Source organism: Magnolia sinica, chromosome 1 (assembly GCF_029962835.1).
Source record: "Magnolia sinica isolate HGM2019 chromosome 1, MsV1, whole genome shotgun sequence".
NCBI classification, from domain to species: domain Eukaryota; kingdom Viridiplantae; phylum Streptophyta; class Magnoliopsida; order Magnoliales; family Magnoliaceae; genus Magnolia; species Magnolia sinica.
The window spans coordinates 131,702,998-131,977,207 of NC_080573.1; the positions used below are offsets into that span (position 1 = coordinate 131,702,998).

The 274,210-nt window shown below is 39.1% G+C and overlaps 5 protein-coding genes across 13 annotated transcripts; 2 read left to right on the top strand and 3 right to left on the bottom strand.

Annotated features, from left to right (window-relative positions):
* Positions 1–12,123: 12,123 nt before the first annotated feature.
* On the bottom strand, positions 12,124–21,118 carry LOC131249524 (protein HEADING DATE 3B-like). Its single transcript, XM_058250332.1, has 4 exons — positions 19,940–21,118; positions 18,305–19,359; positions 13,964–14,015; positions 12,124–13,362 (listed from the first exon to the last, which is right to left on the bottom strand). The coding sequence occupies exons 1-4, from the start codon at positions 20,207–20,209 to the stop codon at positions 12,334–12,336; spliced, it is 2,406 nt and encodes an 801-aa protein (XP_058106315.1). The 5' UTR covers positions 20,210–21,118; the 3' UTR covers positions 12,124–12,333.
* Positions 21,119–51,526: 30,408 nt separating this feature from the next.
* LOC131217655 (transcription factor bHLH87-like) lies at positions 51,527–54,343 on the bottom strand. Its single transcript, XM_058212606.1, has 2 exons — positions 54,027–54,343; positions 51,527–53,737 (listed from the first exon to the last, which is right to left on the bottom strand). Exon 2 carries the CDS (start codon positions 53,694–53,696, stop codon positions 52,365–52,367), a length of 1,332 nt encoding a protein of 443 aa, XP_058068589.1. The 5' UTR covers positions 53,697–53,737; positions 54,027–54,343; the 3' UTR covers positions 51,527–52,364.
* A 29,698-nt stretch (positions 54,344–84,041) lies between these two features.
* Positions 84,042–144,364, top strand: LOC131217663 (single myb histone 4). Of its 4 annotated transcripts, XM_058212615.1 has the most exons (9): positions 84,042–84,364; positions 86,147–86,322; positions 120,345–120,429; positions 122,366–122,449; positions 130,704–131,132; positions 131,210–131,305; positions 131,401–131,553; positions 131,648–131,962; positions 132,636–132,993. In XM_058212615.1, exons 1-9 carry the CDS (start codon positions 84,212–84,214, stop codon positions 132,870–132,872), a joined length of 1,728 nt encoding a protein of 575 aa, XP_058068598.1. In that variant the 5' UTR covers positions 84,042–84,211; the 3' UTR covers positions 132,873–132,993. The 4 variants fall into 4 exon arrangements, with proteins under 4 accessions (XP_058068598.1, XP_058068623.1, XP_058068616.1 ...); XM_058212633.1 differs by lacking the exons at positions 84,042–84,364; positions 86,147–86,322; positions 120,345–120,429; positions 122,366–122,449 and adding exons at positions 129,860–130,038; positions 130,122–130,607; XM_058212640.1 differs by lacking the exons at positions 130,704–131,132; positions 131,210–131,305; positions 131,401–131,553; positions 131,648–131,962; positions 132,636–132,993 and adding exons at positions 143,728–144,010; positions 144,091–144,364 and having other exon boundaries at positions 84,060–84,364.
* A 25,401-nt stretch (positions 144,365–169,765) lies between these two features.
* On the top strand, positions 169,766–170,470 carry LOC131217682 (uncharacterized). Its single transcript, XM_058212651.1, has one exon. It carries the CDS (start codon positions 169,897–169,899, stop codon positions 170,221–170,223), a length of 327 nt encoding a protein of 108 aa, XP_058068634.1. The 5' UTR covers positions 169,766–169,896; the 3' UTR covers positions 170,224–170,470.
* Positions 170,471–178,705: 8,235 nt separating this feature from the next.
* LOC131217694 (diacylglycerol O-acyltransferase 1-2) lies at positions 178,706–233,980 on the bottom strand. 6 transcript variants are annotated; one of them, XM_058212673.1, is made up of 16 exons: positions 233,451–233,979; positions 225,228–225,308; positions 224,957–225,030; positions 224,736–224,811; positions 213,453–213,520; positions 212,111–212,234; positions 208,089–208,187; positions 206,861–206,962; positions 206,572–206,708; positions 205,480–205,561; positions 205,316–205,336; positions 188,157–188,219; positions 186,478–186,525; positions 181,423–181,485; positions 179,361–179,414; positions 178,706–179,130 (listed from the first exon to the last, which is right to left on the bottom strand). In XM_058212673.1, exons 1-16 carry the CDS (start codon positions 233,847–233,849, stop codon positions 179,023–179,025), a joined length of 1,599 nt encoding a protein of 532 aa, XP_058068656.1. In that variant the 5' UTR covers positions 233,850–233,979; the 3' UTR covers positions 178,706–179,022. The 6 variants fall into 6 exon arrangements, with proteins under 6 accessions (XP_058068656.1, XP_058068658.1, XP_058068659.1 ...); XM_058212675.1 differs by lacking the exon at positions 186,478–186,525 and having other exon boundaries at positions 233,451–233,980; XM_058212676.1 differs by lacking the exon at positions 179,361–179,414 and having other exon boundaries at positions 233,451–233,980.
* Between the last annotated feature and the right edge of the window lie 40,230 nt (positions 233,981–274,210).

Here is a 274,210-nt window from a genome sequence, read left to right on the forward strand (position 1 = left end):
CCTCTCCTTTGTTTGCAGAGGTTAGGTGAATTTGCACCGAGTGATGAAAATTTCTGTCTTATATAAAGAGTTCATTTTTCTCATGTGTGGGCCCAACCATTCCTCTACCATAAATATTGGACACATGAAAGATCATGGTAATCCAATCATTCGGTGAGCCACACACAATAAAAAATAAAAAATAAAATAATAATAATAAAAAACATTCAAATTTTATTACTAGCGGACCTTATGGTTAGATCAACTTGCTTTTTGGGGTTTCTTATTTTCATGGTGGCCTGACCACACCAGACGGGTTGGATGATATGGGTAAAATGGTCAATTTCTCAAAATAACAATGCTAGTATAAACCATGAGGGGGAATATGCAACAAATCTGTAGAGGGGAGGTGCTTCCAATTATCCCTATAAAAATGCGAAAAAGTTGATGGTCAGAAGTCACTTTATTTTCTTTCTACAGTTGGAAATTGAGAAATTAATTCAAGGCTTGTTTCGAATCGGGATTAGGTGGCATTGAATTGCATTAGAAGGAATTAACACCATTATTACACAATAGTTATATATTCAAAAATATTATTGTATTTTGATCAGCCAATCCCACATTCGGGATCAAATTCTTCCTTTGAGAAAAACATTATTACTTGATGTGTTCCATGCTAGAACTATTCCTATAACCAACAAAACAAATTTCACAACCAATGCTAGCCACCTTCGTATGCAACTCCAGTGTCATGTGTTAATGATGCATATAGATGCACAGTGTGGATAAAACACATGCACCAATGTGGGGCCAATTGTTGTGGTGGATTTCATATTTCACTAAAATCCCACTATCTCCAAGTGGGAATGAAAGGTCAATACATAAATTAATCCAATCCTTTCCATCAAATTCCAAGCTCCATATAAAATTTACACAGGACCAAATGTAATTCCATCCCGCCTAATCCCACGCTCCAAACAGGCCTAATCTTTTTTGGGCAATTAGTATGGGACTGTAAAATGTACACTATTATTATTATTATTATTGCACAAACAATGTCAAATAAGATTCTGTGAATGTCATTTGTATTTCTTGGAAGGTATTGCTGAAAAACAAACACATCAATGTTTTAGATACTACTACTTTGTTGCAGGTAACTCTAGATGTAGACTAATTAGAAACTGATAAATGATGATTGCTTTTACGTATGAATGTGTGCATGTATGGATCACAGCTAGCATGTCGTTGCTTATGTGAATAAAGGGAAGTACTATGGAGTAAAGGCTGCTATAGTACACAACAAAATTTGTACAAAATATTGTGAAACCCACAGTCAAAAGCATTTGCTATGTTCATATTCAAAAAGAATTTGTTGAGGTATAAAACCTCAGATATATCATAATAATCACAAAAGTGCATCACTTCACACACATGTCCAAGCCTAGATGCCATGACTTAAACTTATTATCTATGCTCTGGTGATATCAGGCAAATGGATCATCCCTCCCATTGCCCTTAATGACATAACACTGGTCACTAGTGCGAAGACCCTTCATGATCGATTTACCTGATAGGTCCAAAATCTTGCACTCTTGTTTGGTGAATGTTACCATATGCTTGTTGTCACATATTTGAGAAATGTTTTGAAGGTTGTGTGTCAACCCTTCTACATAAAGAGCACTCTCATTTTTTAGCATCTCCATTATAACTATAGTTTCATACCCCATTACCTTAGCGGTGCTTCCATCTCCAAAGGTGAGTATCCCATCATTATGTTTTGAATAATTTGAGAGAAGGGATTTGTCACCTGTTGCATGTCTTGAATACCTGCTATCAAGGTACCATTTAACATAATTGCCTGTATTGAGAGAGGAATGAGTTACAAGGCAATTTCTTTTGGTTTTTGCTACCCATTCTGTAATAGTTTTTCTTGGGGAAGTTGTTTTTCCTTCATTATGGGCTTGTCTGGGCATGTTGGGTAATTGAATCACATTTCCTTATTTCATTAATTCTTTTGTTTTCTGATTCAGTTGAGCCACTTGACTCAATAGCTCTTTCATTCTTTTTGTCATTCTAGTTGGAGATGGATGTTTCTTACTTCTTGGCATCTACCTTGGTGACTCTTGAAGTTTCGCATTGTTCTTCTAGTTGGTTTGTATTTACCAGAAAAGTTCAAGCCGGAATCAAATTGAGTCCTACCAAAAGTAAGGCATTCAAACTTATAATGTCTTAAGTCTCCACATGAGTGACAGATAGGAGTAGCCCTTGTCTTACTCCTTGATGCAGTAGTTTTCTTAATCATTAGAGCCGCAGGAGTGGGACTTGGTTTGAAATTTTCATATCCCAGTCCTATCTTGTCTTTTTGTGGTCTTCTCATCCCTAAGAGTCTTTCTAGTTTTTTACTACTTTGGGAGAATTTGTAACTAAGCTCAACAGATTTTTTAGATTTTTCTGCATCAAAGATAAGTGTGTGATTTTCATTTTTAAGACGCATGTTTTCATTTTTCAATAATTCAATCTGTTTGGTTAGTTTTACTGACTTAGATTTGAGAAATGAATTGATTCTTTCGAGCCTGTCATTATTTGAGTGATATTGCTGAAGATCATTAATTATGTGTGCATTGATCTCTAAGGTTTTATCCAGATCAATTTGCGGCAATTTATTCTTATTTTCACTAATGCCAAGTCTTTTAACGATATTGATGCTATGTATGTAAAGTTGATCATAGGCATCTTATATATTATCATTTTCTTCCTCTTCTTCTTCTTTCTCATCATTTGATGGAAATGTCTCTTTGGCTTGTGGTTCATCAATTTCCTCAGTTGCCTTGGGAATACTAGAGGACGTGGAGGCCATCAGTATTTTCAAGAATTTTTGGTCTCCAACACTCTCTAATTCACTGAATTCTGAGTTTGATTCTTCAGTGTCATCCCATGTGGCTGTCATGACCTTTCCCTTAGTCTTTTTAGTGGGACATTCAGTGGACAAGTGCCCAAATTGTCGGTAGTTGTAACACTAAGGCTCTTTGGACTTTTTAAGAGGTTTGCCTAACTAGCGCTTGTTGTCCAACTGTTTGCTTTTGAAGTTGTAGGGTCGGCCACGGTTTTTGTTAAAAAATCTCTTGAACCTTTGAGCCAAAAGTGCCACTTCCTCATCCTCATTTTCTCTTTCACTTTCTTCCTCCTCATTAATGATGGTGTGTTTTGCAGCTTTGAGGGCATTACTTTTGGATTTAGGACTTGGCTTAAAGTGTAGTTCAAATGTTTGTAGGCAACATACTAGTTCTTCTACTTTCATTTCATCCATATTTTTACACTCATCAATAGTTGTAACTTTTGGAATTAAAGCGTTTGAATAAGGATCTTAGAATTTTCCTACAAATTTTTTAGATTGTAACTTTCTCTCCCAATCCACCCATGGAATTACATATGATATTCAGTTTTGTAAAGAATTCCATGAATGTCTCATGTTCCTCCATTCTGAGACGTTCAAATTGTGACGTTAAGAGTTGCAGCTTGGATTTTTTCACTGTGCTGGTTCCCTCATGGATTGTTTCCAACAGATTCCAAGCCTTTCTAGTTGTCCCACACATACTGATTTGATTGAAGACTTCTCGGGACACAGCACAGTTAATAACATTTATTGCTTTTGCTTCAGATGTTTTTTTTTTTAAAATCATAAGTAATCCATATTTCTTTAGATTTATGTTTGGAGATAGTTGTGTCATTTTCAAGCACTACTTGTTCCGTTGGGGGCACATATCCGTTTTCAACGATGTCCCAAACATCATGATCCAAATATCTCAGAAAGTAGTGCATCCTAGCTTTCCAGTATGTATAATTTGAACTATCAAATACATAAGGTCTAGTTACAGATGAGTCCTCTCCTTTGGTCATGATTCCAACTTTAGTCAAGATCACTTTCTAGGCGGTTAAGCCCTTAAGGGAGACCAGGCTCTGATATCAATTGAAATTACAGTAAAGACCGTTATAGTATAAGTAGGAATAGGTCAAAGTGTCCTAGAAGGAGATGAATAGGACTTTCTAAAATTTTATGACGGTTAAAAATCCTATTATCCTAATCTTAATCTGATATGCAAAAATCAAGATATACTCAATTCAACTCTAATGGCTTCTAAGCCAAGTAGAGGATACAATCACAAGACTGCTCAATATTTAAATAAGATATAGCAAATAGTCTATGATAGATGAACTATGTGAAAGTGTGTGGGATGTGATTCTTATCAATTCTAGATAATCATGTTATCATGCTTCATGTGAACATTCAAAGTAACAGTCAAAGAATATGCAAATAGCAATTCCAAACACAGTCGTTTATAGTGGTTCGGTTATGTACCTATCGTTGAGTGTACTGGATTTCACTAACGGAAGTTTTAAATCAGGTTCACCTCTAACATTTATAACCTACACAAGGTCAACTCTAGGACCTACACAATGAATCTAGACATGCCTACACAAGGCAAAAGTTTATGCCTTACACAAGAGCAAATGTCCTACACAAAACACATAAGTTTTATGCCCTACACAAGAGCAAAGGATCCACACAAGGAACCTCGGTTTTATGCCATACATAAGAGCAAAGGATCTACACAAGGAACCTCGGTTTTATGCCCTACACAAGAGCAAATGATCCTCACAAGGAACCTACGTTTTAGGCCACACAAACCAAGGATCCACACAAGGAACCTAATTTAGACCACACAGGCCAAGGATCCACACAAGGATCCTAGTTTAGGCCACACAGGCTAATGATCTACACAAGAATCCTAGTTTAAGCCACACAGGTCAAGGATATACACAAAGGACTTGAGTTTATGCCCTACACAAGAGCAAATGTCCTACACTAAGAATCTAAACATACTCTCCCATCGGAGGCCTCCTATGAGGACTTGAAAGGGGTGAGAAGCACATGTGACCCAATCCTACACAAGGAATGATCAACAGGGTCTTTGGACTCTAATGACTTACAAATAAGTAGATGAGCCCCGTTCTGCACGTTGATGAGGATCTCCTCCTTTGATGACAAAGATTCTTCAGCTCCCTTGATCCGCAACACTGATGATGCTCCAATAGGGGTGACAGGTTGGGTCAAGGTTATGTTAGAATCCACTCTAATAAATGTTTACCTATTTTAGGGAAGGAGTGATTCCAAGCTATCAAGCATTTAAGGGATCTCAGCTCAATGATTTGTTATTAAGATGGTAGATGGATGATCCTTGAATGGGGAAGTTTATTCACCAATCCACTCTATTAAATATCAATAAAGAGTGTGGATTGAAGGATGAACTCCCATGAGAAAAAGGGCTTAGGGTAGGTGATATGTAAGTATTTTCTCAAAGTTCTCTCTCTTTTTCTCAATTCAGTAACCAAGAACAAGCTTTTCTTATAAAGGCAAAAAGTCCTAACGGAAATAAAATTGTCAGAGTCTGGCTGAGTTCGATATCATAGAACCTGATTCGATGTCATTGAATGTATACTTTCAATGTCACTGGCTATTCGTTCGATGATACAAACTTAACTGAAAACTATTCTGGGAACTTTTTGATCGAAGATCGATGTTATCGATCCTCCTTCGATGTCATCGATATTTGAACTTCGATGTCATTGAATCACTGTTCAATTCCTCAACATGGCATTACTTAGAGCTTGCTGGACTTTTTAAAGAAGGCATCGATGTCATCGAACCTGGTTCGATGATATTGAAATTCAAATTCCGATGTCATCGAATCCCAGTTTGATTCTTCGATCTTTTAGGATGATATATCATAAAAGCTCCCTGGGCACTTTTGTCCACTTTTCGATTTCATCAAGACGTCCTCGATGTCATCGATATTTGAATATCGATATCACCGACGCTATCTCGATATTTCGAACATTTTTCACAGATTTTCCTGTTAAGCTTGCTGGACATAACTAGTCCAGATTCGATATCATCGAACCTTTCTCGATGTCATTGAAATTTGAACTTCGATGACAGCGAAGCTCGTTCGATTACTCGAGCAATATCAAAATATTTTTCAAAAAGATTTGTTAGATAATGCACTAAGTCCTTCGATGTTATCGAAGGTATTTTCGATTTATCAAAAATTATGTCCAAAATACTTTGTAGCATCAATTCGATGTTATCGAGGCATGTTCAATGTCATCGATTGTGAGTAGTCGATGTCATCGACACAAATTCGATGTCATCGAACTAAGCTGAAAAACTTAGAAAATTTTTCTATTTAAAGAATAAGTTTTCAAACTTTTAGCTCATATGTTGTTCTAAGACTTTTAAGGAATTATTTACCTGGGTGTTTTAGGACAAAGGATGTGAGGCTCAATTTACCTGAGACGAGCTCAGAACACACATCCGGTTGAGGCAATAGCTTGTACGATCTTCATACAAGGCTCACTTAACTTATCGACTCAACCCTCACGTTAATCGACAAACCAGGGCACTTTCACCTGTGTAATCCCATGCTCCAAACAAGCCTAATCTTTTTTGGGCAATTAGCATAGGACTATAAAATGTACACTATTATTATTATTATTGCACAAACAATGTCGAATAAGATTATGTGAATGTCATTTGTATTTCTTGGAAGGTATTGCTGAAAAACAAACACATCAATGTTTTAGATACTACTACTTTGTTGCAAGTAACTCTAGATATGTAGACTAATTAGGCACTGATGAATGATGATTGCTTTTATGTATGAATGTGTGCATGTATGGATCACAGCATGCCGTTGCTTATGTGAATAAAGGGAAGTACTATGGAGCAAAGGCTTCTATAAACGTATGGAACCCTAAAGTCAATATCCATTATGAATTCAGCATAGCTCAGATTTGGGTTGCTTCCAACACAAACGGTGATTTCAATTCAGTTGAAGCTGGATGGATGGTACGTCCACATCTTCCTTCATCTGCATGACAACAAAACAAATTTCCTGTCTCAAATGTCGCTAGGGTCAGATGGCCCACATCTCAAAGTCCATCGACTCATTGGATGCTTGCAAATATGTAGTTATTATTATTATTATTATTTTAACACCCAAACACCCCTCATGGGCAGCCTTCTAACCCATGACCTCAGTTTTGAAACACAGCCCATCTACCATTGAGCCACAAGTTAGTCCCTCACCTGCAAATGTGAGGCTATAACAGTATTAGCTGGTCCATATTCAACAGGCAAAAATCCATCAATTGCACGGTTAGAATTGCCTGAAACTCCCATCAATCCAAGATGATCACTTGGAGAAACAATGTTCCCACTATAAAAATTAAAAATTAAAAATTAAAAAAAATAATTAAAAAAAAAAAGCTAAAAATCTTGTAACACTGGTTTGTGCATTGCATTTTGAATTAAAATACCATCATTTACTCATTTTAGCTTTTGACGACTCTGCAGGTCAGTCCGGTCACATTCGGCGACAATCGCACTCGATTATTCATTTACTGGACGGTAATTACAACTTACACTACCATTCAAGATTATATAACTGATTCAAATCATTATTAAAAACCATCTGATCTTTTGATTGGATTATTATGTTTGATGCCCGCTGATCAAACCGATCAGGTACATGGCCCACCATATTGCAGGTGGGTGGTCCCCACATGAGAGAACCATTCAATCAATATTTGATGGTTGACCATGAGCCTGGGTTGTTTACTAGTTTACTAATATTTGCATCCGTGATGAGAACATGGATTCAGGCAGATAGCTACCTTACAGGCTGCTACAACCTCAGATGTGCTGGCTTTGTTCAAACTAGTAATGAGATAGCTCTTGGCACTGTTGTAATACCCATTTCCACCTACAGTGGGAAGCAGTTCTCCATATCCATTCACATATACAAGGTAACACAAAATAGTACATTATTTTAGTTCGGAGGAAAACTAAAACATGGATATAGATTAGTATCATGGAATGTTTGAAAAATGGAAAATCATGGATTTGATGAATCAGCGAGCAAGTTGTATGGGCGAGATTGTGAGTGGGTCCCAACCTCAGTTACTTGAGGTTCTGGTACTTTTGTAAACAGCAATTATTTGGTGAATTCACCAGCTTCCTCCCTTTTCTCAGATTAAATTTACAATGCTTGGCCCAAAACACCATTGTATTTTTGTCCAGCCAGCATTTGTATCAATGGGATCCACCTTTTAGTGATCTAGTCTGCTCATTTGGTGAGCTCCAGCAAAGAGAAGCAATGTTATAAAAGGGTCCCCATCAAACAGTCCCAGCTATCTGAATTGTCCACTAAACGGATGGTTAAACATGGAATATAGCCAACAATATCGCGTGATATGTCATGCAGGTCAGAGACTATGGGTTTGCCCAATGGATGTAACTTTCGATCCAACATTCATCTATTTTGCTCACACATGAATAATATGGATCACCGAGAGGCAGTAGGTCCACACCTCTACAAAATGCTGACCCAAGAGAAAATACCATTAATCTAGGCAGATAAACATGTAGCCTATTTTTAATAACACAATATATAATTTTTTTATAACTTTTTTTTTTTTCTTTTTTTTCTTTTTTTTGCAGGATTATATCACTGGGAATTGGTGGGTACAAATAAACAATAAGGGCCCGTTTGGCCGGTCGGATTGGAAGGGATTGGATGGTATTGGAAGGGATTGGAAGTCAAATCCTAGGATTGGCCTGGCGTACCAAACAGAGTCAGTGATCTGATCCCAATCCCAGGTATCTCAAGATAATCCGCTGACATCACCATCATTACATTTAAATCCCATCAAATCCATCCTAATCCTTCAAATTTGCCTGTGACGTGTTTGGCTTGAGGGATTAGAAGGGATGAGAAAGTTTAAAACCGGATTGGCCGGGCGCGCCAAACAGACTGGATATAGCAATCCAGGGATATATCAATCCCATGGATCTCCAGACAATCCACTGACAACACCATTATTACCTAGAAATCCATGCCATCCACCCTAATACCATTCAAACCCTTCCAATCCACCCGGCCAAACGGGCCCTAAGGTGTTGGGATATTGGCCTGGCACCTTATTCAAAGGTCTAGCAGACTGCCAATTTGATTGAATGGGGTGGTGAGATTATGAATTCAAGAGAAGGGGGCCAGCACACCAAGACCCAGATGGGCAGTGGCCATTTCCCAAATGAGGAGTGGGCAAAATCAGGCTTTATAAAAAATATTCAGGTTGTGGATGCATCCTACAGACTCAGAGACCCTTATTCCCTTACCCCATATGCAGAGAACCCAACCTGCTATGATGTAAAGGTAGTCCCAAACAAGAAGAGTGATTATGGTCATTATTTATATTTTGGAGGCCCTGGTCAATCCCCAACTTGCCGTTAAGCAAGAAAGAAAAATATATTGATGATTGGTAAAAACTCATAAGGATTGTCGTATATGACGACGTTACGTAGAACTTGAGTATTCTTATCTTTGGAAATAGTAACTGACTCTTTGTCCTCTTATTTGGGTTAAAGACTGTAGTTGGATACATGTATCTATTGGATGAGTAATAATCACACATAAGACCGTATGCTTTAAAACCCTGTTGTACCATACAATGGTGTCAGTGATCATTTCTCCTGTCGGATTATAGGAAATGGCAGTCCTTTGATCATCTGTTATTCAAGATCCCTGCAACCCTGCCAAACTCAAAACTAACACAGCTCCATATCACAATTTTGGTCATGCTATTCTACGGATGATTCAAGGAATTTAGGGCACGTTTGGAATGGCCCTGGAATGAGAATGGAATTTGTCATCACATTCCATTGAATGCACGTATGGTAGGGTGGGCTGAACAAACACCTGTCCGTGACCCAAAATGAAATGCCATGATATCAGTCCAACCTGATGTCATCCCATTCTCAGTCGAATAGGTGGATGTGCACTACAATCACTATATGGTGGACATTCCAAACGCACTTAACTTATGAATCCACAATTTCTCAGATAAAAGGACAACATGGGTGTGAATAATGTATAAAAATGTGTATACCATGAAGAAGAAGAAAAAAGGTAGCTTGTACAATTTCTCTAACACCGGATATGTACAAGAAGGTGAATGAATGAATATCTAAATGGCCACATGCGGACAACATGAGACCCCGATCACGGCTTAGTGGTAGACTCTGCTAGTTTCAACACTAAGGTCATGGGTTCAACTGCCCATGTGGTGTGTTTCGGGGTGTGTGTGTGTGTGTGTGTGTGTGTGTGTGTGTGTGTGTGAATAAATAAATAAAGGGCCACATGCGGAACACTGAGACAACTCTCTCCAGCCTTCCCCATCTTTGGGTTTGATAGAATGGTAGAAATGAAATGTTTAAGGATCAAATTCTTAGTTCCTTGAAAATTTAGCATTCTACTCTCCTAAAAGATACTGCAATGGTTGGAAGCAGTGTTTGAAATATCATTATCGTGTTACATATTACACCCTTGAGATATGGATACATATTAGTTATCGCGTAATGTATCGTTGTTGTTGGAAATATCAGCAAACATTGGGAAATTGGTCAAATTTTTAAACAAAACTTCAGTAATTGTTAAATAGACACCAATACACACTTATAAATCAACACATTACAAAAAACAAGAGCACATAATGGGTTTTCTTTGTATGTGGTCCTAATCTATGCATTGTCTGACTGAATTGAAGCGAGTATATTCAAATTCTATTAATATATTTTACAAATATAAAAAGACGTGTGTAAACACAATCAATACATTCAAAACCAAAAAACAAAAAGAACACTAGATCAGGTTACATACATGTTTGATTTTATATTTGGATACAAAGATTGCAACCAATTTACGAGAAATTAGAAATTTTTATTTTTATTTTTTTTAATTTTTCTACAACTCGGCCCCATCTCCAAATCTCAAAATTGAAGCTCCCAATTCATGATTTTTCATGCTTTTGCATGAAAAATAATGAATTTTTAACAATTTGACACTGATTTAACATGATTTACAGGGGGAAAAAAAAAAGGATTGAAAATAAAAAATGCTCATTGGATCGAACATGTGGGATATATCCCACTACTTGTGCGTTTCGTATCGCACGGGTAAGATACAAGATATTTCATAGGATATATCGGCCAATATTGGTTGGAAGACTACAATAAAAACAAACCTTAATCATTTTACAAAGATACCAAGAATGGCATTCATTCTTCAGATAACAAGGCTAGTTCATAGGATTTGTTGTAAATGGTTGTCTGTAAATGCCAGTTTTTCAACAGGTGGGAAATGTGTAAACCATCTTTCAGGTCAGACCTTGATGTCATCGGCAACATCTCATCCATGACCATTCCCCAGTGAATGATATTCACACTGCCTAAAAAGCAGTTTGGGGATTCTAGGTTCTGATCCCGTGTGCTCCTATATGCATCTGTTAAAGTTCTATGGAATTAGAATCCTCGCTTAATTTGCAATGGTGGTGTTTCATAAAGGTGGTGTCCTAGAGAAATAACAAATTCTATTGAACCATGAACAAAACCAAGGAATACTTCTCACAGAAGTCATCAATTTCAAGTGAGGGGTACAAGGTATCCCACATAAATGCATAACGAGAGAATTTGAGCAAGAAAATATATTATTTGATCAAAGGGCGTGAAACCATGAGTGAATAAATGTGTGCGTGATCGAATGGAGAAGACTAAGTAAATCATTGAGGCAAGCTAAGATTTTGCAGGGGACATAAATTAAACAATTGCGGTAGAAAAAGAAATTGGAACTAGCAATAAGCAATTGAAACAAAGCATCAAAAGAAAAAGGATCTAATGGAAGTCTTATAGGGATTTGATTAAATGAATATTGGGAAACTAGTAAACTAAAAAGGCATTGGCAAAAGCTATGAATTTTTCTTTGCTTCTCTTATTCAATTGAAGCAAGAAAGGGAGACAAAAAAGAAAAATGATATGAGAAATTCAATGTATAAAAATGATATTCATACTGTTACCAACACAAGCAACCATGGCTTCGTAGCTACAAAATCCAACTTTAATTCCAGGGAAGAGCTGAGCGTGCCACGATCATTTTCCTTCAATGAAAATTTGGTCTGTTAATATCGAACTTGGTATCTCCAAAAAGAGCCCCATACCTAACACCTGTTAAATATAAAATGGAGAAGAAATTGCCATAGAATATTGATTTATTATTATTATTATTATTATTATTATTGGATCATACAGTAATACATTTACATTCAAATAACATAAAAACAGACTGGGAAAACCCAGATACAAATATCAAATGCACAACAGCAGATCATGATTATGATTAGGCACATTTACTTTCATGTGATCTGTCACGCAATCTTATAAAGATAAGATTACCTCCAGAGTTACAGTGAGTCATACTGTTGCCGTTCTTGCTGTATAGACTGGAAAATCCGTGCCGCTGACTCAGTTGCAGACCTTGGATTGTGCGGCACGACCTTGATCACGCTAGCCTGCTGGTCAGTACTGTGGGCATGCTGGGTCTGGCCTGAACCCTCCAATTGAGCCATGGGAAAAAGTGGCAGCACATCCCTTCCTCCCACGACATGGCTGGCCCTTTTCTCCCAATCACTGGGACTGCTCGCCGTGCTCCCTTGGACTTCGCTGCCTTTCGATGTTTGGATCTTCCTAACACAACATGAGAAAGATTCGGTATTCTGGTTTGCTAAGTTACACGAGCTCCCCGACTGCATGTTGAAGGTGACATCTCGCGTTGATATCTGTTCAGCTTGCCCATGTGGCTGGGCCCCACCCAATGGATTCACGTGTTCCACAGATGAGGTAGGTATAACTGGGTTCACAACTGGCAAGCCGTAAGAAGGAAAGTAGTTCGGAGCCACAGCAGGTGCGCCAGAAATAACCCCAACCCCTGGTTGTTGGTGAGAAGCCAGCACCCCATAGGCTGGGACAGGAGGTACACTAACCGGGCCACAGCCACTGTAAACTGGAGCCATGAAACTGCCAGTCGGGGGACAGGGCCCAGTATACGGCTTGTAAACAAGACCTTCTGATGGGGACATGATGGGAACCAGCCATTGGTTACCAGGTGGGTGAAAACACCATGGCCCGGGCTTGTTATCAGCAGCCACAGCTGCTGGTGGTGGGGGATTTCCAGGACTTGAAATTTGACTAAGTCCATTTCTGACCCCGCCATTGACAGGAGGAAGTGGAGGCTTCCCACCTGCACTCTCAGTCGGGCAGCCGGTGCTCTGGCTTGGCTTCTGAGAGTCGTCTTTTGGCTTACTGATGTGCAGTTGAGATTTTACAATGTAGTCGGAAGGCAGCTTTTTAGTGGGAACCTTCGTAGATTGTTTGCCTAAATAAGGATAATCTTCAAGCATCAGATGTGGTGAACCGGCGATCAACTTCTGAACCTGTTTGATGATGATGACGATTAGGATTTCAATTGACATCTCCTCCACCTGCCTCCTCTTAAATAAGATGATTTACACTGTGTTTGGATGCTCTATTGAATTGAATTGCAAAATTAAATCAATTAAGTGGAAATGACAAAATTGTAATAAACTTGGTAGTAATGTCGAGGGAATAGGCTCCAAATTACATACAAGTTAGATTGTGGAATAGGATGGTTGTGTCCTTGTAATTGACACCATGGAAGTAAATTACGGTCTGTCCACTTCCACAAAATTGAACAAGTGGTCGAGATAAATTCAATAGTGCATCCAAACACAACCTTGGGGTGCATTTGGATGTACCCTAGATCCCAGGGTTAAGGATATTTCAGCAGAAATGATAGTTATTCTTTCTGCCGTAAAAGGGAGTGCATGTATTTTGAAAACCACAGTAAGCAGGAACCAAAAAATTCCGCTTTTTCCACCTCAAATTGATTCCCTGGAATGTCTCAGGTTGGACTTGAAATGTACCCAATATTGATTTGGGGAAACAGCACCCCACATGCCTGAGGAAGTCAGGGCATCCAAAGGCAGCACTACAACTGAATCCAAACCTGCTTACCTTTATCAATCTATGCAACTCGAAGACTTGAACAGCAAAAACCCTCTGTTGACTGCCAGAAGTAATAAGAAACTCAGGCCAAAATCCTAATCATGCTAAATTATTTAAGACCAAAAGAAGAATGTCACAGACAATGAAAAACAGATATAATGAGCAATCACAAATGAAACCAGTGAAAACTTATAGAAGTGCAAGTATACGAGATTTATTTATTTTTTCCTTATTTTCTTTTCTAGCTGTAAACACATATTCAGGATTTAATATGCCATTCAACCACTCTGGTTGTGTTATGTTAGCTTCAGAAGTAGGCATGTTGTTGAAGGGCTGATTGTTTTGTAGACAATTTTGATATGGTAAACACACGCACATACACACAAAAGATATGGTAAACTTGCTCACAATAAAAAAAAAAAAAGGAAAGAAAAGGTGATTCAATACTCGGTTTCCAAGCCTGTCAAAAAAGAAAAAAAGTTTTCTGAGTGTGACTCCAGCCAAAACCATTACGTCATTCCAATTTCAACCAAAAGTAACGAGTCACACATTCACGGGGCACCTCGGTTCCATCTCCATTGTAAGTTTGTAACCAAGTTGACTTGGTCTTTGGCAAGTTTTAAAACATCAAGAAACATGTGTGCTGGTTTACACAAACTGACTGAGATCATGGATTGGGCCTGTATATGCCTAAGTGACCACAAGGTTTCTTAACAAAGGAATGCACTGTCTGCTGAAAAGAATGAGGAAATGATACAATACCAGAACTGTAGTCTGAACAAAGACAATGAAAACCAACCTCCCTTTGAACCAGTTGGCCCCAAATGTGTTGACCTTGATGTCAGTGGAATAGGATAATTTTCTCATAGAAAGAATCACACACAGAGTGATCAAAGGTGGAACGTAGATTAACGCTTCAACCACAAGGTTCCGTATCATCCAACAGTAATCCATCATACTTGTGTTACTAAGTGCATTGGCACATAGCTCTCTTTGTATTATAAACAAGTGACGGAGAGACAAAATCTGTAATTCTAATTCTGATTAATTACACAAGTCACACAAAGCTCTACTGTTTGGAAATCATGTTTTCATAAGGAATGTGCTATTGAAGACCCCCCCTCCTAGAAGAGCAAGGGAATTTATATGCATCCAAATAGAATATGAAGGCAGGAGGTTTCCCATTCCTGCAAGGGAACCCCACCAAATCAAAAGCTAATTCACAAAAAAAAAAAAAAAAAAAAAAAAAAAAAAAAGAAAAAGAAAAAAAAAGGAGAAAGAAAGAAAAAAGGTTGGCATATGATAAATTTTTAGGAGAAACGAGACTTTGAAGGGTTGGGTTTCTGAGGAAGACTTCAAGACTTACCCTAAATAACCATACTCTATTATAGTGCACTTGGGACTCATGTCTAGCCATTTGTTGGTTTCAATTCTTTTCTTGCACATAAAACTCATGTCAAGATAAGCTGCACCACTGGAGAAAGCTTTGGAAAAAAAACAGATGAAGAAAGACAGAATTTCTGGCCATTCCGTATGTAGAACAACAGGGCTTAAAATGGAGAAGCCCATTTTGGGTGTCAACAAAGCCCTGGACTCTAGATTCTAGATGCTAGAAGCATGAAATGAGTAACAATGGCACAACTTAGATACAAATGTACAAGCAAGCATACATATATACATATGTATATCGAGAAAGAGAAATGATCCAGTGCTCTCACAGCACTATGATTTATAGCGCTCCTAGTTGCATTAGGACACTTGGACAGTCTAGTCGATCACTAGGTTCAACATATGTTTCATGGGATACAGAATGAAAATCACACTGGTCTAATGATAGGATCCATCTATATGTTTGAAATCTTTTCTACAGCCATCAATTCCATGCCACATATGGGGTTTTTTTGAACCGGCCACATATGGGATTTTGTTAGAATCCTCTAACAAATGTGAATTCGCAAAAGCATAAGCAATCCATGATGTGTCCCAACTAGTGTTCGTAGTATTGGTATTGTTATATGTATTGCTGGCTCGGGATACAGAAACACATATTGATATCGCCAACATTATTGCTGATAACTGAAAATGTATTGCTGACTAAGGGAAACATAGGGGAAACCTAGGGGAAACATGGGGAACATGGTGGGATTTTTCAGTGAAACTTCAGGCTAAAATACACATTTGCATATTCAGGAATAAAAAAAATTGCAAAAAAGAAACATACATAATAAGTTTCCATTTAATGGAGCCTAAAAGCATGTGCCGTCCTAAAGTAGTGTAGTAGTAACTAAAATGAGTTTATATGATACAAACACAGGTACTAAACAATAATTACGACATCCAAAACGTGAAGGAACTAAAAAACATACCTATCTAGCCATCCCTCATGCCCACATGGAGTTACGATGTGGCACATAGTCGTCATACATTTATACATACATACACAAACACATGCATGATGATCTGTCCATGCATGCATGCATGCATGCATACATACATGCATACAAACATGCATGATGATACATCCATCCATCCATGCATGCATACATACATAAACACATGCATGATGATCCATCCATCCATGATCTAACAATCCATCCATCTATCCATGCATGCATACACACATGCGTGATGATCCATCCTTCCAGTCTTCCATCCATGCATGCATACATACATACATATACACACGCATAAATAATCCATCCATCCATGTATGCATGCATGCATACACACATGCATAATCTGTCCATCCATGCATGCATGCATACGTTTCATCCATCTATGCGTGCATACATACATATACACACATACATACATGTGTTTTATCATAAAACAATGCATGATGCATCCATACAAAAAAAATTCAAATGGGAATTTTTTTATATGAACAGATTTTTTTAATATTATTTTAAACAAAAACTGATTTCCCACCAACAAATGCAACCTATTGATCATAATCATAGACCATAAATAAGAAAACATTGAAATAAAACAGATATCTAAAAAAAAAAGTTGCAATTATTCTTATTCTTATTAAACAAATTTTTTTATTTAAAAAAAATACAAATAATTAAAAAATTTCAAAAAATTGAGAGATGAACATGCTTCATCATCATATTAAAAAGTGGGGCCCCAAATTCTTATTTTAGAAAAGAAAATTTTCCCTATTTTCCCAAATTTTCCATTTCAATCTTTTTTGGCCCAAATCCATGTCAATGCATGAGAATCATGCATAAACATGGATTTTAAGCAAAATACATGAAGGGAATACATTTATTGTCATGGAGGGACTAAGATAACCCGACTTTAATGGCAACGATGAGGGTATAAAACTATAAATGGCTACACTATAGCCTAGGCTAACTTCAGTAGTTCTAACATCTGACAAACATAAGGAGCAGCTGCAATTACCAAGCAGCTACATCTTCATTGGACATTTGGATGAATGGGAAGTATCATTTAAGAACCTTTTTTCCATGGGAAATGGAAAATAGAATTTTCCATCTGAATCTTCAATTAAGGGATGAAAATCTTGATCTGTGGGGGAAAAAAAAACCATAAAATATTGGACTTTGTATTCTTTTTAAAACCATGGGATGCACATTTTTTCCCTTCTCAAAGGTTAGCTCTCTTCCTCTCTTTCTTCCTCCCTCCAACACCCCCATCCCCGACAATGCCCCCTTGGTCATGGCCAATGTGGCCACAAGGCCCACAACCCAAGTGGGCCAGATAACCTTAGGTATTCCCTTTTCTGCTCATTCTCATGTAGGGCCCACCTTGATGTATGTGTTGTATATCTATGTTGTCTATCCATGTTTCCTGTTGTGCGGTCCACCTGAGATTTGGATATGCTTCAGTTTTGGGCCCACATCCTAAAATGAGCAGGATAATGGATGGATGGCATGGATATACAACACATACATCAAGGTAGACCACACAGTCATGACCTAACCGAAATCAGTCAGGTCCCATCTGACCGGATCAGTGCTGGGAGAATTTTGAATCAGTCTTCATGGAAGGCTGGGAGAACCCCTCTCTCTCTCTCTCTCTCTCTCTCTCTCTCTCTCTCAGGTATAAAACATTCCATGTATGAGATGAAGACTGGATTTTACAGCATATGAACATCAAAACAAAGATTCAAATTTCAAGCACAGTATGATGGAATAGTTAAAAAGATGTGCTGAAGATGTATGTGATTTCAGCTAAGAGAATTGGCTAAAAACTTAAAGTGCCAGATTCTGCATATGCTTAAACTAGAAACCAAAGAGAAAAGCCAGCAAAACATTCAGCATTTCAATACTTCCAACTTGCAGAGAATGCAAAAAAGTTGCAAGTGATGGCACGAATACTAACTTGGCAATTGCTCTTCTCGCTTTCCAGAAGTGCTTCTGACCCATTACTCCCACAACATCATCAGGTGTTATGTCCAAGCCTGACATGGAGTCTAACATGGACGTCTCTGACACATCATCATTTCTATCCACATCTTCCAGTCGCAATGACCGATATGCCCTTTCTTCACTTTCCCCATTGCAGTTTCCAGGCTCATTAGGACTTCTATGACTATCCCTGAGGGAGGCTCTAGAATATGAGTCGCTCCGAAACTTTGAAACATTTCCCTGTTCTGAAACAGCATTTACAGCAAAGCACCTTGGCTCAACAGAAACACCTCGACCACAGATGTTTTTTGGCAGCAATCTAGCACTAGCTTCTTGTAATAACCATGCATTATCATTTTCATTTACAGAACCACAGTGCTCTGGATTCAAAGATATCGGCGCATGCTTGGAGGGTTCTGCATTCTTTTCTCCAGTCGATGCGGACTTCTCCATGTAGTCTTTAGTTGCTATAGTTTCTCTTCTTTTTTGCTCAATTTGGTGTCTTCCATGCTGTCTTAACTTTAGGTCTGTGGTGTCAGTTCGTTTCAGGGGCATATTGAGAGTGTTATGGAGGTGGAAAGAAGAATTGCAAGTAGCTGGTGCGCTTTTCTGTGGGCTGTTTGTGGCAGTAACTGTCAAATGACCTGGATACATCGTAAAGTGAGTTGTTCTTTCTCTACCTCCACTCTGTTGATCCTTACTAGAATTTGGGGCTGTCCCTAAGTGGCCATTGGTAGGAACTCTGAAGTCATCCTCATCTCTGACTTTCTTCCTGCAAAAATTCTTTGAATTGGAGAAGCCATCTGATCGGATTGAACTGGATTCAGCAGTTGACAAGAAATGCCCTCTAATGCTCAACGCTCTATAACTCGCACTTTTAATAGAATTCCCCTCAAGCTCCATCCTCTTGGCATTTGAATTCAACACATCAGAAAAAGAAGAACGGGGGAGAACCTTCTCAGTAGAATGGGCAGGTATGGGAGAAGGGATGTAAAATGGAGAAAACATACTCCTTTCATGACCACCACCCTACAGAAAACATAGATCACTAATCACCATCAATAATAACTAAAGGCGAGGAAACAAAAGATGAAAATCTCCATATCTATGAAGGAGTCTAACATCATTTACATAGAAATCAACACAAGAAAAAATAATAATAATAAATACATGCAAGAAGAAAGCTTTTTTTTTCCTCTCAAGAGCATTTATGTACAGATAAGAGTGGCAAAACATAGAAATTGGTCCATCCCAATAACAATTAAAATAATACCTTCCTTTCTCAAAAGCCACTCATGAAAAAGAACAGTGCCGCTAATTGAAGACTTAAAATGATTCTCAAATCAACCACTAAAATAACAGAGACATCCTTTCTTGATAATCACCAGTTTATGGAAGAGATAGCAAACTAAAGACGTGTTCTTCTCAAAACCCCACATGCATTCTCACAGTGAACTGATTTTTTATTATTATTAAAGATTGTTGAATAGCATTAAGTACCAAATCAAACATATGGGTTACTCTATAAGCCTTTTTTTTTTTTGGAAGGAAGGTTACTTTATAAACTTCAATTTGAATTCAAGAAAAGCAAGAAACACTTCATAACAACTGCGTAACAAAGGAAAAAATCATAGAAATTCTCAAACCGACATGACTTGATGATGCTGAAGGAACCAACCGGTTTGCTGGTGATGCGATGCTTTGGAGGCAGTCCTAATGACCCTGCAGAATTCGACCGCTGGGAAGGGATGCTGAGCTGTTCATAAAGAGCCATCTTGTTCCTTGGAGGTGCCCTTGGCCCCCCCTTATCTGCATCACTTACGTGAAGCCTAGGAAACAAGGGGCCCATCACCTTGTCCTCATCTTTTCCTCCCTTCATCCTCTCCCTTCAATCTCGTAAAATAAAATCCACTTACAAAACTGGATCCTTTTGCGGAAATCCTAGTGTCACTCCATTCCTCCAATCCCACAGAACAAAACCAAATGGAAAAACAGTTCCTTTTGTCAAAATCAAAGAAAAATCCCACGACTACAATCACCTAAACCAGCATACCTTGCAAATCCAAGCCTTTGGCCGAAAACACAATCATGTCCCGCTTCTCTAATCTCCTAAAAGAAATAAATACAAGAACTGCTCTTTTCACCCTATATCATGGCAAAATCCAATCACCAATTACCCAAAACTAAAACCCAATTCAGAAAAAGAAATAGAAGAGTGAGTTAAAAAAAAAAAGCGTCTTCTTGTGGAATTCAAGCAAATTCCACTATTCTCATTCTCCTAAAACATATCCCACTTCCAAAACCAATCCTGCCATAAAATTCAATACAGAATCCCCAGATTACAATCACGCAATAAAACCCACTTCGAAAATCGAAATAAATCACAGGATTGCAACATTCAAACAGAAACCGATCTTTCTTACAACTCACGATGAAATCCCACACCTCCAAACCCCTAAAACAAAACCCACTTCCAAAAACCAGTCTTCCGCCGAATTCACGACAAAATCCAACACCCAAAATCTTATACAACAAAACCCACCTCAGAAAAACCAAAGAAAATGAAAAACAATGGAAAATGCCCTGCGTTTTGATTTCTCACAGAAAGAACCATATAGCAAGACCGACTCTTTCGTGGAAAAACTGACTCGAACCCATTAATTCAGTCTCCAAAGACAAAACCCAGGTGGGAAAAAGGCAGAGAACCGACCTTTTATCGCAGAGAAAACGTCTGAGAATTGAAGGAGAGGGAAATATCTAGAGACAGAAACAGAGAGAGAGAGAGAGAGAGAGAGAGAGAGGCAAATATCTAGCGAGGGAGAACCAGTTAGATGGCTTAGAAAGATAGATTCGGAAAAGAGAAAAACTCCGATACTCTGTAAGCGTGTGATAGATGATACACATGCACTGAGAAATTATACACGCGGAAAATATGTATATGTATATATTTACAATAGATGTTGAAATTGTGTAGTTAAGTACAGATGAATTATGGACCATACATTAAACTTTCTTAACATTTTAAAATAAATTATCATAAGACATTTGATGAACGGTTGAAATTAAAATTACTTAACGGTGAAATTGAATAAATAAATGTCCATAAATCCGAGATTATGAACGTCAAATAAATCACATTGTAACTCAGTAACCTATCGACAATGGTTCCCACAGTTTGGATAGTTTAATTTCAGTGGATATATGCCACGTGGTGCCTGTGTATGGAGCATCACACTCAGCTAGTGTATAAAGTAACTCACCTTCGAAAGCGATTTGATTGCGCAACCGCCACAGGGATGGACGCGGATTGGGTACTACCGCCGCCTGTCCCTTGCTAGGAACGGACAGTGGCTCTGAGGGGCCACCTTGATGGATAGGTTTCATCCACACCGTTCTTTCATTTTTTTTTCACCATTTTAAGATATGACGCCAAAAATTAGACTCATCCAATGATCAAAATGACCACACCACAGGAAGTATCGGTAATAATGATACCTGCCGTTGCAATCTGCTCAGGCCTACGATGGTTAATTTCCATCTACCCTATTCATAAGGTGGTGTAAGACCTGGATAAAGGGGAAATAAAGACATCAGCTTCATTCAAAACTTATGTAGCCCCAAAAAAAGCCCTTCCTATAAAGGGTTATACATATGGCACGTTTTAGCCCAAGCTCTGTGAAGCCAACGTGTTATATATATTTTACTTGTGTCTTCCTACTGTTTTTTATAACTTCTTTTAAATTATAAATGAGTAATCATTATTTATTAAGGTAATTACTTCCATCTTTCCTGATGCTTGATTTGACCAGTTACTTTTTAAGCATTCAAATTGAGAAATTTGTAAAATAAATATAGGGCCTACCATAATGTGTATGGCTTATCCACAGTGCGCATTCATTATGCCAAATAAATTTAAAGCATGAGCCCAAAAATTAAGCAAATCTAAAGGTCAAGTGGACCACACCACATGAAATTATGAGAATTAAATGCCTACCATTAAAAACTTTTTAAGGCCCTTAGAAATTTTAGATCAGGCTTATATCTATATTTTTCACTTATCCATGTCTGTGTGACCCTATAAACGGGTTAGATGATGAATAAACCTCAATGTGGGCCTAGTAAAAGAATCAACTTTCAACTGTGGACAAATTAAATCCATTGTTTCCTTTCATGTGGGCCAATTGAACATTCGATCTTACTAATTTTTTCGAATCAAGCCTCAGAATATTCTAATAAAATAGATGGACGACACAGATATATTATATACATTATAGTAGGGCCCATGGATTTAAGTCAACATTTTTAGACCAGTTTTCTATGTGAAATTATTCACTCATTTTCAAACAAGTGAAAAAAATATAATAATTACTTCTTTACAATAATTTACCTAAATTATGGAAAACCAAATAAGCCCTTAGAAAATGAGTAAAAAAATAATACCAATAAAGATACAAAAATAAGCAAACACACCTTATTAGGGATTGAATGCCTACTTTTGAAAACTTCTTAAGGCCTAGGGTGATATTTTATTTACCATCCTCCCTATTATTTATTCTTAAGTTCACACCAAACCTAAATGCAGGAAAACACGAATACAAGCTTGATCTAAAACTTGTGTGGGTTGAAGAAGTTTTCGACCATAGTCACTTTTTCTTTAATGTGGTGCACTAAAACTTTAGATCTTCATGCCTAGAATCTGAATGTAGACCCACTGTGATGAATTTTCCTTGCACCAATGTTGTTCATATGTTCTGACAGCTCAATTTAAGGATATGATGCCAAAAATTGAAGTATATATAAATCTTAGATTGACCTCACCATAGAAAAGAGTGTATATTAAATACCCACTACTAAAAACTCACCGAGGGCCACCATGATGTTTATTTATCATCCAAAACTGCTCAAAGATGTGGAGGAAGGGACCTCACAAATATTGGCTTCATACAAAAGTTTTGTTGAGGAAAAGTTTTTTATGGCCCATCGCTACTGGTTCTTGTGACGTGGTTCACTCTAATATGTATGTGAGATCCAATCCCATCATTATATGTATAATCCAATTATAGACACAAAGCCAAGAAATTAGCTAAGTAGTGATTCAAATGGATCACACCAATGGAAACATTTAGGAGGGAGACATCCACCCTCGATTTTTACAGGGCCTATCATGACGAAACTGTGAAATTCATTCCATCCATTGGATGTCATACCAAAACTAAGCCTGGGTTCCAAAATTCAGGTCCATACATTATTCATGTGAGCCACATCAAAGGAAATACTTTAGTGGGGTGAAGCTTTTCATGTACAATGTTTCCAATCGTGTGGTTGACCTGAACTAAGGATGGGAATAAAAATTGAGATCTTGATCTAATATGGGCTGACATACTTGATGGTCGGGATTGATTTTACATTAACACAATGATGGGGCCCAACCAAGCCGTGGCCCCTTTCAATTGCCAAAACGAAATTAGTCTGTGGTGAAAGCATTTACTTTCATTAATTAAGAGAGATTGTTTTCATTAAATACATGGATAGTTGGATGAAAATGCTACCTAGTTGTGTGTGAGCATTAAATGCATGAATAGTTGGATGAAAATGCTAACCAGTTGTGTGTGAGCATTACTTTTATATATATATATATATATATATATATATATCAAGCCCTAAAATGAGCTGTCAAGGCAGAAGGACGTGGATGTACATCCAATTTATCACATATGGCCCCATAGTCGGGTATCCGCTCCACCGAATCCGCGCCCGAGGCTCGGTGGTGGGCCCATGTAGATAGAAGTGGCGGGAAATGGTTCGGTGGAATCATCCCTATTGAATCTCCCATGCATTCTACCGTCCTTCTACCGTACACGTGGCAGAGAAACAGTAGATCAGATGTCCATCATCTGAATGGGCCTCACTTAGGACGGTTTGATGTTGGAAAACTGCACTAATCACAGACCATCTTCGGCATCCAGCCATGGATTTTTGGATGGACAGTAGCAAGTAGGAAAGTTACGGTGCTCTTTTTTCAGCCCAACAAACTTCACATGTGCGGTCCACCTTCTGGGTTTCCTAGATGTCCATTTGGTGGGGCCCAGAATGTCCCCCACCACGTGACCCTAATGTCCAATTGCCCCGTAAAATGTGGACCGTCGACTGTAATCGCCATTTTCTTTTATCAGATTACTGGAATCACATGATAGGCAATTAATACAGTAGGGTATGTCCCATCCCATGTTCGCACCCACCGAATCAACGGCCTCGATTACTAAAAGGTGGGTCTCTTGAACGTGACTCGTCAGCTGGAACATGACCCAGTAGGAATTATTTGTACCTTAGTACGTTGTACGTGGGGGCCTAAGTAGACACCTTTGATTAATAAGGACCATTGGGTAAGTGCGTCCACCGTAGATTGACTAAAAAATAAGCACAATTGATTAATCAATTGTGAAACGAACAGTCAATCGTCCATCATGCAGGCCCTTATATATTTTAATGGCTGTGATCATCAGATCAGGGTGATACTCGGCCACACTCGATTCACGATCAGCCACCCCAATAAGGTACCTTGCGTTCGCTGTGGATTATGCCTAGCATTATATGATACCTCATAAATGAGACGGATGATACTGTAGAACCATATTTCTACATTACATGCAGCAGGGTTATCATTCAATCTGGATTGTTCATCCAATTTGGCCCGCTGTAGATGAAAATTGATTCGAGATATGCATAGAATGGATGATCCTAGCCATCCAAACAGTGGCATTTAAATTGAAAGCGTTGAGGGGAAAGAGTTAATGGTCAGTAATGACTAGTTTTCCTGTTGCTATGGTTTTGTAAATTGGATAATCAGATGTGTAATGTAGACAGATGGCCCTAACATATTGCCGTTCTTCCAGTTCTACTTCATCATTCCCCCTGAAATAAAATGATTCAACAAGTGAGGCTCATAATTCAATGATTTAGACCACTAATCTTTTGCAGTGTGCCCAAATATTCAACAAGAGAAGTACTGTGAAGTAGTAATAATAATAATAATAATAATAACATGCAAAAGAGTAATATATTATCTACACTGTGTGCACTGGGTTTCTACAATAAAATAATAATAAAGATCATAATGATAAATTGGTGGAAGTGTGGATTAGGTCATTCTCATAAAGACAATTCGCACCCTATTCGAAAAATAGAAAATTATTCAAATTCAGAGTCACCTTTGCTATTACCTTTGGTATATAACCGCTAATTGGCTCTAATGGTCCGATGCTTAGTATTGTATATATCACGAAGAGTAAAGGTAGAGAGTCTGCGTTTAGGGCCAGGGCTTCTTTTCTTTCTTTTTTTATTTTCTTTTCTTTTCTTTTTATTTTTCTAATATATTTAAGCAAGATTATATACTAATTACCCTTGCCACATAGTAGTCATCTAGCATTGAGGTGGTTGCGGACTTTACAAAGAACAATCACTACACGATTCTTGTAACGTGCATCTACCATCCACAAGACTCGATCAAAGGTCCCAAAAAAAGAGAGAAAATAAAAGATTTCATGTTGACAAGCCTAAGTCCAACACACAGGGTGCATTGGGCGAGTGCACGCATATGATCTTTGGCATACTGCACCCAAGAAAGCTAACATGACCTACCTCTATGAACTCTAATATAAAGGAGAAAAAGTCATTGCATCTATCCAATGTGAGACTATTTTTACAAGCTACTTCTCAAAACTAAACAGCCTTATCTCTTTCTCTCTCTAGTTTTTCTTTTGTTTGTAAAAAAAACTCATTAAAACCAACATAATCAATTGGGTCCACCGTGTTTGGACTGTTCCTCGAAAATACGTGGAGGTCCTTTTCACCAATCTTTGGCCTTCTCGTTAAGTATAAACTATTGCTACTATTAAGTGCCCATTTGCAATAGGAAAATTAAAATTTTTTGGATCAATCAAGGAGACCATTGAGGCACCAGTGCACGCATCCAAGGTGAAGCACAAAAGACCAATGGTATAAATCTATAAACCATGCCCAGCTTGTATAAACTGACAATATATATGTTTAGAAGTTATCTTCCTATGCACCACTTATAAATATTTAGAAGTATTATACACATATTCTTGTAAGTATGGCCTTGCAACATGTTGTCTTAATACTTAACATGTATCCCGTCATAAATGACTAATTAAAAAATCAATAACTTTACAAAACAATGCATATAATAATTTTTAAATAAATTATTTAATTTAAACAATTATTGAAAGCAAGTTTAGTAAATTAAATTGACCAATCATTTCAATTCATGATATGAGAAAACAGTATAAGTCCGGAACAACCGTATAAGTTACCTCGGACTCTCCACCTCGTTTTATTACCATGCGCTACTACTAGTCCTGATCGACCTAGTAGCGATTGTCCAGACTTACCAAACTTGAGCATTCGAGATCTTAGACGAGATCATTACGATACGCCAAGTATATGAATCCCTCTACAATATGTCTCTATTAAATAGGGAGGTCTCTATTTACCCACCATCTCTTTCATCTATAAATAAGAGCATTCCTAATGGTGAAAGGCATGCACAATCTAAACTTAAAAACTTTACTCTCTACTAGATCCAAATTCCCTAATTAACTTAGGCATCAGAAGGTCTCCTATTGTAGCCAAGGTCTTCTTTATTTTCTCTATACGCAGGTACTCGAAGGTCCAAGAAAGGTTAATTAAATTTTTGCATCAATAAAGACTTAAATATCTTAAATCATTTGAAAGTTTTAGCTGTAGAAGTAATTGACCACTCCACTTACGACAATCAATTTGACAAATTCACATATTAGTGAATCAAAGTAATTACCTAATTTCCCACAAAAACCCTTAATGATCTCAAGTTTGAGGATGTTTCTAATAAATATTAAAAGTATTAGAAATTAAATTAAGCTAGATTTTTAGACCTAGTTAATGTGTATGCATGCACAGACCACTACCAAGCCATTCTCCTGTGATAGAGACTTTCATGCATGGGCCTATAGATAAGGGATCCTCATCCCGGCTTTTCTGCTGGCCATGATAATATTACATGTGTAAAATAGGCCACAAAATATATTTTATATAAAAAAGTGTTCTATCTCATTTCTTAAGAATCCGTCCATATTTAAAATAAATAATTAAATAAAATTCGAATCAGATCGTCATTGTCATCTCTTACATCCATGCAGAATAACAATCAACAAAGCATTTGGATAAAATGATGTAATTGATTGAATTAAAAAGATAATCCAACATTTTAGTGGATCCACGTGGCGGCCTAGAAGTCAAAGATTCAAATAAATCTAGCTAACCATGCCACGTACACGGGAGCGGATTAGGTGTGGCCCTGCCTCACCCAAGACGATGTGGGCCTTACCATGGGGCCCACCTTGATGTACGTATTCTATATCCACACCGTCCATAAGTTTTTCCAGATCATATTAGGTCAACAACTCAAACATTAGGCAGATCCAATTCCTAAGTAGACCATACCATAGGAAGCAGTGGTGATTGAACATTAATGGGCCACATAAGTTTTGGATCTTCATCATTTTTAATCCATGCCTTCAAATGATCTGGAAAAATGGATGGACGGCGTGGATATACAATTCATACATCAAGGTGGGCCACATTGTCTTGGGTGGGCCTCACCTAATCCGCTACCGGATAAACATGCCAGCCACAGTCAGGTGGCGAGAGTTCTTGGACGCAAGTTCTGCCCAAGTCTCCGTGCAACGATAGGAGGAATTATATGGTCCTCAGTAAAAGCACAGCATCCTTGACCCTTGAGTTTGTTCAGGTAGGTCTCATAGATCAGTGATCTAGACCGTTGATCTAAGTATCCTTGTTGTGGATGAGGTATTTCGAAAACTTCTCTGCAAATAGATTGTCAGTGAGAAAATAGGGCATCAGTCAACATTCAATCGAGCAGAAAGGTCCAAAAGTAGATGGCAAAGATCTTCCAGTCCGTTAGATTTCCAGGGAATCCCTATCTACATTGGGGATTGTCAGATCGTCATTAATCGCCGAGCTGTGCGCCCCACCTGTGAAAACTCATGGATCGACAGCGTGGATTTAAAACACATACATCTGGCAGAGTTTTAATGCAATCCAGGCTGTCCAAATTGCTGAGGGACTATAACCTAACATTTACTAAAAGAATGCTATTAACTATCTAAATTTTCACTCAGAATATGGACCACTATTAGTTTAATTTTAATCATCCATCTGATAGACATTAATTGGATGGTTAGGATTGCTTGATCAGTGTGGTTTTAGCAATATGTTCCATACACGATGGGACCCACAATTTGAGTGGTCTGGATATCTGCACATCAGTGCCAGATGTGAGAAAAATGAACCACCAACAATGTCTAAATTGTGTAAAATAAACTCTAACCAAACACGACATGTATGTGGAGTGAGAGAGACAAAAGCCAATCACATGGAGATGCTTTTTCAAAGAACTAATGCCCACACACGAGTGCAATTGAAACTGATATATGATGAAATTCCGGTAGAGATTGGGTCATGGTCAGCTTCATCTGCAAGACCCAGATGAAGGGAAAAAACAAAGATCAACTTGATCCAATACTTTTATGGCCCCTAAAAAAATTTTAATGGTTGAAGCTCATTCAAGACTGTTTCCTGTAATGTGGTCCACTTAATATTGGGATTTACCTCATTCTTTTTTTAATACCATGAAATTATCTAGAAAGATAGATGGACGGAATGGATGAAACACATACATCATGGTGGGGCCCACATAGCACTGACCACCAGCCATTGGCTGGTGGCAGGGGGAGTAGCCAATCCGTTTCCCGTATACTGGGTCCACTGGAGCTTTGGATTTAACTCATTATTTGCATATTTTCCTAAAATGATCTTTCCAAATGGATGGAAGGTGTAGATACATACTTCATGGTGGTGGGGCCCATGGAACTTGGTTGCGTCACTTCAGTAGCGTGTCTCGCTACTGAACCTGTCAGTATCTAATCGCGAAGGCCAACAGATAGGTGGCGGGAGTTCTTTGACGCAAGATCTGTCCGAGTCTTCGTCAGGAGGAATTATATGATCCTCAGTAAAAGTACAGCATCCTTGACCCTTGAGTTTGTTCAGGTAGGTGTCATAAATCAGTGATCTAGACCGTTGATCTAAGCATCCTTGTTGTGGATGGGGTATTTCCAAAACTTCTCTGACGAAACAATACTAACCCTTTGGTTCGTGCAAATAGATTGTCAGTGAGAAAATAGGGCATCAGTCAACATTCAATCGAGCAGAAGGGTCCAAAAGTGGATGGCAAAGATCTTCCAGTCCGTTAGATTTCCGGGGAATCCCTATCTACATTGGGGATTGTCAGATCGTCATTAATCACCTAGCTGTGGGCCCCACCTGTGAAAACTCATGGATCGACAGCGTGGATATAAAACACATACATCACGGTCGACACCACAGCAATGGATCCACCGACCTCTTCCCCGATCCACCGAATCCGCGTCTCTATTACTCCTCGGCATAAACTCCCATGCTAGTTTTTCACTGCTAAAAAAAGCTGGTGACCCTTCAATCATACATCTGGCAGAGTTTTAATGCAATCCAGGCTGTCCAAATTGCTGAGGGACTATAACCTAACATTGTACTAAAAGGATGCTATTAACTATCTAAATTTTCACTCAGAATATGGACCACTACTAGTTTAATTTTAATCATCCATCTGATAGACATTAATTGGATGGTTAGGATTGCTTGATCAGTGTGGTTTTAGTAATACGTTCCATCCACGATGGGACCCACAATTTGAGTGGTCTGGATATCTGCAGATCAGTGCCAGATGTGAGAAGAATGAACCACCACCAATGTCTAAATGGTGTAAAATAAACTCTAACCAAACACGACATGTATGTGGACAGAGAGAGAGAGAGAGAGAGAGAGACCAACCACATGGAGATGCTTTTTCAAAGAAGTAATGCCCACACACAAGAGTGTAATTGAAACTGATATTTGATGAAATTCCGGTAGAAATTGGGTCATGGTCAGCTTCAATGACTGGGAAGCGGATCCGGTCAGGTCGAGTACTACCGAGTTCGGTCAGGTCGTGACTGTGGGCCCACCTTGATTTATATGTTGTATATCCACTCCGTCCAACACTTTTTCCAATTCATTTTAGGGATTGATATAATAAATGAAGAGATGGAAGTCTCGGGTGGACCACACCATATGAAACAGCAGTGATTGACGGTTAAAAACTTCTTGTGGGCCACAAGTTTTAGATTAAACTGATATTCGTGTTTTCCCTTCATCCAATACAGGTCCGTGTGACCTTATCAATACATTGGATGGTAAACAAACATTACGGTGGGCCCTAGGGAGTTTTTAATGGTGGCGTTCAATCACCACTGTTTCTTGTGTTGTGGTCCACTTTAGATTTGGACCTGCTTCATATTTAGGTCCATGATATAAAATGATATTGAAAAACGGATGGACGGCGTGGATATATGATAAATACATCAAAGTGGGCCCCACTGTGATAACCTCACCGAAATTGGTGTTACCTGGACCTGACGGAATCCACCCCTGGAACATGATCTAATCGTGGAATTTGAAATGCAATAAAAGAAAAGCTAGATTTAAAGGGACCCAAATGAGGAAAGACAGCCAAAAGTGTTTGATTTGGCTCTCAATTCGGTGGAAGTTTGGTACATGTTGTGTCCCATCTGGTGTGGATGGTTAGGCAAATCTAGTTATATGCTGCAAGGCTCAAAAAAAGGATCCTTGCTCTTGCTCGGGTGGTAAACTCTTCGGAGTTTCAACACAGGACAAGGGTTCGAGTATCCACAGGTGGTGAAAGCCCACTATGTGTGTGTACTGACATGGCCCATGGGTGTGTACTAACAAGCTAACACCGCCCACTATGTGTGTGTATTGACATGGCCCATGGGGGGGGTGGTAAAAAAAAAGAAGCAAAAAAGCTCCAAAAGCGAGTGTAGTTTTTGCGCAGGAGGGAGTTGGTGAATCGTGCACATGCGTGCATCTAATGCTTAGCCTTTCGAAACACGATTTTCATGAAAATAACATTTCTGTTATTCATTTTTGTAAAGTTCTTATAAATGGACATGCGTGCATCTAATGATCATCTTTACATGGACCACATGCTAATGTACCACACACCCCAACGTCCCATGTTATCATCTCCAGTACTAGCATTGGCTAATGTGTTGCATGTGCAACATATGCCACCATCATCTTCAAGGGGTGGATTAGGTGCAGCCTCTACCGTGGGGCCTACCTTGAAGTGTGTATTTTATATCTAGGTTGTTCATCCATTTTGCTCAAAAATGGATAAGATTCAAACCTCAGGTAAACCATATTATAGGAAATTGCGGCCATTAAAACTTCTAGCAGACTACAAAAGTTTTGAATTAAGCTGACACTTGTTCTTCCACTTCAAGTTTGTGACCTTATTAGCATGTTGAATGAAAAATAAATATTATGAAAACTGCCCTAGGAAGTTTTTAATGTGAGATATTCAATCACCATTGTTTTTTGTAGTATGGTCTACTTGATATTTTGTTCTACCACATTTTTGGGCACATGCTCTAAGATGTTCTATTCCGGTGAAATGGATGGACAGCATGGATGTAGACTAAATACATCAAGGTGGGCTCCACAGTAAGAGTCTCAACATCTTGGGTGAGGCCTGGATGACTTTCACCATTGTAGGTAGGCTGAAGGTGGGGCGACTTTCATTGAAGCAGCACCACATGGTAACCTAACTTTCTGCAGTAGGTGGGTGACTTACATTAGACTCCAATGACAGTTTTGTACCATTTAAAAGATGATGGTGACACATCAAATGTACACGTGTTGCAGTTGTATAGCAATTTTAAACCACTCAAATCTCTGAGCCAACTATTTTTTATTTTTTATTTTTGTTTTTTTTGAAGACACAAGGTGTCCCCACCTTTTTTTGAAGTGAGACTAATCCCTATGAATACATGCAATCACCCACAACCACGTGTATCGGGTAAAGCCAAGGAGGGGAATGGACCCTCAGATATAAGGAGCAAACCTACGGTGAAGACTATTCACCCAAACCTCGTTGAATGGAGCATAAACAAAGAAAAAAAGATTACAATATCAACCGTCCAGATTTTCCCTTTAAATTCGAACTGCCCACTATTTTATACTTTTAATTATCCATATGGTTGTCATAAATGGATGGTGGAGATTGATTGATTAGAGTGATTTTGCACATATGCAATATCCTCAGCTGCACCCACAACTTATTCCCAATAGCTGTACATCAATGCCACATGTGAGATGATCAGTCACCAACTTTCTTTAATGGTGCATAACTTTATAAGAGGAAAGTCACTCCCACGTGGTGCTCCATTAGCAAAAGTCCCGCTCACTAAAGGCTCGTCTGTTAAATCTGTAGTTGGAAGTCTGAATGTGAAACCTGAATCTAAAGTTAGAATCTCAAGTCAAAAACTTAGTACTGAATTTAGAACAAATCATTTGTTAACTAACGCCTGAAATGTGAATACGTTTAAGTTGACACATTTGTCATTATTAAACAATCACGTTTGAATGCCTACCATTAAGATCTTTATGGATTCAAACAAAATGTTTATTCACCAACCTGTTGATAAGATTTTTTTATTTTTATTAAAAAAAAAAAAAGCACCCTGATGAAAAGACCACACAAATATCATCTTAATTCAAAGATTTTGTAAATTGCAAGAAATTTTTAATGAGCATTTACTATTTTTTCTTGTTATATGCCCATCTAAAATTTGGATCTTCTTCATTTTTTGGATCATGCACAAAAATGAGCTTCCGATATGGATGGATAGCATGAATGTAGCCACATACATCACCGTGGGCCTCACAGCCAGGTCCATGCACCCTGGTGGATCCATGTTGTATACTAACCACCTAGGTAGCCCCTAGCTATTGGATGGTATTGTGTAACCCCCGTCACAATGTATATGTTTTATCCACGCCATCCATCCATTTTCCAAATCACTTTAGGGATTGATTGCAAAAATGAGGATGATCCAAATCTCATGTGGCCTAGAAATTTTTTGACCCATTAATGGTCACTCACCACTATTTCCTACTATATGGCCTACTTGATAATTGGATTTGCTTCATTTTTTGTATAATGCCTCGTAATGGTTTGAAAAAGCAGGTGAACAGAGTGGATATAGGATACATACATCAAGGTAGGCCCCATGGTCAGGGCCAAGGTTGGTGGCATGTGGCACACCACGCCACGAAACCCAGCAAGCGGATGGGATTAGCTACTGTCAGGTTGAGTAGCGAGACTCACTACTGAAGTGTAGTCACCAAGTTTTTTCGATCTCATCCTGATGTATATATTGTATCCACACCGTTCATCCATTTGGCAAAATCATATTAGTGCATGATCTGAAGAATGAGTCAAATCCAAAGATTGAGTGGACCCCACCACAGAAAACGGTGGGGAGAGTGACACCCACCATTAAAAACTTGTAAGGGCCACAAAAGTTTTCGATCAAGCTGATATTTTTTTTTCCCTCATTTCATGTCTGCGTTAACACATGAACAGGTTGGATCTCAAATAAATATCATGGTGGACCTTAGGAAGGTTTCAATGGTGGGCATCACTCTCTCCACTATTTTCTATGGTGGAGCCCACTCCAGCTTTGGATCTGCCTCGTTCTTTTGATAATACCCTAGAATGATCTTTCCAAATGGATGGATGGTGTGGATACAACACATACATCATGGTGGGTCCACATAACTTGGTGACGTTACTTCAGTGGCAAGTCTCGCTGCTCAACACCCTGATACATATCTCCATGCCTAACTGGTAGACTTAGATAAACTCGTTTCAACACTTGAGGTCTTGGCATCGATCCCTAGTGGGGGTGGCTCACAGCGCAGCGTGTACTGACAGTGGGTGTGTACTAACAAACTAACCAACAAAAAAAGTCTGGATGTATTTGTTTTAGAGAAATTTACAACTGTGGACCCCACTTTTTATCTAGTGGTTTTTACGAAACAATACAAACTTAAAATACGCACTTGGACCTCCTCGTACGGCAACCGAATTTGAGGACGAAAATACCCCTGCCTTACTCTGGCTGGCGTGCAGAGACGAGCGCTGACGGACGGTCCGGCGATGGGGAACTCAGGTGGGGCCCACTGTGATGTTTGTGAGAAATCCTCCCCGTTTAAGTTCATTCATAGGGACACAAAGACCTGGCTGAAGAGGAAAAACAAATTTCATAATGATTCAAAACTTCTGTAACCCCTAAAAGGGTTTCAATGGTAGTCGTTCAATTCCCCATTGCCTTTTACAGTGTGGTCCACTTGATAGCTAGATCTATCTTATTTTTCATCTCAAGCCTTAATACGAGTTCACCAAATAGATGGACGGTTTGGATATAACACATACCTCATAATAGGACCCACAAAAATCGATGGGAATCACAGTAGGGAAAGAAAAAAAAAAAAAAAGGATCCAGCGAGTTGGGGTCGACCAGGTTGGGACCCGGTTGACTGGGTCATAACTGGGCCTATGGCTACGGATTATAACCGTAGCCATAACTGTAATGCTATAAACTTTTTTCTCTTTTTTATTTTTATTTTTTACATGGAAAACTTTTTCCCCCTTAGATTTTTCTCTAATACATAGTTATGTAAATATGTATATATAAGTATATAAAAATATTTTTCTATCTTTTAATTCATTTCTTTGTCTATTTATTTAACAAGCATATCTCCTAAACTAGAATGATTTACTTAACTTACCACATATGATTTTGGAGTAGGAGAAGCTAATTTAGCCAACCAACCTAGTTATTTTCCAATATTCCATCAGATTGGAAAACCTCTTTTGACTCTTCTTTTCAACTATAAATAATGGAATTCTCCATTGCGATATATAAAAAAACGATCGCTTTGAGAAAAGATTGAGTGAGGCAAATTAGAAAATTGATCGAGGGAAATATGAAATTTAGTAGGGGAAACATGAACACACACCCCCACACACTCACACTAGTGGAATTTCACCACCTACGGATACTCGAATGCTTGACCGAGTGTTGAAACTCCTAAGAGTCTACCACCCGAGTGGGGCAAACTGAAATATGAGCAGGGCAAACTAGAAAAACAGTGGGGTAAACTGAAATATGAGCGGGGCAAACTGAATTATGAGCGGGGAAAACGAGAAAAACAGCGGAGCAAACTGAAATATGAGCGAGGCAAACTAAAAAAACAGCGGGGCAAACTGAAATACGAGTGGGGCAAACTAAAAAAACAGCAGGGCAAACTGAAATATGAGCGGGGTAAACTAAAAAAACAGCGAGACAAACTTAAGTATGAGCGGGGCAAACTGAATTATGAGCGGGACAAACTAGAAAAACAGCGGGGCTAACTGAAAAACAGCAGGTCTAACTGAAATATGAGCAGGGCAAACTAGAAAAACCGCGAGGCAAAATGAATTATGAGCGGGGCAAACTAGAAAAACAGTGAGGTAAACTGAATTATGAGCGGGGTAAACTAGAAAAACAGCAGGGCAAACTTAAGTATGAGCGGGGCAAACTAGAAAAACAGCGGGGCAAACTGCATTATGAGCAGGGCAAACTAGAAAAACAGCGGGGCAAACTGAAAAATACAGCGGGGCAAATTGCATCAACGGAAGGAGCATCGGTTTCTTCCAAAGTATAAGAGGTCTCCGTCAAGGAGACCTTCTCTCTCTGTCCATTTTCATTCTTACGGCTGAGGCTTTCAGTAGAGGCGTCCCATCTCTGTTTGCGTTAGGGAGCTATCAACCTTTCCACCTCCTCAATCATTGCCCCATCATTACGCATCTTTTTTTTGCTGATGATGCAATTATTTTCCTTAATGGCAGGATAACTAACGTGAAAATCCTTTATAGCTTCATTCGCGACTATGAAAGCTCTTCAGGCCAGAGGGTCAACACAGCCAAAACTACCTTCATTGCTCCAAAGAAAATATCTAGAAGAAAAGTTTAGCGACTTGCCTACATATCAGGCTTCTCCCAAGGCTTCTTCTCCACGTCGTATCTGAGCATTCCCCTTGCCAAGGGTAAAATTAAGAGGCCGATGCTGCAACAACTGGTTCAGAAGATTACTATCAAGATTGATGGATGGAAAGCTAAACTCCTCAATCCAGCTACCAGATTGGTATTGATTAGACACGTTCTTTCAAGTATTCCTATTCACATCCTGTCAGCAATGAACATTCTGAAAGCAGTTGTCAAATCTATCGACTGTGCGTTTTTAAATTTTTTTTGGGGTGCTTTTGATCAAGGAAACAAGAGACACTAGATCAGTTGGGAAAAAATCTGTGTACCATTCCATGAAGGCGGTCTGGGTATTCAAAAATTTGGGGACGTTATGCGTGCTCTCCGAGTCAAAACAGTGGGTCTGGGTATTCGAAAATTTCAGTTTGCCCCGCTGTTTTTCTAGTTTGCCCCGCTCATATTTTAGTTTGCCCCGCTGTTTTTTTAGTTTACCCCGCTGTTTTTCTAGTTTGCCCCGCTCATATTTCAGTTTTCCCCGCTGTTTTTCTAGTTTGCCCCGCTCATATTTTAGTTTGCCTCGCTCATAATGCAGTTTGTCCCGCTGTTTTTCTAGTTTGCCCCGCTCATAATTCAATTTACCCCGTTGTTTTTCTAGTTTACCCCGCTCATAATTCAATTTACCCCGCTGTTTTTCTAGTTTGCCCCGCTCATATTTCAGTTTGTCCGGCTGTTTTTCTAGTTTGCCCCGCTCATACTTAAGTTTGCCCCACTGTTTTTCTAGTTTGCCCCGCTCATAATGCAGTTTGCCTCGTTGTTTTTCTAGTTTGCCCCGCTTGGGTGGTAGACTCTTAGGAGTTTCAACACCCAGTCAAGCGTTCGAGTATTCGTAGGTGGTGAAATTCCACTAGTGCGAGTGTGTGGGGGTGTGTGTTTATGTTTCCCTTGCTAAATTTCATGTTTTCCTCGATCAATTTTCTAATTTGCCTCACTCAATGTTTTCTCAAAGCGATCGTTTTTTATATATCGCAATGGAGAATTCTATCGTTTATAGTTGAAAAGAAGAGTCAAAAGAGGTTTTCCAATCCGATGGAATATTGGAAAATGACTAGGTTGGTTGGCTAAATTAGCTTCTCCCACCCCAAAATCATATGTGGTAAGTTAAGTAAATCATTCTAGTTTAGGAGATATGCTTGTTAAATAAATAGACAAAGAAATGAATTAAAAGATAGAAAAATATTTTTATATACTTATATATACATATTTACATAATTATGTATTAAAGACATGTGAAGGGCCCCGCAATTAGGATGCTCTACATAGTAAAAAGGGCTCTTAATGACACGTGAAGGGCTACCTACATGTGCGACGGGTGTGGCATCTAAAAGTATCTTGACAATGAGAATAGCCTACACTGTTGGATAGGGCCTGTATCTCCGGACATTTTGCATTTCCATTTATGAAAAATAAACTTTATTTATTTTGATTTAACGTTTGTCATGAAGAAAAGGTCACTGAACTCGTTAGCATTTTTTTTCCTCACGAGCTTTATTAATTGTTCAACAAGGGTATCTACATGAATTGGTGGGGCTTGAACACAACTTGCGAAAAACCTCTTTTAGAGGCTATTCGACTCTAACTAAGTTACTCAAATAGGGAGTTTTGAAACTCAATCGAGCCATAAGCAAACTAAATTGTCTAAAAGTTATGTAACTTGCCTGTAACCTACGGTTATATGAATTCCCTATAGTCCAAAGGGATGCAGATTGCCCACAACATGAAAATAAGCGGGGTAAACATGAAAATGAGTGGGGCAACCACGAAAAAGAGCGGGGCAAAGATGAAAATGAACGGAGCAAGCATGAAAATGAACGGGGCAAGCATGAAAATGAGTGTGGTCCATTTGAACATTGGATACGTTTAGATTTATCGGCTCAAGCCATGAAATTATCTGTTAAGTTTGCCCCGCTGATTGTCTAGTTTGCCCTGCTGAATTTCATGTTTGCCCCGCCGATTTCCTAGTTTGCCCCGCTGATTTTCTAGTTTTAGCATGTCTTTGATAGTCTTAGATGATATGGGCCACCTGAGTTCAATATACAGCTGATTGTTTGGATATCCCTAGGGTTGAAAGTTGGGCGGGTTCAACCCGACCGACCCGACATTGGGTTGGGCTCAGGCAGGATATATCGGGTCCGATCTCAAGCTTAGGCTATACAAACACCAACCCGATAAAACTTATGTTGGGCTTGGGTTGAGGTCTCAGGTTGCCCGACCTAACCCGAACCCGATCAATATATTAGTTACTTATAAATTATAATTGAGTGTGGGTTGTTTATGTAGAAGGTACACTAGTAATGTTGGGTCTCATTTGTCCTCGTCATTTCCAAGGACTCACGCTAATAAGATATGCCGGATTTCTCTCTCCCAAATAGATGGCGTGTTATGCTACATGACTTTTTAAAGGAGTAGTCCTATATTTTAGCTTGGTTTTTAAAAGAAAAAAATGAAGTTCTTTATGATGAATAATCACGTATATAATTAATAAAATCATAGATACAAAAAATAAGTCCTATATTGAAATATAATAAACTAATGTAATAACGAAAATATTAGCACGTATACACCCGACCAGCCCAATCAACCCGTCGAGCCCTCTTGGGTTGGGCTTGGGTTGAGAATTCCCAACCCAAGATTGGGTTGGGTTGGGTCAAGTTTTAGGTATAGGAACCTTGGGTTGTGTTAGGGTTGAGCACCAACCCGAACCAACCCACCCGACTTTCAACCCGAACCAACCCGACCACGAAGTGATTGAAATTGACTACAAACTGAATGAAATAGATTTTCGACCATGGACCCGATGGAATCTTGGAAAATAACTAGGTTGGTTGGCTAAATTAGCTTCTCCTACCCCAAAATCATATGTGGTAAGTTGAGTAAATCATTTTAGTTTAGGAGATATGCTTGTTAAATAAATAGATAAAGAAATGAATTAAAAGATAGAAAAATATTTTTATATACTTATATATATATATTTACATAATTATGTATTATAGAAAAATGTAAGGGGGAAAATATTCTCCATGTAAAAAATAAAAATAAAAAAGAGAAAAAAGTGCATAGCACTATAGTTATGGCTACGGTTATAATCCGTAGCGATAGGCTAAGCTCTGACCTGGTCGACCGGGTCAATGGCCATTATAGCCCGGTCAACCCCAACTCGCTGGCTTCGTTTTCGTTTTTTTTCTTTCCTTTTTCTTTTTCTATTGTAATCCCCATTGATTTTTGTGAGTCCCATTATGAGGTATGTGTTATATCCAAACCGTCCATCTATTTGGCGATCTCGTATTCAGTTTTGAGGTGAAAAATAAGACAGATCTAGCTATCAAGTGGACCACACTATAAAAGGCAGTGGGGAATTGAACGTCTACCATTGAAACCCTTTTAGGGGTTACAGAAGTTTTGGATCATTATGAAATTTGTTTTTCCTCTTCATCCAGGTCTTTGGGACCCTATGAATGAACTTATATGGGGAGGATTTCTCACCAACATCACAGTGGACCCCAACTTAGACGGGGGAGGATTTCTAATGATTGATGCTCAATCAACACTGTTTCCTGTAATGTGGTACACTTAAGATTTGGATATACCTCATTTTTTGTCTCATACTATAAAATGATCCGGAAAAATATATGGACGGAATGGATGAAAAGCATACATCATGGTGGGGCCCATAGACCACCAACGATCCACCATTGGCGGGTGGCAGGCGAACTACCCAGTCCGTTTTTGTGAAAAGGAGGGGTATTTTGGTCCTGGAATTTGTCGTCCGTACAAAGAGGTCTAAGTGCATATGTTAGGTTTGTATTGCTTCAAGAATATCCAATGGATAAAAGGTGGGGTCCACAGTCGTAAATTTCTCTTTGTTTTATCCAAAAAAATAAAAAAAAAACAAGCTAATCTAAATCTAAGGCTTAAGTGGGCCACAATACAAGAAACATTGGGAGTTGGGTGCCTACCATAAAAAATTTCTTGGGGCCACATTAGCCTCTGGTCAAGCTGATTTTTGGTTTTCCCTTCATCCAGGTTTGTATGAACTTATAAAGAGGTTAGATGGCAAATCAACTTCACAACGGACCCTAAGAAGATTTTAAGGGTATTCATTTCATTCACACGGCTTTCTATGGTGTTGTCGACTTGAGGTTTGGATGTGCCTAAATTTTTGGGATCGTGATTTAAGACGATATAGAAAAGTTGATGGGCGGTATGGATCTAACACATAAATCATAATTGGCCCAGAGAAGTGCCACACTTTAAAAGTTGAATTATGTTTTAAGCAGCATAAAAAGTGTAGGGCAATTTTGGAATTAAAAAAATAAAAATAAAAAATACAATAAGCACATTCTCCATTTACTATTACGCTGGACCTTTATTGCTGAAAAAATTCAGCCAAAATATAGGAAGCGCTTTCCACGTTCCATGTTAACAAACAAAACTAAACACCGATTGCTTTTCAATTTTGCATTAAGTTAAAATTTTTAGCGTTACCAAACAGGCCCTAAGCGAGGTACACTCTTGTGGTCTTCTCTTAAATGGCAAATGAAGATCAAATGATTGATCTAAGAAATATCCAATGACAATGAAAGGAAGTTGATTAGGTGGTGAATGAATCATCTAAGGGGTCGGGATTGGGGGGGATCGGAACTCTCTTGTTGTTTAGCAGCATAAAGTAACCGGGGGTTTCAAATCTAAGGGGTTTCCAATCCCCCTTTGACGAGGTTTGTAATCTACGGTGAGAGCTTAGATTACACCTAAAATCATTTCAATAGTTACAGGTGTAACATATGTGTCACTATACACTATCATTCTATTGGGCATATGACCCACTATGATGATTAGCACTGTCCAAATATTGTCCATGTAAATTAGAACCGTCCAAACATTGTCCAGCACCGTCCAAACATTGTCCATGTAAATCAATGATTAAAAATCGTTGGTTAGACACTTAGACATGATCTTGTGCTTGTGGCCCATTCGAGACTTGGAATTTCATCATTTTTTAGCAAAGCATATATTTCAACGGGCTTATTACAACCAATGTGTCAAAAATTACATATCTCACTAATTAGAGATATTAAAGTTGATTTAGTAATTAAATTCAAATCCTTATAAATATACCATAGATAGGTACTTTTGGATTAAAGTTGATTCACACTCCAGGGTGCCAAACACACTAGGAGGATTGCAAATCTAAGGGTTTTTAATCCTGGTCGTTCCAAATCCACGCTCCCAAACAGGCCCTAAGTATCTCTAGTAACCTAATATGGTGGGATTTGATTAGACCAGTGGAATAATTACTTGACTGAGCTCAATTTCTGACAAACGCACATAAACTAATCAAATCTCGCCTCATTGAGTCACTAGGCATATCCGTAGTGATTCGGTCATCAAGCAATCAACTTTTGTACTGAAGTGAAACCATAACCTATCAGTTGTCCATGGCCACATAGATCACTGCAATACTTGGGTGGCCCCACCTTAGATTGGCCATGGATGCTTCTTTGTTTTCTTAAAAAGTGATCCTAACCATTCAAACAATAGACTCAATGTCTTGATCTTTCTTCGATTTTAATCATTCGCGGGGTCTACATTTCGAACGGTTTCAGATCTAGCCACGACTCATGGCCCAATCAGTGGACTACAAATGCAATTAACTGGTCCCACTAATATGGGCCACTACCTTTCTAGTTTGAGGAATACATGATACATTTAGGGTACAAAAAATTAGTCATTTCGTGGATTAATCAAGAACATTTATGAATTGAAACGTTATGGTTTTAATTAACAACTTTATAATTTGGTGGTTTTCCCATCCAACTCTTGATTTAATGGTTTGTTGTTTGGTTGGGGGCTATCGAATTCATTTTAGGAGAGAGGCCATCACTCCTAGTCAAGATGCCCTTAAAAGGGAAGACATGGAATGATGTGACGGGTGCCAAATGCTCTACATATGCCTTACCAACCGAATTTATTTAGAAATCTGCAGCATAATACCTCGTATGCATGTAGAATGCACTCATGTGCATGAAAACCCTTCTTTATATTTGTCTAGAACGTATTCACATGCCTATAAAACTCGTCCATATATTTTGACTGGTTGCCCATTGTTTTTATGGATGGCTTGTAATTTTGCAGCATTCCATCATCATAATGTGACAACCTTGTTGGATGGATTGAATGCCCTAAATATACTCAATTACTTATGAAGTGGTAGAGGAACTGCTTCTAAGTTATTGATGCAGGACATGAAAATTAAATATGATATGCGAGATTTCAGGCTTAAGATCACGTTAGTTCAGAAACAATTACACAAATTTCATATCCCACATGAAAGTCCAAACATTCAATTAAGGGGATGTTGAGGGTCAAATATTGTATATCAGACCCCATTTATTACCTGATTTTATGAACATGATACCGTTTAACGCTCTATTTTAATCGTGTTTGTGCTGCAGGGTGAATTTAGGAGCTTGGACTGAAAAGGGGTGCTAAATGCATGGATTTGATGCTCTAGAATAATTAAGGTAAGGGATGGACCCCAGGGGACCAAGATCGATGGATTTACACGCCAGAGATCCGAGATAATCGAGAAACTGAAGCTCAAGTGGCCCGAAATTGGTCCAGAATGCAAGATCACAGGGTTCCAACCATCCGTTCGGATCAAAACTTCATACAGGGTCTGAAGACCATATATTAACCGTACACGTCGAAATTCATCTGTTGGATCCTTGTGGAAGCATCCCAACGGACAGATCATCCCATAAATTAGTGATTTGGGGCCCACCTGATCTCTGGATACGCTTAAATTTTGGACTCAACATCTTAAATTGGATGGGAAAAATGATGGACGGTACGGATTTCTCGCAAACATCACAGTGGACCGCACCTGCACTTGAGTGTGCACAGTGCGTATGTGCATTGGACGCGCACCGGGCGGTCAACCCGGTCAAAGACGGGCTGACCCGTCTTCTTCTGGAAAAGGAACAGCGGACGGACGTTGTCCGTCCGTTTTTCAGTAGTAAGGCTCACTCATCATCCAAATGGATGATCCAGACCGTTCATTGAATCTCTGGGGTAGGCGTGACCCTCGTCTAGGTGCCTTTTTGGTCCCATTCATATGTACAGATGTAGATTGATGAAAAACGTAAGATGTACGGTGAAGTGAATTGATACAATGAACCGTACCAAAATTCGACCAAAACTACCCCTTCCCACTGGATTTTCGCCAGGAATTCAATGGACGGTGTGGATTTCCCAACTGATTTTAATCATGGGCCCCACCAGCAGCACAGCGAAAGAAATCCACTTTTCTCTCTGTTTACGCAAGAACAGAGCCAGCAGAGGAATCTTGTGGGCCACTACCGTGCTTCATCGATCGGATCTGGACCGTCCATAAGAAGCCCACGCTCCCTATCATCCTAGCCTAGATGACGAAATTTCAAGAAACAACGAAGATCGGTTTTCAACCGTCTAAACGGAGGACGAATGGTGCAACAAAAAGTTATGTAGGCCACACCAAAATAAAAGAAAAACGGTCATGTCCAACCGGTTTTTCGTGATGATCTCAGTGAACGGAATTCATTTTCTATCAGAACTCATTTGTGGGGGCCGCCAAATATCAGCGTAAAAGCTATACGCAGTGCAACTGCATAAGTGGCCTACCGCCTCTCCCAACGCCGACTCCAGCACGGACTCTACACCGCTCAGGTTGTCTATAAAAAGGAGACGTGCGAGAGCCGGAGCATTCACTTTTTATCCAAGCTGGGACGTCAGTGGAGAGAGAGTTGGAGGCAATCGTGGAGCAGACAGAGAGAGAGAGAGTAGTATTTAATTTTTATTTATTTTATTTCTACTATTTCTTTCAGGATGTTTAGCCTAATCATGTTGCTAGGCTAAACCTCTTAGCTAGGGCTAAGAGGTGAAGCTTGTAGTGTGATGGGAGGACTTTTAGCTTATGCATTTTCTTTATACTGAATTTGATATTAGTTTGATTATTAAAGGAATGTTTTTAGTTTTTAATGGTCTGTTGTGACTAAAATTACAATGGGTCTGCGATAGCTTGAGCATGTTCCTTTCCTTTTTATGTTTATGACGTCAGGAAACCCTATTGTTCACCATCGTCTCCTGGGCATGGTCGGATGACGGTACCCTTCCTAACCTTCATACATTGTTGATTGATTAGTAATTAGTTTAATTTTGTTGTTTACTTTGTCTCATGGGCATGGTTTGGTGATGGAATCCATTCTAATTCATATACATTTCATCTCTTAAAAACTATACCAAAGGAAGTTCAGTCTTCATTTTCATGAAGATGGGACTCTAAGTCCAGTTGAGTTCTTGAAACAGGCATAAGATCTCCCTGATCTCTACAAGTGGATCCTCTGAACCCATAGTTCCTTTCCCTGGATTCTTTAAGTTTTAGATAATTATCTTACTATTATTCCTTAAATTTATTCAATTTAGATTTCGTCTTAGCCTAGTTCTAGATAACGTACAGGTTTCAGTCCCTTGGGATTCGACCTCGGTCTCACCGAATTTATTACTACATCACAACCCTATACTTGGGGAGTGAATAGGGGAATCTATGCGGGTCCAGGCCTACATATGATAGGGCTGGATCAATAAAAATTATGAACTAAACGATACTCAAAGATAAGAAATAATCATACACACATGCATAGTAATCAGTCTCTAATCCAAGGGATTCAGAAATTTCAAATCAAGGAATCCTAGGGTGAGAAAATTAGCAAATAACTTAGGAAAAACGTAATTTAGGGCTAGGATTCATAAAAAAACAGTTATGAGAGGATAAAAACCTGAGCCAAAAGACGATCCCGTGTATGGACAGTGAGTATAGGGCGCTCGCACGTGCGCAGGTACCCAGCCGCACGTGCGAGGGGGCGTCGTTTGCGGAAAACCTCTCCTTGACCCTGGTCGGCCAAGGGGAGGCTCCAAAATTTCGAAGTTTCAGGTCGATCCGAGCTACGGCTTGTGCGTAGTGCTCCGCCGAAGTTTCAGCCCTCCTGTAAGGCCAGATTCTGAAATTCTGCTGTGGGGAGGAGAATTGCTACAATAGATAATTGATTCAAAGTGTAGATGATGGGGTGAGATGAGAAGAAGGGATGGTAGAAGATGGGTAGTAGAGATGACGATGGATGGAGGTGAATCGGGATAGATGTGGCTTCGCACCACGGTAGTTAACCCTTCGATGAAGGGAGGGCTTCGCACCCAATTAGGCTTCACAACTCAGAGAGTAGGAAAACGCAGAATTTTTATTAATCTTCAATCCATTCAAAAAAAGCTACAAGCGGTGCCTATTTATAAGAAAACCCTATACCCTAAAACTAGCACCATGTGCACAACCTATTACTTGGCGATGAAGTAAACCAAAATAAAAACTAATCAAAGAAATCTAAAGCATCTATGATGTTCTAAATAACATTAATAAGCAAAACCTAAAATATGAAATCAATCTAACTAGTAGGCCACGATCATGAGATCCCATTATGGGCTTTTCTTGACTAACGGGCCCACTCTTTTGATCAAAACTTCGTCTTGTAAGTAGGAGGCCCTCCCTAGACGTCGTCATCGATCCAGATCGACGGTGGAGCCCTCCTTCTAGTGTACGTGCGTAGGGAGGGCGGCGTGAGTGCGCGTGTGCGCGTGATGTCCCCATCAGTTACTAACATAAGGGAGTATTACTGAAAGTTTAATGGAGTAGCTCCATGTGAGAAGCACACAAGTGCTTATTTGGTTGGTTGGTTTTGTGGCCCATTGGATGTGGTTATCATCGAGTACATTTATGGATGCATGTGGAGAGAGGAAAGGAGAGAGATTTCTAGAGGGAGATTGTTCAAGTCACATACAAAGAAAGAAAATGGAGAGGAGAGAGGTTGTGGGCTATACACATCTCGCAAGAGGGAGGATGTCGTGACTTTGAAATCATCATCACCTCTAACACAAAGCATGGAAGTGGATGCAATGAAAGGCTAAAATCATTATCATCTCATGATACGAAGCGAGTAAAATCTGAATTGTAGATTGATAAGTACACAAAAACATATAACGAACTAAATACTCTCTTTTATTCTCCAAATCCCTTGCAACATTCTACAAGTCATAAAGTTCACTAGTTTCCCTCAACTAATTACATTGAAATTATAGCATCCATAATTTACTTCTCCCACAATATAGAACAAAGTTAGTATTTAGAGGTCGTCTAGCTAAGTGTTGATTACAATGCCTTAGGGGTCGTTTGGCACTATGGATTTGGGGGATTTCAAATCCCTTGATTGTTTGGTACCATAAAGTAATCGGGGGTTTCAAATCCCCTCAAAGAGGGGATTTGAAATCCAAGGTGAGAGCTTGGATTTCTACTAAAATCCTCCCAAGAGTTGCATGTATAATATGTATGTCACTGAACTATTATTATATTGGGCACATGGCCCACCAATGATGTCCCAAAATAATTAGATTATCAGGTGCATCACTATAATTACTTTAATATGATGATCAGCTCCATCCAAACATTGTCCATGTAAATCAACGATTAAAAATCATTGGTTAGTCACTCGAACAAGATTTTGTACTTGTGGCTCATCCCATACTTGTAATTTCATCATTTTTGGGCAAAGCATATATTTCAGCGGGCTTATTGCAACCATTGTGTTGAACATTACATATGTTCACTAATTAGAGATATTAAAGTTGATTTAGTAATTAAATTCAAGCCTATAAATATACTATGCATAACTACTACTTTTGGATTAAAGTTGATTCCCAATCCAGGGTACCAAACACAATAGGAAGATTTCAAATCCAGGGATTCTAGGGGGTTTCAGCAGACCTTTGCAAGAAAGGCCCATCAGGGCCCATGGGCTAAATTCTTCTTCCAATAGATGAACAGGAATAGTTTAAATCTGGAGTCTTGATGACTTGTATACTCAAACATGGGCACTACTGGCTAAACACCCACTTATAATAGCGGGAAAATGATATTGAGCCTCATATTAAGGCCCATAGGCCGGGTAGTGCTAGGCCCAAATTAAGAACATGGTTGGACTGTGCTATTCAGGGTAGTTTTCTCCAGAGATTTTCTGCGTGCAACGCTCTCTTGTAAGGTAGAAATTCGATACAACTCCCTCGTCCTGGTATACATGCCAAAAACTTGTGCTGATTGGGACTGTTGATTTGGTGGGCCACCACATGAATGGTCTATGCAAAAAGTTTTGTATTAAATGAAGATTTCACCATGTAACCATTGGGAGTTTTGCTACTTGAATGTGGACCGTTCCTCTTAACTTTCTAAGCCATTAATTCAATGGCTTCAACAGCCCAATCCTCTTTCTCTTTGAGGTAGCACCTGTACATTGGCCCAGCGACTACATGGATCGAGCCTAATATCAATGTTCCCCAAATAGAACTTCCCCTGCAATAGTGGGCCCCACGTCTAATATTTATCGGCCATTAGAGATTGCACATGATTCTCGCCTCATCAAGGCCGTATAAAGTTGATGGTTAGACAAAACCTCATTGGTAGAGCGGCTAGCAAGGTCTTCGAGCTTTCTGGGCTGGCCTGTTCATAGATGGGCAGGTCAGCACAATAAAAGCCCATGATCTGGGCCATGCTTGTTTCTAGGCATGTTTTCAGACCCAATAGACCCTTCGATTTTCAACCACCAGGCCCAACTCAAATCCATGTGAATGGGAATCTTAGCACACATGTTAAAATGGGTTTCACAAATTCACATTTCAAAACTCTTGCGTGTTTCCCGCCAACCATCTTTAAGTAGTGAGAAATGTGTGGTCACCCAATCGTCTGGTGCCTTATTTAGATCCAACGGCTTAGCAAACTTGCAGAAAAGGCTATCAAGAACATGCTGATTGGCCCACCTGAGCAAGCCTACGCAGGAGCTTTGATCAATGCCTAACAAGCCATTGATTTGCTGGGCCATTCATTGGTAATTTTCTAGCCTGAAGGGGAATGGGCTTGGGCTTTTGTAAGCAACTATTTCTAAAGGGTAGGTTTTTGAACTAGGTCAGGGTGGACTAGGCCTCGACCGAGTCCAGCCAGTTTTGTAAAAGAAAATGACCAACGGCCAGGATTTAATGTACATGTGCGGCTCATCCAGGATTGAACTGGTCTAGCTTATATACTTTTTGGGCCAGCGTTTGTTCACCGTGGACCCCACCTGATAATGGCTGGGATAGTCGTCAGATCAAACCAATGGATTAATGGCCCAATATACTCCTACCTTTAGTTTTTTTTTTTTTTTTTCATTCACAATCTTTTCTGGTTTCTATGATGGTTTGAGGTGAATGGTCCATTGTCCAAAAATCACATAGGCTGGATAGTTCTAACCCTTTGGTGACATACAAATAAACATTGAAAGAAGAAAAGGCCAGGTGAGAATCCTAGCCTTTTAATTTTGACCTGCAAGTGGACGGTTCAGAAAATAAATATCGGGGACTTATTTGATAATCAGGCAGCCTGAGTTTTGATACTCGGATGTATGATGCTTGATAAGCAGGCACTCAAAAACTGCACACATGTCACATATTAACCCAAGTTAAATGGACTAAATTGTAGAACCCATGTTGGCTAATCTAGTGTGCCAAAATCAGATTGGTTGAACAAATCTGATTCATGGAGACTTGTTTGTTCAAATAGGATCATTGGATGCTTTTCAATTTTTGATAGTTGAATAAATGTCCACCAATCATATAGTTGGACAATTAAGTGAGCATAAATTTTGGTGAGAAATGCTCACAAGCAGCTGGTTGTAGGTCCAACTAGTTGATGTGTGGGGCCCACCATGGTGTTTGTATGACATATAGTCTATAGCAAGGTTGTCTCGTCATGAAAATAGGATGCCCCAAAAATTAGCACAATCCAACCATGAAAATTAAATTTCCCACCATCTGATTTCCAGGCATTTCATTTTCAAGATGGAACTATCTTATTGGACAAGCAAGATGCCATACAATCACAGTTGTAGGCCCCACACACTAATTAGTTGGATGTATAAACCAGCTGTCCAACTAGTTGTGTGTGAGCATTTTCATTTTTGGTTCATAGAACAATTAATTTGAATTACTTGTATGCCAAGCGTGTTCTTATATGTCACATGTCACATTCTTTGCTATAGTGAGAAAAATGTGTATGAATTCTATAAGGTGGGCTTAAGTGATCAACGGTCAAAATCTTCCAAAGGGTTTGATATCATGATCAAACATACTGGTGGACCCCATTAAGATTGTGATCATTCTCAAATTCATATGAGGGGTGGTGCGCTTGGACTGTGACTCACATACCATATTCCCTGATTCGCCTTAAAAGAGAGGAGTTTCTACGGGTTTAAAACTCCTTTCTTGCAATTATTTAAGCAGAGCTATTTTTCTATCCTGAGTTTCTATAAAGGATAAAAGTAAATTTATTTCTTTTTCTTAGCTTTCTTTAAAGAAATAAATAAAATTCTTTTAAAAAAGTGACTAAATATAAATTTTATACAGTTTCGTAGAACATCATTCATAACCAAATGGCTGTTATTGAATTTTGTACTTTTCTATTTCATTGTGGCAAGATCTTCTGACTACTGCCCTGCACATGGGTGCCCTGTATCCTACCTAATCCCTTCTAATCCCACCGCCCAAACACGCCCAATGTTGCTATCAACTTCTCGGTATAAATAAAGGGTCTTGCTCAGCAATTTGGACAGTATAGATTCATGCCATCATTTTTTAAATGGTGCTAAACTCACATTGTTAAAAATCGGAAGATGAGTAAATGGAAGAGAGGAAATTCAGTGCACGGCTCCTTTCTGGCTAGAAAAGGGTGTTTCCATGAATGGCCCAGATGCATGCATGTGGCCCACCTCACCCTTTTATCATTGTACCAAAAAAAGTATACTGCTCTTCTTCCACATTTAATGTTGATAAACCCTTCCAGCCCAGATAACTACCTCAGCTATAGCACAAGTCAATCTTCCCATGTGAAGCCACAAAATCAAGCAGCTTCCAAAACACCTTTCTCCCAACGTTCCTCTCATCCCATCTCTTTTTTATCTGGAATCCGAGATTGTTGAAACATAAACTGCAGGAGCATGGTAATTCATGCACATGCACCTCTATACAATTGTTCACCCAAAAAAAAAAAAAAAAAAAACCATTTTGAAACGGTGGGTCCCATTTTAGATGGGTCATGGACAAGTAAGTCGAACCGATGTTTCTAACTGGCCTATTGATCTGGATCTAGTGGACGGTTCAAAAATAAACGGTCAGTGGCTCGAATTCGAGAGATATCATGATTCAGGCAAATCTGATTTTGGGATTATGAACCATCTACAGAGGATCCAGCAATTTGGACGGTTTGATTGAATTATGTGTATGCCGGATGTACGGCTTGCAAGTGAAGGTGTATGCACCATCAAGAGAGAGGAATGTTGCAATAAAGCCAAGAGAGATCTGGGACGTCTACATACAGAATTTTCTAAATTTAGAAAGGATCCCAACCACGGAGACCTCTTTGATCCAAGCAAACACCACTAGGAACATGAGGAGTTAGATGATACTCATGCTGCGTATGAAGTTTGATACTCCGGCACTAAAAAAATGGTGACACGTGGCATATATTAACTCAAATACAACCCAATAGATTGTGAAGCCCACTGTCGCCAAATCACAATCTCAAGATCAGATTGGTTGGACGATCCTAACTTCTGATTTGTGGAGATTTGTTTGTGGAAATAGGACCGTTGGTTATTTTTCATTTTTAACCATTCAATGATTGTCCACCAACTCAATACTTAGATAACTAAATAAGCTTATTTTTTTAATTCATAATACATCTACACTGAGTACCATATTAGTTCGATGACTAGTAAGCCACATGTGCAATTTTAAAGTAATTTCTAAACGCCAGTGTATCACCTGTCACCCTCAGCCAGAGTATCAAAGTTTCTCTACAGGAACAAAACCACACAAGGAGGAAAAATCAAATACATTGCCAACCCACAGCATCACCATCCTACCTTTTTTTTAATCTTTCTTTCTATAACTTGAATACATGAAGTTTGTTACATTCATGGATAGCCAGTGTGCAACCACCTAAGAAAATATTAAAAAATGAAAAGAAAAAAGGTGACTAGACCAATACGCTTATTCTTTATTGCACGTGCTAGGCATAACCATGTGGGAGGGAGTCCCAAGGGCACGCTTGGGTTGAATCAAGGTGACAGAAATAACTGACCTAGGCTCACAGCCCCTAAGGGAATGTCTCTTGCATTGGTTATCTAAACATCCTATATTAGAAAATTAGAGATGATGTGAACATGAGCTCATTCCCCAAGAAACAAAAATACAAGAGAATGTGATAATTACTTACTTTAACACCTTTTTATCTTAATCATAGATGCAATAATCATCAAACCTTTTTGCAGGGAAAAAGCTTTTCTTCTTTCTCTCTCTCTCTCTCCTCTTCAGAGATTGGTACTATGATGATGATGATGATGATATAGATGATTAAGTGATATTTATATCCCCTTCTTTTTATATGAGTGCACCCCATTTGTCTACTTTGGAACTTGGAGTAGTACTAAAGGTGGACTGTTTTAAGTATGGATAGTAGGAAAAGGGGAGTGAATGTATAAAAAAACATGGGGTGTAAATATCACTAACTCATAAAAGAAGGTAATGATGAAGTACATGATATGGGTTTTGCATGGTAAAACATGTTAATGATGATGAAGACCATGACATGGGTCTAGGATTCTAGATCTGTGGAGAAGAAGGTTTACATAAAAGAAACTATTATCTAATCACAAGGAAAAAAAAAAAAGAAAAAGAAAATAGGTTCACTAAAACTTGAAAAACTAGTGATGAAGAAAAATGATAGGGGGTCATGTTTGTTTTTTTATTTTTTTTTTATTTTTGTGGATTAGGGTTTTGGGTATGGTAGAAAGTTGTGCATGGGAAAAGGGTGGGTATTGAAGGGTAATGTAGTGGAAGTGGTACAATTCATGGAATGAAGCTTGTGGCCCAGAGTTTCCAAGGCATTGACTTGTGACCTGAGGAATTTGAGGTAGTTTGCAGCTTCATCAAGCATTGATGCAGTGTCCATCTTGCTACCACCAGGGACCAATCTCTGCAATACCCTTATCCTATCACTTATCCTCTCTCTCCTTTGCCTTGCTGCCATTGTCTGTGGGTCACTTGATATCTTCACATTCTTCCTCTTTGGCTTCTCTACCACCTCCACTCCTAAATTCACTGGCCTGAATGCTGCTGCCCTATATATCATCTCCTTCATATGAGCCATGGCCTCAGTGTCCGTCTCTTCAATCGACGACCCCGAAGAATTTGGCTGTCCAAAGTTGATCTCCAATGGCTGTTGATGCTTTTCTGACTTGGATTTCTTGGATTTCCGCAGATTGTCGGCGATGAGCCGAAAACCAACCTCTGTAGTTGAAGCATCTGATTGAAAGAGGTCAAAATAAGGATAGTTGTGTTCCAGGTCATGTTCTTCTTCTTCATTGCTTCTCTTGGAATTAGGCCTAGTGTTTGAAGATCCAAGATGGGCAGTCATGGCAAACGGATTCGAGATCACCTCATCGTGCTCGCTTACCTGCCAGTGCGATTCTTTGCGGCTCTCGTTAGAGCCCATGTTCTCAGACTCTCCTGATGAAACAGTACCATTACAGCAGCTCGAATTCCACAATTTGTTGGGGTTTGAGAATATCACCGAAATGCCATTGTCCTCCACCGTCCTCTCGGTGTCTCTGATCATCGTAGGCAGCAAACGGTTGAGAGATTCGATGGACTCTGCCGTGGAAAACCGGATCTTTTCATCTTCGATGTCATTAAAGACCTGTGAACCATCAGAATGGCTGAAATCGGCCACTAGACCGTTTAGAGGATTCCCAATCAGAGATGAAGAACATAACCGAGCAGTCAAGGCTTCTCCCCAAGTATCCACTACTAGCCTCATCGCATCTTGACTCTGAGATAAATTCAAATTCGAGCTGCCGTTTGTCGAATCTAGAGCTGGAGCCAACCGCTCAACCGTTTCACATACTCTATCAGAACTCGAACAGGTGCCGTAGGCCTTACTACCTTCTATCATCAGACTTGGGTGGAAGATACCTTGGGTGAGGTCCATTTTCACATCAGATTCTGTAGAATTGTTGCAGATTTCAGAACTCCATAGACATGGAGGAATGATCACCTTGTTTGAAACAGTTTGCAGGTTGTCCCATCCCAAATTATCCATTCGACGGACGAAATGCTACCGTTGCAGCAACTCTTCTATTCCTGAAAACCCAAATGAAGAAATTTAAAAATTTTTTTTTAAATTAAAAAAAAAAAAAAAAGAAAAAAAAAAGAAGGATCAGATAAACAAGTACTCAAAAGAGCTAAATAACCAATTTGTGTATTACTGTTACATCGAATTTCAAAACATAAATAGTTTCATCTAAATTTAGAATCTGCCTACATCGAATCCAGTTGGCAAGTCAGGTATCATTCAAATAAAAGAGAAACAAATCACAACAAAATAAAAAACTTCTCAGGCAACAAGGCTACTTCCAATTGCGCGGCATACCTTTTCCAAATCCGGCGGTCACCCAAATCAGAAATTCAATCAAACAGTAAAATTCATTCAAGAAACTTGGATTCTGGACAAGACCTGTCTCATGAACTCAAGACCAAGTAAGTCATTCTAGCAAACAATGTACTAAGATCGCCCAATACAGCGAAAACAACGAGCGAAGATTGGTATTCACACAGCGACGGAATGGAAGAAGTTATTTCCAGACTTGGTTTTCTTGAAGGAGTGAAATTCTTTGATTCTATCTGCCATGTTTACAGCTAGATCTACTTATATAAAGAGAGAAGAAGGATAGGTAGATGGTCCTTGCTAGTACTAGGAGAAAACAAAGAGTAATGCATATAATTATCAGAAATACTTCGATAGTAATCCTAGATGTATTGTGACCATTGGACAGTCTAATCAATTGGTCTGAACTGTCCATTAAGTCCAGAACAAATTTCATAGGTTACCGTTGAGAAATTCCACTGGTCTAATGATATAATACATCCTTAGTTTGGCCTTATTTTCTCTACAGCCATTCTTTTTCCAAGCCATCGATGGGATTGTTACAATTGCTTAACAAAATTGATTTTTTTAGATGGATTGAATTGTTGATTGGACTTGTTTTTTATAAACAATCTTGACCGTCCGTACTAAAGACCATTGATCAAATGGTTAGTATTTGTTAGATGGGTGTGATGTTTTTATTATAGCCCATGGAATGTAAACGGGAACTAACCAATGGTCTAGATCAATGGATCGCAATTTGGAGATCTGTGTAATTTATAGTGCTTCCAGAGCACAGGAGCATTTCTCTGTAGCAATATTAGCCTTTTGTTTTTTTTTAAAAAAATGAGGCTGGACCAGATTGCCTGAGATCTAGGTGGAGCCTACCGTGATGTTGTGAGAAATCCACCCCGTCCGTCTGTTTTTTCAGCTCATGTTAGGTCAGGAGCCCAAAAATTAGGAGGATCCGAAACTCAAGTGGGCCACACAATAGGAAAAATTAGGGAGGGAAATGCCTACCCTCGAAACCTTTCCGGGATCCACCTGAAAACACAAAAATATTGTGGCCGCACGAATATTTCAACTGTGGGTGTACAATTCCCACTGTTTCCTCTCTTGTTGCTTGAGTTTTGGATCCGCCGATCATTTTTGGGCTCGTGTTGTAACATGAGCTGGAAAAACGGATGGACGGGATGGATTTCTCACAAACATCACAGTGGGACCCACCTAGCTTTTGATTGGGCCCGTCGAGTATGTGCTCGACCTAACCACTTTCAAACTGACGTCGTTCGAGCATGCCTTGCGTGGCCAGCTTTGGCAGCAGCACGTGGCATACTAAAAATCTGCCCCGTTGTGTCACCACGCAATCCGCGTCCGGGAGAGGAGAGGGATTTTAAAAAGACGGGGAGCATGAGATTTCTGAGATGGTTTTGAATAATAGAAGTTGGCAAAAGGCCTGCACCTCTTTTGGTTGCATCTGCTCTTCCATTTCCATGCGCTCTGCCAACTCTCAGTGGTAGACAACATTGAGAATGCACATTCACACCACTAACACAACCCCTCTCTCTCTCTCTCTCTCTCTCTCTCTCTCTCTCCAATATAAAGCTACAGTAATCATGATACTAATCATGACCATCGATCCTTGCTTTTCTTGCTACTGATTATTACTGTTATAATGATAGTAACTTTATCTACAGCCACTGTTTTCCTCATTTGAACCGTACATACAAGATATCATTCCTACAGTCAATTCTAGTGAATTGAATGTGAGATGATTTTAACTGTAGATCATAATGACCATGGGTCTTAAATGGACTTAATTGTTACGACATAGTATAGGAAAGTGCATTAAAGCGTACACGAATGTAAGTTAAAGAAAGAAATTCCTTTGATTGTCCTAGGTCACTTGAGATTGGATATAATGGTCATTAATTAAATATTTTGAGCCATGGATCTCAGTACCATATTGTTTGTATGTTATAACTTGGGGTTGCTAATGCCATTATAATGATGAATGTGGTCATCCTTTATGAAGGGACCAATGATGAGTTGGAATTGAAGGTTTCCACCATCATGTAGGACAACAAGTTGGCGTGCCTTCGCCTTACTCTAAATAGGAGTGTAAGCGTATCTCTTGCTTTGGTCTTATTAAGCATTTGCCTTAGTGAATCAAGGTTAAGTTTCTAGATCGGAAAGCCCATCATGTCTGGACTTTGATCAACTCGAGGATTCAATGAATTTGATTAGTCCTTACATTTGAAGACTTGTGAGAGTTCGGGGTCAATATGTGCCTTGGCTCTCTTTGCAAGATGATCATGTGAACAATACAAGTGGGTGTATGTAGTAGGGGTGCATCCATCAAGGTCCATTAATATTCATATAGGACAATAAGGAATCCATTGATTTTCTAAAAACTTATGGTTTAGATCTAAGAGATTAGATATTCATAAAGCAATTTTTCCACTAAGCTCAGCACTCAAAAAGGTTTTAAAAGGTGTTGTAAGTGTTTTTAATTGTTACATTTTTATTTTAACCATTGATAATATCTTTTATTGCATTTGATGATGATTTGATGGTCTAAATTTAGGAGTCCATCACTTCAGTGTACAATCATGATAGTGAAAGAATTTGACTAGATATAAATGCATGGGATACAACAGAATTATCGAATTACAATATAGCAGGGCATATGGAACACTCTAGTAGAGTATCTTAACTATTATTTCCTTGGAACCTTAGTCTCATCCTTACAAATAGTTCTTCTCTTATACAAAGAAGAGCAATAATATAGTGAGAGAGAGAGTGATTACCCTCTCCTTCCCACCTCTATCACACTGAACACGGATAATACATCGTAGCTACTGATCTACTCGTTGAATTTTGCTTAATTAACCTCTTTGGGCGAAGAATCTGATATCTCTAATAGCGCTTGATGCTCTTAGATGGAAGTTCTTTGGCCATAATTGTATTCTGAAAGTTTCTAATGGGGCACTCACTATAATGAAGGCATCCTGAAGTGAAAACCTCTACAAGTTGATCGGTAGCACCATATCGGGTGGAGTTGCAGCCTTTGTAGCGGAGTCTACATCAGCACGTTTGTGGCATGCATGCTTAGGCCACATGAGCGAGCATAATATGAAGGTACTACTTAATCGTAGTTTAATTCCTACTTGTAAGAATTTTGATATGAATGTATATGAGCACTACATATACAATAAACATTCAAAATCATCTTTTAAAATCGAAAAACATATTAGTAGAGGATTACTTGATTATGTGCGTTTTGAAATGTGGGGGTCATTGCCTATTGTTTCTGGGGGGATTCATCGTTTTTTTGTCACGTTCATTTATGATTACAATAGAAATGTGTGGGTTTACTTTTTTAAATGTGAATATGATATTTTCACCACCTTCAAGCAATTGAAGGTCATAAAAGAAAAACAGTCAAGGTGGAAACTAAAAGTACTCATGAACGACAATGGCGGAGAGTTCACTTCTATAGAATTTTATCAATTTCATAAGGATGAAGGGATCGTACAACATAGCACAGTTAGGCACACACCAGAGAAGAATGGTGTGGCGGAATGTATGAATCGGACTCTTTTGAAAATAGCCCGAAGTATATTAAGTACTGTTGGGTTAGACAAGCACCTATGGGCTAAAGCAGTTAGCACAGCTTGCTACTTAGTGAATCAATCTCTTTCTACACCGATTGACTATAAAATTCCACAAGAAGTGTGCAGTGGTCATGAAGTTAACTACTCGAGGTTGCATGTATTTGGTTGTGACATTTACTCTCATGTACCATCAGTTAAAAGAGAAAAGCTAGACCAAAAGGCTAAAAAGTGTATATTTTTTGCTTTGGTGATGGTGTGAAAGAATACAAGCTGTATAATCAAGTTATACGGAAGATCACAATTACCTGTAATCAAATTTGATGAAAGTTCTTTGTTTTAAAAAAATGAACATAAGAAAATGGACAAAACAGTTGTTGACATTAAAATATACTAAGGTGAATTACCAGTAGAAGCTTAGCCATAGGAAACTGTGGGGATAATGATATCTACTGTTGAAACCTTCCTAAGGCATACAGTGATGTTTATTTGTCATCCAACCTGTCCATAATGCCACATGGACATGGATGAAGGGCAAACATAAATATCAGCTTGATCCAAAACTTATGTGGCCGTCAAGAAATTTTCAACGGTAGGTGTTCCATTCCTACTGCTTCGTGTGGTGTGGTTTACTTGAAATTTGGATATAGTTCAATTTTCTCTCATGTCCTAAAATGAACAAAAAATAAAATAAAATGGAGGGCGTGGATGTAAGACAGTGAGCTCCACTGAGTTTACTCAGTACGCAATCTGCTGTGGTCCCAGATAGGTATTGCAGACAATGCAGTACGATGCAAACATGCATCAACACGTAGACAGGTATGTATGTACTGTAGAAAGAGAGGTACAATAGTCACATGGGTGGGTCCTCTGAAATGCCATTAGACGAGAGGTATTCTAGAATGCGTCCAGTCGTGTTTGCAATAGTAGCATCGGAACTTTAGCCGCTGGAAGAGTCCTTTTTAGTGGCTCAAACCGTTTATTTGGTGGGCCTCGGAGTGGACGGGAGATCAAAAAAAAAACAAAAAAAAAAAAAAAACTCTCATGAGTACTTCAATCCTTTGAGCGTCCAAAGGTTTAAGTAGATCATCTATATTCAAAGCCAAAGAGTGGACTAAAGGGTTAGAACATTCCAATTTAAAAAAACTTATATTTTGGCTATCCACCATCTAAGGTGAGGCCCATCACATAGAATGGTCTGGATTAATGAAAGATGATCCGAATCCAAAGCTGAAGTCCCAACCTCTGCTTAGCAATATAATAGCACTACATGCGGATGTATGCTAACATATATACTTGTCTAAAGAGTTGCTACCAGCACTAGTTATATATAGGGAGTGACCCAGCGTTAATTTGAAGTTTTCATTCATTCATATAACTAAGAGCAAACCATATTGTAAGAATCACATGGTCCTAAATCTTTGAATGGGGCCAATTTGTTACAACCATATATATGTTGTTTACTAGCCATGAATCGCATGATTAGAATTATCAAATTAAAGTATCACTTTAGAATCACAAAAAATACAAAGTGAGATTTATCTACTTCATATTTCAAGATGATGATTGGACTTATTTTGTTTCTATGGTCAATCTTGACCTTCCATTTTCATGTTATTGATGGGAAGCTTAGGAGCCCACTATAGTTTTTGTATATTAAGCCCAACTCACCGTATCAAGAAAGTAGAACGCCTAAACAATAACGCCAATCTGACTATTGCCTGAGCCACTACGCTCATTTGGAAGTTTTTGGGGTGGATGCCTATCGATTTCTACGGTGTGGCCCACCTAATTATCATATATAACCTTCCCATCATCACATGCACTCGTGCACTAAGTGGTCCTGCGCAGGACTCACTTACTGCACGAGTTAGCTGTTATACACACAACACGATGGACCCCACATAGAAATTTGAATAACGTTTATAATATGCATGTTAATAGCTTTAGACCCAAGAGAATAAGAATGGTAGAAAAAGCTTTTCTTACAACCACTGAAGAGGATCCGGCCTGAAAAATAATAATAGCATGATGTAGAGTATAGACGCCCACATGCATATATATAGTCATGTGCACCCTACTTGATAATAGAATAATGGTTGCATGTGTATGTAATGCATCCTAAAATCAGATTGAGATTTGCTCTTTGATTTTAAGGATTTTTATTTTTTATTTTTCTGGGATGGGTGGGAACATAAACAAATAGAGTGAGATTTTTACAGAAGAGAAAATGTCTGGCAAGAGTCGGGAGCAAGAAGAGAGCATGCAAGTTGTTCTTAGGATTTTTGTCTTTATATTTAGTATTTAAATGCATGTTTGGCTGTACATATGGATGGTATCTGGTACTCACCTCTTCCACATGCATGCCATGATTACAGCTCAGTGAAGGTATTTGTTTTGATGTATGGTAGGTACGGGTGGAACTCGAATTTTGTAGAGAACATTTCTTGATTGTACACGTGGCAAGATGATCTATCCATCTGGATTTTCCATCTAGTGGGCCTTAACATGGATGGATCATTTTTTTTAAGGTCGTGCTTATCATATCCACTGCTTGTCGACTGCTAATGGCCTTTGTTTCCTACAGTTGTGATGGGGCCATAAACATGTTAAAGTCCCTTCACATACATTACATAACATCTTTGAACGGCTCAAGCTTTTAGAATAATTAGTTATTTAACATGGTATCAACGTAGAATGTCAAATATTCGAACATAAAGGCATCAAATATGCTTCCCTAATACATTTTCCCACTGGAGTTAAGAAAATCACTTTTAAGCATCATGTGTTCGACAACTTCACAAAATCATTCCCAGTGTTATAGTGAATTGATACATGGACATAGCCTGTTTGGTTTTGGTACACCAATTTTCTATTGGTACATGGATCTAGCCTGTTTGGTTTTGGTACACTAAATTTTTTTTATTTTAGGAATTGCAGGAAAGAAAGTGTTTCAAATCTCAAAATATATTAGACATATGCAAAGGTAGGTGTAAATAGTGGTTGCATGTAAAATGAAAACTTATATCGAATTCAATAGTTATTTCATTGCAATGTTGTTTTCCATGAAAATATTAAAATTAAAGTCAATAATTAAATAGTGAAATCTTTCTGTTATAACTGTGAAGATCTACATGTAACAGTTTTTTAATTAGTTTTACTCGTTTTGGAGCCATGCATGTAGATCCCATATTATGCTTGGTCCCCATCATCAGATGGCGCATGTGTAAAAATTCTCAGCCATTCATTTGGTAGTGCTCATTGTTAGCACACCATATACCAAAAAAGGAAGCTATCTGCAAGTCAGCATCTACATCCCCTATGTTATATGCCAGTGTGAGATACATCCACCCTTGTTTTGATGTTTGTAATCAATAAGCCTTCTGTATCCATTTACTTATATTCTCATAGGTAACTAGTTGTAGACGTGTGGAGCCCAATGTGGTGTGTGTAATCATCCAGCCCATCCAACTAATCCCACGATGAAAATGGTTTGCCCTAGAAATCTTGTTCATTCAACCATTAGATTGGGGGAGCACATGTACATGAATTTGTATGTTTTTTTTTTTATATAGTTATCTATTGTTTTTTTATTGTGTGGCCTGCTTCATGATTGGAACAGCCTATTTTTTGCGAGCCGAATTTTTTGGTGGAGAGACCTTGTGAAATTATGCATGGTGGCACAACCACCCCCATGCACCATAATGCATGGTCTCTTGAAGGGGCTCAAAGCCCTTAGCAACCATCTTTTCTTTGTAATGTGTTTGTAATGCTCGTTCCTAACCAACGTAGTACAAAGGAAAAACATACTTTAAAACTTCTTTAAAAAACCCCACAATCTATACCATATTAAAGTCCCTAAAGAAGGAAATTTTGAAGAACAAAACTCAATTATCTGCTACTTGTTTCAAAATACATAATATATGAACAAATATGAAAATAATATGCATATGTAAAGATATCTTTCGATATGAACATTTACATTAGTAAATATCATCAAATTTATAATATTTATAATCTTGAACTACAAAACTTTTACTATAAATTCAATAATAATTACAGACATTTTTTCAAGTACATTTGGTTCGAAGAAACCCGCATATTACGACCATGTGTTAATCTTGGTTTCATGAGCACTCTAAAGAGCAAGCCCTAGCTTTCATAGTAAGCGGCCTACTTCCACATTCACATAAGTTAGCCTAATAAAATATATTTTGCCGTTATACGTCCCACCATACAAGCTATAGACTCATTAAGGGAATGAATCCAACTTCTAATTGCTACATATAATGCACTAGGCTTTAGGAATGGTCTCTCAATATGGATCAGTGCATTCATCTTATCACTTGGTAACTTCCACCCATTGGTACGCCAGGCCCTCATTTTTTAATAACTTGATATTAGAGTTGAAGGGAGTATTAACTAGTTGGCTATTAAATTAAAAACATTACATTTCTTTAGAATTTTCCATATGTAATGGGATTGACTTGAGAATATGCCACTTTTACTTCTTTTAATTTTAATATTGAATATTAATTTGGCTTCTCCAAGATCTTTCATATTAAAACATGATGAAAAAATACTTCGGTTTCTTCTAAACAATTTAGGTTAGTTAAAAAGAATTAGCATCTTGTCAATGTAAAGACAAACAATGACTAAAAAACCAGCTTGATGGTCACATTTGTTCCTAGAACAAGCTTGTAGTATTCTCTTGAAGGCATTCCTGCCATATGAGACATGCATGCATGGAGGCATCGATGTCCACCATCCATAGCTTTTCCCAACTAAAATTGCATTCATTTTAGAGATCACAACTACATATTGTTCTTCAACATTACTGCTTGAGCCTATGGAGGGGCTTGAGAATTATGTTGTTTGTTTTGTTGATTTGGACTTTTCTCACAGTGATGGCATTGTCTTGCAAATTGCCTGGATTTGCCCCACACACACGCACACACACATATATATAACATAACAACAACCACAATTGTTCCACTATTTGGTCTTTTCTTAATTTTTGAGTTTTTCTTTGTATTGTTTTGTTTTTAAGCATTCATGTGATGATTTAGGAGAGGGTTTTACTTTTGAATTCCATCTTGTCATTAATAACATTTATCTTAGAAGGATTTTCAACTTGATCTTTCTTGTAAAGAATTCTTGCTTCTTCATCTTATTAAATCTATATCGCGGAATAGAAAGGATTGTGCAGTGCATTGATGATGGGGATCTAGATGACTAAAAATAAAATTCATACCTAGTTGGGACGACATCGTTGTAACTTGATTGCTACAGTCTTCCGCACCTTACACCTTAAGAGAAGCATCGGGATGGAAAATAGCTTCACTCATATGTAGGTTTGAGAACCCAGACATGTTTATATAGTTTACAAAGTTAAGGAGTATGAAACCCATCAAAACTTCTCTCTCTTGGGCTCTACACGAATTTGTCAATCTTGATCCAACTAAAATATTGTGTGTGTGACACAATTATAGTGCATCACCCCTTACATAATTTTAGATGTTTCACAACTGAGTGGGATCCACAACTAGATCCTTACACTTGCTCCGGTGGTAGACTCTCAGGAGTTTCAACACCCGGTCAAGGGTTCAAGTATCCATAGGTGGTGAAACTCCACTGCGGCGTGAGTGTGTGGGGTATGTGTGCATGTAAAAAAAAAAGAAAAAAAAAAAGAAAAAAGAAAAAGAGTGGGATCCACTAGTACTCTCGATCACACTATCCAACCCTTAGGGCGTGTTTGATTTTCTAGTTCATTGGTAAATGCTTGGTAAATTGGTAATGATTATTTCCCTACACATTCTCTTATACTTGATTTAACATTCTACTTTTTTTACACAAAAATCGAGAAGGTAGCAAAATATTTGTGGGTCCCACTGTGATGTGTGTCGCTTATCCACACCGTTTATCCATTATGTCAGCTGAATTTATGGCATGAGCCAAAAAAATGAGGCATATCCAAAGCTTAGGTGGACCACGCCACGGGAAAAAGGGAATCGAACACTTACCATTAAAAAAATTTCAGCTACTATTTCTTTTGGTGTGGGCCACTTGAGTGCTGGATCTTCCTCAATTTTTGGCTCATATCTCAAAATTTTGTTTTAAAATGGATGGACGAAACAGATATATCATATACATTATTGTGTGGTTCAAAATTTAAAACTATCTCTTTTGAACCCATTTCAAATGCACAAAATCTTATGAATTTTCAAACGCTGTGAAACGGTAATAATTACCCATTTCCATTGTATTTACGTTTGCTTTGAAAAAACAAACAAGCCCTTAAGGAGATTCAAATCATTGATCAATAAGACCCACCTTATAGAATTCTTACACATCTATTGTTATTCTTGTGCTTCATGAAGGTAGCAATTTTTCTATTATCAACTTCACTTTGAATTATTTATCAATGTGTATTCCCTCATACACAATCTTGCGCATAATCTTTTGAAGACTTTGAACCTGAGCCAACCATCTGGAACTTTGACCTCCTCTGACGGTTTAGAGTAGCTCACCATATACTTCTTTATTCTAGCTTCATCGATTTTGTATTGCTTTTCTAGAGCAATCCAAACCTCCCGTGCAGATGAATTATTCATGTAGATATCATAAAGTTCCATTCATAAGGTTAAAAATGTGGTTCTTACACAAGTAATCATCTTCCTTCCACTTTTTTCGGTCATGAGATGCCCCAAGTTTGAGTTCCTTATCTAGATTTGGTTTAAATAATGCATATAATGTTTTCATGAAAGCCAACAAGAAGAAAACATAATTTTGTTGCAACATCTAAAATTTGACCCATAAAAAAAGATCCAATCAAACCAAATCATGGGACATTATCTTAACAAAAGAAGAATTAGCCATATGTCCTAAGATTGTGAAAAAGGCTACAAAAAAGGGGCCTAGGAGAATATATGTTCGGAACTTCTCAAAGCTGAGCTAAAACTGTATCTTAAGGAAATTTCTTAAAAGCGGTTGTCGCTTAGGATAGTTTTTGCCCCTCAAAAGTGCTCAAGTTATTAGCATAAATGCCCAAAGAACTCGCCAAACACAATTATTAGATTAACTAACCTTGCTTGTACTAGTAAGTCAATCTTGACTATTCATTGGAGATCAAGAGAAAAGGTGAGAAGAGAATGGTTTTCTCTACTTGCAATAGCTAAAACATGCGGCATAAATAGATAAAAAAATAAAAATAAAAACAATTTTCATCATTAATTTGATTTAATCTTTGATTTCAAAATTTAATTAATTTGAAATTTAAACAATAGAAACTGATAAAGACTTTAAAACTCATTGTAGTGAAAAAAAAAAAAAAAAGTATATAAAAAAATTTAATTAATTGAAAAATTAAGAGATTAATTTCAAATTAAAATAATATTATTATACTTTATTTAAAAAAATCTACACATACGGACAAGCACACTCCTTAATGCATAGTCTCTTGAAGGGCAGGCCCTCAGCAATCCTCATAAAGTGTCTAGAATGCTTGTACCTAACCAAGTGAGACAAAGGAAAAGCTTGCAATGAAGACACTTTCAAAGACCCTACCATTAATGCAATTTTAATTTTAATGCCTCTAAAGAAAGACATTTTGAAACACAAAACTCATCAAATGCATAACCCTTTTTTCTTCCATACTATTTGTTACAACCTCACATAATTAAGATCCCACTTTATAAAATAGCCCAGATTTAATATGTAATCATCAAGCATACAAAATGCGGGCCACCTGTGTGTTGGCTATAACCCAAATCATACTTCTTTTAGGAACCTCTGTTCATTGGATGATTAAGACCATCTGATCCGTGCTGATAAGCGAGCCCCACAGTTCAATGATGCTTATCACTGATCTAATGGGTCCTAGCATGGTGTCCAAAAGATCTCCCGGTCTGGAAGATCCTATCTGTCCAATTGTAGGCCTTTTCTCCGTTGAATATGGACCATTCATGGATTTTCTCTTAACAATAAATTGCAGGCAAATCTTTGGTAGGTTAGAATTGCCAGATATGGGAGATTTCTGGGGCATGATCCATCCATGGGTGTTTTCATCGGATCAACGGTTTGGATCACCCAACCATGGGGCCGCTTGTAGTAGAACTCAGGGCTGAGTATCTTAGGCTGTTTTCGAGACAACCCGTGCTATGCCTGCTGGCGAGGGTATTTCCGAATCCTACTCTCCCCACTAGTGTCGACGTGGCAATGTGAGTGTGGGATCTATGCCTTTCATCAGGTGGTACGCATCCTGCAGCCAGAAAATCAGGATGGTGTGCTCACCAGGCAAGCTGCAAGTATACTTTGAATGTGGACCGTCAGTGAACTTTTCTCACCCGTCCATTTTGCATCCACATGTTGCGCACCTGATGACCACACTGGCCTGATTTTTGGGCCACAAGACTTATATGGTATAAATGACAGATGAATAATCGGGATCTTGCACAGTCGCACCTTTTTCGCACGTGAGGGGAGAGGAAGATTTGCTAGGCTACTCGCGAGTAGCAATCCATCACCCAAAATAACATCCTTAAAAACTGAAATTAACCTTCACTATCAAGAGATCACGCCCGTTCATCAGACAAAGTACGGCCAGTCGACTCATCAGGTAGGTCACATGTGTGCCCCGAACATGGGCCGTTGGACATTTTACTAACGGTTCATTTTTCTCAAAGAAATGCTGCCCATCTGATTAATGGACCAGCCTGAAATTTAGTCAACCAAATTCTCACGATGCGTCTTACCCGATTAACGTACCTGATCCCCCACATGTATGCCATAACAGCTCCTCTCTCTCTCTCTCTCTCTCTCTCTCTCTCGTTCATCAAACCGCCAGTTTATCCGGAGAAACAACGTATCGTTTCTTCGGCTCGTTCCGCCCGCGTTATTTCCTTTACGGAAGCGAGCAGTCGGCTTAGCTACAGTCGTTAGTCTCCGTAAAACCCGCTCCGCTCGGCTTGGCTTCGCACCTGGTGGTCCAACGAACGAGGATGATGGCTACGTCCTTTTCCATTATTGTCACCCGCACGGGAAGCGCACGTGACTCTGGCAGGCATGGACAGGTGGCGTGTACTCATTGGTGCCGACTTAACGTATTGCACACCTCTCACATGGGAAATCAAAACAGGAGAGCTGGAAAGCGGGACCATTCAATCCCCGCCCGCTGACTATCGACGTCCTTCTTATATCGTCAATTTCTCGCGATTTTATCGTTACACAATAAATTTTGATGGACACGGATGCATCATCGGTTTGGTACACGCTATACTTGAATAGGTGATCAGGACCATTGATTTGGTGAGCCACCAGTTAGATGATCTGTATATCAAAAGGTAAGGAGATTTAACTTTATTTTCCATCAGATCATTTTCCTGAAAAAGAGGCCATTAACCAAAAAAATGATGGTCCACAGCTCAGCCCCATGATGGCCCACCAGAATAATGGTCCTCATCAATGAATTCATTTGCCAGCTTGTACCGTGGAGACGTCCAGAACTTGTACATGACGCCTCTATTATACGATTGGTGCACATGTTCATTTACTCAAATCATCCCATCACCAAAACTCTTAACTGGACCATGGTTATACGGTTATGATTATTTGAGCACAGTTTCCAACTATAGCCAATTCAAGGCAGAGAGAGAGCTTCTCAGGTTCGGACTCGGATTGCGTCCTACCCCATCTCGAGCTGGAGCAGGCTGGAGCTTTGAGTGGACACCGTGATGTATAGATCTTATCCACACCGTCCGTTCATTATTTTGTATCATTTTAGGTATAGGCCCAAAAATGACACGGATCCAACCTTCAAGTGGACTACAATGGATGGAGCTGATATTGTTGTTTGCTCTTCATCTAGGTCTATGTAACTTTATGAATAGGTTGGATGGATAATAAACATCATGGCGGGCCCTAGAAAAGTTTCAACAGTGATAATCTTTATCACTGCTACTTCCTGTGGTGTGGTCTACTTGAGCTGTGGATTTACCTCATTTTTTGTGAATGACAGGGAAAAGACGGTGTGGATAAGACCAATAAATCACGACTCAAAGCTCATGCCAGTTCCAGCTTGAGGCGGGCGGGGGTAGGACGCAATCCGCGTCAGGTTCATGGTCCATCCATCCGTCGTGGTTAGGAGAAACCGACGATGGATGGGACACCGTTGCTTTCGCCAACTTATTTTTTTCTCAACCACATTGATATTTCATTGTGACCGTTTCGTTCATGCACGCTTGGGTGGCGAGAGTTAGTCAAATTCATTGAGATGGCCCACCTACGATGCCACGTGGTCAAGTCCAGTGAAGCTTAGTGCATGGGAATCTTTCAATGTATATAGTTTCAGCTGGACTCATTGCCATCCACGTCACCTATCCGGACCGTCCATTACCTTGAGTGCACTCTTCAAAGTCTGCCTTGAAAAATTCATGCATATCGGATGATCTAGACCGTCCATTTAGTGGAATTCAAAATGGATGTACAAGGTTAACGACACATCCTAATCCGAAAACAACTCTCCATCCGACAACCAAATGGGGCGTGCATTAATACTCTATCCCACAACGCAGGTTGGGCCCCACATTCCCGTCATCCAGATCGTTCATCTGATGAGATTGCCCATCCTTGATTGGACGTGCCCCCGGATATTTCTCCCATCAGAAGACATCACCCACATCAGTTGATCGTGGCTAGACATCAGTTGGGGAGTTGAGATTCTCTAGTGGACAAGATTTTTGTGGCATGGTCCATCCATAACAAGGCCCACCAAATGAACAGTCCAGATCACAAGAAAATAGATCCCGGCAGGTGACCCATATGTATCGTGTGTACGGGACAAGATAAAGCAGAAATGGGACGCGGATTGCAGACTGCTTGTCTGCCATAGCCAGTCGCAACTGGTCGGTGCTCTGTGGGCCTCACCATGATGTATTTGTTTTATCCACACCGTCCATCCATTTTTTTTCAGATCAATTGAGGGTATGATCCCAAAAATTAGGTAGATCCAATATTAGGTGGACCACACTAGAAACAGTGGTGATTGAACGCCACCATTAAAAACTTCTCGGGGACCACAAAAGTTTTGGATCAAGATGATCATATTTGTGTTTTCCCTTCATCCAGGTCTTTATTAGCTGATCAACAGGTCGGATAACAAATAAACATTACACCGGGCTTTAGGAAGTTTTTAATGGTTGGCGTTCAATCACCACTGTTTTCATGTGGTGTGGTCCACCTGAGATTTAGATCTGCCTCAGTTTTGGTTTAGTGTACTAAAATGATCTGTAAAAATGGATGGACGGCATGGATAGAACACATACATCATTTTGGGGCCTATAGACCAGTATGCCATCCGCGACCGTTTGGTAAGATGCCTGCAAGAATGAGTTCTCATTGATTTAGGCAAACATGACTAAAATGAGACGAACTCGTTTTTAGGCAAACAGGCCTTAAGAATCTTCTCATTGTATTTCAGTGAGGATTCCTAGATGGGGCTGAGGTGGGCCCGGGCATACATATTATCGCCGTTAAAATGCTAGAGCTGTCCACCGTGTATTTCACATAGCCCTAAATGAGCTAGGACACACTCACTCGAGCTTGTAATAGAGGCTTCAGGGTCAGATACGAAATCTGATTTCAATGCCCAGTTGATAGACGAGCCAGGCCCAGTCCTAGGTTTTGCAAAATTTTCTACTCGAGCCCGACCCCACACATGAGAACAAGATCATTTACGATGTTAATGGACGAGCTTGGCCTTGAAATCAAAGGCCTGATAGCTAAAGAGGACAGGCCCAACTAGGAATTGGGTCGGGCTCAGGTCCAGTCCCTATTCATCCCTATCTAAAATGCCCTGATCTGATGATCGCAGCCACACAAATGGAGGGGCAGCAGAATGGACGGTGCAATTAAAGTGGTCTCGGGTTGGGAAAGATCTGAATTTTGAATAGTCCCATTGGGCCATAATCAACGGCTCTGAAGCAATCCAGGTCCATTTGCCACCCTGCTAAAGCAAGAGTGTTGGACTGATATGTTTAGCAGTTATACTAATTTGATAGTATCAGTTCTAACAACACTCTCATTGAACACTACCAAATAATGCTATATGATTTTCTAGCGATCCAATAGGAAAAATGGCTAAATTTCTTAAAGTTGTATGATCCATTACGCATTCCTCTTAGCTTAGTATGGTGTGAATTTATACGTGAGGCCCAAGTGGGCCCACATATGATCACGTGGACCACGGATGAGAAGGTCCAACGAGGATAATACATAGCCCGATGTTATGATCACAACCATTAAATTATGGGCCTGAAAAATTAAATGGCAAATCATTTTTACTCTTACTGTCCACTTTACCTGCCCTTAATTGTATGGTTGTGATTTCCAATCATAGGTCAGTTGCGATATATGGCGGATGGATACCTACTCTTTTAACGATTTGGATTACATGCTGAGAGAAAAGAATCTACTATTTGGATATTTCATATGCACAAGCATAAGACATATTCTCCTGTTTGTCTACAATGAGAAAAAAGCCCATATTAGCCAGACATGCAATCATGTGCCAACAAGCACTGGACAGCCAATGATCATCGTAGAAAGGCTTTTATTATAACACTCTTCTCCTATTGAAAACGTGCGTTCCTTTACTCTAATTTATATCTTACTATTTCTCTAGGACTCTTTCCTTTTCATCTTTTGTCATAGTTGTATTGGATACAGTTACTTTTATCACTTCTCAAAATACCTATATATGTAATTAGAGAATTTGGAATTCTTTTCGTACCTAGTTTTCACACGACATATATATTGCCAAAGCATCAGTTATTGGTATTGTTGTATCATCCATCAAACTTGCCAGATAATCAATGTTCTTCACTCTTTGGCTATTTCACATGAGAGCTATTTTTTTAGTAATATGTGTTATAAAGCTTTGCTATGCATCAAGTTAAAGGGGTTTTGAAGCTTATCTCTTCCAGCGAAGAGCTCACTGAAAAAAGATAAGGGTGCCCCGTTTCTTCAGTCTCTCCCTCATTATTCTATTTAATGGGAATCCGTATTTTGATGGGTGAGGAGAGTCGGGGACCAGATATTTGATATATAGTTGTCGAAGTCGATGGCGAGTCATACCCATTATCGGACTTGCCACCACACCCCTTTTGCTCCACGACTCTCTCCCGCAAAGGGAAGAGAGACCCTAGTTTATGAGAAAACAAACTTCTCTCTCTTGGTACTATGTGGACTACAAAGGAGGTAGTGCACATGCCACGCTTGTGGGCCCCACCTGAAACACATTGTCTCGATCTAAGCTGTCATTCCATTGCTCTAGCAACCAACACCTTAGGTGTAGGCCATAAATTCTAGCAACCAACACCTTAGGTGTAACTTTATGAGTTCAAAACCTTATCAAATATTTATTATGAATCAAGAATAGTACTTTAAATAATCTGGTCTACTGATATTGCTATTATAAAACTATGACAGTTGTCACTAAATTTATTACAATGGAACCTAGCATAATTACATACAACAACATTCCCGGCATCACAGATTCTAGTAACTAAGGAACGTGGTATGAAAATCTCATGTCTAGAGAAGCCTTTCTATGCAGATTTTCAAGTGATCCTACCACCTCGAAACTTAAAACATTTTATTCACTTATTTAATCATGAACAGAAACCATGATCCCATAAAACTAAAGAGTCTTTTGTATTGAATAAAACTAAAATAACACATAACTTGAGTATTTGTATTTCTCACTAATTAAATACATCTTTAGCGCTAATCAACCCCATATCATTCACTAAATCCTTGAATTTATTGGAAGGTGAGCCCTTAATTAGTGAGTCCACAATCATCAGACGTTTCGTGCTAATGTGTTATACAGACACAAACGATCTTGAATTCTCTCATTTGCAACCAAAAGCTTTAAGTTCATGTGCTTTGACTTATATGAACTTTTGTTGTTGTTGGAGAAAAAAAATACTGACTCATTATTATCACAATAAATTCTTAAAGGCTTTAGAACTAAAGCCCTGAGATAAAGTTCTGTAATCAGATCACCTGATGCATGACTTTGTAACAGGTGATAAATTCTACTTTCGTGGTAGATGAAGTCGTAAGTGTCTGTTTTGCATTCTTTCATAAAACAGCTTCACGAGCCATCATGAAAACATATCTTGATGTGGACCTTCTGCTATCAAGGCACCAACAAAGTTTGAGTCTGTATATCCAATTGGCTCCAACTAATCAGTCTCTCTATACGTGAGCATAAAATCATTCGTCCTTTACAAGTACAACATCACTTTCTTTACGACTCTCCAATGATTTATTCTTGAATTCGACATGTATCTCACAAGTATTCTAATCACAAAAGCTACGTTAGGTCGAGTGCAGACCTACGCATACATAATTCTTCCCACTTTAGATGCATATGAGATATCCTGCATTCATTTCCTTTCGAAATCATTCTTGCGACACTATAAAAGGCTAAGCCTAGCTCTCTTAACGACATGAGCCTCTCATGGCACACAATTATACATTCCATGTCGTATCTGTTAAGAATCCTTTCAATGTAGGTTTTCTAGGATAGTCCCAAAATACCTCTTTCTCTGTCACAGTATATTAATTTCTATATATGTGACAAATGATGTGGTGCCAAGATCCTTCATTTTTAAATTTTTGTGATAAAAATCTCTTAATATTACGTATCATTCCTTTATCGTTGCATGCTAGAATACTATCATCAACACATAAGACTAGGAACACAAACTTCTATTGATATTTATGTATATGCAATGATCAACAACGTTTTTTATAAAACCACATCGTGAAATTTCAAGTACCACTAATGTGATGCTTGCTTTATATCATAAATAGACTTTTTTAGCTTACATACTAGATGTTCGAATCCGTGGATCTCGAAACCTTCTGGTTGTATCATATACACATCCTCCTTTAGTTCCACATTGAGAAACACAGTTTTTACGTTCATCTGTTGTAGCTTAAGATCATATAGTGAACCACCAGTGCCATAATAATTCGAAAGGAGTCCTTAAATATTGGTTTAAAGGTCTCTTTAAAATTAATACATTTCTTTTGAGTGAACCACTTAGCGACTAACCGGGCTTTATATCTTTTAATTTTCCCTTTAGTGTCATGCTTGGTTTTGTAAACTCATTTACAACCAATCGGTATCGCCCCTTTGGGTAGATCTACTAAATCCCGGGCATCGATATCTTTCATAGACTATAGTTCGTCTTCCTTGTCATCGATCCATTAAGAGGAATTAGCATTTTGTTTGGCTTGTGTGTAAGAATCAAGGTCATCTTCCGCAACTATGCCAAACTCATGCTTCTGAAGGTACACAACATAATCGTCAGGTATTACTGATTTCTTCTCCTTTACGGATCTCCTTAATGACACTTATTCATGATTATGTGAGCCCTGAGATCAACCTTTCATTAAATCATCATTTGTCAAATGAGGAATAGGTAGATCATCTCTTGTAACTAATACCGGATTAGTCACCATTTTCTCTTCAAAGACAAAGTTCCTACGCTATATACCACTATCGTTGTCCTCAAGAAATTTTGCAATCACTGATTCAGCTATCCTTAGAGTGTGAGAAAGACAATAAAATGTGAATCCCTTCGACCTTTCAGGATAACCGATAAAATAACCATTGATGGTCATTATGTCCAATTTTCTTTCCTATGTGTTGTAGATCCTTTCTTCGGCAATGCAACCTCATATGTAGAGGTGATTAACACTAGGTTTCCTTCCCCATCCATATTTCAAAAGGAGTTTTACTGATAGCTTTAGTTAGAATATAATTAAGGATGTAAACTGTTGTCTTTAAAGGATTACCCAACAATGATTCCTGAAAAGTGGAATATTAATCATGGACCTGACCATGTCTTTTAGGGTTCTATTCCGTCTCTCAGCTACATCATTCTATTCTGGCATACCAGGCATGGTATACTGAGCGACGATACCATGTTCTTTCGAGAATCTAGCAAATGGTCCTCGGTTCTGTTCTGATTCGTCGTATCCGTCATAATATTCACCACCACAATTATATCTGATGACTTTAATCCTTTTGTCAAGTTGGTTCTCGACCTCTACCGTAAAGATTTTAAACATATCTACGCATCCGATTTATCATGAATTAAGTATAAGTACCCATAACAAAAATAATTATTTATAAAAGTGATGAAGTACTTTTGTCTATTCCAAGAAATCTTAGGGAATGGACCACATATATTTGTATGTATCACCTCTAAAAGACCAGTGCTCCTAGTAGCATCTAACTTCCTTATTATTGTCTACTTTCCCTTTATGCAATCTACACAGACCATAAAGTCTGTGAAGTCCAATGCATATAGAATTCATTCTTTAACAAGTCATTCTCAATTCATTCGCGAGAAATGTTACCAAGTTGCTTGTGTCGTAACATGAAGGAATTATCCTTAATTAACTTTCTTTTTACACCAACATTCATGTTCTCATTCACATGCACAAACCTTGATTGGAGGTATGAATAGTCAAGGTATAACTAATATATGTTATTCACCAATAAGCCAAGGCCAATGATATATAAACTACACGATAACACAATTTTTTCTTTCCCAAATGAGAATGTATATCCACTAGCGTCGAGACACAATAAAGAAACCAGACTGCATTGTAGAGACGACACATAAAAAGTGTTGTACAAGTTTAAACAACATCTTAACTTCAACTTTAACCTATAGACCCCTAAAGCCTTAACCTCTACTCAGTGCCATTGGCCATGAGAACAAGGCATTCTCCGTGTGTTGGTCGATGACTCTTAGTAAATCCATACATGGAGTTAGAAATATAAGTTGTGGCTCCCGAATCAATCTACTATGATTTTTTTTTGTGTATCAATTAAATTTGATTCCAAGCAGACAAGAATTTTTTGTACTAAGTTCACTAAAAGTCCATCTTTCATGTTTGTGACCAAAAGACCTTCGGGAATTGGGCTACACTAATATCTCATTGGAACCAGGATCTAAGTAACTATGGCAGATAACATACATATTTGTATATAAGAAGGATTAAGAAATTCAAATAAGAAAACATCGCATGTTAAACTTTATCCAATCGACATGGCAGTCAATTAGATTAGCTAGGATGACGGGCCTAAACATCAAACCCGGGTATGATACCTAGTACATCATCGTGGTCCCTCATTTGGGTTGAGAGCACAATATGCAAGTGTTTTCACAACATGAGGTTGGATGAGTGCTAATGATGTGGGCCCAAATGGTCGAGAGCACAATATGCAAGTGTTTTCATGACATAAGGTTGGATGAGTGCTGATGATGTGGGCCCAAATGATCCAACACCTTTATAGCAAGATGACCAATTTGATCCCACAATATTAACGTCGTCCACCCCGCCTTGTTTGGCTCCCATTAGACTATGAACTCTTTTGGATTGAAAATAGTATGTTTAGAGACAAATGCCACCCAAAAAATAAGATCCTCTTATGCATGACATATACGTTGTTCCCTTGATTCTAAGAATCGATTCACGTTTCCACTCGCCACCACTTTAGTGAAACACAACTAGTTACGCTCACCAATCCCTAGAAACTAAGATCACACCCGTTCCATTGCCCAAACGAGTATCTTCAAGGCCCAGAAGCCAAGAGGTGAATAATGGAGTCATGATGGTCACATTTTGAAATCTAAACTAGTTGCTTTATTGATTTTGGACCCTTATTAATATGAATAGGCATAAACCCATATTAAGGTTCAAGACCACAAACTAGGATAGGAAATAAGCCTAAAATGACCATAATGATTTGCAATATGGTCACTTGAACAACACCAATAAGAGGGCCCAAAATAACAATTAAAACAGAATACATACTATCATATTATAATCTGCAACAAGCTACAACTATTAGATAAATACAAACCCCACTTTATAATTATTGTTACAAAGCCATAGATTGCTGGTTTGTGATGTCTAGTCAGAGTGCCATATTAGTCTCACAAGATGAATGATCTAAACAAAGTCAGACTACAAGTGACCTTGCGCATGAGATTTTTCTCTTTTGCCCACATATAGAATATCCAAAACGTGCAAAAGGTGGACTGGGAACGATCACTTCAAATATGAAATTGGGTCAATCCCTTCATTATAACATTGGCTGCCATCAACCTTGTATGTATCATGGAGAGTATAGTCCAACCCCTTTGGATTGTTTACACATGTGCATAAGATAAAACAAACGGGGATAAATCTATAGTTTCAAAAAGGAAAGCCAGTGTCATTAGCCAAGGGCTCCTCATTCCATGTTTTCTTCTTCCTGACAGCCGCCACTACCACTACGGCTGGTGTTTGGAAAACAAAGAAAGAATTAGAACTTATTGTCGTCCGATGCCCATTGGCCGACGATGGTGGAAACCCATCAATATCAATGGCAAAAACTAATCTGGCATAGCAGAAACAGACGCACAAGCAGAGCCTGCTCTGCTACCACATGTTACAAAGCTATGCTATGCATCAAGTTAAAGGGTTTTTGAAGCTTGCCTCTTTTGCATGTGTCGACTGTCATTAACGCCGACAAAGAGCTTACTGGAAAAGTTAAAGGTGCTTTATTTTTTCCTTCTCTCCCTCACTACTCTGTTTAATGAGAATCCATATTTTAGTGTGTGAGGAGAGTTGGGGACTGAGCGATTTGATATATAATTGTTGAAGTCAATGGCAAGTCCTACCCATCATTGGACTCACCCCCGCACCCCTTTTGCTCCACGACTCTCTCCCGCAAAGGGAAAAGAAACCCCATGTTCGTACCCTTTTACATCCAAACTAGCTCCCGTTCACTGGTATAGTGGCTGCATAGTGTTTGCCCTATGTTGTAAATGAATGAAACACAAGTCATCGATGTTTCCTCAAGATCCCTCCCTAGAGATGTAAATATCCTAGATATGCCCAAAACCTACTAGTTGGGTAAGGATGAACAATGTGCAGAGATTAACCCATTTGATACTCAGTCTTTTCAAACTCCTAAAGCATTTTAGTCAGGCTGTTCTTCCTTCGAAACCCCGAAGGCCATCTTCTCTTGCCATACCACCAACCATGTCTCATGTATCATATGATTTTTTTTTTCATAAAAAACTTATCAATTATTTTCTCGTCCTTGGCGATAAATTTAGGAGTTTTTTCTCTTTGTTTTTCAGGAGCTAAATTGTTTGATGATACGTCAGTTTTAGTCATAAATTGTTAATATTGCATACTTTTCAAGTCTGGCAATTTAATGTTTATGACTGATAGCTTCAAGGAATTTATGGCAAAAAGCCATGTAAACAACTTAAATCCTGGGATTGCATTTATCACTTTATCATGTTTTTATATAAAACTAATGCAATGTCTCTCAATGTTAAAGAAGACTATCATGCTAGCATTCACGATGCAACATCAATGAAAAGAACTTATAGGTCTATCATTTTTATCATTTCTCTTTTGTTTTAATTGTGTTATGTTTCATTTTGATGTTTTTAGAAATATTGAGAATAAAAGTATCTCTTGGATTTGTATTTTAATTGATAGGACGTAATTATGATGATCATTTATTTAGTTTTCAGGACAGATGATATTCTTTACATTACCTTATTTCATCAGTAGTTGACCCAATTTTGTCTATTTACTATATATTTAGTTGAATTTGCTATTCAGGCCAACTAAACATCCAAAGACACCCAAAATGATATTTAGTCAAGTTTTATATTCAGACCAATCTTTTTAATTTTGTTAATGGGATTCTTATTAAACAATCGTGTAAATTTTGTTTTTAGATGACTATCAAGTGTAACAGATTTTTTTTAAAAAAAACAACAAATCTAATGCTGTTTTTTATTTGCTGAAATTTTAGCAAAGGACCAAATCCATCGCTAATTTCTAAACAACTCGAAAATCAACGACGGATTTGAGGTCTGTCATGTCTCCTATGATCAGCGACGGACAATCCATCGCCAAAGTTTATAATGACAAGTTTAGGTGGGTTTTTCAATAGTTTGGCCATGGATTTTTAAATTTTGCGATGGATCTCATCCATTTAATTTTTGCGATGCAGTAAACAGTGACGGACTATGCGATGGACCAAGTCTGTCATTAGTTTATTTTTGTGACGGATCTGGTCCGTCGCAAATTCACAATTTTGGCATCCTTTATCCCCCTGAAAGCAAACTTCTCTCTTGGTACACTGTGACTACAAATGGGGCAGTGCACATGCCACGCTTGTGGGCCCCACTTAAAACACATCATCTCAATCCAAGCCATCCATTCCGTTGATCCGACAACCAACGCCTTAGGCGTGGGCCACAAATTCCAACAGTCGGTTCTTACAATCGCCTGTGCTTAGGAAAACAAAGAACTGTTTTTCTTTTGATCGTATGGTTGTTCTCAAGGCGAAGGCCGTGCCCTAATCATCTTCTAGTGCCCATTTGGAAGATTAACCGCAGATGGGACTGTTCATCTAGCACAACCTACCTTCAATGGTCCATTTTATAAAGCATCACGTGATATAACCATCCTAGCCATCCCATTATCTGATCTTTTCCTTGTGATTTGCAACCATTAATTTTACACGCTGCCATCCAATCCAAGGACTTCACCTGAGATTAAGGCTTCATTTGGGTGTGTATTTGATATGCGCAATTATAATAGAATTCATGTAAATTGGAATCATTAGTTGTGTTCGACAATGTGTAATAAAAAAAATCCATGGAATTCAGCAAAGTGAAGCATCTGTATTGCTGTGGAACTATGTCATAGGTTCCTTTGAACAGTGTGTGCAAAACTAACTAGTATAGATGAACATATATAACTTAAAAATTGCACTCTTCGAATTTGGACTACTCACTATCATACTGTTAACCGTTCATTCAATAGCTGATAAATTGGATGGTTAGGATTGATTTAATTTAAATTTTATATCTACCATCCATGCACGATGAACCCACAATTTGGATGGTATGGATTGATGGTATTTAGGCTTTGTACCACTCTTAGTTGGTAATAAAAAATTTACTTGTCTTTCATAAAACAGTAATGACTATAGCTAAAAAGATGGCAGAGCCCTGCAAAGGCACACTTGATCCAAAGTGCAAATCAGGTGGCTTCCCATGTTTTATGTTCCTTGGCTAAGAGTCATGCTCATCCATCATCTGTTGACCCATGTTCACTGGCGGCCACTTAATGAACGGCATCGGTGCCGGTGCCAAATCGCCATCCTCTTCAATCTCTCATTTCCAAATCAGCTCAACAATTTATTATTATTATTTTTTTTTGGAAGATAATCTTTTTTTTTGGAAGATAATCAGAACGGCATTCCTCGGTAAGGTTGTCGACGAGGCAGGCCGGGCTAGGCTTTATGTTGTCCAATCCCAGCCTAAAATCCTCTAGACTACCCTAAGCCCCGTCCATGCCTCAAAAGAAATCCAAAGCATTGCCCATGCCGAGCTTATATAATAGATGTGCCCATGACCAGCCCAGCTTGACTCATGACCATTTGGACGTGCCAAGCGTGTAAAAAAAAAAACAAACGCATTAAACCTTAAATGCAAATCTCAAGCTATATCACTTAAGCTAAATGTGGAAAAAAAAAAAAAAATCAATTTCAATTTTAGTCAATTATACATCCATTCCATTACTCAGATGCACCTTTCAATGGTGAGACATGGGCCTAAAAAATCATGTCAATCTATGACTTAGGTGGGCCAAACCGCATACAACAGTTGAGAGTGGATGCTTGCCCATTGAAATCTACCTAAAAAATCGAGTCGAGTTCGCCTGTGCAGCATTTTCGCAAACACACGTGAACTGCACATTCAAAATTTCACAGTGTAAAATAATAGCAACAGTTTTATAAGTATTTCATCAAACACCTTGTAGGCAACATCAAAATCAAGAAAAAAATGGTATTTGTTTCATATACATACCTTCATTGCCTCCTGCCGACACTTCGTTGAGTCATTTCATCAAACACTTGGTGAGTAACATCAATATCAAAGTAACTGAGTCACCGAACTGGTTCGATACGAGTTCAATTCGAGTTTGGGTTCGATCCGAGTTGAGTTGAGCTTGGGCAAGCTCGAACTCGGTTCAAAATTTTTTCGAACTAAAAAAATCAACTCGACTCGGCTCAAACTCAGTTTCAAACCAAGTCAAATCGAGCTTTTTTGAGCCGAGTTGAGCGAGCTAACCGAGCTAACTCGGTTTGTGTACAGCCCAAGGTGTGACCCACTTGACTTCCAGATATGGCTGATTTTTGGCACATCCCATAACTTAAGAGGAGACCAATCAAAGGCACAACGTGGATGTCCTCACACATCAAGATGGGGCCCATGAAGCTTGACCTCTTCCCACACACATGATACGAAATGCAAAAATGTTATTCCAAGGGACCGGGGAATGCTTCTAGTGGGTTTTATATCTTTATCTCATGCTTTCATTTTAATTGAACAATTGATAAGAACTTGTACATAAATCCCATCATTAACATATATAAGATAACGTATAAGGATTTTACTAACATCCCCACCTTCATGGGAAGGTTAGTAATGTCCCATAGCTTTTTAGTACCACATGGGATGCCCAATCATCAATGTGGACTGTCCATTCTTTTATACAGTAAGTAACAAATCATGGTTCAAAAATCATGCTAAGTAAATAATCCTAACCGTCTTATCAATAGCATGAAAAACAGATAGTTAATTGTATTGAGCGGAGAAATAAAATATATATGTACAGTAATTATCTCAAACCATCTATTTGATAGATTCTAAAATAGCACTTGGGTTTGATGATTTAACAATGCAATCTATTGTTCTCAAGAAAATAAAGAGTTCGAACAAATTGGCATTATTCATAGGATTAGGACCATTTGACCGTGTGATTTTTGCATCATAGCTTGCTCCTCAAGCTACTGTTGAATGAATGGTATGGATTAATTAATGCATAGTACATGTACATAAAAAACTTTTGGAGACATTGCTAACATTTCCATGAAGCCTGAACATTACCAAAAGTACATGACATGTCTGTAAGAAATGTTAACACATTGACTAGTTGTACTTGAATTAGCAGGTTTGTATGGCCCATCATGTTTGTATGACCACTCATCAAACAAGGTTGTCCCACCATGAAATGGGATGCTCGTCATGGTGGGACAACCTTGTTGGACATACAAGACGTTATACAAACACCATGGTGGGTCTCACATGCCAACTAGTTGGACTTACCATTAGTTTTGTATGAGCATTTCTCATACCTTTGGAGAGAGAGAGAGAGAGAGAGAGAGAGAGAGAGAGAGAGAGAGAGAGAGAGAGAGAGAGAGAGAGAGAGAGAGAGAGAGAGAGAGAGAGAGAGCAATGTTCCAAACCTTTTGAAAGACGTGGGGTGACCAATTCTCAATTAAGATGGTTCATTTAATAGTACCAATGGGAACAAGCCTTAGTACAAAAATCATGCTGATTAGGTGATCCTGACTCTTTGAATGGGGCTACTTTGTTACAAACGTTTGTTGTCTACAAACCATAAATCATATGGTTATAATCACCCAACCAAAGTGCTAATTGAAATCATAAGCAATAGAAAATGTGATCTAAGTAGATGTTTCAAGATAGTGATTGAAGTTATTTTGTTTCTTCATTGCATCAATAAAATCACACTAGTATAATTATTCAAATTGTCCAAAGGTTGCCCATTTAAATAAACGGTAAAAACGTTGGCTAGTTGTTCCTTTGTAATCTTTAGTTTTGTGGCCCACCTAAGGCTTGGAATTCCTCTGTTTTTGCCAAAGTATATATGGGTTTATTATAATCATTTTGTCAAATACCATATATGTACACTAATTTAGAATTTTAAAGCTAATTTAGATAATAAAATTCAGATTTTATAAATATACTAAAATAATTCTATTGCATTCCAATTATAACAGGTGAGTAATTTTTGGATACCAGTGCATTCAAATTCCAAGCTAAGAAACATAATTGAGGATACCAAATCACATTCGACTCCATGGTCGTAGTGATTAGAATTTTTATTCATTCCAAGTACAGAACTCCCAAATATAAGAAAGTAAAAATACATCGATTATTAGTGCGCTTTGCACATATCTAAGTGTGCATATATGCCAGCGGACATGGTGCAGCTGAACACGGTGGTAAGAAAGTAAAAATTGCATGCATTAAGTGAAGATGTCACCTTTAAAATGTGCAACCATGTACACCCTGATCCATAGCTCAAGCAAGTGGCAGACTGAGTGAAAGATACCTCATGGCATGAACCCATAAATAAAGTAGATATGAAGCCCAAGTGGGCCATACCACGGGGAACAGTGGGGATAATGATACCCACCGTTGAAACCTATATCCTTATGGGTCTACTGCAATGCTTATTTGTCATCTAACAGGCTATAAGGGGTAGTGGATTAGTGGTTACCCTAACTGTGTGAGTCCCACCTCGATATATTTGTTGTATATCCTCACTGTCCATCTGTTTTTCCATCTCATTTTTGGACGCCATCTCAATCCTTAGGAAGATCCAAATCTCAGGTAGACCATGCCACTAAAACAGTGACGGATGAACATTAAAAACTTTTTGTGGGCTGCATAAGTTTTGGATCAAGCTGATCTTTGTATTTCCACTTCATCCAGGTCTTCTTGACATTATCAATAGGTTAGATGGCAAATAAACATTAATAAAACCTTACCATAAGTGCTTTGAAGTTTTTAATGGTGAGGCACTCAAACACCACTGTCTCCCATGGTGTGGTCCACCTGAGATTGGGATCTACATAATTTTTTGGATCCGTGTCCTAGAATGAGCGGGAGAAACGGATGCATAGCATGGATATACAAAACACAATGAAGGTGAGCCCCAGGGAAAGGTTAACATCCACTAAGGTGTTACTCCTCTCTTGATAAGGTCACTTTGGTGGCTCATAAGAAATTTTTAACTGTGGACATTCAATCACCACTGTTTCATGGTGTGATCCACTCGAGCTTGGTATCTACTACTTTTTTGAGTTCATTTCCTTAAGGGGCTGTTTGGATCATAAGTTAAGATAAATTTACTTATTACATTAGGGGTCGTTTGGCATCATGGATTTATGGGGATTTGAGGGGATTTGAAATTCCCTGGTTGTTTGGCACCCTAAAGTAAATAGGGGTTTTAAATCCCCTCAAAGAAGGGGTTTTAAATCCTCAGTGAAAACTTGGATTACATCAGAAATGTTTTCAAAAGTTGCATGCGTAACATGCATGTCAATGGACTATTAAAATATTAGGCACATGACCTAAAATCCAAAAACAACCACATTATCAATTACATCACTATAAATTATTTTAATATGATGATCAACGCTGTCCAAACATTGTCCATGTAAATTAACGATTAAAAATCATTTGTTAGTCACTCGGACATGATCTTATGCTTGTGGCCGATCTGATACCCTGGAATTTTATCATTTTTTAGCATGGTATATATTTCAGTGGGCTTATTACAACTATTGTATCAAACATTACAAACGTTCACTAATTAGAGATATTAATTGGATTAAAGTTGATTCCGGTGCCAAACATGATAGAAAGATTTCAAATCAAGAGGGTTTCAAATTTAGGGAGCTCCGGTGTTGCAAACCCACGCTCTCAAACATGCACTAAAATGATATATATAAATTTAAATATATATTTTAAAATTTTAAAAAATTTTCCACACGTACACATGCCCACACACTAACGCCGTGGTTGGATTTTACCCACCTTGACCCGGTGTTGAAACTCTCATGAGTGTACCACCGGAGCAAGAGCAAGATATTAGTTATAATTGATCTTAAACCGAACTTACTTATCAAATGCTAAACTAAAAAAAGTAATTTATTTGGTGGTATTTAAACAAGCCCTAAACGAGGGCAAAACTGATGGACCACGTGTGGCATATAAAACACATACATCACGTTGGGCCCCACAACGTCTAACAGATCGACACACCGCCGGTTGGGGATGGTCTGGCAACACCACTTGATCCACATCCCTGCCCCATTTTGATGAATACTTGTTGGAGAGTTAAAATGAGAAACATCCAACGGTCGTATTTCAATAAAGAAGTGTGAAATAATAAGAGGTTTAGAACTTTCAATAAATCTGATTTTTGGATTTTGACTTAAGAAAAAGGAGGATATACAATATTTACGGTTTAATCTGATTTAATATATGGCAAGTATAAGAATTCTGAGTGCCTGCGTATGAAGCATCATACGCTACCAGAGTATCAAATAACTCATACAAATGGCCCGCTCCGGTTTTTACCCCCTGCCTCTCGTCTCTTCTTTCATCCCCTGTCCTTTTATTTCCCTGGTGGTTTTCTTTTTTTCTTTTACCCCAAACCGCGAGTGAAAAATCGAAGCTTTTTGGGTTTTGTTTTTGTTTTTTCTTTTCTTTTCGTTTACCCCAAACAGCAGGAGTGAATAATCGAAGCTGAGAGAGAGAGAGAGAGAGAGAGAGAGAGAGAGAGAGAGAGAGAGGAGCAAAAGCAATGGGAGCTCCAAAGCAGAAATGGACGTCAGAGGAAGAAGAAGCTCTGCTAGCAGGCGTGAATAAGCATGGCGCTGGCAAGTGGAGAACCATTCAGAAAGATCCCGAATTCGGACATTGCCTCGCTGCTCGCTCTAACATCGATTTGAAGGCACTTTCCTTTACCCCTTCCATTTATGTGTGTTTTTATTTATTTATTTATGAAATATCAACTCTGATCTTCAAATTTATGCAATTTTCGCGAAATCTCTCACTGGTTGAATTGTCGTTTTTTTCAATGTTTGCGGGGATGCTTGGATTCTTGGTATCATGTTTCGAGATTGGTGTGTGAATTTTTAGTGATTTTTTCTGTCTTTATGCACCCTGTTGATCTTTTTCTTCTCTCTATATTTCAATTCAATGATCTTCAAGCGATTTTTACATATTCTTTTGTGGTTTTTTTTTTCCCCTCTAATATTGGTGCAGCATTCTTGTTTTATTTTTGGTGATTTTGACCTTTTTGTATGTTTTGATGGTTTTGAAGGCAGAGAAATGCTAAGGGGTCGTTTGGAACTTTGGATGGTGGTAAATGGTTTAAGTTGTGAATGATTTACTAGTAAATCATTTATAGGCTGTAAATGATTTACAACGTATCTGTTTGGCTTTAAGTTGTAAATGATTTACCGCCTGACTGTTTGGCTTTAAGTTGTAAATGATTTACTAGTAAATCATTTAAGGTGTTTGGATGGCCTGTAAATGGTTTATAACCTGTAATTGTGTTTCACACCTGAGATAGTTTAGGTGAGCCATAGAAGTGGGTCCGTGAATTCAAATGCTCTTTTATGAGAGAGAGAGAGAGAGAGAGAGAGAGAGAGAGAGAGAGAGAGAGAGAGAGAGAGAGAGAGAGAGAGAGTAAATCATTTATAAATGATTTACAAGCATTTTAAGGCATTCAAATGTGCCTCGTTCACCACCATCCAAACGACCCCTGAGTGATTCACAAGGACTGATTCAAGAGGTGAATCATGGAAATGTGCCAGTGTCATACATGTGTGCATGATCTCTAACTTGGCACCGGTCCATTTACCAGGTGGGCCACATGTGTCTGTTACATGCAAACCATCTATAATTTCCTTCCAAACCATCCATTTTCTTCAGGCAATTGTGGCCCACCGGATGCAGATTCACATGATTTATGGAAGAGGAAATTTTCACAGTTGGCTCCACATAATGATTGGCCCAGATTTCACGTGCATGCCATGCTTGCATGTGTACCATGATTCACTTCTCCAATCTCTCCCTGAGTGCAAATCACAATGCCATCTTCCTGTTGAAAGCATCTAACTTCAGTCAGTTATCTACACTAATTTTACTGCAATACAGGTTGTTGTGTATTTGAGTGGTATGTGTTTGATATTTGCATTCTCAACCATCGTAATGGTTGTTTTTTTCTTAGATTGGATGGTTACCTTTGTTTGTCTAAGCAATGCAAGGTGGGGCCCACTGAATGGATTATTGAGATGGTTGATTGGGCCTATTACTATAAAACAGAAGGAAAAAAAATCATTGAGGAAGAGGGTAGGAATTCCCAATCCAAAGTGACTGATAAGCACCCTCTCTAGCCAGGGAACCAGCCTTGAAATTTGCCAACCATTTCTGCATAGGAGCATTTATACATCTGTCTGTGTGTGTACATGTGCGGGTGTTTTTGTTTGTGTTTTCTAATAGCTGTGTGATCGATACAATTCGAAAATTTCTACTGTTAGTTATGAGTAAGAGAAATGCATCATTATGGAAGTTAGGGTTTGATTCATGTATTCATGAATGCGACTCATCTATCATCTTAGCTGGGTTGTGTTTTCTTGAATACTATCTTGCTACTATATTCTAACGTAAGTTCCTGGTGAGAAATTTACCCTATGTCACAATATTCTCATTGTCTCTTATGTATTAGGACAAATGGAGGAACATGAGTGTTAGTGCCAGCGGCCAGGGGTCCAGGGAAAGATCAAAAATTCCAAAACTTAAGGCTCTTCCTGGTATTCCGTCATCTGGTGCTCCTACACAAGATGCATCTCCAGCAGCAGTGGTGGACCCTTCAAAGAGCTTACAAGATGGGAAAGTTCCTCCACGGTCTGCCATTCTATTCCTTCAACTTCCAAGAATTTATTAGTTTGTCCTTCTGGTTCTTTTAGTTATTGTAGAGATTTGGTACAATGTAAATGTAATTGGTGCTTGCTTGTTGTATGATGCATAAGAATTTTCAAAATTAAGAATCTCGAAGGTGTGCGTTTTGTTGCTTGCTAGTTGGCTTCTTGGGCACACAATAAAAAAATTAAGAAAAACTAGAAAAAGAAAATAATTTAAGAATCTTCCACCATAAAATGTTGTGGGAAATAATTTAGCCTGGATTAATCACTCAATAGTGTAGCTTTTCTCCAACTACACTTACTGGTGATATAGAAGTGTATAGAGTTGAAAATTCATTGAGTCACTATTTGTAGTAATGAATGTATTAGGAGTGCACTCTTTGGAAAAAGTTCATGAAAACAAGTAATGCAGGGGCATTTTCACACCGGGCTCGAGTGGGGTAGCCTGTGGGATGCGGGGACACACTCGGGGTGGGTGGCCCGTGTGAGGTGGGTGGCTTGTGTGAAGCGGAACTCATGTAAAGTGGGGCCCACGAAGGGGGTTCAGCCGACGTCTTAACCCATGTGATGTGGGGCTTGGGCTATGAGATAAAGGGATTGATTTGTCATGCTCTATTAGTTCAAGCTTTTAAAGTAAGTGGTTAATTGTCGTGCATCAAAGTGGTATCAGAGCGGGAGTTCTCGTGTTCGACTCCTCACCGGGGGTGATTAATGTAGGGGCATTTTCACACCGGGCTTGAGTGGGTTAGCCTATGGGATGCGGGGACACTCAGGGCGGTTGACCTATGTGAGGCGGGCCTCACTCGTGTGAGGTGGGTGACTCATGTGAAGCGGAACCCATGTGAAGTGGGGCCCACGAGGGGGGTTCGGCCGAGGTCCTGACCCATGCGTGTGGGGCCTGGGCTATGAGATAAAGGGATTGATTCGCCATGCTCTATTAGTTCGAGCTTTTAGAGCCAATGGTTAATTGTCCTGTATCAACAAGTCATCTCCAAAAGATACAACGTAAAGATAAATAGTTGGATGGTCTGACCTTGCTCTTCCTACAAAACGTGATAGTTTAGAGGGCAATCTGAAACATGGAGTTTTGTTCAACAAAGGGATCAGATGTGTAGTTGGAAGTGGCTCTAGGATTCACTTCTGGGAAGATACTTGTGTAATCATATCTTGCTTGAGTTCCGGTTTGGAAATCTTTGTAGGTTGATTAATGAAAAGGAAGTCATAGTGAACCAGTGCTTTTATGATGGTGGAAGAGCAGATGATATGGAGTATGGATCCCCTATTTCAGCAGAGACTTAAGGGTGAGGAGATTAACTCCTATGCACATCTCATACTTGCAAAAGATTACTAGCTTACATACTGTTCTCCATTGTACCAAACCTCCACAGCCACTTTCTGAGCAATGCCTGATTCATAATTTTCAGGTCCTTGATTCCCACTCCTCTGAGGGATTGGGGCTAGCATGTCTTTCCATCCCATTAAATAATTTTTTTTTTGCCTCTTGACCCTGACATAGAAAGTCTCTTTAAAGCTTCTAGGTTATGTTTTATCAACATTTAAGTAAGTCAACGTGTTGGAGAGAGCTGCTTTGATAATCGTGATTCTACCACCCAAGACCAAATATCTACTTGTATATGTAGATGACTAATGCAGGGGCACACTCGGGGTGGGCGGCCTGTGTCAGGCGGGTGGCTCGTGTGAAGCGGAACCCATGTGAAGTGGGGCCCACGAGGGGGGTTAGGCCGAGGTCTTAACTTATGGGATGTGGGGCCCACGTGGGGGGTTTGACCGAGGTCTTAACCCATGGGATGTGAGGCCTGTGCTATGAGATAAAAAGGATTGATTCACCATGCTCTATCAGTTCGAGCTTTTAGAGCAAGTGGTTAATTGTCCTGCATCAAAGTGGTATCAGAGCAGGAGATCTCGTGTTTAAGACTTATCACCGGGGGTGATTGATGCATGGGCATTTTCATATCGGACTCAAGTAGGGTGGCCTGTGAGATGCAGGGGCACACTCAGGATGGGCGGTTGACGCAGGGAAGGACGTGATAAGGTCGATCACCGTCTTCCTTAGGGATAACTACTCCAAATCCACGTAGCTTCTTTGGAATCCTCATAGAGATTCCTTGAATCCACGAGGGATGAAAACAAAAATAATTTCTAATAATTCGAAATAAATTGATTGATAATAAAAAACAAATTTACAATTCTTTAAATAGTGAACTCAATCCTAAGACAGAGTTTCAAACTCAAACTTCCAAAAAATGTGACTTACTATAAATAGTAAACATACTATTTATAGACGGTCATGATTCCTACTAGACTTCATGGTTTTTGGCGAAAAATAGTAAGTGTCCAATTTGGCCTAACCACCACATTATTCTCCTAATTTTTCTAAGCCCTTTTCATGTTGGGCACAACTCCTATAACTCAAAGGATCAAAATTTATGATCAAATTAAAACTTACTGTTTATAGTAAAAACAGAAATAAAATGGACTTTCGACCGTCGATCTGATGGAATCTTGCAAATCCAGCGTGGGCAACCCGGCATAGCCGGGTTGGTTGGCTAAAGTAGCTTCTCCTACCCCAAAATCATATATGGTACGTCGAAAAACTCATTTCGGTTTGCGAGATACGACTGTTTTAAGGTTTTGACGGTCCAGATCACCTCTGCCTCCAATCAAGCCTTCTTTGGTCTATCTTGGCCGTGAAAGTGTCTGCGGCCCGCTCTACATCAGTCCCCTCCACTTCAAAAGAATTCGTCCTCGTCTCGCTGCGGTTCATGATTACTCAGTCAAGTTTGCGACGTTGTAAGTACACGAGATTTCCATGTCATTCGGAAGATCAATAATGTATGCGTTGTCATTGATCTTTTGGAGGATCGGTACCAGTCTAATCTTTTTATTCTTCAACTTGTTGTAGGTCCCGGTCGGAAATCTCTCCTTACGTAGATGGACCATAACATGGGTATCAAAGTTTTTTATTTTTTATTTTATTTTTAAAAGCAATGGATGAAAATATCCGGTTCGTCCTCTTAGACCTTCGTATACCTGCACAGAGAGAGGACAAAGGAGACCCTGGCTTGAGCAGGGGACCCTCCGATGCCAAAGTCAGGCTTGGATTCTGGGTCTAAGTGTATTGAGGAGTTTTTAGAGAGAATTCTTTTCGTACCTCTCAAGGTGACAGGGGTCCCTCTTTTATAGCTGTTGGGGCATTTAATCGCACGAGGATTCTCTTCCTGATATTGTGCGCGGGATCTTCTCCTGGTATCACGGAGATAGGATCGTGCCCATCTCGAGCCTTCATCCGATCCCGTGAGCTTCGGGGTCGGAGATCTTATCCCAAGATATCCGGGATGAGGCTTGATCTTACGATGGTCGATCTAGTAAGGTGGTCCGCCCGACGCATGCCCGGAATGCTGATGAGTCGTCCGAACCGACTCAACCTTTGTCTCGGTTTAGCGAATCATGCCTCGGATTTGACACATCCTTTGGTGACCCGAGGCATTAAGTCCGAATCTGCGGACTTGTATTTTTTGTCCCCAACAGTAAGCCCCCCTACTCCGTGTGTTTCAGATGACACTTAGGAGTAGCGAGTTTTGAGTCGGTTCACAACCCAGTCCGAGACAGTAGGTAGTCATTTAATGCGTTCCGCGTCGCCTTTGACGGGAGGCGGTTCGGTTCCTGACATCGCATGCGCCGTCAGCCGTCAAATCGCTCATCCCGCCAATGAGGGTTGGACACCTAGCAAGGGCATTATTGTCGTCAGTCGACGAGCGCCACGTGTCGAGTGGGGGAATCGATGCAGGCGTCGAATCATTTCCCCATTAATTACTTCCGCCGTATGGCAATCTTATAAATTGGTGGGGGTCCCGCATTTTGAACTTCTATTGCCATTTCTACTTTTCATTCCCTTTGGAGCCTTCTCAGTCTTTCATCTTCTTCCTTTCCTCTCTCTTAACCGTCAGCGCTTCCTTCCGCCATTTCCGTTTTCCTTTCTCCCTCCGGTGAGTTTCTCCTTCTTTACTAGGTAATAATGACGGATAGGGGTTCTCGAAGTCCCCAGGGGGGAGCTTCCGGAGACGAAGGCGAAGCGCAACGTTTTTGGAACGTTGCGGAATCGCCTTCCTTACTGACGGAGATAGCAGTGGATGCCAACGCTGCTTTTCTATCTGAGAGAGTCACTGAAGCTCCGGCGGAGCACCCTGCTTCCCTTGTTCCTTCTCGTGGTGGGTCGTCTTTATTAACCCGCCCGGGAAGGCCTAACTTACCAAGAGACATGGAGGAAGATGAGGAGGAAGAAGATGAAATTTTGATTGCCGAAGGAACCTCTGATCCAGTTCCTGTCGGTGAATCGGCGCACGCCGAGTCTGAAGAAAAAGGATCGGGGGAAGATTTAAGCGGTCCGGTTCCCTCAGTTTTAACTGAGGCGGACTTAGACAGAATCCGAGTCGGGTATCACATCCCCGAGTCGGTCATCACCTATCTCCCCCGTCCGAATGACTTGCCGGATCACCCTCCTGCTGGGGCGGTCGCGATTTACCAAGTATCGATGCAATGCGGCTTGCGTCTGCCCCTTCAGGCCATCGTCCGGGGAGTTTTGTCCCGCATTCAGATTGCCCCGGGGCAGATAGTCCCGAATGGGTGGAGGAACTTACTCGGGTGTGCGGTGTTGTGGGCCGAGATGGAACAGCCACCGCTTACAGTCGACGAATTTCTCCACCTGTACCAAGTGCGAGTAAATCCGAACTACCCTGGCTTCTACGTCTTCGCTGCTTGGCGAGGCGGAGGCGGTTCCCTTATAACCGACCCTCCCACTTCCAACAAACATTGGAGAGAGCGTTGGTTTTGGGCATGTGGTCGCTGGGAGACGGATGAGTCCGGGTCTTGCGAGGCTCGTGTTCCTCGGACATTCCAGAGAGCAGGTGACTTGGGTCTTCTCTCTCTCGCCCTTTTTCATTTTTTGTAATATTCTGAGTCTGAAGGGCTTGTGTCTGGCAGATATTCCGAAGAAGCGGCCGAAGCTCGGCTCCAGTGCCTCGGCTCGGATCAGAGAGTTGAGGACGTGGGATCCGGCAGATAGGTCTTGGAAGGTGCTTTTACAGCCGGAACGCCTTCATCTTGCAGGTCTAGACTCGGAAGTCACAGGTAATTGAAAATGTATCTTCTGAATTTTCCGAATTTCCCCTGACTTCGTTTTTTTTTTTTTTTTTATAGATCTGCCCGAAGCCCGTCCCAATCTCAGGATTGTTCACGAATCGGCTCCCTCAGAAATGACTGGAGCTCGTCCTCCTCTTAGGGCAGTCACGAAGTTGAAGGCTCCTCCGCTGTCAGTTCTTCTGTCGGAGCCTCGGCCGCCGAAGAGGCAAAGGGTGGTGCGGAAGGAGAAAGAGCCAGCGAGTTCTTCTGCCCCTTCCGTCGTCGTAATTCCCGACCCGGAAGAAAGGGCGGAAGAGACGGCGGTCGCTGCCTCGGAACCTCAGGCGGCACCCGACTCGGTACACGTTGAGACGGATGTTCCGAGACAGGAGGAAGAGACCAGGGCCGCGTCTTCCAGAGGGGAACGTGAGACGAGGACCTCATCCTCCAGAGGGGAGGAGACGAACCAGGAAGGGCCGTCTGTCCTGCAGCAGGCGGTATCGGGGATGGTTCCCTGGGCCTTAGCCCACGGGGGAGAAAGAGAGTTCGTGAAGCTCTACAACGCCCCGTCATCGCAAACCGTCAGCCACGCAGCAAGGATGCTTTTTGAACTCGCTCCTTGCTTGATTAAGGCCAGCAAGGAGCTATCCTCGGTTCATCGGCTACAGACTCTCCTGTCGGAAGCCGAAGGGCTACGCGAGGAGGCCGAAATCCGGGTCGGCGTCCTGACAGGCGAGGCGGCCCTGGCCCGGAAGGCTGCCGAAGATGCGAGAGCAGAGGCGGCTTCCTTCAGAGGAGCCTTGGATGAAGCGAAAGCGGAGGTGGCTCGGGTTCTGGCTCTTCTCTCCGAAGCTGAAGAAGAGAGCCGGTGAGTTCTCGCAGTTCATGTTTCGTGCGCAGATGACTTAGCTCGGGCTAAGCTTGAGGCGGCGGAGCACATCCAGCAGGCCGACGAGAAGACTCGGGAGGCCGAGAAGGCTAGGGACCAAGCCGTCCAAGCTTTCCTTGAATCGGCTGAGTTCGAGGATGAGAGGGACCGCTTGTTCCAAAGCGGTTATCTGGAATGCGTCAAGGATATCAAGAAATCTTTCCCTGACCTTGACCTTTCAGAAATCGAGGGTGGGGCAGCCTCGGAATCCGAGAACCCGGACGCCGCTGCTGACGACACTGCTGTTGGGGACGAGGCTGGTGCATGAAGACGTAGCCCTTCGATTTTTTTTTCTTTCTATTTGCTTTGATGTATTCACACGTTGTATTTGCATGTGTTTTGGTGAATGAAAGAAAAATGCTTAGCTTTATTCATTTGACTTGGCTTTAATCTTTCTTAGTTCAGAGTCTTTAAACATTGAGTACCGAGCTAAGGATAGTAGACCTTGAGGTGTTCAGCGTTCCAAGGGTGAGGCAATGGTTGTCCGTTTAGGTCTTCTAGCCGATACGTTCCTGGTCGGATGGTGCCCGAGACGATATAGGGTCCTTCCCAATTGGGTCCCAGCGTACCCGACCCAAATTCCTTGGTGTTGGAAAATACTTTCCGGAGAACCATATCTCCCATTCGAAACCTTCTAATCTTAACTCGGGTATTGTAGAATCGAGCCACTTGTCGTTGCCACGCCTCCGTGTGCAGCCGCGCCACTTCCCTTTGTTCGTCCAGAAGGTCGAGTCCGAGTGCAAGGAGTTCTTCATTCTCTTCTGCATTGAATGAGGTGATTCGAGCCGAAGGTAATCCGATTTCAACGGGAGTGACGGCTTCCGAGCCATAAGCTAGTGAAAACGGAGTCTCTCCTGTGGCTGTTCGAGCTGTAGTTCGGTAAGCCCAAAGAATTTTCAGGAGCTCTTCGGCCCATGCTCCTTTGGCCCGGCCAAGCTTGGTCCGAAGATGTTGCTTGATAATCTTGTTAACCGCCTCAACTTGTCCGTTGGTTTGAGGATGATGAGGTGAAGAATAAACGTTTCTGATTCCGAGGTTGTCGCACATCTCGCGAAAGCTCCTATTATCAAATTGCCTTCCATTGTCTGTAACAATGGTACGGGGTACTCCGAATCGGCAGATAATGTTTTTCCATACAAACTCGGTGATCTTCTGCTCGGTTATTTTAGCTAATGGTTCTGCCTCGGCCCACTTCGTGAAATAGTCCACTGCTACCACAGCAAACTTGGTCTGACCTTTTCCCATAGGGAGCGGTCCTATGATGTCGACGCCCCACTGTGCGAAAGGCCAGGGACATCGGTGTCAGTGCCTCGGGTGCTTGCCTCGGAATTGCCGCGAACCGTTGACATTTGTCGCATTTTTGAACGAGCTTGCGAGCGTCATGTTGGATAGTGGGCCAGTAGTATCCCTGTCGTAGGACCTTGTAGGCGAGAGATCGCCCTCCAGAGTGGTTTCCGCAGATTCCTTCATGGATTTCACGTAATACATAGTTCGCCTCACTGGGTTTGAGGCACCGCAGCAACGGAGCGTAGTAGCCTTTCTTATAAAGGGTTCCGTTGAGTATGGTGTAACGAGAGGCTCGGATCTTAACTCGTCGAGCCTCGGCACGATCTTTAGGCAGCTCTCCCTTGTCAAGGTAGTGGCGGATTGGATCGATCCAGGATGGTCCCGAGTCGATTGTGTTGACGGCCTCGCCAATTGGTTCATTTACACTCGGCTTGTCGACGTATTCGATAGGGACGGACCTGGGTATATCATCTTCATCGGCGGAGGCGAGCTTTGCTAATAAATCGGCTTTGCTGTTTTCTGTACGAGGGATCCGAGTGACACGACAGAGCTGAAATCCATTGACAAGTTCTTTCGCTTTCTCCATGTATGCTCTTAATTGGTCTTTCTGTGTTTGGTATACACCGGTAACTTGATTAACAACCAACTGAGAGTCGCTGAAAACGCTTAGGTGCGTAACTCCCATACTAGCGGCGAGTCGGAGGCCGAGTAACAATGCTTCGTATTCTGCCGTATTGTTCGACGCTTGGAATCCAAGTCGTAAGGCATACTGTATATAGGTATTATCGGGGGTTTCCAGTACAACCCCAGCCCCACTGGCCTTCGAGTTGGAAGAACCGTTGACATACCGTTTCCATGGAATAGGGCAAGGGGGAGCGGTTGATGTCGGAACTGCACCGTCCTTCGGCGTATCGTTTACTGAGAGTTCGGTCGGAGGCGTACCCTCGGCGATAAAATCAGCTACGGCTTGCCCTTTGATTGCTGCCTTTGGTCTGTATTGAATATCAAACTCACTCAGCTCGATAGCCCATTTAGTGAGTCGGCCGGAAGCCTCTGGTTTCTGCAATACCTGGCGAAGCGGAAGATCGGTCATCACGATGATGGTATGGGCATGGAAATACGGCCTGAGCCGGCGAGAGGAAGTTATTAAAGCCAAGGCGACTTTTTCCAAGCTTGGGTATCTCGTTTCTGCTGGCAGTAACGCTTTGCTGACGTAATACACCGGCAGTTGCTTTCCTCCGAATTCTCGTATCAAAGCCGAGCTGACCGCTGCCTCGGATACTGCTAGGTAAAGGAGTAGGGACTCCCCTGACTCGGGTTTTGTTAAGAGAGGTGGAGAACCGAGATATGATTTTAACCGTTGGAACGCCGCTTCACATTCTTCCGTCCAACCCATCGTTTCCCTTCCTTTCAATTGTTTGAAGAAAGGGAGACATTTATCCGTGGCTCTGGACAGGAACCGATTAAGTGCTGCGACTCGTCCGGTCAACCTTTGGATGTCCTTAATGGTTTTGGGGGATTCCATATCAATCAAAGCCTTTATCTTCTCAGGGTTTGCCTCTATTCCTCGCTGACTGACCAAAAAACCGAGGAATTTTCCGGAGCCTACTCCAAAAGCACATTTACTCGGATTTAGCTTCATCCGGAACTTCCGTAGGATTAGAAACATTTCTTCCAAATCATTCACATGATCTGCCGCGTGTATGCTTTTGACGAGCATGTCGTCGATGTATACTTCCATGGTTTGGCCTATAAGCCGAGCAAAGATTTTGTTAACTAACCTTTGATAAGTTCGGCATTCTTCAAACCAAATGGCATCACTCGGTAACAATAAAGGCCTTTGTCGGTGACAAAGGTAGTTTTTGATTTATCTGTTTGATGCATTACAATTTGATTATACCCTGAATATGCATCCATGAAGCTAAGGAGCTCATGTCCGGCGGTACTGTCTACTAGCTGGTCTATCCTCGGAAGCGGAAAGCTATCCTTGGGGCAGGCTTTATTTAAGTCGGTATAGTCAATACAGACTCGCCACTTCCCGTTGGATTTCTTTACAAGCACGACATTCGCGACCCACTCTGGATAGTGTATTTCTTCTATGAAATTAGCCTGGAGGAGTTTGTTGACTTCTTTTTCAATGATGGCGTATCGTTCGGGGCCCAGCGGTCGTCGCTTCTGTCGGATCGGTCGATACGACGGATCGACGTTGAGTCGGTGAGTCACCACAGAGGGGTCGATCCCGGGCATATCTTCATGACTCCAGGCAAATACGTCGGCGTACCTACGGAGCAGGGCTATCGGCTTTTCTTTCAAGGGGGATCATAGAGGCGAGCCAATTTGCACTGTCTTGGATCCATCCGTCTCGACCAAGGGGACCGAGACAAGATCTTCGACCATTGTCCTCGTTCATAATTCTCGCCCGAGGGTCTAATGATTCGATCGTTAATATGTTGGTCGGACTTTTGTCGGATGCTCCTTTCACGGCTATCATGTAACATCGCCTCGCATCTTGCTGTTGGTCTCCTTTGACAATTCCGACTCACTCGGGAATTTCATTGAAAGATGGTACGTGGATACCACGGCCTGGAGGAGACTCAATGAAGGTCGGCCGAGTATTGCGTTGTATACCGAGGGTTGATCGACGACCAGGAAGTCAACCATCATCGTCGTCTGATGTGGGGCACTACCAGCAGTGAGTGGTAATGAGACAGTCCCTTCGGGCAGTATTTGTCCTCTGGAAAAACCGAGCAACGGTGTCCGAACTGGGCGTAACGTGGATCGTTCGATCCCCATTTTGTCGAACGCCTGAATAAACAACACGTCTGCAGATGATCCCGTATCGACGAGTATTCGGAACACTTTTCGGTTAGCGATCGCCAGGGTGACGATCAACGCATCATCATGGGGGTGATGGATACCTCGGGCGTCTTCCTCAGTGAACGATATGCAATATCTTTCCCTTTTTTTTTTTCCTTTGGTGGCCGATCTATAATCATGAGCTCGGACTGAGGCTGACTAAGTTTTCTTGCATGATTCCTTCGTGCATTGTTTGAGTCGCCCCCACCTTGTGGACCGCCGATAATCGTCCGGATTTCTTCCATAGGCTGACTCTCGGTCGGGCGTGCCTCAGCTGCCCCAGCTTTAACCATATGTTCTCTGAGTCGGCCGTCTTTTATGAGTCGTTCGATCTCTTCTTTTAGGTGACGGCAGTCACTTGTGTTATGCCCGTGATCACGGTGATAATGGCAGTATTTATCCTTGTCCCGCCGATTAGGATTACTCCTGAGCTTACTGGGCCAGTTAACAAAGCCTTCGTTTTTTATTTCCATCAATACCTCTTCCCGAGTCTTGTTCAGGGGAGTATATGTGGAAAATCTTCGATCCGGCCGTTTGCCTGACCTTCGCTCATCACGCGCTTGATCATCCTTGCGTTTCCTTCCTCCGGCCGAGTCGGCTTCCTTTTTGGCCGACTCTTTGGCCAAAGTTTTAGTTTCACGCAGGATTCGCGCTTCCTCGGCATTCGCATACTTATCCGACCGTGCCATAAATTCTGCCAGAGTATCGGGCGGAGTTTTGTCTAGAGATGCCAGGAATGGCTTATCTATAACTCCTTGCATGAGCGCATTGAGGGCCGTTTCTTCTGAATGTTTTCGAACCTGAAGGGATTCGAAATTAAAACGCTTGATATAATCTTTCAGTAGCTCTCCCTGCTTTTGAACTACGTTATTCAGATGTGCAGGGGGCTTCAATTTCTTCTTTCCGCCGATGAAGTTGGTGAGGAAAGCGTCGCTCAGCTCAGCGAATGAACTGATGGACTTTGGTTTCAACTGTTTGAACCACAGTCGAGCTACATCGGCCAATGTAAGAGAAAAGGCCCGACACATTCCGCATCCGAGGCATCGTGGAGCTCCATATAGGTTCTGAAGCATTCAATATGCTCGGTCGGGTCGGTCTTGCCGGTGAAAGGAGTGATTTGAGGTAATCGAAACCTCTCGGGCAACCGGGCCTTCAGTACCGAGTCCGCAAAGGGGGACGCCTTCGCTTCGGACCCGGTTGAATATACATTCCGGCCGTGCTTCATGTCCGCCATCTCTTTCGCCATCTCTTCCCGCACTTCTCTTTTGAAATTTTGAATATCGGCTTTCCAAGGTTCGCTGCTCTCGGTCGTGCCTTCCATGGAAGGGCGGTTGCGCCTTCTTCGCTCTATCTCGTGTCGAAGATCGGTCGGGGTAGGGAAGCGTTGGCCGACTGCGCTGGAGATGGTTCTGATTCACCTTGGGGTTGGCTCGGCCGGAAAGACTGCGGCGCGGAAGGTTGAGGATCAACCGCCGTAGTTGGTAGCGCGCTGTCTCCCCTTGAGGATGCGGGAGCGGCTGCATTTGTTGCTGATACATTCGTTCCAGCATCTGCTTCATCATATTCATATCAGATCGGATTTCTTGAACCTCCTTATCCAACCGTCCATCGTCGCGACCCCGCTGATTGTTGCTTGTCCTGGTCGCTCCTCGTTGGCGGTTGTTAGGTGGGTTCTGGGCTGCGGGGACCGCGACTGGACCCACCGGCCCTTCAATCTCATTCAAATCTTCCTCTGGGACCGTCCTTCTAGTCATTACCATTGAAATCAATATAGAGATATGAGATGGCTTTTTTGTACAGCTGACTAATTATTACAAGTGTTGATGAAAATATCCGGTTCGTCCTCTTAGACCTTCGTATACCTGCACAGAGAGAGGACAAAGGAGACCCTGGCTTGAGCAGGGGACCCTCCGATGCCAAAGTCAGGCCTAGATTCTGGGTCTAAGTGTATTGAGGAGTTTTTAGAGAGAATTCTTTTCGTACCTCTCAAGGTGACAGGGGTCCCTCTTTTATAGCTGCTGGGGCATTTAATCGCACGAGGATTCTCTTCCTGATATTGTGCGCGGGATCTTCTCCTGGTATCACGGAGATAGGATCGTGCCCATCTCGAGCCTTCATCCGATCCCGTGAGCTTCGGGGTCGGAGATCTTATCCCAAGATATCCGGGATGAGGCTTGATCTTACGATGGTCGATCTGGTAAGGTGGTCCGCCCGACGCATGCCCGGAATGCTGATGAGTCGTCCGAACCGACTCAACCTTTGTCTCGGTTTAGCGAATCATGCCTCGGATTTGACACATCCTTTGGTGACCCGAGGCATTAAGTTCGAGTCTGCGGACTTGTATTTTTTGTCCCCAACAAGAGATATATTAAAAAAGCGGAAGGGATACAAAGGGCCTGCTGAGATAGCAGAGCCAAAGCACCGGAAAAAAGGAAATTACAAGCCTAGGGAAAGAAAATTAAAATGATTAAGGAGAGGAACGTTAGAGCCCCATTCGATGAGTTGGCGTTCAACTCTCAAACCCACTACGTCCGCTGAAGCTTGCACATTGATAAAGCACCTATCATTCCTCTCCATCCAAACTGCCCACCAGATAGCCATACTAGCCATTTTCCAAACCTTGGACGTGATTTTACCCAGCTTGAAACCGTGCCAATAGGCGAGAAAAGATGAGGTGGACGCAGGCACGCAACCAACCACACTGAAACGAGCGAGGAAGTCCTGACAAATCTGAGAGACCAACGGGCAATGAACAAGCAGGTGGTCGACTGATTCAGCACTGGCCATGCAACAGAGACAAATATTGGTGAGGTGCATACCCTTTTTCATGAGATTCTCAACAGTAAGGATCCTGTTCCTAGACGCAAGCCAAGCAAAGCAAATGAATCTGGGGGGGACGGTATTTCCAGATAAATGAGGGAAAGAAGGGGAGGGATGAGGGGATGAGGGCATTATACAAGGATTTCACCGAAAACTGGGAAGTTTTGTCTATTGACCAGAGGATTTTATCGGGTTCGATTTGGGAGGGGGATACTGTGGATAAGCATAGGTAAAGATCAGCAATGAGAGGGACCTCCCAATCGAGAAGATGTCTTCGGCAGGTAATGTTCCAAATCACACCCGATTCAGAATATGAAAAAAACTTGTCGACAGTGTTGTCTTTCTTAACTGCAATACGATAAATGGCTGGGAAGCTCTCCTTTAAGCATCTATCCCCGAGCCATCGGTCCTCCCAAAACCGAATAGAAGACCCATTTCCCAACTGATAAATGACTTTTTCAATCACCGGATTCTTGCAGCGAATGATCCTTTTACAAATGCGAGACGCTCTATAGACAGAGGAATCCTTAGTCCACCAGCCACCCGAAGACAACCCATATTTCCCTTTAATGACCATATTCCAAAGAGCATGAGGTTCCGAACCGAGTCTCCAAGTCCATTTACCCAGAAGAGCCTTATTCATCACTCTCAAATTTTTAACGCTAGCTCCTCCATCTCGAAAATGCCTGCAGACCTCTTCCCAATCAAGGAGATGAAATTTCTTCTGATTTTCCTTTCCCCTCCACAAGAAATCCCTTCTCAGTTTGTCGATCCGACTCAAGACAACAGATGGGCATGGAAAGAGGGACATAAAGTATATGGGGATGTTAGACAGAGCTGCTTTGATAAGAGTAAGTCTGCCCCCCATAGACAGAAATCTGCATTTCCATCTTGCCAGAGACTTTTGAAAAATTTCAACCACCTTGTCCCACATCGATATTGGAGGAGACCCCATGGCTAGGGGGAGGCCCACGAAGGAAGTCGGGAAGGAAACGGAGGAGCAACCTAAGATAGAAGCATAGGAGTTAAGCTCCAGATCTGAAATATTGATTCCAAAAACCTTAGACTTAGACAAGTTAATACGTAACCCAGAGACTGGCTCAAAACATTTGAACGTAGTGTGAAGATTATGGATGGCTTGAGAATCTGCTTCGCAAGTAATCAACGTATCATCCGCGAATTGAATATGAGAAATCGGCACAACAACCCCTGGCATCGATATGCCCTTGAAAAGACCCGCCTCTTGGCCCTTAAGCAACATCTGCGATAAGGCCTCCGCAATCATAAGAAAAAGAAGGGGGGAGAGGATCGCCTTGTCGAAGGCCTCTCGAACTATGGAAAAAGCCTTTTGGAGTTCCGTTTAATAGGATGGAGAAGTGAGGCGATTCCACGCACGCCTTCATCCAAGACCTCCATTTTTGACCAAACCCCATTTGGAGAAGCATATAATGTAGGAAATCCCAGTCAACATGGTCATAAGCCTCCTCGACGTCAAGCTTGCAGAAGACAGATTTGATCCCAGCCTTATGACAGGTGTGGAGGATTTCGTTAGGCTCCATCAATGATCTGCCTGCCTTTGATAAAGGCGTTTTGATACTTAGATATCAGACTATCCATGACAGACGCGAGGCGAAGGGACAATATTTTGGCCAGAATTTTATAGGGGCTGCCAATGAGGCTTATTGGCCTAAATTCGGAGAAAGAAGAAGCCCCAGGAACTTTGGGAACCAGGGCGATAAACGACGCCCCAAGACCTTTTGAGAGATGGCCCCTGGCATGGAATTCATTGAGGAAATTCATGATATCTGGGCGGACAGTGTCCTAGAAGACTTGGAAGAAGCACATAGGGAACCCATCGGGGCCTGGGAACTTTTCTCCTCCCATAGAGACAATAGCCGCTTTCACTTCTTCAACCTGAAAGGGAGCCTCCAAACGCTCGACCTCCGAACTGATCAACGAACGGAAAGGGATGCCATCCAGACGAGGCCTGGACCAACCTTTAGAAGCAAGAATGGAGCGAAAATGGAGGACAACAGCTTTGGAGATCTCCTCCTTATCCTCGATCTGATTCCCATCCACAAAAATACTATGAATAGTTTTAGCCCGAGCCCTCATATTAGCAATGCTGTGGAAATATTTAGTGTTCTTGTCTCCCTCCGAAATCCATTTGGATCTTGATTTGATCTTCCAAGAAAGCTCGTCTTCAAGGGATCTAGAAGAGATGGATTGAATAATTTGGATAAGCCTGGATAGCATCTCCAGGGAGGGATCGATACCTTCCAACCCAGAATCAATCTGCTGAAGCTTCGCGAAAAGGGCCTCAGTTTCGCTGTCACGCCTCCGGAGCACTTCTTTCTTCCAAACTTTTAAATTTTCCTTAAGCGAAGCTTATTTATGAGGTTGTAGCCTGCGTAACCACCCGCAAGGAAGGAAGACCACCATTCGTCAATTTGCTAGTGAAGGCCATCGACGCTGAGCCAAGCTGGGTTAAATCTAAAAGGTTTAGGGCCCCAGTCAACGTCCATGATCGAGAGAAGGATGGGCCAGTGGTCCGAGGTCGTTCTGGGGAGAGCGGTTTGATACAATGTCGGGAACTCGTCAACGAAATCAGATGAAAGAAGGAATCTGTCAAGTCTCGATTGAATTTGAGATCTGCGGCTGTTTGACCTGGTGAATCTCGCGCCAGAAAGGGGGAGATCGACCAATTCCTGGGCTTGAATCCAGTCATTGAAAGACTGCATGGCAGTAGAAGAACGCCGACGACGAGAGTGCTCGTGAGGGAAACGAACCACATTAAAATCACCCACAAAGCAACAGGGTCCTGCAAAAGACTGTCTATTGACATTCAGTTCTTCCCAGAAATCAGGACGTAAGGAATCGTCGGTAGGGCCATAAACCGAAATCACAATACAACAGAAAGAGGAATACTTATCTTGGAGGAGAGCCGCTTTTGAAAAAACCCTGGACAACGAAAGTTGAAGGTCCCACTTGGAAGATTTCCAAGCAATGAGGATACCACCAGAGGATCCCGACGCATCCAGGGACAAAGTCCGTGTCTGGATCACCCCACACCGTGTCAAGGAGTTTCTTAGAGAACGATGGGACTTTAGTTTCCTGGAGGCAAAGAACATCCGGGAGTTTTCTCCTGACCGACCCTTCGATGAGGCTCCGTTTTTGCCTAGAGCCCAAACCCCTAACGTTCCAAGAGAGGACAATCATTGGGGCACCGAGCTACCCCGAGCACCCTTCCTACCATGCTTGAATGAAGACGTAGACGCGGTAGCCGGAGAGGACTGGAGACGGAGAAACTCTCTGTTACTAGTGGAGCGGGGAACGTGTTTAGAAGGATGCTTCTAAGGAGGAAGAGGCCTGCCCCTGTTTTCAATGTACTGAAAGAGACCAGTGTAATCTTCTTCTCTGTTGCCGAAAGAAAGGCCCAGCGAACGACCCACATTTCCAACAGCATCTCTGATCCATTTCTTATCGTGGATCTCCTTATATATTTCTTCTCTAGTTTTGCTTACCAACGACGTGTTGGAATTTGGACCTTGATGCTGATGAGGGAGATCTGAGTACATCTATTGAGGTTCCGCGTCGATGACCTCTGTAGAGGTCTCTTCTTGGAACAGCGTTAAGGGACCCAGATCGGCCCAATCCCTTGAAGCAGATGTTGTATGGACGGGAGACGAATGGGTGGATGAGGTAGAGTCAGAGAGATGACGTTCTGTCATGTCTTCTCGAGAGAATTCATCGCCCTGTAGAGAGAGGGAGGGGTCATGTGAGGCAGGAATGAGAAATGAGGTAGGGACAGGGATTTTAAGGCGGTCGGGTCTCCCAGGACTGACGGGTTCGTTCCTCGGGTTTGCAGCAAATAAAGGGTTAGGGTTTCGTGGTATAGGATCCGATAATTTAAACAGGCCCCATTTAGACTGAAGAGGACTCGATACGATCGAACCAACGTCGATGAGACAATTTTGGAGTTGACGTTTGGGCGTCCGATGTGGCACGATTTCTACCATCGAATAATCGTTCCAACGACACACGTCGACATCCCATGACTCCAACGACACGTTATTAAGAGCGGGCGGCCGATGAGGAGAGGAGCGGCCACGCGTCTGCACCCTGGCGACTCGGCACTCAAGCGGGTCTGCTTCCCAATGAAAGCAGGACGAGTCCTGGACACGTGTCGGCATAAGCACAGGTTCGGATTGATATGCGTCAGTACCAGAGATTTTCTCTGCGAGACGAGACCTAGATGGAGAAGAAAGGCTGCCACGCGTCGCTTGATAAGGCCGAATGCTGTCAACGTAAGCTGGCGCAGCAGAAGCTCTGACATCCGGTCGGTTCGGTGGTCCGCTGGAGTATGTAGAATGAGGACCTTCTCCCCACCTATCTTTCGAGTTTAGCAATGGTTGCCGCGCCGGAATCTTGGCTCTCCACACATCTTCCCAACGGGGGTGAGCCAATGGAGAGGATTCCTTTTGGACTGGAAGAAGAATAATCCGACCATCAACCTTGATATGGAGATGAGAAGGGAAAGGGAGACCTTTCTTCCTTCTAACCCGCGCACGTATGAGTTGTGTCTTAGGGTCGAGCTCGAGAAGAAAGCCAACTCGGGAAGCAGCTTTAATGAGGAACTCGTCGAACCAACATTCCAGGGGAATGTCCCAGATGAGGATCCAAATATTCTCTTTACCGAACAAAGAAAACTCCTTCCACTGGAGGACTCTTGGTAATGGGGCTGTCAATACAAAGCTGTTCCGCCATTGTTAGGGTATCCGGATTGAAGCCAGGATGAACTCTTAACCATAGAACGTCGTGTCCCAAAGGGATGAAATTGGACAGGCCTAACTGGTGGCCAGTGCAATGACGAATCCACTCCCCAACTGCCGAAATGGACGCCCCTTCTTCTATGAAGAGGACTACAGAATTCGCCAACTCGACTCTTTTTTTGTCGAAGTTCCCCTGATCTATGACTATAGGGGAATCGGACTGGTCTCCGTCATTATCGAACCCTTTAGAGGGAGGCAAATCCATCACTGGTTCATCCGAGCACAGAGGGTGCAACGACCTTTCGTTGGGGACTTGAAAAAGAGCATCACGAAAGGATTGACCCAAGGGTTGAAGAGCCAGTTGACTGCCGGTATCTGGGATTGCGGTGTGAGGCTTCGCCACCTTAGACTTGTTGATTGAATCGCGCTTGAGGGTGTATGGCACCGTGAGAGATTCTGGACCGTAGCGTGCACGTTGAATGAGCATCTTCTTGTCGTCATAGCTCACTCCATGTAACATAGACACCGCCCTAGCAAGTTCGGCCTTGCTCTCCATACGAACCAAAGCAAAGCCGCGGTACTCACCAGTGCCCTTATCCCTGGGCATGACGACATCCATAACTGCTCCTGCTCGGCCAAAGATCCTTTCCAGATTAAGGGGAAACCAACCATGGGGGTATCCTTTAACGAAGAGGGTCGGGAACGAAGAGTATTTGCGTCGGCCCTCAAGTATTGGTTGTCAGTTCCTATTTCTTGAGGTAACCGTCTGCCATTCCTTATCCTGGTTGGAATGAGAGGGTTCCCTGAGAATCCCCTTACCTTTTATCTACGTCTAGATACATACCGGACAGAAGAAACGGATGCAGAACACCGGAGTTACATGGGCAACGCTGGAGTTAGAGAACGGATGCAGAACACAGTTCCGATTTTGTAATGCAGAACACAATTCCAATTTTTTTTTTTTTAAATTTATTTATTAAAAAAAAAAAAAACAAAAACAAAAGAAAGATACAAAACAAAGGGGTAAACCCAGAAAAATAAAATACAACAGCTACTAAACATTAAAAACCGAGCGAACATCAGCTCAGGGAAGATTAGTGATCCTCAAACACAATCAAGTTTCTGTCCTCCCTACTTAGCTAAAAGATCTGCCTTCTTGTTAGCTTCTCTTGGGATGTGGATGAATGAAATAGGGAGGCTGGAATAGAGATCATGAGCCTCCTCTACCAAACCCCTTATCTCCATGGATAAGGAACCCCGATTCACCCCAGATATATCACTTCTAAAATCCCATTAAATGATGGTGGGGATGAGTGTTAAACTCGGTAACCAAGTTGATTATCTGGAGAAACACATCAGCCTTCATGTGAGTCGAGCGCATAGAGAGCCAAAGGATCTGAGAATTTAAGCAATATATGCTTGTTTTGTCTCGCACCACCAACCTGCCCATTCCGGAAGTCCTCGTATTGCCAGTGAACTCCCGTTGAAACTGGCCTTGAAGATGCCGAGTGGAGGAGGCACCCAAGAGGCTTAGCTCTTTTGCTGCTCCAAACTGCAATCTTGTACCGAACTTAGACGAGAAACCTCTAAATGTTTGATCCATATGGGCCTGATTGACTACCCTTTTAAAGATCTTTCTCACAGTCACATCCACCAATGCAGATACACATACACCTTGGAAAACTCTACTGTTCCTATCTAACCAAATAAAACATAACACTGCACGCACTGTCATTCTTCATAGAACTCTCCCAGGTGGACCCCAAGCTAAAGAAAGCCAACTGATGATGAGTTCTAGTACGGTGCTTGGAAAACCCCAAGCAATCCCGAATCTCAACTGGACTTTCTCCAGATCACTCTTGAGACTGGACAGTGATGAAGCACGTGGTTAACTGATTCCTCATCAGTGCAACACAAAATGTATCTATTTGGGATGCCTAAACCTCTGATTTTGAGATGATTGATTGTAAGTATTTTATCAAGACTTGTTGTCATCACAAATGCTCTAATTTTCAGTGGAGCAGGAACTGCCTGGATTCCCTTGAAAGCCGCAGCCCATGTGAACTTTCACTTGACCAAGAATTTGCCTTTTGATTCTGGAGACCAAATCCGTTGTCCACACCTGATGATGGGATGGACACCAACTGCAGCAACTTTGACAACTGAGCGACCGTCCATAGACTTGACCAAGAATTTGCCTTTTGATTCTGGAGACCAAATCCTTTGTCCACACCTGATGATGGGATGGACACCAACTGCAGCAACTTTGACAACTAAGCGACTGATGAAATCTCATCCTCTGAGAGATTATGACTGAACAATGGATACAAGAGAATGCTGTTATGTGTGGCTGGAAATATTGACATATCTATACATGGCTCGATATGTCCAACTGACTGAACTTACCAGCCAAGGGCACGTCTATGATTTATATACCAGATGTCTTCCCGGAATTTGGCACAATTGCCTGAACCCATTTGGTAATGTAAGAACCTCACACAAAAATTCTAAGCCAAGAGATAGAGCACCATATTTGAGAACCCCACCTCCTAGAAGCAGCCTTAACATCCCACAGATTATCGGCTAGACTATACTTAGCAGGGATACTGCTGTGTAACTGAGATTCCTCGCCACTCCCTAACCTCCAACACACTTCCCAATAGAGCAATGCTCACCATTCTGATGCTTCTAAGGCCAAGACCATCATTTCTTAGATGTTTAAATGTCCTCCCATGGGACCAGATGGAACTTGTCCGCTTCGTCCTAGTCGTTCCATAGGAACCTCTTCTGAATTGCTTCCATAGAGTTTGCCACCTTAACCAGACATCTAAGAATCGACAATAAGTACATTGGAAGGCAAGCCATCACCGATTTGATGAGTGTTATCCTCCTGCCAAAAGACAGGAATTTACACTTCCAGGTTATTAATTGCGCATTTACCCAAGCTGTGGCCTGTGTGTACATTCTCAAGTTATTCAGGGTGGATTGGACAATGCCTCATTCTGTGGATAGGTTACTGAAGCATGGAGCTTTGGCTTCAAGCTAACCGAAGGCAAAATTCTTTGGCTTATATTCAAGGTGTTCCATAACGGTAATGGTGACCGTAACGGCCACCTTTGTTACCGTTACGCCGTTATGATACGGGCTGTAACGGCTGCTCTCTCTGGGGTTTTTTTTTTTTGTTTTTTTTTTTTGTTTTTTTTTTTAAACAAAAAAAAAAGTGTTTTTGGACCGTTACAGGTCTGTTACGGTCTGTTACGGGGCTGTTATGGCTCATTTTTTCTGTAACAACCGTTTTGGCCTTGTAACACATAACGGTTAGGAACGTTACCATTACGTAACCGATTTGGGGTACCATGCTTATATTCCTTCCAACGATTTCTTTCTCGATCTAGAAAGAGAGCAATGTGGCTTTCTGTAACAAGTTAGAAGGTTCGATCCAAGTGGCAAAAAGATTTGTGGGCTTCTATGTGCAATGAATGCAAGGGTTTCTCCTATTGTGATTTAAAAAAGGTTGGAGGTTATTGAAGATGGAAGGTGTCATCATACTCCTCAAGTGAAAGATTCATGGGCTTTAATGTGCAATGAATTCAAGGGTATCTCCTATCATGATCTAAAAAAGGTTGGAGGTCATTGACTATGGAAGGCGTCATCATACCCCTCAAGTGAGTTGAGTTCCTCCCGTTGGCATGTGGAAGTTTAATTATGAGGACATTACTTCACGTACACCTTTGCGTACGTATCAGATGAGGAGGTGGGCCGCACTGATTTCCCTATGGCTAGGCGACTACCCGTGATCGTGTTGAAGACCCCATGTGCATGTGCGAGCAATCTGGAAGACCTCACACTGGGGAGATGCACATGGGCTGCTATATGGAGTAATTTAGACCGTTGGATTGGAGGGACGTGACGATTGGGCTATTGGATCGCATGGATCACATGATCGGGCCATTAGTCGTGGATTGCCCCCATCAGTTTTTTTTTTTTTTAAAGATTTTATCATCTTTTGGGATTTAGTTTTGATTATTTTATGTTTGGACACCTTTATGAGTAATTTAGTAGATTCTCTTTAGACTAGGGCCATTTTTATTAAAATTTCATAAGATATGGTGTTTTTTGTAATAAGTGAAACTTGTTGGAGCTATAAAAAGAGGGTAGGCGTGTGACTCTCTCCCTTGTTAGGTTTTGTGAAAGAAAGAAAAGAATGAGGCTTTTTTTTTTTGTTCTTCTTCTTCCATCTTTATGAGATTTGAAGATACTCCCATGTGATTTGGAAGGGAGATTGGTGTGAGGCTAATCTTCATCAACAGAGGTGTGAGGTCTCCATCTATCCCCACAACATCAGCCTTCCATTATCCATCAAGGTATTTTCTTTGAAGTTCTTTAATTCTCCCATTCTAGATCTTCATCTTCTTCTAAACCTCACCTTCCCAAACCCCTCAACAATCCAAACCCCAAAAGACCTAAATCCATCCAACCTAGCCACATGTGTGACCATAAGGCCACACCTTGACCCTTTTGGTTTCCCATTACCCTTAAATCAAAACCCTCTTATCTTTTCCCCCAAATCCCTAACTTCCCTTCATCCCAGTGTTTTAAATATCGACGATACGAGCCGACATATCCCACGATATATCTTGTATCCGACTTGTGGGATACGAAATGCATAGGCAGTGCCAATATATCTCATCTATTCAATCCAGTGAGCATTTTCAATTTTTGATCCATGTTTTTGTTGTAAATCACATTAAACTATTGTCAAATGGTTACAAATCTATGATTGTTCATGTTTTCCATGAAAAATTATGGATTGAAACTTTGATTTCGAGATTTGGGGGAGATGGGTCAAGTTGTGGAAAATTGAGGGAAAAAATAATTCTCAATTTCTCACAAAGCAGTTGTAATCTTTGTATCCAAACACAAAATTAAGCATGTACGTAACCTGATCTAGTGATTGTTCTTTTGCTTTTGAATGTACTAATTGTGTTTCCATACATGTCTTCTTATGTTTATAAATTATATGAATAGACTTTGAATATACTTGCGTCAGTTCAGTTGGAAAGCACATATATCAGGACCCCATACAAAGGAAACTCCTCTTATATGCACTTTTTTGGTAATGTTTTTATTTCTAATTGTGTATTGATGTCTTTTACAACAATCCCTGAAGTTTCATTGAAACATTCGACCAATTTCTCACTGTTCCCATGTTTCCTAACAACAACGATACATTATGCGATACAACCAATATATCCCGTGCGATAACTAATATTTATCTGTATCCCAAGGGTGTGATACATTATGCGATAACGATATTTAAAACATTGCTTCATCCAAAACCTTAATTCCCCTCTACCAATACCTAAATCCATCAATCCCCTTAACCAATTCACCCAATTTATTTCTAGATTTCTCAATCTCTTTTAACCCTAATTTCACCATAGGGTGTATTAGGTCTTCTATTTTTTTTTTAAAAAAAGGCTTTACCCTATGCTAATTGGATGTCCCTACATCCATTAGATCTTAGTTTCTTTTATTTAATGATTTTGTGCTATGATGTTGGTAACCTAGGCAAGGATTATGCATGATATTCCTATGGTTTACTTGGTATCAGTGATGATAATGGCAAGTTTTATGTTCTTTCGTTAATTACCTTAATTTTGTTGCTTGATCTCACATAATATTTGGTTCATGCATCGGTCCTGCATCAGTTAACTTTGATGGTAGCTCCATTGAAACCCCGGGTCTAGCTGAGATTAGTGTTCAAAAAATCTTTTTCCTTATTATTATTGGAGACTCGTGATATGGAAACATGTATCAATATCGTCGATAATATCGCATATACCAGGGAATGTATTGCTAACTTGTTGATTGTAATCAACCTATGTAATAGACTATTAGATAGCACTTGATTGTAATCAACCATGTAACAGTGTATTACATTGCTCCTGTGGGAGTTTTGTGCTCACTTTACTGGTCCCCAACTTAGGGAAAGGAGGGTTGCTTTAGGTTGGTAGCTAGTGTCAAACTTATGTCATAACTTCTAACATGAATCCAAACAATATGACAATCCAAATATGGCCCTTGATAGAGTGGAATGGGAGAAAAAAGGATTCATGTAGCTGACCCCAATTAGTTGGGATCAATGTTCGAAATATCGATACTATCGGCCGATATGATCATTATCACACCCCTGCGAGACGATACACTCGCGATAACCCCCGGAAGATACCAAAAAATCCAAAATCCAGATATCGGCCGATATCGCACGATATTTTGACGATATTGCGCGATTTCCTCTCCATTATTGTCGGACATCGACGTCATCATCCGAAAAAATTGGGAAAAAAAATAGAGGGTGGATTTCGGTACCTGTAGAAGAGATCGCCATGATCGAAAGCTTCCATTTGGTGGGCCATTCGAATTGAAGCGTCATTCCTAGGTTACCGCAAATAACATCTCCAATTTTGGAGAGAAATTCGGATACATCCGATGAGATTTGGGAGATATTTTAGGGTACCCTCTCTGCTTGAAAACTAAAGGTCGGTCGAGCCTTTTTTCTTGGACACGGATTAGCTACTGACAGGTTGAGTAGCGAGATCGCTACTGAAGTGACGTCACCAAGTTACGTGGGTCCCACCATGATGAATGTGTTATATCCACACGGTCCATCCATTTGGAGATATCATTTTAGGACATGAGTCAAATAACGAGGCAGATAAAAATCTGTAATGGACCCCACTACAGAAAACAGTGGAGAAAGTGACATACACCGTTGAAACCTTCCCAAGGTCCACTATGATGTTTATTTGAGATCCAACCCGTTAATAAGTTAAAAAAGGCATTATAAAAGGGAAAAAAATATATATCAGCTTAATTGAAAACTTTTGTAGCCCTTAGAAGTTTTTAATGGTGGGCATCACTCTCTCTACTGCTTTCTGTGGTGGGGTCCATTGGAGCTTTGAATCTTAGTCATTCTTAGGCTCATGGCATAAAATGTTCTCTCTAAATGGATGGATGGTGTGGATACAAAACATACATCATGGTGGGGCCCACGGAACTTGGTGACGTCAATTCAGTAGCGAGTCTCGCTACTCAGCTAATCCGCGCCCCCTTTTTTTGTTTTTTTATTTTTATCGAAATCGAGTATGCACCACCGAGCTGTGTGTTGACGTCACCAAGTTCTGTGGGTCCCATCATGAGGTATGTGTTATATCCAGGCCGTTCGTCCATTTTGCGAGCTCTTCATAAGGCTTGGGCTGAAAAATAAGACAGATCCAAAGATCAACTGGACCACACTGCAAACAACAGTGGTAGATTGAACGTCTACCATTGAAACCCTTTTGAGGGTCACGGAAGTTTTGGATCAATATGATATTTATTTTGCCTCTTCATCCGGGTCTTGTGTGACCTAATTAACAAATTGGATGGAAATAAACATTATGGTGGGCCCTACGACCCAGGGAGGTTTCAACGGTAGGAATTTTCCTACCCACCTTTTCCTTTAGTGCGGCCCACTTTAGTCTTGGATCCTACTCATTTTTGCTCTCAAGTGCTAAAATGATCTCAAAAAACGAATGGACGAGGTGGATTTCTTACAAACATCACAGTGGGCCCCACCTAGGTTTTGAGCGAAGGAACTTGGTAGGAAATCTGCGTACGATCAGCGCCCCACCCCCAGTGTGGTGGGAAGTGGATCCCCTAGTGAGCAGTGTACTTTGTAAACTTTGTGGGCCCACTATAATTCATGTATTTTATCCACTCCGTCCATCCATTTTACCAGATAATTTATGGTTTGAATGAAGAGAAAAAACTATTATTAGCTTGATCCAAAACTTTTGTGGCCCACTAATGGTCAATCACCATTGTTTCCTATGGTATGGTCTACCTAATTATTGGATCTGTTTTATTTTTTGGATAATGTCCTAAAATGATATGGAAAAACGGATGGACGGGGTCGATACTGAATATAGTTGTCTTAGTTCAATCGGACAACGCATAGCTTAGGACCCTATACAAAGGAAATCTATTATGTACACTTCTTTTTTGAAACTTTATGATTTAAAAGTGTGTATTAAGGGCCTTTTTAACAATCCCCAAAGTTTCATTAAAAAATTCAACCATTTTCCCAATGTTTCCCCATGTTTCCCAAAAAGTGCGATAAATTATGCGATACAAACGATATATCCCGTGCGATAACTGATACATATCTGTATCCCAAGGGTGCGATACCGATATTTCGAACACTGGTTGGGATAAGGCTTAAATGATGATGATGATGATGACTAGGGAAGGAAACATTAGATGAAAGGTGGAATTTCTTAGTGAAACCTCAAGAGGTGTTAAAAGGCACTTGATTACACACTTGGGACAAAATATTACAAAAAACAACTATACACAATATGTTTCCATTGTATAGGAGCCTAAACTAAGCACTATTGAACAGAAATATTTAATTAATAAATGTGATTTTAATGTACTAGTTTTTAAGAAATAATGCAATAATTCAGCACATATAATGCACTAAGAAGTGATTCCCCTTAAAAAATTTTAAAAATGCATTTTTTAAAATTTCTGAAAATTCTAGGTATTAGCGTTGCCAACGTCAATATTATCGACAATATTGGTGATATTATCATATGCATTGACGATACAATGCATTTAATTCAAAGGGTTGTTGCCTGTTGCTGATATCTCGTAATATAAAAATATCATCCGATATTGGCATGATTGTCGATAATATCGACTGATACAGTATTTTTTATGCTACACTATATCTGTATGGTTGACTTGACATGCGATTTGGATAATATTGGTGATATAGGAAAACTTACTGAGATCAGAGGGATTATAAGATACGAGCATGAAGAGATTTGTCATGCCTTTACCTGCCCCATCGCAATTGTGGATTCCAATGAGGCAGAATAAGAGCCTTAAGGATAGTGTGGAAACATGCGTGGGCCTCACATGATAATCAAGGTATTCAATAATGGTAATGGTGGCTGTAATGGTTGGCCTTATGGCCATTACAATATGGGCTGTGACGGCGATTTTTTTTAAAGGAAGAAAATGTATCGGCCTTGTATCAGCCCATTATGGCCATTACAAGCCCCTTTTTACAGGCCATTTTTTCAGAAAGGGTGTTACAAGCCCGTATCATCTAACAGGTCCCACTGTTAATTTTATGGCCATAATGTAATCTTAAAAAAAAAACATGATGATAAAAGAGTGGAATTCTTTGAATATCATAAAATGGGCGTCCACATACGAAGAATATTCATGGAGACTAGCGAGATTGGTGGAGGAAATTATGGATTGCAGGAGGGTCTTATATTCATACTCTCAGGAAAGGGACTGACACAGGCACATAGCCGATAGTTTGGCCAATATTGGACCTAAATCTATTCTGATTGGAGAATCCCTCTGCTCTAATATGCTGTTTCTTTTTTCATAAAACTTATCTCATCCTAAAAATAAAAAAATAGAAAAAAGAAAGAAAATAAAAAGAATGCTGAACTTGGCCCCAGTTATCACAGATGATGCCACCCATACCCATTCGACCTAGGTTTGCTGCGAGCCTGGGACACCCATCAAAGTTCAATTTCCACATGCACCTCTACAGGAGGGGGGTTGAAGTGGCCAGCTAATGAAGGTTGGTTCCAATTTTTGCATTCATTTTGATCTAGAGATGCCGAGATTTTGAGAGCTCAGGAATTATTCTTGGCATGTTCATTTAGGCCTTCATTAATATTGCAATTTGTGATATTTGTGTAGGAGTTCATGGGAATCAATTTAAAACAAACAATTCAAATCCCAAGCAAGCAGATGAAAGCTAGGATACTAGGATCCTACCGAAAAAACTGGAACACTACAGTCACGAATCATGATCCTCTAAGGGTAAAGTGTGGGGAAATCTTCTGCCGCTTAGAGCAGAGGCTTTTGTGTGGATGGCCCCATTTAATAAAATTTTATTTGTGGACAATCTTCAGTAACCACATTTCTCAATATTTGCTTGTGTTGGGAGGAGCTAGAGTCCATTGATCATGTCTTCTTGCACTGCTCTTTGGCGTGGGAGGTGTTGTATCACTTCTTTGACCTCTTCAGCATATTTTGGGTGCATCGCCAGCTACTGAAAGTTCTTAGTAACGGAGGGGATGTGGGTATATTCTTAAGCTAAATGAATAATTCTTTGGAAAGAAAATGGTTCCTTATGCTATTATGTGGGGTCTTTGGAAAGAAAGAAATGGGAGAACCTTTGATGGCACAGTTTTGTCAATTGAGTCTTCCAAGAGCGATGTATAGATGCATTGTGGTGGATTGGGGCCTTAGTGAGGCTAGAGATCCTTAATATCCCGAGAGTTGAGTTCTTTGGAGATTAGAGAAGTATGGAATCTGAAGGGGAGTGTAGTTCTTAATGGAGCATACAGATTGGTGGGTCTTCTATTCCTTTGCGCTTTCATTGTAATGGGCATATCTTTTTTTCGGGGTATCGATCTTTCGTTTGTAGGCGGTGTTCCCTATATGGAAGGGGGTGACGAGAGGGTGCTCCTAGTTGGGTCCTCTTCAAAGTCATGATTAATTTCGTCATCCCTCCTTCAATCTAAATCAAGAATGGTAATAACCGATTGGGAGAGAGAGTCATGATAAATTTCGCCATCCCTCCTTCAATCTAAATCAAGAATGGGAATAACCGATTGGGGGAGAGAGTCATAATAAATTTTGCCATCCCTCTTTTAACCGATTGGAAAAATATGTCACACCTTTATAAGGCCTCCCTCCTTTAATGTAAATCAAGAATGGTAGTAACTAATTGGGAAAATATGCCACATCTTGCTTTCCAAAAAAATAAAAAAAAATGCCACACCTTCATAAAACCCGATATGCTGTGGAATCACAGGTTTGGGTTTTCCTTGTCTCCCCTTGATGCTCTTGCTCTCCCCTTTGTCACACAAGATAGGAGACTAATGTTGGGTTCTTGGTCTGCATAGACCCACCCACCCACCATACGAAGAGAAAGCAAAGCACAGTTGAAGTAAAGTCAAGGTGTTTTGTAATGGTGGCCATAATGGCCTCCACCGTTACTTTTACGATACGGGTCGTAACGGCCTTACGGTCTCTTTTTTTATTGAAAAAAAATCCTAAAAAACCTGTATTTGCCCCGTAATGTTTGATTAAAAAGTATGGAAAACCTGTATCTACCCCATAACAAACAATTACGGGGCTATTATGGCCTTTATAGGGGATGTAATGTGTTGTTAACGACAATTACGAGTCATTTTTTCCATAACAGTTGTTACGGACGTTACGATCTCGTAACGCATAACGGTTGCCACCGTTACCTTTACGTAACGGCCTTTACAGGCCCGTAACGCGTAACGGTTGCCACCGTTACCTTTACATAACGGTCTCGTAATGGCCTTTACGGCACACCATGAGTAAAGTACATTTGCATTGGCTATCTTTTTTCTTTTTCTTTTTCGTTTTTTTTTTAATAGATAGCGATGCTTCTTTTTTTTTTTTTTTTAATAAAAAAGAGGAACTATATCTTTAACATCCCTGGTACAGATAGCCAAGTGTTGAATACTTCTTTTCTGAGATTGTACAAGAGAATCTTAGGGCATGTTTGTTAACATTGAAAAAAATCACGGAATGGGGAACCTAGAAAGCACTTGGCGTTAAGTGATGTTTGTTAACACGCAACTTGGAAACTGCTCCGTGATTTTTCCACAATTTTTTAGCAAGGGAGGTTTGGCTTAACGGTGAATATGGGATGCGTTCTGCAGATCCTTTTTTTTTTTTTTTTTTGCTTCCAAATTTGCCCTAAGTGTTGCCAAAGAGATTCTCTCTCCTCGAAATAGATTGTGTAATACACAACCCAACTTTTAACTAGTAGAACTTCTTTGGGCCCCACCATGATTTGTTTTATATCCATACCATCCATCAACTTTTCCAGATCATTCTAGTGCATGGGCCCAAAAAACGAGGCATATCCAAAGCTCAAGTAGACCAGACCACAGAAAGCAATGAGAATTGAACGAGTACCGTTGAAACCTTCCTAGGTCCATTGTGAGGTTTATTGACCATCTAACCTCTTTATGAGGTCACAGAGACCTGGATGAAGGGAAAACACAAATACCAGCTTGTTCAGAGCCTTTTGTGGTCCCAAGAAGTTTTCAACGGTAGGCACCCAATTCCCATTGTTTCCTTTAGTGTGGCCCACTTGAGTTTTGGATCCGCCTCATTTTTGGTTTCTTGTCCTAAAATGAGCTTGCAAAATGAATGGGCTGGTGGATTTCCCACAAACATCATGGTGGGCCACTTAGCATCCCACCGCAGGAGGTTTATGTGAAAGGCTTTAGCAGGAAATCTGAATCAGATTGCGTATGACGCTGCCGGTAGTGGAAGTGGATTGCATGGTGTGCTATACAACACCAACTTGACGTCACCGAGTTATGTGGGCCTCACCATGACGTATATGTTATATCAAAACCATCCATCCATTTTGCGAGATCATTTTAGTGCATGAGACCAAAAAATAGACAAATCCAAATCTCAAGTGGACCACACCACAAGAAAACAATGGTGATTGAACACTCACCATTAAAAACTTCCTACGACTCACTAATGTTTATTTACCATCCAAGCTGTTGATTAGGTCACACAAACCTGGATGAAGGGAAAACACAAATATCAGCTTGATCGGAGCCTTTTGTGGGGCCAAGAAGTTTTCAGCGGTAGGCACCCAATTCCCAATGTTTCTTGTAGTGTGGGCCACTTGAGCCTTAGATCTGCCTCATTTTTGGTATGATGCCCTAAGATAGTATGGAAAAATGGATGGACGGTGTGGATAAAACATATACTTCACGATAGGCCCCACAAAGCCCTTGACAGGACCGTCCATCTCCAGCTAGGTGCAAGCGTGACTTCGGTGGATCCCTGATCTGGACAGGATTGCCTACTACGCTGGGAGCGGATTAGGTGTTACTTGGGTGGTAACACCTTAGGTGTTACCCTTACCACAGGAAACAGTCGTGATTGAATCTCCACCATTAAAAACTTCAAGGGGGCCATTGGAATGTTTATTTGTCATCCAACCTGTTGATAAGGTCACAAAGACCTAGATGAAGAGACCACACAAATATCAGCTTGATCCAAAACTTTTGTGGCTCAGGAGAAGTTTTTAATGGTTGATTACCACTATATCTTGTATTATGGTCCACCTGAGATTTGGATCTACTTCATTTTTGAGATCATAAACTAAAATGAGTTTTTTAAACGGATGGACAGCGTGGATATAAGGCACATACATCATGGTGGGCCCCTCAGTCACGGATCCCACTCACATCTCCAAACAGGAGACGGGGCAAATGTGTCAAATAAACAGATTTCAGACATTTGTTAACAAACGGGTTGTTTCAGATTCCATACTTAATTTTCAGACTTTGGCACTTCTTTCATATAGTTTACCAAACGGGTCTTTGGATTTCAGATTCAGACTTCAGATTTAGATTTCAGATTCAGGCTTTAGACTTTAGATTTAACAAACATGCCCTTAGCTTCTCAATGAACTGAGGAAAGCAAAATGTTTAACCTTATGGATAGATCCTTGATTTTGTCCAAGATGCATGAGTCCTCATGGAACAAAGCTAGCCTTGCTTGCTTTCTTAGACATGGGCATGGATTAGATCTTTACTCATAAGAAGTTAATTATATGACCAGCATGATGCTAAAGCAGAAAAACGATCTATCTCAGGAAATGTATGCTATATAATCTCAATATTGGATGCGCAGTTATCCTTTGTCCTCTAAAGGTGCTTCGTATAGTTTTCATATTTTGTATCTCACAGTGTACTTTTGCAGTGGTTTCCTGTAAATCCCATTTGGTTAATTTAATAAACACAAAGCTCCCCTTTACATTTGTCTCCTTCAACACATGCCATGATTCTCGAGGCCCTCTCTGACCGCATAGACTAGAGGACTAATTCTTGCGCACTTTTAGCCATATGGAGGAACATGATCATCCAATGTTATCAGTATCAGTATTGACAGATTTATTGCACTCTTGGGATACAGATACATTTTATGGGATACAGATGTATTGCATGGGAAATATTAGATGTATCCCATAATATCTCTATTTTTAGGAAACATTAGGAAACTGGTCAATTTTTTCAATGGAACTTCAAGGGATGTTAAAGAAGACATCATTAAACACTTATAATCAAAAGATCACAAAAAACAAGTGCACATAATAAGTTACGTTTGTATGGGGATCCTAGACTATGCACTGTCTGATAGAAGTAATGCAAAAAAATCCAAAAATCTCCATCAATCTATTGATCAACGTCCAACACAATTGGTGTGGTTTTGCCATACTCTAATTGCAATTTAAATAGGTGAAATGGGGAAAATTTTGGATTTTCTCCGATTGCCCCCATTTTCTCCAAATTCGTAAATTATTATGCAATTGATATTAAGATCAACCAACACTTGTAAACACTTGCAAATGAGGCTAAATAATTGTTGATAAATTCGGATTTTCTGAAAAAATTGTCTTCTATTATTATTTGATATTTTTTAATTAAAAAATATTTAAAAAATCCAAAAACCCTTGTTAATCTATAGAGCAGCCTCCACCACGTCCAATGTGATTTTTCCATACTCTAATTGCTATTTCAATAGGTGAAATCGAGGAATGATGAGGACATCATGCACACACGCACGCCCCCCTATACACGTATGCAAGGAGGAGGGCCCTACTGTCGATCTGGATTGATGATCCTAGTTAGAATACTGCGTTTTGGTTCGTTGGAGTAGACCCGATAGTCATGTGAATCCCACCATGGGTTCTCATAATCGTAGCCCACTATTCTAACTAATTTAGTATTTTGGGTTTTGCTTATTATTGTTATTAGGAGTATCATGGACAGTTTAGATTGCTTTGATTAGTTGTAATTTTTTATTACTTCGTCGCCAAGTAATAGGTTGTGCACATGGCACGAGTTTTAAGGTGTATGGTTTTGTTATAAATAGGCACCCCCTGTAGTCTTTTTCATTCAATGAAGATTAATAAAATTGCTGCGTTTTTTTGCTTCTCTAAATTTCTGAGTTGTGGAGATTCAATTGGTTGCAAAACCCTCCCTTCCTCGAAGGGCTGACTACCGTGGTGCGAAGCCACACATATCCCGATTCGCCTCCACCTTCTTTCATTCATATTTCTTCTCCTACAAGCATTCTATCTGCAAATCTATCAATATTTGCAGACGTTTTTCTCCCTACAGCAGATTTCCAAAATCTGGCCCTGCAGGAGGGCTGAAACTTCGGCGGAGCACCACGCACAAACCGTGCGTTGGATCGAGTTGAGATTTAGGGGTTTTGGAGTTCATCCCTGGCCGACCAGGGCCAATGTGACCTTTTTCTGAATAGTGGGCCCCACACGCGTGCGGTCGGGATCACACGCACGTGCGTCTAGGCCATTGCTGCTGTCCACACGTGCGGTACTTCTCTGGTTCGACTCTCCTCTCTTTCACCCCTCTTTCATCGAAAATCCCCAAACCTAACCCTAAATTACTCAAATCCTCAATTTTATGCCCTTTCTTCAACCTTAGGGTTTCCCAAATTAAAATTTATGAATCCTTTGGATTGGGGGAATTATTTCTGTGCATGTGTGGATGAATTTATCCTCCTTTGATTCTTGTTTTGTTTATAATTTTGATTGATCCGGCCCTAGCATGTGTAGGCCTGGATCCGCATAAGATTCCCCTTGATTGAGTGTTTGAACTTTTGTGTGGGATGTGGAATTTTGTGTAATTGTTTCTGAACTAGTGTGATCTAAAGCCTGAAAATCTTGCACATCATACTTGAATTTCATGTCCTGCATCAAAGAAATTTTGGATTTTCCCCAATTTCTTCCATTTTCTCCAAATTCGCAAAATGGAGGTTGAAATCCATGATTGTTTCTCCAAAAATGGAAGAGGGTTGGTCGGAATCAGATTATGAATCGATTCCAAGCAAGAGATTTGGGGAACACTGTGATTATCTTTCAAAGAAACATGTTTTTCCTCAGCACTCTCATCAACAATCCCATTTCATGATATGGAGGAACATGATTATCTTTCCAAATAGACATGTTTTTCCTCACTATCATCAGTGGTCCTACTACGGATATACTTGACCTGATTGCTGCTGAATTGTTTCTACCAGGTACAATACAATGATAATTGAAGCACTTTCGACCATGCAAGATCCAAGTGGATCAGAAATTGGTGCCATTTCTAGGTTTATTGAGGTCAGTGGATGCCTCCATCATCTTTATTGATATGTTTATCTTATAAGATCTTTCTCCTGTATATTTGGTTTGTAGATACTTATGCATGTAGCACAGGGCAGTTGCTCTTCACTTTAACATGAGTTTGGGGTTCAATTCCAACTTACTCAAAGAATTGCATAATACGTTATTAAAAACATTTATGAGCACCTTGTGGCTCTAGTTACTTGAGGAGATAGCATGCTTAAAGTCTCAAATCTCAATAAAGCACATCAGTTTGCCCTGTTAGCCAGGGGTGCTATCTTTGCTGATTCTTGCTTGGCCAGGTTTGGGGCGTCTCATCCCTACCTTTTTATTGGGGATCCCATCCTGTCTTTTTAGTTTAGTTGATATTTTTCGCTATTGTCTTAAAAAAATAAAGCACATCAGTTTACATATGATCTAAATAAATTTTTTTTATCTCCTGCGTATCCACACTGCACATCTGGATTGCATTTAAGTTCCAGTGATAGTGTCCCCTTGGGTTCTGCATCAATCTTCTGCAGCATATCCATCATTCACCGCCAAGTTTAGAAGCAAACAGGAAATCCGATAACCTGATGTGGAGCAAACAGGAAATCCAATAACCTAATGTCAAATTTCACCCTCATCTCTGCTCTAATAGCAGGTGTTCTATCTTAGAGCATGTACTCTCATGGACTTGTGTGAGTTCTGGTAATCCAAGAAGCAACTCTCAACACTTTCCTCCACATGGAGCCATATGTATGGGACATCTGTGAACTGCATCAGGTGGCCCACACTGTCTGGATGACCTAGCCCAGAATCTAGGTTGGTTGATTCACCAGCTGGGCTACACTTGTATGGAAATAATGGATATTTTTTTTTTGAAAGGTCTGGAAATGATGGATGTTTTTTAAAGAAATGTCAATGGTCCACATTCGTAGATAGATGGAGCCTGATTATAAACCACCTATTGATTTCGCCCATCCCCCATTTAATGAGTTAACAGGCTTGATTTTTAGCCAGGTCATCTATACAGTGGAGCTCACCTGATCCACAGATTGATGTCACACATACATGTAGAGGTGCCTGTGGGCTTAAAGAAAAGTTTGGTGTGCATTTACCTCTTATGCCAATGTTCATTTGTAATCAAAATCTCTGTGAACAGTGCAGTCAATCATTCTCATCTGTATACAGTGGATGTCATTATGTTCTTTCTGAGCCAATGTTTGAGCTATTTATTAAACAGCATTTGCTGTCTTCTCTGCTCAAAATTTGCATATTGTTTTATCTCAACATTATGTTCATGTCTGTGGATTAAATCTAATCACTAGACCACTTTAAAGTTTTGGGGGCTATTCTGGAGCCTTGGTTACCCCCATCCCATGATGTTTATGCAATGCATATGCAATTCTGGTAGTCCTTTGGAAGTATTCCCGGATAAACATTGGTTGGATTTTTTTATTTTTTATTTTTTCTAAAATATAACATTTGGTTGAGTATACTGTGTGTGGCTGTATTGAACATACCGAGCATTCGGAGCAGCAAAGAAAAAAAATTTGAATGAGTGGTATCAGTTCTCCTTGTTTTTTCTATTATATGGCAATCCCATCCATTCCAAGTACCACATGCAGTTAATGGAAAATTAGTTTGTGAAAAAGCATCCTGCCTGAAGTTTCCACCCACTCCTGTTCCCAACGCATGTCCAAATCTATCCTTAATCATAGCTATAATCTTTGGATCTCATTTGTGATGCTAAGCATTAGTAATTGTCAGAATTTCTGCATCAAAACTGCTTTAAGAAAGCAATGAAAATTTTCATATACCATACCACTATCAAGTTTATGTACTCCATTTTACTTCCTTAGTGATTAACCATGGCCGTTTATCCATTTCATCATGATGTTGGTGTTCAGGAGAATGGCTGCATTTTATATTATGTTTATTTTTTGTACAGCAAAGACATGAGGTGCCTCCGAATTTTAGAAGGCTGCTTAGTTCAAAGTTGAGACGGCTTGTTGGACAAGATAAAATTGAAAAGGTGAGTGAATTTTCTCCACATCTTGTCAGTACTCATATCTTTTGCTTTAAGATGCCAACATATATTCTCTTATTAAGGATATGCTAAGAATTCTGTATCATTGTGTGATTCTCCAGTAATTCTTAATCAGTGGTACTTCTCAAGTCTTATTCAAGGGTTAATGTTTGCTAACAGATTTAAAATTCTGTTCTGTACTTAAAAAAAAAAAAAAAAAGAAGCTTCGAGTCTCTCAGCCTTAACTTTTTTGCAATTAGCTCCCTTGATTTTTTTTTTTTGAAAGATCGCTTGAATTTCATTAAAAGAAAAAGAGACAAAACAAAAGGAAGAGAGTCTACTGAGGAGGCAAACTCTGCTAAACTCCTAGAAACAGAAAATCAGAATCCTTAACATGGACTAGATTAACCGCCCGTTCTAACAATAGACGCTTAGCATTTGAGACTATAACCTCTACAGAGTTTGCAATATTTTCCAAACATCTGTCGTTTCTCTCTTTCCAAACGGACCACCAAACTGCTAGGATAGACATTCTCCAAAGCCGATTCTTTTGCTTGCCCAGGCTGATCCCGTGCCAAGCAAATAGAAGATGATCTGCCGACCCCGGACTGCACCAGTTAATACCAAAGCGATAAAGAAACTCTGACCATATTCTTGCGATGAAAGGGCAATGGATGAGGAGATGATCGATCAATTCTTCTTCCTTCATGCAGCACAAACAAACATTGACGTTAGGCATCCCCCTTTTTCTCAAATTGTCGACCGTGAGGATTTTTTTTCTTTCCAACCAACCAGCCGAAGACAGCAAATTTTGGAGGAACCGAGTATTTCCAAATGAGAGATAACGGGTGAACATTGTTTGAGAAAGACGGGCTATCCATCATATTGTATAATGATTTTACGGAGAAATTAACGGACTTATCCAATCTCCAGACGAGCCTATCAGCGGATAGATGGTCTAGCTTAACTCTGTATAAGCGGTCGAGAAGATCGACGTACTCAGTTATCTCCCAATCTTGAAGGTTCCTTCTGCAGGCCACATTCCAAACTGTTTTCTCACCGGATGAAGAGAAACAATTAGCTCCCTTGGTTTGATGAGGTATTTCCACACACTTAAGCCTGCTTTATCATTTCCTCACACCTACATCAAAGTGCATTTCAAATAACTAGGACAATAACCACCGGGTTAGATTATGGATAAGAAAAGGCTAAGATTTCAAGTCATGAGTTTCCATTCAACTCTCTGTCAATCTTTTATTGTCACATACAGATAAAAGGAAAGCTATTCTTGTTATATCCATCAAACCTCTGTCAAACAAAGATGACATCGAAATGCTTTAATCCCCATTTTAAGTTGGGATTTGACCACATGAATTGGGCGGAGTTGACAAATTGGTTTCTTTCACTGTTAAAATTTGGGACACGGATTAGCTACTGACTGCGTCATTAGCGAGATTCACTATTGAAACGACGTCACCAAGTTATGTGGGCCCCACCATGATGTTTATTCTGTATGCACATCGTCCATCGATTTGGAGAGATCATTTTAGGGCATGAACCAAAGAATGAGGCAGATCCAAACTCAAGTGGACCCCACCACAAAACAGTGACGGCCACCATTGAAACCTTCCTAGGGCCCACCATGATGGAAATTTTTTTTTTTTTTTGAGATCAAACCTGTTCATAAGTTAACATGGACATGGAAGAAGGGAAAACACAAATATCAGCTTGATCGAAAACTTATGTGGCCCCAAGAAGTTTTTAATGGTAGGCATTCAATCCCCACTGTTTCCTGTGGTGGGGTCCACTTGAGCTTTGGATCTGCCTTATTCTTTTGCTCATGTCCTAAAATGATCTCTCCAAATGGATGGACTGTGTGGATACAACACATACATCATGGTGGGCCCCGCATAACTTGGTGACATCACTACAGTAGCGAATCTCGCTACTGACGTGGTCAGTAGCTAATCTGCGTCCTAAATTTTGGGAAAAAATGATAATTTTTCTAATATAGCGTGAAGAAACGAAAATTTGGAAGTGAGAGTAAAGAACTCTTAGAAACTGAAGAAAAGGACCAAATTATTAGATGCACTTTTTGTACGTCTAAAATATTTACAATTAGTCTTTATGAGATCTTTATATGCAAGATCCATGTGGGATTCACCTTCTACATCAGTAAATAATCTTGCAAGAACATGTTAGGAGTTAATTTTTAGCTGTAGTCAAACACTACACTAAGGAGTGAAATAATCAAGCAGCTTGAGACATTGATCATAAGTTTTAGTTTATTCGTAAAAAGAAAAAATGAAAAAGAAAAAAAAACACAGGTCCTAGTTTGTGTGATCATCTTTCTCCATTGCTATCCTCGTGTTGTGAGTTTCGTGAACCCCATTTAAAGCATTTTGGTACTGACTCATGCATGTGCATATTGTTCTACTTGATATGTTGAGAACTTGCTAATAATTTGTTGCGAGCCTGCCATGTTATTTATCGTTTGATGTGTAAATCACAGTTGGACATATCAATTAAAGTGCAAGTATCCAGCTTGTTAGGTCAGCTGATTATTGCAAACTCCTACTAGTACAGGGAACACTCAGTATCGAGTCCTGATGATTTACTGGTTTGGTCTCGCCTGAATCAGTTATTGATGTAATCCAGATGAGAAAAATATTAAGTGCAAGCTTTCCCTACAAGCCTAGGTCAGGCAACCTAGCTTAGTTTCAACTTTCAATTGAGCCTGGAAGGTTGGATATGCATTGCACCCCATCGGCAACCTTAAAAGTCCGCTACAGCAAATGCCTATGGAGTAGGAGATAGGAGGGAAATACCATAAGTTGGGTTCGGTATTTTCATGAATGGGAATGCTAACCGTAGTTTAATATCTGTAGTGATCAAAGTTCAAATCCCATCACAATCCACATGTCGAATGGCACATGTGAGAGATCCAGGTTGTTCAGGCAGGACTCATTGCTAATATGCTGTGTTCCAAAAATTAGGCTGGCCTGCTCATTAGCTGGACCTGATTTTTGGGAAATGAGTGTTACATTCACTATGTGACTTACCCGATTAACAACATGAATCTGACTCACATCTGACACACTGGCTTGTGTTGGGCAACTGGGTTTTACAAATGCATTTGCATGATCGGTCAGTTTTCCTTCAATTCTTCTGTCAAAACCAAGAAAAAAGTCTTGATCATGATTTGAGTTCCCATGCCCATTAGCCTGCAATGGATTTCTCCCTTGTGACTGTACACGACTTGTGAGTTCTACTTCTTAGCATAGAAAAGGACACAGGCCCTCTTTTCACCATCACAATGACCACCAACACATCATCACACCACCATCAATGATTCAGTATAGCCTTGTCTAGCTATTTGAGGCCAGCTTTTCAGATCCCATTTTGCCAAAAAATTTCATGTGAGGCCCTACCTTCAATGTGTAAAAAGCTTTTATCCCTTCTCATAATCTCAAAGGCCTTCATATTCGTTGTTGTAATCTCTATCCAAGTCCTTTTAGGTCCTCCTTTCAGGCCCTTCAACCCCAATCAAACTTCCCTTACCATGTACATCTTTGGTTTTCTTAGCATGTGACTGAACCTTCTCAATTGACTCTACATCATCTTCTCCAATTGGGACTACTCCCAAGTTTCTTTAAATCAATGTTCGAAATATCGACATCGCGTTACGTATTGTATCCTTAGGATATAGATACGTATCGGTTATAGCATGGTATACATCGTTTGTATCGGTTAATTTATCGCACTTTTGCAAAACATGGGGAAACATTGGGAAAATGGTTGAATTTTTCAATGAAACTTCAAGGATTGTTATAAAAAAAAAAGAAAAAAAAAAGGGCTTAATACGCACTTTTATATCATAAGTCATAACATCTTAAAAAAGAAGTGCACATAATAAGTTTCCTTTGTATAGGGTCCTTAGCTATGCGTTGTCTGACTGAACTAATGCAACTATATTTAAATTGAATGCATAACATTTAGTGTATGTGATGATCATTTCATCAAACATTCCTAAATACTTCGAAATTCGTCTCAATTGACAGCTTGTTGAAGGAAAATTTTGAAATAAATAAATAATATTTTATTAAAAATGATTTTTATTTTGCAAAAATTGACAAGGACTTGACAAATCAGTAGATCAACCCTCATACATGCTTGATTTCATATTTGGAGTACAACATTGCAAGCAATTTGGGAGAAATTGGGGAAATTTTGAATTTTCCCCGAATTGGACCACCTACACTCAAATTTTGAAATTAGAGTGTATGTGTTCTAAATACTTTGCAATTAGTCTCGACTGGTCGAAGGAAAATTTCAAAAAAAGAAAGAAAAAAGAAACATGGAGAATATGAAGAACCAATAGATATCGAAATCAAAGCTCTAACTCCATGATTTTCATGTAAAACATGAAGAACCAATGGATTTGTAACCATTTGACATTGATTTAACATAATTTCATTTTTAAAAAAGGATTGGAAATTGAAGATGCTCATTGGGTCGAACGTCTAGGATAATGTTAGCACTATCTGTGCATTTCATATTGCATAGGTGGGATACAAGATATATCGTGGGATATATCGACCAATATCGTCGATATTTAAAACATTGCTTTAAATGACCTCATTGTTTATTTTAGTTTCTTTTGAAAAAATAAAAATAAAATGGCCCTAAGGATTGACCATTGCAAGGTTTTGGCCCTAGTTCCTTAACTATTATTTTTTTGGCAATGGTTCAACTTTTGAATTTTTTCATATGAAGTTGCCCTTAATGCCAGTGTACGATGGTTGCTTGTCTTGGAAGTTGAAAAACGTTCTTCTTAAAGGAGTGGGTCCCACTAATTAGGAATGGGCCCACTCCACGGGAGATCCGTTTTGCTGGTTATAATCGGCCAACTGTGAAACCACTGAGGGAGTTTTTCTGTTTTCTTTCGAAACTTTGTGTCCCACAATGGTATTAATATTGTTCGTTTATTCCGAACTGTTTCCTCCGGTGTGGTCCATTTGTGATGAGTTTTGCCCTCAAACTCGGGCCGATGACATAAAATTAAAACCCTTATGTTTGGACGGTGAATTTGCTTTATGACAAACCAGTGGCCCCTGCATAAGATATCTAAAAGGCCTTATTGTGGGGGCCCTGCTGCAGGAGGGGCCTTATTGTGGGACCCTCTTTTCTTCGTTTCTCTTTGTTCTTTTCCAGGAGGGGACCACGCACTCACCGAAGCTTCCACGACAGTTGGAAGGTTTGTGTGGGGGACTGCGACACTCTTCAACGACTCTCTGATGACGCTCCAGCATACTCACCACACGCTTCAGGCGGAAAATGAGTATTTTTTGGAGATTTTCGACCACGTTTTGACTCTTTGACATACAAGCTATGATGGCCAAACGTGGGTTTATGTAAGGATAATAGTGGCTTTTTTGGATTTTGTTTTTATTTTTTTGGTAGGGTATCAATAGTAGGAGTTTGTAAAAGGCAGGAGTGTGGTGGTACTCTATGGTTTTTTTTTTTTTCCTACATATGTATCAATGGTGGGAGTTTGTGAAAGGGAGGAGAGTGTGGTGGTCCCCTTCTATGGAAGCTTGATGTCATTTTTAGTGTTAAAGGGAGTTTTTTTTAGACCATGGAATTTGGATCGTTGATGGGAGGTTTGTAGATCGTTGATGGACGTTGGGATCTCACTTGAATTGTTGATGAGGGGTCTGTAGATTGCTTGTGGACATTGGGATCTCACTTGGATCGCAAATGGGAGGTATGCGGATCGCCGATAGGCATTGGGATCACACTTGGATCGCTGATGGGGTCTATGGATTGCCGATGGGCATTTGGATCACAATTGGATAACTGGTGGGGTTTGTGGATTGCCAATGGGCATTGGGATCATATTTCGATCGCTGATGGGGTTTGTGGATTGTCAATGGGTGTTAGGATCGCAAATGGAGCTTTGGATTGCACTTGGTTCACTGTGAATCTCACTTGGACAGTGGGATTGCTGATGGGACACTATGGATCACGGATGGGTGCTCTGGATTGCACCTGTGCTCTCTGTTCCCTTGACTTAAGCTAATACTATCTTTCATGCACTAAAGATTCCTTTTGCGAACCAAGAAAACCGGGTCCTTGCTTGGATTATGTCAATGTAAAGGTGTCCTCGAAGTACTTGGTAGTATTTCTAACTCATGTGAATGATGATTTCAATAAGTGCCATGTCAAGGGAGAGAGAGAGAGAGAGAGAGAGATGTTGAGAAAAACCTGCTTTGGCTCTACTGGATTTCGATGAGAGAAAATGGATTGGTCATGAACAATTGATCCATTGCCCGATGCAAAGGCACCTCAGTGACTTCTGGTTTGACTTTCAGGGCATCATCCTCGGATTTAGGGAGATGGACTTCACCTTGATAATGGGTCTGAAGTGGAAACCACTTGACGAATTGAACCAAACTGGTGTGGAGTCTTCTTAAGGAAGGACTATTAAGGAGCGATATTTCAAGGAACGGTCTCTAATTGTAAAGAGTGATTTGCTTGAGGCATTTCTTTCACCCAAAGGGACCAACAAACACCTAGACGCTGTGAAGTTGGCCATGCTAATGTGTGTTGAGAATTTAATTGTTGGATTGCCTGAAAAGAATGGGTGTGTAGATGAATATATCGATTTAGTAAATAATTTAAATAATTTTGATAGTTGCCCTTGGAGGAGTGTGGGGTACCAAATATTGAAGGCAAAAGCCAATACTATAATTAAGAAACACTATTCGGACTTGTGCAACTTCTGTGGATGCCCATTTGCCCTACAAGCAATTCTTTTTTACTACGAGGTTTCGTAAACTATTATTTTTGTAGATTTCGTTGCCACTATACTATGCCTAGGGCTGTACACGAGTCAAACTAGCTCGAAAAGCTCGCTCGACTCGGCTCTACTCACCTCGGATTAACTCGGCTTGAAAGGCCGACTCAAGGCAAGTCAAGCTTGTTTACTAAAGCTCAAGTTGAGTTCAAGCCAAGTTCGACCATGGTGTATTTCAACTCAACTCGACTCGAGCTCGAGCTCAGCTCGAGTAATATATTTTAATAATATATATTATATATATTATATTAATATTAAATATAATATATATATATATATTTAAGTTTAAAAAAAGAAGTTAAAACTTATAAGTTTTTACTAAAAAACCCTACCCGACCTTGCTCGTCCCCATTCCCTCTTTTTCTTTCCCTTACCTACCGAGGTAAACTCGACTTGACTCGAATCACTAGCTCGACTCGAACTCGACTCGAAAGCTTTGGCAACCAAGCCAAGCTTCAATGTTGAGCTCGAGCTCGAACTCGAGTATAGCATGGACGAGTCAAGCCAAGCTTGGCCCACCTCGACTCGACTCGGCTCGATGTATAGCCCTAACTATGCCTCATATTAATTCTTCTTGTTTCCCTCATTCAACAAATTTGGGCATATGAGGTTTGGCCTGACGTATGTGGCCTAAAGACCTAGGCCACCAGATGAAGTAGTTCTATTAGAATTCCACGACTTCTGAATTGGACTACGATCAAGGTTGCAAAATACAATAGTCTTTAAGAATATACGGGTAAGTTGGAATATTAGTTATTGGTTTGTTCGTTGTGTATTACCATGCTCAATGTTTTTGACATTACATACATGCTGTTGTAGATTAGGACCAATGGGGAACTCATCCCCACTGCGGATGAGGAAAAATCTGTCGCTGTTAGAGAAGTTCCCACATTTATCTTGGGGAAGGAGATGGACAAGGAGGATGATGTGGGAAAGGCAGATGAGGAGAAGAAAGAGGTGGGAAAAGAGAGGAAGAGTAAGAAGAAGATGGATATAAAGGAGGAGATGGGAAAGGAAGAGGATGGGAAGAGAGAGGTGGGAAAAGAGAGGGGTAAGAAGAAGATGTATACCAAGGAGGAGATGGGACATGAAGCTAGTAGGCAGGAAGCAGGAAAACCACCGTATGAAGTGTTGATTGAGCAACTATCTACGAATATATCTACTCAATTTGGAAGAATCAATTACAAATTGAAGTTGTCTAGTAGGGTTACGCGAAGTAGAAAAGATATTCAGGAGCTAAGAGAGGAGAATCATAATACATGTAAAGAAATGAAGATGCTACGGGCGGAGCTTGAGGCACTCAAGGTATTTATAAGTTGCAATCATTATGTTATTGTCTTACAATATTATACTGACAAATATCGAGAAACATTGCATGTCATGTATGTTATTTATATGCAGGGTATTAGCCGATCGTTCCAAGGAGGGGAGGCAAGGGACCGACTAAGTCTTGTCGATCATGGAGGGGGCCAAACCGGCTTCGTCGATCGCTCTGCACTTGTAAACGAGATGGGGGGCCTACCCGCACCCGTAAACATGATGGGGGGCCAACCTGCATTATTTGTGACACCTCCTCAGATTCTCCGCGAGGTAGTGCAGGGCGGTGAGAAGAGGGTGAAACGTGAAACTTACTCTTCACGCTTCCTTGTCTCTCCCTTCACAGCCCCTCGCGCCGAACAGGATGAAGTTAGTGCTCTTGATGCAGGGTATATGGACCCATCCAGAAGCCTTACCCTTGAGGAGCTCAATTTGGTAAAGAATGCTTATGATAACGAAGGCTTATCTTGGCTAAGATGCCTATGGAGAGATGAATCTTGGGTTGATGATGAGGTAACTTATCTTGCCCATTAAGTTACTTTATTTGGGATTGAATATAGTAAATGTTTACGGATACTTGCATTTTGCAGGGTATTAACCTTTATATGGAATTTTTGACGGAACGTCGCATAAAATATCCTCTACAGTATCCCCAGAATTGCCTATTCGTCAATACCTTTTTCATGGTAATGTATCGTAAAACCCACATTGCTTCTTTGGATTTTACGACTAATGTATATTGAAACAATTAAACTTATTACTTTTAACTCTTCTGTAACAGCGAATATTGGAGTTTGACATCAAGAAGATATATGAATATGGCGCGGGAGACCACAACAACAGAGAGGATTTGGGAGGGAAGGTTCTTCCTAGGAATATGTTGTCGATGGTTAAAGGAATTCATGAGGGGAAACATATGTGGGAGTATGATTGTGTAAGCGTTAAACTTCACTTCCATCTGTATATGTGGATCAATTCATGGCATTTTGTAAGGTGCACTTATAATTTGCTTCGTATGACTTTTGTAGGTATATTTCCCTTTGAATGCACGGGAACGACATTGGTTCCTAGCAGTCTTATACCCGAGGAGACGAATGCTTGAGTTGTATGACAGTTTGCATTATGAATGGGAAGGAAAGTATGATACGTTCGTCAAAGCATTTCTTGAGGGAGTGCGTTGGATATTTCATATCGTCGACGATGGGAATTCGTACTGGGAAGATCAATGGACGGTTGAAATGATAATGGCTACCCCAAAGCAAAATAACGGGTATGATTGTGGGGTATACGTGATGAAGTACATTGACTTCCTATGTAGTAGGAAATCCATTGACTTTGGCCGAGTAAGTATCGAATATAACCGTCTAAGTGGGCTTTCAAGTTTGTATTTTAGGGCATGTTTGGATACGCGTTTTGGATGTATTGTATCGTATTAGAAGTAATGATTTGACGTTTACCATGTTTGGATTGGAGTGAATAGGAGTTGAATCCCATGCGTGCGAATACAAACTCCAACCAAAATTTTGAACCGACGGTAGAGTATTGTCAGTGGGTTCTGTTGCCGTCAATACTTCATATTCATTGTGTTGTATTCGGCAGCGGATGAAAATTTGAAATTTGTATGATTACAAGATATCTGGTACCTATGCAGTGTAAAATCGGGACCGTTCATTTGGTACATTTCAACGTGAAAATCATCTGGGCTATAAATCAGAAAGTTCCATACGTCAAACAGGCCACCCAACCCAATTAAGATTGTACAATACGCAGACATAATACGTCCTATCCAAACATTGATCTGTATAACGTATTGTATACTATGCCAAACAATACCTCCTATCCAAACATTAATTAGTATCTGGTTGATTTGGATGTATTCTGAAAACCGTCCAATGTATACATGAACAGTACCCAAATACAATACAATACGATACTATACGCGAATCCAAATAGGGCCTTAATGTCTAATATTTTCTCCCCTTCTTTTACTAAATATGTTACTTTCAATGTTAACAGGATGATATCCCTAAATTTAGGAAGACACTTTCCTTCGATTGTCTCCAAATGTATAGGCAGTATGCAGTGGTGCCACAATCTGTTGTGGCCAAAAGGGAAAGTAAGGATGAGGTAGATATTGAAGAAGTAAAACAATTGGTAGGGCCCGAAGTTGAAGTACTAACAAAGAGAAAGAAGTTGGCCTCCAAACCCATTACGAACAGATTTCTTTTCAGAAAGCGTAAAAAGGATGTTTAAATATTGGATGTAATTCTTTGTAGTTGAATATATGTGGTGTACGTGGTAGGTGGATGTAAATTCATTTACACTAGTATCCATTGAAATAAGAAAATGATTCTTCTGTATATTTGGTTTGTTACTGATATTGGATCTGATGGACTGTGGCTTGTTAGACAACAATGTGAAGTTCTTACATGCGCTCAGTGGTAGTGCAACTACCTTATGAGATCCATCTGCATCTCTATAATGTCATGTGGGCCATGCAGAAACTCAAGCTAAAAGCAATTGTATCCAAGGTGTTCCGTATCTGTTATGATACGCCCATAAAGGCCGATACGTATAGGTAACGGCCATGATCGTTACACGATACGGGGGTGAAACGGGGCAGTTGATTTTTTTGGGACCGTATCGGCCGTTATGGTGGCCGTAAAGGCTGTTATAGGGCATAACAACTGTTACTCCTGTAACGGTCGAAAAACGACCACTTTTTTTTTTTTTTTCTATTTAAATCCATTTTTCTCCCCGATTTATTATTATTATTATTTTTAATATATATAACTTTTCTCATTCCAAAAACTCTCCTAGATCATTTTACAATAGATTTCGACCACTCTTACTATAGTTTTTAATATTAAAATCGTAGATTGAAGTGATTTGAGCGAATAGAAGTTTCGACGCCTTTTTTTTTTTCAAAAAATTGAAAAAGTAGTATTTATGCAATTTTTCTTATTTCTAGTTTTAATGCTTGATTGTGATGTGTAAACATCAAATACATATAATCATGTTCACAAATTCACTAGACAACCCGTTACAACACTCTCACCAAAGATTGGACTATTACACTGCCATAAACATGTTCAAAACAAAAAATGAATACATATTTGGAATATTTACATTATTCTTGATTTTCTAAATATTTTTTTCAGAATTTTTTGGGCAAAAGAAAATTTTCAACCGTTACGGTGGTCGTAACAATCGTTACGCCCCCGAATCGGCCATTGCAGCCGATACCCGTATCGGTAATGGTGGTGACCGTTACGGCCACCGTTACTGATACGGAATACCTTGATTGTATCATAATTTGAATTATCCACTATCAACGAATGTAATGTGGATCGGTTAGATCATACCTGGGGAGGCTAGATCGCACCTAGGGAAGGTGGATCGCCGATCTAGTGTCCTAGCGGCAATCCACCTTCCCCAGGTGCAATCTAGCGTCCCATCGACAATCCACCTTCCTCGGGTGCGATCTACCGTATCCTATCGGCAATCCATCTTCCCTAGGTGCGGTCGACAGTGTCCCAACAACAATCCACCTACCCCAGGTGTGATCCAAACTTCTATTTTTCTTTCATACTTCTGAAAAATATTCAACTTCTTTGCTTTTCTTTCAACTTCTCTCTTTCTTTCAAATTTTTTTATTTTTTATTTTTTAACTTCTCAACTTTTTTCTAACTTCTCTTATTTTTCAAACTTCTACAACTCTCTTTTTCTAACCTATACTGTTGAATTGATTTTCATCCTGAATGGTCGTTCGAACATGACCATCATATTCCGTTTTGTTAATCAAGTGTCATCTTGGGATCTGGGCTACAAAAACTTCATCAATGTACATATATTCATCAACGTACATATGAAAAAATTGGTGAACTGCATTACTTATTAAAAATTGTCCAATCCACAACATCTAAATCACAAAAAACGGTTTAGAATGAAATTTGCAAGAATAGCACTAAATTACAAAAATTGGCCAATGACACGTACATAGTTTTCTGCATCGAATTTACAAAAATTAATTTTCATTAACGACGGGTACGAAGGTGCACGTCACCCAAGTGTATCATGTTCTCTTGCACCTAGAGCATCTTACGGTTGTTCTGTCTTCTCCTAATTATGTTCTACCGTCTTTCAGAAGATTTTTTTATTTTATATGGAGGACAAATTTTATCACATATCGGTATAACATCTTCTGGTGTGTCCCATTGGCTAATATCAGGAACTGGGTACATCGAATCTTGGTATGTCCGTCGGTAAATATCAAGAACTGGGTACATGTAGGCAAGACAACATTATCGTTTTGTACTCACCACATGAACATTCCGCAATTGTCAATTTCACCATGTCGCTATTCCCCTTGACTTCGAGATCAATTGCAAATATCACTGTACATACTGTCCTCTGTGCATTAGGAGACCGAGCTTCGTCATTTGTTTCTCCACCCATGAAGTCACTCTTCCCGAAAAAACGATGGCATCTTCTCTTCTAACGAGGAAAAATTGTTGCATCTTGTGTTTCACTTCATTAAGAAGTTCTGTTATCAGGTATTCTCTTGGCTGTTTCCATAATGCTTTTGCGCTCTCTAATATGTTTATAGTTATGATGTTGTATCTTTTGCCCTGAAAGAATAAAGATTCCCATCTGTCTTTGTCTATATTACTAAGCCAATGATATGCGGAAGGGTTAGCCAATGCTATACAACGCGTGAGCTCCTCAAATATGCTATTCTTGCATGTCTTAGCAGCTAGCCAGTAGTACCTTTCAACGACCTATCCTTGCATGCATCATTTGAGAAAACATGGTGTGCGCAATGGCCATGTGTTGCAGAAACGAATACCGATTTCACTTCACTGTTCAATCCTTTATGACGATCTGATATAATAACGATATCCACGATTGGTGCAATTGATCTTCTCAAATTGATAAGTCTATATAGCGCATGAGCTCCTCAAATCTTCTATTCTTGCACGTCTTAGCTGCTGGCCAATAATACTTTTTCAACAACCTATTCTTACATGCATATTTGAGAAAACATGGTGTGCACAATGGCCATGTGTTGCAGAAAGGAATACTGATTTCACTTCACGGCTCAATCCTTTATGACGATCTGATATAATAACGATATCCATGACTGGTGCAATTGATCTTCACAAATTGCTGAGGAACCAATTCCAACTGCTAATGTTCTTAAACTCTCCAATTTCGTAAGCTCCTAAGAGGATGTGATTATTCCCATCCAACATTGTAGCCATGAACACTACACCTTTATACTTTCCTTTCAGGTGAGCCCCGCGCACACACAACCTTTCAAAAATACTGCTGAAAGTTTCTAATGCTTGTCCAAGTGTGATGAAACATCTCTCGAAGTAGTTGGTTTCCCTGTTTATTTGTAAATCCATTACCGTCCAATGATTTGCCTTTGTCAACTCTTAAAGAAAGGCCACGAACACAATGTACGGATGTTCAAATGATCCTATAACCTCATTAATTGCAACATCCTTACCAAACCATGCCTTCATATAACTGAAATCAACTTCATATTCCCTCGCCATTCCATGTTGTATATTGCCTAGCCTGCATATTAGATCCTTATTCATGCAACTGCAAGCTTGCTGCATATCTTACTCACCTATCAATGATGTCACCATGTCCCTTTATAAGCTGCTTTACATTTACTATGCCCCCTCATCGCGGAAGTTGTCTCATTATTAGCTATTGTGTTAGAATGTGCTTGGCGATATGTTATAGCCTTGGAAGATTGGCTACATGTGTAATCGGATATATGTCTTTATTTTGAAAATACTTGCACTATCCAGTCTCGATGCATGAACCCTCCAACCACAATTTTGAATAAGACATTTGGTCGTGTATATGTACTTGTTTGATGTCAAGAACTTATATTGGAAGTGATTTCGCATTGCAAACTTGCAAAGAGCATCCTTCAGTCGACTCTTGTCCTTGTACATCTGTCCGATGTCTAGTTCACTGGGATTGTCAACAAAATCTGGATATCCCAAAAAATCCACGTTAATGAATGCAATATCATTGTCGTGTATGTTAAGTGACAACATTTCAGAGTTGATGGCCGCTCCCAAATGTCGAGCCTCATATCATGTATAGGTGCATTTGTTGATGGGCCATGGATGTCTGCACCAACCAGTGAGTGAATGTCTGTGAAGTCTTCACTATCCAACAATCGAAAAGGTGATGCATCAAAACTTTCGAGCCTTAGATGATGAATAGTTGCATTGGTTGATGGGCTAGGGATGTTTGCACAAACCGGTGAGGGGATGTCCGTGTAGTCTTCGCTATCCATCTCTGGAAAAGATGGCACCTCACAATTGTCGAGTCTCGGATCACAAATATGTGCATTGGTTGATGGGCCAGCGATGTCTGCACCAACTGGTGAGGAGGCGAATGGAAATCCTATCCTCAAAGCATTATCCACAGTTGCTACTGGCTCATTCAGATCTACGAACGCAGGTTCTTAAACCACACTTATAGATTTGACTTTCTCTATATACACATGTATTTGAACATTGGGGTTCTGACCGGAGAAGATCATATGCCCTAGAACATCTTTGTCATCTCTAATAATTTGTGGATGAAGTGATACGGAACTCTGCGCAGCGTAAACAATCTTCATTCTAACATCGTATTATTCAGGTTGTCTTCGTAATCTTGTGCATTTTAGATACGAGCTCCTCGTATGTAATTTCAATGCTCACAATGACAAACTTAGATTCGCCACCTTTATCCAACCATTTCTCTTGTTCATATGCGTGCTCCCCATCATAATGACAGCGTATGGAGCCATGATGTTCAAATATTGTTGTACATCTAAAAGGAAAAAGCTGGGGGCTTTAGTCCAAGGATCTCCGTTGTGCATTTTCAACAGGATCCCCGTTGAGCTTAGTCCACAGATCTCCATTGTGCATTCTCAATAGGATCCCTGTTGAGCTTAGTCCAAGGATCTCCATTGTGCATTCTCAACAGGATCCCTGTTGAGCTTAGTCCAGGGATCTCCATTGTACATTCTCAACAGGATCCTCGTTGAGTGTAGTACACAGATCTCTATTGTGCATTCTCAATAGGATCCCCATTTAGCCAAGTCCAAGGATTTCCATTGTGCATTCTCAATAGGATCTTCGTTGAGCCTAGTCGAAGGATCTCCATTATGCATTCTCAACAGGATCCCCGTTGAGTCTAGTCCAAGGATTTCCATTGTGCATTCTCAACAAGATCCCCATTGAGCCTAGTCTAAGGATCTTTGTTGTGAATTCTCAATAGAATCCCCGTTGAGCTTAGTCTAAGGATCTCTATTGTGCATTTTCAACATGATCCCTGTTGAGCCTAGTCTAAGGATCTTCGTTGTGAATTCTCAATAGAATCCCGGTTGAGCTTGGTCCAAGGATCTTCGTTGTGCATTCTCAACAAGATCCCTGTTGAGCTTGGTCCAAGGATCTCCATTATGCATTCTCAGCAGGATCCCCGTTGAGCTTAGTCCAAGGATCTCCGTTGTTAATTCTCAACATGATCCCCATTGAGCCTTGTTCAAGGATCTCCGTTGTGCATTCTCAACAGGATCATCGTTGAGCTTAGTCCAAGGATCTCTATTTTGCATTTTCAACAAGATCACTGATGAAATGGACAAGGATATTTGCCTTCATAGAGCAAAAAAATAAAAAATAAATAAATACATGTTACACTCACCCTTATGTTGATATTGTCTAGGTAATGACAATGACTATGTTGGCCCAACAGCAGGGATGGTTGTCATCAGTGAGTGGTTCCACACTCTTGAAAAAAGCTTGAACAAGTAGCCAGAAAGAGTTCAAGGTCCCACAATGGAGAGAATGTCGTCGAAAACACGCCAGAAAAGTGACAAAGGGTCCCACGAAGGTAGGAGCAACAGTCCAACGACTTGTGTGGTGGTGGTCCATTCTTTCTAAAAAAAAGTTTTAGAAAGTTCCACAAATGAAATCCGAGGTTAAACCTTGACCCTTTATAGGTTTTCGAACTAGTTTTATGGGGGCCATCTGACTTCCTGCTGAAATCCACTCCGACAATTCGAAAGGGGAATTAATTTCAGGGCATGGCCCCAAGAATTAGGGAAGAAGACAACAAAGGTGGAGCACACCTGACGAAACATCTTAGAAAGAAAGGCTACCATTATCTCCATTTGGGGGCCACAAAGGCTCGAATTAAGATGAAATCAACAACGCCTTCTGAGTTTTCACGATGCCGTGAATAAAATGAACGGATCAGATCTCCCATGGAGTGGGCCCAATCCTGATTTAGTGGGACACTCTCCTTTTGGAAGAATGGTTTTCAACTTCTGAGACAAGCAACCGTCGTACGTTGCAACAACTGGTAGAAAGGCAATTTCGTCCGAATTGTTTTTTCAAAAGCTACCCCAAGGCAAAAAAAAAAAAAAAAGAGTTACGGAATTGGGGCCAAAACTTTGCAATGGTTAAACCTTAGGGCCACTGTTATAAAACAAAAAACCCCATTCTTCATTAGGTGTGTCAATGGGCTGGGCTTAGGCCTGCCAAAATCAGCATTTTGAACAAGCCCGGCCCATTGACAACCCTACTCTTCATTCTACCTTTCCTAGTTGGCCCATACATCTTTTATCATTGGTTCACGTTTCATGTTAATCACCCAACACTCACGCCCATATAGCATAGTTTGTGTACTAGCTGGCATACAAAATTTCTTCGAAGTTCCTTGGCAATGGAGCAATCACATAGCACTATAGAGAATTGGAATACCTTTTCTTCGTGACCGAGATTGGAATGCTTTCAGGGTGGATTCATGGACGAAAAGATGATATGTTCGCCTATGAGTGTCCTACTAAGATAAGCTGCCGGGGGAGAGAGAAATGATTCTACCAGAGATTATACAGTTGAGATTTATCTCACACCTACCTTTGCACAAGGAATATCTCCGATAAGCCCCCCTACTCTTGATTCATTGGATTCACTTCCACCTTCTTCCTTGGAGGTGTATTATGTTGGGGCTATGGCGCATCTCCAATTTATCCACCTGCCCTAATTCTAGAGAAAACATCATCCGCGATCTCCTGTTGGTTCGAGTGTTTTTTAATTTTATTTTTGATAGAGCCTATTGGTTTGAATGTTGGAGCGGAGATACTATAACATATCACTTTGAGGAATCTCATGGCCATCACTTCTAACTAAAACCTCACTTTTGTGGCTAATATTACAATTGCATTCTACATTCTGCTTGGTTATGCTAATTTTTATACCTATGAATTCTAGACCATTCAAAATCTCTAGTTTAACATTCACAGCTTCTCTAGTCTCGCCAAGTAGCAGCACATCATCGGAAGCAACATATACCATGGATTTATCCCAAATGCTAGTAGTTAATTCATCTATAGCCAGTGCAAACAGGTAAGGGCCTAAAGCGGACCCCTAGTGGCGACTCATGTGTCTCACCATAGGTTGTCACTCTTAGACAACACCATCATACATATCTTTAATGATGTTGATATCTTAATAATATCATCCCGGATCCCCTTTTGTACTCATAACCAATACAAATACTTCACTATGTACTCAAATGTATGGTTTATGTAGGTCACTAAAACCATGTGTAATCTTTTACATGAAAAAATAAATAAAAACCATGTGTATAATCTCCTGTCTATAACTTTTCCATCATTATTCTAAGTTAAAAATAGCTTTAATAGTTTATCTCCCTGGCATGAAGCCAACTCTGATGTAATTGTTTCTTGTCTTATTCCTTGATCCATGCTCTCCTAGAACCAATGTTCGAAACATCGGTATCGCATTATATATTGCACCCTTGGGATATATCAGCTGCACTGTGTAATATATCGTTGTTGTTGGAAACATGAGGAAACATTGGGAAATTGGTCGAATTTTTCAATGAAACGTCAGTGATTGGTAAAAAAAAGAGACATCAATACATGCTTATAAATCAAAACATTACAAAAAAATAAGTACACGTAATATGTTTTCTCTATATGGGGTCCTAATCTATGCGTTATCTAACTGAATTAATGTAATTATATTCAAAGTCTATTCATATAATTTATAAATGTAAGAAGGTGTGTGGAAACACAAACAATACATTCAAAAGCAAAAGAAGAATCACTAGATCAGGTTACTTGCATGCTTCATTTTATGTTTGGACACAAAGGTTGCAACCAATTTTCAAGAAATTGGGAAGTTTTGATTATTATTTTTTTTTTTTTTCCAATTTTCTGCAACTCAGCCCATCTCCAAATCTCGAAATCGAAGTTCCCAAAACATGAAAAATCATGGATTTGTAACAATTTGACATTGATTTAACATGAAAGGATCGAAAATACTCATCGGATCGAACATGTGGGATATATTTCACTACTTGTGCATTTCGTATCGCACAGGTAGGATACAAGATATATCGTGGGATATATCGGCCCATATCATCGATACTTAAAACGCTTCCTAGAGCTTCATGGTGTGAAGTTTGATCTCCGGATAGTTTGTGTCAGTGTTCATTGTATCACTAGTATCAGCCGATATTCCGTTTGATATTTTTGATACCCGTCAGTACTGATACGATATATGGTGGGTATAACAAAAAATCCCATGCATCAATGATTATACATGCTGCTCTATTGTAAATTTGTGATATTATTGATATTGCCAGATTTCGGTAGGGTCCCTTCATAAAATTACCATATACTATTCGATACTTGTGATATTTCACAAGTGTTGAGCGATACATATTGCTGGAAATCCTTCTCTCTCTCTCTCTCTCTCTCTCTCTCTCTCTCTCTCTCTCTAAATCATGCAAATTTATTGAAGGAATATAATTCGAAATTCCAAAAAGAAAAAGAAAAGGAGCTTAGTTTAGCAAAAATTTCTGGGGGAATCTCTTCCTAGGTGAGTTTTAACAACCTAAGTTATTTTGCTGATAAACACAATGTTGGTGGAGAAATCTCGATCTGAGAGTTGAATCTAGCCGAAACCCATAAGTGAGAAAATTTGCTTTGAATTCAAATTTATTATTTTTTTTTTTTCCAAATTAGCAAAAAATCTAGTGGAAGTCCATATCAATGCACAAATACATGCGTTTGAAGTAAGAAACTTTGATTTTGAAGATGAAGAAAGAAATTGGAGAAATTTGAATTTGTCTTCACCTTTTAACATCACAATGGGTGAAAAAAAAATATTTTGACGAGTGTTAGCCGGTCTACAGATTGACAACACTTTAGCTTTTTGGAAAAAGGATTAGTTTTAATTAAAAATTATTAAAATATATTTTAATAGAGAGATGCAGTGGGCAACCCCTTTGCATATTTCTATTAAATAACTGAACATTCTTATTAATTTCTATTAGGGTCTAAGGTGTATTTTTTCTTTTTTATTGTGTATTTAATTTCTTGTATTGTATGGGATTTGAACTGTATGAACTCATCTTGGATATATTTGCATCACTTATGGCTGACCCAGTTTTCTCCCCTAACAATGGAAAACTATTATACATGACAACAACAACAACAATTATTATTATTATTTTGTTATGCTTTGAGTTGTGTGTAATCATGTGTCGTTTAACATCTCCTGATGTTTCATTGAAAAATTCGATCATTTTCCTAAGTTTCCCCAATTTTTGTTTTAGACTCTGATATGGTACGTGATACATACGATATTTTCTGATGTTTCCATAACCCAAGGTGCCACGCCAATACATAAAACATTGGTCGGTGCATCTCCTTTGTTCTTGTAAATAAGTAGCATGGTGCTTCTCCTCCATTAGGCATTTTGTGTAAAAAATTTGTTGAAAAATGTTGACCATAATAATCTGATCCAGTGTCTTAAACACTTCTGAGTTATATAATTTGTCCCCACAACTTTTCTTCCTTCATCACTGCTAAGGGTACTTCCACTTGCCCAAATTCTACGATAATACACGTGCCCCTCCCAACCCCTTAGTTATCTCTATGTGCAGACCTTCATTCGTCGACCTCAAAAAGTTCTCCATTTTTCCTAATCTCGCCTTATTCCTCTAAAACTCCCCCATCCTCAGCCTTGACACATCATAAGTCGTCACATCTATCACCACCACCACCACCAATCTCATCTTAGATTTTTTTCGCAACAAATTAGGGTTTGTCTTTACATGGTACATTTGCAGGAGTTTTACGATTAGCTGCCGACTGGACTTCATCCTTCCTGTTTTACCCAGGATCTTGGAGCCAAACATTGCAGAGGCTCCTAGGTCACAAAGGATGCTTCAGCAGACTACAGTTTTGAATAGCAACGCAGTTCGATTCTCAAGCTGGGCTGATCTGGGTTCTCTTGCCGTTAGTGAAAGGTCAGATTGACACCAAATAAAAGCTAGGCCCATCTATCTAGTACATAAAAACCTAACTGAAGGTCTGGCTGACAAAGCTAGTGCCATTGAAGCATGCTCAAGGCCAAGGCAGAAAATATCATCTGACTGTCTCATATCGTGGTATGAATCTCTTGCTGTACATCGCTGATATGATACAATACCTTCTGATATTACTGGGCTTGATAGGTTACCAGATTCCACAAAAATAATCTAGGAAGGCATGTATCAATGTTCTATTCTGATGCTGTGCATTCGTATTGAAATGTATTGATGCCATAGAATGATACAATTCACACTTATCAATCATCAAGATACACACATTTATATTGCATCTGATGGATGAATCTATTGTGATAATTTCCCAATACAATGTGATGCATTCAGATATTTTGAACCTTGCCAGACACGAACCCTTTTGGCAAAGTGTCAAGCTGCTCCTTGTGGAAGATCGTACTATTGCTCTCCTTCTAAATTTGCTAAATCTTATCAAATGGGCATAAATCAAAACAATTTGTAGGAAAAGTGTGCATAATTTGAACTTCCCCAACCATTCCAAAATTAGTGTATGATCTTAGCATTAATGAAGATATTTGTCTTGTTGTTACGGTTTCCACAAATAGATATTTGCAGTTGATCAGACTAGAGTGCAGAAGTTGCTCTCATTGTCCCATTCCTGCCCATTTTATTGTATTCACATCTGCAAATTTATCACGTGTAGTTCCAAAATGGCTACAAGTTGAAAGAATCCTCATTCGCAACAAAAACTCCTACTCCAAAACAAAAGGATCCAGTCCACCGCTCAAGGGCTGCTCAAAACTCTGGGCTGGTTAACTATGGTGAAACGTTAGAGGAAGCAGCAATGGCTGCAGCCTACAAAATCGCAGATGCAGAGGCCAAGTCATTTTTAGCATGTGAAGCAGTTAAGGAGGCGGAGAGAGTAGCGAGGATGGCAGAAGAAACAGATTCACTGCTACAGCTAGCGAAAGAGATATCTGAACAATGTTAGTTCTTGCTCTCTTGCATACGTTGTCTTAATTTCCATTTTTAATTGGATATTCAGGCATTTTCTTCTCTGTCGCAGGTTCCAGAGGCGAAATTGCGATCATGGCTTAAATCCTACATTTGGGCTGCGACTGGAAGATTTTTCGGGAATGGGTCTTGTAAAAATTGTTTGCATTTTGTATATGAAGATCTTTGTTTGGATGTAAAACTTGGATTTTGAGGATTTAGTCTCAGGAAATGTCCAAAGTGGGGTCATTCCCACATCAGTCAGGATGATTCAGGAGTTTTGTTCATTTTTAAGTCGGACTTGTAACAAAAGCAATTGTAGTAATACGAAGAAATAACCTTCTTTTTCTTTTTTTTAAACTAGGAAAATATTGTAATTAGGTTTGTGCTCTAGGCCTCGAGGGAATTCAGTTCTGGTGCAATGGCATCTCCTGGTTTTTAATCTTTCCCCTTCCTGTGGGGAAAGATGTTCTTGCCTGCATGTTTCCTGTATACAATTAAAATTCGTTTGGTTCACATCGTCTCTTCCTTGGAAAAGTTTCTATAATTGGTTCACATTATATTTCTGGGCAAAATCTCTTATCAGTTTGGCAGTTAGTTATGCTGCCTGCCCAGCATGTGGGTCCCACCTTTAGTTGCCTATGATTTTCAATAAACTCTGACCAGCCAGATCATTGACATTGAAATCATTGCCCTTCTCTTGAATTGGGTCGCTTTTAAATGATAGAACAGCTAAAGTTTTACAATGGTAGAAGCTCATATTGAACCATTAGACTTTTTAAAAAAATAAAAATCCAACGGTTCTAGCTAATCATATTAAAAACGTGTGTGATTAATTTGGACCATCTATCTTATAGATCCATTTTTAATTGTCCATTCCTCTGAATTTTATTTTATTTTTTATTTATTTTTACTTTGATTGGGTGATCTATATGATCAATTGCCAGGAAAATGGATGGTCTATCTGACTATTAAGTACTGTTTGTCCATCACGTGTCTCACCTGTGATAGCCCATCCCTCTCATGAATCATGGTGATAAGATGATCCTATTTGTCCAATCAATGGCTAGGAAAGGGAACAATTAATATTTGATTATGTCAGGCACATTCATTGATTTGGACAATTTTGGACCGTCTATCACGCGGGGTCAATATCTCTCTCAAAAATCGCTTGAATTGGCTATACTAGTCGCTCAACCAATGGCTATGATAATGAGCTATTCAAATGTATCATACCAGAAAAGATTTGATGAGCGACGTAACGTGTCCGTCACGTGGAGCCCACCTTTGCTGTCATCTCTCCAAAGCCACTTTTACAGCGTCCTAACCACGTGATTGATGGTCAAAAATAGGATGGAGCTTATTAATTAATTAGAAAGGAACAGTTCCATTAGTTGGACCGTACATCAAGTGGGAACAACTTTTGAATGCATATCCCTCTCAAGAATCGCTTTAACAGTCCATCAGATGATCCTAACCATCCAGTTAATGGCTATGAAAATGAATCCATATCGATTATAATCAAAATGGCCCAATCAGTGATCTGGACTGCCGATCATGTGGGACCACCTCAGGCACCTATCCCTCTCAAAAATCATGTTGGTCGTATGATCATAAACATTAGATCGGTTTTCGGGAAAATGAACACCTCTAATTGATTATATTAGGAAATTTCCTATTAGTGTGCCTAATGTGGGGCTTGCGGATACCTATCAAACATTAAATTTGATAGATGATCTTAATCATCGATGGTGTGAAAATGTATACTTCAAATTGATTAATCTAGGAAAGGTCTGATCAGTGATCTGGACCATCCATCATGTGGATTCCACTTTGATTTCCATCCATCTCATAATTTTCTTTGATAGGATAATCCTATCCACAGGATTGATGGCTAGGAAAATGGACGGAGTGTATTGATCATACTAGGAAAGGGCTGATAAATGATACGGAGCATCCATCATGTGGGTAATACCTTTGATTGTCCCATCCCTCTCAAGAATCACGTTGGTTGGATGATCGTAACAATTTGACCCGGTGACTAGGAATGCCAAGACCCTAAATTTATTTTTATTTTTATTTTTATTTTTAATGCTAGAAACGTCCTATAATCATCTGTAATGGAGGGCCCACCTTATTAGTGACCTTAAAATGGATGGTCTACATTGATTATACTAAAAAAAGATCATCGACTTAGGGCAAACATCATGTGGGGCAGCCTTTAATTGCCAATCCCCTCAAATCATGGTTCAAAAACCCCAGAACCCATTCACCCTATTGCTAATTATAAAGATAAATATTTGATACTCTGCTAGAGTGTGATGGATAATACACAGGTACGGAGAAATTACTGAGAAACAGCATACGTGGCGCTCAATCAATTCAATCTAAACTATCTAAATTACACATACCATTTTGATTAAATTACTTTTATTGGGCTACCTGACTATCAGATTTCTGTAAATTTATTGGACAGTTAAAATGAAAAATATTCAATGTTCTTGAAGTTGATTGAGTACTGCCTCTGCCTGTACTAACAGCACGTGTGCTTTGATTTGACAGTATGTTACCATCAAAGATGGCCCAGTAGAATAATCTTTTTAAAAAATAAAAAATCTACAAATCAGAGGCTAGGATTGTTCCACAGTTGAACTTTTTAGAGTGTAACATAGAAACAGGCTGTTCAACAATTTAGTACATTTAATTTGAGTTAATATGTTTCCAGTATATCATTTCAAAGTGCCTGCGTATCAAGTGTCCTATGCAGCTAGAGTATCAAATAACTCCCCATTTATAAATTCAAGCCGTTAATGACAAAATGTATAGTTTGGCTACCCAATTACAATACACTCTACTATTGTCTAAATTTCGTACGCATGTTAGGCCTTTCCCATCACATACTGACACACATTCCAATATGGGACATGTGTGACCGATTTGAGCCTTCCATCAGGTTTGAAATAATTAATTTACATTTTTGTTAAAAATAATAACAGGCCATTTCACTCAAGTGGGCCACGTTTGAAATTTTATTTTTTGGCCATTTTATTTGATTGGTTGCTAGGCCAGCTGAACCGTGAAATGTGGCACTGATGTACTGCCAGCTATCCAGACCATACAAATTGCGAATCCCATTGTGGATGAGAAATATCTAAACCATGCCGATCAAGCAATCTTTAAGTCTTAACCATTCATTTAATGGCTATCAAATGAATGGTTAGAAGTAAAGCACCAAGTGGTCAAAATTCAAAGGGAAAATTACATGGCCATCAACCATGGAATTATTCAACCAATCTTATCACGATTTTGACCTGAATTAATACATTTAAGAGTGCATGTATATCAACCATGACGCACCCGAGTAACAAATAACTCCAATTAGCAATATGCAATAAGTAATCATCTACCGTTTCTCTCCTCCCCTTTAATTTTTAAGCCCACATGCCGCCTGCCTGCCTTTTTTTGTCTTTTCTCTTGCATTATAAAGAAAAACTTCATGCTCTAGCACAGAGGGATGGATGATACACAGGCTCTTAAAAAGAAGTTGCACACGTGTTGTACAAGTAATTCAAACTAAACTGTCCACATTACTGAGTTTAGATGTATTCAGACAAAAAATTATACTTATTTGGTTATCTAACCATTGGATTTGATGGGCATTTATTAGACGATCGAAAATTGAAAACATTAAAAAAAGTGTCCTCGAATCAAAGGTGAGGATTCTTCAACAATCTAATTTTTTGGACTTTAGCTTATCAACAATGACTTCCAAAATTTTGAGTTAATTACATGACATGTACAATGTTAAAGTGCATGTGTATCAAGCGTCGCAGTCTTTGAGAGTATCAAATAACAACCCACATTATTGAGCGGGAATTGTGGGTGTGTGAGAGTACAGAAAATTGTATTAGAATTAGAAAATGCACCAGCACCGATTTCGGGGCGGATTAGGTGATGACCCCAGCACCACCTGTATCCCTGGGAACTGAACATCTCTCAGGCTTCAGTTTGTATACGTGGAGTCCATATCTCAGATTCAGTAATCCAAACAGTTGATGCTGTGGGCCCCACTGCGTATGTCCCATGAATCAGAAAAGTGGCTGAGAATACATGGTTTAACAAAGAACATACAGTAATGATCAGACATTCAAGCAAAAAATGTATAAATATTTGATGGCTTGGATCTTTCAATCTGGGAGATTTTAGCTGCATGACACAACCATGGTGGGGCCCATAATATCAATGCCTTGGATCACTTAAACCAGGGCCCCAATTGTATAAACTGAAACTCTCCATGGATAGGTACTGCTTCATATAGATGGGCCACAATGTGTAGGGACCACAGGAAAAAAATCCCAATTAGGGTGCGGCGTCGGTGGATCCCTGACAGTGGGGCCCACGGTGATGTATGTGACTTACATCCACGCCGTCCATCTGTTTTTAAAGCTCATTTTAGAGCATAATAAAGAATATTAAGCAGATCCAAATCTCATTTGGACCACAACACAAGAAACATTAGTCATTGATCATTAAAAATGTCTTCTGGGCCATAAAGTTTTGGATGAAGCTTATATTTGTGTGGTCATTCCATCCATTCTTTGTGACCGTATAAACATCTTGGACGGCAAATAAACATTCTGGTGGCCCCAAGAATAACGGTGGATATTCAATTACCACTGTTTCCTGTGGTGTGGTTCACCTGAGATTTAGATCTTCTTAATTATTGGAATCATGCGCTGAAATGAGCTTTTAAAACGGATGCACCGTGTGGATGCAAGGCACATATATCAAAGTGTGGCCCACAGACAGGGATCCACGTATCCACCGAAACCGCGTCCTCCCAAATCGTCTGGTCATCGGGTCAATGGGCATTTTCCACGTGGATATTAACTGTCGGCCATGTTACTTTCCAGCCCTCCATTCGCATGTTAGCGAGATCATTGGTCCCAGCCACGTCCATAGGTGGGGTCCACCGGATGAACCATACAGATCACCCGAACTCAATCCCTACATGTGGAAAACGTCACAACAAAACAACTAAACGTGATTTGCATCCGTTAATCGCGGAGCTCCAGGCCTTCTTACCAAACCAATTAGCCTCGTTTGAATCCATTGCACACGTTCGGACGGATATAAATCCCTATGCTTTCGAGTTTTGTGGGGCCCACTGTGCTGTTCATGAGCTATCCAAACCGTCCATCCGTTCCTCCCTCCAATGTTAATCGCAGATACGAAATATAAGCCTAATGGTCAGGCAGGAACACAGTGAAAAACTGGGTACAAGGTAGCAGTGGACGGCCATTGTAGAAACTTTAAGATTGTGTGTGGTATACGAATTGTCGTATATATGAAATCCAATCCATTCATCGTATCTGACCCACAAAGATAAATGGAAAAACAAAAATTATTATATTTAGTAACTCATATAGGCCACACAACCTGACTTTAGTGGTTTACACGTTTTTTTACACTTTTCCATGTAGTATGGTCCAAATAGCTTTTGGTTAGGTTTGATTTTTTGGTTTTAACGGTGGAATGAGGCGTCACACCTGATGTACGGTTTGAATTCCTCATAACATAACGGTGGGCGCCAGAAAATTTAGAAAGCATGGAAACTCACGTGGATGGATGAATTTGGAGGGCTACAGTATAAGCCACCCGAGGCTTTGCACTGTGTACGCGGTTTTCCATTTCTGTCAATTGGAACTATATTTTCGTAATCCAGACCGTTGGGTTGGTGGGTCCCATAGAGGATGGACCATGGTCGTTAAAATCTCCGAGATTCCGAATATCCTAGACCCTCATCTTTGTACTTATTTCAGTTGAATGCTGGCGGTTGATGTGTCTCTCTTTTTAGCTCTTTATTTCCAGGTCGCAAATCCAAAGGCCACAATTGTGGATAATCGAAGTTTTAGAATTTTTGCGTTAATACCTCCCTTATTCAACGGCATAGGATTACGTATCCAATTACAGCCGTTGGATTACGTACAACTTTTCTCTAGGAACTACGTGATCCTTGGCCAAGGATATGTATGATTCCCTTGGGTCCTGAGTTCCTGCAAGTGGGGCCCACAATTTGTTATCCAGAATGCTGATCTGGTGGATACCACGATGGATGGGAATGTCTAAGCTTCAAAGATACCATGTTTGAAAATTTGCAGCGTCAATCCACATTTGAATGAAGAAAGGACTGGATGGATTGGTCTTCCGATTTCGGAAGATTTTTGGGCCACAGTCCATCCAAGGTTGTGGACATCAGATCAACCGTTTGGATCCCTAAACCATAGGCTCCACTTGTAGGAACTAAGGGCCCGAGGAAAATATACATTGATAGTGAAAATATACATTGATATTTCTATGTTATTTGATCGCTAAAATGTCAAGCATATTTTCACTATCAATGCATATTTGCATTAAAAATAGAAAGTCTAACGGTCACTTTCCAAAACCAGATTCGATTCAAGAGGACACTTATTGAAATATGACTATATATTTTGTATTTTTCACCATCATCCAATGAATGTGTTAGGCTGTTCAGTTTGCTTTCAATTACGTGGGCGTGGAAGAATCGATATAACGTCTCGATCCAAACCAATTAACTTTGACTTCAGGCATTGAAATAAGTAGATGTATCAAATATGAACACGTATGATTGGAATCTAAAAAGATTGGTCACTTACTCGGTTACTTGTATAAGCTTATAATGATTAGACAATAATTGGAAGATGAAATTCTTACTCCAAAGATGGATCACTTTGTGCTAGCTTTCAAAATACAAGTGCAAATCAAATAAAAGGAAAAATTCACACTTGGTCATTAGGAACAACCGTAAGAATACAAGAACTACTTAATATTAAATAAAGGATAAATCTAGCATATGAACATAAACTTAAATTACATTTAAAGAGTATAATTAAAAATTATCACTAAAGGAATATAAATATTCTTAGAATAAGTTGAGATAGAAAAAATTGATAAATAAATTTGATTGTTAATTTGTTAGTTTTGAAATTTAATGCATTTTTCTTCCGTTATATTTATCTACTATTTATAGAGTTTTGTTATATCTTATTCCTTTAGATCATTCTTTCATTATTGTAACGGTTATAGTAGTTAAAAAACCTCTTTTTATATCATTCTCTTGTTATATTTATCTTTTGCAATATTTTATCTTCTAAACACTTTTTGTTGGCTAATGTTTTGTTTTGATTGTTTTCAACTCCTTTTATATTTTTAAATAACTTGGATGCGTCTCTTGTACATCGACTATAACATCCTATCAACCATCCTGTAACATGTAAAAGTAAATTAACAACCGATTGTAATATCCTAAAAAGTACATTTAAAGATCTTTTTTTATCCACTTCATATCCCTCCTATAATGTCACGTGTCAATCCTTTATTAGTTTTCTTATAATTGTCAGAAATAAAAAACAACAAAATATCCTACATAAAAAGGAATGCCATTAAGCCCCCACATGTGTGAATGGGACACATGCAGCATCATAACGAAGATGAAGTTAATTTACTCCTTTGACTCTTCGTCTCTCTTGCAGCACGTCTCATCCACACATGTGACATCTGTCATATACTTTGAATTAATCATATGATATGAAAGCAACTTCAAAATGCTGGTGTATCACCCATCGTTACACTTCATTAGAGTATTAAAGTTTTCCTAACTAACTCAGATCTAACAACTCTCGGGTGTTGATTGCCCGTCACGGGCCTTTATAAAGCTCAATAAAAAAGTGTTACATATCAATTACTCATTATAATGCCCTGCCACATACTAATTACTTATTATAGGACCCTTATATAACCTGATTGACCAATGAAAAAGTGTCGTGTACATGAGAAAAGTAGCCTATAATGAAAGCAAAGATTTTCCATGCATTAAATGATGGTGGTGTTGCCCTTATTGCTATGACCAGGTCTAACCAGCATAAACAACATTTTCATTAGACCATATCAGGGATTACAAGGCTTGATTATCAGCAATTTACATCCAACCCCATGATCAACTAAGTTAGTACTCAATTCACAATTTAACGAAGGAGAGCCAAAAAATCGTCATAATATTGTTAAAAATACACTGATATTACTGCAGTAAAAATAGCAGTAGATTTTAAAATATCACATTTTATTACAATATTATTACAATAAATAATAAAACCTTGAAGAATTTGTTATATAAATATATTCAAATTTTAAATTTATTTCTAATTTAAAATAATTTTAATTTCTGGGAGATTTTTTCAGATTATATAAGGAGAAAAGCCTCGAATGTTGAACATCTCCCAGGTATAAATTCCTGAGAACTAGGACTGGGAGTGCTTCGGAATAAAGAAAGTGTGGCCCTTTTCATCCATTCACGTATCGTTGTCCCAAGTTTGTGGTTGAAAAATCATGGCCCAGTTCTGACCCACTGACCCAGCCTCCCAACCGTACATTTCGATCCACAAACATGCTTACAACGCATCAGTACGGTATAAGATACTATGGCATTGTCTGATGTTTCATGCTTACAGAAATTATACCCATGGCATAATGGTAATCCCAGATAAGCCGTTCAAATCTTGAGACCCACTGTAGATAGGTCATCTGCCCAAAATCAGATTGATTGATAGATACTACGCTCTGATTAAGGAACTTTTGCTTGTTTAGTTTCGACCGTTGGATATCCACCCATCAGGGAGTTGGGACATCAGTATTTATAATGTAGGATCCCCCAATTTGGACGGTTTTATTTGAATTAAAACTGTGTGAGGAGCACTATTTTGAGTGCACGCGTATGAAGTATCACCCCTCGGCAGAGCATCGAGAAATTTCTCGTGAAGAGAATGGCCGGTACCGTAGCTTGTTTACATTTTCCATCCATCCATCAGGTTGTACTAAAGAGGTTGTCTGCTTGGTGCGAGGCACGCTAGCTGTGCAGCCCGTGCAAAGCTACTTAAATCTTTTCTGTCCGTTGTCCAATCTATGCGTCCATCGTAAGATCATGAAATGCCCATGAGTTTATGGACTGTCTGATCACAGATCTGAACCATGCATCTGGTTGGCCCCATCTTGGATCACTCAAAGTTCAAATATTGCTCTTATTGGATCATTGTAACCATCTTACTTATGGATATTTCGCTGTTGCATATGGACCCTGGATTGCACTACTCATACCGTCCATCTATGGGTTATTCGATTAGATGGTTACCATCATCTAATGAAAGCATTTTTCTGTACCACTCCAATTCAAGGTGGGGAAAAGGAGAACAAATGATATTGTGTCCGGATCAATGAGAGTTCACTCAGTTGCACGGTGAGATGAACCATGCATCATGCCATAAATGTAAGGGCCTGTTTGGCCGGCCGATTGGAAGGGATTGGACGGTAAATCCTTGGATTGGCCGGGCATGCCAAACAGACATGGGATTCTGATTATGGGATCTAGCAATCCCATCCCTGCAATCCATTGACATCACCATCATTACCTTAAAATCCATACAATCCACCTTAATCCCATTCACTTTTGCCTTGGACATATTTAGTCCGATGGATTGGAAGGGATTGAAATGTGTAATCCCAGGATTGGATGGGCGGGCCAAACAGACTCGGTGATCTAATCCCGGGATATAGCAAGCCCATGAATCGTGCAGCAATTCACCGAGGCAGTCATCATTACCTTGAAAGTGATGCAATCCACCCCAATACCATTCAATCCCTTCCAATCCGCCGGGCCGAACACGCCCTAACAGATTTCAAGATCGGTAATCCAACCACTAATCTGTTGTGATCCACCACGGTGAGCCATGACCCAAAAATCTAACAGATTTCAAGATCTGAACCAGACTCTTTGGCCCTTTTCGCAGTTGGATAGAGCCTGTTGATGTACTTTTGCTTGTTAACCGTCCATTTTTAAGCCAACGTTTGGGTCCTTCTATCAATGAGAATTTCTGAACAAGCTCCATGGACATGGGGCATTGCACCGATGGTCAGAAATTACTGAATCATGGCCCCCAGTATACATGATCTTGATATCTGATCGATATGTCTGATCTTTGAGAAACCCTCAAATTGCAGTGCACATAAAGCAACTGCTGTTTGCTATTTCCAAAATTTTCCCAATGTATGGGCTATCAGATCCATAATAACAAGTGCATACATTTATTTATTGAATTTTGTTAGGATTGTATGTATTGTGTTTATGTGTGGATGTGATTGTTTGGGATAACACATACAAATAAATATTTGAATTGCCTACAAAAATATGTGTCTACCATTCATTATTTAAAAGGTTTTGTACACTCAATGTACAATAGAAGTGAAGCATATTGGAATGCATGTGTACATGAAATGTATTTTTACCTTGATTTATGAAGGAATGAAGATGGGATCTCACAACCTTAACACAGGGGCCTCTTACCCAATCAAACCGTGTTTTATATATTATAGTAATAGAGATAGATCATCGGATGTGTCGATAGTTGCCTAGATGATTAATGCTTTATTAGTCATGACGTGTGAATTGAGTTGGACCATAGCGAGACAATTATTTACAAGTGGGGGGTCATTTCAATCCAACTGTTGTGCAAGAATAAGTCCCATGACCGTGAGTGATTCTTCTGTCATTATCATCCTATGAAATATAAGAAGATTGTGACATTGTGATGCTACTTTAATCTAAGTTCTCAAAGTCATATTTATAGATTCAACTAGGTCTACGCTTGGATTTGGCTAAGTCTATACTTGAAAAGTGGCTGAGTTAAGATGAGGTCACGGAGAAGGATTAGAGAAAATTATTAGATATTTACATGTTGGTAAGGATGTATATGAGCCTCATGTAAGGCACCAGGTTAAATGGTCAATTAGATTTTATTGTGAGTGGTATGCGTGTGTACACACACATATATTGGAAATGGTACTATAAGGTCAACCTCATGGAAACTTCCAATGAAGTCGAGCTGTGTGGACCCCACAGCGAGGTTTATTGACAATTAACACCGTCCATTTGATGGGTGCCCTTTAGGTTATGGCGTATCCCAAAAATCAGTCATATACGGAATTCAGTTGGGTCATACCATCTACAAGCATGTGAAGACATGCCTAAAACATATAAAAGCACTTTGTGGGGCCCACCTGAGTTTTGGATGGGGTTGAAACTTGGTCTAACCCCTCATTCAAGTGGGACATACACAATGGATGGGATGGATTTGTGAACCACATCTCGGTGGCCCAATAAATGATTATGAATGTTTTAATGGAGGGTAACCCATCTCAAACGTTGCATGTGGTGTGGCCCACCCAAGTTATGGATTGACTTGATTTTTAAGCCCATGGCCCACCATGGAATGATGCATCTGACTGATGGGGTAGATTTTCAACACACATCACGGTGCAGCCCACACAACTCGACCTCATAGTACCATCCCCCCCTCTGTGTGTGTAGTGATCAAATCAATACTCCAGGACAAATGGTTGGAATTGGGACATTGCTTCTAGCTACTCATGGATGTAAGACGATGTTATTCCACATATAAGATTATAGTTACAAACATCTCACATTAGATTTATCTAATTAAAAAGTGTAAATCAAGTTTTATTATTAGGAGGGAGTATGATAATTCAATACAAGTCATTAACACATTATTATAAGAGATATATGAGTTTGTCTTTAATTAGGATTTATCTAAATTAGAGTATGTTTGGATACCACTAAATAAGTTGCTTTTTTAGGGCTTGTTCATTTCTTCCAATTACAAAGTAATTTGCCACAAACGGGTAGTGATTACTTACCCATGTAAATTTCCACTGATGTTAGTGCAATTTGACTATAATGATGAATAGTGGGGTGTTTGTTTTGTCCATAAATCACCGTAAATAAGATAATTTTATAATAAAATTTTGTAATAATTACGTTTTCTCTGTTTTTGAATGCATTTGAATATTGATCCTTATGCCATAATTCCGATGTTAACAAACACCTACCAATAATAATGATGGCTCATATAGTTATAATTATGCTGAAAATTGAAAAAAGTTGCCATCTTAATAAAAAAATATTTATAAACTTAATGGATTGTCCGCATCGAATGTGGGGCCCACACGATGGACGGTCCACATCAAAGGTCGGCCACATATGATGGATGGCCCCATATTAATGTGGGCCCATATAACAGATGGTCCACATTAAAGGTTGGCCCCCTGATGATAAATAGATCACATCCAAAGTAGGTCGGTACAATGGATGACCCACTTTAAAGGTGAGGCCTGTACAATGGATGGTTGACATCAAACGTGGGCTTCATATGATGAGCATTGAAGTTGGGCCCCACGTGATGGATGACGCACAATAAGATGGGCCCCACATGATGGACAGTCCACATCAAAGGTCAACCCTTATTGATGAATAGCCCACATCAAAAGTGAGCCCCGCATAATGGGTAACCCACATTGAAGGTTGGCCCACATGATGGACGATCCACATCAAAGGTGGGCTTCATGAGATGGGTAATTAATAATGAAGGTGGGCCCCACATGATGGATGGTCCACATAAAAGGTTGACCATAATAATAAGTGATCCATATCTAAGGCGAGCCGCGCATGATGGATGACCCACATCATAAGTGGGTCCACATGATGGACAATCCACATCAAAGTTGCGCTTCATAATACGATAATGAATATTGAAGGTGAGCCCCACATGACGGACAATAACATTAATGGTGGAGCCCACATGATGGATGATCTACATTAAAGGTAGGCCCTACATAATGGATAGTGCACATTAAAGGCTGACTCTTAATGATGAATGACTCACATCCACGGTGTGGGCCCTACATGATAGATGATCCACATGCAAGGTGGGGCTCGCACAATGAACGATCCACTTCAAAGGTTAGCCCCACATGATGGACACTAAATACAAGGGCAAGCCAAACAAACCTGAGAGATAAATACTTATGTGATGTTGGAAATAAAATATATTTTTTTACTTTTTAATAGATAAATATATTGTTTACCAAATATACTTATTTGCTTAATATGTAAAAATTCAAAAAAGCGACTTTGGGCATATATAGCCTATCTAAAGTAATTTACTATCCAAATGCTCCCTTAAAAGCTTACCTAACTTAATAAATAAATAAATAAAAAGAGTTTAAGATAGAGAAAGTTATTTCTTCTCCTAAGCTTTAGCTTTTAAAAATATTTACAATGGTAAAAATTCTAACATGCCAAATTTAAAGATCTCATAACGTGTACATTAATTCTTTTACCTTTCATAGTTGAGAATCAACATTTTTTACAAGCTTTCCTTAGTTCCATGCCAGGAAAGAGGTAAATATGATAATTATAAATTTGAGGTAAATTTATTCCTAACATATTTTAAAATTAGCCTATTATTCAGCACTTCTCTTTTCAAATGTGTCTCCAAAGACTTATCCTAATCAATTGTCAAACTACCTGTCAATATCAGATAATGATTTCGAATGTAATATCTTTTTTCTCTTCTTTTTTTTTTGGTGGCATTTTCTATTCCCTAATTTCATCTCCCGTCAACATATTATATTTCCATCTCCTTGATGTTTAATCGCTATTTTGCACTGTGGTCCGTTCTTTGCCCCGAAAATTCATACCAATTCCCTGAATTTGATGACCGCGCCGGATTTGTCGCTACTGACTGCCGTCCCTTACCGTTTATTGTCCCCGTCAAAGCTGCATGTAAATTTATTGCTTGCCGCTGCTCAGGCTTCATAAATAGACATGAAGAAGTATTCCACGGGTATACCCGTTGCATACGGTACGGTGGCTCACCATGTAATACTACAACGATACATTCCTCATCTTATTACCTTAGGGCCTGTTTGGCCGGGCAGATTGGATGGGATTGGATGGTATTTATCTATGGGATTGCTATATCCCGGGATTGCTACATCTAGTCTGTTTGACACGCCCGGCCATTAAATTAAACCTTTCAATCCTTTTCCATCCCTCGAGCCAAACACGTCCCACGCAATTTTGAAGGGATTAGGGTGGATAGGATGGGATTTTAAGGTAATGATGGTGATGTCAGAGGATTATCTTAAGATCCATGGGATTGCCATATCCCGACATCAGGATCCCGTGTCGGTTTGGCACACCTCGCAAATCCCAGAATCTATCTTCCAATCCCATCCAATTTGCCCGGCCAAACAGGCCCTTAATTTATTAGACTCAACTGATTTTGACGGAACAGCATCTTGACATTTGGGGCTGACCATCAGACGGCAAGTATTCGCAGAGTTGCGTGGAATGAGCTTGCACGCGAGTTGCGTGTAACACAGAGTCAGTGTCACCCAAAACTCTGTGGGGCCTACTGAGATTACCCATGTGAGGATGTGATCCCAAACATTAATGAAGCAGATCACGGTGATGGATGTCACATGGACATGGCTGTGGCCCCCACAATGCTTTGGGTCACACAGGCTTTGGGAAACAACGGTTGCACGCAACTGCATCAGGTAAGTTTACGGTGCTGACGACAGAAAGATACGTGTGTATTGCAGAGATCATAACCGCTTGATTAGGACCGTCTAACTTATACTTTCGACGTGTTTTATTTTCAACCGTTTATTTTTGCACCGTTCATACTTTCAGTTGATGTTTTATGCTTTGGATGACCGACTATTTGGATTGTTTGGATTGATGCACCTCCACATGTACGGTGGATGGATCGGATTAGGTGCGCCCTGGCCTCACACAAGACGGTGCAGCCCTTGCCATGGCCCCACCTCGATATATGTATTCTATATCCATACAGTTCATCTGTTCCGTCGGATCATTTTAGGGTAAAATGAACAAGATACCAATGTCATGGGCTATACTATAGGAAAAATAGGTGATTGAACGCTATACCATTAAAAACTTACGAGGGCACACAGGAAAGTTTACGTAGTATTTATTTGTCATCCAACCAGTTGATATGTCACATAAACCTAAATGAAGGGATAAAAACAAATATAAGCTTAATCCAAAACTTTTATAACCTGTTAATAGCCAATCACCTTTGTTTCTTATGGAATAGTCCACCTAAGAATGAGATCTATTTTATTTTTGGGCTTATTTTCTTGAAGAATCTGGATCCCCGCATTCCATGAGCAATAAAATTCTACTTGTTGCAATCTAATTAGACCACATCATCACACGCTGCATTTCATGCAACATTGCTAGCAAAGTCAATGATAATGTGGACTGATCAACATGCAGCAAAGCAGGATTTTCTTGATGTGGCAAACAAAGGATCTGGAATCATTCTTAAAATGATCCAGCAAAATGAATGAATGGCCTGGATATTGACTAGATGAATAAGGGTGGGCTCAAGATAATGGCGCATCTTCTTGGATGAGGCCCCGGGCGCAGATTAGGAGAGGCCAGCCTCATGCAAGAAGGTGCGTGGGCCTACCTCAATGTGTATATTCTACATTCATGTGGTCCATTTATTTTTCTAGATCATTTTAGTGCATGAACCTAAGATCGAAGCAGATCCAAGAGGAACGTGGACCATATCATAAGAAACACTGATTACCGAAGAGCTTACCATTAAAAACTTCCTAGGGCCAACTGTAACATTTCGGCAATGTTTGTTTATCATCCCAACTTTTGATAAGATCACATGAAAATGGGTGAAGGAAAAAACCAAATATCAGCTTAATTCAAAACTTTTGTGGCCTATTAATATACAATCACCGCCTTTTCCTAAGTACAATCCACCGAATAACTGAATCTGCTTCATTTTTGGGATGTTCTAAAAAAATCCCAAAAAACAGTGGAGTGCGTGATATGGCCCTACAGTATTAAGGGCCGCACCATCTTGGGTGGGTCGGTGTCTCACCTAATCCGTTCCCGAGGCACACCTAATCCGTTCAACCACCGTACTTCTGCCAACCTGTTTTCAGGTCTTAACTCCTTAGGTCAAACATACGAGGGAGCGGATTGGATGCGGCTCCAGCCTCACCTTACACCGTGCGGCCCTGACTGTGGGGTCCATATTGATGCACGTATTGTATATCGTACCGTTCATCCATTTTCCAGCTCAATTTAGGAACTGAGGTGAAAAAAAAAAACAAAAAGGAGATCCAAGTATCAGATGGATCACACCATAGAAAACATTGGTGATTTAACTCACACAATCAAAAACTTCTAGAAGCATACATTAATGATCACTGTAATGTTTATTTTTCATCCACACTGTTGATAAGGTCAAAATGACATAGATGAAGGGAAAAAACAAATATAATTTTGATTCAAAAATTTTGTGGTTGATAAGAAGTTTTTTACGGTCAATCAGCATTAATATTTGCATCTGCATAAATTTTGTCCTCATGCTTAAAAATGACATGAAAAACATGGTTGGATGACATAGATATAAAATAATTATATCAGCCTTATACTCAAGGCTATATTATGTTTGGTGATTTCAATGCCACACATAAGATGTAGATAGATTCAAAATGTGCATTGATTTATTTCAAGCCACTTAGTAGGCTCCACATAAGATGTGGGTGGGTTCAAAATGTAAGGCTCTTTTCGAGGGCTATATGATCATTTCTTTCTTCCTTTTTTTTTTTCGAGGGGAGGAGGGTGTGAAAGGAATGAGGATATTTTTTTTGTTCCCTTTATTCTTCATATTCTTTTACTCCTTCTTTCTTAGTTTATTTTATAGTTGAATTTTAGATTTTTTTTATTTTTTTTTAATTAGGTATGAATAATGGGAGTTTGTGAAAGGAAGAAGGGTGCGGAAGAATATTACAATATATGATTTTTTATAATGAAAGGATATTGTAATAGATTAATATTGTAATGTAAGAATGTTGTAATTGATGAATGTGATGAATGTTGGAATGAATGAATGTTTAATGGTTGACTGTTGTGATGGATTAATTTTTACAATGGAAGAATGTTGAGATGGAAATGTATTGTAATGGATGACTATTTTATGGTGGATCATCAATATTTACTGTGGATCACCATTCATCATAGATTGTCGATCTTAATAGGGGATCGCTAATAATATTTGTGGTCCACACCATGGATCGCCGATTTTAACAGGGTACTACTAATATTATTTGTGGTCCACAACGAACATCGACAGAAATTATTAGAGGACCGCTTATATATATATTCATTGTGGATTGTGGATATTAACAGGGATTACTGATATTATTTACGGTTCACAGTGAATATTAACGATCCTCTATTAATACCGGCAATCAGCAATGAATTCCACTGATAATATCGGCAGACTATTGTGGTCTTGGCCGACTGCACACTGTAGATCATCGATACTCATTGGAGGTCGCAGTTATTCAATTGCATTAAAAGCGCCATGCAACCGCCTAAAGCCTTTGTGAAAAAAAAAATCAATCTGGAGAATCAAACCAACTACATGCATTCAACCAGGAGAACCAAACCACCCACATGTAACCCTCATTAATCACATCCCTCTAATTAATGACTTACGATTTTTTGTATATATACTTTATAACCATCAACCTTCCTTAATCACATCCTTCCATCTTTGTAATATTCTTATAAGAATTAATCTTGTAACCATCAACCCAGTGGGGGAATATAGATAGAGGACCGTTGGTATTAACTATGGATCGCAGATATTAACATAGCACCGTTGATATTCATTGTGGATCGTTGATATTAGCAGAAGACTACTGATATTATCTGCAGTCTATGATGAATATTAACGGTCTTCTGTTAATATCCATGATCCACATTTAATATCAGTGGTTGATTGCTTGCCTCCAAGTGCAGAGGTTCGTAAGTAGTATCGCGTGAATATAGGGTCGATTCCACGGGGAGATGAATTGTGAGAAGAAAAAAATCAAATGCAAAACAAACTAAGTAATAAAAATTATTCTGGTGATTTGATTTTGAGATTTTTGAATGGATGTAATTCAACTGAATAAAATAACACCCAAGCTTCAAAGTTCCACACATAGGTTAATGTTTCAAAATCATGATGACTTGGATAACACAACTAGGATCTGAGCACTATGATCAGCCTAATCGGAAAATAAAACAGTTTAAATATTTTATTAAATAATATAAAAGATTAGAAAATAATGGATTTGCACCATTGACATATATTCTCAAGCACCATTGATTTTAAGTATTCAATATCTATAGGATAATGAATATCAAAGAAATATAAAATGTTGAGAACATCTCCTATCTAGGAAATCTGATTGATCTAGGTAAGCCTATCCATCAATGTGGATCTCATATGATGGAAACATATGGATCTCACAAGAGGATAAAAAAATAAAACCTAAATAATAGATAACATGCATACACCATTCTTCTCATCATTAAAACAATCAATCATCATAATCTTAAAGAAATATTAAACCCATATGCTTCCCTTCCCTTCTAGCTTGGGCTAAAGGGAACTTAGAAAAACTTAATTAAATTGTAGAAATAAAAAGCAAAAAGAAATAAAGAAAAAATTGCAAATAGAAAAGATCTAAAAAAAATAATTTACAAAGCTTTAATAAAACTAAAAACTCTTTAAAAATCTTAAATTTTGCTTTGGGATGTCTCGAATAATGTTTAAGAATGCCCTATGAAGCCTTATTTATAAGTAGGGAACTCCAATTTTCGTATAAAGTTGAAAAACCCTAGAAACCGTCTAAAATATACATATTTTTTCAAAATAGACTTCTCGCTGCATAGTTCGTTTAAAACAGACTTTCTACTGCGCAGTTTTCTAAAATAGACTTCAGAGCTTTAGAATACACTTTTCAGGACGATTTCAGGATTCTTCACTTCAAATCTTCGATTCTTTTCATTCCTCACTTGGCGTTCTTGGATCTTTGGCATGTGAATTCTTCAATCTTGGTCTCCTAAGATCCATCCCTTACCTTGGTGATTTTTGAGCATCAAATTCTTACTTTTTAGCACCATTTTTCAATCCAAGCTCTTAAATTCACCTTGCAACACATATATGAGTAAAATAAAATATTAAGATGATTTATGTTCATAGAACCAAGATATAAATGAAAAAAATTATGTAATATTTGAGTCTCAACAGTGGTCATCTACTAATATCGGCGATCCACAGTGAATATCAATGGTCTTATGTTAATATCCGTAATCCACAATTAATATTAGTTGTCCTTTGTTAATGTTAGTGATACACAATGAACATCAGCGATCCTTTGTTAATATCTTTGATCCATATTGAATATCACGCTCATTTGTTAATATCATTGATCCACATTAAATATCAACGATCCTCTGTTAATATCCATAATCAATAGTGCAATTCATATATTTTGCAATGTGATAAACCAAAACATTAATCCATATACTTTTCAATATTATGAAATCTGACTTGATCAACATTACTTTTAAAATTTTGGCCATAAAAGTTAAGACTTAAATATTGCATATTTATACTTTTATATGCACTAATTTTTCATGTAGTGAAGTATTAATTTGATCTTATTAGATATATATTTTTACATGCGAGGTGATTTAGAACCTAAAGATGAATATGTGCTTAAAATTAGGAATCAAGGCTGGAAAGAATATAATTGAAGAGTTTAAGATATGGAAGCTGCAATTGAAGACTTGAAGATTCAAAAACTTAAGGAAAAGAAGTACTAAAGTGAAGAAAAAAAAAAAACTGAAAATCAAAGGGTGAATATCAGAAGAAAATCAGCAGCTATTGATTGATCGACTCGATCCCTTGATCGATCGATCAAGGAGATGTATCGAAAAAATCGAATTATCTCTGGAGTTCACTGGAGACTTTTTTGACCCGTCAATTAATTAACGAATGAAATTTGATGGAGTGAAAATCTTTTATTTATTCAAAAAGCTTGTTGGATATATTTTGCTACCTTTAATCAATCGATAGACTGGATTTGATTAATCAACCCGATATCCAATTTTGAAAATCAATTGATGGATGTTATTAGGATCTATCGATTTGATTAATCAAGCATCGATCGATAGTGTCGACAACTGCGTAAATTCGAAGAGATTTTAAGGCAGTGCGAGAGTTAGGTTTCTAAACCTATAAATTAGAGTGTTTTAGACGTCTCTAATCATCATCTTAGGGTTTATAAGAGAAAGATAGTAGAGACAAAGTTTTTTCGGTGTGGTTCTTTTGTCCAAATTTCAGTTCTAGATTGATTTTCTATTTTTATTTTTATTTTTTATTTAAAATGCTAGCCATATTAGGCTAATCTCTTAGGTAAGGTCAATAGATGAATCTCTTAATAGATTTTGATATTTAATTTATGTTTAATTCAAGTTATTGGTTTTTTAAGTTGAATTGTTATGGCGTGTGATTGAATTCTTAAATTGGAGAATGAATCAATCTATAAAATTGATTGATCTATTGTAAATTTCGAGTACAATATATGTTTTTGATTATCTGCGATTGATTACCTAAATCTTCATGAGAGATCACTCTATCTCGATTCTTATCTTATTAAATGATTGTTAATTAATTTTATCGAATTATCTTCCAATTAGAATGGATTGGAATCCGGTTCTAGTTGAGTTATCAATTTGAGAAGATAACTTAATTTCATATTCTATTAAGTGTGGATTCTTGGTTCATTAATTATTTTTTAATTAATTGTTCAAATTTTTTTTAACTCTGCTAAATTAAAAAACCAGACCACCTAATTATTTCTTATTCTGTTCTCAACCCAATTCACTGTGGAACGATTTTGGTCTCACCGAGTTATTACTATTGTGCAGTCTTATACTTGAGATTATTCAATAATAAGTAAACATTACACTCCACATTTACAAAAAAAAAAAATGGATACATTGTTACTCCGAGCTTCGCGTCATCTTACAACAATCATACATACATTTTCTAATCAAATCCATAAATCTCATACAAAAAGTGATGCATTTTACATCGCTTATTTTTTTCTTTCTCTTTCGGAATGAATATTTATATGTGGTTGACGTCTTATTGGGAAGTCTCGAATTTATAAATTCTATCTCATTTTCCTCCTCTTCATCATCAACCGGTTTGGATCTTTGTCTTTTAGTCTTTCTAAATTTTTTAAGACAATCAAAATGTATTGCATCTCTAAAATAAGAGACTTTGTCCTATATGTTAACTTACAGGTTAATATTATTAATGGCATGACCAGTAAACATTAACGAATCAGACCAAGAAAGATTTTATAAGAATCTTACCGGGTTAAATACGATTTCCGGTTGCTACATAGGAATTCAATGTATTCCATCATGAAGACCCTGCATTCGTTTTTATTGGTTTGTTTTGAGATCCCGCTTACTATTTCGAAAAGTCGTCTGACTTCCCAATGTTTATTGCTCCCATCACATAGATGGAACAACCATATCAACCCCTTCCTGTAGTCAGTTATAAACTCATCATACTTCTTCACACATCTAGTATAGATGCTATCGAGCAATTGAATCAATTTCTTTTTGGGTGCACGACAATCAAAACTCAGTGTTAGTTTTGAATATTGTGTGAAAAATATACGTATAAAATATATAAGTCATAATATAAGTACATTTAAACCAAATACAACATATAACACTAAATCAAGTAAGTCACGTATAAGTACAATGATAAACTTACACAATCGAAATTCCACATCTCCTTTTGTAAGTGCTCACCTACAATAATAGTTAAAACTTAAGAATTAATATCATGCAATGTGTCATCTCTAACTCTATGTACATGCAGTCCGGCACCATATTCTTGTAGTAACTCAACATTACCCTTGAAAAGTTGTTGTAAAAAATGAATCAAAATACTATAAGTTAGATTGGTTCCAATATAAGTTAAACATGCATATCAGTAAATAAATATTATCTAAAATAATGTTATTACAAACATGCATTAATGATGATACATGTCAGGATATTATAAACGTTGATCGGTCAAAAATTCTATATATAGGTTGATTCCCTTCGCATGCCCTGAATTATCAATAAACATATATTATCTAAAATGAAGTACATAAAAGACTTTCGTGCCAAAATTTTACGTTGTCATCAACCCACGCATTCTCTCATAACCATTTTATCCAAACATTAACACTGTCAATATAAGCTGCCTCAACAATTTCATATTCCTGTAGGTAAGCCTTCCTAATAAGTCCATAAATATAAACTTTTGGTGGGTTGGGCGCACTTTCTGGACTGGCATAATGACATCCGCTGATGTGGGATGTGTACTCTACATGCGCATCACATATATTGATTACATCGCAATCAACAATACTTATACAGAATAACAATTGAAAATTTAAATACTTTCAACAACTCCACCTCGGCTCGTAGAAAGTTTATTTCATTACGTAGGTGGATATTCTTATTTTCCACCTTCTTCAATTTTTTTGATAATATCTTAAAGCGGGAGTCTATTCTTCTCCCCCCGCTCTGCTCCCCTTCCTCTCTCATTCAACTACCTGAGTTTGATAATGGCTCTTTTTCTTCATTTTTATTCTTCATCTCACCTATCTCCATCTCATTAACATTTTTCCTCATATTCCTCTCATTCACCACATCTCCTTTTTCGACCTATTTCTTTCGTACAAGAACGACGATATTTTTCTCATCCATTATGGGGATGAGTTCGCCGCTAATCAGTTATAATATGTATGTAATGTCAAAAACACTAAAATACAACATGAATAAACTAAGTTTGAGGTGATACTTTAACTTACCCATGCATTTGTAAAAACTTTTGTTAGAGCCCTATATTTTCCCACCTTAATCGCCTTCCAATTTAGAAATCGTGGAATTTTGATCAGACTACATCTGGTGGCCCAGCCCTTCGGATAGCAGAAATTGGGGATGACCTCATATGCCCAAACTTGTTGAACGAGAGAAACAAGAAATATTAAAAATAAGGCATATCATAGTAGCATAATAATTTATAAAAATTCATAGGAAAAAAATTATCTATAGGGCATATGGGCATCCACGGAAGTTGTAAGAGTTCGGAATGTGTTTCTTAATCACAATATTCACTTCTTCTTTTAGGATCCGGTACCCCACACTCCCATAGAGATGATTATTAAATGCATCATAATTATTTGATACATCTATATACTTATTTACATATACGTTCTTTTTGGACGATTCAACAAGTAAAGTCTTTATGCATATCAACATCATCAACTATACGGTGATTGCATCATCAATGCTCCCTCCTCGAAGAGATCGAAATGTCATTAAAAAAAAAATCATTCTTTATAATATGAGACAGATTCTTAAAAAATCGATCATTAATACTTTTTTTTCTTTATGATCATTAACCGGTTTACTTCGATTTGTCTGGTGTTCTCTACTTCAAACCCATAATCAGGGTAAAATTTATCTCCCTGAGTTAGAGAATGGTGTCACCGAAGTCAAAGCGGAGGTCACCGAGGTGCCTTTACGTTAGGCAATGGAGCAATGGTCCATTTTCCCTCCATCCTCCTTCATCGAAATCAAGTAGATACCAAAACTGAGTTCTTCTAAACATCTCCCTCCTTATAGGTAACTTGTTAAATTCATCCCTTAAAATAGGTAGAAATCATACTAAGCACTTGGTAGTGACCTTTATATTGGAGTATTCTAAGCAAGGGTCGAGATCCCTTACCTCGTAAGAGAATTTTGTAGTATATGCGAAACAAAGTATTAAATTTAAAATTAATCATATATTACAAAGGTTCGCTGATATTAACAAATGACTGCTAATATTCACCATTGATCACTGATCTTAACAAGGGAACCTTGATATTATGTGCAGTCCACAGTGAATATCAGGAAAAATTAGCAGAGGACCGCTTATATTAATAGAGGACCGCTAATATTAATAGGGACCACTAATATTATCCGTGGTCCATAATGAATATCAATGGTCCTTCGTTAATATCGACGATCCACAGTAAATTCCATTAATATTTACTATGGATACCCCGATCTTAATAGGAGACTGCTGATATTATTTGTGGTCTATAGTGAATACTGACGGTCCTCTGTTAATATTGATGATTCACAATGAATAACAATGAATATCGGTGATCTATATGGCCCCACCATTCATACAACAAAAAAGGAACCACCATACTCTCTTTCCTTTCACAAACTTTCATTATTCATAAAATAATAATAATAATAATAAGCCTATAACATTTATAAAGGAACCAATACACTCTTTCACAAACTCTCATTACACTTTCTCTTTCACAAACTCCCACCATTCATTCTCATCAATAAAGACAAAACAACAAAACACAAAAAACTTACCTCTACTCACCATAACTTCTATTTCAAAGTTTGTAGTTGAAAACTTAAAAAAATTATATATTCTTTTAGTCGGAGAGTGGTCTGAACTTCATTGGGGCTTGCCCAGAGTTTTTTGTTATCACCCAAAGGGTGCGGATTCCGATCATACAACTACCAACTGTCAAAGATGACTTCGTCTTCATATGGTCCCAAGACAACAAAGAATATAAGAGAAAACGAAACGACCACATGGCCTCATACGACAAGGGCTCCACATTTTGAACCCATATACATCTAACGTAGGGCCCACTAGGTTATTTTAAAGTAAATCTATCCCTTCCACGTGTAAGGGGTTTTAATTACATATAATCAGTTTAAGTTTAAAGACAAATCTTATCACAGATAAATTATACTAAAAGAAAAAATTCAAAATTAGAGCACATATTAATGTAATAAAAGCCACATATATTTTCAAACAAAAAATTTTAAAAAAAAAAATTAGGTACGTGGGTTCATGGCTATCTAATTAAAATAAACATATCAGATCAATTAAGAGGTGAGTGAAATTTTAATTTTTCTGGAGCTCACGTTTCTTTTCACAAAGAATTTCCATTTTTTGAGACGATAGCTTGCTGCAGCAGATGTATATTTTCATCCGGACAAAATGAAAAAGTAATTATTGGGGCTTCAAAATCATAACTCTGTCCGTCCGTATGGGCTCCTGAGGCTCCCAAGTCAGTGTATGAGGCATCACTGAAAACCCAGATACAATCAAACCATCTCAGAGTGAATGTTCCGTATTCACGCACCCTGAAATTATAGACGTGACATTTATGTAACTAAAATCAAACCATCCAAATCATGGTAACGCCATATACAAGTCACAAGCCCAATGTTGGACTGATGGAATGATCCTAACCTCTGGTGAACGGACAATCTGGATGGATGACCACATTTCATTTAACCGTCATTTAACCGTCGGTTAGATGCCCACCAATCCGCACATTAAGATACAATATCAATGTAATTTTCCGTTTATGACCGCTCAAAAGTGGGACCAACGAGCTGGACGGTTCGATTTACTCAAATATGTGAAACGTGTACACTTACTGAGTGCGAGCGTACGAGCTGCCACCTCATCTCCATCACCCATACCTGCAGGAAAAAATCACGACTCCTTTTTAACCATTTACCCATGCAGCAGACAGATCTGAATCTCCAGCAATCCAGACCATTGATCTGATAGGAAGATCCCAGCCATGCAAGCCAGCCTTTTTTAAGTGTCTCAGCTGCCAGCCATTGATTGAAGGGTCAGTATCCTCCAATCTAGGAGGTGCTTTGGGAATCCCATCAGATCAATGACTTGATCTGGAAAATGGCCCCATTTGTACGGAACATGGGATGATGCTCAGGACCCAACAGCGTCCCCCACCCACTAACAACACCACACCACTACCATTTCATTTCAGTCAGCATCAAAATCACCACACGGTAGAAAAATACCCCACCAAAACTAGCAATAAATCAAAAGTCCAGACCTGAAGTATTCGCGAATTCCGAGTCAGAAATTCTCTCTCTCTCTCTCTCTCTCTCTCTCTCCCCCTCTCTCTAATGGAGGACTGGAGATCCAAGTCGTGTGGGGATGGAAGGATGCAAATGGAGGTATACGGGGGCCATGAGCTGAGATGCTACAGCGCTACTTACACCTCATCTGCTCCCCAACAAACCCAAAAGGACTTGAAGAAGCTCAAGAAGAGCAAAACTAGTGGTGGGTCTTCCTCCAAAAACTGGAGCTTCAACGATCCTGAGCTGCAGAGGAAGAAGAGGGTTGCTAGCTACAAGGTCTATTCTGTTGAAGGGAAGATGAAAGGCTCTTTCAGGAAGAGCTTCAGATGGCTCAAGGACAGATATACACAGGTGGTTTATGGATGGCGGTGATTCTTGGCTGGGTGGGTAGGGCCCACCTCCTTTTGTGCCTCAAATCTTTTCTTTTCTCCCCCTTTTCCTTTGTTGTCTGTGTGTGAGTTTGAGATCTTGGAAGATTGATCTCAATCAACGAATTTCTGGGCCTTTTATGATACTATGATTCGGCTCTTCTTTTCTTTCAACAATTATAATTAACTATGTTTAGATATGTTATATGTATTATGTGGAGTTGTATATGTATTTCTCTTTGTTTGTGTGATTTGGATTCTCATCAAAAGCCAATAATCTTGGTGGAGTTTTCTGATTTGGGGTGGTTGATTTTGTTGATTTTGGAATTATATATATATATATATATATATATATATATATATATATATATATATATATATATATAAATCTTTTGGTGGTTCTCAGCTGTTGGATTGGAGGTTTGAGTGTTTTAGGCCCTGTTTGGCCGGGCAGATTGGATGGGATTGGAAGATAGATCCCCGGATTGGATATAGCAATCCCATGGATCTTAAGACAATCCACTGACATCACCATCATTACCTTTAAATCCCATCCAATCCACCCTAATCCCTTCAAAATTGCCTGGGACGTGTTTGGTTCAAGGGATTGAAAGGGATTGGAAGGTTTAATCCCGGGATTGGCCGGGCGTGCCAAACAGACCTGATATAGCAATCCCGGGATATAGCAATCCCATAGATCTTGCACCAATCCACTGACGCAGCTGTCACTTGAAATCCGTGCAATCCACTATAATACCATCCAATCTACCCGGCCAAACAGGCCCTAAGCATATGCGAGGGCAAGGTTCCTTTTTGTCTCTTTGGTTTGATTTGTGTAGGGATTTGCAATGTTTGCGTTTCTGTCTCTGCATAAGATTTGCTTTGTAGATTGCCGATTGTGGTAAGAATTTGATGGTGTTACAATTTTGCTACCTGTTGGTGTTAGGACATTCGAATGTGATCTTCTGGGAGGTTATAGTAATTGAATTAGATCTCAGGCAGGGTTTAGGTGGTGGTTTCAATAGCGAATTTTGAGGGATCGGTTGAACTGCTTTGTAGTTTTGAGGGGAAATCCTATTAGTTCCTTTTGCGCAACCAGTTATTAGCCATGAATCCGATGCTTCCTATGATGCTAGAATCTTTGACGAGTTTCACTCAGCATTTTAGCCCATGGAAGTGTTTGGGTTAAAGAAGACGGTCTTTCAGGAAGTTGCATACCTTGGTGTTTGTTATTTTGTTCTTTTGCACTGCACAAAAAGGAAATGTCCATGGCTACCATCTATGGATTTGAATTTAGACTTCGATACCTGAAAAAGGGTTAGCCTTTAGGAGGAAAGAGGATCCCAGTGCCACCATACACATGTTCTTCGATAGGTATTAAGAAAGGAATCGGACACTCTATGGTGACAACGGGGTTTTCTACATTTCAATGTTGTAACGTATTAATTTTACCAAGAATAACTTGCATTGGAATCATAATTTACCAAGAAGAGTTGAAATTGACAGTCTTCTTCGGATCCTTCTGATTGTCCATGCAGGATAGATGAGATGATAGATAATGCAGCTTTACTTCTACATGTGAGTTAATGCCTTTGAAGAGTTGCACTAACTCTTATGGATTTGGATGTTAGACTGATACTGGAAATCAGTTCATTGGGATGAACATAATTGGCTTATGCAACACTGTTGTGAGCTGTTATACAGAATTGGCCATTTGGACACAATCATTTCCAAAGTCTTTCATGGTTGGAATTTTAGCAGACCAAACATTTAGAGAGATTCTTATTTCAATATATTTTCACAGTATCTTGAATTGGTCCCACTCCTCATTGATAACTTTTCGAATTGAAGACTCATATGTACCCATCTGATTACCACCACAAGGAAGACTATATTCTCTAGGAAGCTTATTGGTTTGATTATATCATGATCATGAATGACAGCAAAGTTGGAAGGGTGCAGTACACTGTCTAGTCTAGTTAGATATAGAGACTGAGTGAAAATAGATTCACATGGTGACATGTTTGTTCTTATGAATCTTATGATAATACCATTATCACGATAGCTTGTCTGTATCCTTGACATTAAGCGGATTAATTTGGTATGCCTAATGATGAAGCTGCCAATCCATTTCTTCCATAGGAAATTAGCATCATCTAGAATCTTCAAACCTCTCTTTTTCAAAAATTGTTGGATGGTTGATTGGGGAGGTTAAATGGACCCTACCATCAATACATGCAATGGTTCCCCGGTCCTCGTACGTCGGAATGTGAAACTATATTATCAACAAAGATCACATTCTTGCTAGTAATGGAGTAATGATGACTTGCAGGTTGTTAAGTAGCTTTTGTAGATTGTTCAAGTAACTTTATTGAACTGGGATAGGTGCTTGGTGATGTATACTTGACAAAAAATTAGGAAGCATGCACCTTATGCTAACCTCTAGGCATGTCGTGTCATCAGCTTGTGTTGTTGTGTGGTTACCTTGGTTTCCTCCCATGCTGCTCGGATGAAGCTCAACTTCTGGGGGTGGCAACAACAATCCCTGTGATGTGTGTTATGATGGTTCGTTTCTGTCAATGACATGGCCAATCTTATTGTCAGCGTCCTGTATGGATTAGGGAGATTACCTCACTTTCATTTGATAAGTCGAAAGGGATTCATTTCCCTTTTCTTTTCTTTTCTTTTTTCTTTCTTTTTGAACAATAACCATCAATTTGACTCGTTGATTGTAATCAACCTATGTAATAGACTATTAAATAGCGCCTTTGGGAGTTTTGTGCTCTCATTGCTGGTGCCAAGCCTGGATTGAGGAGGGTTGTTTCAAGTTGGCAGCCGGCATCAAACTTTTGGCATAGCTTGCATCATGAATCTGGTAGTTGTGGCCCTGATAGTGGAATGGCGGAATGGGATTCACGTAGGCAACCCCAGTTAGTTGGGATGAGGCTTAGATGATGATGATGATGATGATGATGAATTACCATCAATTTATTAAAATAGAAAGAAAGACAACAAGAAAAGTCAGGGGGGAAAGGCACCAAGGAGCCAACAAAATGAGTGCCCTTCACTCCCATCTTAAGCAAGAGAAAACATTCCTTGAAAACTCCCCCGTGAGAAGCTGAAAACAACAAAGCTGCAAGAAATCGAAGCTAAGAGGAAAAATGAAAACTAGATTCCACAAATATGGTACCATGGTTTCAAATCTGTTTCAAATGTCCATATTTTATCAGTCAATATGGGCGTACAGCATCCAGCTCAGCCAATTCCAATGCCCTAAACGGGGTGAAACTGTCCAATCCAAACATCAGAGGCCACATCGTCCTTACTGTTGTGTGCACTCTGTATTGTTTGCAGGCTGATACACATAAGAAGGCTTGTTTCCACTTTTATATCGATTTTCACTCATAGTTCAACCTTAAGAGGAAGCTTAGATATTTTGATTTGATTGAGGATATTTTGAAGATCAAAACATAAAATTTGAGCAGGATTGGATGAATTGAAGCAAAGTGGACCATTTTGGGGACATTGGTAGTTAAGTAATTATGCTTTTTGAAGTTATGTGCATATGCATTAAGTTTGATGGACTCTAAATTCTAAGTGAGTAGATAACAGAAAACTTGTATTGGATCATGATGCTAATTGTTAGATCATGTCATGATAGTACTTGCCTACTTCGCAGTAAGGGCTCTTTGGTCTTTATAGCCTACGCTTTCTGAGATGATTTTTAGTATTTTTATTTTTTTTAAAACATTGATGATTTTATTGCAACGAGGCTGAAGCCAAGAATTACCAAAAACAAACAGAAAACAGAAAAAACTAGTTACAAATCTGCCCAACTATCAGGGAACTGAGACAGCAGTATTGCCTTGGCTGCCCATTCGTAGACATGGTCTTTGGCCAAATTACAACACCTCCACAATATATCTTTTCTAATTCCTGAAACAATGATGATTCCTCTCCAACCATATTGACCATATCCCAGCTAGCAAACATAGACGCCGGATCTTTTTCCCTTTCTTCCATTTGACCCCACCATGCCATGACAACAAAAGAGATTCTATGGAACCCAGCAAAACCCACCAAGTGCCAACATGATAAAGAAACCTTCTCATATCTTTCTTGCAAATAGATAATGGATGAAAAGATAGTTTGCTGTTTTCTCATGCTGATAACATAGAAGAGACACATTCGGAAGAATCATTTGCCTCGTGCAGATTGTTGACCGTGAGCACTTTGTTCCTTCCTACTAGAGGTCAAAAGACAACTCAGCTTTCAACAGGTCAGCCCAATAGACAACTTTTTCCCCCAGCCCAATAGACAGCATATTTACCAAAGAATGGTCTTATAAACTTTGTCTACATGCCTAACACACAGAAGTATAGATTCTTATGTTTCTTTCTTCTTCTTTTTTCCCCTCCATTTTTATTTTTATTTTTGGTTTAAAATTTTTTGACTGGTTCAGGTTGATATGTGGTCTGATATGGCCCATATCAGATTGATTTTGGGTCAAGGTTGCTATGCCCTCTGAAACCAGTATTCAAAACCTTGGATGGCACCCCCAAGGAAGAGGCCATAAAAGAGCTTAACCATTCGTCATGCCATCTTCTTCTACACTTATCCATTCATGGAATAACTCCGCTCTCAAAACGTTATGAAATTCAGGTCTCTCCATTGCCCAATCTACAATCGAAGCTGCAATTCTTATTTAATGGTCTTGGTGGACAAAATTTTGTTACTGATCCTCCCATTTCTTTCTTTCCACATGCACACACACCACACAGTGGGGTGAGAGGCATCCTCTCTCTACTTAGAAGGTTGCAAACATTTCCGAATAGGTTTTTTATACTCAACCTTTGTACGTTCTCAAGTTCATCGAGAAATGAATTCTTTGACTGTTAAGCCCTTCAAAATAAATTTGTAGTTCTCTGGGTTTTTATTTTATTTTTTAAAATTCAACCTCAGACTTTTGGTATAAATGGATTTACAACCCAATTGATGAAGAAATGCGAAACAACTGAGATGCTTTGTGGGATTATCTTTCTTTGAAATGCATTAACATATTATCTGAAAGATGCTCTTATGGGGGCTTGTAGTTCATCCTTTTATGGCAAGTATTTGTTCATGCTGCAAATTTTCTAATTTCTTACCATTCCCAATGCTTACCTTGATTTTATAATGCACGACATGTTTGGATGGAGTTTATTCTAGTGCTTCAGGTTTGTGACATCCATAGGACCCATCTCTCATAGCTCCTACATTTAGGAGCGCAAGTTGTCAGGCTTCAGTTGAGATTTTTGAAATGCTAGTGTCAGGCTTATTCAATTAAAAAAGAAGAAGAAGAAGGAAAATAAAAAAAAAAAATTAAAAAAAATTGTGGAGTTTCATTCCACTTGAAAGGAAATAACAGAACTAAGGATGTTTCTTAGCATTTGTTAACAAGCATTGCCCAAATTGTAGTTCTGGTGAACATAACTATAGGTGCAATTTGGAGCCGAAACCATCAAAATAAATTCCAAGGAAATTGTAATTTGGGGTGCCTCCAAACGTACACAAATGAGATGTTCCTCTTAAGATTGATGAATTGAGTAAATTTTGAAATGACCAGGGAGCTGCGCCAGTAGCCAAGCCCCTAGAGTTATGCTTCATTATTCTGCTTTGATATTTGTTCGAGGAAGGTTTCATTTTAGACGCCCCACAAAAAGATTGTTGCATGAAGAAAGATGATTAAACAAGTATTGAGGTCTGTAGGAAATATCCCAATGCTTCTGCTCTGGATTGTTCATTTTCTGTATCAGCGCCACCACCATCACCAAAATGACATGTAGCACGGGCGATCGATAAATTCATGCACTGCATTATGAACATTGATTTTACCAAGTAGGCTGCCATAATTTTCATGATTGACTCACAAGTCCCTCGAATTGTGGTGTAAGTTAATTTAACCATGCAAAGATATGTTTGTCTAATCCAAGTAGGGCTGATTGGCCTAGGAAACTGAAAATTTAAAATGTGACTGCCTTACTAGTTCAAAATGTTGGACCCGCTCGGCTGCAGACCAACAGCCCACCCACCGATCCCAAGTGGTGGACCCCACATTTCACAACTGTCAGATCAGAGTCTCACATCCAAAGCTCATTTGAGACAGAAATGGCTAAACACATGCTGCTCTGTCCATTGATTTTTGTTATTTGCAGCATATGGACAAGAAGTGAATCCTGGCGAAGGGAACAGAATGCAACATCAACTTTCTGTAGAGAGAATTTCCAAGATCAAAGTTCTAACCAATACCATTCTAAGCCTGGGAAAAAAAAAAAAAAAAAGAACAGTCAAAACTGCCAATGTCAGTAGCGCCTATTACAGTTGTGTCATTAATATCTCTTTTGAGGAGCCTTAGCATGTGTTTGGATGTATTATTTAACTTAATATCAACGGTCAGTCTGATAACGGATAAAATAACCAAATTGTGGCATTCCTACTGAGGGTAAGAGTGTCATATCACTGTCATCCTTACTTCCAAGTTGGCTTGAAATGAACATGACTGGAATTTGTGGGCTACTTCCTAATTACAAATACTGGATCTATCATTATGTTCGTAATTAAAGGGAGATTATCTGATGGGGCCAGACGAACCGGAAGATGGTAGATCATGTCTGCCATATGCAGGTCCCTAGCTTGGTTTGTCTCATTGTACAATCCTGTCCACCATAGTGGCAGCGGGCTACCACAAAAAAAAAAAAAAAAAAAAAAAAAAGAAGAAGAAGAAGAAGAAGAAGAAGGGATAGGATTTTGGGTTTTATTTTTACAACGTAAGCTATCTGTCCAGATGCCAGTATATGGATGGACCCAATGGATAGATCACCTTGCCACATCCTGTGAGCAAAGATGGCTCTACTATATTAGAGTTCTTTCGGCTCCACTATATGATCCATATCATCCATGATTCAATTCATTTGTACATCCAAACGGATCAAACATTAACTTTGAGGGCATCAGAATCGCATAAGGTTATACATTATTTTGAAAGCATCAATAATGCCTACCACCATCCTGTATTTTGCTACCAACTGTAGTAAATCCGACAGTTTGATTTGGGGCTCACCTCGTGGATGAGCCACAGATACCGTTGCTTAAAAACTGCTGTGATAACATCCTCAACCAATCAACGCGGAATTGATCTACTTCTTTTTTTTAATAACTGCTGTGATAACATCGTCAACCAATCAACGCGGAATTCATCTTCTTTTTTTATTTTTTATTTTTATTTTTATTTATTTTTTATTTTTTATAAACTATTTAACTGTTCACTTGCAGACTTCCTATGCAGTGACTTGATACTGTTACCGTGATTTTAGGTAGCTCATCTACAGAGTAGCCCACTAGATTAAACAGTCTGACATCCTGATTGTGGAGCCCTGCCATTTAAATGGACCTCACATTTATCCACCACTACATGCCCGCCAAATGATGAATTTCATCTAAATTTTATTGACTTGTCAACCTAACGCCCAATGAGTAGTAATTTAACAAGTCCTATACTTTCAATGCGTGATATCCACAAGACATCCAGATACAGCTTCGTTGGTCGTTCGTTTCCTCAGATTTTCCTCTTTTCTATGCTAATATCACAAACGTTGCAATGTCACATGCTCCTCCATATAAAACCCATGGGACACATTAAATTCAAACAGATCATCTGGTGGAACTTCACCATGGATGGACCATATCCCGAAAGTCACTACAATCAGAAAATCATAAATGATTGAATATGGGCCCGCGTCCATCGAATGTTTTGGACACACAAACTTCTCTTTTCCCACAACACAAACAGATCATTGGAAAAGCGTGACTATTGGACTATAGCCCAGTTCTGAGCCTGCCAGATGAGGGTCTAAATATTTATATAAACACCTGCTATGGGGGATCGTGCCCTTTCCTCGCACTTCCCGATGGAGTAGCTATAGGGAAGGCCAGAATGACTGACGATCTTGGTACCCAGGGATAGTCCTTTTTTAACATCCAGACAACTGCATGCCATAGTAGCATTCGTCATGAACAGACTTTCGGTTGACCCTTTTTCCAAATGGCATTTGTTTGTTGGGACGCAGCGCGAATCAAACATATGCCCAAAGACTTTAAAACTTTATTTTCTAATTAACACTCAGATGGGTTTGGTTGCACCAAATTTCATGAAAATATCATGAATTTTTGCATGAAGTTAAGACTGATTGATAACAAAATATCAAAAACAAAAAACAAAAAACAAAACAAATATTTGGTGCAACCAAAGGCAGCTGACCCAACCTTTCACTGATACATAAATGGAGGTTGTTAGAAAATCCTTCCCAAACCTGATCATTTGTTCATTCATTAGATGCTTTCTTGAAGAACACTCTTACAAGCAAAGCATGAAGCGTGAAAGGTAACATCAACTGCATCAACCCGCAATGAATTTTCAGGGCAACAAATTGACCCACAAAAAGTTCATATGCCTCAAAATCATATCCCTTTACTCAAAAAGAAAGGTCCCGTACACTTTAGCCCAGCTCAATGGCCAAAATAATATAGATTACTTTTGGCCTTGCGTTAATAAACATGTTCGCCAGTTTCTACAGAAAATTCATCAGATGGGGCATGGTTTGGTTATATATGTACATTGCGCCTCATGATGAACAATAGCAAGATATTAATTTCAACAAGCAGTGCAACCTTGCACCGACAGTAGGGAGCTGGGAGATGTATACCTCATCTTCAATTGCTGAGCTTTCTCCACCAAAGTAATCAATGTACATCGAATTGGTTTAGATTACGATGTTCTCACTTTACTACGATTCATCAAGTCATGGTAATAAAGGAGGACACACATGGGTTGTCCAAGAATGCTGAAAAAGAACCAGAAGACCATATTCCCCACCTGGCAAAGGTCATCAATTCATCCAAGATTCAGTTCAATCAAATACCAAAACTGAGGAATTGCAATGTTGAGAATCTGGTCGACAAAATTTTGGAAACTGGAAAGTTGCGATGGCATTTCTATAATCTTGACCACTTTAGTTCCAACCTTTATTCGCAAAAAGTGCATTTCAGGATGACTAGTCCTAAAGATGAAAATGCTAGGGCAATTTGCCACAAAGAAAGACATACCATGGTGTTTTTGAATTTATTTTGGAGGTAATTAGTCAAGATGACCAAGGGGACCTGTTACAAAATAACAAGATAGCCATCCAGTGAATATCGCATGCAAAATCCCCATGGGTGTGAAGATGATATAACTCTAAGAATTTGTGGTTGAGAAACATCCTCTTAGAATATACATGAATGAAACATAAATGATTGTAAGAGATTGATAGGAAAGTTGCTGTCTACGTAATATTCCATTTTAGAAAGGGGGAAAAAGATCAAAAACTGAACTTCTGTATGTAATAGCCGTCAAAATTTTATTAAGAACTAAAGAAAGAAACATCAAAAGAGGGGCATTGAGTCCCCAATACAAAGGTGAGCTTTTAGAACTCAGAAACTCTGCAATATCACTAGCCTCTATATTCATGATTAAATGAAATATTTAAACATGATGACAAATCCGAATTTTTGTCAGAAGAGTTTTGCCGAGCCCACAAGCATGTGGAGCCCTGACCATCCAGACACAAGTATACATTCCAATAGGCCACATGTACGAGATCTAAGCTTTCCGCATCGGGTAGACAAAAATCTAATCACTGTGTCCCATCCATTGTTCGGAGTATCCTCGATACCATTCGTATCTCTAGCACGGCGATATTGATAACACTGGTGGCAATACCAATAACACTGGTAATACCAAAAATTCCAGGTATCGGTGATATATCACCAAGTATCGGCAACGTATCAATATCGCCAATGTATCACCAACATTTTCGATTGTAAATTTCAGGTGTCACTTGTATCGCTTATGTATCGATAACGCCAATATTTTCTCGTGTAAATTCTAGGTGTCGCTTGTCTCGCCGGCGAATCAATGATATTTCAATAATATCACCAATGTATCCAAATTGCCAAAAATCTGTTTATTAAATTTTTTATTTTTATTTTTTAAAAAAAATCCATCTAAATTGTTTTTTATGGGCACATGGTGGTGTGCAGTGTTCAATGTCTCAACGACAATATTGATAATATCACAAGATTATCATTATCGCAACATGGTGATATCGAGACCACCGTCTTTCGTTTCCTTTTCAATTGTCAACAATTTCTCCGGGAAATATCGTTTGTTGTCAATATTCTGAAATATGATGGATGTTTGGATGGAAGGTTAGATGGTTGGATGGATATATGGGATGGTTGGACTAATTTCTTACGACAACACATGCTTTTAGGCCCCCATTAAATGGAAACTTATTATGTATACATTTTTTTCATAATTTTTTTATTCCTAAATATGCAAATATGTGTATTTTAGCCTCTCCTGAAGTTTCGCTAAAAAAATCCACCATTTTCCCCATGTTTCCCCACATATCCATCATCAACGATATCGACATTGTTTCCGTATCCCCAGCCACTGATATCGATACTTCGAACACTAGTCCCACTTGATTGAAAGCTCGGATCTTGCACATGTGGACCAGTGCGTGTAGATTGGCAAGGCTCTACAGACTGTGGGCTTAGTAGACCCCATAAAAAATAAAAGTTAATTTCCATTGCTCCAAATTCACATATGATGCCGACCTCATAACATTTTTGGAATCTCCTTTGACAATAAGATTCCCAGAGAGAAGGAGAATATTCCACCCATGGGGAAAAAACCCTACCAACTTCAACTAAAATGAACTTTAGGTAGTAATTGAAGATTGTCTATTAGAAGTTTGTCAATAGACAACAAGAAGCAATATATATATATATATATATATATATATATAATGCAGTAATCAGTTCGTACCTTTCTGACCAGGATGCAATGAGGTGCTGCTACCTTTCTTCAATCCCATGACTGAAAAATATGTGACTGTGTACTGACTACTAAGCGGAGTCAGGCCTCGCTATACTAAAGCATGGGTATCCTACCAAGTTAAAGGAAACTAGGAATACAGGCAAATCTCATCCCCAATTAAGTGTTTCATCAATAGAAGATGCAGCAAGGCTAAAGCAGCAGCACAAAATAGAAAAATAGAGCTACTTTTGATATGGCATGACCAAAAACAAAACAAAAAATAAACCTCTGACAGGCATTTACCTGAAGCATTATCCCTATAAAAGCCCACAGCTTGAAAATGTGGCAAGGAATACCAACACAAAGCTGCAGATAAAACAAAGACAGCTGAACATCAACACATTGTCATATAGTTCAAAAATGTGAGTACATAAAATAATAAAGGGTATAACAATAATCAGCTGGCATAATAACTATTCAGTGCACCAAGATTGGCCTTTGTTAGCTTGAGAACTATGCTCATTAAGGGTATTATTTAAATAATAAAAAAAATCTAATTAAGGAGTCTGAGATGAAAAATGAATTGTTAGAACAGGATAAATGCATAGATTATTAGTTGTTTCTTGCAACCAAGATTGGATTTCACTAGCTCAGGATATATGCTCATTAAGGGTATTATTTAAATAAAATAAAATAAAAATATCTCATTAAGGAGTCTGAGATGAAAAATGAATTGTTAGAACAAAAGAGAAATGCATAGATTATTAGTTGTTTCTTGCGTTGGCTTGCACGGAAGTACGCCAAGGCTTGGGTCATTTGCATTTCCTGTCTAGTTGTGAAGACTTTAACATCCACTGTATATATCTCTCAAGATATGAATATAACCTATCAGTATTTCAGTTCTAACTAGTAATACGGCCCAAGACCTCCACAGATATGGAATGCTTACAGAAAGTGAGGTGTTTACAATAAACAGTTTTCCAATGATTCAAACAGGAAACCACTTAGCAGCTGCTCTTATCACAACAATGTATTTGGATTTCAGTTCAATCAATTATCCCTAATTCAGACTATTATGTGATTCTTGAGAAGATGAAGAAGATAGTATGGAGCATGTTGATATCTCCAGAACAGAAACCAGGAAGTGAGATCAAATCACGTGCAGCAGAGAAGCAAACATCTGTGTGGCAAGACAGGTAATGGACAGACAGATTCAGAGGGAAACTGGGTGGCCATTAGGAAATCAAAGGCCAGAAGATAAGCAAACAGATGTCCATATTTTCATATTTGTTCATAATATCCATTTCGATTCCAGTAGTGATGGGATTTTTGGTGCCTTTGGGAGCATGAGGATGTGTTCATCCCATGGGATCAGCAGTCTGGTAGGATCAAGAGCTTCATGTTTCTGAGATTTTGATACAAAGATGAGGTGAGGAAGGTCATTCAGGTGATGAACAGCAAGGAGTTAGATGGAAGAGTCATTGAGGTATTCGAGCCTCGCAGTGGTTCTGATACTAATTGGCAAGGGTTAAGGGTCTCATCCCAGAGTGAGGAGGTGCTTCCTAGGCGAGGGAAACCAGTGTTTTCAGTAGCATCCGTAGCATAGCAGCGTACGTTATGTAGCGTAGCGTAGCAAATAGCGTTTATCCCCTGTAGCGCACGCTACAGGGGTCGTAGCGTACGCTACAGATTAGTAGCGTGTAGCGCAGGTAGCGTGCGCTACCTGTCTGGTTTTTTTTGTTTTTTTTTTTTTTGCATGAAACAGTGGTGAACTCACACCACAAGCCACAACTAAAGTTTTAAAAAAAAAAAAAAAAAAACCCTATTCGAAAGGGCTTCCAGACTCAAACCGATGCAGCCAACATAGCTCCTCTCCCCACCCTTCCATCTGGAGATCGAAAATCTTGTTACAGGCCCAAACCGATGCCGCCGATGATGCTCCTCTCCCCACCCTTCAATGTTGAGGTCGAAAATCTATTGCCAGGGGCAAACCGATGCTGCTGACGTTGCTCCTCTCCCCACTCTTCAATCTTGAGTTAGAAAAACTGCTTCCAAACGCAAATCGATCGTTGTGGAGCTTCAACATTTGTAGTTTTCACTGATTCAATCTCATCTTGAGACAAAAATAGGTACGCTCGTTCCTTTTTTTTTGAATTTTTTTGATGTACAATGAAAATAACTTGGTATTTTCAGTTTTTTTCCTCATTTTTTTCCTTTTAAAATGCCGGTTACTGTCGGTTTTTTGTTCTTTATACTTTTTTTTTCTATGGTATGACCCACGTGGGCCCCACTGAGGTGTGTGAAGGGATGGGATGTGCATTATTTTCTATGGTGTGGCCACGTGGGCCCCACTGAGGTGCATGAAGAGGTGGGATGTGCATTATTTTCTATGGTGTGGCCCACTGGGGTGCGTGAAGGGGTCGATGTGCATTATTTTCTATGGTGTGGCCCACGTGGGGCCCACTGAGGTGCATAAAGGGGTAGATTTGCATTGTTTTCTATGGTGGGCCCACTATGGTATGCGTATGAGTGTAAGTGGTGTGCGTATGTTGATTTTCATTTTGAAGAATGTAACATTTATATATTTTGTTTTTTTCTTACTGTTTACTATATATATATATATATATATATATATATATATATATATATATATATATATATATATATATATATATATATATATATATATATAAAATTAAAAAATAGAAGTATCGTGTAGCTTACGCTATTTCGCTACACGCTACGGAGGGTTGAACGCTATGCAACACGCTACCGCTATTTAAAACACTGAGGGAAACCTAGCCAGGTTCTATCAATTGGCAGTTTTCTATTGTCTTTCCTGGAGAAGATAGCGGAGGATTCTAGGGTTGATGTTTTGTTACGAAGGTTGGTGGGTATGTCTAAAGTTCTGGTGCCCTTCAATTGTGGCTCTGAACATCCGTTGTTGGATCAAGATTATTAGGTTACTGATTCACACCTGGGGCATAGATTTCTGGCCTGAACCTGGCCCTCATGCCAATTTTAGGGGCCCAAGCCCTAGCTCAACAGGGCCTGGCAACCCTGCCCATTTCCAAACCAAAACCTAGCCCTCCAGTGTTCACCATCCTTGAGGTTCCTGGGGTGACCCACTTAGTCCATCCACTTGCAGGGGAGGCATTCTGCAGACCTCTAGAATCAGTGCCCTTAGATTAAATGGCCATGGGATCCATTAGCCAGGTGGAGTCCAATGGGTGGTCTGGAAGCCATCCTCTTAACCTCATTGAGCATGAGGGCTGATTTGGCAGATCTGAATGCTCCGATCCAAAAGTTCAGAAGTTCCCAGACATCAGTGGGTGCAGCTAAGAGTTACATAGCAGATAGGATGGTCGTGATGCATTGCGTGTTAGGGTTGGATGTATTCAGTTGTCCTCAGAAGCAGTCACAGTGGCAGTGAGGTAATGATGCTTTTTTGCGAAACAAAGGGGTGGGAGCGGTCCAAGTGGTACAAGATCCAGCCCTAGCAACAGTCCTTATTAATGTCTCTTGGTCACTTCGATCCGAAAAGTGATGTGTTGGAGTCTTTGAGAGTGACACCTATTGCTCGTGGTTTGAAACTGGTCTTTCAATTGAAAGACCGGTCCATTGGTAGTGTTTTTTCAAACCTTCAGGAATCTTTAGCTCTCTCCGTGAATCACCACTCATCAGCCCTCAATCTTTCCTCCCATCAGGCACCCTCTTCCAGCTTCGACCCGTCCATTGGTGGTATTTTCTCATACCTTCGGGAATCTTTAGCTCTCTCGGTGAATCACCCATCAGCCCTCACTCTTTCCTCCCATCAGGCACCCTCTTCCAGCTTCGAGCAGTTGAATGACACATGTTCTCTGAACCACTAGCTGGCCTCCACCCCGAGGCCACCAAAGCAGTTCTGTATGCTGGTTTTTGTAATACTGGGGCAAATCCAGTATTTGTCCCTAGGAACATCAATGGGAGGAAAATAATACCAAATATCAATGCTTTCTGGTTCAAGGGTGTGGTGATGGGGATCGGTCATCCTACAGCTAGGATCTTGGACCTATATTGCTAGTAGTCATGTTGGACTGAGGACTCTGTCCCTCATTACCAACTTGAATATATTGAGTGTTTTCTGACTTTGTTGTGTCACCAGAGGAGGAATTAGTTCAAATTGGGTCTGATCCTCTCCCTTCTGCTCTAGAATGGGCTTCATAGATCGACAATGAATAGGATCAGTCAAGGAGGGGTAGGCATCATATCCACTCTGCTTGGCAAGCGGTTACGGCCTATGGGGATACGGGACAGAAGGGAATAGTCTAGAGAAGTGAGTTATTTCCTGCAAACACACAAATCATAATGGAGGTGGGTTCCCAAAATCTTCTACAATATAGGACCTTGAGCCCATGGATAGTGGTGTTTCAAATAGAGGTGAGTTCCCTAAAGCAATAGCAGGGTACACAGGAGTTGTAATGCAGTGATCGTGCTTTCTACTAACCTTTCCCCAGGTTATGCCACCAAATTTAAGTTGACAAAGGAGAGATCAGGTTGAATGATCTCCAAAATTCAGAAGAAAACTCAGAATGTAAGTATGATGGGATGTTTGAATCTCTGCATATTGAGACTGGGAAAAACAGATGGCTGCAGGAGCCAGGAGGGCCACTGAAAAAGATGGAGTCTTCTTAATGAAATCTTTCTTTCCTGTTATCGAGGGACTCTCACAGGTAGAAAAGCATAAAGAACATTTTTGTGGAAATCTAGCATCCTCCTGGGGTTTATTGCTTTCAGTTGGTTGGTCGGAAGGAGGGGAAAAAATAACCATTCATAACTTAAGGAAGAGAATATGGTTATCACTGAAGTCAGCATTTTCCGCAAAAGGAAAAAAAAAAAAAAAAAAAACTGAACACTTATTTATACACTACTCTTCCAAAGTAATATAGTGCAAAATTTGGAGGCTCTTTTGGCCTTTTGGGCGGACGGGTTGATGTCACAGAGAATCCAATAAAATTTTCCAAGGGCAACATCCTGTTAGGCCGGTAAGGAAGAGTGAAAATTTGGAGGCTCCCATCGTTAGTGGTCATATGTTCTTAACTGGGCCATGGGGATAAATTAATCCAATAGCAACTCTAGGGAGATCATACAAGGAGTATGTAGATTGGAATGATTGTACGATGTTAAGATTATCTCTGATCATCTTTATATGTAACTGGTAACTAGATTTTGGATTGTACTATTTGGTCCTTGGGGCCCTATATATCAAATTTCACAATACTATTCTAAGTATTAAAAAAAAAATGTCAGTGCATTCAAATTGCATCTCTGAATTAATGGATGCTCAACAAGAGATTTAAAAAAAAGGCAGCAACACACCTCATGGAATACAGCAGAAAAAAAGAAGGCAATCACTACAGCAACTCCCTGCAATTGAAACCAATCAAAACATCATTAAAATCGGCATTAGCAAAAATGAAGGCCATCCAAAAATCAAACCAGTCAACGTATATAGGAATGGAGCCAAAAGGATGTTGAAAAGATTTGGTCCGGGAAAAAGGAAAAAAGAAAGGAAGAGGAAGAGGAGGAGGAGGAGAACAAACATTCTAGCTAGGCAACAATCTTGAAGGTGACTCATTTCTCTTTATCCCTTTAACAAGTCCTGATATTTAAAATTTAAAGAAATTTAAACTTTCAGGACTTATCTACAACTGCTTAATCAAAATGAGCCATACTTTATTTGATGAAATATAGGAGCAATAGTAACCATGACAGGTCGTTGTGACTCCTTCTAGCAATAGCATTCCTAATTGAAATGCATCATGATACATGTAGTTTAATGAACTGTAGAAAAAGTGTGCCATCAAGCTGTTATGGTTCATTTGTCTTTCCTGAATCCTCTGACTCAACAAGTCACGGTAGCTATTAACTAAAGAGAAAATAAGAACTATGGTGGTTGATGTCATCTGTGAATCCTTTTAACTCAGATCACACTACTCAAGCAATTGTCACTTTTCATTAATACTCCAATTTTTCTTTAAGGAAATTACGTCAAAGATCAGCAAGATTACTATGACTCATTGGTGATGACTGATGGGTTACTAGAGAGATTTCTAAACATCTTTTTTCTTTTCTTAAATTTCAAAATATGATTCAACAGTTCCTGAGGGATATCTATAATTTTTCACAACAATGTTAATTGGTGGCAGTCTTTTTACGAATAAAACCTGGGACATGGTGAAGGTCGGAAGATACCAGATCCTATGTTGTGGCAGTGAGTGCCAAAATAGAGGTTGTAACTGTCACCCACAGTCTCAACAAGCATGGTGATAATGGTTATTTGGACACAATTGCCTTTTGAACTATGTAAGCTGCCTGGGGGTTGCGGCACTTAAGCCTTCCTAGCATAGTCTAACATGCCCTAATGAAAAGTAGGCAGTCGTGGTGCAAGTTAAGTTTAGATAATGGTCTGCAGCACCTGTCTCTAAAGCTTATTTCCTTTATTTTTATTTTTTTACTTTATTTATTTTTATTGGCATAATATTGCTAATATCAATTATTTGCTGTCCAATGTGCATGAGTGATTAGATTAAATGATTTCCAGTCTCAAACGTACATGGATACTTTGACACTTGGCACCTGCTTAATGAATTCAAGTAAAGAGTGATGGTGATCAATCAAGGTTGCGTAAAACTGTATTTGAGCTCTTTCAATTGCAGTCACCAGGGAAATAGTTCCAGCCACAGCTTGTAGGAGTTATTTTTAATGGCACTGAAGGAATTTTACCATTTGTATCCATTATATCCAAGCTTTACTACTCATTTTAGAGGCTGGGACCAATTATAACACTTCCGGTGAGCTTTTGGTATAGAGAACAGAACAGCATCGTATCCGTTGAATGAAAAATAAAAAGAAAAGGAGGGCTGACAACAGAATAGTATAAGTAAAAAAGAAAAGAAAAGAAAAGAAAAGAAAAAACCAGAGCAACACTGCTTGGCAACTATAATCGTGTTGGTGACAATGTGTATAACACCTTGTAAACCTAAAGAAAGAATTACCTTCGGTATCCCATTACGTAAGCATGGAAAATAAATATGACGAACCATCCATTTGTGAACAGGCTGCAATCAGTAACACTTATCATCAGTGAATGTTTTTACCCATTATTTTATGTTACCTGCCTCCCATGTCATATTTTTCATTAATAAATATAGAAGCATACTCTATGTTAGTTTTTCACAATATCAAAAATTGGTAATGATTCATCAATCCTCATATGTGCAGTGTTGTACAGCTATTAGACCATCCAAATGGTCCGTTCCGTTGTGGATGGAGCATCTCTATAATCACACTGATCAAGCAATCCCAACCATCTAATTAATGGCTATCAAATGGTTGGTTAAGAGTAAAATAGTAAGTGGCCATTTTGGAAAAAAAAAAAAAAAAACAGATGGTTAATGTATTCTTCTCAGTGCAATGTGCACAGTAGAAGAGTCTCCACCATTTTTTAAGCAATGCAAAACATACATCCAACTCTGAGTCTAAACCATAAACATATCATGTTCAGAGAACAGATGATGTAAAGAAAAATTAGAGACAGAAGTAAATGAGGGAAGGAAAGAAAACCAAATCAGTAATAAACCTACCACAAGACACACCATGCTTAATTATCATTTTTTTTTTCATGAGAAAAATCATTTCTGGTCAGATTCACAACATATTTATTCCTTCTCAGCAATTCGTGATATTTGTACTAAGGCCCCATTTGTTAAATCTGAAGTCTAAAGACCGAATCTGAAATCTGAAGCCTGAATCTGAAATCTGAAGTAAAAAAAAAAAAAAACTTGTTTGATAATTATGGCTGCAATCTAAAAATTAAGTACTGAATCTTAAACAAACTGTTTGTTAACAAACATCTTAAATGTCTAAAATATATCAATTTGACACATTTGTCCCTATCTCTCATTTGGAAATGTTTTACATTATAAAGAAATTATTTTTTATTAAATGAAAATAAAATCATTATATTTAATTTAAATAAACTAAAATACTTAATAAAAAGCTAAAATATCATCATAAGCCCCTCAATTCCTCTTAGCGGGAAGATTGTCACTGTGTTGTATAGGGTTGAACACCAATAGCAACAAAACCTTCAAATAAGCCCACCTTATATTTATATGTTATCCAAATCATTTATAAGGTCATTCCCAATTGGATGAAGTGAAAACATATTGATCCAAAACTTCCGTGGCCTATTTAAGTTTATTTTCCATCCAATATGTTCATAAGGTCACAAATACCTGTATGAAGAGGAGGAAAAAAAAAATCATATTGATCTAAAACTTCTGTGACCCCAAAAAGGGTTTCAATGGTAGACGTTCAATCCCCCTCCGCTTTTTACAGCTTATTTTTCGTCTCAAGCTTTAATATGAGCTCGCCAAATGGATGAATGGTTTGGATATAACACATACCTCATGATGGGACCCACAGAACTCGCTGACATCAATACAGCAGCTATATAGCTGGTGTGAGGTACACCAACCAATCCGCATCCTACTTGGACGTGGATTAGCTACTTACAGGTTGAATAGTGAGATTCACTACCGAAGTGACGTCATCAAGTTCCATGGGCCCACTATGATGTATGTGCTTTGTCTACACCGTCCAACTATTTTGATATTTAATTTTAGAGCATGAGTAAAAGAATGAGGCAGATCCAAATATGTACTTGACCCCGTCATAAAGTTCCATGGGCCCACTATGATGTATGTGCTTTGTCTACACCGTCCATCTATTTTGATATTTAATTTTAGAGCATGAGTTAAAGAATGAGGCAAATCCAAATATGTAGTTGCTAGCCCCCCCCCCCCCCCAAAAAAAAAAAAAACAGCGGCGAGATTGATGCCTATCGTTGAAACCTTCCTAAGGCTCACCGTGATTATCCTGTTCACAAGTTAACACGGACATGAAAGAAGGGAAAAAAACAAAGGAAAAAACAAATATCAGCTTGATCAAAAACTTTTGTGACCTATTTAAGTTTTTAATGGTGGGTGTCACTCTCCCCACTGTTTTCTGAGGTGAGGTCCACTGGAGGTTTGGATTTGACTCATTCTTTGGATCTTTAGCTAAAATTATATTTCCAAATGGATGTACAGCGTGGATACAAAATATACATCATGATGGGGCCCATATAACTTGGTGACGTAACTTCGGTAGCGAGTCTCGCTACTCAACCTATTAGTATCCAATCCGCGTCCGCGGAAACAAATTGGCTACTCCCTGCCACCAGCGAATGGCTGATGGTCGGTGCTATGTGAGCCCCACCATGATGTGTGTTTCATCCAGTGTTCAAAATATTGGTATCGAGCTATGTATTGCACCCTTGGGATACAAATACGTATCGGTTATCGCACGGGATATATCGTTTGTATCGCATAATTTATCGCACTTTTTGGGAAACATGGGGAAACATTGGGAAAATTATTGAATTTTTTAATGAAACTTCAGGAATTGTTAAAAAGGACCTTAATACACACTTTTAAATTATAACATCTCAAAAAAAAGGTGCACATAATAAGTTTCATTTGTATAGGGTCCTAAGCTATGCGATATTTAACTTAACTAATGCAAATAGATTTAAATTGAATGCATGACATTTATAAATGTGTTAAAGACATGTATGAAAATACAACTAATTTATTGAAGAGCAAAAGAAAAGGTAAAAATTGAAAATATATACATATCAATGATGTGAACTGGTTGTGGCCTAGACCCACATAGAGTTGCGTGGTGGCTCATAATCATCGTCTCCATGTCAACAGGGCTAGAAATAATACTGCTCATCCACAAATAGACAATATTGTGCATATAGGAACCAAAGAATGAGGCAGATCCAAAAATAGACAATATCGTAGAAAGTCTCATCGACGTGGATTTCATGCAAAAGCCTTTGCTAGAAGTGCGATGGGAACCTAGGTAGGCCCACTGTGATGTTTGTCAGAAATCCACTCCGTCCATACATTTTATGAGCTCATCTTAGGACATCAGGCCAAAAATGAGCCGGATCCAATACTCAAGTGGGCTGAAAACTTGAGGATTGAACATCCACAGTTGAAATATTCGTGGGGCCACCAAAGTTTTGAATCACGTTAATATTTTTGTTTTTAGTTCATCCCAGTAGGAATGATATTATGAACGGTATGGATAGCACGTAAACATCACTGTCGACCCAAAGGAGGTTTCAACCGTAGAAATTTCCATACCCACCTTTAGTGTGGCCCACTTGAGTCTTGGATCTGCTCCCTTTTGGTTTGAAGTCATAAAATGAGCTCACAAAAAGGATGGACGGAGTGGATTTCTAATAAACATCATGGTGGGCCCCACATACGTTTCCTGTTAAAGGGTTTGGCAGTACATCCGCGCATGAGTCTCACCTAATCCCTCCCCATGCGAATGGAAGCGGACTGGCTGGTGTGTTCACGTCACCAAGTTCTGTGGGTCCCACCATGAGGTATGTGTTATATCCAAACAGTCCGTCCATTTGGCGAGCTAGTTGTAAGGCTTGAGCCTACAAATAAGGCAGATCCAATTATCAAGTGGATCACACTGCAAAACATAGTAGGGAATTGAACTTCTGCCAATGAAACCATTTTGAGGTCACAGAAGTTTTGGATCAATATGATATTTGTTTTTCATCTTCATCCAGGTATGTGTGACCTTATGAACAAATTGGATGGAAAATAAACATTATGGTGGGCCCTACAAATGTTTTAATGGTGAGAATCATTGTCCCACTGCTATTTGTGGTGCGGTCCACTTGAGCTTTGGGTATGACTCATTTTTTGGGTTCATGATCTAAAATGATCTCACCAAATAGATGAACGGAGTTGATATAATTAATAGATCATTGTGTGACCTATGTAACATTGATCTCCTTTGAACCATTGGTACAACTCAGGAGTGTCAGCACTTGTCTTTGCACCACACGTAACCACACATTGAGTAAACTCTGTGGGGTCCACCGTGATTTATATATTTTATCCACTCCTTACATCCATTTTATCAGATAATTTTAGGGCTTGAGCCGAAAATCGAAGCATATCTAAATCTCAAATGGACCACACCACGGAAAACAGTATGAATTGAATGTATACCATTGAAAATTTCTTGAGGGCCACAAAAGTTTTGGATCAAGCTTATATTTATGTTCTACCATAATCCATGTTTTTGTGATCTTATGAAAGGTTGGATTACAAATAAACATCACTGTGGGGCCTATCAGGGTTTCAACGGTGGAAATCAATATTCCCATTGTTTCCTAGGGTATGGTCCACTTGAGCTTTGGATATGCTTCAATTTTGGGCTCAACCCCTTAAATGAGCTGTAAAAACAATTGGACGGCGTGGATAACCCACATACATTCACGGTGGCCCCATGGAGTTTTCTCAGTACAATAAGAGGGCAACTTAGTACCAAATCCGATTTCAAAGGGGAGGAAGCCATTTCGAAATGGAGGGTTCCGAACGAAAAGGAGTGTTCTGGAAGGTCCGGAACCCTAAAATCCCCAATTCCTCAATCAAACCCAAATCTCGAAAAAAATTTACAGATTTCTCACCGGAATCTCCGCTGATGTATCACAGGTACGAAATCCCTTTTCCTTTTTAAAAAAAAAAAAAAAAAATCTCGATGATATTGAAGAAAATCCTGTGATATCGTACGATATATCGCGCGATACAAATACTTTTTCTTTTTTTAGAACTTCCGACTGGTTTCGTGTGGGTTTCGTTTCGCTGGCCAGCGATACCGATAATATCGACCGATAGTAACGATATTGCGAACACTGGTTTCATCCATGCCGTCCATCTATGTTTATAGATCATTTTATGGTATGAGACCAAAAATGAGGTATATCCCAATCTCAAGTGGACCACATTACAGGAAAACAGTGTTGAATGAACGTCAACCATTAAAAACTTATTGGAGGCCATAAAAATTTTGGATCAAGCTGATCTTTGTTTTTTCCATTCATCTTGGTCTATATGACTTAATCAATAGATTGGATGTCAAATAAACAGTACATCGGGCCTTAGGAGAATTTTAATGATGGATATCCAATCACTATTGTTTTCCTGTGGTATGGTCCACCTGAGATTTATATTCCTCTCATTTTTGGGATAAAGCCCTAAAATGATCTTTAAAAATGGATGAAACACATACATTATGGTGGGGCATAATGAAGTTTCATAGGTTAAAAGTTGATTTTGTATTGCACAGACAATTTAAAGAATATATATATATATTGCTGTAGTAACTTGAAAAAGGGTAATTTTGGAAGCAAAAATTTTTGTTTAATGAAAAATTCACTGAGCGCATTCCGCGTTCACCATTAAGCCAGACTCCTATCATGGAAAGAATTTAGTGAAAAACCTCTTAGCGCTTTCCTTCTTCCGTGTTAACGACATATTAACAAACACCACTAAACATGGAACATTTTCCCAATTCCGCGTTAAGTGCAAAAATTCAGCGTCAACAAACAGGCCCTAAGTTGCTTCCTCAATATTGTCGTCACTAAATAAGTAGTAAACTAGGACCAAACATAGTTTCAAGGAGTGTCAAGAAATAGTGGTACAATTTCTATGAGGTATTCTTTTAATTTATATGCACCATGAGGGTAATTCTTGTACGCCACTCTACACAAGCTTCAAAAGATTTCTAGAATCTTATTTCGGCAAAAGATCTCTGGAATATTCCTAATGTAGTTAAAGGTGGTACATGCATATTAGGCACAAGTGCCTCAGGAAAGCCCGAAATGCCTAGGTGCACACCTGGAGAATCTAGGCACATTTTTTTAAATTTATTTCACATCATAAATATTAATATTTATATATAAATATGAAGTGAACTTTTTATTAGCTAGACGCCACTTTAAAAAACATACAGGCGCTAAAACATTCCAATGAATCCACAAAACGTTAGAATTTCTAATTCCCCCAACTTCCCGAACCAAGAAACCCTAATTCCATAAAATTCTCAATTCCTCTTAGCCCAAAACCCCAAACACAAATTTTTCATAAACTTCCCACAATTCTAGACCCTGATTTGTCATTTTCCCAATCCTAACCTAAATTTCACAACTCCCCCAAATTCCTCAATCCATCACAAATTTGCCAAATCCCTAAATTTTCAATCCAACTTTTCATAATTCCAAATCCACAATCCTAAAATTTTCAATTCCCCCAAAATCCCAATTCCCTAGTCACTTGTAAAGCACAAATGGAAGGTGAAATTGCTTTCAAGAAGTCCAATGTAGTATTTAAAACACTAATAGAAGAAAGAATCAACAAGAAGATCTAATGAGCTCATTAAAAATACAAGAAATTTGGGAGAAGAGGTAACTTTTCATAAATCAAGCTTCGATATAAAAGAAATGGAAAAAAAAAAAAGAAAAAAGTGTTCAAGTGTGTTTAGAAGTCCACGAGCACATCTCCTCCTCCCCCCCAAAAAAAAAAAAAAAGGTTTCAAGTTGTCAGAGTTATTTTGCGTGAATTTTCAGGTGGTGCATGCTTGCCAAGGCACATGCCTGAGGAGAATGCCTCTATTGGGATCCAAGTAAGATGCAAGTGGCACAAAATGCCTAGTTGTTCGCTTGACACCCTTTAACTACACTAAATCTTCCTAGAGATAATGAATACAAAGGTACAATACAAAATGAATAATATTTATAGGTTACCTAAGTCTTATCTCTAAAGATACTAAAGGTTTCCAGAAGCTTCCTCGAAGACTCGGGAAGCCTATAAATATTATACCTTTGCATTCATTCTATAAATTAAATGTAGAAAATAGTTCATATGCTCCAAGGTTCTTTTCAAAACTTGTCTCATAAATTTCTATTCAAGGCATCTTCTTACACACCCCCCAACCCCCCCCCCCCGTATCCTCCTCCACCCATGTCTTCCACCTCCCCGTCCTATGATTTCTTATTTCTTCCTTTTCCCACTTGTTTTCAACAAGACCTTTCCCTTTTTGTCTCTTTCAAAACATGTGTGCAAAATGACAGATGCCCCTAACTTGTTCATAGTTGTATTTTTGCATGCATCTCAAGTTACAGAGAATCCTAAGGTCATAATGAAGTATGTCATATTAGCATTCCCCAAAGCACCATATACTTACGTGCGAAAAGTGCATATGCATGTGTACTTTGCATCCATTGTAGTGAAGTTTGTTCAAGGTGACCAAACCTAGGCCTATTGCTTAGGCTTTATAGGCCCCGTTCACAATGAACTAAAGAATGATTGATCGTTTATGACTCATGAATTCTGGTAGTTTCTAAAACTTAAGATTCTGTATGGTAGAATGGTCCATGTTCTATTCATTGGGCAATCGCCCAGGCTATTTTGGGCTTTGTGACCCACCTTGAATCCATGCTTCCCTGCGTTTGCATGCATGCATGCATGGGGTGTGGACATGTTCCTTACCATTCTGTGTATGTGTCCGTCTCCTTGACAGACATATGGGTGTATTTTCTTAAATATAGGGTAAAACTCTTGAGTAATGAAATTATACAAGAAGCCCATTCAACAACAAAACTCTTGACTTTGAGAATAACTTCCCCTTCTTTAGAAGCCTCGTTCCGAAAACATATACCATTTCTTTCCCCCCAAATGGCCTAAAGAATAGTTGGCAAAGACAATCGCCAAAGTTCCCGGAAAATTCTCTCTAAGCAAATGCCATGTCACACAAGAAGAAGCTCCTTAGGCGATTCCGACAGACCAAGAGATGCCAAACAGACTAAGAATAGAACACCAAATTCGACTAACATACAGACAATGAATGAAGAGAAGATAAATTGACTTTGTATCTGCCTTGCACAACATACATTCGGGAGAATCATGCCCCTCTTTTTGAAGGTTGTCAATGGTAAGGACCTTTCCTCTTCCAATGAGCCAACTGAAAGTTGCCACCTTTTTTTTTTTTTTTTTAGGGGGGCGGGGAGGGGCACCATAGTGCCACTCAAAGGCCATATGCTCACAAAAGCCTTACACCTAAGGAGATTGTAGGAGGACCGAACCAATAACTGCCCTATCTATGTCTTTCGATACCAACAATCTATCCCTTTCTTCTCTAACCGGCACACGATCTTGAAGGCACCCAAGAAATTCTTAAACTTCTATATCGAGCATATTGCCACCGCATGGAGGATTCCACACCACTTGAGACCCGATGAGGCTGAAACACTTTGCCACCATGATATTCTTCTTCAAAGCAAGGTGTGCTAAACAATTTGGAGAGAGCTCTCCCCATCCCACACATATTCCCAAAATCTAAAACTTTCCCCATTACCAACCACAAAAGTTATTCCTTCCTTAAATCTCAGAGTAATGTGAGCTATACCTTTCCAAATCCAATAAGCTTTGTAACGAGAGGATGCCTTGTTTTCCCAATCGCCAATCTCTCTTCCATATTTTCCTGCAATTAGCTCGTGCCAAAGAGCATTATCTTCAATTCCATATCTCCACAACCACTTTCCTAAAAGGGCCAAGTTCATCGATTCAAGATCTCTAATACCAGCCCCCCTTTCTGCATACGGTCTATACACCTCTTTCCAGACCAAAAGATGAATCTTTCTCCTGCTCTGAACCTTGCCGCAAACTACACAACTTATCCAACTTGGTTACAATCGACATCAGGCATCAAAATAAAAACATAAATTAAAGTGGGAGATTTGACAAGACTACTTTGATTAGAGTTATTTGACCACCGATAGAGAGATACCCCCTCTTCCATTTGGATAATTTTCTTGCAAATCTTTCCACTACTACTCCCCATGGGTGTTCAGCCGGTTTCCCTATACAAAGGGGAAGACCTAGATAGACCAAAAATTCCTACTAATCTCTCTATATCAATTTGAGAGATGTGCACCCAAGTGTCTCACTTTTCGCAATATTGACTTTGAGGCCTGACACCACATCAAAGCTCAAAATCACCATCCGCAATCTATCAACCCTACAGTCATCTCCATCAGAAAATAAGAAAGTATCATATGCAAACTGTAAGTGCAAGATAGGAGGAGCATCCTTCCTTGCTTTAAACCCTCTAAGAATGCCCTCCTTCGGACCTTTCACAAGCATTCTGCTTAACGCTTCTATGATCGCAATGAATAGGAAAGGAGATAAGGATCCCCATGTTGAATCCCTCTCAAAGGTTTCAAATAACTTTGGGGCACCTTTTTTTACTAGCACCGAAAATCTGGACGATCGAACACATTCTCCCATCCATCTAATCCATTTCGAACCACATCCCATCCTGCGAAACAAATATACCAAGAACTCCTAGTTTGCATGATCATAAGCCTTCTCAATATCAAGCGTACAAACCACCCCATTAAAGCCATACTTAGACCTCAAATCGATGCACTCATTAGCTACAATGCTTTAAATATCGACGATACCGACCAATATATCCCACAATATATCTTGTATCCCACTTGTGCAATACGAAACGCACAGGTAGTGATGATATATCCCTCATGTTCAATCCGGTGAGCATTTTCTATTTTCAATCCCTTTTTTTGTTGAAATTATTTTAAATCAGTGGCAAATGGTTACAAATCCATTGGTTATTCATGTTTTACATGAAAAATCATGCGGTTTGAGCTTTGATTTCGATATCCATTGGTTCTTCATGTTCTCCATGTTTGTTTGTTTTTTCAAAATTTTTCTTCAACCAGTTGTCAATTAAGACTAATTTCAAAGTATTTACGAGTATTTGATGAAATGATCATTACATAAACTCTAATTTCGAAATTCAAGTGTAGGTGGTCCAATCTGGGAAATTTTTTAGAAAATTCAAACTTTCCTCAATTTCTCCCAAATTGCTCTCCAAACATGAAATCAAGCATCTATGAGGACTTATCTACTGATTTGTTAAGCCCTTGTCAATTTTCGAAAAATAAAAATCATTTTAAAATTAAAAATAAATAAAATATTACTATTATTATTTTTTTAAATTTCCCTTCAAACAACTGTCGATTGAGCCTAATTTCGAAGTATTTATGAGTGCTTAATGAAATGATCGTCATATACTGTAGATGTTATCCATTCAATTTGAATATAGTTGCATTAGTTCATTCAAACAGTGCATAGCTTAGGACCCTATACAAAGGAAACCTATTATGTGCACTTCTTTTTTAAGATGTTATGATTTAAAAGTGTGTATTAAGGTCTTTTTTAACAACCCCTGAAGTTTCATTGAAAAATTCAACTAATTTCCCAATGTTTCCCCATGTTTCCCAAAAAGTGCGATAAATTACCCAATACAAACTATATATACCATGTGATAACTGATACATATCTGTATCCCAAGGGTGTGATACTTAACACGATACCGATATTTCGAACACTAATTAGCTATTACAACACTATCCGGCAATTGTCTTTCCTCAATAAAAGCGCCTTGATTTTTGGAGATGGAGTTCAACACAACTCTAAACCTGATCACTAGTATCTTCGCAAGGATCTTATAATGGCACCCGATTAAACTGATGGGCCTAGGCTACCCACACCTGAGACCTTAGGGATGATCGCAATGAAAGAAGCAGCCAAGGTTGACAACAAACATTCCCTCTCATAGCACTCTGCTATGAAGTCCATCAGATCACTTTTTACCACCTCTCGGAACACTTGATAGAAAGCCATTGGGAAACCATCCAGCCTCGGAGCCTTGCCCCTTCTTAATGAATCCACTGCCGCTTTAACTTCACTAATCAAGAAAGGCTTCTCTAGATTGAGTGATTCATCCTCCGATAAGCTATTAAAGCTTAAATCATCAAGAGTGGGGCGCTTCCAACCTTTATCAGAAAGAAGATTCTCGTAATATTTACAAAGACGATTCTTGCAATAGTTTACCATCGCTTTGCACACCTCCTCTTTCTTATCAACCCTTCTTTCCCCCACTAACAAACTGCCAATTTTGTTATTTCTAGCTCTCACACTTGCAACTTTGCAGGGTTTAAATAAAATAAAAAAAACATGTTTTTATCATTGTCTTTCAACCAATTGTTGCTTCCACCTCCTCCTTAAGGAGAGTAGAATAAACTTGAGCTAACTCTATTCCTTTAGTGCTCTTTTTTGGAGTTAACAGACCAGCTTCAGAAATCATATCAAAATCCCGAATTCCATTTAAAATTTCATCTAGTTCTTAATTCCTAGCCGCCAACACCTCCTTTTATCCAGCATAGGATTTTCTTTTTCAGCAATTTGAGTTTCTGGGATAATCAATATTCCCTTAATCCAACGAACTCCACCATTCACTGATCAAACCATGAAATCCTTCCCACTTCCAGCCACATGAGCTTGAAAAAAGGTTTTGGACCCCAACTAGCTGTATTAACTAAGAGAAGAACGGGGCAGTGATCTGACACTAGTTTTAAGAGAGCTTGAGTAGCCGCAAGCGGTGTAGTTAAATGCGATCGCATATTCGCATATGCGATCACAAATGCTAAATGTGCGAGGATATGTGATCGCATATGTGATGTATGCGATTGCATACAGCATGTGCGATTGCATATCCGCTAGTTGGCACATTATTATTATTATTATTATTTATTTTGCAAAAAATCAAACTCTTCCCTATAAAAAAGCATCCAAACCTCCTCCATTTGCAACATTATCACTTTGAAACACTCTTTTACTCTTAACATTCTTACTTTAAGTGCAATTATAATCTCTCTCTCTCTTACATACTTCCTGCTTCCTACTCCCAACCAAGTTCCAACATTCAAGTTCCTAGTTCCTACTTCCCTACAAGATTAAAGCAAGGAGATCATTTAAGAAGAGAAGTTTCCCTCTATTGGAAGATCAAGATTCAAGCTTCAAGGAACATTCATTTATTTAGATTTTAGACTATTAGCATTATTTATTTATTTTGAAACTTAAGTTGTAACTTGTAAGAAGTGTTAGTGATATAGTATATAAATAATAAACATTAAGATGTAACTTCAAAATTGTATTTGTACAATAAACAACTTATTGATGGTTTTGTTACTTAACTACATTGTTGAATGTTGAATTTGATGTACTTCATTCATTTTTTAAATTGATTTTATTTCTCATAAACTAATTTTATGTAAGTAAAATTACTATATTAGTTATCTATTAACTTAGGGAAGTTTCCCCCAAGTCATATTTTTCTACTTTTTTTTCAAAATTTCCCCTTATTTTTCATTTTTTTTATTTTCAAAAAATAATAATAATAATAATAATTGCGATCGCATATGCGCACAGGCACATGCGATCACACAGACCACATATGCGGTTTGACAACATTGGCCGCAAGCGGGAATCTCTCCTCCCACAATGGCGACATAACAAATCTAACCTTGACATAACTGGATCAGCCTGTCCATTGGACCCCGTAAACCTTCCTTCGGACATGGGCAAGTCAATCAGATTGCGCTAGTTGACCCACATTGAAAAGCCAATCATGCTTTTGGTAATACCTACCCCACCAGTCTTTTCAAAGAAAGATAGATAGCTAAGACAATACTAAAATCAAAACTGAGACTAATTAGCTCACGGTTACCTTCAGGAGATCTCGAAGAATTTTTCCTCTTACTAGCAGGACTAGCCATACCGCGATCTTTCACAAAACCGAAATAGTGTGTAATAATCATCTGCATTGTTGTTGGAACAAAAAAAAAAAAAAAAACTCCCTCCAATCTTCCCACCTGATGCATGGAAACCCTTGTCATTTCTTCTTCTAAGCCGCTAATCAAAATCCATATGCAACAGAGACACATCAAGAACCGCTCAAATCTCAACACCTTCAAACTCTGCAACCTCAAGCCCCGCCAAGTCTACAGAAGGAACCATCCTCTCTTCCAACAGCAAAGGAAGCCCACTCTACCGTGGAAAGCTCCACCTCAGGACCATCAACTTTATTGCACACCTGATAAGGTAGAGGGTAGGATCATGCTAAGTCTTCACCTGAATATGTCGTCGCATGCTCTATTTGGAGGGGAGTAGGGCACAACAAATGAAGGGGAGAATAAATAGAGGGCCCCGTGAACGTGTCCTCACTTAAGTGAGATCACACACGTTCCAGCATACAACAAGATCTCTCACATGAATCAGGCAGTACGAGTCTCATTTCCCCTACTATTCTATATTTACCGCACAAGCAAAAAGACCGAGTGTGTGAAGGGCTGAAAGCCTACCAGAGAACCACACATCATCCACTGGTGGAGCTGTTATACTGACATCGCCGCCCGAGGCTCCCTCTAAAGCACAATCCATCATTTCATGTGTTCAGACTAAGCTACCCGATGCTGTTTATTTCTCCCGAACCTGCTTATGAACCTCCCGAGCCTCATCCGTTTACACTCGAAGGAGCACCTCCGAACCTCCACGTGGCCCAAACTTATCACTGAAGGAGGCTACATTTATCCCCGAGCCAGCTACAAGTTTCACCTCATTTGCTCCTCCATAACTGCATCCAACACATGTCGGCAATCAAGAAGCTTCCTCACCAGGTGGCTCTTACGCTGGTCTTGGAGGTTGCCACGCCACCCTCTCTTCAATTGGTACTCTGCGAGACAACCCAAACCATGTCTAGCATGCGCCATTGATGGTGAAGGAAAGCATCCACATGTAGCTCCAGCTGAAGGCTCCTTCTCCCTTGAAACTTGACGCCTTTGCTCTAGCTCCAACGATTCAATAGTGATTGAGACGACCACCTTCACTTCCCTAGTTTAGATCAATATTTTATCAGGCGTCATTAGCGATTTTCTCTTCTTGATAAAGAGCCTCGCTATCCTGAAATCTTGTCCCTCTTCCGTGGCCAAATCCACCAACAACTTCCCTACGCAATTGCAGATGAGATCAAAAGTTTTTGAGAACCAAAGTTCTAGCAGCAACTCCCGAACCTAGTACAAGTCTCTTTCCCATCCAAAATTTGAGGCATCTTGTCACCACCGGAGACGAAGAACAACTCTTGCTGCAAAAAAATGGTTCCTGAAACTAAGACTCATTCGACATCCATGTCTTTTTTAAAGGAGATCCATACCTCATAATTAGAAGATGTCTGAGATAAAAATCCTCCACCGCTTTCCCACTGTCCAGAAGCCATCAATTCACCCCATCTATGGTAGTCCTAGTTCTCACCTTTGCTACCAAAGTCCACCGCAAAAGACCCAAGTCTTTTCAATTACCTTTGGATGAACTTGGGAGGCCTAGCTCCCCTTTTTACTCCTCCCTCCACAGCCATCTGCCAACTGTATTTGGATTCAACTTTAACAATTACCACTCTCGTCCCTTTCGGTGGCCTCTTCACACCCATAGTTTCCGTTAATCAGAGGGACAGATTGGATTTATGCCCTATATCCTTACTAGAGATCCCTTTGATTTTTCCCAAGGAGGCTACCTTGCCTACCCATTTGATTCCTTCTCCATCTTCCTCTTCTCAATCTTCCTCGAAATCTGGTGGTTAGCCATGTCCAGTCCATACCTGGCTCGATAGATTTACAACTCCTTACCTCTAAACTTCTTCTGGTCAGCATCGTTGTCACCTTCTTAACTTCTTCCTTCAAAAGAAGGAAGGTGAAACCCCTTAATTTCCCTAAAAACTTCTCTCTGGGTATAATCGCCTCTTAGACCTCTCCCTCCCTTCCAAACACCCTCTGGGAATGAGATCCATCCACCAGCCCGGGAAATTTTCCATGAATACGGTGGCCAGCACCGGGAACAGTCCTCCAGAGTAGAGTTATACACGACCCGAGTTAACTCGAAAAGCTCACTCGACTTGCTCGATCTAGCTCAGTTTGACTCGGCTTGAACGGTGACTTGAGGCGAGCTAAGCTAAGTATTCATATATATATATATATATATACGGAAACGCTCACCTGCGAACCAGTTCGTACGTACTAGGTACGAACTTTTTTGAGAACCCATCATACGTGATGTGGATCCAAAATCTGAACCGTTCATGTGAAGCAGCACCTCGTGAAACCTCCCGGGCCCAAGTTTTACTTTGATGGGCCATGAATGATGAGCACAGTTTCCTCCCTTGATTTTCATTTCTCTTTGCTATGGCCCAGCAGAACTTTAGATCGGGGTGAAAGTTCTTCATATGGGGTTTCACGGGATTCCGCATCACATGGACCGTTCAGATTAGACACCCATGGCACGTGTGCAAAGGTGCGCACGTGCGTAGGTGCGCAGGGGAGCATGACTCATATATATATATATATATATATATATATATATATATATATATATATATATATATATATATATATATATATATATATATATATATATTGTGTGTGTAGGGCCCTACCCATCCCTTTCTTTACCTCTCCCCTTTCCAAACCCTACCCACCGCGCCCGCCCAAGCTCCCCCTCCTCTCTCTCGCTCTCCTTCCCACTCGGCCATTCCCTAGTCTTCGTTGCACCCGCTCGACTCCATGTCTCAACTGCATGGCCCACACCCACCAAACTCTCTCTCTCTCTCTCTCTCTCTCTCTCTCTCTCTCTCTCTCTCTCAACAGCAAGGTACATCTAAATCTAATCTTTGGTTTTTTTATTTATCTAATTGTTTGAAAATAGGAAAACCCCTAATCCTAAAATTGAGATTTGGGGTTTTGATTTGCAAATTGGAAGGTTTGGGGCTGGGTTGAGTCAAGTTGGTGCTAGGTTGAGTTGAGTAGGGGCTGGGTTGAGCCAAGTTGGTGTCAAGTTGAGTCGAGTTGGGACTAGGTTGGGTCAAAATGAAAAGAAAACAAAAAAGAAAAAGACAAAGACAAAGCTCGGCTCGAGCTCGCCTCAGCTCGAACAATCAAGCTGAGCTGAGCTAGTGTTTTGAGCTCGAAGGTTGAGCTGAGCCAAGCTCGAGCTAAGGTAGTCATGGGAACGAGCCGAGCTTTGCCCTGCTCGGCTCGATGTATAGCTCTACTCCAGAGGGACCTCCTCCCCCCTTCTTGCCAACCATAATCCATCCCTCATCTGACATCCTCACAAACCTTTTTTTCTCCCTTGCCATATTCCTTGCCTCTGCACAAGATATACACCGTCTGTCTGACCTCCTAGCTCGGAGCTCTACACCGAGATTCCTTCTTCGAGAAACCCCTTGTGACCATGAAACCCCATGCTGATTCGGGAGACAATATAGAAACGCGAGTCTCACACTCCCTTTGAGAAACCACGCGAATGTTGACGATCTCTTGATCTTCTGAAAGCTCCCCAATGATTTTCTTTGTTAATAGTGGAAGCCCTAGGATTGAAACTCCCTCGAGAGCGTATGAGAACGTGTTCTCCTGAGAAACATCAATTCCTACAACACCCATATCCTTTTGGGCCTTCCCATTGCACTTTTGAAGCCTTCAAGTTAAACCAACTCTCCTAACTAGTGCAGTTTTTGGTTTCTGTTGCAAACGGCCAAACCATCCAAATCTACTTTCCCTCATTTTATTACCTATTGCACTACTCCTAAGTCCCCTCGAACATATTCATTTCTAATTTTACCTCTCCTTGCCTTGCTAATCATCCATATGAACATCCTCATTTCATCTATGAACATCCTATGATCATGTCTTTAATTGCCCAACATTTTGTACCATAAAGCATGACCCTTTTCTCCTTTACTTTGGTATGTGCAATCCCATAAAATTCCATAGTCACATCTCCATTTCATCCACCCAGCTCCAATTTCTAGGAACAACATGCTTCTCAAGAAGAGTCCATGTCCAAAAATATAGTCGGCTGTGCACATCGTGCATACAACCTAGGCATGTCAATGAATCCATGAATCCAAAGTGCCATACCCATATCAGTGTTAGATAAAAATCTGCATAAATACACAAGAATCAAGTATTTGTGAAACATAGTTACATGCATTACAAAGCTAAAAATAAAAAATAAAAAATAAAACCAAAAGAGAAGGACCGTGTTGACCTTCATAGCTACAAAATACGTTAGCCCACGCAACTTTTTCAATGTAGTATATATCAAGCATAATATGCAAAAGTGCATTGACAATAAATATAATTTAGCATTCAGGAAAGCATCAAACCAAGAATATAGCTATTTCAGAAATTAAAGAAAACTTCCAAATGTAGAGAACATGTGAAAGTAGATAAGAACAGTGTGCAGCTTGTTTAACGCACTACTAATGACAGTCATTGATAGTGAGTCAAAGCACGTTGAGAGTGGGTAAAGAGACATACCATGTTCCACATTCTCCAATACTGATGACAGTCACAGATAGAGAAGCATATGCAACAAACATGAGGTAGTTCAGAAAGTGTGCTTCGATATTTATTTAGTTACATCCATAAAAAGGTGTAATCAACTTTCAACAGAATGCAGATTCTCACATAACAGAACCCACCTCTTCAATTGTTTTCGCATTCCACCAGTCCTTATAGAATTCACGGTCGCCAAAACAAAGGAGCTCAGCAAGTATGTTCAACCTATAATTACCATATTTGTCAATCAGAGAAATATGCAAGTGTAGGAAATAGAAAACAAAGACAAAAATAGATGCTACAGATTATCCCACTTTATGTTACATAGATATGCCATTCTAAAAAAGCCTCCAAGCAGAAATACTGAACAGGTTTTGGAACCGATGCAGGTAATCTCATTTGTGTGCCAGAACCAATTGTTTTCTGATAAAGGATAACATTCCTATCATGAATGCAGGAATAGGGGCATTATTTACCTTTACCATTAAAAAGACGAGGTTTTTTTTAACTTGAAGAAGAATTAATGTAACAAAGTATTGACAAAAAAAAATGAAGATGATGAAATTAATCATCTGGCAGACATTTGAAAACTCGACTAATTAATTAAAGAACTTAGGGCCTGTTTGGTTTTCCAATTACAACAGTAAATGGCTGTAAATGGGTAATGATTATTTACTCTTATAATTGTGTGGTGATATCACTTACATTTGACTGCAATGATGATTTTGCTACATCGTTTGTTTCACCCACAAATCACTATAAAGATGGTAGTTTTATAATGTGAAACTGTAATGATTACAGTTTACTTTACCAACCTCTTTTCCAAGTGTATTTGACTCTCGATTTATGAACCAAAATTCTTGTGATAGTGATGGCTCATTTACTTCACATTTCATAGGAAATTGGAAAACCAAACAGGCCCTTGATCTGTTTATATGTTTGCTAACATCCCTTTAGGATAACTGTATTCTTCTGCAAAATTCGTGTTCTTAGAAACTCAATAACATGTGACAATCTGAATCTCAATAAAGTCCCTCACATATAAGAGAAGCTCCAACATCCGATCACCACTAAAATTGTTGAAAACATCGAAGCCACAATGCATGACAAAGCTTACACAAGTCCAATTAAAAGCCTTCATGAGCCAGTTATTCCTTCATGATCCAGTTACACGACAATAATGGTGAACTATAATTCTAGTGCCTCGAAAGTTGAATAATGAGAAGTAGACATACCATAAGTGGAAGAAGCAATAGAACATGCAGAGCCACACATACAGAGTTGGAACTGATAGCTTCAAGACCCTCTCTACAGCATTTAGGAAGTCTCCTTTCAAAGGGTGTTTGGAGTTCTTGACAATTGGGTTAATGTACTGCAAGATTCTTCCACCCAAACAATCTTAGAAAATTGGTCCAACATCAGTTTTGATAAGCAAGAGAAGTATTCAAAAATTGGTCCAACATCAGTTTTGATAATCAAGAGAAGTATTTGAAAGGGCTACTTTAATAGAAAGTAACAGCTTACTTGTTCAATGATAAACCCCATCACTCCTGTGAATATCACCAATTTAACAACCTGACGAATCACCCAACCTTTCCGAATGCATGCAGTACGAGGATAGCTTGGCTACAAATAACAATGGGAGTATTATTAAGACCTAAAGAGCAAACAAACTGACTAAGATGCCCCGCCAAGGCATTCATTCAAGAATAGATCTAACAGTGCACCAAAAACGCCTACATAACACCATTAGAATGATCAAATAAATTATGGGCATATTTATAATCTGCTAAACCTTGAAAGCTATATAGAGGGTCAGTTGTACTGAGGGCAACTAATAGTACCTCATACAAGAAAGAAAGGCAGGAAGTATAGAAAATCATTCATTGGTCATATTTTTTTAAGATGAAGGATTTTATAAAAATGGCACAAAGGCCAAAAACAAAAAGAAAAAAGAATACAACAATTGGCCAGACCAGGCCCCATCTAGCTCAAGGCTCCCACTTCCCAACAAGTGAAAACACTTGCGCAACAATTTGGCCCACTGGAGAGCTATAATTCCTAAAACAACAATTATTTCTCTCCGCCCAAATGGACCAAAGTTCCACAAGCAACGTCAGCCTCCACTTAGCCTTGGACTTGGATCGGCAACCACCCCTCATGCCACGCAAGAAAGAGGCTCTCCATGGAATTGCACATCACCCACGGAATCTTGAAGGGGGAGAGATGCCTGCCCACACCTCCCACGCGAAACTGCGGTCTTGAAGCCAAATCAAAGAATCCTTCGAACCCACAGCCAAACATTCACCTTCTAGATGGGCAAGTGACGGCAATAATTCCAGAACTTCATCATCCCGAAGGTGAAGCCTAACCCCATCCAAGAAGCACCAGGCCAAGGAGAAATACACAACTGGGCAAAGACTGGCAATATTGGGAAATTCTGACTAAGGGTAGAATCCCTACACCAAACGTCGGCCCAAAAGCTTATTCTTTCTCCATCACCAAGGGAGAATCCAATCCTCTCAAAGACTCAGGGCACCAATCCCCATCCGAAAACCATTCATTGTTCGTATAAATAATATAAAAAATAAAGTGAAACCAAACACCAAAAAATCAGAAAAAGACATTTGTTTAAATGAGCCACTTGAGAAAGTTAATTTTACTATGGGCACTTTTTGATGAATCACTGAGCGGCTCCTCAGTGTGTTTGAAACTAGAGGGAGGGGGGGGAAGCAGCAAGAACTACAAGTACCTGGTAGCATAATGTAGGAGCCACCATGAAGTATGCCAAACTCTTGATGTTGACATTGTGAGAGTTATCTGGATTTTGAGAACTGAAAGATGCATCCCCCTGTCATCATGAGATAAACTATTTCAAATGAGATATGATTATTATAGTTTTTCCATGTAGAAGAGTCAATTACAAAATTCTAATTGATGTAGGATATATGAACAGAATTAGCATAACTAACACTTGATTTGAGGTAACAGGTTGAAGTCACATCAAACATGGAACTTACCTGAAGACACGAACAGGAGCATGGCACCCCCAAAATTAACCCAGTTACGGGATTAATAATAAGAAAATGTGTTGTTTTCATTTGTTCACATTCAGCCATACAGAATCTACAAATTGTGTCTTACCTGGTCATCCATAAAATCTATTTGTAACCATCTATTTTACTTATATTAATAATGACTAAATGATCCTTAGATCGTTCACAACCATGCAGTCCTACAAATTGGTCATAACTCAATTCATGTCGGATCACATGACCTTCAGCTCGTCTGAAAGCCAACCAAATAGGCTTTCAAGGGCTCACATACAACTACCTAAAAAAGGAAAAAAAAAAAATCTAACACTAAATATCAAAAATACTAAAATTTCAAACCCAACACAAATACTAATAGAATTTCAGGCTAACTGTAACCTAACACAAGTAAGAAACTGCTTCTAATTCAAGTTAGAATAGTTGAATAATTTCAAATTTACAGAACTAGCCTTAAAATCATATCATTAAAAATGCACGCAAAACTAGTGTTTTCAGTATCAGTATCAATGCATATATCGCACCCTTGGGATAAGAAAAATATTAGGTATCGCATAGGAAATATTGCATGTATCGTTGTTTTTGGGAAACATTAGGTTATTGGTCAAATTTTTCAATGACACTTCAGGAGAAGTTAAAAAAACATTCATAGACATTTAGAAAGATCACAAAAAACAAGTACATATAATAACTTTCCTTTGTATAGGGTCCTAAACTATGTGATGCTTGACGTAAGTGATGCAACCATACTCAAAATCAATTCATATAATTTATAAATCATAAAATACATATATGAAAACACAAGCAATATGTTCAAAAGCCAAATCTATCGTACAATACACGATGCATTTATTTAAAAAACATATATTTTAAAATTATTTTTTATAATGTAAAAAAATAAATTTATTTTTTAAAATAAATAAATGTGTGGCTAATGTTAAGATCAGCATACACTCATAAATACATAAATATAAGGCATAAATAACATCTAGTCAATATATTCTTTTTTAAAAATCATTTTTGTTTATTTTTTAATATTTTTAATCAAAAAAATATTTATTTTTCAAAAATTCCAAAAAGTTCCATCAGCATCCAAACACTCTCACATGATTTTTTTCCACACTCTAATCACAAATTAAATGGTTGAAATCGGAAAAGACTTGATGACCTATGGTCCAACTGAAGTTATGGCCTGACATGGCGGAAAAGGATCGCCCAATTATTTGGGATAAAGCTTAAATGATGGTGGTGGTGGTGATTAAAATCTCGATGAAGGAACCAGAAAGAAAGGTTCATGAGTGCAGATACAAATGTTTCTTGAAAGAGAAAAATGGTTTGAGTTTGAGAAGCTTTCTATAAGCAAATCCCATATCAAGATGCAAAAAAATAAAAAGGTACAATTCCAGGATTGCTTCTGTTAACAGTGATTTCAAATATTTGCAAATTATTGGATTACCACGATGGGAAAACATACTAATTTGGGCTGTTGTTGTCCTATGGTTGAGTGGAGGGAAAGCAACTCACATGTGGTACTCCAATAGTACTACTTGTAAACTGAGGAAAATGATGTTTTTGTAAGCTCATGTATCACACCATAAGAAACAATGGAGATGGAACGTGCACCATTGAAATCTTCTTGACGCCCCCAAGTTTTGGATGAAATTTATATTTGTGATTTCCCTTCATCCTGGTGGGAATCATATTATGAATGGGTTGGATGCAAGGTATTCAATAACAGTAACAGTGCTTGTAACGGCCACTGCCATTGCCTTCACAATATGGAGAATAATAGGATTTATTTTTATTTTTTGAAAAACCTACCATTACGGGTCAATTTTTCCGTAATGGTCGTTACGCTTGTCATGCAACCATTTTGAAATACCTTGGTTGGATAGCAAATAAACATCATGGTGGGCCTAGGAAGTTTCAGTGTTTTTAATAGCTACACTACGCAGAGTATAGCTTACACTATGTAGTGTAGCTTAGCCTTAATGCTACATAGCTTATGAAAATAGCTCAAGTCGTGTGTAGCCTATGCCACACGATCATTTGCATACGCTATACACTACATAGACTATACATTACATGCTATGTAGCTTATATTACAAGTTATTTTTCACTACAACATTAAAATCAATTAATGTTTTCAATGATTTATTACATTTGTTCTATTTTCAATAAAAATTAGATAATTTTTTCAATGCTTTTAGTAAAATTATATAAGTAACAATATTAAATCAGTTTCGTTGCTCTTCTTTACCTTTATATTTAATCATTGTACTTTCGTAGTACTTTAGGTTGCATCAAATATCATGCAATTTTATTAAATTTCATTATTAATCAATATAATTTGGTGCATAATATCATGAAATTGGTGCAACCAAGTGCAACCTTGAATAAAAAATTCTAGTAGCGAGTAGCTTACGTTGCACACTATGTAGCTTATGCCTCATGCTTGAGAGGGGCAAGCACTACACTACAGACTATTCGCTATTTAAAACACCGGTTTCAATGGTAAGTGTTTGCATCCATTGTTTCCTATGTTGTGGCCCACTTGAGTTTTGCATCTACCTCATTTTTGGGCCAATGTCCTAACATGATTTGGACATCACATTGGCCCACAAAGCTTTCAATCAGTAGCCCAAACATTACAAGGTCATGTTCAGTATTTTATCAAACATTAGATTCCCTATCAGTCTTTAGGAAGCCATGATTTACGGAGTCTCTAGACAGTGCAATGGGAACCAGAATCCTATAAGCCACCTCTTTGTGTAGGGCCCAACAAGCATATCTATTGAATCCACTCCATCCATCAAGTGAGAACCTCAATTCTAGGCATTGAGACCAAAAATCAGCCAGATCCACAACTTACGTGGGTCAAAATACTGGGAAAATGGGTGGGACGCCAGGCATAGGTATTCTTCGGAGGCCACCAAGGTGTCCATCTTTCCTCAAAACTATTTATCAAGTGTAAATCCCCAGATGAAGGGAAGACACATAAATCAAATGGATCGAAATCAAGATAGGCCACACCAAAAAAATGTTTTGAATGGAAAATCCTGATAATCAATGGCTATGAAAACGTATAAAATAGGCAGTTTCATCCAAACAACATTTCTAAATAAATTAAAATTTTCAAACTAACTTTTCAAAATTCTCTTCGCGTAGAAATATGCTTCAAAAAAAAATATCTTTTTCAAGAGTGTCTACAAAACAGGTCCTTAAGAAAGTGCAAGTTATGTGATTCCTTTTGAACCTTCTTTTTCTTTATTCTTTTGCTCAGTGAGGAAAAGAATTTATTCAAGAAACACAAAGGGAAAGAAAATACAAAAAATCGATCAAGTCAATGGATAAGACTCCCCGATGCAAAGAGATATGTGGTTCCCCCATTCCTTTGAAAGAAGGCAGGAGTACTCTTGGCCCCTAGCAGCTGATGGTATAGCTAATTTGCATGGAGCATGTTACATCGATTAATATAAAGTCTAGATCCCAATGGAAAGACACCTCCTGGAAGCCCAAATGATTGGGAGTCCCTCTCCCAAGTACTGCATAAAGAAGAAAGTTGCAGTCTCCATTAAATCTTCACATTGCACACAGTAGTGAAGTATTGAACAACTCTGCAGTATAGACATATGCCCACAATGACAGCAATTTTTATTCCCATTGGCCACTGCCACTATTTCTCTAAACATATAGTAAACAAAGGAAAACTAGTATAATCTACCTTATCAGTTGATTTGTTTAGAGCCCTTAAATCATAGTTCGTATGTGCATAGGACACCAGCTTCAACCAAACAATGCAAGTAACGAGCATCAATGTGAAGCCAGATTGAACAGCAGAATCATACCTGCCAAATTTCAAAAACTTTAATTAGAAATTTGAGAAATTCCTTTATCAGCTACATAGAAAAAATATCAATAAAAAACCCAAAACCCATTCAAATTAAATGATAGCTCGTGAGGATTTTGCAACAATAATTATCTGCATCTTATGAAGCATGCCTCTAGTTGATGCACTGTTGGTTGCATTTATAAAAAATAAAAAATAAAAAAATAAAAATCAAGATGGATGCATTGTTGGTGGTAAATACTTAGTTAATATTCTTCATCTGATAAACTTAGTGCAACATGTAATGGAATCACCACTCTTTTCTTTGCTGACCCGATCGATATAATGGGTTCCAACACCTCAAGGTCATGGGTTCATCAAGGACTTGGTGCCACATCATCAAAAACCTTAGTGCAACACTATGGCCATCAATCCGCTTTTCATACTCATGGCTATCAATCCAATTTTTCAGAGTCACATCAAGAACATTTAGATCGATTGTTTCTTTATTTATGAAGTAGTGGCCATGGGTCATTTTCATGCACCAAAGATCTTATTCAGTGGCTCAAGACCTGGTTCGTCATTCATTAAACTTCATAGTTGTTTGAAATCAATCCCAAGCCCTGATGAGGTGTTCAGGAAGGCCAAGTTGGATGTGGTTGATCAGGCTACGGCTCTTAAGTTTTTTCGTCGTTGGGGGTGGTTGTTCTGTAATGTGGGGCTACAATCCCTCATCATTGCCTCCTGCTTTATTTTCTTTAGTAGGAGTTGTGTTAGCATCCTTCAAAAAAGGAAAAATTTGTGTTATCTGAGAAAAGATCAAACTTCAATGACCAAGGTGAGGGAGGGAATTAACAGATGTCATATATTATCATATTGTCTTCTGTCAAGTCATTCATTTGTTCCCTTGTTACACACAGGGATACACTAGTAATATTCATATTCTAAACATATTTACAAGTTACAACAATATATTTCATCACTCTCAGCCACCTCCAAATGGCAGGGAAAAGGCAACAACTATGACAGTGATGACATTTCATCTCTCTCACTATTACAGAAGAGACTCACATATTCAAAGATCGGTTGGATCTAAATGTCAATTTTCCCAGTATCTACTTAGTAAAACACAAACGCAACATGAAATAACAAACGAATTATTTAGAATCTCAAGAGAGAATCCTTGATAGCCAAAGGAACTCTCAAAAGCCAAGGAAAAGGGGAACATAACACAGACCTGAGAATCATGAAAATTGGATACAGGATTTCAGATGTAGTAATCACTGTATGAAGAAAAATAACCACCTGAAAAATATGGGGATAAAATTTCATTAGTGAGAGCAATGAGCATGCATATTGCACCAAATGGAGAAGCAAATCACTGACAAAGATTTAAAGAACCTAATTTCAAGTTAACATTCTTGGCAACCCTAATCACTTGTACGGCTAAATTCTTTAGGTTGCAGTGAATAGGGCTGTCAACAGGCCAGGCTCGGGCCTGCCAAAATCAAAATTATGAATAGGCCTGGCCCGACGGCCCAGCCTAAAACAGTTCAATATCCGGGCCAAGGCCAACCCCAGGCCGGGTCCGTTGACAACCTCAGCAGTGAATGTTAACTGAGAGAAGTAACCATATCATGGAGTCAAAATATCCAACTTTTTTTTTTTTAGACATCAATGATCAACATATTTTAATAAACAAAGAGCAAAACATGAGATGTTAAAGAGTGTCATTCTAAGAGTTAAAAATCAAAAGCAAGAACTTAAAGAGTCAAAAATCAGAAGTAAAGAACTCAAGGACAACATGCTAACAGTTCAAGGATGAAGAAAATATGAACTTGCAGATTTTTTTTGAGGAGTAAATTTAAATTAGCAACCCTGAGGGCATTCACTGATATTGCAATATTGTAACGTCCCAGATTTTTGCTATTTTGGATTTTTCAAAAACCCCTGAAATTTTTCAATATAATTAACTTATGATGTCACTTACCGACCATTAACACTCGATGTTAGCCTATACGTGGGTCGTACCAGTGTTCACAATATCGATAATATGGGCCGATATTATCGTTATCGCTTGCCAGCAAGATGAAACCCACACAAAACCCCTCGGAAGTTTTTAAAAAAAATATAGCAGAAATGTAGATATCGCATAATAATCTTCGAGATAGGGGTTGTGTTTTTACCGGAAAATCAAAAAAAGAATCAGAAATAAAATAAAATAAAAAAAAAGAGAGGAGAAAAGCTAGAGGAGATTTCAGTACCTGTAACAAAGATTGTGTGATCGGAGGTGGGGCATTCCATCCGATAATTTCAATTTCCCTTTTTTCTTTTTCTTCGAATAGATAGAGCAGCAATGAAGATTTCGGCAAGAAATTTTAATTGAGGAGACGATTTGGGGATTTCTTGCAACAGAAATTCCGACAAGAAATTCCGGAAGGTCCGGAACCCTCTTCCTTTCGAAAATGGGGGTTTTTCCCCTGCGTTGAAATCAGGTTGCACTGAGTAACTCGGTACGCTTTTATCGTACTAAGAAAAATCTGTGGGGCCCACCGTGAATGTGCGTGGTTCATCCACACCGTCCAACCGTTTCTACAACTCATTTAAGGAGTTGATTCCAAAATTGAAGCATATCCAAAGCTCCAGCGGACCACACCATATGAAACAATGGGAATAATGATATCAACCGTTGAAACCTTGCCAGGCCCCACGGTGATGTATTTTTGTCATCCAACTTGTTCATAAGATTAAGGAAACAGGGATGAAGGGAAAACATAAATATAAGCTTGATCGAAAACTTCTATGGCCCTCGAGAATTTTTCAATGGTATACATTCAATTCACACTGTTTTCTGTGTGTGGTCCATTTGAGCTTTGGATATGCTTCAATTTTGGGCTCAAGCACTAAAATTATCTATTAAAATGGATGGAAGTAGTGGATAAAATATATAAATCACGGTGGACCCCACAATTTGCGAAATACAGCCCTCGATTAAGGGCGTGGATTGGGTGCCATGTGAGTAAGAAATCAGTGGGTATTACGCTTACTGTAGGGCCCACCTTGATGATATATGGTAGATCCACTCCATCCATTCGTTTTTATGCCACTTTTATGATGTCATACCAAAAATTAATTACATTTAAATATCAGGTGGATCACACCACATCAAATAGTGTTAACGAACACTTACCATTAAATGATATGGATTGCTTAATTTTTCTGGTGCGGTCCACCCAAGATTTGGATCTGCTTAATTTTTGGAATAATATGCTTAAATGATATTAAAAAATAATTGGACAGCCTGGATAAAATATATATAGCAAGGTGGACCCCACAAAGCCTGTGACAAGATTGGCTAGTGTACCACACAGACCCCTTCGAGCTCCAAGTGGAGATCAAAGTTTCATGGGCCACACAATGATATATTAATTATATTCACCCCGTTTATCTATTTGGCAAGATCATTTTAGGTCATTAGCCCAAAAATGACTCATATCCAATTCTCAAGTGGACCACACCACAAATAGCAGTGGGACAATGATTCTCACCATTAAAACGTTTGTAGGGCCCACCATAACATTTATTTTCCATCCAATCTGTTCATAAAAGGTCACAAATACCTGGATGAAGAGGAAAACAAATATCATATTGATCCAAAACTTTTGTGACCCCAAAATGGTTTCAATGGTAGACGTTCAATCCCCCACTACGTTTTGCAGTGTGGTCCACTTGATAATTGGATCTTCCTTATTTTTCGGCTCAAACCTTACTGGAAGCTCGCCAAATGGATGGCCGGTCTGGCTATAACAAATACCTCATGATGGGACCCACAAAACTTGGTGACGTCAACACACGTACATAAGCCAATCCGTCCTACGAAAGCCTTTGGCAAGAAGTTCCTGCGTCGGAAACCTAGGTGGGGCCCACCGAAATGTTTGTGAGAAATCTACCCTGTCCATCCGTTTTGTGAGCTCATTTTAGGGCTTGAGACCAAAAGTGAGCAGGTTCCAAGACTGAAGTAGGCCGCACTAAAGGAAAAGGTGGATAGGTAAATTCCTATCGTTAAAACCTCCCTGGGTCAACAGTGATGTTTAAATGCCATTCATACCGTTCATAACGTCTTTCCTGCACGGATGAACTGAGAAGACAAATATTACCCTGATTCAAAACTTCTACGCCCCACGAATATTTCAAATGTGTACGTTCAATCCTCACATTTCGGCCCACTTAGTATTTGATCCAGCTCATTTTTGGTACTGTCCTAAAATGAGCTCACAAAACGGATGGGTGGGGTGGATTTCTCACAAACATCACAGTGGGCCCCACCTAAGTTTCCACAGGAACTTCTTACAAAAGCTTTCACTGGAATTTTGCGCTCAGGGTGATGTATGTGTCTTACATCCACACCATCCAACAGTTTTGAAAGATCATTTTAGAATATGATCCTAAAAATAAAGGAGATCCAAATCTTACATAGGCCATACTACAAGAAATAGTAGTGATTAAATCCCCATACAAAGCAGGTCCAAATTTAGTTGCATTAGTTCAGTTAAACATCACATAGCTTAGGACCCTATACAAAGGAAATTTATTATGTGCACCTTTTTTTGGAGATGTTATCATTTAAAAGTGTGTATTAAGGTCTTTTTTAACAATCCCTAAAATTTCATTGAAAAATTCAACCATTTTCCCAATGTTTTCCCATGTTTCCCAAAAAGTGCGATAAATTATGCGATACAAACGATATATCCCATGCGATACCAATACGCATCTATATCCCAAGGGTGCAACACATAGCACGATACCGATATTTCGAACACTGGGTGGCACTAATGTTTTACATATCGTTATCGCGTAATGTATCGCACCCTTAGATACAGAAATATATCGGTTATCGCATGGGATATATCGGTTGTATCGCATAATGTATCGATGTTGTTGGGAAACATGAGAACATTGGGAAATTGGTAGAATGTTTCAATGAAACTTCAGGAATTGTTGAAAAAGACATCAATACACACTTAGAAATCAAAACATTACAAAAAAAAGTGTTTCCTTTGTATGGGGTCCTAATATATGTGTTTTCTAACTAAACTGATGGAAGTATATTCAGAGTCTATTCATATAATTTATAAACGTAAGAAGACATGTATGGAAACACAAGCAATATATTCAAAAACAAAAAAAAAAAAAAAAAAAAAAAAAATCATTAGATCATGTTACACACAAGTTTAATTTTATGTTTAGATACACAATGATTGCAACTGATTTATGACAAATTGAGAAATTTTGTTTTTTCTCAATTTTCCGCAGCTTGACCCATCTCCCCCAAATCTCGAAATCAAAGTTCCAAATCCATAATTTTTCATGGAAAACATGAAGAATCATAAATTTGTAACCATTTGCCACTAGTTTAACATGATTTAGAAAAAAAAAACATGGATTGAAAATTGAAAATGCTCACTGGATCGAATAGGTGGGATATTTCGGCACTACCTATGTGTTTCGTATCGCACAAGTGGGATACAAGATATATCGTGAGATATATCAGCTGATATCGTCGATATTTAAAACACTGGGTGGTACCAATAAAGAACCGCACAAATTCGATTAATCAACCATAGAAAGCCAACGAATCCACCCGATCACCTAAGCATCAAGTCTAGCCTCGTGATTTGTTCACATAGGGCCCGAATTTAGCCGCACTATCATTGACTAATCAAGACGACCACAACTAAATTAAAGATCTGCCCAAAGCTGATACAATTAGGGGTCAGATCTTAATTAACAAACCCAAGTGACCAAATTATCCATTTAGCCTACGAACCAACGGTTTAGAGTAATTATGACCGAATCGCCATTTTCGTTAATTGCGAATAGGTAGGGGTGTACACGACTCGACTCAACTTGAAAAAGCTCGATTCGACTCGGTTCGAAGCCAAGTTCAAGCCGAGTCGAGCCGATTTTTTTAGCTCGAAAATGAGTTCGAGCAGGCCCCAGCTCGACTCAACTCGGATAGAATCCAGCTCGAATCGAACTCGGATCGAACCAGTTTGGTGACTCGGTTACTTTGCCATTGATGTTGCTCACCAACTATTTGATAAAATGACTCAACCAAATGTGGCTAGTGGAAAGGAAGGTTTGGCTAGTGGCAAGGAAGGTTTGGCCGATGGCAAGCAAGGTATGTACATTAAACAAATACATTTTTTCTTTTCTTTTTTTTTTTTGGTTTTTATATTACTTAGAAGGTGTTTGATAAAACACCTGTAAAACCATTGCCTCTGTTTTACAAACAGTGGGATTGTGAAGTTGCAGTTCAAGTGTTTGTGGAAATGCCTCAATGATGAACTCGGCTTGATCTTGGCTTGAACTCGGCCCAAGCTAGCCCGAGCTATTGATCGAACCGAGCCTAGCTGGCCAATCAGGCTCGAGGACCAAGCCAAGCCGAGTTCGAGCTGAGGTCAGCCAGTGTTCGAGCCGAGTCAAGTTGAGGCCAGCTTGACTCGGTTCGACTCGATGTACACTCCTACGAATAGGCCACACTATGAACATAGTTAATACAAACCCTAATAATTACGCATAAGAAATCTTGATACCTAATTTATTCCAGGAATGTCATGATTATCCAAACAAGCTCTAAACCGCTCGTTAGTAGGCCATTAAACCCGAGACTATAAAAGACATTCGTCTTAGTGGGCTTGACGTCCACCGTTAGACATTAAGCCGAGGTCGCATCTCGAATTGCTCAACTTGGACCTGCAAGCCAAGTGCATGAGATGTGTGAATGTCTTTAAGTGAAAACCTGAAATTTAAGTAAAACTAGCCCATTGATCTTTCGTGAAGTTGTAACTTTCGAACCGTCAGTTCATAACCAAATTCAAGGTACCGACTAAAGATATTTCTCCACACATATCTGTATAGTCACGGCCTCAATTGATCATCAGTGACCGTCAATCTAAGTTAGGGCCTTCCCGGTTAATCGGCACGGCCAATCATCGTATATTTATGTCCAAACAAAGATCGCGTTGTTGGACACCTATTTCATGGCTTAGATTGACCCATATGCCTTTGGTCGGGTCCCATTAGTGGGAAACAACCTCCCTTAAGGTTAGAATAATGAACAAATGGCCACTGGGGCCATTTGTACACTTTCTAGTATTATAAATACCCATTCATTTCACACCCCCTCCCCATACGAATTTTAAGCCTAACTTTGAAGAGAGAAGAAAAAGAGGAGAAAGGAGAAGAGAGTGAGAGAAAGAGAGAGAGAGAGCTTGGAAATGTGAGGATTTGTACACCTTAACCCTCTCATCCCCTCTATAGTAACATTGTCCTTCATTGGTGTCGATTCGGCGACGATTGAAGGTAAGTATTGAGTTATATTTGTAGGTTTAGGTCTTATATCTAATTCCTTTCAATTCTTACAAGCTTCTATGCTCACTTAGGTTCTCAACGATCTTTCCCTAACACGCTAACCCTACAAGCACCGTGAGTCAGGCGAATCGTCACAAGATACAGACCATTATTCCTATGTTGCCATTTATCGACCCTTGAGGGCCTCAGTTAATGTTTGTTGTTTGTATGTAGCTTGGTGTATAATAACATGTTCACATTTTGATTTGATCGCAACATGTGCCATTGCTTGCTTATGGATGTTCACATGTTTGATAAAATGACTAAGTGATTGAATGTGTTGTTCTATTGATGCTTACGTGTTCGATGAAATGCTTGTATGATTATGTTATATTATTGATGCTCACATGTTCGATGAAATGCATATGCAATTGTGTTATGTTATTGATGCTTACATGTTCGATGAAATGCTTGAATGATTGTGCTGTTAAATTTAGGCTTCACATGAAATCTTATCAGGATTACCTAACAAATTGTTAGCCCTTAATGATGTTGGGTTAGTCGCCCGAACCAAGGGGTGGCCCGAGTTAGGTCGGCCACCCTAGGCTTGTTCGATCAACCCAAGTTGAACACGGATGACCAACAGTAGCTGGGCTACACGGGATGCTTGCACCCAATGCCTGTTGGGTCGGAGTTCTCCTGGGTCAATCAAATTAATCCACCAGCCGACTGATCATGTATGTTCAAAATGTGTGACATGATCAAATAGAATTTAAGATACCTCATTCCTAATGGATGAGACAATTCATAACCGTTAATGCGATACGATTCCACTAAGACTCATGAGTCAGGCATGATGGTATGGGACACCGTATCTGAGCCGTCGGCCTATGCTGTGGTGCGAGCCTCCACGTAGTGACCAGTGAGCACTAATAGAGGTGATATATCATTGTTCGAACGGCCCTCGTCAAATTACTCGGCCGATGGTTCCATGCCAAGGTACCGTTTGAACGACCCAGGCATGAATGGAATTGGGTGACAAGCCCTTTCCTTTGTAAAGATTTGGTTTTACGTGATAAGCTCGCACCTCAGAATTAAGTGATCATATTCGACATTTGGGTGACGACCCATACCGAGCTGATACTCATACCTTTTGGTATCATGTCGTACCTTTGGAATGTTGATTTGTGATATAAACGGGTGATACCTAAATTTGAATCAAGGGACACTGGTGAAGAACCACTACGTGCCGCAACGAGCCACGTGATCCGGATAAGGACTTGTAATATAACATCGGTATTCTAGCTTCGCCAATTGATTGTATTAATTGGAATTAATAATCGCTCAGCTAATCATGCATACCTTAGGATAGGTTGCGATTTGGTGTTAGAGTCGCTTGTGAGGGAGTGTTGGCATTTGCGAAATAGGTATTGAAGTCGCTTGTGAGGGAGTGTTGGATTGTAAGACGCATACATCATTTCATAATCTCAATTGTGCATTTAACAAAAGTATTTAAGAAATGCTTGATTTCTTGTTTATCATTAACTGTACTGATTGAGTTAATAACATGTGTAACTTAAAACTAATGGAACCATTGAGTTAGCTACTCAGTCCCACCAAGAACGGTGTTTTAAAACACTAACCAGGCAATATTATTGATGCAAGTACTATTGGGACCTCAGACGGGTAAGCATAAATCGGCTTGTGCCACTGGCGTTATGTTTTAGAGGATAGGGCGAAAATTAAAAACTTTACATTTTAATCGTCTTGGGTATATATATTGTGGCTTGTATAATCCTCATTTGGGCGAATACCACTTTTAATTGTACCATGATTGTTAGCCACATATTCATTGATTTTTGTTATCTCTACCTCGCTTTAGATCCGCTAATTTTGAATTGCGCTACTCTGATTGCTCGTGTGTAAAATGAATGTGAATCTGAACGAGGTCACACGTGCATTTTCATTTGGTTAACACTCGAGAACTCGGCATCGAAGTCTATGTACTTGGGTGCCGATTTTCGGGGCGTTACAAATATTAACCTTGCAGCAGTCCTGTTACAGCTTCCAGCGATTGGGTGCTGATTTTCGGGGCGTTACAAATATTAACCTTGCAGCAGTCCTGTTACAGGTTCCAGTGATCGGAGTTTCATTAGGCATGATATGACTCTGACATCTAGAAGTGAGCCGCTTCAAGATCCCTAAAGGTGAGACTTGCGGTTATCATCTCTTGTTGTGAGATTCCACAAAATCCAATCCTCTTTTCTAGGTTCATCTTGTGTTTAGTAAGGTTTTCAATATTGACGATATCTGTCAATATATCGTGTACCCCACCTGTGCAATATGAAACACACAGGTAGTGTCTAAAAAATTTCGTATCACAATGCATCGCATGGTATTGCGAGATATTGCAACCAATCCTCTACAAAAAATACTACATATCAACGATATTCGTCGATATTGACAGATATTGCATGAACGCGTGGGAAGTCAGAGTATAAGAGTAGAAAAATTGAAAAAAAAAAAAAAAAAAAAAAAACACCACCATCCAAACCTCTTCGATCAACGGTCAATTGACCCCTATTTCAGGGTATTTAGGAGTGTTTTATGAAATTATTGTCATAGACACTCTGATTTTGGGATTTTGGGGAAGATGGGCTTGATTTACGAAAATTTGGAGAAATTTCAAAAAATTTCCAAATTTTCTTAAATCATAGATGGGTAACAACATTATGTTAGAGAGTATCTTCACCAATATCATTCTTACTATGACCTGAGCATAGTATTGTCGGTTTGTGGAGCAACAATGTTATACCCAGCTCCATCAAGATAGAAATGATGATTTTGAGCCACCACACAGCTCTATGGGTCTAAACCACGGTCACACACATTATTCACACGTATATTTCTAGTTTTCTACATCTTCTTTTACTTTTAAATGTATTGCTTGTGTTTTTATACGTCTTCTTACATTTATAAATTATATGAATTGAGTTTTAATATACTTGCATCAGTTCAATCAAACAACGCATATATAAAGACCCCATACAAAGGAAACCTATTATGTGCACTTGTTTTTTTTTTTTTTTTTTTGTCGGGGGTGATGTTTTGATTTCTCAATGTGTGGTGATGTTTTGATTTCTCAATGTGTATTGACGTCTTTTTAACAATCCTTAAAGTTTCATTGAAAAATTCAACCAATTTCCCAATGTTTCCCAATAACAGCGATACATTACACAATACAACCGATGTACCCCATGTGATAACCAATAGTATCCATATCCCAAGGGTGAGATACATTACACGATAAAGATACATAAAACATTGGTGTTTTCTATTCATGCAATTTATATGCTGCATTTTAATCATTGAGAAAAGATTATATTGAACTTTTGGAGACATTAAAGTGCACGAAGTGAACACCAGATCTGCTGCAACTGTTGGAAGCTTCAATCCATTGATACAGACATATCTAAACTATCCTAAGGCTGAAACAGGTATGGGCTGCAAGCATGCAACAGATTTGCTCCCAATCAAAGTTGATTTCCAATCCTTGAGTTTTTTTTATCAATATTTCCAGTCACAAAATAAGTCATCTTATAATTCTCACAAACTAAAAGCCCTGGAATTGAATCAGATTTACCATATTCTTACACCATTATCAGCTGTTTCTTCATTCCCGAAATCATATTGCTCCATTTTTTTCAAAATCTTCGAGAGGTAGCTACAAGACATATCCTCCAAGAGACCACAATCCAGATGATTATGCACTCCAAAGATCAAATGCGAGTGCAGGAATCACCTGCACAATGCCTTAGACATCTAAAACACGGCTTCAGCACCTTCCAGGGGCAGACCAGAGTCACTTCCGTCAAGCAACATACCACGTTTAACTTCAGTCCCTTCTACTAAAAGAGGTGAACAAAAGTCTCCTTTGTTATCACACATCACCCACACACTTGGGAGAAGGAAACCCTGATGCCAAAGGTGGTCACTGGGTAAGGATTTTATCTGAGATTATTGTCCAACAAAAGAGATCATCCTTAGCAGTGGCTAGGATGCCCCAGAACAAACAAACTGGGTAACGCATGTTAACATCACCCCTACAAAGCCAAAATAGAAAGATCCGACAATGAAAACCCCACCTATTTTTCCCACCTCCACTTATCCTCAATCCAACCTTGGTCTTTGGTGTGCAGATAATTTTTCTTTGTTGAACTGGATCTACGTGTCTTAGGTATTTACTTTATGCCCAATATAATCTCGAATGTATTGTTTACCTTTATGAACAAAATTCGCATTTATATTGTATCAAATATAGAAAGCAATTGCATTTTCTGTGAACAATAATGCTTAAGCTTATCAGAGTGTATGTTTCCATCTGTTAAAATACTTTTATAGCCTATAGTTAATTTTTTTTAAAGACACTATAAAGAAAGAATAAATGTAAGTATATCTATCCTATTCTTAATATGATGTGGAGAATTGGAAAAAAAAAAATACAAATACCATTCAAAAATGGCAAAATGCTATGGAAAAGGCTGTTGTGTAGCTCTACAAATGCATTGTAGTTTGTTTGTCAATGACTACAGATCCATGGCCAATATACAGCATGATATCTTTCATATATATCGCATTCCCATCTGGCTTTTGAAGGAGAGCTCCGCAATCTTCCCAATGCATGCTAATCAATTTGTTAAGTGAATGAAGTTCTTCAAAAAAGTGTTAAAAGGATAAGAATGCAAGTTGGAGCTGACCTAGACCTGGAGTGTTATGTCTGATACTTGGGGTTCCTATAAGCATGTCTGATACTCGGGTTTCCTATAAGCACAATAATTTCAGCATTTTAGTGGCTATAAATACAGATTTTAAATTGTTTAAAGTAATTCTTTACAGATGCTTCCTAGGCACTCAGCTTCCTGAACTTAGCTACCACTTCATGCCACTAAGATATTTATAAGCTCACTAACAACTCCATTTGACATTCCCTTGGGATTAGAGGTTCCCTTGGAGACAAGCATAATCAATAAGTACAAGTTCACAAAAAGATAACCAAAGCATACCAACAAATATCATTGTTGAAAAGTCTAGGCAAATTTTCGACAAACAGAATCAATAGCAATCACCAAACCCTAGAGATTGAATGGCAATAGCATTAGTTACTTACCAGTTCAGAAATGAACTTATGTTGTGCCATCTTTTCAACCACGAAAGCAAGGAGAGAGAAAATCGATAGACTGAGACTGCATTTGCAGAAACAAGAGATCATAGAGTTAATCCACATAAAAGCACAGGTACCAATACATAAGTGCTTATATTACAAAAGGAAATAAGGTTGCGCCCAAGCAATAGTGCCACATCAAGAACAACAAGCAAGAAAACCATTACCAACACATAAAGAGCGGCCAATCTCTCAGTGACTTTGAACTAAACCAGAACCCAGCTCTAATCAATAGGCCATACTGCAGACAGAAACCACAAACAACTCTTTTTAAAAAAATTTAAATTAGTGAACAGAGTTTTAAGACAAACAAGTCATCCAAAATTCCATGCCCTAAAACAATATTTCCTTTGGGGGAAAAAGGATTAAATTGGGAAACCCACACTACAAAAAGCTATATAGAATGCAATATGGAGAAGAATATGTAAGGGAGCAAACCTTCATTAGATTTTCAATGATGAGCCTGCTGTTCACGGCAACAAGAACTACGATGCAAAGATTGAAGAGACCTGCATGGCTCTGTTAAAAAAACACTAAGATCATTTGAGTACAATATAGATTTCTTTAGGGTTACATAGAACAATTAACTGGCCAAACTACGCTGCCCTACAGCAGTTTGGATTCAATCAAAGTTGTGTCGGCACAAGGTGTCCGGGGCAAATAGCTTGTTAGTGGATTGTCAAACCCATTCATGCACAGGAACATAGGAAAGTAAGGACAATGTATCCCCAAAACTTAATTGTTAATGGGAATAGCATGTTTTTATAAGTGTAATAACAATGAGGATGGCTTATTCCTTAGTTCAATGCATGCAAGAACACAATGTTCTGTGAACATGCATCACATGTGCCAAATGTGTCACGTGCAATTGTCCAAGTGCCCCACGTGCACTTGTGCCACCATTAATCTTCAAGGGCCCAACATCTGTCATTCCAAAAAATAAAAATACAAAGTAAAAAGTAAAATCTTCAAGTGCCCAATGTGTGTCAATGCGCACATGTGCCACATAAATGCTAAAGACACCACCATCCACAGTAAGGTCCCCACATGTGCCACAGTCTTTTTTTTGGAAGATGACTGAAATTTTATCAAAAGCAAAATAAGAAAAAGCAATACAAATATAGAAGGGGCACTACGGTCCATTGTTACGCCCTTCACCGGGGTGTTTGACAAACAAGGAAAAGAATAGCAAGTTCAAGACAACATGGTATGGATAGTTATTCACGAGAGCATGTGCCAACCAGTGTTTTAAATATTGACGATATGACCCGATATATCCCACGATATTTCTTGTATCCCACCTGTGCAATTAGATATGCACAAGTAGTGTGATATATCTCACATGTTCGATCCGGTGAGCATTTTTTTATTTTCGATCCTTTTTTTATTATTATTCTGTAAATCATGTTAAATCAAAGTCAAATTGTTACAAATCCATGTTTTTTCATGTTTTGCATGAAAAATCATGGATTATGAGCTTCAATTTTGAGATTTGGAGGAGAAGGACCAAGTTGCAGAAAATTGAAAAAAAACTTTTAAAAAAATCAATTTCTCGCAAATCGGTTGCAATCTTTGTGTCCAAACATAAACTCTAACATGTATGTAACTTGATTTAGTGATTCTTCTTTTGCTTTTGAATGTATTGTTTGTGTTTCCACACGTCTTCTTACATTTCTAAATTATATGAATAAACTTTGAATATACTTACATCAATTTAGTTAGACAACGCATAGATTAGGACCCCATACATAGAAAACCTATTATTTGCACTTGGTTTTTTGTAACGTTTTGGTTTATAAGTGTGTATTGATGTCTTTTTTAACAATCATTGAAATTCCACTGAAAATTTTGACCAATTTCCGATGTTTCCCCATGTTTCCAACAACAGCGATACATTACACGATACAACTGATATATCCCATGTGATAACCAATACATATCTATATCCCAAGGGTGCGATATGTAACACGATACCGATATTTCGAACATTGGTGCCAACACAACTTTGCATGCATTTAAATGGCCCCCAAGTATTGTGGGGACATTTGGATACATGGAAAAGGGTTTTCCAAGGGGTGGTGGATATTTAAATCCTAGATAAGGGTTCAATGGATGTTGAGATTTTTGTGTTTGAATGCCGATATTTGAGAGTTCCATGGATATTGAGCTTTATCTTTGGATAACAGCATCTTAAGATCATGTTCATGATCTATATTCAAAATTGTACCTTAAGGGCATACTAAAGAGGTAAGTTGTGGCACACGTGCATGTGTGTAAGATTTGGGCCATGTACTAAGTGGGTCCTAAAATGTGAACAAGCTCCCTCCCAAAATTTGGCCATGTCTTATTGGGTTGTATATGCTAGAGTGGGATTTTAGTAGGGATGCAAACTATTTTAGAGCAGAGAAACATTTTTGAGAATTCCCTTTTTCTTTGGATAAGGGCATTCCAACTTTTAAAAAGGAACCAAAATATTGAAGTTATTGTGGGCTTGGCATTGGGGAGTTGGTGGGAAAGCTGGAAAAGCTAAGTGGAGGTTGATCCTTATGGTTGTCATATTTTGGGTTATTTGGGGAGCCAGGAATGGTAGGTGCTTTCAGAATGAAAGCATGGGGATGGATAAGGTTATCAGGAATATCATATGACATGCGTTGAGTTGGGCTACCTATGTAAAGGCCAGCTTGGCCACAACCGTTTTTTGTTCTTCTTAAGTGTCGCGTTGGGGCTGTATTCATTTCCCGCTTTTTGCAGGTTTCTTTAATAAATTTGTTGTCATCTCTCAAAAAAAAAAAAAAAAGAGAGTAAAGATTGGTGGAAATCCCTTATCATTATCATTTCGTACCATGAGCTTCACGCCCCACAGGAATAATCTTAAAATAACCAGTTTCCCAAATAACGATACTGCACCTTAGCATTTTTTTTCTTTCTTTCTTTTGAAGGAAATCTTAACAATGTATATAGAAGCCTAATGTGATATAATTTAGCCCACCATAATGCACATAACACCTGAAGAAAATAATCCATAAAATCAATCTATACACTCATCGACATCACCAGCATTTATGATGTGGAAACGTCTAGCCTTCCACCACACTGACTCCCTAGTAAATGCCCGAGAAACAAAGATAGCAACTAAGTACTCTTGGACTGAAGCTGGCTGGCTGCTAATTGCCGGAGGCAGTAGATGGATACTCCCCAGCATTTATGATGTGGAAACGTCTAGCCTTCCATCACACTAACTCCACAGTAATTGCCCGAGAAACAAAGATAGCGACAAAGTGATGCAGGGGCATTTTCACACTGGGCTGGAGTGGGGTCGCCTGTTGGATGCAGGGGCACACTCGGGGTGGGTGACCCATGCGATTTGGGGCCCACGGGGAGGTCTCGTGTTCGAGACTCCTTACCAGGGGTGATTAATGTGCATTTCACACCAGGCTCGAGTGGGGTAGCCCGTGGGATGCGGGGACACACTCGGGATGGGCGGCCCATGTAATTTGGGGCCCACGTAGGGGGTTCGACGAAGGTCCTAACCCATGCGATGTGGGGCCTGGGCTATGAGATAAAAGGATTAATTCGCCATACTCCAACAGTTCGAGCTTTTAGAGCAAGTGCTTAATTGTCCTGCATCAAATTTGGTATCAGAGCGGGAGGTCTAGTGTTCGAGACTCCTCACCGGAGGTGATTAATGCAGGGGCATTTTCACACTAGGCTGAAGTGGGGTCGCCTGTTGGATGCAGGGGCACACTTGGGGTGGGTGACCCATGCGATTTGGGGCCCACGGGGGAGGTCTCGTGTTCGAGACTCCTTACCAAGGGTGATTAATGTGCATTTCACACCGGGCTCGAGTAGGGTAGCCCGTGGGATGCGGGGACACACTCGGGATGGGCGGCCCATGTGATTTGAGGCCCACGTAGGGGGTTCGGCCAAGGTCCTAACCCATGCGATGTGGGACCTGGGCTATGAGATAAAAGGATTAATTCGCCATACTCCAACAGTTCGAGCTTTTAGAGCAAGTGGTTAATTGTCCTGCATCACAAAGTACTTCTGGACTGAAGCTAACTGATTGCTAAAGGTAGTAGACAGATACTCATCCCGTGAATTGCAAAATGTAAGAACTTCTTATTCAATGGAATTCATTAATCAACAAAGTGGACACCCTGCCCCCTCTCAAATGCAGGTGTGAAGTGGAGAAATGGATGGATTCTTCTCTTTAATGGAAATTTTAGCTCACAAGGGGGTCCTAATAGACCAGATAAGAGGATGGCAGTTTAGGAACTGATCCAGAGGAAGATATTAGATACCTAAGAACCATGTGGAATAATTACGACTTCAACTCTGACAGAAAACAAGTTCAAGTTACAATAATCACACTACTACCATTTGCCTTTAAAATCTAAGAGAGTTGAAATCCGCCAATTAAACTGCACTCGGGTGCTAGAATGGCATGCATGCATGGCAATATGTACCCTCAGATAATGGGTCCCTTTGTGTGGATGGATCATAGACATCAAAAAACACACCTACCAGACTACACTAACCCTACAATTGGTGACCATCAAATGAATGGTTGAAGATGATCAATGATGCAAATTTAACAAGCAAAACTAAACAATTAAGATTTTCAGGAAATGCTCCATGGAAGGTAGGCACCAAGGTATTCCGTATCAATAATAGTGGCTGTAATATTTAGAAAAATTCAAGAAAAATATTTAGAAAATCCATAATAATGTAAATAGTACAAATGGTATTCTTTTTTTTTTCTTTTTTTTTTTAAACATGTTTATGTTAGCGTGAGAGTGTTGCTTCTGGTTGTCTGGTGAATTTATGAACATGGTTACATGTCTCTAATATTTACACGTAACAATCAAGCATTGGAACTAGAAATTGGAAAAAAAAAAATGCATAAGTACCACTTTTTCCAATTTTTTTGAAAAAAATGCCCTCGGAGCTTCTATTCATCCAAATTACTTTAATATAGGATTTTAATACTAAAACTATAGTGAGAGTGGTCGAAATCTATGGTACAATAATTTCAGGAAAGTTTTTGGAATGAGAAAAGTGAAAATTTGAGGAGCAATTGGATTTAAATAGAAAAAAAAAAAGTAGTTTTTCGACCATTATGAAGGTAATGGTCATTATGCCCCGTAAGGGCCGATATGGTTCCAAAGAACCAACTGACTCGTTTCAACCCATATTGCTTAACAGCCATGGTCGTTACAATACATATCGGCCTTTATGGCCGTATCGTAACAGTACAGAAGACCTTGGTAAGCACCATAATTTGGAAGGTCAAAATTGGCATGCATGTATGCCAAGTGTACAATGGATGTATTGCAGCATGTAGTGAGGAATATGACGAAAATCAGTCTAATAGGCCCCAAGACCCTTGAAAATTTTACTAGTCAACAGTATCAGCCAAAGCCACCTTTATAATGGTTCATTATATCAATCAATCAGTCTATGTGGTGTAATATGACGAAAATCGCCTGTCAGACAATAGCCCATTTTGTTTTTAAAAGTGCGAAACTGTTTTTTTTTTTTTTTTTAAAAGCTCAAGAAAAGGTGACAAATGCAAGAAAAATGATCCATCAAGGAACTGCAATACGTACTTCTTGGCCAGCTCATCCTCTATGGCATCAACCACCATTGAAATTCCACATTCTTTGAGAAGACTTTATTTGATCTCATTGACAAGAAACGAAATGGCTATTCCTCAGTGTTATGGAATAACTCATTATTTTCTCACTAAAAACTAAGAGGTTACAACCAACTTACAAACGATGTCATTAAAAATTTAAAAGAAAAAAAATGCACGTGACTGTTTTCTTCAATATGTCATTCAAAAAAATGCATGCCCCACCATGCCGAAAGAATATGTCAGATGAAGAATTGGAAGACCTCATGAAAGTTATAGAAAAGCTACGCAATTCAAGACCATTGGCTGGAGATAGAGATGCCATGGTGTGGATCAAAGAGAAGGTCAATGCACGATCAAATCTCTATATAAATTACTCATTGGGTCTTCCGCGGAAGGTCAAATTCATCCTACAGCTTTAATGTGGCGCTACAGTGCCCCGCCAAAGGTAGCAATTTTGGCCTGGTTGGTGAGAAATAACAGTTGCTAGTGGTGGATAACCTTCGTTGAAGGATGATGGTGCTCCCAAATGTAGGTGTCATGTGTAGCATTTTAAATAGCGTCTATAGCTACGACGCTACATAGCATTAGCAAATAGTGTAAATCCCCTGTAACATATGTTACAAGGGTTGTAGCGTACGCGTAGCGTAAATAGCGTACACCACTTTTTTTATAAATGATAATTGAATTCTGTATTTTGTACTTAATACTCTTAGCGTGTGGGATTTTAATTTCTTTCCATACTTGTGACTTGTGGTTTCAATTAGACATTATTAATTAAAGTGGTTTGCTTAGAAAGTTGTTGATGTGATGATGATTTGATTTGGTTTATATGTGGATTGGCTTTTGATAAATGATAATTAATAACTTGTTTGAACATGCTTATACTTGAAAAAATGAATCCTCTTTTTGGCAATTTTATATCTTTTTTATTTTCTTTCTTAGTATTTGTTGTATTTAAAGCATTTTTATTTTTTTCTTACTATTTATCATATTTTTCTTATTTTTAAATTAAGAAATAGAGGTATTGTGTAGCTTACGCTACACACTACAGAGGACTAAACGCTACGCAACACACTACCGCTATGTAAAACACTGGTCATGTGTAAGAAAAGTGAAGAACCAGTCGATCATCGCTTTGTTCGTTGTCATTTTGCCAAGGAGTTTTGGGATAGCTTTTTCATTTTGTTTGTAGTATCATGGGTAATGCTAGATTCAATGAAGAAACTCCTTTTGGCTTGGGATGAGGGAAATGTGGCTAAGATAGGAAGGTCAATCTGGAGACTTTCCATGTTAGCCAGCATTTTGTTACTTTGGGGGAAAAGAAAATTGTTGTTTTAGAAACAATAGGGGGCCGGCATAGGAGGTGTTTAGCAGGGCAAAATTGAATGTGATCGGTTGGGCTCTAGCCTTAAAGGTTCTAGGTGAAAGCTCTTCCTTTCCTTCTTCTTGGTCAGATTTGTAATTATTTTGGCTTCAGCCCTTTTGTTTAATAACAAAATTATTATCTTTCATAAAATAAAAATTAAAATAAATAAAAACTGTTTTCTTGAATACAATGCATACTATATGACACTGTTTTCCAATTTTAAAAAATCATATTTTTCCTGGCCTGAAGTTTTCACTTTTTCTTTTCTTTGCTTTTTTCATTTCCTGTCCTTGCAGTTCATAAATGTCTATCCGCCATTATTAGGTCATAACATTGTTCTAAACCTTGGACAAGACTTCATTTGATGCTCCAGTAACAGCAATTTTTAGAGGAGTATTATACAATGCCCAGGCCAAATGTTTGTACTACCATTACACCTTTTTAGTTTGTACAAGCAGGGCCCATAGTTTAGGAATCCAAACTTTTGATATGATGGATATCATTGTGGACTGCCACTGCACTAAAATTCTCCAGATTGGAAAAGATGCTAGCTCTTCAACTGGTGGACAAGAAAAAGATTGTTAAGAAAGAAACCAAAGCAATGGTCTTCACTCAACCAAAATAAAAGGGAGAGATTTGAAAGCAAGAAACTTCCGATCTGGGGGATGTTTACTGCATGAGCCATCCACAGCAAGGCCGATGGTATCCATGGTTTGGATCATGGAACCATAGGCCCCACTTGTACACACTGAAATCTTGAAGTGTACTGAACAGAAATTCAGACTCAGCATTTTATAATGAGGGATGATCCAGAGCTCTAATAGCACTAAAACTTTTAGTGCTCCTATCTGCACTGAGACACTTGGATAGTGCAATTGATTGATTGGGACTGTCTATTAAGTTCAGCATGCATTTCATGGGGCTTCATGGGGAAAATCATACTGACTGGATGATCTGATCCATCCATATGATGGCCTTCTTTTCTGTAACAATGTGTTTGATCTGGACTGGGACACTTGGATAGTGCAATTGATTGATCTGGACTGTCTATTACGTTCAGCATGCATTTCATGGGCTTCATTGGGAAGATCATACTTATTGGATGATCTGATCCATCCATATGATGGCCTTCTTTTCTGTAACAATGTGTTTTCCCAAACCATGGATGGGATGATTGGGATTCTCTGATACAAGTGATTCCTTAGAACCATAAGCAATCCATGGATGAGCCCCAAAAAAAGGATGGCTCAAATTGTGATTACTCCTATTTTCTATAAATGATCTTGACCGTCCACTTCATAGGCAATTGATCGGATGGTTAGAATCACCGTATCAGCATGATGTTTACAAGGTAACCCATGAAATATGTTTTGGGTCTAAGGGACAACCCAGATTGGTCAATTGGACTTTCCAAGTGTTCCAATACAACTTGAAGTGCTAAAACTTGTAGTGCTCTAAGATCAAAGGAAGTTAAACATTCTCAATTATGCCATAGCATTCAAAAAATCATGAAACTGCAAATCTAAAATCAATCCCCGGTATACCTATTTCTTTTCTATCGGCAAAGCAACAGAAAACAACAGAAAAAAGAACTGCCAGCATCAAAATCGCATCTTCCGGAGAATTCAAATCACCAAAACTGAAAAAAAACACAAACCTGTCTGAAGATCGCATCGGAACTCAAAGGACTCTCCTTCACCCTCCGATGCGCCGGCACTGACGGCCGGTATGTGAACCTCACGGGAACATCAGCGTCCCTGGCCCGATCTCCTCCGTTGGCGATCCTTTCACCCTCTCCATTCATCTCCTGCGCGTCATTCGGGATCGGATCCCGTTCGTCAACGCCGGAGCTGGCATCGGCGATAGAAGATTCCGTGGAAACATCTCCGGAGATGTCGGGACTCAGGGAGGCGTTGTTGTTCGAAGAGGAATCGGGTATTGCAGACAGGTCAGCAGGAATGGCGGTTTTGGCAGAGGGCCGACGACGGAGATCGGAGGGCGAGAAAGGGTCTGGTTTGGGGGCTAGGTTTTGTTCCGGAGAGTTCGAGATTGCCATTGGAGATTGAAAGATAGAGAGAGGGAGCTGGTCTGGTTTTCTTTATCAGATTTCTCGGTGGGGCAAGTGGAGATGAATCTGTGGGGAGGTTTGGCGGTCGGTCGTACTATTTGTAGTTTTTGTTTTCTGGTGTTTATATTGCTGAAAAGATGGCTACACGTGGCTCCAGTCTTTTCACGTACACACGCGAGTTTCGTTTTTGACATTCCCATGTAACCTTTCGGGCGCGGCTTCGGTGTATCCCCGGATCCACTCAGGTGGGTGGGATCCCTTACCGTAGGGCCCCTTGATGCATTTTAATTATATCCACGCCGTCCATCCGTTTTGAAAACCCATTTTAGTTCATAAGCCAAAAAATGAAACAGATCCAAATTCAGAAGGACGATGATACAAGAAAAAGTTGTAATCGACCAATAAACGCTTCTTGTGGGTTACAAAAGTTTTGTATCAATATGATATTTATCTGGTACATTCATCTAGGTCTTTGTGACCTTATCAACAGGTTGGATGGAAAATAAAATTTCCGGTGGACCCCATGAATTTTTTAATGGTGTGGATTCAATCATGACTGTTTCCTACGGTATAGTTCACCCACGATTTGGATCTCCGTCATCTTTTACATGATCGGCTAAAATGATCTGTAAAATGGATGAAGGGTCTGGATTTAATACATATACATCACAGTGGGCCCCACGGTGAAGGATACACCGACCTCGGTGCATTCGGCGATCCACCCGAACGGCGACCCTTTAATTCGGACGCGGTTTGGCTAGCGAGGCAGCCGTCAGCCAGTGGCTAGCGGTCGCTGCTATGGACCCACAGGATGTACGTGTTTTATCCACTTCGTCCACACATTTTAAAAGATAATTTTATGATTTCAACCCAAATTTTAGGTATATCTAAAACTCAGGTGGACCACACCAGGGGAAAACAGAATTGATTGAATGTCCACCATAAAAAACCTTCTAAGGCCCATTGTAATGGTTATTTGAAATCTAACCTATTGATTGGGTCATATAGAATTGGATGAAGAGGAAAAAATATATCATCTTGATCCAAAACTTTCGTGCCCCAGAGAAATTTTTAATGGTGGTCGTTCAATCAACAATGTGCGGTCCACTTGAGATTTGAATCGACTTCATTTTTGGCCTCATATCATAAAATGATCTGAAATAATAGGTGGACGGAATGGATGAAACACATACATCATGGTGGGTCCACAGAGCACCGACCATACCCATTGGCTAGTGGCAGGGTGAGTAGCCAATACGTTTCCAATTAATTTTTTCTAACCCGGTCTGTCAGGTGCCACGTGGATTGTGCGGTGCATTTTTCTCGATGATACGTGCTTAAATGGCTATTCATGGCCTGTTGATAGACGGTAGAGAAGAGAGACGGAGCAACGGTCGGCATTCAACACGAAAGGTCCAGGATACTTTTTGGGCAGTTCTCTGCATGGGGAGCAAGGGTCTGATTACCCAAACCATGGCTCTCCTAGCCAAAATTGAAAAACGCGTGCGCAGTGGGATAGTTGGACTAGATCCTAACCGTTCATTTGATAGGTTAACTGCTATTGTGGCATGTTCCTTGAATCACAGTCCTGACAATCCTAACCGTTTAATAGGTAGGGATGTGCTGTACAAATTCGCATGGACCCGCATCCAGGCGAAAGAAGTACAGTCAAAATAAGAAAACTGGGGCCGGTTTGATTTCTAATTATCATTGTGTTTATAAATGAATAATGATTATTTACTTTGTATAATAAAAAATAAAAAATACATAATTATTACAATGTAATTTATTATATTTGGCTATGAGTCATAAGTCATTTAAACAAATGTTTGAAAATAATAATGATTGCTTAGCATTTCATAAGAATTTTGAAAACAAAGTAAGACCCACATAAGAAGGCATGTGCAGTCCTTTTAAGAGTGCAGGGGGGGAAATCCAAGAAGGGTTATGGCCACCACTGACATTAAATAAGAAATGGGTAGCAATGATGAGTAACTCATGCTTACATCTTCTTCTTCTTTTTTTTTAGTATTATGACTCACTAGAGCATTATATGCATTATAAGCTGACACTTTAAAATGATACAATAATTCATGATGTACAATAATGTGATAAGCTACCGATCACATAAGCTAGTATCCTCCGGCTTTTTTAGGTTAGTGAAAAGCACAATAAAGGAAACATTGTTTTCCTTCTTTGTTTTTTCATAATAAAAATAAATTTTAATTCTATTATCGGTTTTCAACTTCATTGTTCAATAAATTTAAAATTTTTAGGTAATCACTAGCATGTCCTAGAATACACGTGCTACAGTTTAGCTTTAAGCACCAACATATGACATGCATGCGCCCAAATGTTTATTGTCCACCTTCAAGCATAAAAAGGGTTGAATTGTGGCGCACACAACGCAATTGAGGTGCTTGAAGCTGTACAATAGCACGTGTAGCACATGACAAGCATTGGCACATTTAACACACATGGGTACTTAAAACTATATGGAAAAACTCCTGTGAGTTAGATTGGCATATTTGGCATATTTTGAGTGTTTGGAAGATGGATAAATAGCAAATGCAACACATTGGTGCATGTGGGGTGCTGATCATGTGCGGTGTCAAAGAAGATGATTAGTAGTATGTTTGATGCACTAGGACATGGGCAGAAAGAGAAGATGGATGTTGGCACATGTGACACATTAGCACATGTGAGATGCCTGACACATTAGCACATGTGAGATGCTTTGTACATTGAGGTGTAATAGAAATGAATGTGGGCACATGTCCAATAATAGCATGTATGGGGCATTAATGAATGATGAACTATGGCTCATTTAGCAAAATTGCACATCTAAATCAAATGAAGATGGAGCATAGCATCCTCGAGTTAAAGCATTGAAAAACTCATTTTACTTTTATTGTGGGAAATTATGTTTCTTATAGGTGGAGATAGGAAAATAATTATATATATTTTATAATAAAGATATAAAGTAGGAAAAGATGTTTCCACAAATTCTATTAATATATAAAAGGCATGGCAAACAATAAAATTTTGGTTTAAAGAGAAATAATGCTTTTCTTTTCATAAATCTAAATTAACCCTTAGAAAAAGGTTTAAGAAAAAAAAGTAAGTGACTTGGAACTTGCTTCTCAGTAATTGATGACTTACCATGTTGTACAGTATGGGCTTATTGTATCATTTATTTGCTAATTCCACAACATAGGTGAGAGCCATATGCGAGCACAGTTTCCTGTGAGAGGAACTCTTGCACTAGGATACTAGGTGGGGCTCACCGTAATGTTTGTTAGAAATCCACACCATCCATCCGTATTGCAGGATCATTATAGGACATGGGACCAAAAATGGGGTAGATCCAAAACACAAGTGTGTTACATAAGAGGAAACAATGGGGATTTAGTGACCACCGTTGAAATATTTATGTACCCACAAAAGCTTTGTATCAGGCTTAGTATCTGTGATTTCACTTCATTCTAGTGGAAATAACTTTATAGACAATTCTGATGGCATATAAATATTAAGGTGGAGCCCAAGAAGGTTTCAATGGCCGGAAACTCTTTTCATAGTTTTTCCTCTTGTATGGCTCACTTTAATTATATATTTTCCTCATTTCTGGTTGCATATCCTATAATGATCTCCCAAAATAAATTGAAGGAATGAATTTATCCCAAACATTACGGTGGGCCCCACCTAGCTTCCCCACCTAGAAACTTCCTAGGAAAGGCTTTCAAAAGAAACCAGCATCGTCTTTAGCACCTTTGATTTGGAGGGCTCAGAGGATGTCTGAGGGTATTTCAAATCCATGGGTCATTCAATAGGGTGAATTGGAGGGCATTTTGAATGTATAAAATATTTAATACCACTTTTTGACGAGTTTTGCAATCGTTTCCTTTTGTTTTGATTATTAATTCTCTCTGTTTATTTATTTATTTTTAGAAGGTATGAGAACCATATTTATAACACGTGTCACTTGGCTACTAATATATTATACAAAATAACCAGATTATCAACTGTATCACTAAAATTACATCAATAAGTTTAATTACACCATTAAAACATTGGCCACGTGAATCAGTACTTAAAAAATATTAGTTACTCACTTGGTCATAATCTGATAGTTATGGTCCATTTGACGCTTGAAATATCATTAATTTTTGTAAAAATATATAATTCAATGTTTGTAGTATACTTAGTATGTTAAACATCACATATGTATTAGAAATATTATAGTTGATTTAGTAATTAAATTCAAACTCCTATAGAGATATTATATAATTTAAATGCATAATTATTTTCAGACTATTAAATCTACGGTGCCGAACTCAGTCAAAAGTATTCTCAATTCAGAGTACTCTGAGTCCGTATTCCTTAGTCCGTGGAATTGCCAGTCCAGGTAATCGAAATCAAGGGTGGCAAACGAGGCGTTAACTTTCCATCCCTTTATATGTGTTTTTTGGGAAGCGGATTGGCTGGTGTTCCGCACCAGCTAAGTCCTGAGTAAGTCTGTATACCTGCTTTTTGGATCTTTTGCATTAAATATCAAGTCATTTTCCCGGCTCTGTAGCCAAAAGATAAAGGACCAGAAAAGAATAATAATAATTAACCATCAATGTTCTTTGTATGCTTTGACCTAATAAAACTACCCTAGAAAAGAATAATAATAATTAACCATCAACGTACTTTGTATGCCATGACCTAATAAAATAATAGTTGCTGGATTCACGTCAACAAGTTCTGTGGGTCCCATCATAAGGAATGTGTTATATCCAAACCGTCCACCCATTTGTTGTCTTAAGGCTTGAACAGGAAAATAAGACAGATCTAAAGATCAAGTGAACCACACTGCAAAAGGCAATGGGAGATTGAACGTCTACCATTGAAACCCTTTTGAGGGTCTTAGAAGTTTCAGATCAATATGAAATTTGTTTATCCTCTTCATCCATGTGTTTTTGACCTTATTAACAAATTGGATGGAAAATAAATGTCATGGTGGCCCTTTTGAATTTTTTAACGGTGAAAATTATTGTCCTCGCTGCTATTTTTAGTGTGGTCCATTTGAGCTTTGGATATGATTATTTTTTTCTAATGCTTTAAAATGATCTCTAAAAATGGATGAACGGGGTGGATATAATAAATATATCATTGTGAGGCCCATGTAACTTTGATCTCTTTTGAACCATTTGTACAACACGGATCTCGAGGAGCATCAGCACTTGTGTTCGCGCGACACGTATCTACACCAGCTATATAGCTGATGTGGGGCACACCACCCAATCGGCTTCCAAATCTAAGCATCAAGATTTCAGACACGTGTTTCTTATTCGTACGTTTGTCTAAGTATAGATGTATACAATCCAACACGCATGTTGAATTAGCAAACCTCTTTATCAGTGACCAATCAATTGTGGGACCCGCTGGATGCTTCTCCTATTAATACACAAGTGACACGTGTATGGTATCCGGAAATCATCATAGCTCCATGTCATTGCTGCACACGTGGCATGGCTGGCTGAGATCAAACCTTTCATTCACTAGATCCAACTCAGAATGGGCCAGACTGTTTGGATGATCCTCAGACAGTTCTGGCCACTCTTGGGTTTGGCAGCCAAACAGGGACAGGTCCAGTGGGATGCATGGTTCGAAATCATCATCCACATGTGCGTCGCTGAGGGCACGTGATATGCACGCCCCTAAAATTTAATGCTTGTTGGATATCTTTCCAAAAGTACATCTTTTTGTCAGTCTTTTCAGTTTGTTTGATCCCTATCTAGTACAAAAATCACGTGGATGAACTCAAAGGGTACGTCAGTGGCTAGAAAATAATTGACCGCTGAATATCGATTTTTAGCACATGGCTCCAAAATGCTGATCACATGGACCATACCATTTTTCCACAGCTGAGCTCATCAAATCAACAGCTAGGATCCTTGGTGCCCCGGACCCACTTTTCCAAACTGAAAACTTAGACTATGTTCTAAATTTAAATTGATTTAACATTTGTAATTTCTGATTAGTAAACATTTATTTATTGAATTTGGATAGTTGATTGTTTTTATTTGGCCATCAATTTATTTTAAGATCATGATATTACTGGGATAAGGATTAAATGATGATGTTATTTGTGGCCAGCTCCACCACATTCCCACTCGCATGTCTCATCATGTGCCTGATGAGTTTTACAAGTTGTATTTGATGAGGATGGGTCACCCACAATGGCATTATATTGCTAGATATAATTAAAATCTAGACTGGAACGAAATTCCAAAACATGCCAGTTAATTGTAAAAGTGGGTAACTGTTTTGTTTAGAAAAATTGCAACTGCATTGGCAAGGCTCCCGCAACTTTTACTCTACTCAGGAATGCTCAAACCCAATTTTTTTTATTTTTTTTATTTCATGAAAATCGAACATTCTAACCATTGTCTTCATAAAATTGTTATTTGTTGTGGTTGTACAAGGCTGATGATTAAGTTGGTGATCAATCTCAAATTTTAATGATGCTTTATTGTTGCGTAAACTCCAATTCTAAAAATAGCAAATTTGGATTAGCTTCTCTTAGGATGAGTTTGAAAATTAAAAAATTTCATGATTAATCAATCTAATTTGGTGTAAAAACTCCATGGCATTTCATGAAGTTTGGTGCAACCAAACATAGTCTTAACTCTAGGCACTCACTAAAATATAAAAGCTCATGTATCGAATATATAGGAAGTTTATAATTAATTGAAAATTAATGATTATGAACCAAACTTTCCATAAATAAATCTTGACTCAACTCAGCTTATTTCATGTGGATGCAACTTAGATAAATAATATCAATCAAAGAGGGAAGAGATTCCCCTTAGGGGAGGCTGAAGAAGAGAGAAATATTTTAAACCAAAGTCTTATATATATATATATATAGAGAGAGAGAGAGAGAGAGAGAGAGAGAGAGAGAGAGAGAGAGAGAGAGAGAGAGTGACTTATGTCATATAGAAATCATATTTAGAGATCTCAAGTTATAGTGATAATGATGCATATCTTGTTATTATACTCCTTCACAATAAGAAATTTCAATCTACACTCTTCAATTAAGTAAATTCATTGTAAGACTAATGAGATTCTAATTCTCCTAGGAGAATGGTATCATAACAATGATACAAGTGAATAAAAAATAATTCATCCAATTTCTAATCACATGTCTAAGACTGTTGATTTAATTTTACTTAGTCAAGAACATTTTTTTATTTTTTTTTAAGTTAGCATGTTAGTACACACCCACTGTTAGTACACACTCCACTGTTGATTTCATCTATGCACATGCATATATTCCAATATGCCAATTATGGTCCACAATTATCTTCCTTTAAGATCAAATAGATTTTATTTTTATAAACTTGATCAATCAAAATATGTTCAAAATTTTAATATATAAATATTTTTTTTAAAAAATAGTTCACAATAAAATTCGATTGTCGATTTAATACATTGCCTTAGGTAAATCTTATGTGTATCACCACCACCATGTGATTATTTATGATCTTTCTCTCATCCATCTGCACGACATGATCTTAATTTAGTCATTTTCTCGTTATGCTTTTGACCTAGCCAAATATGTATGCATAGCCATGAAAATGTACAATAAAATAAGGCAACCTCTTTAAGACATAACCATGCAACATAGAGTAATAGATCACAAGAGTCACCCATGAGTCTAGCATATTCACGGAATGGTAGGACTAAAATCTATCGTCGTTTGTACGTAATTGATCTCATAACATGTGTACCCCAACTCAAATGATCAAGCTTTCATTGTTATTCCATTATCACAAGAGAGTCAACTGATTAATCAATGATTTATCCCCGTGGCTATACATGTGACGACAAGATTTGATAAGGTATAGAGCTAATCAAGCTAATTTGCGAAGAAGATCATTCTAATCATCTCATAAATCTATGTGGAGATACATTTCACATATTCATACATTTTGATATACATTATCTCCATTGTGCATACTTGTAGAATGGTCTACACCTTGTGAGAAGTGAACCAATCCTTTAATTGACAAGTTTTAGCACATACATCATTGTGATGGACAATTCAAATATCTATATACACGTATCATCATAAAACAATCACATCATACATATAAATTTAATTAGCCAAAAATCTTAATATAATCAAATAAATAAATATGTGCATGTACCGGTAACAATCTGATGGGCCACTCAAAATCTAATTACAAATCATTCCATTTGATGAAAACTTATAAAGCAGATCCCATTTAATCATTCCTCCTTACCTTTCCATGCAAAGGAGTAGCATTGACACTAGTCTTCCTTTGTGTTTCCAAGCATTTATACATGATAATCTTTTGTTTTGATGGAAAACTAGAAAATCACAGTAAAATGGCATTGTTGGCGTCTTTGCAACCGAAAAAATGTTTTCATATTCCATCTGGATTATTTAATCAGTTCAGGTAGGACAAAAACCACTATAAATTAATGAGAGAGAGATCGTAAGTCAGATTTAGCTCATGTGCCAGTTACTATTGACTTGGGGCAAATTTTCATTAATTTGAGCTGACTGGACTGAGTCTCGAGTCAGGATAGAATTAAAAATATGTTACATTCTAGTGGTACATTCAAGAGGTCTCACATGAAACTAGTTGGACCACTAACTTAAGGTCCAACTAGTGCATAATAGCAAACATGTCGTGCATTTCAGATATCCATGTCATTCAAAAGGCTTGTCCCATGTTAAAAATCACAGATCACAAAAATCCGGTTCATATCGTCAGGCGGGGCATTCGTTTTTGGCACCTTGCTTTGAAATCAAGCTGATTCACTCATCAGGTAAGGCACGTCTTTACTTCAAATCATATCACTGACCGTCATCCACCCACATGATAATTAGTGGTTTATCCTGATTTTTCATCAAGTTTTCTTCATGGTGGCCCACTTTTGGACGGCTTGGATGTTGTAATTATCTGAGGTGTAGTGTTGTACGCATTTGACACTCATTTACTGCAACCCTGAGACTTCTTCTGCATTAAAACTAGGCCAGTTTAACTTGTAGAAGGGTCGTGATTCATTGAGGGGCAGAGATCTGGACGCACAACACACATGTCAGAGATCCAGGCCATTTATAGGTAATATGCTCTGTATATACTTAAAAATCAGGGTAGTATGCTCTGTATATACTTAAAAATCAGGGTAGCATGCTCATCAAGTGAGCCACGCGTGCGTTGAATTCAAATTGTTCAACTTTCGATTCTAACGTCTCCACTTTATTTTTTTGGTACGAGTTTAACAATTTATTATTCCGGTGGACTATCTATTTTTATTTTATAGCTTGCCCTGTAAACGAGTGGTATAAATATCTTATACGTAATGTGTACGCTTCGACATCTGACACATCTTCCCCCTTACGTGAGACATCTGACACATCTTCCCCCCCTTATGTGAGTAATGCAGATTGAGTCCTGCCCCTGTTAGGACAAACTTGGTCCACTTGGTCCAGGCAGGGGATCCGTGGAGTCAATTATAATGGGCCAGTTTGGGAGCTTGAATTTGACAGGTATTGAAATCCAAATTTTATTTACATTGGAATTAAGGTAATTTTGAATCCTCATTTATATTTGGTTAAAATGCATTGGAATCCATATCTTCTATTGAAAGCTTGCATTTGAAGAACATTGGAATTATTTAGTATATTTAGGGGACTTAAATTTAATTAACTAAATCATCTTTCATATCTTAAATTAGTGTATGTGTATGTGTCTATGTATATGTGTGTGTGTACACACACATGGAAATGGTACGATGAGGTTGACCTCGTGGGAATTTTCCATATGATCGAGCTATGTTGGCCCCACCATGATGTGTGTTGAACATCTACCCCATCAGTTAGATGCATCATTCCATGGTGGGCCATGGGCTTAAAAATCAGGTCAAATCCATGACTTAGGTGAGCCACACCATATACAAAGGTTGAGAGGGGTTAACTGCCCATTAAAACCTTCATGATTGTTTATTGGGCCCACCAAGATGTGGTTCACAAATCCAGCCCATACATTGTGTGTCTCACTTGGATAAGGGGCCATATCAAGTTTCAGACGCATCAAAAATTCAGGTGGGCCCCACCAAGTGCTTTTATATGATTCAGGCATGTCTTCATATGGTTTTAGATGGCATGGCTCACCTGAGTTCCATATATGACTTATTTTTAAGATATTTCATAACCTAAAGGGGACCCATCAAATTCGTGATGTTGATGTCTAATGCACATCACGGTGGGGCCCACACAACTTGACCTCATGGCAACCTTATAGTACCCTTTCCTGCATACATACATATATATGCATATGTATATATGATATTTGATAGAATGGTTGTAATAAGCCCATTAAAATATATACTTTGGGCAAAAAAGAGAAAATTGTGAGCCTTAGGCAGGCTACAAATGCAATGATCATAAATAAGCTAACTCATTAATGTTTTCTAACCATCCATTTAAATGTCCAACGTTTTGATGATTAAGATCATTCTAATGATGTGATTTTAGTGTTGCAGCAAATAATTGAATTATTTGGAGGTATCATCATCATGTCATGTGTCTAGTGAATTACGTGTGTAACTTTTCTACCTTAAAAAATGAGGCAAAAAGCATTTCCTTTATATTACAACACAATTATAGCATTTTGTTGAGATTTCAAAACACACTAAAAAGATAGATTTGAAATACATCCAATTCTATTTATCACACTAAAAAGATATATTTGAAATACCTCTAATTTCATTTAATTCCAAATCAAGGCTGGAAAAAAAAAAGATTATTTGGATTTGAAATACACCCATTTACCACCAATCTGAGTATCAAACGGGATGTACGTATGTGTTGTATTCATGCTGTCAATTCGTTTTTTGGTATGAGCTAAAAAATGAGACAGATCTAAGGGTCAATGATGTAGAACGTGTCACAGATATATTCCCTACATGGTTGAGCCAAAAGAAGTTGGACCATAAATTGACCGTAACTTTTGATCCGGGTATCGTTACGAGGAGCACAACCTATCAATCTTTACTAAAATGGGCCATCCGAGGTGAATCAACCCACAAATATGGGTCGCATTTGTTCGTTTTGTCAAAAAATGCGCACTTTCAGCTCAAAAATGAATTTTTAGGGAAAAAATTACTATTTTTAGTAATTCCGAATTTTTTAATATTATTCTATTTTTAGAGTTTTAGATTTTATTTTATTTTTTAGAAATAAATTTTAATTATACTAGGATTCTTCTAGAGAAAGTTTATTTAGAATTTTTTGTTTTAGAAATTAGGCTTTAGAAGAGTTTTATTATAATTAAGATTTGTATTAGAGTTAGAATTTTGACATTTTTGGTAATTATGAATTTTAGTTTATTTTTTCTTTATTAATGGTGTAAAGAGATATATTAGACAATTATCAATTATTCATTAATCAATTTCGAATTTATTAGAATTTATTTTTATTCTTTGCTTTCTTTCCTCATGGATTCGAGAAGTCTCTGTGAGGAGTCCAGAGAAGTTCCGTGGATTCGGAATAGTTATCCTCTTGAGGAAGACGGTGCTCGACCTCACGTCCTTCCATACGTCAATTTGGTATCAAAGCGAGGTTTTTTCTCGGATAGATGGCTTCTAACGACGGGTCAGACAACAATCCCATGGACGGTGCTCTAGGAAATTTATATTTAACGGCGGTAGCTTTCGAAGTGGCGCAACGAGAGAATCGGTAAGCCATGCAAGGGCTATAGGCTTCCATCGACCACATTGCGGATCACTTGGCGGAGGCCCTAGGGCAGCTCCGTGTTCATGGTGGTGATCCACCACCAGCAATTGTTAGAATTCGTAATCATACTAATCGTAGGGCGATGCTATCAGTGAACCACAAGATGGATCAAGAATTCAAGATGAAAGTCAATCTTCCTAGTTTTAATGGTTAACTCTACTTCAAGAACTTCCTCAATTGGTTGCTTAAAGTCGAACGTTTCTTCGACTACATGAACATCGTAGAAGAAAAGAAAGATAAACTCGTGACCTACAAGTTGACGGGCAGAACTTTAGATTGGTGGGAACAACTTCAACTCGAGCGGACGAGACAAATGAAAGCGTCAATCCGCACGTGGTCGCAAATGAAGAAGTTATTGTGCATACGATTCTTCCCTACCAATTACGATCATGTATTATTCCAATAAAATCAAAATTATTGGCAAGATAACTAATCATTAAAGGGTTGTGCAGAGAAATCCTATTATTTGTTGGCGAGAGGTGACCGGGTCAAAACGGAGTTTCAACCGACCACAGGATTCATCAGTGGTGAACATGTAACCTCTATGGGAACGGAGAACCAACTCAAGACTTCTAAAGTGAAGGAACAATCTCTCATTATTGAATAGGCTTTTGTTTAACATTATGAGGAAAATAGAGATATATATACATTAGTTGAAGAGAAAAAATATGTGGAGCTTATGAACATCCCAGAGGATTTGAAACCATTGTTGCAGGAGTTCAAGTCAATTGTGCTCAATGAACTCCCTAATAAATTGCCTCCCATACGAGATATACAAGACCACATTGATCCCATCTCAGGGGAAAGCTTGTCTAATTGCCCATGTTATCAGAAAGAATGTGAGATCTTGAAGGTAAAAGTGAAGGAACTGATCGATACTAGTCAAGTCAAGATAAGCATGAGGACATGTTTTGTATTAGTTAAAGAGCCTAATGTCAAGTACAAGAAAATGGCTAATAAACATTGGCGTCAGAAAGTTATCTCAGAATCATGAGCCAAGTCCCTTGAATAACTCGAGGACAAGTTTTTTTCAAGTGAAAGGGTTTGATGTAGAACGTGTCATAGATATTTTCCCAGCATGGTTGGGCCAAAAGAAGTTTGACCGTAAATTGACCATAACTTTTGATCCGGGTATCGTTACGAGGCGCACAACCTATCAATCTTTACTGAAACAGGCTATTCGAGGTGAATCGACCCAAATGTGGGTCACATCTGTCCGTTTCGTCAGAAAACTCACACTTTCAGCTTAAAAACGAATTTTCATGAAAAATTACTATTTTTAGTAATTCCGAAATTTCTAATATTCTTCTCTTTTTAGAGTTTTAGATTTTTTTTTTTTACTTTTTAGAAATAACTTTTAATTATACTAGGACTCTTTTAGAGAGAGTTTATTTAGAATTTTTAGTTTTAAAAATTAGGCTTTAGAAGAGTTTTATTAGAATTAGGATTTGTATTAGAGTTAGAATTTTGTTATTTTTGGTAATTACGAATTTTAGTTTATTCTTTCATTTATTAATGGTGTAAGGAGACACATCAGACAATTATTAATTATTCATTAATCAATTTTGAATTTATTAGAATTTATTTCTATTTTCTGCTTTCTTTCCTCGTTGATTCGAGAAGTCTCGGTGAGGAGTCCAAAGAAGTTCCGTGGATTCAGAATAGTTATCCTCCTGAGGAAAACGGTGCTCGACTTCACGCCCTTCCTTGCGTCAGTCACGTAGACCCACACTCTTTTTGGGAGATGCATAAGTTCGTTTCAGACTTATATTTATGTTTTTACTTCATTTAGGTGCAAATTACCTTGTGAATAGGTTGGATAGCAAATAAAATCATAGCGGGCCCTGGAATGGTTTGAATGATGGGACTCATTATCATTAATGATTCCTATGATATGGTCCACTTGACTCGTTTATCTTCTTACTAGAGATTTAACACTATTATTGTATAATGATTGTCGAATTTATGTGGGATTAAATTCTTCTTTTAAGATTAACATGGTTTCAAGTGAATTGGTGGATCATAAAATTATAATCAACTGGCCAAATGACTAAATTTTATAATTGATATCAGTGATTTGTACACATACGTAACTCAAATGTCACATATAAAGTGCACATATGAATGAACCGTATAAATAAAATGCATGCATTAATATGGGCCTACAAGTGTAGCGGACTTTGAAATCTGTCAAAAATCCGATAGTATCTACTATTGGGATTATATGATACTAGAATTAATCAAATTCTCTCGTGGTTTCCAAATGCTGGATGAAATTTGTACGGATCAAACTCAATTTCATCTCATTTAATCCCCTGTAACAAACAGGCCCTGGAATAACCATCAAAATAGTACACTGCCAGCCCCACGTAACCCCTTCTCGAGTCCTTCCAGGTAGCCGCCTCTTGACTGGAGTCCGTCAAGCAGCGGGAATCCGCGTCAAGGCAGCTGGAATAACGACCCCCTTCTGATAAAGACAAAGTTAGTTCACAATCAATAGAAGCTTCTGTGATAAACAGGACCGCTTTTAGTGCACGCAATGTATGCCGAGAGTCGGTGCACACAAATCTCCAAACAGGACGTGTAGCATGAATTTTAACATTGGGTTTTCAAACTTTCGTTTCGAGCCTTGTTTTTATGAATAAGAAAACAAGGGCGTACCAACTATCAATGAAAAGATCAAAACGGACAAAAAAAGAAAAGAAAAAGGGCTGTATCCGTAAGGCCGAGTTCCTTGTTTGAAGCGGAAAGAGAACTTCCCTGTCGTGCACTGGATTTCTACATTTGGGGACCATGGTTAATTATCCAAGCCATTGATCTTAAGGTCTTCATTATGAATTGACCATCTCAGAAAGATATCCTCAGTTGGTCAATTCTAACCCTTCCATTTCGGCATAAAAATGCATGGCAAGAAGAGATGCACAAACAAGCTATTTTTTAAACACCCACCCCTCCCCACACATGGACACCCACCCCAGAGACTCTCACACACTCACACCACAAGGGGTGCTCGAACCCCACACACTCTCACACAAACAACCCATTCTCAATGGAGGGAAGATCAAAGATTCAACGGCTGCGATCTTATATTTGAGAGATATGGAGGCCCTCATATCAATGGCTTAGATAAATCATGGGCCCCACATGTACAAACTCGCTGCACAACGAGGAAGACCGGTGCATTCATCTGTTATGACACGTGGCAAATGTTCCTTACTCCATCCATAATGAGACATCCACCCGTAAAGTGGGTCCCAAGTTTTTTTTTTTTTTTTTTTTTTAAAGGCATGTTAGGGAAGTATAACGATGGTTCATATTCAATGGACGTCTTGTGGCCTACCGGATAAATTGGTCAACCTGAGTTCAGGTTGGGAAGCATTTTGCAATGGTACCCACCTAATCAACGTCTTGGATACCGTAGGCACGTGCGACATGAGTACGTATGAGGTGCTTGAGTTGGGCGCGGCTGCACTTGCACAGGGAAAGCATTCCTGACGATAAGTGTGGTCCATGCTTTGGACGCGGGTTGCGTCCTACCCCCGCGTCTCCAGCTGGGAATAGGCAGGAGATTTGAGTGGTCACGGTGATGTATTAGTTTTATCCATACCGTCCATCCATTTTCCTGTGGCATTTTATGAAATAGGACGAAAAGATCAAAGCCTCAACTGGACCACACTACAGGAAGCAGCGGTGGTAATGATTCTCACCATTTAAACTTTTCTAGGGCCCACCGTGATGTTTATTTGCAATTCAACCTATTCGCAAAGTATATAGACCTGGATGAAGATAAAACACAAATATCAGCTCGATCCAAAGCTTATGTGGCCCCAAGAAGTTTTCAACGGTAATAAGAGTGCAATCCCCATTTTGTAGCTCATCTATGTCTTGGATCTACCTCAGTTTTGCGCTTATATCCTAAAACGATATTAAAAAAAAAAAAAATGGATGGACGGTGTGGATAAAACCCATACATTACAGTGTCCACTCAAAGCTCCTGCCCGTTCCCACCTGTAGACCGGCGGGGGTAGGACGCAATCCGCGTTCCCATGCTTTCTAATCCAGATTCCTGATAAGTGGGCCCATGATGGGTGGGTGATCCACACAAATGTTCTCTTAAGTCCCACTATGAAATACGGACACGGACCACCAAAACCTCCTGTACTGGAAGATCCTAGCCACCAATTTTTCGTCATTTTTCAGTTGTACGTTGACGGTTGATACATTTTCCTTTTCGACCGGCTATTAACTCACAAACGAAGGCCCGTTTGAATATGAAATCTGAAGCCTGAATCTGAAATCTGAAGTCAAAAAACTTGTTTGGTAGCTATGGCTGAAGTCTGAAAATTAAGTACTGAATTTGAAACAATTTGTTTATTAACAAACATCTGAAATGTCTTAAATATGTTAATTTGACACATTTGCCCCTATCTATCTCCTGCTTGGAAATGCTTTATATTATAAAGAAATTATTTTTTATTAAATGAAAATAAAATTATTCTATTTAATTCAAATAAACTATAAAGTACTTAATAAAAAATTAAAATATCATTATTCATAAAAACAAATAAAAAATTAATGAATTGCATGCATAAGTGTGGCGGTAATTTCTTTTCGCATATTGGACATAATAATTTGTTCAAAGTTTCCAAATACTCCTTCCACTTCAGGCGTATCATTCTCTGATTTGATATTCGTCTCTAAAAGAGCATTTTCATCATTGTATTGTTGGAAGAGTGGATCAGAGATGGATTCTTTTCTGATGTAGTTGTGTAGTATCATGCATGCAATAACTATGTCTCTTTACGTCGGGAAGGAATATAGTGTCATTCGCTTCAAAATTGCAAAACGCGCCTTCAACACGCCAAAAGACCTTTCGATTACATTCCGTAACTTTGTATGCATATGATTAAGAACCTTGCCTTACTTGTTTGAGCTGAAAACATGCAGTGGGTAAACTGCAGCACACGTGCCGACACTACGCAAATGTGAGATGTGTGAGATCTGGTCTACTCATGTAAACACGCCCTCCCATAAAATCCATTCTGGTCCACTGAAAGAGGTGGTATACATGTGCCTATTCAACATACACCAATTGTTTTTTTTTTTTTTTTCTGTCACAATAGTGTAGCCCGCGTGATCGTAGGATCAACGTCAGTTGGCTAGAGAATCTGTTGATGGTCAACAGACGCAGATTGCCTACAATAGGAAGCTAGGTGGGGCACACCATGATGTTTGTGAGAATCCACCCATTCATCCGTTTTGCTAGATCATCGTAATATATGCACCCAAAACTAAGGTAGATCTAAAACTCAAGTAAGCCACATGACAGAAAACAATTAGAATTGAACATCTACCATTTAAAGATTCGTGGGCCAAACAAGTTTCGAATCAGGCTAATATTCTCGTGTTTTCAGTTCATGCTAGTAAGAATAACCTCATGAACAGTATGGATGGCATATAAATATCATGGTGGACCAGCATGATTTTTATGATGGGCATTTCCCTACCCACCTTCCAGTCATGCAACCCATTTAGGGCCTATTTGGTTTTCCCAATTACACTGTAAATACATCATAATAACTTCTTTACATGTATTACTAATCATTGGAGCAGTACCAGGATTCTGCTTTCCCATGCTTGTTTTTTGAAAATTTCAAGGTGTAAAACACACTAACTGTGTGACCGGTCGTTTGGAAATACATTGTACTAGTCATGTCAGTCTGTTAATAGGCTTATGGTGTCCACCATTCCAGTTTTATAGCTACTCAAAACGCCTGTTTGTTTTTTTCAAATAGACTTATGGTTTAGAGGTTACAAATGAGCGCATCGGACCACTCAGGGTCTTATACGACCAGGATCCAAATTCACCACCCCACGTCCATCTGCGTACACTGGACAATGCAGCAGCGTAGGATGTAACTATTCTCTATATCTGTGCATTTTATCAACATGGAGTCGACTTGTGAGGAAAACGAATGAACATGGAGATCTGTACACTATCATGTATTTGGAGGTTAATGATAGACCATATACATAGTCCAAAACATATTATCTCCAAAACAAAAAGAGAGTCAACGATGCAAACCAAAGTCTAAAATATTGTCCAAAACAATCCAAAAAAAAAAAAAGGTTTTACGGCCAAACCCCCATCAACCTACATAAATGACCACTGCATCCAGCCGTTAGTACCGCTAAGACATGAGGTGAATGGTGAGGATTAGAACCATGCAGGCAAAGATAATCCTGATCAGTGCCAAAAGTGCATTCACTAAATCTTCATCAACGTCCTTCCGCATGCAGTTCCCACCAGCAGATGGACAGTAAAAGGCTGGTCCATGGAAAGTCAGTAGAGGATTCATGGGAGAAGTCAGAGAATGCCATCCAAACGTGGACCCGCTATTGTCACGATCCTCCTGCGTCTCAAGTGTGGATGTATTTGTCACATCCATATTGTCGCATTATTCTTTCCATTGAAAGAATGCATCTGACGTGGATTTGTATCCACAGAAACGGGCCTTCGAGTATCCCTCCACCTGCTGACGGCATTCCTCCCAGTTATGGTAAATACTTGGACGATGTCCATTGAAGACAATGTATACCTTTTTAGGCTTCTGCATATATTAGGAAATATCAGTGGAATGTGTCTTAATTATTGTAGGAAACATAGAATAGCAATATGAAAAATAGCCTTTTGCAGATTGTGTAGAGAATACCTGAGATAACCATGAAGATTACATCATACCTGATATTGTGACTAAATAGACCTTCATTGGTAGCTTTATTCATAGGGGTTTCAACAGCTTTTGAATTTTTCATCATGAACCGCTCTAAGATCTTTTGTATATAGGTTGCTTGAGACAAGCCTAAAAATTTCTTAGAGCGAACCCTAATGATTTTTACCCCAAGAATAAAGTTGGCTTCACCGAGGTCTTTCATCTCAAAGTTCGAGAATAGCCAATATTTAGTCAATATTAACAATTGCATGTCATTACCAGCTAACTGGATATCGTCTACATATAGAGGTAGTATCAGAAAAGATCTTCCAGACCGTTTCATGTATACACAATGATATTCTTCACTCATCGTGAATCCAAAAGTGGTGATGGCCAAGTGGAACCTTATATACCACTGTCTTAAAGATTGCTTCAGCCCATAGATAGATTTTAACAACTTACAAACTTTCTTTGGATGTTTTTTGTCCACATAACCTATAGGCTTTGCATATATATCTCTTCATCCAAGTCACCATTTAAGAATGCGGTCTTTATATCCATTTGATATAACTCTAAGTTTAAACTTGCTACAATGGACAAGATCATGTGGATTAAGGAGAACTTAACAACAGATGAAAAAGTTTCCTCGTAATTAATGCCTTCTTGTTGTGTAAAACCTTTAGTAATTAATTGTGCTTTATACTTGTCCACTGTATCATCTGCCTTTCTTTTGATCTGTAGTACCCATTTGTTATCTATCGCTTTGCGATTGGAAGGCAGAGAAACAAGTTCCCAGACTTTATTCTTATTCATAAAAGCGATTTCTTCGTTCATAACATTCACCCAATCGGCCGAGTTAGAAGATAATAATGCATCCTGATACGAATCAGGCTCATCATCATCAACTGCAACACAAGAGAATGTTTGCCCCTCAATATCGAAGTATCTTCGGGGAATCAATCCTCTTTCACTTCGACGTAACTCAGGAGCCTGCTGAGATGTCCTCTTATTGTCCTGACGAACCATAGGAGTATCATCATCTGGAGAAGTAGAACTCTCACTCTCCCGAGATATATCGGGTATTTCAAAGAATTCTATTGGAACCTTTAGCTGCATTCGGCTCGGGTATCTATCTTCAACGAAGGCCACGTCCTAGGATTCTATCTCAATCCATCATCCATGGTCCTCATAAACTAGAACATATCCCTTTGAATGCATAGGGTACCTTATGAACACGCATTCAATGGTTTTACTATCAAGTTTACCTTTATGTGGAGTAAGCAACAAAACATATCCCAAAGATCCCCAATGGTGTAGGCTGGCTAGAGAAGGAATCCTCCCAGACCACATCTCATATGCGGTCTTAGGAATGGATTTGGATGAGACTCTATTAAGGATGTAGACGGCTGTTAATAGTGCGTCTCCCCAGAATGTGGTAGAGAGATTGGTTTGTGCTAACATCTATCTAACCATGTCCAATAGTGTCCTATTCCTTCTCTCTGCAACACTATTTTGTTGTGGAGTGTAAGTCATTGTGTACTGCAGAACAATTCCAACGTTTTCACAATATGATTTAAACATTTCAGATGTATACTCGCCACCTCTATTAGATCGAAGGATTTTAATCTTGTTTTCAAACTGATTTTCCACATCAGCTTTATATTTAAGAAAACAATCAAAAGCCTCAGATTTGCCTCGTGGAGTCAGGCAATGAGTGGTGATGGACGACTGACTTTGCCTCATGGAGTCGGGCTCATATGCTGTGAAGTTGGTCGCCCTCGGTTCTTAGAGAGGAAGGCACCACGTGAGGCTGGTTTCATAGCGCAGCGGAAGAATGGTGAGCCATAATTTCTAAAGGAAAAGATGGGCCACTTACCTTTTTAGATGATAATCATCGGAGATCCGCCGTTGATAGCTTTGATACCACTGTTGGGAAGTACGGAAGCTGAGCCCTCGAGATCTAATGGTCTACACTATGTTTGGAACCTTTACAAAGCAGAAGATTGACGCTCCAACGGCCCGCCTATCTACTACTGGAGTAGATGGATCTATTCACACCTCTAATCCTATAGTATAAGTGGCCCCGGATCGCGATATATGGATTAGATCGTCCCAAGGACAAGCCAAAATGGACAGACTCTGGTACACACCATCTCTTTCCGTATACCCTCGGTATTTCTGATGATTCAATGTGAGAGAGAGGGCATCCCTTTTTATAGGAAAGGAGGGAGCGATCGGATGAGATAGGATGAAACCATATCATCCAGTCAAATCCCTATCTCCTATCATATTTCAAATGCAAAGTTGAATTTGAAATCTCAACCGAATGGAAAAGGCCGGAAGAAGCCTAAACATGTGGGACCCAACCCACTAGTGATTGTTCACCAGTGGGCCCCATTGGCCTACGTCCAACACCGACACTGCGCAAATGTGAGATGTGTGAGATCTGGTCCACTCATGTAAACATGCCCTCCTGTAAAATCCATTCTAGTCCACTGAAAGAGGTGGTATGCATGTGCCTGTTCAACATACACCAATTGTTTTTTTTTTTTTCCGTCGCAATAGTGTAGCCCGCGTGATCGCTGGATCAACGTTAGTTGGCTAGAGAATCTTTGATGGTCAACAGACGCGGATTGCCTACAATAGGAAGCTAGGTGGGGGCACACCATGATGTTTGTGAGAATCCACCCGTTCATCCGTTTTGATAGATCATGGTAATATATGTGCCTAAAACTAAGGTAGATCCAAAACTCAAGTAAGCCACATGGCAGAAAACAATTAGAATTGAACATCTACCGTTGAATGGGCCAAACAAGTTTCGAATCAGGCTAATATTCTCGTGTTTTCAGTTCATGCAGGTAGGAATGACCTCATGAACAGTATGGATGGCATATAAATATCATGGTGGACCAGCATGATTTTAATGATGGGCATTTCCCTACCCACCTTCCAGTCATGCAACCCATTTAGGGCCTATTTGGCCAGGCAGATTGGATGGGACTGGATGGTATCAGGGTGGATTGCATGGAATTCAAGGTAATGATGGCTGCGTCAGTGGATTGGTGCAAGATCTATGGGATTGCTATATCTCCGGATTGCTATATCGGGTCGTTTGGCACGCCTGGCCAATCCTGGGATTAAACCTTCCAATCCCTTCCAATCCCTCTCCCAGGAAAATTTGAACAGATTAGGGTGGATTGGATGGCATTTAAAGGTAATAATGGTGGTGTCAGTGGATTGTCTTAAGATCCATGGGATTGCTATATCCCAAGATCAGAATCCCATGTCTGTTTGGCACGCTTGGCCAATCTCGGGATCTATCTTCTAATCCCTTTCAATCCCTTCCAATCCCATCCAATCTGCCCAGCCAAACAGGCCGGACCGCTCCCACGGTATGAGGAGGGATGAGATCACAATATCACAGGATATGCATGATGAGCCAAACAGACCTGGTGAACTTGTCCCAGGATATAAGCAATCCCATGGATCTTAAAACAATCTACTGACATCACCATCATTACCTTAAAATTGATTCCATCCCTTGGTTGGACAGATTGGAAGGTAAAATCCCAGGATATGCTGAGCGTGCCAAACAGACCCAGTGAACTTGTCCCGGGATATAGCAATCCCATGGATCTTAAACCAATCCATTGACACCACCATCATTACCTTAAAATCCATCCCATCCCTCCTAATCCCATGGGATTCGTCCGGCCAAACAGGCCCTTAGTGTTTTGAATTATTCTCATTTTTAGTCCATGTCTTACCATAATTTAGCAAATTTATGAACCAGAACACTTATCACAAACACTACGATGGGCTCTACTAAGCTTTTCATCACATAAAGCTCCTTGGACTAGCAGTCATAGGCAATCTACGTCCCTGTCAAGTGTCAACTCATGTGGGTGCTTTCATTCGTACTGCAAATCAGCACTTCAGTGTCTCTTGACATAGGTTTATTTGTTTAGGTGGCCTCATAAAGTGATGCTGTTGTGGCAAAAGTCCAAATCTACTTTTTTTTAAAAAAAAAATAATGAAAATACCTTTCTTCTACAGTCATGTCTTGTATGGCAAGATCAGATCTTAAAAAGTAAAGGGTCCTTTGAAAAATGGACGTATGCCTCACCCAAAATTAAAATTTGGCCCACACTTTGGCCAATCTAATCCATTCATTTTGATCGGACAATCGTAAATAGATGGTAGGGTCTTTTTTAGTTTTATGTTTGAAGCTCTTTGTGGCCCATAACTACATTAGCATTGTGCATAAATTTTGAATTGTTTTATTATATGTGGTCCATCAATGATGAGTTTTGCCTTCAAACTTGTACCACCGACATGAAATTAAAATCCCTTACATGTGGAGGGGATGGATTTGGTTCAAGAGAACCCAATGAGCCCTACATAAGATGTGGATGGGTTTAAAACTTAATGCCCTTTCGTACGAGGGCCATTTAACAGTTTCTTTCTCCCTTCGTTTTTATAGGAGGGGAGGATGGTGTTTTTTTTTTTTTTTGCTTCCTTCCTTCTTCCTTGGTATGCTTTATAGTTTCTTTTTAAGTTTTTTTTTTTTTTTTTAATTGGTATTAATACTGAGAGTTTGAGAAAGAGAATAAGGTGTGGAAGAATATTGGACAAATTTTTATAATGGAAGGATATCGTTATAGATGAATTCTATAATAGAAAAATCTTATAATGGATTAATTTTATAATGGAATAATATTATAATGGATGATTGTGATAAATGTTGTAATGGATAACTATTGTAATGGATGGATTTTTGTAATGAAAAATTGTTGAGATGGAAGTTGTTGTAATGGATGAATGTTATATGGTGGATCATTGATATTTATTATGGATCGCTCATATTCATTGTAGATTGCCCATATTTACTATAGATCACCGATATTTTCACTATGGATTACCAATTTTATTCAGTGTAAATCATCGATATTCACTGTGGATAACCGATATTCACCGTGGATCACTAATATTTTCATTATGAATCGTTAATATTTCAATTGTGGATCACAATTATTCACTGTGGCGTACCGGTCCAACGAAAACGGCTATAACTCCATTGTTGCATGTCTAATTTGGGTGATCTTGTGCTCGTTGGAAATTTAATTTAATGAACTTTAAAATGACTTTAAATTATCTCATTTTGATACTATTTGATTACTCAAAGTGGAACCAAATTTCATCATTCACTGTGGGATCGCTGATATTCACTGTTGAGTACTGGTCCGATGAAAATAGTCATAACTCTCTCATTATATGCCTGATTTGATTGATCTTGTACTCGTTAGAAAGGTAAATAATGAAATTTCAAATAGATTTATAATAATCCCATTTGAAAATCAGTTGATTTCCTAAACATGAGCCCAAAGTTCATCATTCACTGTAGGATTGCTGATATTCACTATGGGGTATCGGTTAGACAAAAATGGCCATAACTCCCTCGTTACATGTCTAATTTGGTTGATCTTATGCTTGTTGGAAAAGTAATTTGATTAACTTTCAAATAACATTGGTATCACTCATTTGGACACCATTTGATTAGAAATATAATTTAATGAACTTTCAAATGATTATAACTCCCTCGTTACATGTTCGATTTGGTCCACAGTGAATGATAAAATTTGTATCTACTTTTGGATAATCAAATGATGTCCAAATGAGATTATCCTAGAGCCATTTAAAATTTTTATCAAATTATACTTTTAATGAGCATAAGATCACCCAAATCAAACATGTAATGAGAGAGTTATAGATGTTTTTGTCGGATCGGTACTCCACAGTGAATATTAGTGATCTCATAATGAATGATGAAATTTGGGCAATAAAATAATATCAAAATGAGATGATTTAAGATTCATTTGTAAGTTCATCAAATTACATTTCCAACGAGTATAAGATCACCTAAATCGAACATGTAACAAGGGAGTTATGATCGTTTTCGTCAGACTAGTACCCCACAATGAATATCAATAATCTCGCAATGAATGATGACATTTGAGCCTACTTTTAGCCAATCAAATAGTGTTAAAACGATATGATTCTGAATCAATTTAAATTTTCATCAAATTACCTTTCCAACGAGCATAAGATCACCCAAATTGAATATGTAACGATGGAGTGATGGTCGTTTTTGTCGAACTGACACCCCATAGTATATATCTGCGATCTACAATGGAAATATCAACGATACATAATGAAAATATTAACGATCCATAGTGACTATCGGTAATCCATAGTGAATATCAATAATCTACACTGAATATCAGAGATTTACAGTGAAAATATCAACGATCCGCAGTCAATATAAACGGTCGACAGTAAATATCAATGATCAACCATACAACATACTTCCATTACAATATTATTCCATTATAAAAATTCATCCATTACAACAATTATCCATTATAACATTCATCTATTCCAACATTAATCACATTCATCAATTACAACATTTTTCCATTACAAAATTTTTGCATTGCAAGATTTTTTTTATTACAAAATGCATCCATCACAACATCCCTCTATTATAAAATTCATCAATTATAGTATTCTTCCACAACTTATTCCCTTTCATAAACTCTCACCACTCATATCAAATTAAAAAAAAATAAAATCTAAAAAACAACTATAAAAGAAACCAATAAAGGAAGAATGAAAAAGGAAATGAGAAGGAAGAATGAATAAGAATGGGGGCCAAAAATACCCTCCCCTCATGTGAAAAAAAAACTAAGGAATGAAGAAGGAAATGGTCAAATGGCCCTCATAAAAAAAGGGCCCAACGTCTTAAACTTATCCACATCTTATGTGGGGCTCATTGGGTTGTCTTAAAGCAAATCCACCCTCGTTCACATGTAGGGGGTTTTAATTTCATGTCGTCTATCCAAGTTTAAGGGAAAAACTCATCATATATGGACCACATAGGAAAAAATAGTTTAAAATTAACGCACAATGTTAGTGTAGTTGTGTGTCACAGAGAGCTTCAAACATAGAACTGGAAAGACCCTTCCGTCAGTTTATGATTGTCCAATTAAAATGAACGGATCAAATCAGCTAAGGGGTGGGCCGAATTTTAGTTTTAGGTGGAGCCATGTCCCTTTTTAAAAGGACTTTTCACTTTTTAAGACTAGAGCCCGTCATACGAGGCATAATGGTGGCAGATGGGCATTTTCATTATCCGAAAAGTAAAAAAGTGGATTCAGGGTTAGAATTCATTATTTCTAATCTATACAGGCTCCTGCCACAACCACGTCACCTTACGGTGCCACCTGAACAAATAACCCCTAACACAATGCAACTAACATCCACGCGTGCCCATTGTGACAATGGCCAATATTTATCTTGATAATACTTAACATTTCCAAAATCTGAGCAGTTTTAAATTTACCATGATTTTCTCTTCTTTTTTTTGGAATACTGTTTCCATGTTAACTTAAAATTTATTAAAAGTTAAAAGTGTTCATTTATACTTTTGTAATTAAATTTTAAACTATTTATTAATTCATAATTAAAAATTTAAATATTTATATATTTTAACATGACTTTATAATACCATGAGCAAAACATCAAAATTTTAAAATTTACAAAGTGATTTTCCAATTGCGAAATTGCTAAGAGCACTAATAGGAGATATATTATTGGTTTTTCACCTAAGCTCCTAGTACATTTGGTATGAGCTTCTCTTTCCGAATGGAAGTCATTCTACGGTTAAAAATAGCTTATATTTTGTGAGATAAGTTATCTGGAGTAGTTTTCCATAATGTTATTGAACGTACCTAAAGGCCTATTCATTTTACCAATTATAGTAGTAAAATAAGTACTAATTACAAATTATTTTATGTTTGGTGACATCAGTTATATTTAAGCACAATAATAATACAAATTATGTTGCTTGGTTTTTTTTAGCAAAAATGTAATAATGATAATTTTACATTATTTCATTGTCAAATCAATATCAAAATAAACTAACACTGGTGTTTAGATTGAAGTTTTTACCACAAAACAATGTAAATGTATAATGATTACAGATTTTTTTTCTCCTGTTACATTTGCATTTAATCCTCAAAATATTTGCCAACTACATTGTTTAAGAAAACATGCAAAATAATAATAATGACCCATTAATGCTACTTTACCATAAAAGTCGATGAAACAAACATGCTCTTATATATTACCATGAAAAGAATTCTTGTAGGCCTTTTCTAGAAGTAGGATGTTCAAATATAAGGGGCTTGTGCAACCTACATGCCACGATGGGAAGAAATGATGCCACCCACAAAATGTAACCTAGTTCTCATCATCATCTTCATGAGGGTAATGATACACATCCTAGTTATTTAGAGTTTTCTAAAAGAAATAAACGAAAACTAGTCATGTTTTCAAACTAAAGAATTAGCACAATTCTCTTTCCAAGACTTGTCTAGCCAATTTTGTAAATCTTTCTCAAAATATTTGTCAATTACATTGTTTAAGAAAACATGCAAAATAATAATAATGACCCATTGATGCTACTTTACCATAGAAGTTGACGAAACAAACATGCTCATATCATCATGCAAAGAATTCTTGCAGGCCATTTCTAGAAGTAGGATGTTCAAATATAAAGGGCTTATGCAACCTACATGCCACTAGATGGGAAGAAATGACGCCACCCACAAAACCTAACCTAATTCTCATCATCACCTTCATAAGGGTGATGATACACATCCCATCTATTTAGAGTTGTCTAAAAAAAAAAAAAGACTAGTTATGTTTCCAAATTGGAGAATTAACACAATTCTCTTTCCAAGACTTGTTTAGTCAATTTTGTAAATCTTTCTCAAAATATTTGCCTATTACATTGTTTAAGAAAACATACAAAATAATAATAATAACCCATTAATGCTACTTTACCATAGAAGTCGATGAAACAATCATGCTCTTATTACCATGAAAAGAATTATTGCAACCATTTCGAGAAGTTAGATGTTCAAATATAAGAGCCTTGTGCAACCTACATGCCACTGGATGGGAAGAAATGACGCCACCCACAAAACCACAAAACCTAACCTAGTTCTCGTCATCATCTCCATGAAGGTGATGATACTCATCCCAGCTATTTAGAGTTGTCTAAAAGAAATAAATGAAAACTAGTCATGTTTCCAAACTGGAGAATTAACACAATTCTCTTTCCAAGACTTGTTTAGTCAATTTTGTAAATCTTTCTCATTCAGATTGTCATCTCAATCCAAACATGTTAAAAACAAACATCAATCTTTCATCCATTAATTTACGCAATCATTTTTGCTTCAAACTTTAGGTAGAATAACGTTTCTTTTTTTGATATCTTCAATAATTTTTTTGAAAATCACATGGACAGCTAGGTGAAAATTGATATTGTTTCCAAATTGGAAAATTAACACAATTCTCTTTCCAAGACTTGTTTAGTCAATTTTGTAAATCTTTCTCACTCAGGACGTCACCTCAATCCAAACTTGTTAAAAACAAACATCAATCTTTCATCCATTTACGCAACTTTTTTTGCTTCAAACTTTAGGTAGAATAACATTTCTTATTTTGATATCTTCAATAATTTTTTTGAAAATCACATGGACAGCTAGGTGAAAATTGATATCAACACCCACCCTAAATGGTTCTAGCTTCATGTCTCAATGGTGGATAGACTCTGTTTCAACATTGAGATAATGGGATCGAGCCCATGTGGTGTGGGTGTGTGTAAATTAAAGGAAAAAAAAAAAAAAACCACCTGCCCTAATTAACATGCATGTGACTTTCCTATTTCAATTTTGGTGAGAAGTCACACACGGTTAGTTATTTAAAACAACGGGGAGTCCCTTGAAACTACTGAGTTTGGGTCCAAAATTTAGACTTACATGAAAGCCTAGGTCAAAATTCAATCTGAATTACAAAATTGGTCAATTGTGAGTCCTCTCAAGATCAAGTCGACCCCACTCGAACACTTTTTTTTTTTATAATAAAATCCATGTTTGGTCATACTAAATGGACCCGACCATCCAAACCTAATTCAAACCCAGACCCAGACCTGCCCCAAAAAAGTTTCTTACACCTGTTGCATAAAGTTGACTATTTTTGACTTCTGGGTCCAAGAGAACTTAGACCTGACCCACTAAATCGATTGGTTGGTTATTTTTGACTTCCACAGAGCCTAAATCCTACCCAAATTCAATGGTCTGAGTCTGGCTCCAAAATGTTGAACCGATCTTAAATGGGTTGGGCCCGCAACCTAACTTTACCCATTTGCACCGGAAGGGCCATTGCCAGCCCTACCACTTTTTCCCTCTTTCGATGCCTGCAAACCACTACCCCTACTTTCACGTGCAACCACTTTACTAGTTATACATGTCTCTCTCGCAAATGGACCATACCAAACTTAAGTAAAAGTTGCTACGTTGAATTTGGTTTTGTACAGTGCTGATGCATCAGAACACGAACCGTAGCCGAAGACACCTCATTTGGTACAACCAACCCAAATATCTCAAGACTGGAAAATCCTAGCCATCCTTCTTTGTTTGATCCTAGCCATGGAATCTTTGGCTTTTTTCTTCATCAATTTTTGTTCCTTTTCTGAAGTCTGCTGTATTTCACTCTCATCAGAGGCACAGGAACCGCTAATCTTGGACACTTTCTCCCATCCAGATTTAAGAACATAAAATTTAGGGTCAGGATGACAGCAACGCGGATCCGTGTGTACGTAACAGCGCATCAGGAAAATATTCAGGTTCTGATACGTCATTGTCAGGCTGCCTTTATTATTCGAGATAATTGCAAACACGATTGTAACACTTTGCTCAGGTTTTGGGTATTGCAAATACCCCCTTCTGATCACAGATTCGCTGCAGGCAACGCCTTTGAAAACGGACGCGGATTGCGTCCTACCCCTGCCCGTCTCTAGCACTGAACGGACAGCTCTGTGGGCTGGCCCACCGTTATGTACCTGTTTATCTAAGCCGTCCATCAATTTTCTCAGATCATTTTAAGATGTTAACGTAAATGAGACAGATCCAACGCTTAAATAGACCACACCAAAAATAAGCTTGGTTGCATTAAATGCAAGAGTCATGTGGTGTGCTCATATTTGTGTTTGCGCATTAAAATGACCTGAGAATAAGGACGGACGGCATAGATAAACAGATTCATTGCGGTGGGCCCGCCCACAGATCTGCCCGTTTGGGAATAGAGACGGGCGGGGGTACGACGCAATCCGCCTGCAAAACTGAAGCAGGTCTACTCGGGCGGGCGCGGATTCAGTCAGGTCGGGACCAGACCGAGTTCCGTCAGGCTGGCAGCGATGGTGGGGTCCACGTTCATGTACGTATTGCACATCCAGCCATCCATCCATTTTCTAGCTTATTTAGGATGTCTGTCCAAAACTGAAGCAGATCTAAATCTAGCTAAAGACCACGCGATATGAAACAGTGGATATTGAATGCATATCATTAAAAAAAACTTCCTATGGCCTTGGTGTTTGTTTGCCATTCAACCCATTGATAAGGTTAAACAGACCTCAAAGAAGGGAAAATACAAATATTAACTTCATCCAAAAAAATTGTGGCCCACAAAAAGTTTGGAATCGTCAATCACGCCTGTTTTTTGTGGTGTGGTCCACCTGAGATTTGAATCTACTTAATTTTTGGGACTAAAATGAGTAAGAAAAATGGATAAATGTCGGACATATACAACACATACAACAAGGTGTGCCCCACGGGCATGACCTGACCAACTAAATCCACACCCATTTTACCCGTCTCAAAATTAACTAGTCTGATAAATGTGTTTGGTTACCTCGTGGGTGCATGTCATCCATTTGTTCAACACCAACACCGTTAATCTACCGTGAAAATGGTAAAAGCTGAAAATTAAGCTGATCCAAACATCAGTAATCCATATTGTAGTTTGGATAGGGCTGAAAGCCAGGCAGGTTGGGTTGCCCAACCCAATTCAACCCATCCTCAGGTTGGGAAATCTCAACCCAAGCCCAACCTAAGCGAGCTCAGTAGGGTTGGTTGGGTAGATATAAGCTAGTATTTTCATTATTACAGTAGTCTAATATATTTTCAATACACGTGTTGTTTTGTTTTTTGTACCTGTAATTTTATTAATTATATATGTAGTTATTTATTGTAAAAAAGTTCATTTTTTTTGTAAACAAACAAGCTAAAATATAGGGTAATTACTCCTTTAAAAGTCATATTGTGTATCAAGCAATTGTTTTGGAAGAGAAATTCGGCATATATTGTTAGCTTAAGTCATCGGAAATGACGTGGACCAATGAAATCCGACAGCATTGGAATTTCCAGTGCCTTCAGCACAGATGATCGACAGCATTGGAATTTCCTGTACCTTCAACACAGATGATCCGCACTCAATTATAATTACTTTATAATGAACTTATATACTGTTCGGGTTCGAGTTGGGCCGCGCAACTCGAGCCCAACCCAAGTTTTACCGGGTTGTTGTTTGTATGGCCCAAGTCCGAGACCAAACCCAATACATCCTACCTAAGCCCAACCCAATGTCGGGTCGGTCACAGGTTGGTCGGGTTGAACCCGCCCAACTTTCAGCCCTAAGTTTGGATGGTTTTTTTTAGAGGTTTTTCCATATAAATACCTGCCTTCAGAGCCATTCACCTATATTTGCCTAATATTAAAATATTTAAATTAACAAGCTTATTTTTTATAAATACTGAAGAATAAATACTGAAAAATAATAGTCTCTTAATACTGTGAACTTATGAAAAAGGCATATTTGCCCTCACACCTTTTGATATTTACAATAATACCCAACTATAAGGAGTAGGCATACAAAAGATTTGCTAGGGCCCACCTTAATCTGTGTGTTATCGACATTGTCCATCAATTTTGCCAACTCAAATCGGGCCATCGGCTAAATTATTATAAATAAATTGGATGTGGATCCCACTATACAAACAAGTGATGATTGAAGCCCACCATTAAAAACTTCTTGGGAGTAAAAGTTTTGGATCAAGTTGATATTTATGTTTTCCTCAGGCGATCTTAGGAATAGGTTGGATACAAATGAACATCACTGTGGGCTTTGGGAAGTTTTTTATGACTTGTGTTCAATGACCACTATTTTGTGTATTGACCTGGTATGTGGATCTACTTCAAATTTTTGCTCATTCCCCAAAATGAGTTGGTAAAACTGGTAGGTAAGTCCACATAACATATCTATCATGATGAGGCCCACAACTTTTTCAGCACCAGTACTTGAGGGATTAATAATCTCAGTGGTACATGTTTTCACGATCATTGTTTTATGTGGTATGTTCTATCTGAAATTTAAATCTGCCTTATTTTTTATCACATGTTCTGAAATGATCGTGCAAAATGAGTGGACATGGTGGATTTCTCACAAGCATCATTGTGCCCCCACCGGCATCCCAATGCAAGAACTTCTTGTGAAAGCCTCTACCAGGAAATCAGCGTCTGTTGCTTCTCATTGGTACACGTCATTGCCGATGACATAGCTTACAAAACATCCCCATTTTCTATCCTACACAACACAATTTTTAAAGTGTGAAGCTTCTTTGGGCCCATCATGATTTATGTATTTCATCCACGCTGTCCATCAATTTTTCCATATCATTCTGGAGCTTGAGTCTAAAAATGAGACAAATCTAAAGGTCAATTGGACCACACCACTGAAAGTAGTCAGGATTGAACAAACTACCATTGAAACCTTAGTAGGGCCAACCATGAGGTTTATTTCCAATCTAACCTATTCATAAGCTCATATAGAACTGGGCATGGATTACGGTAAAACAAAACTATTTGCTTGATCTCCGTACCACCCAGAAGTTTTCAACAATAGGAGTCTAATTCCTATTATTTCCTGTGGTGTGGTCCAATTGAAATATGGATCTACCTTGTTTTTTGGTTTATATCTTAAATTGATTTTAAAAAATGAATGGATGATGTGGACCTAAGAAATACATCATGGTGGGACCATGTAAATCTCACATGTTAAGAAATTCTGGTACTTACAATGTAGCAAGTTCCAAGAAGAGAGAAGAGGACAGGAAGATTTGGCATGTAAAACTTTTATCGACCCTATCATAATGTATGTGTCAGATCTAAACTATCCATCTATTTTTCCATATTATTTTAGGGAATGGGGTAAAAATCGATGTGGATACCAATCTTGAGTGGGCCACACTATAGGAAATAGTGGGAATTGAACTTCTACTGTTGAAAACTTCATAGGATCACGTAAGTCTTATATCAGGTTGATATTTTTGTTTTCCTTTCGGCTAAGTTTGTGTAATCTCAATTCAACCCCAATATTGAAACCTTATTAGAGCCTCCCTAATGTATATTTGCCATCCAACCCGTTCATAAGGTCATATGGAAATGGATGAAGGGAAAAATAATAAATATCAACTTGGTCTAAGACTTTTGCGGACCCCAGAGGTTTTGGGCTTTATGCATTCAATCCCACTGCTTTCTATGGTATGATCCCCTTCGACATTCATCTTATTTCATTTTTGGGGCTCATCACCTAATTGATTTTTCAAAATGAATAACTGGGATGGATAAAACACATGTATCATGGTGAGCCCCATAGCCCCTTAAGGACCGTCCATCTCTAGCTAGTTCCTAGTGGGGGTAATACCCAATCCCACCCGTATACAGAATGGTGGGCCCGCACTCGAGCAGAAAAGACACGGGATGAGCTTAGATTTGTCATTTGGTGCAGATTCTTCGGTGGAGGCAGTTGCAATAATTTTAATAAGAGTAGAGGTGCATACGTTTGTCAGAAACAGGAAGGGGACGTGGCTACCTTACAATTATCCCTCATTATTCTTCTGCCACGTGCTCCACAGAACGACAAGATCTGCGAAAAGAACCCTGAGATGATTCTAGGTTGTTCAGACCCATCTTTTCCAGATGATTTATGAGAGCCGCTCTCGTGAGAAACAAAAAACAAATAAAAAAAAGACGCGGAATTGGTGAGTTGAATTTGGAATGGATTTTATTCCAAATCCTGGTGATTCCATATCCTCCATTGTATTGTTTACGGTTTGTATTTGGAATTTTAGTGGAATCCAAAAATAAAAATATATTAAAACTTTTTAGTATATTTGAATAATTTTAAATTTAATTACTATATCAATTTTAATATTCTTATCGAATTATTATAATAAATTTATTGAAATATATACTTTTGAGAAAAAATAAAGTTACAAGCCTTGACTTGGGCTATGTTTTTGCCATTTGCATCATTTTATTAGCATAATTTTAATGACACAACTGATTGTCTTAGGGTATTATCAGTGTGACACATGTATAATATATTAGCACACTATCAACACTTTCGTTAGACTCGCAATTCTCCTTCTTTAAAAATATGACTAAAAGTGTATGGAAAGAATTTCAAATATAATAAAATTATATATTTCATATACCTTTGACTCTAAATATAATATTGACAAACGACTTTTCAATTTCAATACACTCCACGCTGCCAAACAATTCTCAGTAAATGTCTACACTGTACATTCATTTTTCTAAATTATATTAGGTAATGATCCAAAAAATAAGGTTGATCCAAATCTCAAGTAGACCATAGAGTAGGGATTGAATTCCCACCATTAAAAATCTCTACAAGGCTATAAAAGTTTTGGATCAAACTGCTATTTGTGTTTTCCCTTTGTCCACATCCATGTGACCTAGGGAATAAACATTGCAATGGGCGTAGGAAAATTTTAATGGTGGTCCTTCAATCATGCTATTTTCTTAAGGTGTTGAGATTTGGATTTGCATTATTTTTTTTTACCATCCCTTCAAATTAGCACGCAAAACCGACGAGGATATACGACACATGCACGTGGGCGGTCCTACTGTGAGGGCTTCATCCACTACTAAGCTGTCAGCCTGTCCCCCAGCCTCTCCTACTTTGCGCCTCCATATATATATATATATATATATATATATATATATATATATATATATATGAGACAAATTTTCATCCCAATCTAATATTCTGGTGGGCCATGGCAAAGAGAAATGCAAATCAAGGGAGGAAACTGTTTTCATTTGTCATAGCCCATAAAAGTTTTAAATCAAAGTAAAACTTGGGCCCAAGAGGTTTCAGGAGGTGCTGCATCACATGAACGGTTCAGATTTTGGATCCAAATCACGTATGATGGGTTCTCAAAAAAGTTTGTACGTAGTACGTACTAACTGGTTCGCAGGTGAGCGTTTCCGTGTGTGTGTGTGTATACACACACACACGGAAACGCTCACCTGCGAACCAGTTCGTACGTACTACGTACAAACTTTTTTGAGAACCATCATACGTGTTTTGGATCCAAAATCTGAACCGTTCATGTGAATCAGCACCTCCTGAAACCCCCTAGGCCCAAGTTTTACTTTGATATGAAACTTTGGTGGGCCATGAAAAATAAAAACAGTTTCCTCCCTTGATTTGCATTTCTCTTTGCCATAGCCCACCAGAATATTAGATCAGGGTGAAAATCTTCCACATAGAGTTTTATGGGATTCCGCATCACACGGACCGTTCAGATTAGACACCTATGGCACGTGTGCAAAGGTGCGCACGTGCGTAGGTGCGCAGGGGAGCATGACTCTCTCTCTCTCTCTCTCTCTCTCTCTCTCTCTCTCTCTCTCTCTCTCTCTCTCTCTCTCTATATATATATATAAAACATAATCCTCAATCCTAGGGCATTTAAAGTCCTTGGGTTCTCATTTCACAGTGGGCCCCACAGTTCAGTGATCCAAGCTATTATGGTGGCTCCATGGTGGATAGAGCATGCCGCAAAATATCCTTGCTGGGACTATCTTAGCCCTTCATTTAAGGGGAGTTATATGATACCACACCAGAGGTTCGACGCTTGATAGGCAGAAACTGAGAAATGGTATGGTATCACTGAGCGGGGATTGGGTACTATCCCACAGGACCAAGGTAGAGATGGACGGTCCTGTCATGGGCTCAGTGGAGCTCACCACCATGTATTTGTTTTATCCATGCCATTAATTTATTTTAAGTGATGAGCCTAAAAATGAGGCAGATGAAATGCTGAACTGAACTACACCACAAGAAACAGTGGGGATTGAATGCCTACCACTAAAAACCTCTCAGGAGCCATGGAAGTTTTGAATCAAGCTGATATTTTTGTTTTCCCTTCATCCAGGTCTATATAACTGGTTGGATGGAAAATAAACATCATGGTGGGCCTAGGAAGGTTTCAACATTAAGGGACATTGTTACCATTGCTTCCTGTGGTGTGGTCCACTGGGGCCTTTAATCCATGTCCTTTTCGGCCCATGCACTAAAATGATGTTTCAAAATGGATGGGAGGCTTGGATAAAACAAGCATCACGATTGACTCCACAGATCCCTTGACAGGACTGTTCATCTGTACCCAGTTCTTGATAATAGTACCTAATCCATGCCCGGCACCCACTTGTTGGGTACCAAAATTATCTACCATTCTAAGTAATTTCTGTTTACACCTATCGTGAGGTGTTAGTTCCCATATAATCTGCCAAAAGTGGCTTTGTTCAAAGTCATACATAGAAGGCGATTGATATTTTCTAAAAGGCAACAAGCATATAGCAAAAAGCCCATTCGAAATTATAACCAAATCAAATTACGATGACATCGCAATAATGAATTCTGATTAGATTTAGATATGGTTGTTGCGCAATCCAATATTCATTATTCATCACATGCAACCACCATCTTTCATAACTTTATAAAAGCAACACTCGATGAATAACTCCAATCCCTCACCACATACAATCAAATTCTTTTTCACAGTACGTTGTTTATCTTTAATTCAACTTTTTAGCTTTAAACATTTCACTTTTATCCAAATAAGTTCAGAGCTCTTAGATTAATTTAGAATTGTCACTATCCAGCGTCATAGGTACAGTACACCCTTGGAGTAGGTTAAATATTCATCACCGCTGTCGTCAGATCCCCGATCATTAAATTCTCACTTGATTAATTATCAGTCACATTTTGATAACTTTACGCTATGATTGTCTCATGACCATCAGGTCCTTTGCCAAGCCCAACTTGCTGGCACAAGTAATCATAAGTATTTATTTTATTCTCTTCTTAGTTTATATTTCTTTTTATGTTGATTGTAATGTTTTTACATTTCAATTAATGAAATTGACAATCAATCTTATTTTTAATATTGTTTATCTATTTTTAATATACTAAGAAACCCAATATACCATCATCATTAAAAGAAAAGTCTTTAGCTCAAAGTAAAAGGATTATATTTTGAATATTATCCCTCTTCTTTTAAAATCGCTTATTTGTTATAACAATTGGTGACTAAACATTCAGATCAATCTTCTTAGGTTTGACCATAATCCAGCTAGTTTGGCACCTATAGTTGCAAGTGTTCCATCGATTTAAATCAAATATGACTATGACACTAATCTAATCACACTTTTCAACGAATCTAAGCTATTCGTTACCGGTGACGTCCCATCCGGATCAAATAGCAACAATTTGTGAGTATGGCGTATCATCCATTCTCACCGTGCCAAAATATCAAAGTTTTTCTTTCCATTAGGTGTACCACAAAACGCAGGTTAGACTACCACTGGTACAAGAAATTCTCGAGTATACTTGGCCGTATAAAAAGGTAGGTATCTGCACAACACAGCAATTGACACCTCAGTGGCCCACCTTTCCATGATCCAATCTGTACATATGGTGGCCTTACTTTGATTGGGCCATGATCTGGAAATTACCACTCATCAGATCACACAAACCAACCCTTTTGGACGCGAGTTGCCTGCTCTCCCTAGTTCCTGGGTCGGAAGGTACAAAGCGCCCACCAAGATGTGGGTGAGAAATCCACCCCAGCCCTCAGTTTCTCAAGCTTATTTAGGACGTGATCCTGAAAATGAGCCAGATACAAAACGTAAGTGGACCACACAACAGGAAATAGTAGGGATTGAAATGCCCACCATCGAAACCATCCTCAGCCCACTATTATAGTTATAAGCCATTCAAAGCGTTCTAACCCGGACGAGCTCAAAACGCAAATATTAGCCTGTTTTTGGATATGCACCCTTCACATGAGCTGGAAATACTGTTAGACATGTTAAAACTCTCATATACATAATGGTTGGCTAGGTCTAAGATCAATATGCAGTATCTGCTTTGTGGTACACTTGAGTTTTGGATTGGGCTCATATTCAAATCCACCCCTTAAAATGATCTACCCAATTGGTGGATGGGGTTGAATTATCAAAAACATCTCGGTGGGCCCAAATGTTTCAAGTGCAGCCGTTTAATCTCCACTCTTCCCTTCTGCATATCAATGCATCCATACGTATTCTGCAGCAATGTTAACATATAGCATCGATACATGACTCTATGGGGATCAGGTGATGTATGTGTTTTATCCACGCAATCCATCCGTTTTACCAGCTAATTTTAAGGCATGAGCTGAAATTTGAGATTGATTCAACGCTCAAGTGATCCACCAATGGAAACAGTGGGGATAATGATGCCCACTGTCTAAATATATTTAGGGTTCATCGTGATGTTTTTGAGAAATCTATCATATTCATCCATTTTGCCGACTCATGTTTGAGGAAAAACTTTAAAAAAAAGCAGATTCAAAACCCAAGTGAGCCACGTGGCTTGAAATAGTAGGGAAAGCAATGCCTTAACCTTTTTTGTTTTTCTAATTTTTTTTCGTTTTTAAGTAGGCACTCACAACCCACACACACCCATGCACTCACACCACGGTGAGATTTCACCACAATGGGTACTCGATCTACCCGTGAGGAATGAGTACGGACCCTGTGATATTTATATGCCATCCAAACTGTTTGACCCTGTGATGTAGGTAGGGCCCACTGTGATGCATGTTGAGAAATCAACCCGCCCATTCATTTTTCCAGCCCATGTCAGTTAGTGGGCCCAAAAATGAGGTAGATCCAAAGCCTAAGTGGGCCACAACAAAGAAATAGTGGAGAACCACTGTTAAAATCTTCCCTGCGCACACCATGCTCTTTATATGCCATTCAAATGGGTCGTTAGGTCATCCCACCAAATATATGGAGAAACTGGAGGATGATGTGGATATTTCAAAAACATCACCATGGGCCCCAAGACTATTTCAACGGTGGGCGTTAAATACCACCATTTCAAGCCATGTCGCCTATTGGAGGTTGGATCTGCTTATAATCGGGCCCACCCCTTAAAATGAGCTATCAAAAATGGTGGATAAAGTGGATTTCTCAAAAACATCATGGTGGTCCACGAATGTTTCAACCATGGATTGGCATTGAGATGGAGTTATTGCCTTCGAAAACCAATGTGTGCCCTAATCCATCAGTCATGTGGAGATGGTTGGGAAGATCTTTTTCGTTGATTTTGATGACTATAGGTCCTAGTTAGACATATGTTATATACCTTAGATATATTTAGTGTTATGTTTACCGTGTATTGCCAGCAGTGTCCACCTAATGTCATCATCATACTTGTGAGGACGACCCTTTGGTGTTGTGATCCAAACTCTTCATCTGATAGCCAGGGCACATGGGGGCGTGGTTCAACGAGGATGTCAAGACAGGATAGAGATACACGCGAGATATGAGCCATCATGCCAAGGACCAAAGTTGGTCTATTTATCAGCAGGTAAAACTTGTACGAAACAGAAGCCTACCAGTCAAAACGGCTCGTTTGACGAACGACCTATCTTATGTTAATCCGGCTGAACGGTGACCCATGATAGATCTTTTGTTTTCTTTGAAAGAAGGGCAAAGATGAGTGCCGTCAGCTCAAGTGATCAAGGTCCATCCCATATAGGCAAAGATAATAACTGCATTAGACAAATGCATCCTCAGGCCGGGCACAAATGTGAATCAGTCCATAAGCCGAGGGCCAACTATAGTGAAATTCTGAGCCCTTGGAACCAAGGTTTCGAATGGGCATGTTACATAATGCCATACAGGTGTCATTCATATACAATACTGTTATATATCGGCTGATACATACCAGCTTGGGGGGATTCGATAGGAGAAAGATGAATCCTATCAAGAAGTTGATTGTGCAACTTACTCTTCAGATGGAAGAAGATGGGCAGTGTTAATGGTACCATGTGATTAAAAAGGTTTATTTCACTTCTTTTACAAAATCAAGCACTCAAAATGTAAAATTAGGATGAATTTTTAAACCGTCGACTATATGAGAAAAAGATGCCTGCAAGAACACATCCAAGAGGCCCAGACTCCCAACCCAATCATCACATAAAATATAGGGTGCTAGTCCAATCTTACCGACCAGATGAGCTTTAAACATCATATTGCATGCCTTTTGGGGCAAAGATGGATTCTGTTTCCTCTCTAAATAAAGAAAAATATCATTCAATCCTGCCATAGCCGTTTTGTACAGGGTCCTTGGGTGTATGTTGGAACTTTTTCCACGGTTTCAATCTATATGGATGTCCACCCTGTTGAAGTTCCTACACGAAGTTCGATGATCTCCGTATCTCATGGCTACTCTGCACACCGGAATGATTACTGGGCAAAGGGCGAGGTCAGCTACACCTCACAGAGAACTGATCATGTCAAATCAGCCTACAGTTAAGGGATGGAGGGAATTGTCCAAATTAATACAAGTTTCTGCACGTGAGCCATCAAAGTAGGGGCCAACCCGGCAAAGATCCTTTCAGATCTCATACATGTTTACCAGAAAGACAAAAGCGAGTCATTCAAAAGAGAAAAATGAAGTGACAAATGTTTGCATGTTCTCCAATTCTC

Coding starts and splice junctions, on each gene's coding strand:
- LOC131217682 (XM_058212651.1), top strand. CDS start 169,897: ATGGAGGACTGGAGATCCAAGTCGTGTGGGGATGGAAGGATGCAAATG.
- LOC131249524 (XM_058250332.1), bottom strand. CDS start 20,209: ATGAAGGGAGGAAAAGATGAGGACAAGGTGATGGGCCCCTTGTTTCCT. Junction 19,360..19,939: donor ATTTTTTCCTTTGTTACGCA/GTTGTTATGAAG, acceptor TGTTTTCTGTAG/GGTGGTGGTCATGAAAGGAG. Junction 13,363..13,963: donor AGTTGCATAGATTGATAAAG/GTAAGCAGGTTT, acceptor ATCATCAAACAG/GTTCAGAAGTTGATCGCCGG.
- LOC131217694 (XM_058212673.1), bottom strand. CDS start 233,849: ATGGCAATCTCGAACTCTCCGGAACAAAACCTAGCCCCCAAACCAGAC. Junction 188,220..205,315: donor ATTGGAGAATGTGGAACATG/GTATGTCTCTTT, acceptor TACTGATTGCAG/CCTGTTCACAAATGGATGGT. Junction 181,486..186,477: donor TTTCTGCTGTATTCCATGAG/GTGTGTTGCTGC, acceptor TTTTATCTGCAG/CTTTGTGTTGGTATTCCTTG.
- LOC131217655 (XM_058212606.1), bottom strand. CDS start 53,696: ATGGATAATTTGGGATGGGACAACCTGCAAACTGTTTCAAACAAGGTG.
- LOC131217663 (XM_058212615.1), top strand. CDS start 84,212: ATGGGAGCTCCAAAGCAGAAATGGACGTCAGAGGAAGAAGAAGCTCTG. Junction 120,430..122,365: donor CCATTTCTAGGTTTATTGAG/GTCAGTGGATGC, acceptor TTTTTTGTACAG/CAAAGACATGAGGTGCCTCC. Junction 131,306..131,400: donor TCGTCAATACCTTTTTCATG/GTAATGTATCGT, acceptor CTTCTGTAACAG/CGAATATTGGAGTTTGACAT.